This window comes from Gopherus flavomarginatus, chromosome 2 (genome assembly GCF_025201925.1).
Source record: "Gopherus flavomarginatus isolate rGopFla2 chromosome 2, rGopFla2.mat.asm, whole genome shotgun sequence".
Taxonomy (NCBI): domain Eukaryota; kingdom Metazoa; phylum Chordata; order Testudines; family Testudinidae; genus Gopherus; species Gopherus flavomarginatus.
In genome coordinates, this window is record NC_066618.1 from 48,190,737 (window position 1) to 48,434,529 (window position 243,793).

At 42.0% G+C, this 243,793-nt stretch overlaps 3 protein-coding genes across 6 annotated transcripts; 1 reads left to right on the plus strand and 2 right to left on the minus strand.

Moving 5' to 3' along the window:
* Positions 1-1,518: 1,518 nt before the first annotated feature.
* LOC127044600 (NADH dehydrogenase [ubiquinone] 1 alpha subcomplex assembly factor 4-like) lies at positions 1,519-2,187 on the minus strand. The gene is given in 2 exon segments (XM_050939687.1): positions 1,519-2,061; positions 2,063-2,187. Coding segments are annotated over 2 exon segments (501 nt in total). The 5' UTR covers positions 2,167-2,187; the 3' UTR covers positions 1,519-1,664.
* Positions 2,188-22,580: 20,393 nt separating this feature from the next.
* HEPACAM2 (HEPACAM family member 2) lies at positions 22,581-48,415 on the minus strand. Of its 2 annotated transcripts, XM_050939608.1 has the most exons (10): positions 48,337-48,406; positions 40,827-41,177; positions 39,053-39,337; positions 36,225-36,521; positions 28,988-29,113; positions 28,879-28,903; positions 28,719-28,756; positions 28,074-28,147; positions 26,353-26,462; positions 22,581-23,019 (listed from the first exon to the last, which is right to left on the minus strand). In XM_050939608.1, exons 1-10 carry the CDS (start codon positions 48,395-48,397, stop codon positions 23,010-23,012), a joined length of 1,377 nt encoding a protein of 458 aa, XP_050795565.1. In that variant the 5' UTR covers positions 48,398-48,406; the 3' UTR covers positions 22,581-23,009. The 2 variants fall into 2 exon arrangements, with proteins under 2 accessions (XP_050795565.1, XP_050795564.1); XM_050939607.1 differs by lacking the exon at positions 22,581-23,019 and having other exon boundaries at positions 26,349-26,462; positions 48,337-48,415.
* A 6,381-nt stretch (positions 48,416-54,796) lies between these two features.
* VPS50 (VPS50 subunit of EARP/GARPII complex) lies at positions 54,797-242,228 on the plus strand. 3 transcript variants are annotated; one of them, XM_050939528.1, is made up of 28 exons: positions 54,797-54,943; positions 59,145-59,213; positions 77,200-77,322; positions 77,903-77,974; positions 78,978-79,031; positions 87,811-87,881; positions 88,307-88,424; positions 88,503-88,538; positions 91,906-91,988; positions 102,739-102,781; positions 105,122-105,220; positions 107,590-107,730; positions 122,507-122,642; positions 135,327-135,424; positions 147,319-147,413; positions 148,212-148,310; positions 154,601-154,691; positions 156,103-156,279; positions 178,634-178,752; positions 182,313-182,419; positions 197,584-197,705; positions 201,767-201,847; positions 228,409-228,557; positions 229,013-229,109; positions 229,239-229,397; positions 231,940-232,061; positions 234,975-235,164; positions 240,665-242,228. In XM_050939528.1, the coding sequence occupies exons 1-28, from the start codon at positions 54,911-54,913 to the stop codon at positions 240,782-240,784; spliced, it is 2,904 nt and encodes a 967-aa protein (XP_050795485.1). In that variant the 5' UTR covers positions 54,797-54,910; the 3' UTR covers positions 240,785-242,228. The 3 variants fall into 3 exon arrangements, with proteins under 3 accessions (XP_050795485.1, XP_050795487.1, XP_050795486.1); XM_050939530.1 differs by lacking the exon at positions 234,975-235,164 and having other exon boundaries at positions 240,665-240,783; XM_050939529.1 differs by lacking the exons at positions 54,797-54,943; positions 59,145-59,213 and adding an exon at positions 60,687-61,032.
* The last annotated feature ends 1,565 nt before the right edge of the window (positions 242,229-243,793 follow it).

Sequence of the window (243,793 nt, forward strand, 5' to 3'; positions counted from 1 at the left end):
AGTCTGTGGCTGGGCCAGGATGTGAGCTCAGAATTCTTGAAGCCAAGTCCAGGATTTTATCCACTAAACCATCTTTATACCCTTGAAAAATTTGGGTTGATGATCCTTATTAATGCTTATTTATATCCTATGAACTTTTCAACCCAATCAGCAGATTTTCCTTCTCAGTGACCATCACCTTTGCCCTTCGTACAACAATGGTGGCGCCCATCTCTGAGGTTCCAGCAATAGTCTTAATTTGATTGCCGAAACGGCCGTGTGTGTGTCTACGGGTGGGGTTAATGTGTAATACCCATGAGGTTCAAGGGGTGGTGTAGCAAGGCGGTTGCCCCGCTCCAGTTAGAAAGGGGTTAAAAGCAGCCAAGGGAGACTGCTTGGGTAGTCAGCCACAGGTGTGGCTCACCCAACTAGGGCACAGCTGGCCCTGATAAAAGGGCAGGCAGAGAGAGACTTTTGCTCTAGCTGAGGAGCAGAGAGGATTAGGCTGCCTGGGAGAGCAAGCAGGGTATCTGAGGCAGAGCAGAACTGAGGAAGGGCAGGCAGAGCTGAGGAACTCTGGCCTGGTGAGTCCCCAGGCTGAGGCCTTGCTAAAGGCCAGGGGAGGTCCTAGGGATGCAGCTGGGGCTAGAAAGGCAGCCCCCTTGCCAGTGATGAGTGGCCATTACAGACTGCAGTTTGCTCCTGAGAAAAGGGGCTAGATGATGACTGGCAGTAGCCCCTGAGGCAAGGTGGATATAGGGGGTTGGGGTTCCCCTGGGAGGGGAGACCCAGAGTCTGGGGGCACTTTTGTTGGGCAGCACCTCAAGATGAGGGACACGGGGCCTGAAGTGCTACAAGTGGAGATCAGGAGAAAGCAGGTACTGGTAGGAAGACAGCAGCCAGCAGGAGGCACTCTGAGGCTGGAATCGAGCTAATTCCTGGATGACCAACAGGATGCATTGCGCCAGTGAGTCAATGAAGCGCTACAGATGGGAACATTCTTATAAGGTGCTCAAGGCCTGAGTTAAGCATTCCTGAACACACCACTTCATGCCTCACAGTGGTATACAATAACTCTTCTAAGAACAGACATAACACTTCACAATATCTTATTACAGAGACTTCGTTTCTGGGTTGCTCTGGTCAGCGATCATCATCATTATCTTTTGCAGTCAGCTGGAGTCCGTGGTGGTTCAACCTCTCTATCTGATCTTGAAGACACAATTATTTATTTCCCCACAGGAAATGGAATTGTTCACAGTTGACGGGAACATTTAAATGGCAAAGCTTAGATCTCTATATCTTTCTCTTTATGAGAGAGAAAGAAACACTCTTTCTAATTTGGTTGTCTTTGCATATTAAAGGTTTGGATCAGGTATTATCTTCTCAGTAGCCTCCTCCTCTCCTCACATCCTAAGAGCCTGGTCCAAAGCCCATTGAAGTCAGTAGAGTGACTGACTCTACTAGGCCCTAAGAGCAACTAACACATGTACATTCAGGAGCACCTGGTTTTTTTTTGTTTTGTTTTTTTTGTTTTTTTTTGTCATTTAAATAAAGCATTTTATTGCTACAAGAGGGCAACCTTTAAGAGCATGAGACCAAATTCCCACACGAACAGTGTATGAGAAGTGTCAAATGAAGACACCAGTAGATCAACCAAGATTTCAGCAATCACTTTAGGAAGGTTATAAAACTTTTCTGTCTTTGGGAGGAAAGATCTCCACAGCAAAAGGTATGAAGAATTCTAAGAGAGAGGTGACCTCCTTCAAGTCTATACTGTACTCCTTTGCTATTTTCTCTGCAGTCCATGTTTGTGGAGAAAGTTTATGATTATTGAGAAGAGTCAGAACCTCCACTACAGAAATTTTGCCTCTAGGAATGCTTGGAATATCTTGATCTCTTAAATGACCAAGTTTTGTAAGTCTGTATTCCTGCTGTTTACTTGGGATAATTCCACCTTCATCTTTTACTTGCACAGGTGGATCTCTGGAATCAACATAAACCTCTTTTAATAAGGCGAGAAGTTTGTCATCTTTTCTGCGAATTTCCTCTTGGATTTCTGGATCATCAGGCAGCGGGCCCGGCCTGGTGCCGGGGGGCGGACGTGGGCTTGTTCTTGCTGATCTCGCGGCTGGCCCGGCTCTCCAGGTTGAAGTTGCGGAACGCGCAAGTCACCTTGGCACCCATCACCTCTGCACGGCACCGGCCCGCGCCCGATAACACCTGCTGCAGAAAGGTTCAGCGCTTCCTTTATATGAAAAGAGCATTTTCTTCTCATCCATTAACAAGTCTTCATATTACTACAATGTGTCAGAGCTTGTTTCACAAGTATAGCTGATTTTTGCAGCAAAAGTAACTAAATCATTGTTTAAATTATCACAAGAGGGCAAAGAATAAACGGAGTTTGAATGGGATTTTAGATCATTGTTGTGTGTTTTTTGTTTAATAGCCAGCAATAAACTGATACAGCAAAAGACAAATGAACAGAACAATATAATATAAGCAGAAGGTGGATTGCATATACAGTATTTGCTTGCTAATCCCATGGAAAAAACACACACTTTTGTTTGTACAGGTGATGTTATCTGCCATTTTGCTGGACATTTTGTTCTGCAGGGCAATGTACAATTCGAAGCAGACATTTTTTCCTCTTCCCACCGGAAAATTCAGTTTATTCTATTTCATTTTTTTTGCGTTTTGTTTAGTTTGTGTAAATTGTGCTTATAAATGGGAAATGTGAACTTCTCAGTAATGTATTACAGCTAATACCATGTGCCAGATTATGGATGGTAGTGTGCATAGGCACATGACAGAGAACCTACAGTGGAATAATGAGATGGAAGTTGGACAGTTCTGTTCTGTCCCTCCTGGGAAAAAGTCTTCTGCAGGTCCTGTGTAGCAGGAGCTGGAAAAGGATTGAGGCATAGGGGCTTCAGAGAGTAATCTAGGAGTCAGCAAATGGCTTACATATTTGTGTATACCATACACTACTTAACTGACAGTGGTCTCTAGGCACAGTCATTCGTACACAGGGGTGGCAGCTTATATGGGCTCGAGGTGCTCAAGCACCAGGAATATTCAAGGCTGGGGGCTGTGCTCCACCAATATTTGGAGCTGGGTTTCTCCCCTGCCCCCGCCTTGGAAAGAAAACAGCCAGTGCGCCTCTCTCCTTTGTTTGTGCTGCTTTTGCCTAAGGCTATAGAGATCAGTGGCAGACAGCCTCTTGGAGCACCGGTGGAGGGGAAGAGGGAGAGAGGAGGGGGAAGGAGGCACACACATGCTTAGGAGCTCTCTCCTTCACCCCCCCACCCGGTACCCAGGGGCAGCAGCAGCCAGGGTGGGGAGGCCACACATGATGGCAACCCCCCCGCCCCGCTACCCACCATAGGGGAGGCAAGTGGGCTTTCTGGACCTGGGAGAGTCCCTAGGAGCATGTGCAGTGACTGTGGTGCAGAGTGAGTGCGCTGCTGGAGGGGACGGGGGGGGGGCGGAGGAGGGAGGGAGAGGAGAGGTCCCTCCCCTGGAGCTTGCTGCTGCCAGTAAGGAGGGGGGAGAGTCCTCTCTGGCCCTAGCTCTGGGACAGCCTGTCTGCATCCCAAGTTCCTTATCCCCAGCCCTGCCCCACCCCAGAGCCTGCGCCCCTCAGTACCCCAACCCTGAGCACCCTGCTGCACTGTGAACCCCTCATCCCCAGCCCCATCCCAGAGCCCTCGCTTGAGGGGAAAAACGTGCAACTTAAATTTGGTGGTCAGTTTGGAGTATCATTGTGTTTAGCACAATACTTGATTATTTTACACCCTTTAAAGTATACAGGTGTTACAAAGTGGGAATGTTCTTAATGTTTCTCTGACTACTGTGTGGGTTCCTCAGTTTCCCCTATGCATTTCTCAAGGATCTAGATGGTGGGATAAGGGTGTGTGATTGTTGTAGAGCCCTAGAGTGCCAGTGTGATGCCGTCTGCACAGAGAATGGCCGAAACCCTGTCGCCGGGCAACTGATGGCCTGGGTCGCTCTCCTGCAAGGTGCCAACTGAAGGTGTTGGAGAACAGAGATCAGGTGGTCTCCTAATGCCTGGAAAAGAGACAAAGGCCAGAGGAGAGAGTGTCAGTGCCTGTGTGGACTTCCGGGAAGCGCATGGTGTGGAAGGGGATGCTGGGATGCTTTGGAACTACTCCATACAAAGCCAGTCAGGACTGGGGAGCCTCCTCTCTGAGCAGACTGTCTCCAGGGCAAGAAGCTTACACCTTCCTGGGTCTGATCTCAGAGCATTCAGTATGCCCTTCCACACTGTGCGCTTTCTACAGAGAGTCTGCCCAGGCAGGTCCTGGGGCAACCAGAGGTCCTGGCACCCCAACTCTGCAGTCAGATGTGACTCTCAGCCAGCTGGTAAAACAGAAGGTTTATTAGACAACAGGATCACAGTCTAAAACAAAGCTTGTAGGTACAGAAAACAGGACCCCTCAGTCAGGTCCATCTTGGAGGGTGGGGAGCCTAGACCCAAGTTCTGGGCCTCTCCCCATTTCCCCAGCCAGCTCCAAACTAACACTCCCTCCTCTAGCCTTTGTGTCTCTTCTGGATCTCTTCTGATCTCTTTGTCCCCAGCATCTTCAGTTGGCACCTTGCAGGGGAAACTGAGGTACCCACACAGTATTCAGAGAAAACATTAAAAACATTCCCACTTTGTCACAACAGGTGCAACAAAATATAATACCGTATACTGAAGCAGGTAAGTGCTGCTTCTGACTTTCCACTTTTAATTGACCCTTGTAATCTTGTGGTGCCGACGCATTGTGGCTTCATTTTATATTGACTTACATGGCGAGAGCGGGGGCGAGGGACCACCATTTTGGGCACCACCAAAAATTATACAAACCTGCCGCCTATGTAATCATACAGACTATTCCTAATTGTAGGGCTACTGGTCCACAACAAGGATATCATCAGTGGTGCTTTAGCTGTGTGTGTATAATGTCACTATTTGGGGTTCTTTTATGCCTTTACTATGTGGCAGCCAGAATTTTGCTCCTTCTTTGGAAATGTAACATACTTTCTGTTATATCCTTGGGGGCAGCCGGTTTAGGAAGAAATCGCTTGAGAGCAGATAGCAGACAGCTAACAAAACTACCATTTATTTACAGACAGAGCTCGCCTAACTGGCCAAAGCTGGCTGGGCTATCCGCTAATACTCAGTTGCCATAGGAACAAAACCCATGACAACCAAATACACAACATATTCCTCCCCTCCTAATAAGAACATCCCCTAAATAAAACACACACTAGACTAGAGAAGGAGGGTAGACTGCCTCCATTCCCAGCTAAACCCTGGGGATTATTTTGCCCCATAACCGTGGATTCGCCCTAGCTAAAGATCCAGCCCATGAGGTGGCCTTCTGTCTCTAGGTGGATTACGGCGAACTTCTGGTGTTGTTGCACCCGAAAGTACCATGCGCTTAGGGTCCGCAGCACGAACAGGTGAGGAGGTGGTATCAGCTGGTGCTGGGCAAAGGGGTATCTCAGCCGCCGGCAGTAATGGAGGAGAACAGTCAGGAACAGGTGATTCGTGATTCGGTGCCTCACCAGAAGAGGTGAAGTCAGACCACTCAACTGCAGATGTGTCCTGAGGACTGACATGACCTGGCAACAACTGATCTACATGTCGCCGCCAGGTAAGATTATCTGCAGTCCGGACTGTGTAGGAAACAGGTCCTGTTTGAGTGATGATCGTGGCAGGGACCCCTTTAGCTCTGGAAGTATAATTCCGAGCCAAAACTGGCTGTCCCGGGCTAAATGTTTGGTCTCTTGCTCTGGGTGCCCATCTGATGACTTGATATTGCTGCTGATGTTGCACAATTTGTCGGGGTTCAGAAGGTTTCAGCAGATCAAAGCAAGTGCGCAGCTGTCATCCTATCGTTAGAAAGGCCGGGGATACCTGGGTCGTAGCATGAGGTGTGTTTCTGTAGGAAAGTAAGAAGGTATCCAGACGCTTTTGAATGGAGTGTTGTCCCCTTGCTGATTTCAAAGCGTGTTTCATTGTCACAAATCTTTCCGCTAATCCGTTGGTGGATGGATGATATGGTGCTGACGTGATGTGGTGTATCCCATTTGCCTTCATAAAATTTTGAAACTCCTGAGAGACGAACTGTGGTCCGTTGTCACTCACAAGTTGTTCTGGCAGACCGAAATGACTAAAGAATCCCTGTAGTTTTTGGATAGTACTCTCTGCAGTAGTGGACTGCATTATAGAGACTTCTGGCCATTTAGAATGGGCATCTACTGCCACCAAGAACATGCTTCCTTCAAGGGGGCCAGCGAAGTCAATGTGAATACGTTGCCACGGGTTTTCAGGCCAGTCCCATGGGTGTAGGGGTGCCCACTGGGGTGCATTCCTCACACCCTGACATGACATACAAGCTTTTGCCTTCTCTTCAATAGCACTGTCCAATCCAGGCCACCAAAAATAAATCATGCAATTTCCTTCATGCGCACTATTCCACAGTGACCGGAATGTATCTGTTCTAACATCTGTGATCTCAGTGGTGGTGGAATAATGACACGTCTCCCCCACAACAAACCACCAGATTGGACCGATAACTCCGTCCTCCTGGACATGTAGGTAACAAGGTCGGGTGAGACTGGAGAGGTTTGTCGAGATTTTCCATGCATCACCAGGTCCATAACTTGGGACAATACTGGGTAACTCGAGTTGCCTTCTTTATCTGATTAGCAGTGATGGGTGTATTCTCTACCTGTTCAAAGTAGAAGATTTCCTTTTGGGCATTATCTTGATGTTTGACCGGCAAAGGCAAACCTGAGAGGCTCTCTGCATTGCCGTGCAGAGTGGATTTCCGATATTTGATTTCATATGTGTGTGCTGAAAGTAACAATGCCCAACGTTGCATACGACAGCAGCTAATGGGGGAATGCCTGTGTAGGGTCCAAAAATTGATGTCAGAGGTCGATGGTCTGTGAGAAGAGTAAACGTTTGCTCAAACAGGTACTGATGAAACTTCCGAATTCTAAAAACAATTCCTGATGCCTCACGTTCGATTTGGGTGGTTAGTTTCTGCTTTGCTTAGAGTGCATGAAACAAAAGCAATAGGTCTCTCTTCTCCCGAAGGCATAATGTGTGACACGACTGCTCCCACTCCATAAGGGGAGGCATTGCAGGCCAATTGTAGGGGTAAGGATGGATCAAAGTGCGTTAGAACTTCAGAATTTAGCAATGCATCCTTAGCTTTGTTAAATGCAACATCATAGGCTTCAGTCCACTTCCAGGCCTCATTCTGCCCCAGGAGCTCATGAAGTGGTTTTAGCAGTGTGGCTAACTGTGAGATGAACTTTCCATAATAGTTCAGTAGTCCTAGAAACGAGCACAGCTGGCTCCACAAGCTGTGTAGCAGGGAGTAGGTTTTAGCCCCTACAACACTTAAGAATATTGGCACCTTCTTCGCTTCTGTAATGTCATTTGCAGTAACAAAAAGCTCAAAACGCTCAGTGTACACATGCCACTGCACTATATTATCATCAAAAGGTTCCAGTGGCCCAGTCAGAGTAGCCATGATTTTTAGTTTCACTTTCACAGTGCAAACAAGCAGTTTTTTTGTTTGTTCTTTACCTTGACTTCTATTTCCTTCTGTCACTGGAGCAGCACCGGAATCCCACCCTCGTCGCCACTTGTTATATCCTTGGGGGCAGCCAGTTTAGGAAGAAATCACTTGAGAGCAGATAACAGACAGCTAACAAAACTACCATTTATTTACAGACACAGAGCTCGCCTAACAGGCCAAAGCTGGCTGGGCTATCCCCTAATAATCTAACTCAGTTGCCATAGGAACAAAAACCATGACAACCAAATACACAACACTTTCTTTTGCATTACATCTAGATTTTTAGTTGACATTTATTAGCAAATAATAATCTACATATTAAACACAGAAGCAAACCCTTTCCCTCTACAGCTAGCAGGAAGATCTGGCTAGGTAGCAAAATGTGTGGTTTTTCTGTGCAGGAGAGAGGCAGTAGAATAGGATGAACCTTTACATGGGAACATGCAACACTTGTGCTCACTAGAGCTGTGCTCTATTGGGCTGTATTATGGAAGAGTAATTTGGTTGGTGTGGAGGGCCAGGCATAAAGCCAGTAAGACTGGGACTGCTGACCAAAATGTCCCATAATGGACAGTGCAGCTGCTGAAGCCAGTAACGATGCCCATAGGTTGTAGTAGAAGCAGTGGAGCAGCTACCACAGCTACTCTGCAGCCTAGCTAATGGTGGTGGTAATAATGGAGTCCCAACCCTAGATTGTGCACAGGGAAGTTCTCAGGAGTCTATTCCCTCAGAATTCACTCCACAGTAAGTCATGTAAACTTTTTCCAAACTTCTTTCCAATAATGGTTCAAACTACATTATCAAATGACATAAATACATACAGATATTTAGTGCCAGGCTTTCAAAAGAGCTCAGCACATGCAAATGGGGCAGATTTTCAAGACTTCAGCTCCCATTTAAGCACCAAGGCAAAGGTCCAATTTTCAAATGTGCTGAGCTCCCTTGAAAAACTAGCCCTGAATGAATAACTGATAATAACAAAAAAAGAAGATAGGACAATACTGCTGAGGAGGAAGCTATTATCATCGATGATATTGCCTGCCTTTAAAGTAGAGCCAGCCAACTTTTTCTGTCTAAACTTTTTTTTTTTGCAGAAAATTGGGTTTTTGATCGAACAAAAAGCATTTACTTTCTGTGAAAAAATTTGACTTTTTGTCAAATGAACACATGAAAACCCAAACAATTTTGGTGCTTGGCTGAAAAATGTTTCATAAATGCTATCGTGGTACCTCTCGGGATTTGTTGTTTGGATGCCTTGTGTCTCCATCTGCCTCTTTACTGGGTTCTCCAGCCAGACCTCAGCTCTCACAATGTGTGCAACTTCGTCTCCAGAGAGTTGAGTTTGAGTTTTTGTATATTACAGATCAGACTACTGATAGATTCAAGAAATGATAGACAACAGTCTTCTCTTTTCAGTCAAAGACACAGTGACACAGCAATGTCTGGGAGAAGCAAGATAGGAACAAGTATTAGTGTATTATCCCCTCTATTTTCAGCATTATTACATTTCTTCTTACCGCTAAAGGAAGAGAAGACATAGCTGGTATGAAATCAGAAAATGCACAGTTCTGCTCCTCAAGACTCATGCTTTCACAATAGGAACAAATTATACACGTGTGCTTATACTCCAAGTGTCCTACACATATTCATACCAGTAACTGGCATTTCCACAAAATGTTTGGCTACTGATTTTCTTTTAAATGGTCACATGATCATGCGCCTGTGCACATGCACGCGTGCACATACAGAGCTATTAAACATCACAGAATGTATAGTTGATTTTATTAAAATATTTATACAGGTATGTTACAAAGGCCTAAAATCTAATTTAGACTTTTTCACTTAAGACAGCAATATATGGCATAAGTTTACGCAAGGTTATTTTATATGGAGAGAGAAAATCAAGAAAGCAAACACTGTGGGAACAGTTGTATCTTACCAGGCAAAAGTGTGCTTTAAATTGACTTAAAAGGTTGTTAATGATATTAAATTAATCTATGACTTTTAATTGAAGTTAGACAGCATGGCTAGGACAGAGGGTTGGGGGTCAGGAGACCTGGGTTATTATTTGCAGCTCTGCTACTGACTTGCTGGCTTCAGTTAAGGTATTGCAGATTTACACTGCTGTAACTGAGAGCAGGGTTTGGCTCTAAGGGTTAAATCATATCCCTGAGCTTGTGACCATGGGGAGTTTCTTGGCAGTGGAGCCAGTGCTAGTCTGCTGCACAGTGTAGGGCGAGATTCTGTGGGGCTGAGCAGCAGGAAATACAGAGATGAATATCCATTGTTACAGGGATCTACCACTTTCCCTGGCCCTCCGCACAGAACAGGGGCGGGCAAACTTCTTGGCCTGAGGGCCGCATCGAGTTTCGTAAATTGTATGGAGGGCTGGTTAGGGGAGTGAGTCATGGCCCAGCCCCCACCTCCTATCTGCCCTCCCCTGGGACTCCTGCCCTATCCAACCCCCTTGTCCTCTGATGGCCCCTCTGGGACACCTGCCCCATCCTACCAGACCTTCTCCCTGTCCCCTCACTTCCCCCTATCACCTCATCCAAAGCCCCCTCTTCTGCTCCTATTTAATCCCTGCCCCCTAACCACCACCCTGAACTCCCTTGCCCTTTATCCAGCTCCCCCTGCTCCCTGTCCCCTTATTGCACTGCCTGGAGCACCGGTGGCTGGCGGCACTACAGCTGCGCTGCCTGGATGGAGCTAGGCCACGCTGCTGCCGCCGCCGCCACCATGCAGCACAGAGCACCGGGTCAGGCCAGGCTCTGCAGCTGTACTGCCCCAGGAGCTCACAGTCCCGCCGCCCAGAGCAATGCGCTGCTGGCCGAGCGAGCTGAGGTTGCGGGGGAAGGGAGACAGCAGAGGAGGGGCTGGGGGCTAGCCTCCTTGGCCAGGAGCTCAGGGGCCGGGCAGGACAGTCCCACAGGGTGGATGTGGCCCACGGGCTGTAGTTTGCCCACTGTAGTGGGCCGGCGTGGCTCCCCTCCTCTCCGGAGAGGGTCGAGCCCTGGCAGAGGCCAGAGTGGGTGGAGCTACGGAGCCCTGAGCCCGCCCCTCAAAGGGTCAGGCAGCTACCCGGAACTATAAAAGCCGGCCCTCAGAGCTCAGTCAGACCCCAGCGGCCGGAGAGAACAGACGTCCCTCCGGGAGCTCGAAACTGGGAGATGCCAGCAACCCAGGGGAGCCGCCCAGACTGGCCGGAGCTTTCCTGCGCCTGCTGCTACCTGGAGGAGCCGCCAGTGCTACCGTGGCCCGAGTATCCCAAGGAGCTCCCGGACCTACCACCCAGCCCCGGTCGTGACGAGCCTATGCTCTTGGACCCCGCCGAGGCCGACATTAGGACCCAGGTAGGTCCTGAGGGGGAGCACGGAAGCAGCCTGGGGGCAGCCGACCCCAGTCAGGCTGCGGAATTGCTGGAGCCTATGTCAGTGTGTTGCGGCCAGGAACCCCACTGACTGACCAGTGGAGTGGCAGCCGCTGATAGGGCCCCAAGTTCGGACGCAGTGGAGTGGGAGGGCCTGCGTTCCCCCTGCCATCCCACTCCGGGGTGGCAGACTCCCCCTCTCCCTGGCCTGAGGAGGCTGATAACTGTTACTACTGCTTCAGCGTTTGCTGCCCGCCCTGACCAAGGGCTGAGCCTTAAAACTGCTACTGTTGCTCAGCCCTGACCGAGGCCTGAGCCTATTGACTCAGTGTTTTGCTGCCCCGTCCTGACCAAGGGTTGAACCTTAAACTATTACCGTTGCTCAGCCCTGACCCAGGCCTGAGCTTACTGATTCTGTGTTGCTATCTGTCTTGACATAGGAACTGGCGCCTCACAGTTGTTATGGCTCAGCCCTGCCGGAGGGCCTGAGCCCCTTGCCCGTCGGGCGGACAAGTACCGCAAGGACTGCTGGGCTAACTACCCGGGCCAACCGGAGCAGAGTGGGCCAGCGTGGCTCCTCTCCTTTCCGGAGAGGGTCGAGCCCCGGCACCCCCATGTTTACACGTGGTACCAGAAGTGGGGAGAGTGAACCCTTGGCCCCTGTGAGAAGGGGCTGAAGGGGGACATCGCCCTCCCCTAGACGATCATGGAGATGGAGTGGCTGTTCCGGCTGCTGGAGGAGAATCAGGACCGGCAGCAGGCCGTCCAGCTGCAGCAGCAGCAGCAACAGCGAGATGCCGCCCAGCTCCAGCAGCAGCAGCATGCCGCCCAGCTTGAGCAGCAGCAGCAGCTTATGCAGCAGCTTGGGACCCAGCTGCAGCAGCTGGTGGCCGTGCTTCCCCGCCCCGTAGGAGCGCCAGGGGACGGCGCTGGGGCACCCCGCTCCGCCGCGCTAGTACGACTCACCAAGATGGGCCCCGACGATGACCCCGAGGCGCTTCTGGTGACCTTCGAATGTGTGGCCCTCATCACAGGATGGGCCCAAGACCAATGGGCCACCCTTCTGGCTCCGTATCTGACCGGGATTGCCCAGACGGCATACTGGGGGCTGGCAACGGACGAAGCCAGGGATTACAGCTGGGTCAAGGCCGCGATTTTGGATGCCATAGACATTAGCCTCGAGACCTTTCGGCAGCAGTTCCGGGGCCAGACGTATCCCCTAGGTGCCCGACCTCGGCTGGTGGCCCAAGCCCTGAAGGAGGCATGTCGCCGATGGTTACAGCCAAAAACAAGGATGGCAGAGGAGGTTACCAAACAAGTCATCCTAGAGCAGTTCGTACACACCCTGCCAGCCCGAGGACAAGCCTGGGTGCTCCACCACTGGCCAGTAACATTGGCCACGGCCGTTTCACTGATGGAGGACTTTCTCACGGCCGAAACCTCCGTGGGACCCGCCTTTCGGCCTCCAATCCCAGACCTGAACGCCTTACCTCAGACAAATGGGGGAACTCCCTGACCGGGCCGCGAAACCTGGGCTCTGGGCAGGACACCCGTCCGGGGCTTCAGGCCCGATGCCCGGAGCCGGCCTCTCGGTCTGGAACAGCCCCCTCCAGGTCAAGGCTGTCGAGGGCCCAGCGGAGCCCCCTCAGAGGTCCTAGGGGAGCTCCCCCCAGGGATGGACACCCTGAACTAGGATGCCGTTTCTGATGTGGGCAGATGGGACACCTGCAGCGTGACTGCGCAGAAATGGACTGCAGCTTCAGGCAGGTCTGTGCAGGGGACACCCGAGCCCGGTTGCCCCAGGCTTCCAAGCTTACGGTTCCGGTAGTTGTCGGGGACCAGGCAACCCAGGCATTGCTCGACTCTGACTGTGGCCAGACGTTAATCCGGCAGGCCCTGGGGCCCCCGGCAGATTCCCACTTAGGAACAATACTTCTACAATGTATCCATGGGGATGTCTGGCCAGATCCTAGTGCCTGTATCCCGCTGAGGGTAGCTGGCGTCACCTGACGGGTTGTGGTCGGCCTAGCCCCTCGGCTGGCAACCCAGTGATCCTGGGGCGAGACTGGCCCACCTTCGAGGAGGTCCTCCGGTCGACACCAGTGCTGGAAGCAGAACGCCAGGAGGCCCTACCGGAGGAAGTGGATGGGGCCCCAGGGACTGAGTCAGGGACCAAGGAAAACGGTGATCCTCGACTGGAGCCCGCAGTCGAGCCCCTCCTTCATACTGACTTTTGCCGGGACCAGAGGGCTGACCCTACCCTTAGTCAGGCCTATGAACAACTCGCGGCCGCTGATGGGACCATCATCGACCCTCAGTGCGCAACACAGTGGCCCCACTTGGAGTTGCGCCAGGACCATCTTTACCGGATCGACCGGGACTCCTGCACAAAAGAACCCTAGACACAGCTGCTGGTACCGCGGGGTCACCGGCGCGCTGTGATGAAGCTGGCCCATGACGTCCCAGCCGCTGGACATCTGGGCCATGAGAAGACCCTTGCCCGGATCTTGGCACAGTTCTTCTGGCCCGGTGCTCACCAGGAGGTGAGAAACTGCTGTAGCTCCTGCCCAGAGTGCTGATTAGCCGCTCCACAGCTGTCATAAACAGATTGTTGAGGGTTAATGTCCCTTCTACCTGTAAAGGGTTACAAGCAGGGAACTGGACACCTGACCAGAAGACCAATCAGAAGACAAGATAGTTTTAAATTTGGTTGGAGGGAAGCTTTTGTGTGTGTGCTTTGTCCGTTGTGTGTTCTTCTCTCGGAGGGTCTGAGAGAGACCAGACATTACTACAGGCTCTCTAAGTTTCTTTTCAAATAGTAAGTAAAAACAGGCGGTTTAGGCTTTTTGATTGTTTTACTCTATTTGCAATTGTGGATCTGGCTGGTTAACTTTTATATGTGTAGTTGCTGGGAATATTTTGATTTGCATTGGTACTTGGGGGGAAGTCTCTTTCTGGTGTCTGTAAGCTGTAGGACCCTGTAATATTTACATCGTGAAGTTACAGAGAATTCTTTACTTTTTCCTTTCTTTTATTAAAAGATTTCTTTTTTAGAGAACCTGATTGATTTTTTTTCTTGTTTCCCTTGTGTTATTCCAGGGGATTGGGATAACTCACCAGGACGGGTGGGGGGGAGACGGAAGGGGGAGAGATAGAATCTCTTTGTTTTCCTTGAATCTGTTTGCCTCTTTGTGGAAAGGAAGGGAGATGCTTCTCTGTATAGTGATTTAAGAGGTTGGATCAGTATCTCTCAGGATAGCCCAGGGAGGGAAATTCTGGGAGGGGGAAAGGTGGAGGAATGGTTTATTTCTCCTTGTTTTAAGAACCTGAGGGATCTGGGTTCTTGGGGTCCCCAGGGAAGGCTGGGGAGGTCAGAGTGCCCCAAAACACTATATTTTTGGGTGGTGGCAGCGCTATCGGATCTAAGCTGGTAATTAAGCTTAGAGGATTCAGGTGCTAGTATCTCATTTTCTGAACTCTAAGGTTCAGATCTGAGAAGGAATGCTATGACAGCAGCACGTGCTCAAGGCACCCCTGGTCCCCATGCCGATAGTTGAGACCCACTTTGAATGAGTGGCCATGGACCTGGTGGGCCCGCTCCTGAAGAGCAATGCAGGATTCCAGTATGTTCTGGTCATCGTCGACTATGCCACACGGTTCCCTGAGGCCATCCCACTGCGGAGTACTACCGCCCGGACCATCGCTGGGGAACTGGTGAAGGTCTTTGCGCGGGTGGGCCTGCCCTGCAAAATTCTGACCTATCAAGGCACCAATTTTACCTCCAGGTTGTTACAGCAGGTCTGCAAGCTCCTGGGGGTAAAACAGCTATGCACCTCCTTCTACCACCTGCAGATGGATGGGTTGGTCGAGCGGTTCAACCGAACCCTTAAGGAGATGTTGCGCAAGTTCCCCCCGGAGGAACTATGCCAGTGGGACCAGCTGCTCCCTCCCCTGCTGCTAGCCGTCTGGGAAATGCCCCAGTCCTCAACCAAGTTTTCCCCATTCAAGCTGTTGTATGGACGTCGCCCACGGGGCCTGCTGGACTTGATGCAGGAGACTTGGAAGCAGTCCCCCTCTCCGACCCAGGGACTCTTGAAGTATGTCCTTCAACTACAGGACTACTTTGCCCGGGCAGGGACCCTAGCTTGGGAAAACTTAAAGGCTGCTCAGGGCAGGCAGGAACGGACCTATAACTGGGAGGCCCAGATGCGCGACTTTGAACCCGGGGGCCAGGTTCTGCTCCTTCCAGCCTCGAGCGAATCGAAACTACTTGCCTATTGGCAGGGGCCCTACGAGATGGCTCGGAAGGTTGGACCTGTCACCTACAAAATCCACCAACTGGACCAGCGTAAGAAGACCCAGCGATACCATGTAAATCTGTTAAAACCATGGCGAGACTGGGAAGGCCTATTGATTAACCCTTACCCACCTGAACCAGAGCGGGGTCCCCGCGCACCCCAGGCAGAGGACCTCGCTGCTCCCCTGCTCTGCGACACCCTGACAGGAGAACAGCGCAAGCAGGCCAAGTGTCTCCTGCAAGCCTTCCAAGGGACCTTCACGGCCCTACCGGGGTACACGAGCTTGATCTACCACTCGATCCAGACCGAGCCAGGGAAGGTAATCCGAGAAACGACCAGGCCGCTACCATACCAGATGCGCCAAGAAGTGGAGGAAGAGGTACAGGCCATGCTGGCCTTAGGAGTCATCGAGCCATCTCGGAGTGAGTGGTGTAGCCTGCTGGTCTTGGTGCCCAAGCCCAACGGCACCTGCCATTTTTGTATAGACTTCCGGCAGGTGAATGCCATCTCATGATTCGATGCCTACCCCATGCCCCAGGTGGACGAGCTGCTGGGCCGCCTCAGGGAGGCCCAGTTCATCACCATCCTCGACCTCAGCAAAGAGTATTGGCAGATTCCACACGAGGAGACCTCTAAGGAAAAGACAGCGTTCACTATCCTGATGGAACTCTACCAATTTATGCAGATGCCTTTTGGCCTCCATGGGGCCCCGGCAACCTTCCAGCGGCTGATGGACCGCCTACTGCTGCCCCATCGAGAGTATGCCGCCACTTATCTGGATGATGTCATGGTCTATAGCCGCAACTGGGAAGACCACCTAGAGTGAGTGGCGGCGGTCCTGCGGTCCCTGCAACAGGCGGGAATGACCGCCAACCCCAAAAACTGCTGCATCGGATCGCAGGAGACCATGTATCTGGGGTACACTATCGGGGGAGGCCGGGTGAAGCCCCTTGTCGGGAAGGTACAAGCCCTGACCACTTGCCCGACGCCCACCACAAAATGCCATGTCTGGCAGTTCCTGGGGCTTGTAAGGTACTATCAGCGCTTCATCCCCCAGTTTGCCTCCATTGCAGCACCCTTAACCGGACTGCTGACCAAGAACAGCCCCCAGCAGATACGATGGTCCCCAGAATGTGAAGAGGCCTTCCGGACCCTCCAGACATGCCTTTGCCAACAGCCAGTGCTATACAGCCCAGATTTCCACCGGAGATTCATCCTCCAGACGGATGCCTCAGAGGTGGAGCTGGGGGCCGTCCTGTCCCAAGAAGTTGACAGAGAGGACCACCCAGTGCTGTACCTCAGCCGTAAGTTATTTCCACTGGAGAAGAACTATGCTGTGATTGAAGAAGCAGCACTGGCTATAAAGTGGGCCTGTGACACCCTACACTACTACCTCCTTGGGGCGCTGTTCACGCTGGTCATCGACCATGCCCTCCTCCGATGGTTGATGAATATGAAGAATAATAATGCCCGACTCGTGATGGTATCTGGCCTTACAACCTTATGCGTTCACCGTCCAACATTGAGCTGGTAAGGACCATGCGAATGCGGACTTCATGTCCCGCCTCGGAGGGATGGACGGATCTGGCCGCGGCAAGCGGGAGCCAGACTTGAGGGAGGGGTATGTAGTGGGCTGGCGTGGCTCCCCTCCTCTCCGGAGAGGGTCGAGCCCTGGCAGAGGCCAGGGTGGGCGGAGCTACAGAGCTCTGAGTCCGCCCCTCAAAGAATCAGGCGGTGACCCGGAACTATAAAAGCTGGCGCTCAGAGCTCAGTCAGGCCCCAGTGGCCGGAGAGAAAAGATGTCCCTCTGGGAGCTCTAAACTGGGAAACGCCGGCAACCCAGGGGAGCTGCCTGGAGTGGCCGGAGCTTCCTCGTGCCTGCTGCTACCCGGACGAGCCGCCGGTGCTACCGTGGCCCGAGTATCCCAAGGAGCTCCCGGACCTACCACCCAGCCCCGGTCGTGACGAGCCTATGCTCTTGGACCCCGTTGAGGCCGACGTTAGGACCCAGGTAGGTCCTGAGGGGGAGTACGGAAGCAGCCCGGGGGCAGCCGACCCCAGTCAGGCTGCGGAATTGCCGGAGCCTATGTCAGTGTGTTGCGGCCAGGAACCCCACTGACTGACCAGTGGAGTGACAGCCGCTGTTAGGGCCTCAGACTGGGACGCAGTGGAGTTGGAGTGCTCCGGGGTGGCAGATTCCCCCTCTCCCTGGCCTGAGGAGGCCGATAACTGTTATCACTGAGCTTACTGCCTCAGCGTTTGCTGCCTGCCCTGACCTAGGGCTGGGCCTCTAAACTGGTACTGTTGCTCAGCCCTGCCCCACGGTCTGAGCCTACTGATTCAGCTTTTGCGGCCCCACCCTGACCAAGGTCTGGGCCTTAAACTATTACCGTTGCTCAGCCCTGACCCAGGCCTGAGCTTACTGATTCTGTGTTGCTATCTGTCCTGACGTAGGAACCGACGCCTCGTGGTTGTTACGGCTCAGCCCTGCCGGAGGGCCTGAGCCCCTTGCCCGTCGGGCGGACAAGTACCGCAAGGACTGCCGGGCTAACTTCCTGGGCCAACTGGAGCAGAGTGGGCCGACCTGGCTCCCCTCCTTTCCGGAGAGGATCGAGCCCCAGCACCCCCACGTTTACACCCACCTCTTCCATAGAAACTGCCCAGCACTAAGGCTTTCTCTTTCAATGGGAATTTGCCCTTGTTCTGCATTTGAGAGGAGTCAATTAAGAGGCAACCGCTAGAATTTAAGCTACAAATACTCACTTGGGTGAAAGACAAAATAGCAGTATTTAAAATCAGGGTGCTGCAGTGGTACTATAAACCAGTTTTTGTGTCACTGTACAAACACCTCCACTTTTGTCCTGGGATCAGGAAGAAGTCCTGGTGCCCCTGCAGCAATATTAAAGGGTGGCTAGATGCTATGCTGATAAGCACTCTAGGAATCTCCACAACAGAGCATTTTACAAGAAAGTCAAATATCCTGCCTGCTTCAAAGGGGCAACTCAAAGACTTTGTTCATTTCAAAACCTCCCCAGCTTTTAAGACTGCATAAGTGGATCTATATTTTGGATAAGGACAAAGTTCTAGGGGATTGGACCACATAGTTTCCAGTGACTTCAGCACTCTTAAGAGTTCTGGATAGATATGGGAACTTTCAGCCTGACCTGACCTGTCTTCACCAATTGGCTGGATCGAAAAGGACAAAAGGGTGATCTGTGGAATCACCAGTATCTTTGAGATCACCCCTCTACTTCCTTCAAAGCTGTGGAGCAGCAGCAATGAAATGCTAAATTCTCGTTGCCTACAGTGCAGAAGATGGCACCCTGATTCACTTTTGATCTTACCATGGTAGGTGGAAATATTTACAGGGAGGGGAAATCATTCTCCTTTAGAGAAGGAAACCGAGAGGAAAGTTTTTAATAAGCTCCATATAGGAAATGTGTTTTTTTTATTGTTTCAAAAGCCTGCAACATTCCCACACTGCTCTTAGTAAAGTACATAAGTGCTGTGTATACTCCAATTACTGATAATGGAAATAATAGCAACCAACCCTAAACCTCTGCCTAATCGTCTCCCCCATAACAGGCTGTTACTAGGGTGGTTAGTTTGTTTTCCTTACAGAGACTCTATCCCAGAGCATAGTTCCATCTTCTACTTATGCTCAAATGCCTTTTATATCTTGATTGGTTCTAACTGAATCCACCTGTTTGGGTGATTCAGTGGTACACTTGCATTTCCTTGCAGTATGGCAACACCTGATAGCAGGATGCCTCAACAGAGAATATCTGCAGTCCTATGCGTCTGCTACCACGATGGTTCTCGGTCCCATTAGGGCCTCCTGATGTTAAAATGTTGATCTAGTCTAGCCACCCCTTCAGATCACAATTACCCATTGATTAACTGATATCTAATGAGTAGAAAACAGGCTCTCAGGGTGGGATCCACGAAGGTACTTAGGCACCTAACTCCCATTTTTCGGTGCCACTGTGATCCACAAAACTCCTGCTCCGCTGCTGCATAACCCAATCAGCTCCCAAACCTTCTCGGTGCCCAAGTTTTTGCAATAGAATTTCCCTAGGTGCTTATGTTTCACTCTTCCTCACTCTGGGTGCCTGGACACCTATCTCCTGCCTAAGCCCCAATGTGATTCACAAGCCAGAGGAAAAGCCACTAAGTTGTGTGCAGGGCCCAATCCAGTAGGAGTGCTGAGAGGCTGCCTAACTTCATGCAGTAGCAACCATCCCTCATAGAACCTTTATCCCAGTTGTTAGGGTACTCACCCAGGGTGCAGGAGACCCCAGATCCGATGAGGAGAAGGGATTTGAACAGGAATCTGCCACCTCCCATGTGAATGTCCTCACCACTGGGCTACAGAGTCATTCTAACTGTTTTTGGGACCAATTAATATTTAATTATTCAATTACTTAGTTAAAGTGGAACAGCTTCAGTAGGAGAGACTGAGGAATTCCTACATCAGAATATCCCATAGCTCAGCGGGTAGAGCAGTCTCCTAAGAGGTAAAATCCCTTCTCCTCATCAGAAAGGTGGGGACATGATGCAGGAGTCACATCCCCACCTTTTGGGTGAGTGCTGTAACCACTGGCCTCAGGGTTATAAGGTATGTCCTCCTCTTCCTTCCTCCCCACCCCCAGCTGTTGATTTAGACGGCTTCTGAGCATGCCTACTGGATCAGGCCCTGCATGTGACTAGGGGTATGTCTACGCTACGGGATTATTCAGATTGTACATAAACTGGTTTTGTAAAACAGATTGTATAAAGTCGAGTGCACACGGCCACACTAAGCACATTAATTCGGCGGTGTGTGTCCATGTACTGAGGCTAGCGTCGGTTTCCAGAGTGTTGCACTGTGGGTAGCTATCCCATAGTTCCCGCAGTCTCCCCTGCCCATTGGAATTCTGTATTGAGATCCCAGTGCAAAAACAGTGTTGCAGGTGATTCTGGGTAAATGTCGTCACTCAGTCCTTCCTCCGTGAAAGCAACGGCAGAAAATCATTTTGCACCCTTTTTCCCTGGATTGCCCTGGCAGATGCATAGCATGGCAACCATGGAGCCCGTTTTGCCTTTTGTCACTGTTACCGTATGTGTACTGGATGCTGTTGACAGAGGCGGTACTGCAGTGCTACACAGCAGCATTCATTTGCCTTTGCAAGGTAGCAGACAGTTACCATCCCTATTGCACCGTCTGACATGCCATTGTAAATTGGTGATGAGATGATGGTTATCAGTCGTTCTGTACCATCCGCTGCTGTCATGGGTGCTCCTGGCTGGCCTTGCTGAGGTCGGCCGGGGGCGCATGGACAAAAATGGGAATGACTCCCCGGGTTATTCCCTTCTTTATGTTCTGTCTAAAAATAGTCAGTCCTGCCTAGAATATGGGGCAAGTGTACTAGAGAACCAGAGAGCACAGCCGCTCCAGGTCAGAGCCCCAGAGATCCCACAGAAATGATGAGCTGCATGCCATTCTAGGGGGTACCCCTGCAACAACTCCACCCGTTGCTTCCGTCTTCCCCCAGCCCTCCTGGGCTACTGTGGCAGTGTCCCCTCATTTATGTGATGAAGTAATAAAGAATGCAGGAATAAGAAACATTGACTTTTTAGTGAGATAAAATGAGGGAGAGGCAGCCTCCAGCTGCTATGATAGTCCAGGCAGTAAAGAATCTTTTCTTTAGACATGAAAGTGGGGGGGCTGATAGAGCTCAGCCTCCAGTTGCTATGATGAGGACGGTTACCAGCCGTTCTGTACCATCTGCCGGGAATGACCAGGAGTCATTCCCATTTTTACCTAGGCGCCCCCAGCCGACCTCACCGAGGCCAGCCAGGAGCACTCAGGGGCTGATGATGATGATGGCAGATGGTACAATATGACTGCTATCCACCAGGAAAGGGATGCTGGTGTTCAGCACTGCAGCACCCCGTCTGCCAGCAGCATGCAGTAGACACAGTGACATTGAAAAAAGGCAAGAAACATTTTTTTCCCTTTTCTTTTGAGCGGGGAAGGGTGTAAATTGACGACATATACCCTGAAACACTCGGGAAAATGTTTTTGACCCTTCAGGCATTGGGAGCTCAGCCAAGAATGCAAATGCTTTTCGGAGACTGTGGGGACTGTGGGATAGCTGGAGTCCTCAGTACCCCTTCCCTCCCTCCATGAGCGTCCATTTAATTCTTTGGCTTTCCGTTACGCTTGTCACACAGCACTGTGCTGTGGCCTCTTGTCTATCATAACCTGGAGATTTTTTCAAATGCTTTGTCATTGTCTTCTGTAACGGAGCTCTGATAGAACAGATTTGTCTCCCCATACAGCGATCAGATCCAGTATCTCCCGTATGGTCCATGCTGGAGCTCTTTTTGGATTTGGGACTGCATTGCCACCCGTGCTGATCAGCGCTCCATGCTGGGCAAACAGGAAATGAAATCCAAAAGTTCACAGGGCTTTTCCTGTCTACCTGGCCAGTGCATCCAAGTTCAGATTGCTTTCCAGAGCGTCACAATGGTGCACTGTGGGATACTGCCCAGAGGCCAATACCATCGATTTGCGGCCACACTAACCCTAATCCGACATGACAATACTGATTTCAGCACTACTCCTCTCGTCGGGGAGGAGTACAGAAACTGGTTTTAAGAGCCCTTTATATCGATACAAAGGGCCTCGTTGTGTGGACGGGTGCAGGGTTAAATCGGTTTAACGCTGCTAAATTCAGTTTAAATGCGTAGTGTAGACGAGGCCTATGGCAGAGGAGCGCCTATTTCCCCCTAGTTTGTGGATCACTAGCAGAGATGGGTGCCTCCCTGCAGCCTATCTCTTTGAGAGGGGTGGGACTTAGCACACACATCTCTCATCACCATCTCCCATTGGCTAGCTTAAGCAGAGAGCTGCCTAGTATCCTGACCTGTGTGGATCACACTTTAAGGTTCTTAGTTCCCTCATTCATTGTATAGGGAGCCTAGGTACTTAACTCAGGCTTTGTGGATTGCAGTGTTGTTCCTGTAATTGTCTAGGCACCTAAACGTTAGGTGTTGCAACTCTCCTGGATCACAAAGCCTAAGAACCTTTTGTGGATCTGGGCCTTAAGAGGATAAAAATGGGAAGACAGCTTACATGCAAAGGAAACACAAATTAATACAAACAAAACATTCTGAATAATATACATATATACATTTTTAACTATGACAAATTAGTTTTTATAAATTGGTAAGTTACAGGTTAAAGTTACAAGAAAAATTTAGATACTGTCTCAAAAAAAAGATTTATTTTTCAGTCTGACACATTGTATTGTTTGTTATTGCCAATGTGCCACAGCTTCTCTTTTAAAAGTCCACCTCAATGGAAAGTTTAATACAAGTTCCTTTCCATGTTACAATATAACTAGCAAGGAAAGTCCTCTGGTCTGACTCCTAAGCAGCAATCCCAGACTTAATGATATAGTCTTTATTATCTATATTTTCTTTTGGCTCTGTTTTCTTTTTGCAGTTCAGAATGCAAAAAATTGTCAGCAATTAAAAAATCCCAGCAGCTTCAAGACACCATTAGTTAAACAAAATCAATAACCAAATCCAGTATGTTAGGAGCAAGAAAGAAAAAAGAATGGCTAGATTAAGAAAGTATTATCATTTTAGAAGCTAGCTTAGTCCTTTTGCCATTTTGAGAGCTGCAGACATTTGCTTTCCATTTCCAGTAAAGACACAGAAGTTAACATTTGCATTAGGATGTCTTGATTTGCTGTGCTTGCATCTTCATGTACCTCTAGAAAAGAACAGAACATTGATATTTATGCAACTTACAGGTGTAAATTTTCAGTATGATGAGCTGGGGTTTAGCAGAATGGTGCTCATTAATATTGGTGATGGTTGTATGACTAAGACACTGTGCACTCTGCTGAAGATTTCCCCTTAGGAGTCAAAGTAGTTGTGGCTCAATGAAAATGGTACAGTACTTTCCAGAATGGTATAGTAGTAGCTGGCGATACTGGTAAGTTGACACTGATATTGTTCTCACAAATTCAGGAACTGACATTGCTCATACCTTTAGAATGTCTGTGGGTAAACTGTGGCATTAATTTAGAAGAGTAAAAGTTGTGATGGTATTGCGATCAACATTCCTGTGTGCGACAAAACATAACACTAATGCAGCCTGGCTTCTTAGTGATTGCCTTGGTGATGAAAGTGTAGTTTTGGTGCTATATTAAGATATCCTTTCATTGTAAGAGACAGAAGAGTTCTTTCAGACATACAAATGTGCAGTTTATAAGCTACATTCATATCATCACTATAAGCCACACAGACCCTGAGTACCCATGGGTTACTAGCATCTCAGCAAGGGGCACTGGCTACCAGCTCAAGGAAAGAGGGCTGCAGACAGAAAACATACTCTTGGAGAGGGAGAACTTCTAGAGACATTTTTACTGGGTGCCCAGTCCATGATCATTTTCACAGAGACTCCCACACATTTACACTTTTTTTTTCAAGACAACTTTCTACCCTTGTGTACTCGATACAGTTTTCACTGTGGTAGGATGCCAATGGTGTGGTGTAAATTATGAGGTTAGCTGTTTGCATTGTGTTTTCACAGAGAGGGACTGACTGAAGTACTGAACATGAGTCACAGAACAGTCAACCATTCCTGAGTCTGAGTTCTTGTTTCAACAGAGTATGTGCAGTGGTGAGACAGCCCTGGGCTGGGCAAAAATTATGCCACCCCAGTTAATGTAACACATAATCATGGTGGTTGTCTGGTGAGATCTCTCTTTTAGATGCTGTGAATGTTTCAGCATGTTCATTCATTATCAGTAATAATGTACTCTACCAACTGTTAATGACTAGCAGGGACATGCTGAGTCAGTGCAGGCTCTCACAAGCCTAGTATTGAAATGATTGGGAAATATACAGATCTCCACTGCTTTTTGGCAGTCAGCGCAGCAGAAATTTGTGGCATAATAATGTCGTGTGTGTGTGTGTGTGTGTGTGTGAGAGAGAGAGAGAGAGAAAGTGTATATGAGAAACTGAGTTGGAAAGAATGTGTTTTTTGCTTCATTTCAGATGATTGTATCAAAGTTATAACAGCTTTCTCCTCTTAGATGAGATACAAGGTGTGAACTTTCACCAGTTGAAACTTTGAAAACTTGAGCCTGTTATTGCCAGTTTCCCAGTTTTGTGTGCAGCAGAATGATGTAACAGTTTTTCATAGATATTCAAATTCAGTTTAAGAGATACTGAGGGTGCATGAGAAGTTTGGATGAAAGGTTGTGTTTTATTAGACAATTCTTTTTATGGACCCATTCAGGCCCTCCACTAGCCACGGATGTCAGATTGTGTTCTGTGGTTGTTTACCCAAGGGGGGTGGATGAAAGCAACTTCCTCAAAATGGTTCTTATGTTTTTATTTTGATTCTTTTTGGGGTTCTGCAAAGTATGTGATATGCAGTGCCTAATATCTTGAGGAAATGGCCAATTTTAGCTGGAATTTTCCAGACTATTGTTAACTTAAAGATTGCATCTTTTCAACTTGGTTAGCCCAGATGGTTAGAGCCCCAGTCATTCTTCACACCTGGCTTTGTCTGAAGACATCATACGGAGGTGTAAGGTGAAGCAAATGATGACCACAACTATAAGAATGAAGGTGGCCTGATCAAAGCAACGGGTTAGGAAAATTAGCTTAAAATCCAAAGAGGAAGCTTTGATTGGCTTTGAGATTGTAAATCAAATATAACCAAGTATTTGGGTCTCAGAATTATGTTAAAGATATAAACCTGATTATACTGCCAGGATTAAAAGTTCTTTAGTTGGGATATGCACAAATGGGCAGCCACCTTCTTGGATTCCTGTTTAGGATTTGAAAGAATTGATTATGTGCTGTACTAATTGCAAGATCTAACTAATTTGATTTTTATATTAATTCAATACCTTTTCTAATTAATTGATTTGTTTTGATTTTGATTTGATTTCAGTTTGATAATTGTATTAATTAGTCCTTAGTTTAGTAAAGTTTGTAGTAGCTTAGTCCTAGTGAGTTCCTTTTTCTCGACTTTTTTGCTTGTTTATTAATTTTAATAATGTATATAAAGAATATTGAATCATTTTTTCTTTCAGTAAGCAACCTGGGCCAGAACCATTCAGAATCTGAGACTTTGTCTACACTACAGGTTACTTCAATATAACTCAGTTGCTCAGGGGTGTGAATAATCTCTCCTGTCTGCTCAGAGGCTCTCCACAACAAACACTACAGCAATGCACCTGCATCAGTGCAGTTGCACTACTGTAAGCATTGCAGTGAAGGTTTAGTCTGAGTAAAACAGCTTTTTTACTTAAGAGCCCATTTGGGTCTGTTTAATTTAACCTCTTTGGCTATTACATTGAAATTGGTTATTCCTGCACTAATTGGAATGGTTGGCACAATTTCTTCCCCACTACAAGCAAGTTCAGTGCCATTCCATCTGTCACTCCACAAGAACACAACTGACTGCATAGGAATGATCATCGGTATAGTGGAATTCAGTTTTGGCGATCACTGCTTATATTGATCATTTGAGCTACAGGAATCAGAAATTACTTTCCCAAAGCCCTTTTCTGTTCTGATGGTTTAGCCCCTTGCTTATACTGATCACTGAAGCATTTGGTTGTAAGGACAAGCATGGGACTCATTCCCCTGATTTATGCACTACTTTAAGGATCACTTGGCTGCAGATTAGGAATTTGAAAGAAATAACACTGTTGCAAGCTAACACTAACCTGCCTGGACATGAGTTCTGCTAGACATATTAATTCTGGCTTTGCAAGATGGAAATTTTCCATCTGTGCTGCTCTTATTTGAGAAGTTTTGTTTTCTAAATCTTGTAACGATAAAATAGCACAATCAAAATGTGGTTGTCCATATTTATCTTCATAACTAAAAGAAGGGTTTTAGCTGTGATGCTTGGATTCAAATCCAAACTTCTATGAAGTTCAGGCCATGTCTTCTTATAACAGATTCTCTTGCGCTCCCTCAGACTCACTAATTTATCAACATGTAATTTACATAATCTTACCCATCACTTCTGGATTTGTTTCTATATCTTTGGGTTACCAGTGCATATAGGACTTACTGTTGATGGTCTTCCTGTTGTTCTGGAATATGCTGAATAACTTCATAAACTGTACTGTGTAAATCCTGCGCTTGGACAAAGTCAGAGCCAGAAACAGGTTGACTTGGAACCTAAAAGTAACAGGCAATATTTTTGCTATGAGTACAGATGGGAAAAGCTGGAGCAGGAACTAAAGGTATAGAATAACCTTTCCTCCACTCCCCTCCCCGTCCTGCCTTTTTTTTTCTTTTTTTTTTAAGACATATGTTCTCCACTGATTTTGTTCACATTGCATAGCTCAATTTAATTAGTTTCAATTTTTTTTTGAGGAAGGGAATTTTATCATACTTACGATATGGCATTTCATAGACTTAAATGCAGTTAGAAACCCAGAAATTTTAGGATGCCCCTACTGCATGTAGGATAAAAAGTGCTTTACATTACTGTACCACAAATAATAAAGGGAGAAATAAGCTGGTGAATAAAAGCTGGAGACAAAGGACAAAAGTAGTCAGGGAAATGATTCAGGATACATTAAAAAAAAAAAAGCTAAGAAAATCAGGGAAGTGTGCAGTCTACGTAAGTCCAAGGAGAGCTGCAGTGAGTTGGCATAAAGAATGTACTAAAATGTTAAATTTGTTAATGAGTTACATATAACAATTTGTCCTTACCTCTTACATCTACAACATCTAGATTCAGCCTTCATCAATTACAGAGTTCACTCAATCTGCATACTCCCAAACTCCAATTCTGAACTATTCATCTTCCACCTCTGTGTCCCTTTCCTGCTGATCAATATGACTGCAGTGGGTTTAAGACTGATCTCAGCCACACTGGTGTAAAGCCAGAGTGACTGCACTGAAGGTAGTGGAGTTGCGCCAGTTCGGGAATCCATCCCACCACCTCCAATTCTAAGTCTCTGGTGTACAGTCTCTCCTTCTTTACTCTGTAAGGCCCTGGCTCTGTAAGGTATTTAAACATGTGTCTGACTATGAGACATGACTAGTCCAAGTGAAATCAGTGGGTCTACTCGTGTGTTAAGAACATTGCTCAAGTGGGTCTTAAACCCCTGACTCCTACCCTAGTCCTAACATCCCTCCTATCTTCATGAGTACTCACAGATGCTCTTCCTCCTTCTTTAATGCGTTCACCTTTGGAGTGGCTTACTGTTATCTAGACACTTGATGTTAAAAATTGTTTTCCTTGTCTACACTACAGGTTACTTTTAGTATAATTTTTCATTACTCAGGGATGTGAATAATCCACTCCCTGAGCGATATAAGTTTCATTGACCTAAGCACTGTTGTAGACAACACTATGTCATGGGAGAGCTTCTCCTGCTGACAATTCCTACCTCCGCAAGAGATGAGAGCTATATTAAGCCGATGGGAGAGCTCTCTCCCATTGGCTTAGTGCATGTCTACCACAAGCACTACAGCAGTGCAGTTGCATCAGTGCAGCTGTGCTGCTGTAGTGCAGATGTAGCCTAAATGTAGGATTGCTTAACAGAACTAACTTCTTTGCACTCCTTTGAACCTGGGCATGTCCCTGCTGCTTATGATGTAAATAAGCACAGTGAGTAACAGTACTGATGAATAAGCCATTGAAAGATCTCCAAAGGGGTATCTCCTGTGGCCCTTTTGAGCAAGCTGCATAGAGATTCTAGTGAAAATATTACATACTATAGTGAATGAAAAAGAGCCTTAATTGATTGGCTACTGGTTTATTGGTAAAACGCATACCGTAGGAACACCAGTGGGGTCTGGAAAAGCAACAAATTCATATATTCCAAAGTCATCCATAGCATTTTCATGCCCTAAAATTTTTAAAAAAAATTAATAGGTAACATAAATGCAAACGAGCACTTCATTAGGGATGGGCAAACTCATTCAGCCTACTTTTGAACCCCTTACTTTTGAGTTCAGAGACTGTGAAAGTTCTGCTGTCTTCTACTGTTCCACCCCTAGTAGGGCAGGCTCATTTCTCAGAACATAGAGCAGCCACACTGATGTTTAAACTATGCTTGGCTGCATCCAAGGGGCCATTACAACATTGAAGATAACTGGAGAGCAGTAATACTCTGGCCATCCCCCTTCACTAAGCCACCTTTCACATTGTCCCCATGAGGAGCAAGTCCCTATGCTGGGGAATACCCATGTAGCTAGTGAAGCATCTCTGTTGCTGCTCCATGGTCTGTGGAAGGAAGATTCAATCTAATTTAGCTAATCTATTTTAATATTTATATCATGCCCATCCCCAACGTATCTGACTACTGAAATGATCTAATACTCTTCCCCCATGGCACTATGAAGAGGCCCAGCCCTGTTCCTCAGGAACTGGAGGGTTTGAATTTGGCTTTATCCTCCCATTTCATTCTTTAGAATTACCTGAGAATGTTTGTGCCTTTCTGTAATCTGCCCCAGGCCTAGAAAACATAAACATGATTTTCAGTTTGATCTCACAGGCGAAGAAAAGAAATATAGCTCAAAACGAAAAAAACTCTTTTGGGGAAAGACTCAAAGCCGTATGAATGATTTATTGTACTACCTGCTCTGCAGCTTCCGTTGTATAACTGAAAAGAAGAGATAAAGGAAAATCAACCTTTTTGTTATAACGTCCAGAAAATACATCTGGAGTGTGTTTAAGTTTCACCTACCTTTATGTGGCCGATATCTTTTCCATAAGAATAGAAGAGACATAGATACGATCAAAAATAATGAAATTCCTGTTATTACTGCTAGAGATGACAAAGATTTTCCTTTCTGGGCAAGCCTCTCCAGTCCTGTGCCAAAGAAGAACAGATTCATAGCCTTCATAGCTAGTCCTTCACTATATACAATATGCTTTTTCATCTTAGCTGAAGAAGAGTCTCCAGACGTGATTTGTGGCCAGCAAACCTTGCACACAGATAACTCTTGAATTACTATAAACTAGATAATACACACTTTCCAAAAAACGTACCTGAAATGGCAACTTGGTACAATAATTATGTACGTTTCAGAAACCACTCCAAAACATGTATGGTACCAGGAACTAGACGGAAGCCACTATCAACATTATGGCAAACAGCACCAAATGCAAAAACAAGTGCATCTCAGAAGTATTTTGGAATTTAGCTCCACAAGGAAGTATGTAAATAGTCCTAACCTATGCACTGGGAGATGGAACTCCAGAGGGAATAGATCATTGATCAAGGTTACACAGGAAATCAATAGTGGAGCTAGGGCTAGAAACCAGATTTTCTTAGTTCAAATCCTGTTCATTAACTGCAAAACCCTTCTTCCTATGTAAATTGTTATTATAAAATATACACTTTTATGTGCCCATCACCATAGTAACTAAGCATCATGTACAAGACTCAGATACATCAGCTTTGGAAAACAGCCAAATTCTCTTTCCCTCCCTGAGTTTGTACCACTTTCTAAACAGAGATACTTTAATTAAAATGAACTGTTTGAGTTTTATCATTACCTTTGTGGTAGTATACAGTAAACAATATTATTAGACAATAACAGACTATTGGACTATCGTGTCTGCAATCAAGGATGGAATTTGACATCTACTAAAAAGTTCTCTCCTAAACATACAGGGGGATATCCTGTCCCCATTGAAATCAATGGGAGTCTTGTCGTTCCCATTCTGCAGGGTTTCTCTTTTTCTAAGATTTGTCCTTTATCAGCCATTTATTCAATAGTGATCGCAGAATCATTTCCTGAAGCAGGAATTACAACTCTGAAATGCAGAGCCAGATTCTGGCTAAGCCCTGCATAGGTAAGAGGCCTTACAGAGATCTCATCAGGAAGCATGGTCCCTGAACCTTACTAGCATTCCATTTGGCACCCGCTGTCTCCTACTCCTGTGTCCTGGTTAGCAGATTAGATGGGCATGGAGCAGTGAGCCCACTGCAATCTCTTAAAGGGTACAAGAGCTACCCTCTGGTGTGTGCTGCCAGGGAAGCTCAGGAGGAACTTTGGCTGACTCAGGCGGTATGCACCCTGCAAGTTGGAGCCACAATACTGTCTGTACAACACCCAGCAGTGCCCAGGGCAGAAGTTTGCCTTAGTCTGGGTTACATATGTAATAGGGAGTTTGACAAGCACTTTATAATCTACAATTCAGAAAAAATCAGTAGTTCAAGTGTTTTGGACGCACCATGAAATAGGGAAAAAGTTATTTATAGTTATCTCAGGTCATGAGACTGAACATCTGGTTTTATTATTTAACAGGTAAGTGGGGGTAGAGCTGATGGTAAAGACTTATTGTAGCTATCTTATCTAATTTCAAGAGAATAAAATGGTGTTTCTCAGTGCAGTTTCATTCTCCCATGCGTAGCTGGAGGGTGGCCATGTTCATTAGCTCTTGTTATAGACTATGTCTTCCGTTTTGTTTTGCAGCTATTTTACGTTTATGTATAGCATGAAATGTTGCTCGGAAAGACCTGGAGTTGAACTCTGCCATTCAGTCTCCAAACTGGAGAACTATGGACTTCCTCATTTCAGTCACAGCACTGAAATCAAAACCATCAGGAGAATTTTAGTTGGTAATTTAGTTTTTTGGTCTTATGTGTGCCAGTGCGCAGGCCCTGCCTCTTCCTCATCCACTTTGGGGCACTGATTTCCCCCATGGGGAAAAAAAAAGGGAGCATTCTCTTTGCTCCCCAGAGCTCCAGGGCTGCAATTCTCCCTGGTCATGACTCATAGGATACTTTCTCATGTAACAATGTTCTTACCAGACATGTGATATGATTGTTTTTACAATGGAAACATTTAATTTTGTACTCCAGCTAAAGAATCAACAGTACTATATTAACAGAACATTCTGACTCTCAGTAAGTGCTGTGTTAAAGCCATCTCAGCACCATGTTGGGCCTATGTGCGGGAGCCGCATACTGCATATACGGAGTGGCACATATACTGCAGTGCCTAGATATAGTGGGAGTCATAACTTAATTTCCTTGCCTTGGTTTCCATGACCGTGTTTGAAAAGGTTTGCGTGTTAAGGATATGTTTACACAGCAATTAAACACCCATGACTGGCCTGTGTCAGCTGACTTGAGCTTGTGGAACTTGGGGTATGAAGTTGTTTAATTGAGGTGTCCATGTTCGGGTTCAGGGGAGAGTTCCAGAGCTGAGGCTCCAGCCCAAGCCCAAATGTCTACACTGGAATTAAACAGCCTTGTAGTCTGAGCCCTGCAAATCCCAGTCATCTGACATAGGCCAGTCACAGGTGTTTAATTACGGGTTAGCTGTACCCAAAGACTCTTCATCTTGGATTGAACTTTGAGGAAGCCAACACATGCTCCTGTTTGCAGCAAACAGCATGTAAATAAAATCTGTTGTGTTCTCAGAGATGGAATATTCCACTCCGATTATATTTAAATGGAAAAGATTTGCATCCAGTTTTGAGATAATCCTTGTTCTTCCTCTCCCCGTAGCTCATTAGGTCTCCTTTTTGGAGCAGACCTCTGAAAAGAACTGCAACTCACTGGCAGTACTTGTGCTGGGTATATTTTCCAGTTCACGCATGAAAGGCTAACTTGCCCGGTACCAGTGCAAATGTTATTTGTGTCTCAAAGTCTGTTCTTAGTTAAATAAATAAAAAGAAATATCTCACCAAGTGCAAATATAAAAGAGATATGGGGTATCCATGGCATCACACAGCGGCAAACGTGTTTGATTATGCACAGTAATATTATAACCATATGCCATAGCTTGTAAAGTGCAGTGGTTCCATTTTGGCATTGCGAATGGGGTCAAGAATTATAATGACAGTAATTAGCAGACTGTTTCCAGACTGAAGGGTGCCAGTCAGAAATAAAGAATGACTGTGGGAGAAGTGAAACCAATGTGGATTAGGAACAGATGCAGCATTGCTTCCAGTAGTCATGCCAAATATTAAAAAAAGTGATTAATGGATATATTTTGAGGTCATATTATATATGATTGTAATAATGTAGCATATCAGTCATCATTAGGGACTGAACCAAGATTTCCAGAGCTGAGGGTATATGTTGCTACGGCTTGAGATAAAGTACTAAGTTTCTTAGCTGGCCACTATGACACACTCAACACTGAACAATGGGTTACATATCCAGAAGTATTCTGTTGACTGGTGGTTTATTAGTGGAAATGTTCACAAAACTCCAGTTTTATAAACTGTAGCACTATCAGATGTGATATTTGCTATTCTTCAATGTTAAAAAAGCTCCAAGCTTGCAGTCAGGAATTTGAAACAATATCATATGATTTAAGTGACTAATCACATATCACAAATATCAAACAGTTAAAGTTAATAGTTTGCAAATGAGACAAGGAAAAAATTGTTAGCATGAACTATTCTGAGTCTGTTAATCATGAATATATGTGTAATTTTAGGATGGGTCTGCAAACTATTCAGGAACAGAAATATATATATTCAAATTTGTTGAATAATGTAGTCACAATTCATAATTTGATCAATTCTAGCTTTCAGGGCCTTGTACACGTATCAGGGCTGCCGTCTCCTTTCTGCTAGTACGGATGTGGGAATTCTTTAGCTTATTACATGCTGAAGATACAGCAGTTTGGTCCTTGGGCTGGAAGTGAAGAGAGAGATGTTTAATTCCCAACTCTGCCACTATGTAGCCATAGGTATGTCACTTTATCTCTCTGTGCTTTGTTTTTGGGATTTATAGATCATTGATAGGTTTGTTGATCAGATTCTCACACAAACTGCTAAATTATACAACTCTCTAACATTAGTACTGCTGATCTTTGCTTCCTTTGCTCATATCTGTTGCTGAGTCACACTAAAGCAAACTTTTTCCAATGAGACTTATCTGCACATCATGACCAGATAGAGAGAGAGAGAGAAACAAAAATTATATTAAAAGAACCAAATTTTGGTTTCAAAGTTAAGCACTTGAAAGTTGGGAACTGCCAAATTAATGGTTGTGCATACCACCTTGTTTCTTTCCCCGTGCGCCCTACATGTGGCAAGGGTCATGTAGAAAAAGTAACGTGCTCATGTAATTAAAGTCAATACCATAATGCATAAACACAAAGTGGCACTTACAAGCTGGTCACTACCACTTTCCCCTATAACGGAAATTTTAAATTTTTAATATTTATTTACATGTGTTGCTACCTGAACTTTTCATACTGATTAGGGGTGAAATTCATCCATTCCTATGTAAATGGGCAACACAGGATATATGCACCAGGTAAATCCACTTCAAGTGTTACATTGGCCTGGGGCTGGTCTTCTGTACAGGACAGCATTTCACCCTTGGTCAGTTACAAGGTTAAATATATGAGCATTAAGCCAAACGTGCAACAAACCTTCACAATTACAGCCAGAAAAAGTTCCACCCCATCAATCCCCTCTTTTTCAATCAAAGCTCTCCCTTACCCGGAAGCCGGTGGAAACAGATGAATCTTTAAAGGATCCTTTAAAAGAGTAACTTCATTTTTATAGCCAAATAAAATTCATTCCTACAAGGCATCACTAAAATCTGTATAGAAAACAACTGTGTGGTTAACATAAATTTAACATTATTCCATCTTGTTTCAGTCCTACGAAGTAGTCTTGCAATTAGTGCTCAGCACCTTGCAGAATCATGTCCATAATTAAATAAATGCCTTTATTTTAAAATCCAACTCTCTAACACTTCTTTGCTAAAGCAGAACACTTTAGTTTACTGGATGAACTGTTTATAACTGTTCTCTTTGTAGTTTTAGTTGGACATATGTGTACAAAACTCTATAGGTGAATTTCAGCCCTAAGTGCAGAGAAGCTGCTGAAGATCTTCTGAAACATCTAAATTCTGTATAAATGCCTTAACTATTGAGGTTTAAGTGTTGTGTAAAACTTTGTTGTCTGTCCGCAGGCAGGATCAAACGAGGGACTTCTGGATCTTAGTGCATGAGATTCTACCACATGAGCTAAAAGCCACTGACTGTTAGCTAAGACTATAGAGCAGATTCATTTTATATCTCTTTAAGTGGCCTCAGTGCCACTAGATGTGACAGAACACCACACCTAGAAGGTGTGTGGGTTACATTTGCACGCGCTCTCTATCTTGGGTTGTGGGGGAGTGGAGACACAGAATATCTTCCTTGCAGAGTAATCATTAATCAGGTAAGATTACCATTAAAGACTTCAGAGTTTGGTCCCCAGGGAGAAATTCACTGGGTATGCATATCTTTGAGGCCACACTCAGACAGAATTCCAGCTGAAGTTAAAGGGAATTTTACCTGAATTGAGTGCAGCCTGGGATCCAGGGCTTAGGATTACTGGAATAAATCTTCAGAAACAGGAAGAACAGAAACAGGAAGAATGGTATAAAATGGAAAAAGCTGATTATAAATCCCATGAGATAATTTAACAAAGGAGATCTGCATTTTTTTAAGTACAGCTAAATAAAGAATATGCACCATGTGGACTTTGCTTTTTATCAGGCTTCAAAAACAAATCTCAAAACTGTTGCTCATGATTGTGAGTGTGTTTGTTTATTTATACACACAGATACTGCAGAAGTCCTGGTTACGTTTCAGGAAAATGCCATTTGTATTCCTAATGGAACACCACAGCTCTGTTTGCATTTCCCCCCTTCTAGTCACCACATTGTTTTATTTTAAACTGTATTATTTCCACTGAAAAATTGTAACCTGTTTTTTGCCAGGGTGTTTGAAAGCATGGAGCTTTCATTTGTGAAGATTACATTAAATCCATCTGAACAATAGACACCTGCTGTTCTTGTTTCTCTTAATAATAAATGTATGAACTCTTTGTCTGGTACCAGCAAAACAGGTTTGTGAAACTTTCTAAAAGGCAACAGTCTGACAGCTTGCTGTACATTAGTAATATGGCCACATTATCTGAAAAAAAAATCTATTGTTCCTTAGTAATTAAATTATTAACCACACAGAAAATGTTTTCTAATTAGTAATGAAAGGCAGTAGATAAGGAGATTTCAGACTTCAGCAGCATCCTACCATTTACAGTTGCTTTTCATTGGGATTCTCTGACAACAAATTGCTTTGCAGTTATTTAATTTTGGCATAGTATTATATAGGACCTAAATCTATCACATATTGAAAGTAAAGGAGAAACTCCATACGTTAGTACTTAGCCATAACTCTACATAAGAACACACGGGGCTAAAAACAACTTCCATATGTATCTTGTAATGAAACCATTAATTCACCAACACCTTTGTGCTTCTGCAAAGATAGCTTGTATTATCATCACACACTAGACTAAGACGTCTGTTCTACCAAGTCCCAGAGCCCTTTTGATGCCCATGTTTGTTGGCCCCTAATTGGCGATTCCAGCCATTGTTGAATGACTAGAGGCATCACTACTCCATACCATGTGCTGGTCATACTGCCTGCAGAGCACTCACAGCCCCTGCTAAGAGAGGGCGTGGGAAAGTGGACTTTGGAATAGAATCCAGGTGCCCTACGTGGCAGTGCAAAGCTAGCAGTCCAGCCTTAGAGCTCACTGTATTTTTGTGCCACTTTCTCTCAATATAGTTTCCTTTCTTATACTGAACACACTCAAGCAGAGATGGTAAAAAATGTGTATTAATTCTGCTTCGTGAATTGGTTATTATGGTAGAGAGCAGTGACATTGCTACTCAAAGGACCAAGTCCATTACAAGACGCAGCTGTGGTGAAATCCTGGCCTTATTGAGTGAGTGGCAAAACTCCCTTTTACTTTATTATTACTATTACTATTGCCAAGATGTCACTCCTGGTCTCTACCCTCTTGCTGAGGACAGGGAAGTTCAAAATATCAAGACAGTGTACTGGTTCATCACCTGGCTTGCACTCCAGTTGCTTGGTTCCCCTTAGGTTGGTACAATGTTTGTGTTATACTAGTGTGTTGTTATAGAGATTTTATGTTCTTACCTACAGAAGTAATGATCACTGTGAAATGAGTTTCATCCTGTTTTCCAGTCACATTGTTGTAAGCACAGCACATATAATCTACTGTTGTCTGGGCCACTTTTTCAGATAGAACTTCCAGATGGGGTCCATATTTGATAACGTGTGTAGTATTGTCAGCCCTTCGGATCCAAGAGTAAGTATTTGGTGGATTTGAGTCTGCTGAGCAATCAAATAGGATAGCTTCTCCTATGTCAACCGTAAACACCTCCCCTACTTTCAGCCCTTTATCTGAATTAACTGTAAGTCCGTAAGGTCCATCTGCATTAATATGAACAAGAAAAATTATCATAATAGAGAAAATTAAAATCAAAGAATAACTCTTAAAAATTCCAAGGATAAGTATAGACTTAACCTTTCAAATAGCTGCCGTATGTTCAATTATTCTGATTAAAAAGCTTCCAGTTAATTTAATCTGTCCTTATGTAGATAGATTTGTAACAGTCTTATCACAGAAAACACTCATGTAATATTGATCTGTTTGGGTGATATTCACCCAGATACTCAGCACAAGGCCTATGCAATGGTTAAAGTCCTCAAAAAAACTTTAGTGGGACTGAAGCAGCATAGGTAATGTAGTGTAATGAAGCAGTAGACCTCCTTCTGGCTGTCTGTACAAAGGTGAATTGGACCCTTTGTACTTAAATGCCAAGGTTACTGGCATAACTTATCTCTGTTCACACATAAAGATCAGTAAAATTGCACTGAAATATACCTATGTAAACATGTATATTGGTACTTACCACACAATACTTGCTTACGGAACTATCTTCCCCTTAGTAAGACATAGCATGGTGTGTCTTACATAACTTCAGACAATTATTTTTCATAAATGATCCTGAAAGCAAATGTTAACCTTCCTCTCATCCCCCTGACTTTTGCTGTGTTCAATTTTTAGTTCCTGGGTTTCCATTCTTAGTGAGCTTTCCCCTGGGCAAGGGGAGTTTTCCAGGAAACCAGCATAGGCACCTTTTCAGGGAACAGAAGACCATGGAGGGTTTTTTGTTGTTGGGTCAGGGTTAAAGACAACTTTTTAAAATGCAAAGCAAAACATTCAAAATCTACTAATTTTAAGAATTAACTTGCTTTTTTGCTTTCTGAAACCATTCAGTAGTTCTCACCCAACCCATTACTTTCACTGTCTTGTGCTTTAAATTCTCCCAAACATAGTTTTCATGTAAAGGTCATTGTCCCCTTTGCTCCATTTGGAGATTGTCAGAAGCAGAGGAATCAGAAACTTCTGTCTAGGTCTAAATTTGTTCTATTAGTTTCTCACAAGACTAGAAGAAGGAAATCTCAGTGTATAGAGGCCTGCACAGATACAAAATGTGTGTCCACATCCAATCTGCAGACATGGTCTGTGGAGATCTTTGGATATAAAGTGGATATCTACAAATTTGCAGGGCTCTAGCAATTTATCTCCTGAACTCAGATCTCCCACATAATACGGCTGCTTCTGCTGCAGCAGCCACACCACCAGACCAATAAATTCTCTCCCAGTCTTGTGTTGATTTATTTCTGAATGAAGCTATTTAACTGCTAAGTGCTTTGTGATCTATTATTATTACAATTAATAGACAAATCAAACAATGCTAATGAATAGGGATGAATAAAATAAAGAACCTTTTTTGATTCTGAGTGCAACAGCAGAATAATTCCTTCCTGGGATCCTACATTCTCCACTTCTCTTTTCCAGTATCGTTCTCAGCAGAAATGAGTCTCATGTTTCAGTGAAGCCTGTTTACTATATGACTTGTAAAATAATAAATCACCTGTACTTAGTAACAATTTACTACTCTGTGGGAACACTTCCAATTGCTCATATCACCATGGGACTGTTATCCATCTAGTTTCTGAGCAGATGGCAGGTATTTACTGTAAGTGACCTTTTTTATCACACAGTAACTCCCCCGCACAATGGCATATGGTGCATGTAGACCAGAGACAGGCAACCTTTGGCGCACAGCCTGTCAGGGAAATCTGCTGGTGGGCCGGGATGGTTTGTTTACCTGCAGTATCCGCAGTTTCAGCCAATTGCAGCTCCCATTGGCCGCAGTTCGCCGTTCCAGGCCAATGGGGGCTGCTGGAAGCGGCAGCCAGCACATCCCTTGGCCCGTGCCGCTTCCCACAGCCCCCATTGACCTGGAACAGCAAACCATGGCCAGTGGAAGCTGTGATTGGCCAAACCTGCTGACGCTGCAGGTAAACAAACCATACCAGCCCACCATTCTCAGGTAGGCAATGTGGCAAAGGTTGCCAATCCTATGCCTTTAAAGTCAGTGGAGTTACATCAGTGTGAAAATAATGTAAGTTAAATCAGAATCAAGGCTCTTGATTTTTTTACATATGCTTGTGAAGCACCATGCACACCAGTAATGCTATAGGCATAGTAAAAGGTAATGATAACTGTTAGAGATGGTCTTGAACCAAAACCTGAGATCCAAACACTCATGAACTTTGCAGGAACTAGAAATCTAAACGTGGATCTATGTCTAAATGTCTGATTATAATGGGCTGAACAAAAATCATCAATTTGAAGAACTCTATACTTTGAAATCCCGACCTAAATTCTGCAGCTCAAGCTGATCTTTAACAACTACATAAAGTTTAGCAAGTTCTACATTATATTATCATGGAGAGGGTATAGATGGACTGTTAAAGACCAATCTACTGTAAGTGAAAGCCAAAATATAAACTTGAATCAACTGCTTTGTGCCCATTCCATTGCCAGAGGTTCTCTCTCCGGGAAGCTCATTTAGACAAAAGTATGCATGAATATTTTATATACTTACAAAATATAGTCGGTGCAATTATCTCACTTTCCATTGCACTCACAGGATTGGTTGCCAAACAGCTGTAATTCCCAATGTCTTCTTTCATGACAGGGACAATTAAAAGTGTGTCATTGTTTGAGGAAAAGGTGTAACTAGAACTGGCATGCATAGGTTTCCCATTTTTCATCCACTGGTAACCTATCCTTGTACCTTTTCCAACAGTACAGGTTAATGTCATATTCCCCACATGCTCCACTACTCCCGAAGAAGGTTCAATTTGTACAGCTGGCTTTGTGACAGGAACTGTAAGTTAAATGGATATGAACAGTTCTAAACAAGATTTGCCATTTATATTAGGAGAATATGTCATTTACTGCCCAGGTGATATAAATGGTATTCATCACCCTTTTAAGAAAATACTTAGATTTCAAATTTTGTGCTGCTAAAAATGAAAAACAAAGGGTCATATCCTTAGCTGGTCCAAATGGGCATACTTCCAGTAACTTCACTAGAGCTAGGATGACCTACACTAGCAGAGGTTATGACACAATGGCTAGGAACAAATATTCCATTTTAATTAGAAGAATTAATCAAGTTCATGCTGCATGCATTTTTCCATTCCCTGCTCTTTTTTCTCTGTGCATGTATAACTCCCACTCACATGAATGGAAGATACATACGTAGGAGAAGAATAGATCCATATTCACAGCTACCTATTGACCTAGAGAAAATGAACCACTTGATGAAAGTGAACCACATGAGCCTCTATTTAGGGCCAAACTTTCCCCTCAAACCTTATTATCTTCTCTGTTGGGTCTGGGGCCACCTGCCTACCACCCTCCAGCATCTAGATAGCATGAAATCCTGAGCAGGCAGCTGCCTCCAGAATTTCCTCAAAGTCAGGTTTCCTGGTACAGAAAAAAGCTCATGCAAAAGTGAATGCAGCCTCAAGGTGAGTAAGGATGGCAGAACTGGGCACTGTGAAAACAGATTATTTCCTGAGATCACTATAGGCCAGGGGTCAGCAGCCTTTCAGAAGCGGTGTGCCGAGTCTTCGTTTATTCACTCTAAGTTAAGGTTTTGTGTGTCAGTAATACATTTTAATGTTTTAAGAAGGTCTCTTTCTATAAGTCTATAATATATAACTAAACTATTGTTGTCTGTAAAGTAAATAACATTTTAAAAATGTTTAAGAAGCTTCATTTAAAATTAAAATAAAATGCAGAGCCCCCCCACCGGCCAGTGGCCAGGACCCGGGCAGTGGTTGCCACTAAAAATCAGCTCACGTGCCACCTTCAGGGGATGGGAGTGGGGGAAAGGATAGCTCAGTGCTTTGAGCATTGGCCTGCTCAAGCCAGGGTTATGACATCAATCCTTGAGGGGAACACTTAGGGAATCTGGGGCAAAGTCAGTACTTAGTCCTGCTAGTGAAGGCAGGTGGCTGGACTCAATGACCCTTCCAGTTATAGGAGAAAGGTATATCTCCATTTTTTTTTAAAAAAGGTTGCTTACCCCTGCTATAGTCCATTTAATTTCATAGTAGTTATATGATGCCTACAAACCCAGTTTAATATACTCCCAGGATTAATAGGGCACCAATCAATAAACACATTTTGTTGAATAATTAACCATTGCAGTTTTGAAAATAAGCATAAAATTACTTCAGTGAGTTGATTTATTCATACACAGCCAGACTGAATCACACAGAACTGTAGCTGGATTCCAGGTGATTAGAAACTTCACAAAAGTTATTTTATTTGCAGCACTAAAATACAGTATTTTATTGACTTACCATCAACAGTGACTTGAATCTTTTGATTGGCTGATATTGTCCCATTTCCATGGACATTGACTTTTACAATGTAATTGCCTTCATCAGTAACATGTAATGGATTGATCATCAAAGATGCATTAGGTGGTATGAGGGTAAACTTGTGTTTATATTCCAGGTCGGGTACTACTGACTGATTCACAGAGCCGAGTAAATATTTGGGGATACTCTGAGGTTTCTCAAATAGCCATATTATCTGGATTTCAGAAGCTGTAGTGTTGAAATTGTAGTCAACTGTAAGATGGAGTGGTTGTCCTTCAATGCCATGTATAGTATGTGATGGTACCGTCAGCCTTAGCGCAGAACAAATACCTGCATAAAAATGGAATGAAAAAAAAAGAACTAGGAACACAGGAAATTCTAAATGGAAACTCTTATGGTACTATGGTCATGTTCTCAAAATGGTCCTGATCCAGCTCCCACTGATGCAAATAGAAAGATTGTTATTGACTTCACTTGGAGTTGGATCAGATTTTATAGCTTGATTTTCAAACCATTTCTCCTATCTTACACAAAATAAAACTGATTTGCTTTAAATTAGATGTCACTTCTCATCTAATAGGCTAGGATATTTTTTTAAAGTTTGACAAAACTTAGAAATGGAGTTCTAAGGTTATGGTGTTTGTAATAATTTTCTTTGTTGAAAATGTTCCAAATATTTGTGAAAGAAAGTGAAATATCTTTTATTGGACCAAGTTTTTTAGTGAGAGAGAGACAAGCTTTTGAGCTTACGCAGTGCTCTTCTTTGTCTGGGAAACTAAGGGCAGGTCTATACTTAAAACACTGTGTCGGTGCTTAAGTGAAGATGCTCTTATGCTGATGCGAGAGAGGTCTTCTGTGGCTGTAGTTAATTCACCTCTGTGAGAAGTGGTAGCTATGTTGATGGGAGAAGCTCTGCTGTCGACATAGCATTGTCTACATGGGGGGTTAAGGTTGGTGTAACTATATCGCTCAGGGATGTGGATTTTTCACATCCCTGAGTGACATCATTATACCAATATAGGTCTGTAGTGTAGACTTGCAAAGTGTCACAGCTAAATACAAGATTTGAACAGATTGTTTCGTATGAGTAGTTAACATATATTTCAAGGGATAATTCAAGGTCAAGTGGTTTCCTCCAGTCATAGGGAGGAAAGGAAATGGTGCGGATCTAAACGTTCCAACTCCACTGATTACTACATGAGTGTCCCATAGAGTGTCCTTGTTTGGTGAAGGCCTCCCAAATACCCTGAGAGAACCTTCTTCAATACAGATATAAAATCCCCTCTGACCACACACCCCTAATTGTCACCTAGCACCCTGCTGTGGAACCCATATGGGTTATCACCAAACAACTACAACCCATACTTGATGGGAATTTCATCCTGAATGAAATCTTTCCTGAATCTCTGCTTCTGGCCTTCAAACAACCTCTCCAAGCCATCATCAGAGGCACACTCCCTATAGATCAGGGCACACCAACTCAAAGGGGCACCAGATGCTGTCAGAACAACAGATGCAAAACCTGCAGACATATCTTCACTGCTACAATGATCAACACCCTCTCCCAACACATCTTTCAAGATCCATGGGTCCTATACATGCCTATCACAACATGTGATGTACCTCATCCAGTGCACTAAATGCCCCAATAGCAACTATCTGGGTGAAGCTAGACAATCACTAAACTCTCAAATGAACTCAAACAGGAAAATGATAAAAGACAAAAATACCACATCATTGTTCAAAATACAATCACTCTCTATCTGACCTATCATCCTCATCGTCAAAGGAAACCTGCACAACACTTTGAAAAGATGAGCTTGGGAACTTATATCCATAACTTTACTAGAGACTAAAAGTCATGGACTGAATCGAGACAATGGATTTATGGTTTATTACAACAATCTATAACCTGCTAACAGCCCCTCCCAGCTGCTTCTTCCCACCATAGAGCTATGCATCCACCTCTGCCACTTGAACTAAAGGAGTAACGGATAGCAGTAGTAGGTTGTTATCCTCTCTGTGGATCAGCATTAGAGATGATGAGACACTTTGCCAGTGGGTTTCACAGAAATTGGCTAACTGCAGAGGAATGGTGCAACTCAGGAATCTTGGGTTCCATTCCTGGCTCTGGAGGGGAGTGTGCTCTAGGGGAAACAGACTCTATTGCCCATTTCCCTCAAGCGTGATCCCTTCTGCCCCTTTCCTTCCAACGGTTGCTGCCCCAGTCCTGTTTCTTTCTCACCCTGGCTCCTTGTCCCCATTCCATTTCCCCCACCTAGCCAATCTCCGTCTCCACTCCTCAGACTCCTCATCCCCACAACAGGGTGGGATGTGTGTGTTTACTCTGAGAAGTGGAAGATTACTCCAAAGGCCATCCCCACAACTGGATTACAAAGACTTTTTATGTAGAACAAAGGAAAATAAGAGACTTCTGACTGAAAAATCCTATTAGTATTGAAGTACAACGAGAGGCAGGAACAGAGATAACAGGTGATCTTTAACTTGTCCACAATTAATTCATGGAGAAAAGTGGTTCCTTGCATCAGCTTGTCAGAACACTGAGCCACAGTTGAGGAATATCAGTTAGCAAAGCAGAGAGGAGATTCAGGGCTTGGCTACACTTGCGAGTTACAGCCCAATAAAGGAGCCCCAGGTGCACTAGCTCATTACCTGTCCACACTGGCAAGGCACAAAGAGTGCTCTGACTTTGTGGCAACAGTGCAGCTAGTTCTCCACCTTGGCAAGTGGAATAACGTTTGCTGCACCCTTGGTTACAACGCATGGGCGTTAGTGTGAACGAGGTGTTGGGTTACTGCGCTCTGATCGGCCTCTGGAAACATCCCATAATACCCTTAAGTCAAGTGGCCACTCTTGTCATAGTTTTGAACTCCTGTAGGAATGCGGAAATGCCCTATCAAAGCTCTGTTTCTGATAGCCGGCATGCAAGCCATTACTGTGGAATGCTGTGTGTGTGTGAGAGAGAGGCGCGGGGAAAGAGGAGATCTGCTGCTGTCTGAACTTACAAGACAGCATGCTGACATGCTCTCAGACCCCTAAAAGCCCACGCTCTCTCCCCCCCACTTATATACAACACACTCCCTGTCACACTCCACCCCACCCCCTCCCATTTTAAAAGTACGTTGCAGTCACTTGTATGCTGGTATAGCTGCTCATAATGCACCTCTCCCAATGCTGCTGCAAGTGCCTCAAATGTGGCCACGTCAGTGCTCTTGAAGATGTCAGTGTGGACAGATTGCAGCACTTTCCCTGCTGCGCTCTACAAAGGCTAGTTTAACTCAAAGCGCTCTGCATCTGCAAATGTAGCCATGCCTTAAGGAAATAACATTTGTTTTCACTTTCAAGACAATGAGCTGCAGGGAGATAGTCTGCTAGGGTGGGGTTCTCAGAGGCTAACTGCAAACTCTGATGATTTGATCAGGTGTTATCAGTGTGTGGGAACTTGTGTATGATCATAGGGAAGTGAGGACTGAAGAAGTTATCAGGCAAGTTGTTTTGCCAAAGATTAATGTTTTATGTGAACAATGCTGGGTGACTCTTGGCTCTGGAAAAATAAACTTCATCAGAATACAGTCTGAAATACTAGAGCCATTTTAAACATTTATACTTCTAATTAAATTAAAGCAACAGAATCTTATTATGGTCAAACTTTACATTGATGTTACCCTGTCATATTCAAAGAGCTACTAAATATTATGTTGAATTGAAGTCAATGGACCAAATCTTTATTCATTTCTTATTGATGTTTCCATCAGGCAAAAGTCCCATTAAGTCTGCAGTTAACATGTTCCCAAGGGTTCAAGTGACATTTTGTTTGACCTTTGTTGAAGATAGGCAAAACTTCCAAAAATGCCTAAGTAATTTAGGAACCTAAATTCCATTAAAAGCCAAGGGGAATTTAGTTCCTAAGTCACTTTGATACTTACTCATCACTTATATTAGGTGAATCCCAGAAATAATATACTATTGTTCACAATAATGATGGTATGTTTGATCGGCGAAATACCTCCACTGTGGAAAAATGGTTCTCCAGGGGCTTGGAGTTACAGTACTAAATATGGAAGTTGGCCAAGATTTAAAAAAAATTGCTTAAGTTCAGGTGTCTAAATCCCTTGGCCTGAGTTTCAAAAGTGTTGAAGCTCTGAATATCTCCTATTAAAGTCAATTGGATTGCTGGATACTTGGCATTTTTAAAATCAGGTAACTTATTTTATAGGATACATCTATATGGCAGCTGGGTGATGTAATTCCCAGCATGGGTAAACAAACACATGCTATCTTTGCTTAAGTGAGCACTTATAAACAACAGTATGACCATGGCAGCACAGATGATGGCTCAGGCTAACCACCCATGTACGTACCTTGAGGAGGTCAGACAGGATTGTATTCAAGTGGCTAGCCCAAATCACTGCTTGTGCTGCCATGGCAATACAGCTATTTTTAGGTGCTAGCATGAGCAGAGCTAGCCCATGTATGTCTACCTGAGTTAGGAATTACATGTCACAGTTACTGCGCAGATATACCCATAGACACCTAAAACTGATTTTAAGTAATCATTTTTGAAAATCTTGGTTGTCTGTTTAATTAGTCACTAGCATGCACAAGTTTTAATTTTGCTCCTGCCTGTGACATGGAAGATATCTTTATGAAACTCCTTGACTGCATCATAAAATTTAGGCGTAAAAGGCAATATTTAAAAAATGTCCTTGTTCTACAGAGCCACAAAATTTTACCTCATGCAGTAATCAAGAATATTCCAAACTTAAACATGTTGCTATGTATAGCTTGCCAAATAATGCATGCATTTTTCCAGCAACAAAGACCTCTTAAAACCAGTTTTTCTGTATTGACTAGAAACATGTTCGGTTTTACCAAAGTGACCTCCAGCTGGAACTCAAAGCAATCTATATTTTGCTTCCATATCGCTCTTCAAAGTATTAGCAAGCACAACAGAATCATTGTTGACAGAAAACAGAGTATGCAGCTTTAGTTTAAATAAAAACCATGACTTCATATTCTTAGTTGACTGCATAAACTGAAACCTACCTAGTGAGGTTTCATTGTTCTCTGGATTCTAAAACACTCATCACTTTATCATCATAAAAAAAGCTAGGTCTGTTTCTCAACTGCTTTGCATTCTGTGTAGTCATTTATCCCTGTGTAAAATGTGAGTAAAAGGCTACCAATTCTCAATTGATCATTTTTACACCCACTCTGCAAAGATGTAAATGCATTTACATGGTGCAAAACAGTGGCGTGTCAGACCCCTAGTATTTATGGTGCCAGGAGTTCACATACTTTCATAAATAAATAGATTCTGAGACCAGAAGAGACCATTATGATCATCTAGTACAGGGATTGGTAACCTTTGGCACATGCTTGTCAGGTAAATCCACTGGCTGGCTGGGATGGTTTGTTTACTTGCAGCATCTGCAGGTTCAGCTGATCACAGCTCCCACTGGCCGCAGTTCACTGAACCTGCAGACGCTTCAGGTAAATAAACTGTCTTGGTCAGCCAAAGGATATCCCTGATGGGCCATGCGCCAAAGGTTGCCGATCCCTAATCTAGAATGACCTTGTGTACAGCACAAGCCATAGACCTTCCCCAAAGTAATTCTGAGCACATTTATTTTAGAAAAACATCCAAATGCTTGGTCATTTGGGTCAGAGAGAGTGAGAGCACATTGTTTACACATTCTGTTTATAGGGCCAAATTCTGCAGTCCTTAACTGAGCAAAATGTCTATTGACTTCCAGGGGAGTTTGGCTTGACTAGTATTTGAGCCAAAGCCCACTAAAGTAATTGGAAAGGCAGACATGGTATTCAGTGGGCTTCAGATCATGACCTCAGGACAGGAAAATTTGACCCTTGTACTGATAAAAAAGGCAATTAACATATGAGGAAGCTTATAAAACTCTGTATCTGAGAATGTATGGTATGCCTTCTTGATGTATGTGTCTACTGCAAAGCATTATATTTAAATGATAATGTAAAAGCAAAGTTTGATCTTCTGTAGGGTTTTAGTCAAGTGGTCTAACAAAGATTAATACAGATAGAACAGCAAAAAGGAAATATCAACTTTTTGTATTCACTTAAAATATGGGTGTTATTTAAAAAAACCTCAAACCAATAATCTTAATTTTGATGACGCCATGGTACTGGGAGAGCAGAACTTTGTGGGTACAAACCTGCAGACCCGACACAAACTCTCCTTCACTCCAAATGCTGACTGATGAAATCTAGCAAAATAGTCTACAATATATTGAGTTCACAAAGATAAAGGAAAGCAAGGTAAAGCAAATATCCCTTACATTTAGATTACATGAAGGCACAATACTCTTGTAATGTTACATATTCCTTCTGTTGGAATTATATAAACATCTAAATAAAGCTGAAGTTAATTCTAAAAAGCTGTAGAAGAATTGTTGGAGAGATTAAAGTCGAATTTTATCTAGTATCTAATCACAACAGACTCTTATGGAAGTACATTGGACATCCAAATTTATCCAAAATTCATAGTTGACAAATATCTGCTTATAAAAGTAACACCCAAGATACTGAACAGAATGTATTATTAATGGTAATACATTCTCCAGTTCACCAAGTGACAAAGTTAGAGCTTTTGGTAGTGGTTGTTACAAACCTCTTCAGCTTTAATAGCAAAAATATTTTATTTTCCTTTTATGCCAAAACTAAAATCATGCTAAATGGTGAATATTAGAAAAAAAAAAGAATCCTATTCTTTAGGGTGTAAAAACTAAGAGTGCAAAAAAAAGTCAAACTACAAGATATTTCCTTGAAATACAATTTTCTGTGAAATCTTTCCCTCAGATTGCCAGGGGAGAAATTTTATTTATTTATTTATTTATTTTGGTCAGGAACTTCCCATATCAAAATATCATGCCAAAATATGTTTAAATCATGCAGTCTCAATTTTAAATATTTACAATCAAGTATTACATGGAGGGATTAAAAAATAACACCTTCACTGTCAAGCAAAATAAAGCCACTTTCCAAACATATTTTTGAACGGATAATAGCAACAACTTCCATGCTAAACCTTGACCTCACCCTGTTAACCCTTACTCATGGTAAGTCCTTACTCAAATTAGTAAAGGTTTGCAAGATTGGTGCTGGGGAGAGCTAATTATTTTCATCTTTGTGGTGCAGACATTAAAAAGAAAGTAGAATGTACTGTAAAGTACTTAGTAAACATTAGAAAATGTCTCACGCAGTCAATGTCCATGTTTTACTTACACATTATGTACAATATTAGTGTATGATAGTTTACAGACTTTCTGCTTTTCTTACTAACACAAGATCTACTATTGGGTTACAAACCTCTAGGCTGATTTTTTAAAAATCTGACAATTTAACATAGAAAATCCATTAATTTTTTTAAGTATAAAAATGAACCATATATCCAGAGTGAAAAACAACCACCATAATAATACATACTGTATCTTACCTAAAAGCAGAAAATATATATTGCACTGTAAGTCACAAAATGTGTTGCTAAAGGGCTCCATGAAAGCATCCTGTCCCATGCAAATATCACCTTCTTCTCAGTGCTAAGTCAGTGCTTGGTCCAGCAGCTGCTGGTTTATTTGCCAGGGAAATCAGCAGTGAGTTAACAGACCCTATCCTGTCTACTGCCTTGTGTGATTTGACTATGTGTATACAAAGGACACGGGGAGTGGAACACCTGTTAGCTTAGTACGCAACATCTTCATTGCCTGTGACTCTATCATAATATTGCCCTGGTATATTCACAGCAAATATGGAGTGTGATAAATCGGGTATAGAGTATGAATCACTCTGCTTTCATAAAAATTAATGTGAGTAAAATTTATATAGGTATTTATGTTATATATAGTTACAGTAAAAAAAACACTGACCTGCTAGATACATATGCTAACTTCAGATAAGAATCCAGTAGTCAGATATGCAAAAGACCTGTTAGATCATCCCACTGAGCCCCTTGCAATGGTAGGATCTCTGCTGTCCACTGTCATATGAGATATTAAACACCTTTTACAATGGATCTTAGCCAAAAAGGCAAACAAAAAATTCATACAAAAGAGTTAGATTGTAGTTAGATCTATTGTAAAATGCATGCTTCCGAACAATTGTTGCTCTGCAATTATCTTTGTATTTCCCTTAAAATATTACAGAATAATGCTTATTTTGGCATGGCCTGATTTCCTGAGATTTTTTTTTATCCCTTTCTGAGCCACGAGTCTGTGAAGTCATGGTAGTGCGTCTACGAGATATATTCTAACAAAGGATCTACTGTCCAACCTGTGAATCTTACTCAGACTGCCAAGCTAGCTGCCCGTCAATATGTGTTCTGCATTAATTTACTACAGCTTAAATTAATGATCATATACAATCTGGATTTTATCCAAGGCTCACTGTGCAAGCCTAATCAGCCGCAAACCAAGGCAACCCCCCTTCTGCCCTCCTTCCATGTGCAATAATTTCCAACAGCAAATATTTGCACCTATACAAGTGGTTATAAAAATATTAAGTTTTCATTAGATAGCATTTAGGCAGACACAAATAAATCTCTCAAATATTGGGCTAGGTTGTGCCTTCCCTTGTGTGGGAGGGAATGGTTGCAAGGAGCCCTTCTGCACCTCACGTAAGCCCCTGTGCTGAGGTGAGGGACAATCCCTGTCTTTGTGTTCAGAGGGCTCAATTGTGCAAAATGCTGAGCTACTCATGGTGGCAAGCATTCTCAACTCTCCCTGAAGTTAATGGGAGCTGAAGGCACTCAGCACCTTCAGGGTGGTTCAGCACCTTGTAGGATCAGGCTCTGGGAGGGCAAGGACTGCTCCAAGATAATGTCAGTGTCCCTGGAGGGGATGGAAGGAGGTATGCCCGGGCCATGGAGCCATCACCCACTGGCCAGCAGAGGAAGAGCATATGATGGCCCTTCACAAAGCATGTAATAATGCCTGTACTGCTACCCTCTATTCTGGGGTGTGATTTGTAGCCTCAAATTAATTCTCTTAATAATAGGCTAGGTGTCTTTAATTTGACCACTTGTTAGAATCTGGTTCAGAAATGAAGAAATGTTGGTCATAAGGGCCTGATTCATTTCTGACTGAAGTGAATGGGAGTTTTGACACTGAAATAAATAACAAATGGATGTGGGATAAACTCCATTTTGGTGTTTTAAAACAACATATCACGAGCAAAGGAAGTTCGGAGGAGTAGAAAAGATTGGAATAGTCATTTTACATTGTATAAACAAGAGCAAGCCTGTAAAAGACCAGGGCATAAGCATTCTGGCTTTAATGGTTACTGCTGGGCTCATGTCGCAGAGTCCAGAGGTGACTATGAGGTGGTGGTAGGTGAGCAGGGATCAGAGTAGTTGTGAGGGCCAAAATCAGCAGGCAAGAATAAGGGTTAGAGTCAGGCTGGGGTCGGAGATTGAAGGTCAGAGAGCAAAGCAGTGCTGAGAGAGTCCAGGTCTGGAGCCACAGTGAGCCAAAAGTTTGTATGGTTGCCCAGCCAATTTCCTGGGCGATGCTCCTGGGTTAAATAGTAAATATGGGCCAAACAGAGCCAGAGGCTGCAGTCACTTTTGCTCCTTTGGGTGGTACTTTCTGAGGTGCCTTTTCTCCACGGTGCTCCATGGATGTGGCTCTACCTGGCCTCCTGCTGGTGATATGAGACCATCAGCTACCCCAGGCTCTGCAGACCTAGTTCTAGTCCCAAATATCTTTACATTACCTCCATCTTTCAGGGGTGCCCTTTCTTCAGGTTGGGGCGAGGTCCTGATGAAACCCTTTTACCAAGTCATGGGCATGGACATGAGCAGCAGATTCCCAGGTGTGCTCTTCAGGACCATAGCCCTCCCAAACTAAGGGGTAGTACAATCTCCCCCTCTGTATTCTAGAGTCAAAGACAGTATGGATTATATATTCCTCATGCCCTTGGACCTGGATGGGGGCAGCTGTTGGAACCAGTTGGGAAGGGGATCCTTCATGTCAGGCTTCAAGAGGATACATGGAAAACAGAGTGTATCTTGAGAGACTGGGTGAGCTGTAATTTAAAGGTGATGGGGTTGATTTGTTGACAAATCTGAAATGGTCCAAGGAACTGGCAGTCTAGCTTGTGGGTTGGTATGTTCATATTTTGCCATGATCCAGACTCTTCACCCCCCTGCAAGAGCTAGGCCTTCCTGGTGTGAATCGTCTGCACACCGCTGGTAGTCCTTTTTTGCATTTTCAAGGGAATCCTTAAGCTCCTCCTGGATATGATGAATCCCACTGGATTCAGTCAGTAGATGCTGGGTTCAGGGAGGTCCAGAAACAATGGTGGAACCCTTAATTTGCAAATGGTTGACCCTGTTGAATGAGAACTCATTGTAAGGCAGAAGGGAGGACCAGTTATTAGGAGAATCACAAATTCTAAGGCCAGAAGGAAACATTGTGATAATCTAGTCTGACCTCCTATATAGCACAGGTCATAAAACCACCCCCAAATAATTCATAGGGCATATATTTTAAAAGGATATCCAGTCTTGATTTAAAAATTGTCAGTGATGGAGAATTGACCACGACCCTCAGTAAATTGTTCCAATGATTAATTACTCTCACAGTTAAAAATGTATGCCGTAATAAATAAAAAAAATGTATGCCTTAACAAATAAAAGGAAGTTCTTCTTCACACAGCACACAGTCAACTTGTGGAACTCCTTACCTGAGGAGGTTGTGAAGGCTAGGACTATAATAGCATTTAAAAGAGAACTGGATAAATTCATGGAGGTTAAGTCCATTAATGGCTATTAGCTAGGATGGGTAAGGAATGGTGTCCCTAGCCTCTGTTTGTCAGAGGGTGGAGATGGATGGCAGGAGAGAGATCACTGATCATTACCTCTTAGGTTCACTCCCTCCAGGACAGGATACTGGGCTAGATGGACCTTTGGTCTGACCCAGTACGGCCGTTCTTATGTTCTTATAAAGTCCTCCTTAGTTCTTCTTGGACGCTTTCTAATTCTTCGCAATTTTTCTGCTGCCAATAAGGGAGGCTGGCCTCCCAAGTTCACCTCTGTGAAGTTTAAATGCAACATTTTACAGAAACAGTATTGTTTGCAACAGAGACAACACTGTCTCAGTGTTTTAAAACACAGCCAGTACTCACACACCTGATGTTAACTGGCTGACCCCAGGCAAGCACACACAAGCCACAAGACTGCAAAAATGGTGAGTAGCTGCAGGTGCTGGGTAAATCACTGTTCCCAGACCCTGCTGGACATTGGGCACGTGGCTCTTGGGCACTTGGGGAGAGCCAGCACTGTAGCGGGGGCCTGATAATTATTCCTGTCCCCACACTTTCCACAGGAGATGATCATTATGGAAGATATCTCGTTACTGAAGGTGAGCAGGGAATCAAGGAAGGGTCTTCTCCAAGCATGTGGCTTCTGTCCTGGCCTCTATGCAGCTAGCCTGTGTGCAGCTATGGTCCCCACCATGACGGCACAATGGTGTGGGAAAGTTACCATTAATGGGACAAGAAACAAAGCAGCTCTGCTGAGGAACCTGCAGGGGCGGATTGCCCAGTATCTCCACAAGAGTTTCCTGGAGATCTCTGAAGGAGATTCACATGAAGTGAGGGAGTGTATCAACAGCCTGTTCTGTTGCTCAAACTAGGCAGGAGCTGGGAGACAAGCCTGCTTTCTGCAATCCTCCTTTCCCCAGCAACTTGCTTCAGCAATTCCCAAAATCAGATCCACTTACTGGGGGCCTCCTCTCCTGTTTGCACTTCACCAAGATACAACTGCTATGACTGGTTAGGCTCCTCCGGTGTAGAAAAGAGCTCCTGACTGCATGCATCTCTGGCCTCTGAGTCATCCTCTGTCTCTGGTTTCCCCTCCCCCTCTTCATCCAAGATTGCCTCCTCCTGGCTTGGTCCACTCTTGACTGGCAATGAAGCCAATGAAGTATCCACAGGGGACTTGGCAGTGGAGGTGGGGTCACCACCGAGTATCGCATTCAGCTCTTTGTAGACCCAGCAACTTGTGGGCGCAGCACCAGAGTGGTGGTTTGCCTCCTGCGCCTTGTGGTAGGTGTTCCACAGCTCCTTCACTTTGACCCTGCACTGCAGTATGTCCCAGTCATGGCCCTTTTCTATCATGCATCTAGAAATCTGTCCATAGGTATAATTCCTACGGCTGGAGTGCAGCTGGGACTGCACAGCCTCCTCTCCACAAATGCCGATGAGGTCCAGCAGCTTGGCATTGCTCCAAGCAGGGGATTGCCTAGTGCATGGAGCAGGCATGGCCACCGGGAAAGATGTGCTGAGACCACAGCACACATCACTGAGCAAACAGGAAGGGGACTTTCAGATCTGCAAAGGAATGTATGAGGGTGGAGCTGACGGTTGGTCACTTGAGGGCAGGGCAGTAGAATTCAAACCAAGGGGCAGAGAGGTGAGACCGGGCACTGTGGGACACCTCCCAGAAGCCAATTGCAGGGTTGTAATCACCATGGTGTCTACACTGACACCTCAGCCCTGTAGCCATGGAGCAGGAAACTCAATGCCTCTCATCGAAGTGTTTTTTTTAGAGCGCTGTTTCTGCGCACTAAGTGGCTTGGCAGTGTGTACACTTCAGGAGTTACAGCACTCAAAGCTGCTTTACTGTGCACAAACTTGCCAGTGTAGATGGAGCCTTAGATTGGTTGGCTGTAAAGAAGAATTCTATGTACGCTGGGGACAACACTGATACCTGTCAGGCTGCAGAACCAGGCTGACATCAGAATCTAACCATCCTCTGGTCAGTCCAAGCAAAAGCATTCCTTTAATGATTTGGACTTGATGTGATGCAGTATAAATGTCATGGATAATTCAGACCAATGGGGAGAAACAGAATAAGAAACGATGTTTGAACACCTTCTGTCCTGTCGTCGTCCCTGCCCCACGGCTCCCCTTTTGAGGACTCCTGACTAATTTAACAGTACAATACATATGCTAACGCTTTATTTAAGTTTGTTAGCATATGCATTGAGCTGTTAAATCCATATAAAGAATCAATGCTCTCCCTAGCCGTTCTGCTCCTTTAAGGAGCAGAGCACAGCCCCTGCACCCCCAGTGGTGGGGAGATAGCCCCACGTCTTTCCGGTACTCTGTACCCCCTAAAAATCTCTTGCCGGTACTGGACAGTACCACCCTATTTGCACTACTGTTTGTACCTCCCTCTCCCAAAAAAAGAAAGAGGGAGAAAAAAGGCTTAGTTCTCGTACTTTTCTACTGATCCAGTGCAGCCTTTGGGCACCATCGCCATTCACAGAGCCTCTTTCCTCCAAAACAAAAAGACTGGACAGATTCGACTGCATTTTCCTCTTTCCCCAGCCCCACCATGAGTCTCTGAGGCTCAGAAAAACTGACCCCTGCAGACTCCCCGAGCAGGCAAGCGGGTGCTAGGGCCCATTGGATGAGGGGGGGACCTAGTGTTCACACCAAGAGGAGCCTTCCGCAGGGCACATCTCCCCTTGCAAACCAGGCGCTGCCTCTGATTCCATCGGCAGCGGCTGCCCTCTGTGGGCCCTGATGTGTCCCTGTCCCTGGACTGACAATGAGCAATGACCCTACTGGCTTGGCCTGGGAACACGCTGCCCTGCCCTGGGCCAGCCATGCCCACAGCACAACTGGCTGAGTGAATGCTGCAGCTCGGCCAGCAGGGGGCAGTGAGTCCTCCCAGAAAGGGGCTCTCTATACAACGAGTCCCTCCTCTCTATGATTACTGTGTTATACTGCGGCTACAGCCTCGGCCGTATGGGGTGGGCAGGACGGGTGGGTCTGGGTGTGTCGACGGGGATTGTAGTTTCGTGAGGCCGCACCTACCCTGCACTGTGAAAAGTGATGGCGCCGACGGAGGACTACAAATCCCAGAATGCACTAGGCAGCAGGAAGGCCTGTCACGTGATGAACAAAATGGCTTCCTAGTGTTTGCTGGGGCTTAAGCCTGCGGGTGTCAGGGGATTGTGAGCGCAGCCCGCCTGCGGGCCTGAGCTGCACGAAACGGTGCGGAGATGCAGAAAATCAAGTCACTGATGACTCGCCAGGTAAGGGGTAACGGGGCGGGGCGTGAGGGGCACGGGGCAGGGGATGGAGGGAGGTGTGTGTGTGAGAGAGAGAGAGGGGGGGGCACAGTTGGGGGCCATGTGTCTGTGGAGGGGGCTGCTGAGCTGGGAGTGGGGCGTGGTCAGAGGTCGCTCCCCAGGGGACCATATGAGAGTGTTGCAAAGAGGGATTGTGGCCCTTCTGCGGGGTAGCGGAGGTGTAGGGTGGGATGAGGCTTTAGGGTGACTGTGTGTGTATGTATTTGCTGGGCTGAGGAAGTGGTGCCCTCAGTCTCTGCATGAGGATTACAACACGTGTGTATCCGAGAGGCCCACCGTGTCTGAACAAGGAACACCAATGTGTGTTATATTGGGGCTAAAGTGGGGTGCTGGAAAAACCATGAGTTTCAGCGGCATTTGGGAAGAGCGAAGGTTTAAAGTGCCTCAAAGGTAGTCATATGTACCCAATTTTTGCTTTTATTAGCACTTTGAATTCCAAATAAACTTCAGAATATGAGAGGTTCATTAAATGGTTTATTCTGTCCTGTTGTTGTTCATTTTTTATGGTACAGATCACAAGGTATCCTTCGAGTTTCATTGCTCTAGGGCATTTTTACCTTAAAACTTTTTCTTCTTCTAATGTGGTTTTGTTTCCTAGTGAACATAAGTGTTTAAAAAAAAAAGGGGGGGGGCGTAAAGCAGGTTATGGCAGGATTTTGAAGTAGCATTGGAAGCATTTATATTGGAGCACATTTAAACAACTGTTGATAAGCACTTGAAAACCTTGTTCCTGTATTTTGAGCCTTTGTTACCTCTCTTTGCTTTCTATTGATTATCTTTATAGTTCAGACAGTCTAATGCACATTATAGTCTGTTTGTTCAAAGCTCTGTTTTTTTAAAATAGATATTTAAATTAGGTATCCTCCCATAGATCTCTGGAAATTAGGCCACTTTTACCTGTGTGCCTAACTTAAGCTCTTTGCCTAACAAATTTGAAAAATATGGTCTGTCACAAAAATCAAAGGAGTTCTAGGTAACTAGATGTCAAAAAATCTGTGAACTGTAGAAGATTATGTGGGGGAAGGGCAGTATTATATTCAGATTTCTCAAAGCTGTACTGGAGACAGCTATCAATAAGTATCTGGGACATTTTTCAAGCCCCAGAAGTAATGATCTGGTGAGAAACCCAACTCCCCTCACACACCTAGACATTGGAGTGGATGCTGGTTCTACTGGAGTCATTATTGCTTCTTGAGGGCTCCATATTAGATCACTCTGCTAGTAGGCATCTGATCAATTTGAAGTCTCATTCCTGCTGAGAGTTTCCTGTCCATAATCCCACGTGCAATCTAGCTCACTGCTGCGAATGAGGTGGCAGAGACCTCTCTTATTCTGTTCCAGCGCCAGGCTACTGGCAGTTTAGGGGAGGCTCTCTCTTCTGCATTCCTTCTCCCAGCTCCATTTTCCTCCAGTCCTTTTCTATGACTAGCTCCTTTGCCTTTAATCTAGTCCTAGATTTTGGTAGTAGCAGAGTGAAATTGACATACATGACATCAATGAATTAACCTTCAGAGCATGAATCATCTTCTAAATGTATAAGCAAGGAACTCCCCATAAAGTTTAAATTCTCTAGAAATTAATGGCTTGGGCTCCTCCTGTGCCACTCACATGGAAAGTTTTTTTTCTTTCCCTGGTGAGTGGATTTTTCAAACTGGGTCCAGAGTTGTTCAGTAACTAAATTAAAGCAAGAAGACATGTAGAAAATGGTTTGATGTCAAAAGCAATGCAAGAGAACTTTCTTAAAACGTGCACATTAAGAATGGTGAGAATATGAAGTAATTCTACAAAAAATATTCAGTGTGTTGGAGTGAGTGGAATCTTAGTTCAGTGTGGGAAAGTTTATTTTCAGAATTACTTTAAAATTCTTAGTCCTGGGGCCAGGAACGATGTGATCCAGTGGCACCCAACCTTATTACACATGAGGGCCACAGAAACCTAAGCACAACCTTGTGTGGGCCAACCAGATGTTACATATTTTAATAAGATTTTAAAGTCACCTGTATTGATTTTATAAGGTTGTTTCCATGTACAGTATTGTCTATTTACATCATTTTAGTTTACACATTGTAAACATGGCAAAATGCTAATGAATTGACGGTTGGTATATTGTGTTGAAGTAGACTGTGGGCCTTATTAAATGCTCTGTGTATGGCCTTCGGGCCATGGGCTGGGCACCCCTCATGTAATCAATACCAATCAATATCAATACTTTTCAATCTTTGGGAAAGTTCGGGGTTCATTTAACATTCAATAAGAACTTCCTCATGGTGTCATACGCCAGGGGTTCTCAACCTTTTTCTTTTTGAGGCCCCCCAACATGCTATAAAAACTCCACGGCCCACCTGTGCCACAACAACTGTTTTTCTGCATATAAAAGCCATGGCTAGCATTAGGTGATAGCAGTCGGGTCAGTTGCTGGGGGTCCCATGCCACAGGGGGCCCTGCAAAGAGTAGTTGCTCAGGCTTTGGTGTCAGCCCTGGATAGCAGGGCTTGGGGCCCAGGCTTCAGTCCCATATAGTCAGACTTCATCTTTCTGCCCTGGACCCCAGCAAGTCTAATGCTGGCCCTGCTTGGTGGACTCTCTGAAACCAGCTCTCTTCCCCTGCTCTCCCCTAACTCCTGGTTGAGAACCACTGTTATACTCTGTAAGTGCTGCTAAAAATAATGATGGGGTAAAATGGATATCTGAATTTCTTATTTTTCAGCTACCATTTTAGGTTGCTTGATATTTTTGCTTGAGGGCAATTGAGGTGGAGGATGTGTTTGGATTTCCAAAGTTCATAATAAAATCAGACAAGTAAACCTGTAAAATGTGATGTTTTTTCAACCTGGAAGGTGAATCATTTTAAAAATACAGTGAGTAGAAAAATGATGCCCTTAGCAAAAATCATCTGTTTACTCCCTGCCAGAGACTTCATCAGTGTCAAATTTATCTTCTTTAAGTGAAAATGAGATTTTTCTCATTGTAAACTCATACTTCAGCGTTATTAGAAATTACATAATATTAGCTAGCATTTATACAATACTTTTCATTTGAGAGTCTCAAAGAACTTCACAAAGACCTGTTTAACAGATGAAAAAACTGAAGCAGACATTAAATGCCTGACTTTCAGAGAGTTTCAGGACTCGTATCACTAGTGCAAGTCAATGGGAGTTTTGGGAGTAAGTATGTCTGAAACTCGGCTCTACGTGACTTGGCTGAGACCTCAGAGGCTGCTGGTGTCAGAGCCATGTTTAAAACTTGGGAGTTCCTTGCTCTCAGTCTTGTACATACATCATTAGAATTTATTCATGCAGAATGCTATTTGCTTTTCTGCCTCCATGTTGTCTCTGTGTTTCTGATAGTAGCAAAAGCTATTTTTTTGTCAGAAAGTTAACCAGGCCTGATTAAGAAGACACGTTGGGAACTGATACATGCCATCAGTGTGCCTTTTAGATTGTCACATTTTAAAATTAACATGGTTAACATTCAATAAACTTTTATGTATTAGTTGGCCAGATGATACAGCCTGTATCATATATCAAATCTCGGCATCATAAAAACATCATCTCCTTCCATGATTAAAATTCTTTGAAAGAAACAATAATTACATAATTGCTAAAATTTGGAGTGTACTGTTTTTTTCCCCGCTAATAAATATAAGGGGAAAAGTAACCGTTTTATGTGGCAAATAGTTAAGTGTACCATTATACAGAAATGACAATTATGCAGAGGAGGTGGCACTTAATTTGAATTAAAGCTTTTTGATGCCATTAACTCATCAAACTAACAGAATAGGGTAATTATGTTTTGAGTTGCATTTGCCTTTTAAACAGTGAATAACAGATGTGGGAGGTGACAAGATGGTATAATAGAAAGTAAGTATTAATTGTAAAGAAATGCTAATCTCTTTGCTGTTCATGAATTTGACTGATGTGGTGCAGGCTCTGGTCCCAAACCTGCAAATACTTTGAATAAATTACCCATGTTGTTAGTCCCACTGAAATATTTGACGTGATGCAGGTTATGGCCCCAATCCTGTAATCATGTTTGTTAAAGCTATTGTATTTACATTTTTTCCTACAAATAAGGTCTTAACATGGTTTAATTGCAAGATATACAGAATTGAATAGCTTAACTAACTGTTGCATTTCTTTTTTAAGGGTCTCAAAAGTCCACAGGAGAACGTTCATGACCTCAGTCCTGTTGAGAATTTTCGGATTCCTAGCAAGGTGTGACCCACAGTTATTCTTTTGGTTCTTGTTTGTTTTAATGTTTCTGGTTTTTTTTACATAGTAGGCAACTCCTTTTCTTTTTCCCATCTGTTTGGGAAATGTTTGTGTTGGAGAAGTTTTTTCTTTTCCATAAGCTGAATGAGTGAGTTCTGCAAGAGGTCTAGTGTCCAAGGGTAAGAATGTGCACTCAGTCAAAATTTAGATGAGCCTTTATGAAACTCAACAATTTTCATATTGTTTATTGCTCTTAATCCCAGTTGGTCTTCCTATGAGACTAAAATTTACAAAAGCCATACTCTCTCCCTCATTGGAAGGTACAGCATGCACCTCTACCCTCTGTGCTCAGCCTCTTTATTGTTTATTACCATAAGTATATTCCTCAGAGTTGGACATTTTTAATCATAATAGTTAAGTGATTTCTACCTTATGCTTCACAATTATTAGAGGTATATAATGATCCCAGAAAAGCTAATTGCTCTGTCTCACTGCTCAGGTAATGTCAATTGCTGATAAATATAGAAAACATGCTGCTGTCTTGATAATCATGTGAAAAGGTGGGGATTAATTCTCAATACATCTTCCAGGTGTTGGTTCCAAGATTTGCTGTGTCCATTGTCGCACTGATTTTACTAACATGCTTGAACATGGTATGATCTGTGGTAAATGATGTCATAACTCAGTCATTTTGGCATTAACCTATAAGTTGTAAAAGTTACTGTCTACAGCTTCTGAACATACACAAAAGTATCTTTTATAATGCACTGCTAGTGTTGAGGGAAGTGAGAAAATCTATCATAAAATAAAATATTCCCAAAGGAAATAAACTTTAATACCCCCATATCTTTAGTGTCTTTCATGACATCTGAACTGATGCATAACGTATGTTCTAGTGGTATGCATGCATTAATTCCACAGAGTATGTACATTAAATGACCTTAAGAGTACTGTCTCACCTCCATGGTCCAATTTTTAATTATACAAATTCCTTTTACCCACTAAGTTACAGTTTCGAGGTTAAATTAGTCTTTTTTGCCAAGTCAGTATTTTCTACTAAGGATTACCCCAGGGCTACTTTTTAATCTTGTGGTTTTTGTTACACACAATATCAAGCTATTATACTTCAGTACAGTAGTTGTCTTGAAACATTCACAATGGCAAAACACGCTATTTTTAATTATCTAGTGTTTTAGCTCAGGCATTTATAATGAAATAAGAAACGTGACAATCATTCACTATCATACCTGTTGGGGCCTGATTCTGCAATAATTCCATGAGCAGAATCCCATCAAAGTTAACAGGAATTCTGCACTGAAATTTACTAACAGACTTTATTTGCATTATTGTTAAAATGTGAGACTTGATTTTTTTCAGAGATGCTCAGTATCTGCAACTTTCCTAGAAATCATAGTGATTGTGGATGCTTAGCACCTCTGAAAATAAAGCTGTTGGTCTTTCCTGTGTTGCTAGTGTAATGCAGAGGATGTTGGGAACGTGAACGAGCTGGATGAGGACAAATCCCTGGTGCCGGATGTGCTGCATCTGAGGGTGCTGAAGGAGTTGGCGGATGTGATTGCAGAGCCATTGGCCACTGTCTTTGAAAACTCATGGTGATCGGGGGAAGTCCCGGATGACTGGAAAAAGGCTAATGTAGTGCCCATCTTTAAAAAAGGGAAGGAGGAGGATCTGGGGAACTACAGGCCAATCAGCTTCCTCTCAGTCCCTGGAAAAATCATGGAGCAGGTCCTCAAGGAATCAATTCTGAAGCACTTAGAGGAGAGGAAAGTGATCAGGAACAGTCAGCATGGATTCACCAAGGGCAAGTCATGCCTGACTAACCTAATTGCCTTCTATGATGAGATAACTGGCTCTGTGGATGAGAGGACAGCAGTGGACGTGTTATTCCTTGACTTTAGCAAAGCTTTTGATATGGTCTCCCACAGTATTCTTGCCAGCAAGTTAAAGTAATATGGGCTGGATGAATGGACTATAAGGTGGAAAGAAAGCTGGCTAGATCGTTGGTCTCAATGGGTAGGGATCAATGGCTCCATGTCTAGTTGGCAGCTGGTATCAAGCAGACTGCCCCAAGGGTCGATCCTGGGGCCAGTTTTGTTAAATATCTTCATTAATGATCTGGAGGACTGTGTGGACTGCACACTCAGCAAGTTTGCAGATGACATTACATCTGGAGGAGTGGTAGATATGCTGGAGGATAGGGATAAGCTACAGAGGAACCTAGACAAATTAGAGGACTGGGCCAGAATAAATTTGTTGGGGTTCAGCAAGGCCAAGTGCAGAGTCCTTCACCTAGGACGGAACAATTCCATGCACTGCTACAGACTAGAGACCGAATGGCTAGGCAGCAGTTCTGCAGAAAAGGACCTAGGGGTTACAGTGGATAAGATGCTGGATATGAGTCAACAGTGTGCCCTTGTTGCCAAGAAGGCTAAAAGCATTTTGGGCTGTATAAGTAGGGGCATTGCCAGCAGATCGAGGGACGTGATCATTCCCCTCTATTTGACATTGGTGAGGCCTCATCTGGAGTACTGTGTCCAGTTTTGGGCCCTACGCTACAAGAAGGATGTGGAAAAATTGGAGAGAGTCCAGCAGAGGGCAGCAAAAATGATTACGGGGCTGGAACACATGAGTTATGAGGAGAGGCTGAGGAAACTGGGATTGTTTAGTTTGCAGAAGAGAAGAATGAAGGGGGGGATGTGATAGCTGCTTTCAACTACCTGAAAGGGGGTTCCAAAGAGGATAGATCTAGACTGTTCTCTGGTACCAGATGACAGAACAAGGAGTAATGGTCTCAAGTTGCAGTGGGAGAGGTCTAGGTTGGATATTAGGAAAAACTTTTTCATTAGGAGGATGGTGAAGCACTGGAATGGGTTACCTAGGGAGGTGGTGGAATCTCCTTCCTTAGAGGTTTTTAAAGTCAGGCTTGACCAAGCCCTGGCTGGGATGATTTAGTTGGAGATTGGTCCTGTTTTGAGCAGGGTGTTGGACTAGATGACCTTCTAAGGTCCCTTCCAACCCTGATATTCTATGAAGAGGAGGAATACGTTGAACTTAGATTGTGCCTTGCTGACACAAAGGACAGAAAAGTTCTTTGGTCTTGGTTTTCGGAAACTGTTGGTCTGCAGACCGCTTCGGTATCCAGTTAAGATTACTCAAATAACAACTTCTCCCATGCCAATCCTTTTTTTTTTAACAGTCAAACAAAAACAAACACAAGATAATGTTCTGTTAAAGGTATCTTATGGAACACACACAACCGTTATATTTCAATCAGCATTATATTATATTAATCATACTAACAGACTCTGCAACTCAGAAAATTTTCATCCGTTTCCAGCATACAAAGACACAATACATATGCTAACCTCCTCTAACTCATGCTGTAATGCTGAACAATAATGCCATCTTCAGTCAAATATAGAAGCATGGGCACAGGTTAGGTATGTGGTTTTGTACATAAGAACAGCCATATTGGGTCAGACCAAAGATTCGTCTAGCTCAGTGTCTTGTCTTCCAACAGTGGCCAATGTCATGTGCCCCAGAGGAAATTAACAGAACAGCAATCCTCAAGCAATCTATCCCCTGTGGCCATTCCCGGCTTCTGGCAAACAGAGGGTAGGGACAGTATCTCTGCCTGTCCTGGCTAATTGCCATTGATAGACCTATCCTCCATAAATGTATTTAGTTCTTTTTTGAATCCTGTGATGGTCTTGGATATTGTGAAGGCCTCTGTCAAAGAGTTCCACAAATGGCACTGCGTTATGTGAAGAAATACTTCCTTTTATTTGTTTTTAACCTGCTGCCTATTAATTTCATTTGGTGACACCTAGTTCTTATGTTTATATAGAGAGTAAATAATACTTCCTTATTTACTTTCTCTACATCAGTCATGATTTTATAGATCTCCATTATATCCCCCTTAGTTGTCTCTCTTCCAAGCTGGAGAGTCCCAATCTTATTAATCTCTCCTCAAATGGAAGCTGCTCCATACTTCTAATCATTTTTGTTGCCTTTTCTGAACCTTTTCCAATTCCAATATATATTTTTTGAGATGAAGTGACCACATCTGCACGCAATATTCAAGATGTGGGTGTACCATGGATTTATATGGAGGCAATATATTTTCTGTCATATTATCTATCCCTTTTTTTAATGATTCCCAACATTCTGTTTGCTTTTTTGACGGCTGCTGCACATAGAGTGGATGTTTTCAGAGAACTGTCCACAATGACCCCAAGATCTCTTTCTAGAGTGGTAACAGCCAATTTAGACCCCATCATTTTATATGTATAGCTGGGATTGTGTTTTCCAATGTGCATTACTTTGCATTTATCAGGATTGAGTTTCATCTGCCATTTTGTTGCCCAGTCACCCAGTTTTGTGAGATCCCTTTGTAGCTTTTTGTAGTCTGCTTGGAATATAACAGTCTTGAGTAGTTTTGTATCATTTGCAAATTTTACCACCTCACTGTTAACCCCTTTTTCCAGATCACTTATGAATATGTTGAATAGGACTGATCCCAGTACAGACCCCTGTGGGACACCACTGTTTACCTCTCTCCATTCTGAAAATTGACCGTTTATTTCTACCTTTTGTTTCTTATCTTTTAATCAGTTACTGATCCCTGAGAGGACCTTCCCATTTATCCCATAAAGCTTACTTTGCTTAAGAGCTTTTGGTGAGGGACCTTGTCAAAGAGTTTCTGAAAATCTAAGTACACTATATCCACTGGATCCCCCTTGTCCACATTCTTGTTGACCCCCCTCAAAGAATTCTAGTAGATTGGTGAGGCATGATTTCCCATTACGAAAGCCATGTTGACTCTTCTCCAACAAATTATGTTAATTTGTGTGTTTTACAATTGTTCTTTACTGTAGTTTCAACTAATTTGCCTGGTACTGAACTCAGGTTTACCGGTCTGCAATTGCCAGGATCACCTCTGGAGCCCTTTTTAAAATTTGGCATCACATTAGCTATCCTCTAGTCATTTGATACAGAAGCTGATTTAAATGATAGGTTACAAACCACAGTTATTAGTTCTGCAATTTCACATTTGATTTCCTTCAGAACTCTTGGGTGAATACTGTCTGGTCCTGATGACTTATTACTGTTTAATTTATCAATTTGTTTCAAAACCTCCTCTAATGACACCTCAATCTGGGACAGTTCCTCAGATTTGTCACCTAAAAAGAATGGCTCAGGTTTGGAAATCTCCTTCACATCCTCAGCCGTGAAGACTAATGCAAAGAATTCATTTAGTTTCTCCACAATGGTCTTGTCTTATCCTTGGGTGCTCCTTTAGCATCTCAATCATCCAATGGCGCCCCACTGGTTGTTTGGCAGGCTTCCTGCTTCTTCTGATGTACTTAAAAATATTTTTGCTATTACTTCTTGAGTCTTTGGCTAGCTGTTCTTCAAATTCTATTTTTTTTCCCCTTCCTAATGGTCTACATCACAGCTAGATCAACTACATCATGGTGCAAAACTGATTTTGTGCTGGGAATAACAGAACTAAAACAAGGAGCTTCCCCAGTGCTGATATTGGAAGTGATCACGATCCTGTGATGTTAAATTTTTGGCTGTGGCTAGGAAAATCATCAGGCCAAAGTTCACCAGAACCAAGTTTGATTTAGAAAGACTCAGAGACCAAAACATTGCGGAGTCATTCCAAGCAGTGATCGGTGGAAAACTTTGCCCCACTGCTTGTTCTAGAGGAAGATGTAGAAACAATGACCAACAATTTCAATGCTGTAATGAATGAGGCAGCAATGGGCATCCTTGGGAAACATTGTAAGAAGATAAAACCGTGGGTCACAAATGAAATACTACAAATGTGTGAATTAGAAGAAAACTTGAGACAAGAAAAGCACTGAGGGAATTGATAAATACAGAGAAATTGGCAGAAAGATCAAGAAAGGAATGAAGGTGGCCAAGGAGATGTGGATTGAAAAACAATGCTTTAAAATTGAAGTGTATCAATAATAAAAATAGCAAATGAGCCTTCCAGACTATAAAAGATTTGACAAAGGAGGAAAGATGGACCAAAGGTAATACAATTCAAGACAAACAGGGAATAGTCTTACAGAAGAACAAGACATCACCAATAGGTGAACAAACTACTATACAACCAGCAGACAAATGCAGATTCTAGTGTGTTAGACATCCCAGATTCAACAGAGGAGGATGACTTTCCAATACTGCGTGAAGAAGTGGACACTGCTCTGAGATCACTCAAGAATGGAAAGGCTACAGGTATTGATAACATCCCAGCCGAATTGATGAAATTTCGGAGGAGAAATAGTAATAGATGTACTCACCAAGATCTGGCAGAATGGCCCTCCACGTGGATCCAGTCGCTAATCATCATTCTTCCAAAGAAAGGCAACCTGCAATTGCCTCAAAATTACCGGACTATAAACTTAATTAGCCGTCCCAGCAAAATGATGTTGAAAGTCGTATTGAACAGATTGAAGCCACAAGCAGACAACATCATAGCTGAAGCACAGGCTGGCTTTCGTGCTGGAAGAAGTACCACAGAACAGATTTTCATTCTTCGTACTCTATGTGAGAAGTACTAAAAACACCAACGGGGCATCTACCAAGTCTTAGTTGATTTCAAGAAGGCGTTTGACAGAGTATGGTACGAAGCTCTCTGGCGAACCATGAAGCAGTACAATGTTGGTCGTAAGCTTATTCTTACCATTAAACAACTGTATGCCAAGGCCAGCAGTGCTGTTCTCGTCAATGGCACAATAGGAGAGAAGTTTCTCACCACTATTGGAGTCCGGCAAGGCTGCCTTCTTTCGCCTACACTGTTCTAGATATACTTGGAGCTCAGAATAAGTGATGTCCTGGAAGATCACACATGCACAGTCAGCACTGGAGTGAACAAACTCAAATCTTCGGTTCACTGATGACATTGATGGCCTGGCAGGCAGCGAAGATGAACTTGCCAACCGTATGAAACAATTGGATGAAACCTCCACAAAATATGGTGGGGAAATCAGTGTGGAGAAAACCAAGCTGATGATAGACAATTGTGATGGGATCAGCTCACATATCACTGTCAGTGGACAAGAGCTGCAGACAGTGAAACAATTCAAGTATTTGGGGGCAATCATCACTAATGAAGGCTGCAAGGCAGAAATTTAGGCAAGAACTGCGCAAGCAGCAGCAGTGCCAAAGCTAAAGCCAATTTGGAGTAATAAGAACATCTCCCTGGAATCCAAACTGAAACTGCTGGACACATTGGTCATCTCCATTTTTCTGTATGTGTACAAGACATGGACCCTTACAGCAGAACTTGAACGGAAAATACAGGTGTTAGAGATGAGATGCTTCCGTAAAATCCTGGGCATAGCCTGCTTCGAGCACGTCACTAATGAAGAGGTCCGCAACATCGTCATCCAATGCACTGGGTCATATGAAGACCTCCTAACGACCGTGAAAAAGTGCACGCTGAAGTGGTATGCCCATGTGACAAGATCATCTGGCCTATCCAAGATCATTCTCCAAGGGACAGTACAGGGGAAGAAAAGAAGAGGTAGACAGAAGAAGAGATGGATTGACAACGTAAGAGTGGACAGGAATGGACTTTGTGGAGACTCAAGCACTGACACACAGTCATCAGGGGTGGAGACAATTGGTGGATTGCTCATCAGTGATGGCGCCCCAATGACGAATGCAGTTATGGGAGTGATGATGAATTATATTTTTACACTTCACTTGCCAGAGTTTATTCTCTCTTCTATTTTCCTCACTAGGATTTAACTTCTACTTTTAAAAGGATGCCTTTTTGCCTGTCACCGCTACTTTTACTTTGTCGTTTAGCCCTGGTGGCACTTTTTTGGTTCTCTTACTGTGGAGAGTGGAGCTGTTAACCATGGTTCTCAACCTGGAGCTTTAGGTGATTTTTTTGGTAACCTCCATCTCTGATAAAATTAGTCTAGGCTGGAAGATTATACATGGATTCCTTCTGTCAGCATTGCTGTTACATACAGTGTTCTCAGGTTTCAGTCCTTACATCTTTATTGTCAGCAGAGAGAAATATCAAGTACCTGCAACTCCCTGAATTTGGCTACTGTTACAATGGAAGGCAAATGGACTGGTGCTGATTTTGGACCAAATTTAGTTGGGAACTCCTGTTTTCCTTCCTATAATAATAATAATAATAATTAATAAAAGGCTATTCTGATCAGTGACTTGTACAAATATCTTCAGGTTGGAAGCTTTCTGCTGGCCCAGATAGATGTTCAGGAGGAACCACCTGTTCCAATCTCTCTGCACAGGCACTCCTCAAATACATCTTCATCATTTCTATTCTAGGGAATCATGCATAATCCAGACAGAGCAGGATGAAAGAGATGGTGAGAGTGAGAGTGGCAGCAGATTCATATGGCTATGATGTAACTGTAGTGGCACATAGAATGGACTTCCATCTTGAACAGTCTCTTGCAAGTCTTTGTCTCTGGGCAAGAGTCAATGTGGGAAGGTTTAGGCTTCTGAAATCCTTCAAAAATTATTTCTTCCAACCTTATTTGTGGCCAGCCTTGTGCTCTGCTTCTTTCGATCTCAGCTCAATAAACCTTCTGTAAAAGTGTACCATCTCCTGCATGTTGGACATGACCTCACCATTGCAGTCATCTTGTTTTTAACAGGTGCAAGACTGCAACTTGCCTGGGTAGTCTAAGTATCTCCTCATTTGTGACATTTCAAACCAACAGATATTAAGATTGTGGTTAACTTTTGACACTGAAACTGTTTGTTTCTTCTCCTGACCTGTTAGCAGCCATGTTTTTGCTCCATATAATGGAGTTGTCATCACTACTGTGATCACTGTGTCACTCGTATCTTAGGGAATGTCTTCACTGCTGGGGTAAGTCGACCTAAGTTGTGCTACTCAAGATATGTGAATAATGTAGCTGGAGTCGATGTAACTTAGGTCAGTTTACCCAGGTGTCTTCACTGCGCTGCATCGACAGGAGATGCTCTCTGATTGACTTACCTTACTCTTGGGGAGCTAGAGTACCGGGGAGTGCTCTGCCTTTATTTAGTGGGTTTTCACTAGACTGTTAAATTGACACCCGCTGCATTGATTGCAGCAGCGTCGATCTCCCCAGTAGTGAGGACAAGCCCATCCTGCTGCCCAAACAGAGGTCTTTGAAGATGCTGAAATGATATTGATGCAAGGCAGATGCGATTTCTTCAGATATAGAACCTCCTCCTGTCAACTGACTACCCAGATAGATAAAGCTGTTCATCCCTTCACTGTTCTTGCAATTTACATGCAGTATCTACTGGTCATTCATTTCTGCTTTATAGGAGGCATGCTTATCTTTGGTTTTATCACCATTGATCTTAAGTCCCATAGATTCTGCACTTCTTCACATCTCTTTTAGCATTAGCTATAGTTGGCCAGTAGTCTTTCCAAGTAAGACAAAATTGTCTGCTTACTTGAGATCCTCTAAAGATTAATCTTTAAGTTTCACATCTACTTTGGCCTTCGTCAACTCTGTTGTCAGATAATCTATTAGAATATTAAATAACATTAGTGAGAGAACACATTCTCAGTGAACTCCTGATTTACACATTTTTTGTACATACAACTATTTACTTTCACACTGCTAATTGTATCATGATACAGTTTCTCCACAATGCACGCTAACTCAGGCAGTCCATGCTGGCATAGCAGTATCGACTGTGCTGATTGCAGCTGTTTTTGTCAGGGTTCATTTTTTTGGAGTAAATTGTAGTCTATGTTTTGGTGGGATCTGCTCATTAATTCACAAAAATGCTCATTCTAGTGCTTAAGTTAATACTCTGGCAGTATTCTCCATTTCTGTTCTTAAACTGGTGAAAACACCAATAATGGACATACAGTTAGGAGCTTCAGCGTCTCAAATACACATTTATGGTCATGTCTTCAGATCAGTACACTGCTTCATATCATTCCACCATTGATTATGACAATTCTGACAAGCTCTCTTAACTGCTCGTTCATGACATTTCTTTTCCTTGTTCATTTCCTCCTCCTCTTCACTGACTTGATCTGACCTTCTAGTGCATCCATTCTGCACTGCACCTCTTTTTCTCTCTCCCATAGTGTTATGCTATGATCTGTGATCTAGTGTTGCTTTTTTCATTCTCCTTAGTCCCAGTTGTTCTCCCACAATCTTGGATAGAATCACAAAATACAGTCCACTCTTCCTCATGGTAGACATCTGGTCATCCAATATAAAATATTTATTGGAAATTGCATATCTGTTAGCGATCGCTTCATCTTGCTGCTTATCAACATTAAAGTGTTTCAGTGCAATAAATATCCTTCTCAGAACTTTGTTAAACAGAACGTCATTGTTAGGATTCAATGATTGCTGATCTTGCTCCAGAATACAGTCTTAAAGACACGTACATTCTATATGGATTGGATATTGAGATTCATACTTCTGGCAATTTGTATGCTGAAACCAGATAGCCATTAAAAATAATCCATTTGTGGAAGCATATTCTAGTAGATGTGACTCATTATCTGATCTCCCTTCCTGTAAGCTGTGTGATTCCAGTACCAGTTCAAATCCACCTCTTTCCTGGCCAATTAAGAACATAAGAATGGATCATCGATCTGACCCATTATGACCCTCTAGCCTAGTATGCTGTCTTCTGGCAGTGGCCAGTGCCAGTTACTGTAGAGGGAATGAGCAGAGCAGGGCAATTATTAAGCGATCCACGTCCTGTCATTCAGTCCCAGCTGCTGGTAGTCATAGGTTTAGGGACACCTAGAGCACGGTATTGCATCCCTGATAATCTTGGCTAATAGCCATTGATGGACCTATCCTCTGTCAGCTTATCTGTATTTTGTACCCAGTTATACTTTTTGACCTTCACAACATCCATTGACATTGAGTTCCACAGGTTGACTGTGTTGTGTGAAGAAGTACTTCTTTTTACTTGTTTTAAACCTGCTGCCTATTAATTTCATTGTGACACACCTGTTTTCCTTGTTCTGTTAGGGAATAAATACCACTTCTGTCTTCACTTTCTCTGCACCACTTATGTGTGGTGTTTATGATATTTATCCCTTTCCTAACGGTTCCTAACATTGTTAGCTTCCTTTGACTGCAGCTGCACATTTGAGTAGATGTTTTCAGAGAACTATGCATGATGGTGACTCCAAGATCTTCCTTGAGTAATGACAGCTAATTTAGAACCCATCATTTTGTGTATATAGTTGGGATTATATTTTCCAGTTTGTTTTACACACATCAATGATACTTTGCACTTATCAATTTAGAATTTCATTGTGTTGCTCAATAATCCAGTTTTGCGAGATCCCTTTATAACTCTTCACAGTCAGTTTTGGACTTAACTATCTTGAGTAATTTAGTATTACCTGCAAACTTTGCCACTTCACTGTTTCCCCTTTTTACATTTATGAATACGTTGAACAGCACAGGTCAATACAGATCCTTGAGGGATATAGCCTCATGTTTATATCTCCTAAGATGATGATGATATGGAGTTGGAGTGATGTACTAGATACAGTGTCTTCTAGCATGGCATAACAAGCATCTTTGTCAGTATCAGGTCTTGCATCATGTGGTGTATATGCACTAACAACTACTGCACGTCCTACGTTCAAATTGAAAATGGCAGATATCGGGCATGGAGAATAAACCTGCTAAGTCAGTAGTGCAGATTGCACCTTCAGGGACAATACCAGAGCAACACTAGTGTGCTCGTTAGGTGTAACAGGCATGCAACCATCAGAAGGTCTTGTTTTTGCATCTCTGTCCATCCTGACTAATAGCTATTCATAGACCTGTCTTCCATGAACTTATCTAGTTCTTTTTTGAATAGTCTGGCCTTCACAATATCCTCTGGCAAGAAGTTACACAGGGAGGGATAGCTCAGTGGTTTGAGCATTGGCCTGCTAAACCCAGGGTTGTGAGTTCAACCCTTGAAGGGGCAATTTAGGGATCTGGGGTAAAAATCTGTCTGGGGGTTGGTCCTGCTTTGAGCAGGGGGTTGGACTAGATGATCTCCTGAGGCCCCTCCCAACCCTGATATTCTTTGATTCTATGATTGTGCACTGTATGAAGAAGTAGTTCCTTTTGTTTGTTTTAAACCTGCTGCGTATTAATTTCATTTGACAACCCCTGTTTTTGTGTTTATGAGAAGTAAATAAGACTTCCTTCTTTACTTTCTCCGCACCAGTCATGATTTTATAGACCTCCATCATATCTCCCCTTAGTCATCTCTTTTCCAGGCTGAAGAGTCCCAGTCTTATTAATCTCTCTTCATATGGAAGCTTTTCCATACGCCTAATAATTTTTATTGCCCTTTTCTATAATAAGGTCCAACCACTTTTGAGTGAGGCATTCTAGTAAATAGCTGGGTGAGCCACCTGAAACCACCCCTTATCCCTGCAGAATCTTCTGAAATGCAGTTGAAGTGGTGATTCCACATTTATAGCCTGCTATTTGCATCAGTCAAAACAAAACACATGACTCAGAAGGGCAAGGGATACTTGAAGTGTGTGGAGACAAATCCAGTCTTTGAGCATGTAATGGTCTATTTAAAAATACACAACTTCAGGACCAGTAATAGTTCAACAAAGTATTTTCCACTGGCCTATTTCTCTCTCTCTCTCTCTCTCTCTCTCTCCATTGCTGGGTATGTTTTGGTGACCTTATGCAGTAAAGGGACCCCTCTGATCAGCAGTGTTCTTTTGCAAGGATGCATGCAGTATTAAAACTGGCAGGATAAAGTGTCCCTACCATGAACATGTGATTAGTTTTGCAGACCATTTGGTAAGAGAAATGGTATATTGGCAGCATAAGTAATGTGAGCCTATTTTATAGGAGATGGAGTGCGAAAACTTCCAAAAATATACCAGTTCATAAACGGACATCTTAATAACATCACCACACTGCCTGCTGAATTCCTCACTGTAAAGAAGGAATGCATAGGTGACTCATTTCATCCTGGGAGAAATGGATGCATTTGGACATATACACTTCAATGACATCCTAATTTATTTTTTCTGTTCCTTGGTGTATCTGTTGTTCTCTGTGTGACTGCCATATGACTCACTCTGTCCCCAATTTCCTTATGGCAGTCTGTTCTGAATAAATGTTGGGATTGATGAATTTACATGAGATCTTATATTAAAAGACTTGCAGGACATTTTTAAAAGAAAAATCAATAATGCAAGTGGGGCTAGAGGAGAAGAAAGTTTTATGATGTAAAAATGCCTGAATACTAGTCCCTCCGCCAATGTGTTAACCATAGAAATATTAGGGGTACATCTCTACCCTATAACACGACCTGATGTAACACAAATTTGGATATAAAGTGGTAAAGCACTGCTCCAGGGGGGCGGGGCTGCGCACTCCGGTGGATCAAAGCAAGTTCGATATAACGTGGTTTGACCTATAACGCAGTAAGATTTTGTGGCTCCTGAGGGCCATGTTATATCGAGATAGAGGTATATTAAGTTGGGTAGGGCTGGAGCACTGATTGGATATCTCAGATAGAGACTGAGCTTTTTTCAGATCTTAACTGAAGGGATGGGGGGGGATATTGAATCTTTAAGAAACAAATCGTAAAGTTTTGTGCACAGAGTGGGTTGGAACATCCTCTCCTCCCGGTGAGGGGTTGGGTTAGCCTTTGGTGGCTTTAGTGACTTGAGAACCAGTCCAGTTGAGAATGGGCAGGCTAAGAGCTGTAGTTTATGACGGCGTGTTTGTAGTCCCAGTGTATGGTGAGGTCTATTTGTACATTTGTGTGTGTGTGTGTGTATATGAACAGCATGTTTGGCACAGACCATGAAAAGAGAAAGAAGCCATCTAGCTTGTCTTCAAGAAAAGAATGTGTAGGACAGCCCAGGATTTTTTCTTAACGTACGGTGGAACAATCTCTGAGACTGTAGTCCTTCTGGGGAAGGTTCATATAGAATTGTTTTCCCTTTTCTGAGTCACTTTGTTAGCTATGTGTCATCACAAATTTTACCATTTTTTAGTTTTGTGCAGAATCATCTTCTCCCAGATAGTGCATAACTGCTAATTCTATAAAGAAGTCTAGATCCAGGATATTAAATATCCGTGCTGATTTCCGTATAAATGTTCAGAGAGGTCCAGAATTTTAACACTTCTTCCATAGCACAAAGTTTGCTGTGTCAGTGGTTTGGGAAAATGTTAAAAATTCAAGTGTTTTAAAATACTCTTCTCCCCCCTCCCTCCCCATGTGATTGCAAAGCTCAGGAAAAAAAAGAAACCAACAAAGCTTGGAGTCAAACAAACATTCAGATGACGACAAGTTAGGTCATTTCACTTGCAGTGACCCAGAGTACAGATTAATCTGTTCCAGTTCCCAGCCTTTGAATATTTTTTTTTTTTTTAAATCAGCCACCTGTTTCTTGTGTGTGATATTTTACAGTGCTGTGAGTTTTTTAAACTAGCTTGTAACAGGAGTCTCTGTGTACTGACACAAAGCTATGATTTATCAAGGAAACTGCTAGGAAATGATTTTCTAAAGGACATTAAAGCATCAGGTTAGAGTAGACTCCTTTAAAATAAAATAGTGTGTGAGGGTAACAAACCATATGCCTCTGAATGTGTTCTGTTCCTTGCTACACCTGACTAGGGCACCTGTGTCTTCGGGCGATGAGAACCTCCTTGGTGAGCTCAGAAGTTGGGACTGATCAAAATGGTTTATTTTTAAATAACCTTTTAAATCCAGAGCATCCCCCTCCTTCTCTCTTTTGTGTATGTCTGCATGGAGCTGCTAATCTCCCCTTAACATGTAAATCCATTCCACAACCAGTCAATAAGATCAGTGCAAGCAACCCCAGTACAGCTTTCTTCTCTAGAGTTGGGGAACTTCATGGTTTGTGTTTGTGTGTGTTAGTTTTAGTGCTGTCCTTCAATGATCCCCAGGACCAGTACCGTACATCCATATCACAGTGCCTTAAACCTGACCTGGGGGGGACCACTGTCTATGTGTGAGAGAGTACCTAATTGTTGTGCTCATTCAGTTCTTGCCACTTTGCTGAGAGAGCCAAAAAAGATGCCAAATTTGGTAGTGGTGTGTGATTTTATGCATACACGTTCACTGGGAACAGGATTGAAACCAAAAGTCATTTCATATAAGCCATTAAAAAGCTGTAAGATGTTGTACAGCGGTCTTCAGACATAAATTTTATATCTTGTTTTTTATGGGCTGGATTCAAGCTAATGACCGAGACGTAACAGGCTTGATATCCAATTACCAGTCCATGTACCATCCAGTCCGTTAAACATCTTTCTTACTGCTCAACTGCCCAGTGTATGTATATACTTGCATATTATGATTGCTATCCACTGATGACCATGGCTTATATCTGACCACCAAAATGTCTGTTCTTTAGTCGCTGTGATCTTGGGTAAATTCCTCAGCCTCCTCATGCATCCATAATGCCCACTAGAAATCTGGGTGAAGAGTAGGGCTTTGTGAAAATTGCCCCTGCACTAAGCTTTCTTAGGTAAACGTATATTTTGAACTACAGTTTCACAGGTTTTTCACCAAATGGCATCTAAACATAGTCAATCATGACAGCTGGGGTTGAAAGAAGTAACAACATTTTTAAAGAAACTCTCCATTTACTTCTGGAAATAAGATGGAAAAATTACTGCACATAGTGATATAACCCATTTCATATAACCATGTGTCCTCCTATTTTATTACTTTAACTCTTGAGCAGCACATCTCAGCAGAAGCACTATTAAGTCTCTTTAATCAAGAAGCTTGAAATTCCATTTCTTTTCAAAATATCAGAGCAATGAATTACTGTTGGTTTATTTTTCTTCCATTGTGAAAAATGTTAGTACAGATGGGTCACTGACTTCATGCTGTTATGCTACCTCCTTTGCTCTTTCTACTTTTCCAGAAAAGCAGTTGGCCACTGTTGGAAGACAGGATACTGGGCTAGATGGACCATTGGTCTGATCCAGTGTGGCCATTCTTATGTTCAGTGCGTTGCTTTTTTGGGTCTCTCTTGTTTTGATATAAAGTACGAATTTATATTATTTTGAATAATGTGGGGAGCTAGGGACTATTTAGGTAACCTATTAAAGTCAAAACTGATTGCATATAAAGACTCTTTTTTTCCCTTATGCTCTCTGTTATAGGATTCCCTTTGTAGAGGTTTTGTTGGTATTTTGCAGTGACTTTTAAGGGTTTATGGGGATTTAAGTATTTGAAAACACAGTGGATTTAAAAATCCTGCGTCAGATTTACTGCCTAAAATCTAATGTCTCTGCCCAAATGAGACAAATGGGGTTTTTCATCTACAGAGTGGAAATATTGCAGGTGGAAGTATTTGATAGATTTGGGCTGCCATACTGTCATCCATCTGAGGCAAAATAAGAGTATTGTTCCCTTAAGGCTTTTCTAACTTTTAAAAGAAGGGTGGACTGGATTGAGGCTCTGGAGGGAGCCGGAACCAGTTCTAGGTTGTCTAAAATAAAATTTTTAGTCCTATTCACTTGCTGAGGCACTGCATGCAGTTTGGTGTTCCATCCAGCACAACTGCATAGCATGCATGCGTGTGTCTGTGCACCTTTTTTTTTTTTTTTTTTTTTTTTTTTTAAGCAAGGAGCAGTGGTATTGAAGATTTACTTCCTTAAGGGCAAAATACCATTTTACCTCAAAAATGTTCATTTGGACTTTGCTTACTATATCATCACTTGAGGCTGATCTTTATCCCTCTCACTGCCTAACCTACGTTTTTTGGGTACAGTTGTTGAAGGTGGCAGCACAATTCAAAATTTCTGGAGTCCTCTGATTTTTCTTGTCTGTCAGTTAGGTGTCTGATGTAGTAGCTGTCTAATTGCCTGAGGGTTATGGGCAATTTGTCTTTGCGATAGAAGTCGGATGTCTGTCTGTCTCTGTGTGTGTGTGCGTCTCTGTCTCTGTCTCTGTCTCTGTGTCTCTCTCTCTCTCTCTCTCTCTCTCTCTTTTTAAAAAGATCTGTGAGAATCTTAGTTGTCGTTAACCATTAAGATATTGCCTGACATTAGCAGGGGCCAGTGGAACTGGTGTTGTGTGGCATGATTCTTTGCTATCTAATAGATATGTTGCTGATTTGACTGACTGTAGTGGAGTTAGGTCACCAATTTATGTCCTCATTTTTCTGGTTTTGGGGGGTGTGTGTGTGTGTTCTGACTTGCTCGAAGCTCACTAACATAGGTCTGGTCATTTTTCCCTCCAAGAAATTAATACACTAACTTCTAAGAAATGGTCAACATGAATATTTTATGCAAGTATTCCCTCAGCTTACTTAAACTAGAAAAACTAACTTTGAGGGCAATGCTCTCTCTAGTTTTCAAATATATTTAATTCACTTTGAAATATTCTGAAACAATTTAGCTAATGGAAATAGACTGCTTGTACTGTACCTTGTCTGATTCTTTCAGGAACGTAACAAATCACAATATTTTAAAAGAGAATGTCTATCATTTATTTAGGAAAGACTCTGCTTGTTAACTTTGCCTTTAAACCTAACCCCTTTGACGTAATGTAAGTACTCGGCACTACTTCAAATGGTTCCTTGTGACTTCAGTTGAAGTGGTGAGTGCTTCAGCACTTCTGAAAGATAGCCCCTAATCTATTTTGCTTTTATTTTGAGTGTTCCTTAAGTGTTGTGAACACCCAGGGAAAGACATGACCCCCATAGACATTTCTACCATGTTTCATGAACAAAATGTATATTGGTACAGCGATAACTAAGCAATTCACAGCAGTATATCATGAGTTCTGCTATTTGGATAGTCTCCCACTTTCAATATTTGGAACAGACTAAACAATACAGCTGTTTCTGTTTTGTACCCAGGGCTCTCACTTGTATACTGGCTTTGGAAAGCAGGTTGTCTTGAGAGTGCAATGTTCCTTCTATGTAGTAACATTTACTAAAATCAATATTTTTGTTAAGGAGGAGCTGAGAGAACTCCGGGAACAACCAACCGATCCTCAAGCCCAGCAAGAAATAATTAACAGTATTGAAGAAGTGTATTTTTCCAATGATTCCTTTGATATTGTGAAGTATGAGTTGGAGGTAAGAAGTCTTCCCCCCCCAAAAAAGTCAGTATTCTAAAAGACAGTAATCAATTACATTTGCTGACTTCTTTTGCCTTAACCCAGAATTAAGACTTTTCTGTGGTTGTGTAGGGACTGATCCAAAGCCCATTGATATCACTGGGAATCTTCCCATTGAATTCAGTGGGTTTAGGATCAGGCCCATTGTGCTTCCAAACAATTCAGAGATCAAATTGCTTATAAAATGGCCAAAATAATCAAAACTGGGAAATTGATTTGATTTGGCAGAAAAACTGTATTTTTGGCTTTATTTGGTTAGTAACCAAAATTACAGTATGTTATGTGTTGATTCTGCGGTCGGGGTGGGTGTCCACATAATCTACTGAATGCAAGAAAAAGCTTTCTGAGATTTTGATTATCCATTACTGGATACTCACCATAATGTAACTCTGACTTTTCATTGTTTATCATTGCCTTACTTTTAAATGCAGATTAGATTGTGAAAGCATAACATTGTTTCCTAAATGCATTTAATTATTATATGTACACTTCCTCTACATTCATTTTTCATTGGTTTTAATTTTGTCTTCTACATACAGAAGCTTCCTCCAGTTCTTAGTCTTCAAGAAATGGAAGAATACAGAGACAAATTAAAGCAACAACAAGCTGCTGTAAGTAAAACTGTTTTCTCCTGTGTTGTGTGTGTAGAACTTGATGCCACTGAAGTGTTGTGAGCTCCAGTAGTTCTTACTGTATTTATTAAGATTATTGTGGCGTGGGGCTGAAAATAATCTTGGATCCCTAAAGGTATGAACCCAGTTAAGTTAGCACATAAAGAACCACTTCATCTCCATTTCTCCTCAGCCAACAAGATGGATGAGCTCGTTGACTGCTTCAGCCAGATTCTCCTCTGATTCCCATCTCTGGGAGGGTTAGAGAGAAGTGCTTAAGAACAACATAAAGCATTCTCTCATTTCAGGTGCTGGAAGAAAACTGTTTTGAACATGATTTTCTGTATAAATCACTGATGGCTTACTTGGTATTTTTTCCTTGTTCAACCTTTCTTATGTGTATGTACACTGAAAAGATGCTTATTTTTTAAATTCAATGCAGGGTGTAATTCTCAGAATAGAATAGCCCTTCATTTACAATTTAATTCAGAGCAGTGCAAAACATAATTTAAAATGCTTATGTCTTGCAAACCAAAGGAAAACTTAAGTTGATTTTGCCATGCACAGGATGATTAAACAAACTACAAAGGAAACTTTCCTTTCATACAGATAACATATTATATATAATTTATGCTAGTTTATAATTTCTAGTGTAGGTGGTTAATTTGTAATTGCACACTAATAACATGGAAAACAGAATATATCAGGCTCCAGTGCTCCGTATCTTTTTCCATTTTTACTCAAGTGTGCTCTTTAGCTGGTAAAGGGCTAAAAGGTTAATTTGAAAACATCTACTAATTCCCAAATGGAGTTGTAAACATACATCTGTTTTTACTTGTGGGAGAAGTGTGATCATTATCTTAGAATGTTTACTTCTTTCTTGGCATATGTATTAATATATGATTAAGAATTACAGGAAATATTCAGAGTTCTTAATGCAGATATTTCAGAATAGAGATTGGATACTTTCCAGATAATCACATGTAATATTTTCCCCTTCAAGGTATCTAAAAAGGTTGCAGACTTGATTCTTGAAAAGCAGCCTGCATATGTTAAGGTAAGACAATGAACTGATAAATTGTATTGTAAATGCCTTCTGTGAATTATTAAATCACACCAGCTAATGTTTCTGTAATTCAACTTGATCTGTTTTTCAGGCACAATTGTAGATCATTCATGTAATCAGTGGGAGAGTGTAGTCTTAAATTCTTATATTCTGTGGCTATTTTACTTAAGTCACGTTGGTACCCACCATCAGTGCACCTAGATGCTAAAATCAATATAGTAATCCATTCCAAATCAACCCTAGTTTTTAAAAAAGGCAAAATCAGTTAAAAGCCCTGTCAAAGAATACTGCTACTACTAATTACCAGAGGAATGAATGAATGTAATGAAAGGGCATTCCACTAGCTCAAACAAGCCTCTGAAGATGAGGCAAACTGCTTGGTCAGTGGTTTTAAGAGCTTTCTATAGATTCCCACAAATCTAGCATTGACTCTCCAGCTAACAATCCAAAAGTAGTTGTGTGGTGTTTCCATTGCCGGTAGGAACTCAATTCTTACACTAAACTCATGTCTAAAACTAGACTGATAGGAATCGAGAACATGAGATTGAGATGTCATGGGAGCCATTTCAACATCATCATAGTAAGAGGCCCCAGAAACGGAAGGCTATAGATGAAGTAGCAGCCGGAGGGGGCTTGAGCAGGAGCCTCACTGCTGTTTATGTTGAAGGATGGCTTGCACCTTGCTTCCATGAAGAAGGCATTAACAATCCTCCTCAGTAATAAATTCCAAACTTCCCACTGGTCTCTACCAAGTCATGAGAAGTGTGTCCAACAGACAAGTAAGTTGGACGTGGCATTTCCAAGAAACTTCAATGATAGCTTTAATACCTTCTTGTTCTGGTAGTGCTCTCATGAGATTGGTCAGGTCAGCCAGGATCTGGTTCATCTTTTCCGCAAATCAAAGTGAGGATTCCTCAAAGAAACAAATTAGACAATTAGAGTCAGGGAAACTTGGATTCATCATTTTGCCAATCTAATGTAGATTCTAATGAGGCCCCTATCACAGTAGTATTGAAATGTCCACAGTTCTGAAGAGTTGCACTGGATGAGGTTTTGCTGAAGCTGAGGGAGAGGACAACCAATCTTTTGTTTCCCAGTGTAAGAATAACCCAGTCTCTGTGGCAGCAGTCTTTGAGTTAGTATATTACCTTTGCCACTGACGCTTCAGCTTTCTTCCTTGTTGCTTCATCATTTGCAAAGCATCTGTAAACTGTGGTGATTCATCGGTAAGGCATAAAATGAGTGGGTGTCAAGATTCTAGCCTGTCAATACTTCTTGATAAGACATTGTCGTAGTATTCCACTGAAGCATGGGTAGAATGTTCAAAGGCTGAGAGCCATAGTCTGTTGGAAGTGTCAGATGAGGTAGGTCCATCAGTATCCTAGAGTGAAACATTAAAACAGTTTCTCCATCCCCATAGGAGTATGTTCCTAGCCTGACTTTTCTCTAGAAGAGGAGATCTGACAGTGACAAGTATTCTTTTCGTCCTAAAGTTGAAATCCAGAGAGTGAAACTATAATTACACCTGTGAAGGAAAACAACTACTATTAATTTATCCCCATCTGACATTCTATAGGAAACAGAAGCATTTTCATTTAATAAAATAATGAGATTTTTTTTAAAGAGGCTGTTAATGGACAACTGAGGCAGACTCTGACAGTTTTTCTGTTTTGGATCTTGTTTTTTTTCTGTCTACAACAGCTTCACTATTACAAACCCTTCCCCACTCAGCATTCCATAATGTTCTTCTGATATCTATCTTCTTAATTTTAAGATGCCTGCATTACCAAATGGGCTATTGTGCACACACAGATCATTACAAGTAGGCATTAATTTCATATTAAAGAGCCTTTTAGTGTGGCTTGAAACAGTACTATGTATGGATTTATACAAGAGCGCACACTGCTTCAGTGGTTCCAACGGGATGGTTAAAAATCTGTCAGGCCCATAAGAGGCACTTTAAAAGCCCTTTAGTTGTGTGTTTGAGTCAATAATCCTGTTTAAAAAGTCTGAGCATGTTAACTGCATAGCTAAGGCTCCTCAGGAGCTATTTGTGTCTCTGGATTCAATATCATGACTTTTCAAACTTTAAAATAGGGTGTCCTGTCCTGCAAGTGTCTAAGAGAATCCTATCTGAGGGGCTGAGTGCTTGCGTTCCGACTGACTCACTGGGATGTTTTTAATAATTGTGTTCCGTGCTTTATGATGATAGCTTATATTTAGCCGCAAATCCTATCCTTGCTTCCTCACCCTGCACAGGTTCCTCTGGAAGTGAGTGCATTTCCATTGCATGGTTGAAGGAGGTCACAGAGGTGATACGCATCCCCTGTATAAAGTAGGGTCCTCTTCTGTGAGGACTTCCTGTGGGGGGACTAATGGGGAATCGACTGGGCCAGTGGATTTTCCATTCTGCAGATTCTCTGGTGTCTTCTCCCTGGAAGAGGAGCACTTTTTTTTTTTTTTTAGGAGGACTGTTGCAACTGCTGGGTTGATGTGACACTGAGGAGCCACTCTATATCTGGCTGAGGGAAGGGAGTATGTCTGCCCAGCTTCTCAGTCTGGTTATTGGACTGAGAGTTTTGTCCTTAGGAACCTAATAGCTGCACTCCATCCCAATCCCTAATCTATGCAATCTGAGTGTGTCCAAAGGACAAATTTTACTGAATTCATACATCCAGAAATATTTCTGTTGGATGCCATCTATTGGATTAGATTTATTATTAAATGCACTTCATGAAAAAGGAAGTCATGACCCCTGCAAAAGCTTTAGCTATTCAAAGCTTTTTTAAAGCAGAGATTGCTTCATACTGTACCTAACAATCTTTTTGAATAGAATTTAAGCCATTGCTCAAACCAGGATCTAGTTTCTGACTTTTCTAAACCAAAGACCTTAGTAAGGAAAGGGAAAACTGTTCTTGTGAATGCAATATCATCTTATTTCCATAGTATATCTTTGATTATTTTGAACAGAAGATGGTGTTAGAATGACCTAGGATTTAATGACCTAGTTAGATCAAGTCAGATTTTTAAATGTAAATCAAATTTTGTATTACAGAATTTTAAAGTAGAGGCCATGCCCTTCTCTGTGTTTGGAAAGCATCTGTCACATTTTGAAATAGAGTGCTGTCATGGTGTGTGCACACCCTGTTTCCCTTTGGGGTGAATCATGGGTGTGGTGTCACCGTGGTTACAGTCTACCAGACTGTCCTTGGACTTAAGACTGTGTGGTTCAATGGCCGCACTCAGTATGGCTGCCCTTGTTCAGTGCTCTGCGGCCTAATGGCCAGAGTCAGATGCCATAGGGGATGGGGAGGGGGATGATAATGGCCAAGGTAGGGGGACCTGGGCCTTCTCTGCTCCACTGCATCAGGGTTTGCAATCTGGCTTGTAGGGATTGCTAGCCCCGTGGCGCGGTGGGGCTAAGGCAGGCACCCTGCCTGCCTGGACCCCGCACTGCTCCCAGAAGCGGCTAGCATCATGTCCCTGCGGCTCCTCGGGGAGGAGGAGAAGAGGGCTCCGTGCACTGCCCTCGCCTGCAGGCACTGCCCCTCGCAGCTCCTGTTGGCTGGGAATGGAGAACCATGGCCAATGGGAGCTTTGGGGGTGGTACCTGCAGGCGAGGGCAGCATGTGGCAGAGCCGCCTGCCCCACCCCACCCCCAGGAGCCACTGCTGGACATGCTGGCTACTTCTGGGAGCAGCGTGGGGAGCCTGCCTTAGCCCTACTGTGTGTTGCTGCCACCCTGGAGCCATTCGAGGTAAACGGCGCTGGGCTGGAGCCCATGCCCTGAGCCCCCTTCCACACTTTGCATCCCCTGCCCTGAGTCCCCAATCCCCTGCCCTGAGTCCTCACCTGAACATCGCACCACAACCCCCTGCCCGAGCCCTACATTCATGGCCCTGCGTACAATTTCCCCACCCAAATGTGGCCCTCGGGCCAAAAAGATGGCCCACTCCTGGCCTAGACTGAGCTAGTCTGCTCCTTTTTACACTGGAACAGCAGTTGGAGCATGCCCAGCATGGTCTGTGGGACTTCCTCTGCCCATAATGTGGAGTTAATTCTTTTTTGTCTAGTGAAGGATATGCACACCCTGTCACAAGTGCAATATACATTTTTTTAAATGTTCAGTTTTTCTTTTACATAGGAGGTGTGTGTCATAAACAGATAGCTAAGGGTTAATGTCTCTTTCACCTGAAGCACCTGACCAGAGGACCAATCAGGAAACCGGATTTTTTCAACTTTGGGTGGAGGGAATTTTGTGTCTAAGGTCTTTTGTCTGTCTGCCTGCTTTCTCTGAGCTCTGGAGAAGTAGTTTCTGCTTTCTACTCTTCTGTTTCTAAGTGTAAGGACAAAGAGATCAGATAGTAAGTTATATGGTTTCTTTTCTTTGGTATTTGCATGAATATAAGTGCTGGAGTGCTTTGATTTGTATTCTTTTTGAATAAGGCTGTTTATTCAATATTCTTTTAAGCAATTGACCCTGTATTTTGTCACCTTAATACAGAGAGACCATTTGTATGTATTTTTTCTTTTTTATATAAAGCTTTCTTTTAAGACCTGTTGGAGTTTTCTTTTCTGGGAAATTTCAGGGAAATTGAGTCTGTACTCACCAGGGAATTGGTGGGAGGAAGAAATCAGGGGGAGATGTGTGTGTGTTGGATTTGCTAGCCTGATTTTGCATTCCCTCTGGGTGAAGAGGAAAGTGCTTTTGTTTCCAGGACTGGGAACGGAGAGGGGGAGTCACTCTGTTTGGATTCACAGAGCTTGTGTCTGTGTATCTCTCCAGGAGCACCTGGAGGGGGGGGAAGGGAAAAAGGATTATTTCCCTTTGTTGTGAGACTCAAGGGATTTGGGTCTTGGGGTCCCCAGGGAAGGTTTTTCAGGGGGACCAGAGTGCCCCAAAACACTCTAATTTTTTGGGTGGTGGCAGCAAGTACCAGGTCCAAGCTGGTAACTAAGCTTGGAGGTTTTCAATGCTAACCCCCATATTTTGGACGCTAAGGTCCAAATCTGGGACTAAGGTTTGACAGTGTGAAAACCTTTTTATAATGTATTGGCAAATAAAGATAAACTAATAGCTGTTTAAAATCCCTGGTGATTATTTTTAATAGCCCCAAAATATAGTAGGAGTTTCACAAAAAACCTTAAAGCTGCATTCCTTGCCCTGAAGTGGTCACAGCCTAAATTCAACGGGTCACAGTTTAGGGTCATTGCAAAGTGATATGTACTGAATTACTGGTGAATACCTAAATATTGTGAAACAAAATGTTGTTTAAACTAGGTTCGACGGGGACAGGTGAGCAAAGCCCACAGGAAAGTGGGGAACAAGACCTGTGAGATGGGTTGGAAGCAGGAGGGAGCACGGGCTATAATGGCAGAGAGGAAGGAGGGTCAGGGCAAAGCTGGGAGGCAAAATCAAACCAGTATCTTAGATGCCTTTATACAAATGCAAGAAGTATGGGTAATAAGCAGGAAGAACTGGAAGTGCTAATAAACAAATACAACTATGACATTATTGGCATTACTGAAACTTGGTGGGATAATACACACCACTGGAATGTTGGTGTGGATGGGTATAGTTTGCTCAGGAAGGATAGACAGGGGAAAAAGGGAGGAGGTGTTGCCTTATATATTAAAAATGTACACACTTGGACTGAGGTGGAGATGGACATAGGAGACGGAAGGGTGGAGAGTCTCTGGGTTAGGCTAAAAGGGGTAAAAAACACAGGTGATGTCGTGCTGGGAGTCTACTACAGGCCACCTAATCAGGCAGAAGAGGTGGATGAGGCTTTTTTCAAACAACTAACAAAATCATCCAAAGCCCAAGATTTGGTGTTGATGGGGGACTTCAACTATCCAGATATATGTTGGGACAATAACACCGCGGGGCACAGACTATCCAATAAGTTCCTGGACTGCATTGCAGACAACTTTTTATTTCAGAAAGTTGAAAAAGCTACTAGGGGGGAAGCTGTTCTAGACTTGATTTTAACAAATAGGGAGGAACTTGTTGAGAATTTGAAAGTAGAAGGAAGCTTGGGTGAAAGTGATCATGAAATCATAGAATTTGCAATTCTAAGGAAGGGTAGAAGGGAGTACAGCAGAATAGAGACAATGGATTTCAGGAAGGCAGATTTTGGTAAGCTCAGAGAGCTGATAGGCAAGGTCCCATGGGAATTAAGACTGAGGGGAAAAACAACTGAGGAAAGTTGGCAGTTTTTCAAAGGGACGCTATTAAGGGCCCAAAAGCAAGTTATTCCGATGGTTAGGAAAGATAGAAAATGTGGCAAAAGACCACCTTGGCTTACCCTTGAGATCTTGCGTGACCTACAAAATAAAAAGGCGTCATATAAAAAATGGAAACTAGGGCAGATCACGAAGGATGAATATAGGCAAATAACACAGGAATGCAGAGGCAAGATTAGAAAAGCAAAGGCACAAAATGAACTCAAACTAGCTACGGGAATAAAGGGAAACAAGAAGACTTTTTATCAATACATTCGAAGCAAGAGGAAGACTAAGGACAGGGTAGGCCCACTGCTCAATGAGGAGGGGGTAACAGTAACGGGAGACTTGGAAATGGCAGAGATGCTTAATGACTTCTTTGTTTCGGTCTTCACTGAGAAGTCTGAAGGAATGTCTAGTATAGTGAATGCTTACGGGAAGAGGGTAGATTTAGAAGAGAAAATAAGGAAAGAGCAAGTAAAAAATCACTTAGAAAAGTTAGATGCCTGCAAGTCACCAGGGCCTGATGAAATGCATCCTAGAATACTGAAGGAGTTAATAGAAGAGGTATCTGAGCCTCTAGCTATTATCTTTGGGAAATCATGGGAGACGGGGGAGATTCCAGAAGACTGGAAGGGGGCAAATATAGTGCCCATCTATAAAAAGGGAAATAAAAACAACCCAGGAAACTACAGACCAGTTAGTTTAACTTCTGTGCCAGGGAAGATAATGGAGCAGGTAATCAAAGAAATCATCTGCAAACACTTGGAAGGTGGTAAGGTGATAGGGAATAGCCAGCATGGATTTGTAAAGAACAAATCATGTCAAACTAATCTGATAACATTCTTTGATAGGATAACGAGCCTTGTGGATAAGGGAGAAGCGGTGGATGTGATATATCTAGACTTCAGTAAGGCATTTGATACAGTCTCGCATGATATTCTTATAGATAAGCTAGGAAAGTACAATTTAGATGGGGCTACTATAAGGTGGGTGCATAACTGGCTGGATAACCGTACTCAGAGAGTAGTTGTTAATGGCTCCCAATCCTGCTGGAAAGGTATAACAAGTGGGGTTCCGCAGGGTTCTGTTTTGGGACCGGTTCTGTTCAATATCTTCATCAACGATTTAGATGTTGGCATAGAAAGTACGCTTATTAAGTTTGCAGATGATACCAAACTGGGAGGGATTGCAACTGCTTTGGAGGACAGGGTCAAAATTCAAAATGATCTGGACAAGTTGGAGATATGGTCTGAGGTAAACAGGATGAAGTTCAATAAAGATAAATGCAAAGTGCTCCACTTAGGAAGGAACAATCAGTTTCACACATACAGAATGGGAAGAGACTGTCTAGGAAGGAGTATGGCAGAAAGAGATCTAGGGGTCATAGTGGACCACAAGCTTAATATGAGTCAACAGTGTGATACTGTTGCAAAAAAAGCAAACGTGATTCTGGGATGCATTAACAGGTGTGTTGTAAACAAGACACGAGAAGTCATTCTTCCGCTTTACTCTGCTCTGGTTAGGCCTCAACTGGAGTATTGTGTCCAGTTCTGGGCACCGCATTTCAAGAAAGATGTGGAGAAATTGGAGAGGGTCCAGAGAAGAGCAACAAGAATGATTAAAGGTCTTGAGAACATGACCTATGAAGGAAGGCTGAAGGAATTGGGTTTGTTTAGTTTGGAAAAGAGAAGACTGAGAGGGGACATGATAGCAGTTTTCAGGTATCTAAAAGGGTGTCATCAGGAGGAGGGAAAAAACTTGTTCACCTTAGCCTCCAATGATAGAACAAGAAGCAATGGGCTTAAACTGCAGCAAGGGAGATTTAGGTTGGACATTAGGAAAAAGTTCCTAACTGTCAGGGTAGTTAAACACTGGAATAGATTGCCTAGGGAAGTTGTGGAATCTCCATCTCTGGAGATATTTAAGAGTAGGTTAGATAAATGTCTATCAGGGATGGTCTAGACAGTATTTGGTCCTGCCATGAGGGCAGGGGACTGGACTCGATGACCTCTCGAGGTCCCTTCCAGTCCTAGAGTCTATGAGTCTATGAGTTGTGTATAGCATATTTGCCTGCTTTGCCAATATTTGGTTTATTAATGCAAATTAAACTTTGTGCATGTGCCTGAAGCTTTGATCATTCCATTAGGCTGAACTTCATTAATGGTAATAATAATATTCTTGTGAAAATGTTGCAGTATATAAATACAGCAAAAGTATTTTATGTTGAGTGTTCAACTTCAGTAAAAATGGATTCTAAATAGTTCTGTATTGTAGATACTTGTTTTTTTGTGGGCGACTGTAAAAGTGTTTTTGCAGAACTTCTAAATTGTCTGATTTCCCTTTATGGAAATTCTAACAGCACATTATGATATCAGTGCTTTGGCCTTTACTGATTAGGTGATTGAAATATATTTTAGGTTGAGAAATGTGGGACTAGATTATAGGTTTGTGTAAATTAATTGGAGATTGGTGAGAGCATCTGATTTGTTTTATACAAAAAAGCATTCTTGGAAGAGTAAATTGAAATCTTGTTTCTCTGTAGGAACTTGAACGAGTTACATCTTTACAAACTGGTCTTCAGCTAGCTGCAGTCATTTGCACAAATGGAAGGAGGTATGGTACATACTTGTCTGCTGTTCAGAGATTGAAAGGGAATAAAATGATTTAAAAACAAAATTACTCTCCCTCCCAGAAAGAAACCCCTTCATTTACTTTAATATGAACTAATGATTACTTTTTATTAGAACTATTTCTTATTTTTGATGTAGGTACTAACACAAAATTACTAGTAAATTCCTGTACTTAAGTCCAAAGTGTGAACTGAAAGTTCTGCCTCCTATTGGAATGGACAAACTCCAAATAAAGGATAAATGCATCTTTCTAATTTCATTCTGTCACTGTAATTGCTGAATTTCTCTAGCAGTGGTGGTCATTCAGAGTTTGTAATGTGCATTGAGACCTACGTTAGACTATTTGATATAAAATTATTTATTTTGCATATTAGCTAAGACTGTTCTGTGTATTGTTAACTTCTACAGGCACCTGAATATTGCAAAGGAAGGCTTTACTCAAGCTAGTTTGGGACTTCTTGCAAATCAAAGAAAACGACAGTTGCTGATTGGACTGCTAAAGTCTCTGAGAACAATAAAAACACTGGTATGTGCAGATTTTTTTTAATGGTAAAATATTTTTCTTAATTATGTAGTTTTCTTATGGCTTTTTTTTTTTTTTTAGCAAAGAACTGATGTACGTTTAAGTGAAATGTTGGAGGTAAGTTTACTTCAAACTATTTTATGGTTATTGTAGATGGGTATACGTTTGTTTCCATCCTTTTTATTTCTTTCACTCTTATTTCACAGAGGATATTTAAAAAAAAAAAAAGAAAAGAAAATGATTTATCGGAAATTTTGCTTTTTAATGTCAGAAATATTGTGTGTATGGCAACAACTGCTAATCTACTGGAAGATGCTTGCGATTCTATTCAAGACTCCAGTTCTGCAATTGGATGTGTGTGAGCAGAGCTTTGTACACATGTAGATCTGAGGGTTGAGGCTCTAATTAGTACAATAACGATTCTGTTAGGTCTTCCTTATTTATGTGTCTGTCCTTTCTGATACCAGTGTTTTTAAATCAGGATGTGCTTTTACTGGGAGGACAAAAAGAGGGTGAGGTTTATCTGGTTGCATGTTAGCAGATATTTCTAGTGCAGGTGAAGGAAAATACTCACATCATCATGTAACTGCCGAAGATTATGTACTGTACAGGCTCGCTACAGAAGCATCTGTCAGCACACAGAGGATAGGAATAGACTGACTGTGACATTCAGCTGTGTTTTTTTACTCCCTCCTCCACCCATTCCCTCCCCCCCCAGTGGGTGGGGGCAGACAGCAGAAAGTGAGGAAGCTCAAGGGGTTTCAAGGTTCCAGGATGTATGCCACGTTTTGAGAATTCCGTTAATTTATTTTATATCGTTTAACTTGCTACTTGTAGGCAACATGGAGAAATTGGGCTTTCAGGAGGGATTTGAATGAGGAGAGGTTCTGGCTTGGTGAACCGAGATGGGGAGGGCCTTCCATTAAGAGCATGGAGGAGTGTGCAGATGAGTGGAAAATGAAAAGAGGGTGTCATTGGTAGAATGGAGTAGGTAAGAGGATTGCAATAGGAGACAGTTGCAGAGAGGCAAATGCTGCAGTGCAGGGCGAACAGGACCTTTGTCCCATTAGGTTTTTCTGAGTGCACCCGGTAAGGTGACAGGCCCTGCACCTTCACCTGATGAAGTGGGCTGTGGCCCATGAAAGCTTATGCTCAAATTTGTTAGTCTCCTAAGGTGCCACAAGTACTCCTGTCTCAGAGTGGAATTCTACAGTGCTCTGACTCTCATGAGTAGAGCACTCTGTGTAACAACCGTGATTGCTCAGCACATCTGGCTGGATTTGGCACCCGCAAGTCCTTGCTTTTGGAGATGTGACTGGTGGTGAATATAGTGACCCAACAGAGCCCTCCTAAATCAAAATATCATTTAATCTCAACAGTGTGAATAAAGCAGATGCACCAGCCTCTGGGGACTGGGTTTTAGTTTGCCTTCAGTCTTTGCCTTCACTCCCTTCTCCTTCAGAGTCCATTTGTTTTATCCACTCCAAAGTTTTCTTTTCTTTTTCAATTTTTCCCACCTGGATTCTTCCTCCAGTTTTTACAAGCTGTTTAACTCAATATGGGTGGAGGTAAAACTTCAGAGCTAATGACAATTTACCTTTAAGTATTGGTAAACTGGAGTGTCTGAAGTCATTGTCCACTTTTCCATGTACCTACATTGGCTCCGCTTGAATTAACCCCTTATTTTCATTCAGTAAACCTTCACAGTAGGTGTGGAATGTAAAGAATCAGCCATCTGATGCATGGGCCTGCTGAAAAATCACTGAGCACTTTTTAAATCCTCTTATTCCAAGAAAGGAATTTCTGTCCCCAACAAATGTCAGTAAATATTAGTACAGACACTGAAACCTTGAAAGGAATTCATTCATCAAAATACAAAGTCTTGCACTCATTACCCTGGCATACCGTGAGAACGAATTACTTTACTCTGGATGAAAGAATATGTGCCCAGCAAGTCTTAACTGTGGTGGAATCAGGTTACCATCTCTGGTGCTCAAGGAGAGTGTTCTGAGCAGAAGATATTTCATAAGCATTACTACAAGAGGTCAGCCTTGTGAAAGACTTATGCTATATTGCTTCCAAACTTGGAGATCGTTGCCTTGTGGCATTGCAAAAACTGATTATATAACTTACATTTGTCTAACATATGGTATGATCTAACGTGCACGTATGACTTGGCAGAATTATTTGTGAGTTGGAACATTTAATTGATTTTGACAATTCTGTTCTTTTCCCCAGAGATTGTCCCCTTTTCATCTTATCATTGTCTTTGAACTGTATATTTTGTTTTTTCTTGTTTTGCACCTCCTGATGCATGTTTTCATGTATGGTGTTGAATGTATAATTTTTGAAAAAACAAATGAGTAAAGTGGGTGTCAGTCTACTGAATTTGCATGTTTTATATTTTGAAAAAAGTTTGCAGCTGCTTAATTTTGTGGGTTTAAAAAAAATCTGAGGGCAGTGTGTAGGAAGCATGACAATACAGAACTATATTCAGACACGTTATAAGCTTTGGAATTGTGCCTACATGGCGAGTTCTGAATCTGACCCATAAGTCCAAATTCATCAGTAAAATGGCATAACTTAAACACAAGTGGGCCAGATTCACACCTGGTCAATGGTCCATTTAAGTCAGTGAATTTACAATGTTTAAGTATCTGGCTCAAGTAAGTGGGAGTAAGGGAGTCTAAATTGTTGTAGTAGATGTGAGGAGTATTTACTTCTACTTTTGTTGTTTGTGACATACTTTTACTTGCTTTTGTTGCTACATCCTTCTATTCTGGCAATTGTGCATGTGAATTGCATGATTTTAGAGTTCCATCAGGCTTAGTGGGCCAAATTTAGAGGTGACATTATAGAGTACTGTAAATTGGTCTAAGCTGATCAAGGACTGGAAAGAGTAATAGCATAAATTTAGACTACTTCTAGACTCGCCTCTGAATTTATTCCATAGTGTTTTAAGGGTTCCATTCAAAGTAGTGCTTATATATATTTTTACTCTATGGCACTGAATAGCTTACTTCATCTGAGTATAGCAGTTTTTAAAAGATGATTGGGATACTGATCTTAAGTGTCCTGTCCTTCTGTTATAATGGTTATGAATAGTCGAACATACATTTTTGTAGCTAAATTTGAGCCTGCAGAAGAATGTAGCTACGAATCGGTATTCTGAAATGTTTCTATTATAGTAGCCGATAACAAATGGTTTATAACTTGTCCTTTTGCATTTTTCATTTGTAATCAATGGCTTTACGTTTAAGTTCTGTGAAGCTCGTGATATATAGTGGGTGTAATTGTTAAAGGGGGAAAAAGCAGATTCTGGTATAATATATTAAGAAAACATTCCTCTCCTTACAGGTAGCATGCTTACCACAGATCTTTTTAGCATTGTTTTTTCCCATACATTTAATTTTAGTCTAAAAATGTATGTTGCAATATTTGCTTCAAAAGTTACATTAGCTATCTATTGCATTTTTTTCCTAAGGAGGAGGACTATCCAGGAGCTATTCAGTTGTGCTTGGAATGCCAGAAAGCAGCCAGTACTTTCAAACACTACAGTTGTATAAGGTAAAGTTACACTTTGTTTCTAAGGAGGTTCCAACTTTTAGCTTGTATGCAGCGTTTTGGGGAATATAAAATGTCACCAAAATGATGCGGCCATGAAAAAGCAAAGGTGATCCTAGGATATAGCAGGTGAGAATTTCCATTAGAAATAGGGATGTATTAATGCCATTGTACAAGACCTCATCTGGAATACTAAGTGCAGCTTTGGTCATCCATGTTCAAAAAAGATTAATTCAAATTAGAACAGGTATGGAGAAGGTGGACTATAAGGTGAGTAGAAAGCTGGCCAGATCGTTGAGCTCAATGAGTAGTGATCAATGGCTCCAAGTCTAGTTGGCAGCTGGTTTCAAGCAGAGTGCCCCAAGGGTTGGTCCTGGTTTTGTTCAATATCTTTATTAATGATCTGGAGGATGGTGTGGACTGCACTCTCAGCAAGTTTGCAGATGACACTAAACTTGGAGGAGTGGTAGATATGCTGGAGGATAGGGATAGGATACAGAGAGACCTAGACAAATTAGAGGACTGGGCCAAAAGAAACCTGATGAGGTTCAACAAGGACAAGTGCAGAGTCTTGAACTTAGGACGGAAGAATCCCATTTACTGTTACAGACTAGGGACCGAATGGCTAGGCAGCAATTCTGCAGAAAAGGACCTAGAGGTTACAGTGGATGAGAAGCTGGATATGAGTCAACAGAGTGCCCTTGTTGCCAAGAAGGCTAATGGCATTTTGGGTTGTATAAGTAGAGGCATTGCCAGCAGATCGAGGGATGTGATCATTCCCCTCTATTTGACATTGGTACGGCCTCATCTGGAGTACTGTGTCCAGTTTTGGGCCCTACGCTACAAGAAGGATGTCGAAAAACTGGAAAGAGTCCAGCGGAGGGCAACAAAAATGATTAGGGGGCTGGAGCACATGATTTACAAGGAGAGGCTGAGGGAACTGGGATTGTTTAGTCTGCAGAAGAGAAGAATGAGGGCGGAATTGATAGCTACTTTCAGCTACCTGAAAGGGGATTCCAAAGAGCATGGGTCTAGATTCTCAGTGGTACCTGATGACAGAACAAGGATTAATGGTCTCAAGTTGCAGTGGGGGGAGGTTTAGGTTGGATATTAGGGAAAACTTTTTCACTAGAAGGGTGGTGAAGCACTGGAATGGGTTACCTAGGGAGGCAGTGGAATCTCCTTCCTTGGAGGTTTTTAAGGTCAGGCTTGACAAAGCCCTGGCTGGGATGATTTAGTTGGCAATTGGTTCTGCTTTGAGCAGGGGGTTAGACTAGATGACTTCCTGAGGTCCCTTCCAACCCTGATATTCTATGATTCTAAGGGCTACAAGGATAATCAGGGGAATGGAAGGCCTGTCTTACAAGAAGACTAAAAGAGCTGGGCTAGTTTAGCCTAGCAAAATGAAAGCTGATGTGGGAATATGATTATGCTCTCTAACTACATCAAGGGGGTAAATACCAGGGAGAGAGAAGAGCTATTTCTGTTGTAAGAGTGTCTTGTTACAAGAACAAATGGGTATAAACTGGCCATTACTATATTTAGGCTGGATATTAGTAGAGAAGTGAGGTTTGAAACAGCCTGCCAATAGAAGTATTGGGAGCAAACAACCAAACTAGATTTACCACAGAATGAGCACAGAGTCACACTTTTATTGGGAAAGTTGATATTTGTGAACAGTTGCCAGGACTGCTTCAATATTCAAACATCTTGAAAAATGTCTTCAGCACCTATCCTGTAAAAAATGTAGCACCTCAGCCATGTAATACTTTGCCTGATATTGATCTTCCATTAGTTGAGAGGCCTACTTTCTCCCTTTACCCAGTGTCCTGCATGGTAGTGATGATTGTTGTTCACCAAACTGTCTGTCTTTTGTTGTTTCAAAAGGGAATGTGGAAAATAATATAGAAAACAAACAGTAATCTAATTTGTTTTGCAAATCACTTAATCTTTCTTTAGGTGGGGAAAAATATTTACAAAGACAGTTTTATTTATTAAACTGTTAAAATATTTGTTCATCTGATATGCTTCTTTTGTTAATATTGTGAGATTAAGGTTAATTAGACAGTATTTTCTTGTTTAAAATTTACTTGGCATATAAATGATTTGAAAGTTGCTGATGAGGAACCATTTAGCACTGAATCACTTTTTCCCTTTCTTTTCTATTTTCTAGAAGCTTTTGTCATAAACTTTGCAGCTATCTTAACTATGTAAAGCAAAAGTGCTGTAATTTAAATTGATATTAACTGTCACTTTATAGATAATCGGTGACAAAGTTCAACTGCAGAAGTCATATTATAAATCTAATACCGTACTGAGAAGATTATGCTGTTATCACTCTTAAAAGGGTCTTCTTATATGTTCTAAGGATAAAATTTCTTTAGAGAGAATTTTTGTGTTGGATTAGCTTGGTAACAAAAGTTTAATTGTGGAAAAGATTAATGTACAGTTTGTATCTGGTAAAACTATGGTTTTGAATTTTGGTCTGCACAGATTGAATACTCTTCCTTCTATTTTTAGAACATATTTACTTCTAAACTGTGTTTTTTTTTTTAAGAAATTTCACTTTGTGTGTGTACATACATTTGATTCTTTGGTTTTTAAAATACTTCATTGTCTCTATTGTTAGTACAGTGTGCCTTTTGCAAAACACACAAAATTATACTAAATGTTAAAAAGTGTGTATGGAGGGCTCTGGGCATCTTTGCCAACTAACCTTCCCTAAAGCAAGGAGTAAGTCAAAAAACATTCCAGCCACTGATCCCAATCCCTAGTGCACAAATCTCAATGCTCAGCACACCCCTCAAGCTCCAAAAATCTGGGAATATATGCATATTATGTTGCAGCCCCTCCTTTATTGTCAGTCAGTTGAGCTAAGTGAACTAATAGGACTCTGGGATTTTTCTATTGCTTTGGATCCTCATGAAGTTATGCAACACCCTGGGTGGGTTGTTAGCAGTGGGGATTGAATTTGGGATCTCTGAATCTTAGTGAATGAACATGTGCTGCCTGAGTTAAAAGATCTAGGTCTCTTAGCTAAGGCCGTAGCAGGCTCATCAATCTCTAGCTGGCCTAGTCACCACTAGAGAGGGGGACAGTGCCACACCAATAGGTATAGTTTATGGTTCTCTCAGGGCTCACATTTTAAAAAAACAACTCAAAGATCCCCATGTGGTTCTCCATGTGATTAGCAATCCAGTACTTCTGTGTTTTTTTACTGTGAAGCCTTAGTAACCTGGACAGTGATGAACTCATGTTCAGGAAAAACCCCACACGAGACACTTTGTGTCTTCGCACGTAGGAGTTTTCCCCAGAATTTTCATGTTGGATGTTTGTGGGGATCAGGGGTGGCTCCATTTGAAGTGGCAGGGGAATTCGACCCTGCTCCTTAAATTTTTGGATCTTCCTAGTTCTAGGGAAGTCTAATCTTGAAAGAGGTGTTCTTCAGCTTCCCTGTGAAATGAATCCTCCAGGGTTCAGAATAGATTGGTCCATGCCCTGCAAGATAATAGACTTGATCACCATTATTTTGGATTGGGATGTCTTGCTTGTATGGCGGTAGGGAAGGGGAACAATGCTTAGGAGAGCAGCCCCTACTTTCCTTTTTCTCCCAGGGGTTTCTTGTATTTCCCATTGTTTAAAATCTCGCTATTGATTGAATCTCTGTGCAATGAAGACCTAGACCTAAGTTTGTATGAATTGTGAGGAAGTTGAGCGGCAGTTTTAAATAAAAATGAATTTAAGTATTACCACATGAAGAAAATAATGAACACAGAACTAAAGCAGCACTTTGATGGTACAGTTGAATGTTTCTAAACAATAGAAAGTCTATACCATATTAGACTTCTCAAGTGTAGGATTTCAAACAACCCTTAGTACTTATTACTACAGAAGAAAACTACAGGAATAGACTCCCTTAAAAAGCTCTTGTGAAACTTTAATGTCACAAATTAAAATGGCTTCAGCTATTGCAGTTGGGCCCAAATGTTACCTCTGTTCTATTAGTGAATGCACCTTGTAAAATACATTCTATAATGGGGTCAGCATTCACCTCTTGCAAGTGTCCGCTTCTGGTTGAGTGTGTCCGCATTCTTTCAGTTTTGGTGACCCCTTTCATTGGTTGTCAGGTGGTTTTGTTTTGTTTTGTTTTCAATGACTCAGCCCTCCGGCCAAGTCTCACACACTGTCTGCATGTGAATTAGAACGGACCCCTTCCAGGGTATACCGTCCACCAGGGCTTATTTCAGTACCCCTCTGGTAGTGTCTCTCTAGCCCTCTCTGGGCTCAGTCTTTAAGAAGTCCCAGCCCTGGTATGGGGCCATATCCCCAGGGCTTCCTCCCTAGAGACACTGGCTTCCTGCAGCCCTCTGGCTGGGATCAGTCCTTACTCAGTCCCAGCAGCCAGTCAGGAGCTCCATTGCTCCCCCAGTCCCTGCTAGCAAACTGTCTTTGGTTCAGTCCTATCAGCCAGCCAACCAGGAGCCTCTTGCGCCTCCAGTCTCTGCCTTTCTTCTCCAGCTTCAAGTAGCAACTAACTGGTGCTCTGTTCTGCAGCTCCTTTTAGATGCTTCTCCTGACCCCGACTGACCATTCCAGCAGCGCCTCTGCTTCCTCGCAATCATTCTAGGCCTCTTGGAGGATCTCTCCAATGCTCCTTTCCTGGGATGGGTGTGGCAGAACCTTGAGGCCTCCAGCAGGGGACCTTTGGGTCTAGTCCACCCTATCACACACTCATTAAGATTTAGAGGGCTGTTGATTGAAGAACCCCTTATTATTTATATGGATGTTGATTAAAAAACCCTTATAACATGTTTTGAGTGATTTCCTGAATAAAATGAATGTCATGAATTAATGTTTCTAAATTATGGTTAATAGCTCATAAAATTCATCCAGTGTTATAGACTCATAAACTTGAAGATCAGAAGGAGCCATCATGATCATCTAGCCTGACCGCCTGCACATTGTGGGCCACAGAAGCTCACCCACTCACTCCTGTAATAGATTCATAACCTCTGGCTGAGTTACTGAAATACTCAATGTTTTAAAGACTTCGTTGCAGAAAATCCACCATTTACTGTAGTTTAAAGCTGCATTCTGACTAGTAGAATTATAAAATTATTTCCAATGTTTGGTTTAGAAAGTACATTGAGTTTTAAATGTATGCTATGTTTCTACAAATTCTCTAAAATTTTTGATCAAATCACCTTTTGCAATAACTCTTATTTTCTTGATCTGTCATGTACAGTGTACCAAAAGAAACATTACAGTACTTGCCTATTAATAGCTACCAAATGGAACAAACACGTTCTATTAATCTCAGGTTTTTGTTTAATCCATTTTTCACATAAATTTATCCAATGTTCAGGTGTAATTCTGCTGATATATGTGGAAAGAGATGAAGGAAAGAAGTAGAAAGAGAAACCCGGAGGTGGTTAGATGTGTGTTTTTTCTCATGTTGTAGCAAAACTTTCAATTGTAAATCTCCCTTACTCTAAATCTGCCATGTTTGTATGTGTGGAATTCGTTGTTTTTTAACTTCAGGATGGAAAACTTAAAAAACAAAACTCCAGCTTGTATTATTTTTTATTTGGTTTAGTTTAATCCCATGTACATAAAACTTCTTGTTCTGTTCTAAGAGCTATAACAAAGAAAAGAAGTATCTGTTGAATGTAAAACAACAACAAAATAATCTGGGTCCTGATCCTGCCAGCATTTACTTACATTAATTATTTTATTCCAGTGAATAAAATTAATACATGGCTGTTTTCAGGATCAAGGCGCAAGCTTCTGTTGCATCTTAAAACAGTGGTGGTAAAAGAAGGGCCATGGAATGAATACTAGGGCTGGCCAGAAAATAATTTCATTTTTTGAAAAATGTGGAGATTTAAAGACTTGTTTTTGTTCTGATGCAGAATGAAAATGAGACCATTTTAAACTTAATTTCCAGAAAGCCTGGGAGGTTGGAGACCATGTTTGAGTCCTTGCTCTTCCTGATTCAGTGCAGGGATTTGAACATGATTCTCCCACATCCCCCGTGAGTGCCCTAATAGCATGGGTTTCTTTCTCAAATTCATTTTGATGAGAAATTCCATCCTGGACCTGAGAGAACTTCTAGACTAAATTTTCATGGTAACGGATACATTTCCGTTCAGTACTTTGGTTTAGACAAAAATGATGTTTTTGGTCAGAAAAAAATTTGTTGAAATATTTTCGGCCAGCGCTGCTGAATACATCCCACTGAAATCAACCGTGCAGCATCTCACTCTTATGTTAAAAGTATTGTCTCTGAGGGGTTGAGATCCCCCTCTTCTCATGTCAGAGTCCAACTTGAATTTCAGATCTGTACTTTCTGCTGGCCACACACTGTATTAATAATATGAAAGGCTGTAGTCTGTTGTTTTTAAGCAAATTAGTTGTACTCTATGGCCAAGCTGACAGTTTAACTTTCAGTTGTGAAAAGTTTAAACAATCCCTGTCTTAACTATCCTGTTCCACCCTATATTTCTACCAAGGTAAACATTTCAGCTAATTTTCCCCAAAGTTGTCTCATGCATTTCTGGCAAAATAAATAATAATAAATGGTTGAGTCAGAAATGGCATTGTAAAATATGCATAAAATATTTTTTAATAAATGGATGTAATTCATAAATCTAATGTCAAGTTGATAATGGTTTGCTTCCTTCAGGGAAAACAAATGATTTTTTCAATGGAGCTTTCAGTGTTTTGGTTTCATGCTTTTTATATAATATATATACATTTTGTTTTCCATTTGTGATGCTGCAAAAGAGAAGAAAAAAAAATTTAGGTGTCAGATCCCCTTAATGCTTAAAGTGATACAGAGCTACTTCCTTTTTGCTGACACATCATAAATGTAAATAGTTTTTTCCTCTTTTCACTTGACTCATTTTTTATATAATGTATGGAAATAAGAAACTAGATCCCTATTGAAAATTCATTTCCCCTGGTTTTCTCCTCTTAACTGACTGAGCTCTTGACCGTATCTGTACACACGTACGAGCATTGTTAAGAAATGAAGTGCATGAAAGTCAGGAAATACAATTGAGACATAGCAACTATAATTCTGTCCTATTGGAGCTTTGTTTCAAAAGAGCAGCCTTTAATATCAAGAGCAAAATTTTCAAAGATGGGTGGAATGGGGTTGCTGACAACAGGCCACTTATGGTAGAATTTCCTGTAATAACTGTACGTGTTTAAGGAAGGGCGTATGTGTGTGCTCGCGCACAGCAGAGGTGTGTGCAGGTTTTCTGGTGGCTCAGCTCTTTTGAGACTACTTGGAAATTGTGTTTCAAATCTTAATGTTGGAAAACAATGTTTTTCATCTAATTTAAAAACAAAAGCAACAAAACCCCAGATTTGTCAGCTAAATCTTAACAGTGCATTAATTTAATCTGAAAGCTGTCATGAACTCGTAGAATCTGCCTACTGTGTGGTGTTCTGTTAATGTGTAAATAACTGAGATTAACACACTTACTTTGTTGTAATTGTTCCATGTGTGCACAGACTGCATATGAATCAGAATCCTTTTTTTTTTTTTCAATGTTAATAGCTTTGCTGTTTTTAAGCCAAATTTCTTCCAACATGTGAGAACTCTTTATATGCTATTGGTAAGTGCTCTTCTATGCCTCTAAGAGCTCTAAGCTACTTTGTGCCCTCCTCATGCTGGCTTTATTTTGGATCTGGAGAGGCCCCCAAAGGAAATTATACTGCTTTAGGGCTGCCTGTCTAAGTTAAGGCAGGTTCCCTAACATGGCCCTCTGGCTTGCAAAGGGGTCCTTGGATGGCATCTTTATTATTTCTGCATTGTCTGCGCTGGGGGAATCCTTCCTCAGTAGTATGCAGGTTTAGGAGTTCCTCTTTACTTACTCTGTCCCTTTTATTTGGCATAAAGGTGCCAGAGTGGAATGAGATTATCACCCTTCCCCCCCTCAGAATGAACAAATTATTGTCTTATGTGAAGTGTTGTCACTTATGTCACACCTGGACAAACAGAGTAGAATAGTAGAGTAGAAGGCTGCTAAGCCTTCCCTCTTTGTGTGTGCGTGCGCGTGCACGTTGTGTTTAGAGGGAGGATTGGTAACAGATGAGAAATTGGAATTAGCAAAAAAGAGATACTTGATGTATAAGACAGTTCAGTAAATGCTGCTCCTGTGGTAAGACAGTCCAGTCCAAACTTTCCTTTTCTGGCTAGAATGCCATGCTTTTTAGTTGTCATTTTGTTATAGTCTCTGAAGTTGTAAAGCCCAGCCTGTCCACATTCCTGGATTCAGGTAGTGAGGAATGTGTTGCTGCACTCCAGGTGACGCAAGCATGCCACAGCAACAAGCTTGCATGCTTTCCTTTTATCCCTCTGCTCTGTGCCCTGTTTGTTCAGCTGGTTGCCTCCCTTATGTCCTTTTCCCATTCTGTCTTCAGGCAGTTCTCAATTGCTAAATCCCTTTCCTCATACTAATCCCCATGCCTTCTGCCTTTTCTAAGCCTCTTTTCAAAATCCAGTACTTCAATAAAATTTATGAACTACATCCTCTTAAACATTTAAAATAAAATATAAGGAAAAAAATTGATACCTTTAAGACTTCAGTCAGGTAACCATATTATCGTATTGTGCTTTCCCTCATCTTTCTCCATCTCTTGTTTTTTGTCTTAACCTTGGTTGTGAGCTCTTTGGAGAAGGTACTTCAACTGTATTGCCAAGAACCATACATAGCTATTGTACAGGAGAAGTGCTAAACAGTAAATATATTCTCTTATCTCTGGCCAGTGCCTTAAGTCCAAAAGACTGGCTGCTGTGAAATTAAAAAGTCCTGTTAAAGGCTTAGTTTGGTCAGATCAGCTAGGCATGAAACCTCCATCCTCTTCCTAAATTGTGAAAGAAATCAAGCAGGCTTATTCTGCATGTCTCTTTCTGATTTACTCTCTAAGTCCATGTTTCACAATATTGCTCACTTCCTGTGGACAAGAAACAGCTATGTATATCTGTACCCAAGGAAGATTCACCTGGATGGATGGAGAGCTGTTCTTGTTAATCTCCCCTCCCCACTGAGGCTTCTCCCAAGCATATCATAGAGAAGGAAACTTGACATATTCTTAAGAGGGGTTCTGAGGTTTTTTACTCCTTTTTGGCTTTCTGTACATTTACTGTACTATGCTAGATCATTTATTAAATATCATTTACAACTGCTTTCTGCATCTGGCTGCTGAAAGTGCCCTGGGGAATTATCACTTGGTAGGTTCAAAGCATTTACACTTCTGATCACATTTCTCTAGAAGTTGTAGGATCAGCATTTGAGGATTTTGTCCTTATTGGTTTTTGAGTTCTGGATAAACGTAACTATACCAGTTTATAGAGACCATGCAACCTTAGTACTTTGGTCTTATGCAGATACATTATGAAATGCTGAAAGATTTTCTACCCCCTTTCTCTTGTACTTACGAGACAGTCAAAGAACTTGATGCTGCTAAGATGTGCATCTATCTCTCCCTGTGTTCAATTGGCTATACTGATTGCAGCTTGCTGAGCTTTCTGGATGGAATATTGCATTGAAGGTGACTTGCCTAAAAAAATTAAATTTTCTGATAGGTACCTTTAGGGGGAACCCCATTAAGCAAGCTTTTACCAACCTAGCTGAAATATAGCTATTATACATTGGCCACTCATGAGATGAGAATGGATGTTTGTTCATTGTCCACAGTCAAGAGGAGATTGCTCACCAGCTCAACTAAAACTGTTTCCAGGGCACACCGTATTCAAATGGAAACACTTCTTATTGCTGTACAAAGCCCCTCAAGTTAGAGAACAGCATTGTTCATGTGGAGAAAAATTTTTTCTTGTAAAAAGATAATCCTCTGCATATGTCACTTTCTAAGATGCCCTATCCTTAATTGAGTCATTCATCATAACTTATCTTGTTTTCTGTTGGAACTATTTTACCTCTGTAGTATTTTTAAATCGGAAATAATTTTTACTCTGTTAGCTTTAAATTTTTCATGCTTAGTCTTTGCCAAAGATCAATTTTGTTAAATATTGTTAGTGCTTTTAAATTGTTAGCAATTTGCATGTTTATAAATGTTGGGTGTAGGGAATAGATAGGAATAGTTGACTTATACTTTTTCAACCTACAATAAAAGTTCTATGCGTATCAAAAGTATGCATGTCCAAATGCATCTTTCTTCCCACTAACCTTTATATATCAGCATCTTCAGACCCTGACACTCTGCAATTTGATCTGTGCTCGGGAATTTCTATGCCCGTTAATTTCATTGGGACTCTGTAGGTGCAGGGGTTCACTTTTGCAGATCAGATTGCAGGATTCAGCACTGTTAGCTCATAAGCTCCTGAAAGCAGAGGTGGTGGTGTGTGTGTCCTCTGTATCTGGCACAATGGAGTTCTGATCCTGATTGGACTCTCTGTATACTATTGCAATATAAATGTGCTACAATAATAGCACTGTTTTTTTTTCATTGCAAGTGCAAATACTAACGGATGCGAACTGGATAAGCCAATGGAGTGTCTCTTCCATCATAACTATGGTGTTACTAGTGTAACTGCACTAAACTTTGCACTTTATTTAATGGCAGATGAATGGTTTTAGAAGGATAGCATGGACTATAATAGTGGCGTGATGTTACACAGACATACACTTTTTAGAACAGCGATCTTGCTGTGAAACATTGTTGAGAGTTATTAGTTTGGTTTTAAACACAATGTAATACTAGGATTTTATTTTCTTGCTAGTGAATTGAATTCAAAACTACAGGACACTTTGGAACAAATAGAGGTAAGAACTAGTGTTTGGATTTTTATAATATGTGAATATTTTTACATTTCGATGTTTGTTGTGACTTTCTAATTCAAATATTTTGGCGTTAGCAGTTATTGTACATAAGAATTACTTCAAAATGTCTCTCTGTAATGCTTTAGACACTGCAATTCATATGGAATTGTGTGCACAGTTAAACTCTCAGTTGTATGATAGCTATACGTATGGGCTCTATATTGAATTAAAGTTTATGCCAGCATTTAATTTTAAAGCAGTCAGAAAGGAATTAAGTTTTATCTGGGATACAGCATTCTATATACTTTGTGGAAAGTCAGGTTAGTGTTTAGATTAGAAGTATACGTAGTGTATTTTTAAAAAGTTTTTCTCCTCATGGTCTCTTTTTTTTATTTTTCACTTTTATCTAATTAAAACCTCTACACAACTTTCCTTTTATTTTCTTCTAGTGATAGGTTTCTTCTCCATGGTCTCATTCTGTGTGGGAATGATTAAAACCTATTTGGATTAGTGTTGCTTTTATTTTTCCCTTTTAACACAGGCTAGACATATTTTGTTTTTACTAAGATTTCACATTCCCACTTCTCATTCACTGTTTGATTCCTACCTGACAAGATTCTTATTAGCAACTAACTTTTCATCTTGTGTTAATCCAACTGAACAAATTTTGAATTAATTTGCTGAAAGGGCTGCATTCACCTCTGCATCCTCCCTCACTGCTTTGTAAAGTAAATCTTGCCTTGTATTGAATTCTGCGGAAGCAGCAGCGATTCACAGGTAGTTCATGATTAACGCTCAAGCTCTTGATTGATCAGGATACACAGGGGAATGAAAAACAGACACTGGAATGGTTTTTAACTGTTCGACTGCAACTTTATTAGCTTAACAGTGGGTAGGGATGGTATGTGCTCACCCATCTCTCATTCCAGGCATTTAACTGAGTCCGGTGTGGGGTTACTAAGCTCTTACCAAATCACCAGTAACTTGGGGTGGACCTTTTCGCTTACCCCCCTACACCCAGGACTCAGAGACGAGTACCAAGAGGGACCTTTGTCTGCAAAGATTTCAGGCTTCTCTTCCTCCTTACTGGTGCAGCGTCTACCAATGAAATCTCAGGTCTCATTTATCTGTGGGAGCTGGCCATTTTAGCATTTATCCACATTGGACAGTGGTCACAAGTGCAACAACCTGCACATTTCTATATTCTCTTAATATTAGATTTCCAAATCCTAGCTGTCTTTGCCCCAGCAGTGCTTCCACAGTGCTGGGAGGAAGGTGAAAAACCCAATATTTTGTATGTGCTCTGGTTCTTTCTGCTTTGAGGTCAGACTAGATGATTGAATAGTAGTCCCTTCTGGTCTTTTTAAAAATAAATAAATAAATAAATCTATGAATCATGTCCCCCATGCTCTCAGTTATTGTCCCAATCTGTTTGCCTAGTCCATTCCAGTCTCCCCTTCTGCTCCCTATCTCAGTATTCCTCCATCCTAACACTCAGTCCGAGTTTCCTTCCCACTTCACCAGCTGGAAAATCTCCATTCCAAGTTATATATTCCTAGGCCTTTTGTCCCAGTTTACTCCCATCTGAACCTGGCATCCAGCTCTTGTTCCTTGCATATTTTGAATCAGGCAGCTTCCTTCAGAAGGCTCTCTGGGAATCAGCAGTGGGGAGTATTGAGAGCACAGGAGAGAGACACTTTTTAAGTTCTGGTTCCTGGCTGCAATTGCAGAGGAGGTCCTGCTTGGTCCCAAGCTGGAGCATGCTCAGTGTGGATGGAATCTTTGGAGTTTTCTGCTGCGAAGCTGTAACAAGTCTATGGAGCATGCGCAAATTTTTATTTATTTATTTTATTTATTTATTTGCTTATTTTTAAGGCTTAAACTTGGCCAAATTTGGGTGGATTTTCATGGGTATGGCAAAAGGCACATGCCTGACATGAAGATCTCTGCCTGCCCCTGCCAAATTACAAGTCTCTTCTCCACAATATTGGACAATAGAGGTTTTTAAAGAAGTCTCCAGAATCTTTTTAACATGAGCAAAACAGCATATTTTTTGCTAGCCTCAATCTTAGACATGGCTAAGCCATTTTGGCTGAAATACTGCCAAATAATTCAGCCTGAGGCAGTCATTTAGCCTGGAAGATTTGTGTCTAACATATTAAAGTTTATCAGAGTTAAAAGTATTGAAAACCTGGACTTACAATGGGAAGTTTCGGACTACCTTAATAGATGATGCTACCAGCCCCTGTAATACAATATGGATTAGAACCTCATATTGTAATAAAATAACTCCTTGAATTCCTTTTATTGAATGTTTAACATTTACTTCTTTAATTACATTAGGAACTATTAGATGTAGCCCTCTCCAAAATATGCAAGAACTTTGATATCAATCATTATACCAAGGTGCAGCAGGCTTACAGACTACTTGGAAAGACACAGGTTAGTACTTTATTCTTCATATTTTATTAAGAAAATAATGTTCCCACAATATTAAGTTGGCAAGGACTTCCTTGGAAACTTATTTATTAACAATTTTCTATCTTGTTGCATATGTGTTTATAAAGACTTTAGCAATGCTCATATTTGTTGTGATAGGTTGCATGGTAATGCAAAATGTCACTTATGGTCAATATGGAGTTGTTGTAGACTTTCCATACTAGAAGTTGCAGCTGCGTTTAAACCCCATTTATGTAACTGTCTTGCTGATCAAAGACCTTGGATAGGATTGCAGTACTCTTTTGGTTAAGTCAAGTTTAATTAAGATATACGGTAGTTACTGGAGAATCATGATGATGATGATGATTCAGTTAACTCCAACCTGGATAGTAGAGGTTGGAGTGATTATTTGATTTTTTTATTTATTTAATTAATTTTATTTATTTTTTAGAGCTTGAGGAAAGTAGGAGCTAGGACTGAGGATGTTCTGGAGAGAAATCTTAGTAATAGATAAGCTTGAGGAGGAAAGTTAGGTTGAGGTTTGTATTGCAGTGTTGGAGTCTCTGGGTTATCAGTAAAACAGCCGTCCACGGAAGGGATAGTTTGGACACTAACTCAGGATCTCTGTGTTCTGTTGAGGATGAGGTAAGGACTTAGCCCATTTCTTCCTGGTCACACATTGCCAACTAAAACAACAAATGTGTGAGGCCTGGTTGACCTTAGAATACTAATTTTTTAAACAGTGCTTTCGTCCATGTGGATTAGCTCATTTCAGTGTTTTGTTGTTATGGCAGCAACATAATTTTTCAAGTGTATGTAAATTGTTTTTTGGTGCTTTGGTTTTGGTCTTATTTCGTTTATTAACTTAAAGCATTTTTCAAAAGTATTAAAATACTCAAACATAAGCAGTTGTGTCAGGAAAAAGATTAATTTAGCTTTCCCATGCCGGTGGTGGTCTATACATTTTTTAAAATGTATTTGGAAGAATTAACTCATTTATTAAATGTGAGGCTCAAAAGTAAATATAACCCATCTGTGGTTCCAAAGTGTAATGTATGATATGTTGGGAAATGTCAATAAGCAAATTAATCAAACATACATAAATAATTAAACATGTTTTAGTGAATGTGGGTAACTTGTGAGAGTTTTCTGATCAACTGAACGAAACAGCGAATGGTATTTTAGAACTTACATGTATTATAAAGCAGGAGCTTTTTTTTTCTTAACTGACATTACTGATACTGCAGTATTGGCTATATTTTTTTTAAAAGATGTCTGTTCTCGACTTGTCCTGAAAAACACTTCAGTATATGCAGAGCACAAAATGAAGTCTCCCTATTTAATTGCTGTTTATTTTGGATAACTTTAGTACCAAACCTTTTTAAGGTCTTCATTTTTCATTCTATTTAGATTATCTGATTCAAGCTAGGTTTAGCGAAAATGGTCCAATTATTTGCTTTTCTGTTCTGTATTTTTGGAAAGAAGCAGAATGACGTTCATATCTTACTGTCTTCCATCAGTAACTGTGGAGGAAGATAAAAGGCAACTATTAAAGTTAAACACTTTTTTAACTCTGCAGAACCAGATAACTTTCACTCAAGAGTATTACAAGAATGGCTAAGGAGCTCTATGAACCATTAATGTTTTGTGGGGTGTGTGTGTGTGTGTGTGTGTGTTAACAAATCTTAGAAAACTTTAGAAGTTCCTGACGGCTGGAAAAACTAATGTTTTACCAATATTTAAAAAGGGTAATGGGAAGACCCAGGAAACTATAGGGCAGTTAGCCTGATCTAGATCCCAGGCAAAATCATGGAAAATCTGATAGGGGATGAAATTAGTAAAATATTAAAGGTGTTAACATATTTAATGCCACTCAACATGATTGCATGGAAAATAGATTAAAAATAGTTTAGCTGATCAATCTTAAAAAAAAATGTAAATGGGAAATAGTAATCAAATTTTTTTTGTTTTCCCCCCCTTCCCCCCCCCTCCCCACCAGTGGGATCCCACAGGGATCTGTAGTCACTCCAGTGCTATTCACTGTCTTTAGTAATGATCTGGAAGAAAATATAAAATTGCTGGTTAAAAACTAGATGACACAAATTGAAATGGTAAATAATGATAGGGACTGATGGAAATTATAAGACCCACCGAGACTGCATGGTAATGTGAGCTCATTTGAACACAACATGTTTTAACAAAGTCAAATGTTAGGTTATACATCTAGGAACAAAGAATGTAAGTCACACTTACAAGGTGGGTGAATGTGTCCTGTAAAGCAGTGACTCTGAAAAGGACATAAAGGTCTAGTAGATAACCAGATGAACTCAACCAATCAATGTAATGCTCTTCTGCTTTTCCTTCATTTTCAGACAGCGATGGACCAACTACATATGCATTTCACTCAAGCCATTCACAACACAGTGTTTCAAGTAGTTCTTGGGTATGTAGAGCTGTGCGCAGGAAACTCGGACACCAAATTTCAGAAGCTACAGTACAAGGACCTCTGCACAGTACGTGGTAACATAGTTGTCTTACATAGTATTTGCATATAACTTTTTTCATTGCATATAACCTTTAACATGTCTTATTTTAAGATTGTGTGTGGATGTTATGGTTATTTAAAATGATCTTAATTTTGGCTGTTACTACAATCACTTAATAAAATTTGCCTGGAGTTACTGAGAGACTAGTCCATCCAAATCCTGTATGAGTTTGGATTAAGACGATATTTGGTACTTTTGAGATTCAAAAGTGTGATCATACACTCAAACTTAAGTGTTAAAAAAGAGAGAAATTGCAGACTACAAATAGGAGATAAGCACTTCATACTGCTGCATTCAGGGCTTGATGTTGTACCCATTGAAATTAATAGTGGTATTGCCATTGACTTCATTGAGTTCAGGATCAGTCTCTCAGTTGAAATAATGCTGTAACATAGTGCATTTCACTGAAGCCTTGATCCAAAGCTGATAGAAGTAAATGGGAATCTTTTCTCCTAATTTTGAGTCAGGTCCATAAGTCCAACAAATTAAAGACAGATCCGTATATGGCTGTAATATTGAGATTCAAAAGCCTGATTAAAGGAGGTTTAACACAATGTGGTTACAGTACGTTTTCCTTCAATCAGCATGCTTATATGTGCACATGCAGTGTATTTGTGCTATGTATCTGTGCATATCTTGCTTTGGAAAAAATTCATGTCTTGAACATATCATGTAGAATTTTATTCTGTTTAAAAAACAGAAAACCAATTACAAGATTTTCCTTTCCTCAGAATATTAAATGAATGTATAAATAGCATCTCTTACTGGGAATTTTCTCAAAAATATTTTATTAGAAAAAATGATTGTTTTAAATGCTACTTTCAATACACTTTTAGCTTGCTTCATTTGTGATCATACTATTAAACTCTGAGGGATTTCATTACAGATGCTTCCCAATTTATGCAAGCATTCTGTTCCGGAATGCCTTGTGTAACTCTAATTTTGCATAAGTCGGAAACGTATTCCTGACAATTACGCCAACCCTCCTCCCCAAAAAAACAAACATACACGCCTCCTGTTTCTAGCTTATCAAACTTTTTCCGTTAGTGTGGATTTGCGTAAGTTGGTTTACTTAACTTTGAAAAAATAGTGGAAAATTAGCAAGCTCAGAGGTGCTTCAGTACAGCCGGATGTTGCCATGAAACTTGAAATTGTGTTTCTAGATTGAAGGTACTGAAAGAAATTTGTGTATCACAGATTGAGCCCTCAAATATTCTCACACTTGACGAAACCTTGACTAACTCAAACTTCTGACCAACTCCTTCAATCATTCTATTAAATCAAAGTATAGTAGCAAAAAGATTAAAATTCCTTTGATTATTATGCTGCTCTTTCATTTCTTAGAAATGTTCTGGAGTTGCTTAGCTTCAACCAGTAAACACTTCCACATTTAAGCCTTTTTTTTTTTTTTTATGTTATAGGATACTCGTTGATTTTAGGCCGAAAATATATTTTGTAAAGAGGTGTACTGACCCTAAGATCTGTGGTGCTGGGAAGCTGCTTTTCAAAGCAACTTCAGAGGAGAGAAAGGGCTTATCCAATAAAGCTCACTGCCTCCACCATCATCCAGAAGGCTGGAGTAGAGAAGTGGAAGGGACCAACGGTGGATGGCATTTCCATTATACAGATAAACTGAGGCACAATATGATAAAAACATCCCTTGCTTTGTTGACTAGACCAGCGGTTCCTTGGGTCGGGACCCCAAAGTGGGTCAGAACCCCGTTTTTAATTGGGTCGCCAAGGCTGGCATTAGACTTGCTGGGGTCCAGGGCCAAAGCCTAAGCCCCACTGCCTGGTGCCAAAGCCCGAGGGCTTCAGCCTGGGATGCTGGGGCTCAAGTTACAGGCCCCCTGCCTGTGGCTGAAGGTCTTGGGCTTTTGCTTTATTCCCCGTGCCCAGGGCAATGGGACTTGGGCTTTGCGCTCCGCTCCCATCCTCCCACCCAGGGCAATGGAGCTTAGAGGGGCCCAGGCTTCGGTCCCCCATCCTAAGGTTGTGTAGTAATTTTTGTTGTCAGAGGGGGTCGTGGTGCAATGCAGTTTGAGACCCCCTGCACTAGACTACACTCTTTCAAGTCCACTGCTTTTTCATGTTTCATTCTTAAACGTCTGATTTAAAAAAAAAAAAAAAAACTTTTTGAAAACTCGTTAGCATTGCTTTTTAAAGTTGAATTCTGCCGTTTCCTCTCTTTTAAGACTTTCTAAGGTCCTCTGTAGTTATTCCCTTTCTTCACTAATATTTGCAACACTTCCTAATTTAATTGTTTGCAGGCTGTAGTAATGTGCTGATCCAATTTCTTTCAGACTCTGTTAACTGTATATTATTGGTAGCCTCCACTCATGCTTACTATGTAGAAAGACTTGCATGTTACTGGAAATTCTCAGTTCCATGTTTTCTTAAAACAGCGTACCTTCTCTGAATTACAACATGGTTTCATATGTCATTAGCTTAATTTAATTTATTTTCTTTCTTTGTGAACAAAGCAAATAGCTGATATTTTCAAGTTATGTGGCACTTCAGAGATTAGTGTCTGATCTCTGTATAAAGAGATTTGATGCATTGCAGAAGATGGCCCTATATTTAAGGCATAATGAACGTGGCAATAGTTCTCTTAAAATATGGTGTGATGTTGATTTAAAATTCTGGAAACACATTCTTCTTTCTTGGTAAATTCTGTGTATCTCAAGGACCTAGTGCAAAGTGACAATTAAGGCGAGTATTAGTATGTATCTCAAATGATTCTGTAAAATGTTGGCTGCACAATTAGTTGATATTCTAATTAGTTGACATTTTTTGATATTCTAATGAAAAATTGAAATGTATTTTTCAGTAAGACTCATTCTCAGGTTGAGAGCCAAAAGAAAATCCTTTCCCGCCCCCTCCATTTCCACATCTGAACATGGACTTCTGCACAAATTGTGAAAAGAATGACTTTGTGCGGCAATGATTGCAGAAACTTACTGAGACCAAAATGCTTAGTGCAAAATTGCTTTAATTCATGCCAAAAGTCAACAAGTTGATACAAATCCAACAAACAGGTGTCTCTCAAAATTGGGCTTCCCTTGTTCCTCCACAGGACTGACAATTCCTGAGTTACTTTCTGGATTTCAAATCTGCCCCTCTGAGTCTACTTCAAATGCTTCTTTCCTCAGGTTCTTCAAATACTTCTCTCCTGGGACTCAAGGTTTGGCGCTCTCACCTGAGAGTCAACTTTCTTTTAAGATTTAAAAAAACCAAACCCTCTTGCTGTTCAAACTCCCTCTGCCCCCAATAGGCTTTTATGGTGTCTTCCTATTGCAGGATGGGGTCAGTGTCTAAGTCTGCCCATTGCGGAACTGTTCTTTGACTAGGCCCAGTTAGGTTTAAATATACACTGCTACCTCGATATAATGCCACCCAATATAACATGGATTTGGATATAATGCGGTAAAGCAGTGCTCCGGGCGGCGGGGCTGCGTATTCCGGTGGATCAAAACAAGTTCAATATAACACGGTTTCACCTATAATGTGGTAAGTTTTTTTTTGGCTCCCAAGGACAGTGTTATATCGAGGTAGAGGTGTAATTGCCTGTTGCAGTACCTTCCTAGGAGAAGTAAGACTGAATAAAACTTTCAGGCTGGAATATTACAGCAATTCTATTTCATTCCCACTTCCTCATAAAAAGGAACCCACCATATTCAGCACTTATATCAAGGTTGCCAGGTAGTAAGTAGGCTGAGACTAAAACAAAATCAGCTTTATTTGTCTGTATTTAATAGAGCTGGGACCCTGTACATTCATCACAATGTAAAATCAAGAAACTTTTCACATAAAAGTAGCTAATCAGCCACACGCTGCTTAGTCAAATTAAACATTTTCAGTCATATTAAATTTTAAATCTTCCTTTTGAGTAGATTTACTGTTGTGATTTTCTGGAAATCTTTCTGATGAACGCATTTGACTCTATTTGTGTATTCTGGAATGAAATTCAGAACATCTCCAGGGACATTTTCTTGTATAACAAAGTTCTTCTTCGAGTGATTGCTCACATCCATTCCAGTTAGGTGTGCGCGCTGCGCGTGCACGTTCGTCGGAAACTTTTTACCCTAGCAACTCCAGTGGGCCGGCAGGTCGCCCCCTGGAGTGGCGCCGCCATGGCGCTCGATATATACCCGTGCCGGCCCACCCGCTCCTCAGTTCCTTCTTACCGCCGTGTCGGTCGTTGGAACTGTGGAGCGCGGCATAGCTGTCCTCCATGTCCCTAGCTCTCCTTGTTATCTCTCGTTATTGTTATAGTTGTTAGTTAGATCGTTAAGTATAGTTAGTAAGTAATTAGGTGTAAATAGTGTTGTAGATAGTTGTTCGCCGGGGGCTGTAGCCCTTCCCGGCACCGGACTCATGCCTGGTTCGCCGGGCTTTAAGCAGTGTGCGGCCTGTAAGAAGCCTATGCCTACCAGCGACCCCCACGACGCGTGCCTGAAGTGCCTGGGGGAATCGCACAGATCGGACAAGTGCCGCATCTGCAAGGCTTTTAAGCCCAGGACAAAAAAGGAGAGAGACCAAAGACTCCGGACTCTCCTCATGGAGGCGGCACTTGACCCGGCGGCTTCGCAGGCTGTGATCTTGGCGCCGGCACCGGATCGCACCGGCACCGGGAAGACTCCCCGGCACCGACCTTCTCCGGCACCGAGTGCAGAGCCGAGACCGTCAGCGTCTGCTACTCCAGCCAGGCAGACCCGACTGGAGCGCCCGGCCTCGACATCGGCCGCGGCGCCGCCGGCACCGTCGACTCCGGGCCCGGCGGGTCCGTCGAGTCCGGTGCCGCCAAGCTCCTCCATAAGATCTGGGGTTGAGCTATTGGTCCCATCCACGCCGGAGACCTTCGCCTCGGCACGGGACCTTATTGCCTTGACGGAGCCTACTCAGCTGCCACCCCCGGTACCTCCGGTGCGGGTCGCATCTAGAGGCAAGCCCATGATGTCGGCACCGTCTCGGGACTCGCGCTCGCGGTCCAGGTTCCGACGTCACGGCAGGTCAAGATCCCACCGCCGCTCGCAGTCCCGGCACCGCTCCCCTCGGCGGTACCGGTCGCACTCGCGGCACCGATCGACCTCCAGACGGTCGCGGTCTGACTCCAGCCGCCGATACCGGCACTGTGACTCCAGGAGCCAGTCCCGCCGTCACTCGCCGCACCGGTCGACCTCCCGGCACCGAGCTGGTGGCAGGTCCCGGTCGACCTCCCGGCACCGCGTCGGTGGCAGATCCCAGTCCTGATCCCGGCACCGAAGCAGCGGCCAGTACCGGTCCAGATCCCGGCACCGAGACAGAACCCGGTCCCGATCCCGGCACCGCTATGACTCCCGGTACCGATCCCCGGCACCGAGAAGATCTTCGCTGCCGACCCGCGCAGACCCTTACCAGCCAGGGTCGGCCCCGCCGTGGCCTTCTAGGCAGCCGTCGGTGTCTTCGCAGACAGACAGCGGGTATGCTCTGGGCACCGACCGGCAGGCGGCGCTCTTTCAAGACCCGCCGCAACAGGACCAAGGCCCGCAGCAGTGGGGGTTTTGGACCCCATGGGCATACCATCAAGCCCAGGGCCCCCAACAGCTTCCTGCTAGGCCTGCGACGGCGGAGCACAGGGTGCCGGAAGCCTCGTTGTCTCGCCCCCCTCCCTCCCCGGATGGAGAGGAAGGGTCCAAGCAGCAAGACTCCGCTCTGGCTCCTGAGACAGAGGCGAGGGCCGAGGGGGACCCCCCATTGGACACTTTCTTGCCGGGGGTCTCCTCATCCTCCTCCCCTGATGAAGCGGTGGCTGGCACCTTCTCCAGTAGCCCCCCCCCGCTGGATCTCAGGGCGCACCAAGACCTCCTTAGGCGAGTAGCTCAGAATCTGAGCCTACAAGCCGAGGAGGTCTCGGAGATCGAGGATCCGATTGTCACCATCCTCTCGTCGGATGCTCCCACCAGGGTCGCCCTACCCTTCATTAGGACGATCCAGGCCAACGCCAATACTATCTGGCAGTCACCGGCCTCCATCCCCCCTACGGCGAGGGGCGTCGAAAGGAAGTACATGGCCCCCTCTAAAGGCTATGAGTACCTCCATGTCCACCCGACACCGTGTTCCCTGGTGGTACGGTCGGAGAATGACAGGGAGCGTCATGGACAGGAAGCTCCAGCCCCCAAATCCAGGGAGGCCAGGCGTATGGACCTCCTTGGACGCAAAGTCTACTCGGCTGGGGCGCTGCAGCTCAGGGTTTCGAACCAACAAGCCCTGCTCAATAGGTACGCGTTTAACTCATGGGTGGCAGCGGACAAATTTAAAGAGCTGCTGCCGCAAGACGCCCGCCAAGAATTTGCGGCCATCCTAGACGAGGGCAAGAAGGTTGCACGAACATCGTTGCAAGCTTCTTTGGACGCTGCAGACTCGGCTGCCCGCACCCTCGCCTCGGGGGTAACGATGCGCCGTATCTCCTGGCTGCAGGTCTCTGGCCTTCCACCGGAGCTCCAACATACCATCCAGGACCTCCCGTTCGAAGGCCAGGGCCTGTTTTCAGAAAAGACAGACCCCAGACTTAAGAGTCTCAAGGACAATCGGGTCATTATGCGCTCCCTCGGGATGCACACGCCGGGAACGCAGCGCAGACCCTTCCGGCCACAGCAGCAACAGTAGCGCAGGCCATACCCCCAGTTCCGCCAACGGCAGGACCTCAATAGGCGCCGTGGCAGGAATGGAAGGCGTAGGCATTCGGGGAACCAAGGGGGGCAGAATCAAGGCTCCTCTAAGCCCCCGCCTGGACCCAAGCCTTCATTTTGAAGGTGCGCCCGAGGGCGCAGTAACAGTTTCCCCCACGGATCCTTCCCCCCCGTTTTCCAACCGCCTTTCGTTTTTTCTTCCGGCGTGGACCCAAATAACATCGGACCGCTGGGTCTTGCGTACGGTGCAGACGGGATACCGCCTGCAGTTTACATCGTTTCCTCCTTCCCGCCCCCCTTCCTCGTCCCTCTTCAGGGACCCCTCTCACGAGCAATTCCTTCGACAGGAGGTACAGACGCTCCTCAACAAAGGAGCTATAGAGGCGGTTCCGGAAAACGAGAAAGGCAAGGGGTTTTATTCCCGCTACTTTCTGATCCCCAAGGCCAAGGGAGGCCTCAGGCCTATCCTCGACCTGCGAGAGCTCAACAAATACCTGGTGAAGTTGAAGTTCCGCATGGTATCCCTGGGTACCATTATCCCATCCCTGGATCCGGGAGACTGGTACGCCGCCCTCGACATGCAGGACGCTTATTTTCACATTGCCATTTGGCCACACCACAGACGTTTCCTTCGTTTCGTGGTGGGCCCCCTTCACTACCAATTTGCAGTCCTCCCATTTGGCCTTTCTACGGCCCCGAGGGTCTTTACAAAATGCATGGCAGTCGTTGTGGCACATCTTCAGCGCAGTCGTATCCACGTGTTCCCTTACCTAGACGATTGGTTAATTCGGGGCACGTCGGAACTGCAAGTTTGCAGCCACGTCCGCGTGATCACCGGCCGGTTTGCTACCTTGGGCCTCATGATCAACATGGACAAGTCCACCCTGATCCCCACGCAGAGGGTGGAGTTCATCGGGGCCGTCCTGGACGCCACCGTCGCCAGGGCTCTTCTGCCGTTGCCGAGGTTCCAGGCATTGTCGGCGATCGTTCAGTGATTGCGGGCAGCCCCCTTGACATCAGTACGGACATGTCTAACCCTGTTAGGCCACATGGCAGCATGCACGTTTGTGACCGGTTATGCTCGGCTCCGCATGAGGCTCCTCCAGTTGTGGCTCATCGAACATTACCGGCCGGCAAGGCAGCCGCTAGACATGCTGATCACAATCCCCCAGGGGGTGTTAGATTCTCTCGACTGGTGGCTAGACCAGTCCGTAGTGTGTGCGGGACTCCCTTTCCACCCACCTCAGCCCTCGGTGTCCCTAACAACGGATGCCTCAGATCTTGGCTGGGGGGCCCACCTGGGAACCCTGAGAACGCAGGGCCTGTGGTCCCCGCAGGAGGTGAGGTTGCACATCAACATGCGGGAGTTGAGAGCGGTCCGCCTTGCTTGTCAAACGTTCTGTCACCAGCTTCAAGGTCGTTGTGTCGCGGTGTTTACCGACAACACGACGACCATGTACTATATCAACAAGCAAGGCGGCACCAGATCCTCTCCCCTATGTCACGAGGCGATGCAACTCTGGGACTTTTGTGTAGCCCACTCCATTCACCTCACAGCTTCCTTCCTCCCCGGAGTACGGGACACGCTGGCGGATCGCCTGAGCAGATCCTTCCTATCGCACGAGTGGTCCCTTCGCCCGGACGTCGCCCTCTCGATCTTCCAGAGGTGGGGTTATCCCCGTGTGGACCTCTTCGCGTCCGGGGGGAACAAGAAGTGCCAGGCGTTCTGCTCCTTTCAGGGCAGGGAGCACGGGTCTATAGCGGATGCCTTCCTTATTCCGTGGACGACCCACTTGTACTACGCGTTTCCCCCTTTCCCTCTGGTCCACAGGGTCCTTCTGAAGGTGCGCAGGGACAGGGCTCGCGTGATCATGGTAGCCCCGGCGTGGCCCAGGCAACATTGGTACCCCATGCTGCTGGACCTGGCCATAGCCGACCCAGTTCCCCTGCCCCTTCACCCGGACCTGATTACCCAGGAGTACGGGACTCTCTGTCACCTGGACCTGCAGTCGCTGCACCTAGCGGCGTGGTTCCTGCGTGGCTGACCGGTTCTGAGCTGCGCTGCTCCACACCGGTACGGGAGGTGCTTTTGGGCAGCAGGAAGCCTTCCACGAGAGCGACATACTCGGCCAAGTGGAAGCGTTTCTCCTGTTGGTGCGTGGAGAAAGGTCTCCGCCCTTTGGAAGTTTCGGTGGCCAATATCTTAGACTATGTTTGGTCCCTCAAACAACAGGGTCTAGCGATATCGTCGTTGCGGGTCCACCTGGCAGCTATCTCCACCTTTCACCCGGGTGGGGATGGCCGCTCCGTTTTTTCTCACCCGACGGTGTCTAGATTCCTTAAGGGGCTGGAACGTTTATACCCTAACGTCCGACTCCCTGCTCCAACCTGGGATCTTAACCTGGTGTTGGCTCGGCTCATGGGGCCCCCCTTTGAGCCGTTAGCTACTTGCTCCCTGCTTTATCTCTCTTGGAAGACTGCCTTTTTAGTAGCTATCACCTCAGCTAGGCGGGTGTCGGAACTCCGGGCTCTTGTGGTAGACCCCCCGTATACAGTCTTCCACAAAGATAAGGTGCAGCTGAGGCCACACCCTGCCTTTCTCCCCAAGGTAGTCTCGACCTTCCACATCAACCAAGAGATATTCCTCCCGGTTTTTTTTCCGAAACCTCACTCTTCAGGCAGGGAGCAGCAGCTCCACTCGCTTGATGTCCGTAGGGCTCTCGCGTTCTATGTGGAGAGGACCAAACCGTTCCGCAAATCCCCCCAACTTTTCGTGGCAGTAGCGGACCGCATGAAGGGGCTTCCTATCTCCTCGCAGAGGTTATCCTCATGGGTTACTTCCTGTATCAGGACCTGCTATGAACTAGCCCATGTGCCTACGGGCCGTGTGACTGCGCATTCTACCAGGGCGCAGGCGTCGTCGCTGGCTTTCCTCGCCCGTGTGCCCATCCAGGAAATCTGTCGGGCAGCGACCTGGTCATCGGTCCACACCTTTGCTTCCCACTACGCCCTGGTCCAGCAGTCTAGAGAGGATGCGGCCTTCGGATCTGCAGTGCTCCATGCCGCGACTTCTCGCTCCGACCCCACCGCCTAGGTATGGCTTGGGATTCACCTAACTGGAATGGATGTGAGCAATCACTCGAAGAAGAAAAGACGGTTACTCACCTTTGTAACGGTTGTTCTTCGAGATGTGTTGCTCGCATCCATTCCACACCCGCCCTCCTTCCCCACTGTCGGAGTAGCCGGCAAGAAGGAACTGAGGAGCGGGTGGGCCGGCAGGGGTATATATCGAGCGCCATGGCGGCGCCACTCCAGGGGGCGACCTGCCGGCCCACTGGAGTTGCTAGGGTAAAAAGTTTCCGACGAACGTGCACGCGCGGCGCGCACACCTAACTGGAATGGATGTGAGCAACACATCTCGAAGAACAACAGTTACAAAGGTGAGTAACCGTCTTTTATGCCAAATCGATAGTTTTAGGATGCTGTGATGGCACTTGCAGATTCTTTAAAAGTATTCTTTTGTCATTCTTGAATAGTGACAGTTGGAGTCCCAGATGTGAATATCCATACTTGAGAAACTTTTGTTTTCAAAATTTCCTGAATTCATGTTCTATAATGTAATGTTTTTTTACTGCTAAAAAATCCTGCCTATAAAACTTCAGTGAAGCCCTTATATGGAATGCTAAAGTGTTTTGTCTGTATTTTGCACTGAATCTACTATAATGTATACTACCTGTTCATTTTCTTTTCTCTGGTTCTTGGCCATGTATAGCATATTGCAAGCCAGTGTCCTTTTAACTGTCATTCAATTAACTTCCTTGCTGAGCTTGTTTGTTCTGCGGGCATGTTCTGTCCAAACTGCTACCCATCCTTCTTTCCTGTTGATTAGCTCTTTGAGAGACGTTCTCTATATATCTAGAGGCTTTGAGAGACGTTCTCTATATATTTATTTTTGTCTCCCTGAGCCTAGTTCAAAGAAATTCAGCTGTTCATTTTACTTATCTGCCTTGTGAAAATGGGTTTATTTTGGGACCTAATCAGTACTGTTGTCTTCTATCTAAGCATGCTGGCTATCTTGAAGTTGAAACATCTCCATGTAGAGATCTGAAAGATTTAAGTTTTTGTTCTTAGTTCACTGTGTCTCAGTATGTTTTTATATTGATTCTTGCCAACTATGCTAGAAGCACTATGGTCAGTGAATGGACCAGAGTGGTTCCCCACATGCTTAGTGCTATTTATATGGATTTATTCAATCAAAGTGGATTAAGTTTCTTATAATGCATGACCACCTTGAGAATTCATTATGTCAGGAGCACATTAAACTGTCTAAAGCACTAATATATGAATACTGTTTGAAGTAACATTATAGTTTTGAAAGATTATTTACATTCATATGGCACAAATCAATCCAAATTTTTCTGTATCCACTCACAAATGAAATGCAGCCAGTTTTGATGTGAAATATAGCTATTTTTAGCAACACAGACCAACTTACATAACCATTTAGGGGAGGTAATGGAGACTGACACAGCCAATTGAAATGGCAGGGTAGCTTGCTGAGTTAGGCAAAATCGTAAAATGACAGAATTGTAGGGCTGGCAGGTCATCTAGTTCACCCCATATGCTGAGGCAGGATCAACTATACCTAGACCATCCCTGACAGGTGTTTGTGTAACCTGTTCTTAAAAAAATGTCCAATGAGGGGGATTCCACAACATCCCTTGAAAATCTGTTTTAGAACTTAACAATCCCTTTCAGTTACAGTTTTTCCTGCTATCTAACCTAAATTTCCCTTGCTGCATTGTAAGCTGATTACTTCTTATTCTACCATCAGTGCACCTGGAGAACAATTTATTGCAGTCCTCTTTTATAAGAGCCATATTTGAAGACTTTAATGATGTCCACCCTCAGTCGTTCTGCCCAGTTTTTTAACCTTTAATAGGTCAGGTTTTCTAAACCTTTTATCATTTTTGTAGCTCTCTTCTGGACTCTCTCCAATTTGTCCACATCTTTCTTAAAGTGTGGCGCCCAGAACTGAACACAATTCTCCAGCTGGGGCTTCACCAGTGCCAAGTAGATGGGACCATTACCTCCTGTCTTATAGATGACGCTCCTGGTAATACACCCTGCAATATTAGCCTTTTTTGCAACTGAATCACATTGTGATCCACTATAATCCCCAGATCCTTTTCAAACATACTACCACTAGCCAGTGTTTCCCCATTTTGTAGCTGTGCATTTGATTTTTTTCTTAAATGTAGTGTATTGCACTTGTCTTTAATTTCATCTTGCTGAATTTAGACCAATTCTCCAATTTGTCAAGATCATTTTGAATTTTAATCCTGTCACCTAAAGTGTCCGCAACCCCTCCCAGTTGGTGTCACCTGCAGATTTCATAAGCATACTCCCAACGCTGTTATCCAGGTCATTAATGAAGATATTGATAGTAACTCTGTTAAAGAAGGAAACTAGGTTGGTTTAGCATTATTCTTGCCAAATTCATGTTGGATATTACTTAACACATATCCTATAAGTGGTTACGTATTGATGATAATTTGTTCCAATATCTCTCCAAGTATCAAAGTCAGACCTTCTGATCTACAGATCCCTCGGTTGTCTTTGTTCCCGTTTTCAAAGATATAGGTAATATGTTTCTTCTTCTCCAGTCTTCCAGGACATCAACTGTCCTCCAGGAATTCTCAAAGATAATCACTCACGGTTCCAAGTTGGCTTCAGCTAGTCCCTTATGTACCCTGGGATGAATTTGATCAGGGCCTGCTGACTTGATTACGGCTAACTCATTTAAATATTTTTAACCTGTTCTTTCCCTGTATTCCTTCCCTATCATTGTTAATATTGTGTTAAGCATCTGGTAGCAATTTAATATAAATAAAATATAATGCTACAGAATTTTGCTCTTAGTTTTGACAATGTATATAATGTCTATATGTTAGTGAGTAATATCAGCAGGAGTCTTTTTCTGCTATCTTAAATACAGTGGCATATTTTCTTCATGTTTTAAAGAGGACTGGTGCTAAAACTTAGTATTTTATGGCATTATGGTTGTTGAAGATTGTACTCACAGATGCCCAGCTTATTTACACTGTACAATTCTGTTGACTTGATATGAAATCTGCCCAGAATTAAAATTAGTAATAAAGAAGCTGAAAAAGACTTAATGATTAATATGAGGTCTCAAGATACTTTTGCCAGGGACATATATTAACTCTAAAGAATGAGCCTCATGAGTATTTAATCACTGGCAGAGTGTAAGTGAATATGAATGGCCTGAGCAGTATGTGTTACAACCAGGAATATTACTCAAGTGAGAGAGACAAGTGAACATGACTGAGTAGAAAATAAAAGTATGCTTCCATTTCAGATAATTCTTTCTGATAAAGTTGAGAAAAGGAAAAGGCTTAAGTAACCTCCACACATTTGTATAGCTCTCCAGTTTAGTATTTGCTATCAAACCACACTTAATTTTCAAACGATTACCCACTTTTTCTTCAAACATCTTTTGACCACTAAGGATTCACAGTGTTGAGAAACCACAAATAATCAGTAGATAATCAAAAGATGTGAATCCCTTGGAGTGAAACTGGTGCTAAAGTTTTAGCCCTATATGTGTAGTATTTGATCGTTTGGATAGGATTCCATTATTTTGTGTGTTTTTAAAACAGAATGGCCAAGGCCTTGAGGTATTGATTTTTACATGAGGTGGGTACCTCATTTGTTTGAAGCCTTGTACATGCATTGAGCAAATTTCACTGAGAATTAAAAGTTAATTCTTAGGTATTGTGGGAGGCTAATAAAGGAATATAGTGACAACATAGTAGGATTTGCAAAGTAATTATAGTGTTTGATCTTGCAGAAGTCTACTTTGGGTAAAGAAATAGCAGAAATGTATGAACTACTCACCGCAACCCGATTCAGCTAATTTAAGTGTTAATTTCAGGCCTAGCTGGGAACATTAAAACATGAACGTCATAAAGCAATAGTACTCTAAAATGCAGACTCAATTGGACACATTCTTTCAGATTTTCATAAGCTCTAAGGTTTTGCCTCTTGACAGCAAACGAATCAGAATGATGAGTTTAGAATATATATTGCACGATCTCTGTGCTCTCGTTGCTTGCCCTTACCAAATAGGTGTTGAATTTGAGGAGATGAATATATTTGGTTTCTTGCTGCATAACCCCAGTTCAGAGTAGGTATTGTGTTCAATTAAAGCCTTTTTATGAGGTTGATAGTCTGCTCTCTAATGAAATCTTAAAACACAAATGGCAGACTTCGTGGGGGTTTTGCTTAGCCTTCAATCTGGACAGTTTGGGCCCAAACCAAGTTGGCCTCTAGGTGCTACTGCACATGTTTGAAATAATTTAATTACTGAGGAGTCCAGAGCCTTTAACTGAGGGGCCCCATTGTGCATTGTTGCACTGTGCAAACGCAGAGAGACAAAACCTACTTTGAGGAGCTTACACTCTCTAAATAGACAAGGCAGGAAAAGGGTGAGAGAGGAAACAGAGGCACAGAGAGAAAGTGATCTGTCCAGCAAGATCACCCAGTGGACCAATGGCAGAGCCAGGGGTAGAATCTAGATCTCCAAACTCTGTCCTGTACCCTGTCCAATAGACCACATGCCTCCCTTTTTATTCTTGACTGTGCTAGAGATACAATTAGGATAAAGTACATGTGAAATAAATGTTTGGCCTTGGTCCAGTTTCTAGTGAACAGTGGTCCAAATATCAAAACGAGCATCTCAACAAATTAGTCCTTGTAGAGAGCCAGTCATTGAGTGGACATTCACAGATTGCTGTATTCCCCTCCAAAACGGGGATGACTGTGTCAACCTTTAATGATGCAGTTTGTATTGTATCTGTTCCACAACCAATATAAGACCTAAAGCAACTCTGTCAAACATTTTTATTTGAAACTAAAACTCGTAAATAATAAGCACTTCACAATCCCATACTGGGTACAAATGGAAGAACAGTTTCTTATTTTGTTTGTTCAGAAAACTGAGCCAAACTGTTAGTTTTCTCACAGGCCTAACTTTTTCTTTTCTGTAGCATATTACATCAGACAGCTACATTCCATGTCTTGCTGACCTCTGCAAAGCACTCTGGGAAGTCATGCTTAGTTATTATCGAACGATGGAATGGCATGAGAAACATGACCGAGATGAGGGAACTGTTTCATCTTCTGGTAAGAGATGACTTTTGAACTAATTCTCTTTTGTATTTCGTTGTTTGAAAACAAACGTTAAATGTTGAAGTAATTAGTTTCTACCCAGGTACTTCTGTGGCCCTGACCTGCTAGTATCTTAAACGTTGTTTGTTTTGCTTATCTCAAGTATGTGGTTACTATTGTTTACATATGTGTAAGGAGACAGACAGACACACGCGAAGAGAGACAGTAAATTGGAGAATATAAGTAATCAGATTCTTTATTAAACTATTCTTTAAAATATCCAGATTTCAGCTAGAGTCGGTCACTTCTTAACTTCAATTTTTTCCTTTAACATTGTCTTCTTGCATTTGGAGTCATTATTAATCCATACTTCCGTGAGTATAGAAGGAAGTATAGAAAAAACAAATACTGCTGAATACTTGAGTGTTTTAAGCCATTTAAAGTTTTTTATCGAAAAATTATTCGAAGCAGCAATAAGGGCAGCAACTGTATCTTAAGTGAGAAACAGGCAAGGTATCAATTTCACGTTTCAGATTTCTTGGAACTATGTCAAAATGTGTACAACAAATTTTAAGTTTAGTGAATTGGGCTACTGGGATGTTTATTGGGGGAAGTAGCTTTAAAATTGAGGAATATGATTCTCTGTTAATCAATTTAATTTTTTTGGAATGTTTTTAAAGTGGTTCGCCTTACTACAGCCTTTGTCATCTTTGCTTAGTCTGATCTTTGCACTTCTATACCAACTTACACACCTGGAACTGCTACCCTAAGGCCTGCAATGCTCCTTCACTTTACTTCCAGGAAATCCAAAACCTCTGCCTTAAAACCCACCTGTTCCATGGCACTATCATCTAATTTTGAGTAGTCTGTTTTTGTGTTGTCCTAGTACACTCCTTTAGCATTCCAACCACTTGAACGTGTTTGTCTGGCACAGCCCTCTTATGCACACACTTGGCAGTACATAACTGGAATTGAGGAGACTGTCTAGACAAAGACAAACGTTATCTACATGCCTCTAAGCGAAGATACTTGGATATGGCAGTAGGCATAAAGTGAAATCCTGGCGCTGTTGAAGTCAATGGCAAAAGTTCCATTGACTTCAACTGTAGAGGATGTCACCCATAGTTGTTATATCTGCAGACCAATAGAAACAACAGTTTCTCTCTCTGACGGGCATTTCTGGCAATGCTATTGCAGATATTTCTCCTTCTCCGATATGAAAAGCATGATTTGTGTAAAACAGGTAAAATATATTGTCATCCTTTAGACTGAACTGTGAAGAAATAATAAAAATGGAGGAATGAGAAACAGAAGAAAATGGACTAATCTTACCACTCTATCATTTGAAATCCACTCCTGCTTTTAAACGTATAGTTTAAAGTCAGACTTACCCAGGGGATTAGGTATTAAAATTAATTACATTTGCAATCGTTGAGGTTGCCTCCCTACTTCAAAATTTAAAGCATAATAAAAGTATTTTTTCTTCTAAGGGCCTTTAATATATTGCGCAGGGTATTTTTAAAATTAACGTGGGCTAATTTTATTAAAAGTATTATTGCAAATTAGTGTTTTCTCAGTATGACTAAATTAAAATTCAGATGTTTCTTTTGATGTGCACCTTAGGGGGGAAAGTCTTTATTAATCCCCTTTTCTGTTCCATTTTACATTATCAGTAATACTTTTAAATATTTAAAACTTGTTCAACATTTTCAGCTTTTAAGTTTATGTTTTGGAGGTGGATTCTGCTGTGAACATTTTGCTGTCATTTCTGCAGATATAATAATTCAGGTATCAAAAGTGTATGCCTCAGCACTGTTGTAATAGACCATTTCTTTATAATCCTTATATCATTTGTATAGTACACCATTCCCATTAGTATGGTTATTTTTGGTGCTGCTTAAAACTTTGAATTAAGCAGTGTGTTATATTATTGCAAAACCCATTTTAAAAGAACCGTTAGGGGTTCTTAGGACAAATTTTTTGGTGGCCTCACTCGACTCTTGTTGGTGGCCGCTCTCAGACTGTTTCCTAAAATACTTAATTAACTTTAGGAAAAACAAATAAATATGCACATATACACATCCAAATAATTGTAATTTATTTATTGCTAGCTAGTAAGTCTGTTGTGAAAAGTGATATTTACAAACATACAAACATCACATTTTACAGCAGACTTACTAAGCCTGGGAATAAGTTTAAGCCTAGGATGGTGGGGGAGGCAGTGAGGAGCTGGAACCTGAAGTCCCATTGCTTGAGCCTGAAGCCCTGCAGCTAGGGCCCAGGAACAGAGTATTTGTGCAGTGGCAGGCCCCAGCAATCCCCGGAGCCCACACTGGGAGCCCAAAGCCCCATGGTCGGAGCCTACTGCCCCGCCACCCTAGGGCTGAAGCCCAGCGCTTGAGCCCCACCGCCCCTGGAAAGGTGGGGAACTCATCGGCTGCCTGCTCCTCCAGCATTGTGCCCCAGGTGTCTCCAGAGGATGGAAGGTCCCAACCCCTGCTGGCCACCACAGCAACCAACAGCAAGCCCCTGGTGGCTGCATACAGCCAGGGTGGCTGCATTTGAGAAACACTGCGTCAGACTACATAGTGGTATTCTATTCAGTCACATGTCATTTTAAATTTGCTGTTTGAGTGTTTCTATATTTGTGGCACTAGTACTACTCTAGATCTTATATTGCACAAATAGTAAGTTGCTGGTGCCCTTGGCTTTTAGTCTAGCTATTCTGTACAGTGTGGCATAAGAATTAAAAGTGAACCATGTTTAAATAAGAATAGTGAATCAGGTTTAAAAAAAAATTCACATAGCAAGAGAATTGATAAGTCTAATGTTATTTGAAAGAAAATAAATTTCATGGTAATGGAACAGTGGGTATTAATTCTGCATCAGACAGCTTGGTTCCCTAGTTTTATTTGATGGCTATATTTAATGGCTATGTTACATTTTGTACCTAAAGTATAAAGGTCAAGAACAGGGATTCTCAAACTGGGGGGTCAAGACCCCTCAGGGGGTCACAAGGTTATTACATGGGGAGTCACGAGCTGTGAGCCTCGACCTCCACCCCAGACCCTGCTTTGTATCCAGCATTTATAATGGTGTTATAAATTAAAAACACTTTTTAATATATCTAAGGGGGGTTGCACTCGGAGGCAAGGTAGCTATGTGAAAGAGGTCACCAGTACAGAAGTTTGAGAATCACTGATCAAGAATACACAGTGTGTAGAGCAGGAGAACACAGCAGAGGGAGCTGTAGGATAGTTTACAATAGTATGTACATTATAGTATTCCAAATAGTGAAACCCAATAGACTGAAGCTGTTGAATGAGCATTATAACTTTGTGTAGCTGGATCTCATCAGTTTGAGGCATGAACCGAAGGCTGTCTCTAGATTCTTTCCTTATTGTGCTTTTTTACTTACAGTAGTGTTCACAAAGTACTTGCAATAGATCCAGTGTCTCTTGCTCATGGTACACAACTCCAAGAGTAGGAGTGAGAAGCAATGGATTCAGAAGACATTAATGTCGTAGTTCTTTCCATTTCAGTAGACTGCAGCTTGTCCAAAGGATTCTTACATGGATAGTAGACATAATGTACTTCATCATGGCTCATGTATACTTAGGCTTGTAATTATTTTATTGCCTGTAATGGGCATTACAAATGAATTGTGCTTACATAACTTTTTAAAATGTAGATGTGAATAATATTTTTTTCTATTTGTGAAGAATTAAAGGTATCTGAATGATCAGTCAACTTCCTACGTGTTTTCACTGTGTAAATTAGTCCATTTTTGAGGTACTGTAGTAAGAGTCAATAAATATTTTACTCCAGGGCATGTCTCTTGATTTTTTTTTTCTTTTTTTAGCACCTTTATATAAACTGGGTCTTTTGAAAGTTTAGCACTTTTTTTTCCCCTTCAGATTTCAGTGCAAAATTTATTGTGGGGCTTCTATTTATTCTTATTGCCTATTTCCCCTTAATATGTTACCTGGGGATCTTCTTGTAAGGTGGTAGTTTCTGGGAATAACATTTTTAGAAACACTGTGGACATCTCAGTTATTAGTAAAAACAATGAAGCGTCCTTGTGGCACCTTAGAGACTAACACATTTACTCCTCATTGTTTTTGCTGATACAGACTAACGCGGCTACCACTCTGAAATCAGTTACTAGTGTTTAGCTAATACATTTTTTATAGTTGTACAAAGTCATTAATATCAAGGCAGCAGTGATTCTGTTTAGCTTCCTCTGTCCCCCACAAGAACTCACTCTTGGAAGCAAATGAAACCCCCACTTGCTTTTGTGATATGTGGAATTCTGCTGTGATCATATAGCTGGAAGGAGAGTTGTTCTTACCCAGGTAACCCCATTGAGCTCAGTGGAATTGCAAGTAAAAATGACTGTGTGAGTGTAGGTTGCAAGATCAGCTCCTAAAGCAAGAAAATAATTTTTTTCTGGTTCACAGTGTTAGTTTGCCTTTAGAGAAATTTTTTTTAGGACCAGTTTAGAAAAGAACCTTAAAAATAAGATTAACTAATGAAGCTAAACAGATGGCTAACACTAGATACAAACACATACATCCTAAAACATATTTTTATGGCATGTTAATATTTTAGTATTTCACATAAAATGGGAAATAAAGCAATCAAATTTCATTGTTGAATACTGTCATATAACCGAGCAGTAAATTATAATGAAAATTTTCTATTTTATTACAATAGAACTATTATTCCTGAGTGATCACATCTGATAAATTGGCGAAATGTAATATTTGAAAGCTCATACATGATTAACATTATATATAGTTTGTTAAATCTACGTCAAAATAAATTTAGTGAATTAAATTTATAACCACTGCAGCCTACAATGGCATTCTGAGTCACTCTAATCATGGCTACTTTTTCTGTAATTTCACTTTTGCATATAAGTTCATGTCAAATCATAAATTGGACAAACTTAGGTATTTTTATCCCAGAAAAGTGACGCTTGATCATCATATAAAAATATGCTTTTACGCTGCTGTGCACTCCAGATTTGACTGACCTGATCGTTTTTGTCTGTGATATTTAATAGTCCATACTATTTTTCAAAAACACATTTAAAGTCGACTCACAAATATGCAAGGGGGGGAAAATAGGCTTATGCGCTTTTTTAGCTGCTTCATGATTTACAAAGATAACCCGAAAGTAATCCTGTTTGATTACTTTTCTAAGGTTTTGCAGAAGGATTCTTTAGAGGTCTTGGATGTTTACTGTTAATTTTCCCAGCATGTAATTGAAAGAGTAAGGATTGTGTAATCTTAACTAAGAAATTTTTTCTTTCTATTGTTTATAGGTCATTTCAGTTAAATAGATGTTAACAAAACCCAGGTTTTAGATGGCATGTTTTAGATTGCAGTCCTTCCAGGGCAGAGATTCTTTGTACAGTGTCCAACACAATTTATTGCTATCATGGTAGTACACAAAGGTCTCAGTCAGGGATCAGGGCCCCATTTGTGCTAGGCATTGTACAAATAATATAAAGTCCCAATCCTGGATTGGCGTTTCAGCATTATCATCAGATAAATACTTACATTATACAATAATTTTAAAATGACACAAAACTCTTTAACCCAAAATAATCAGAACTTTTTGTATGGTATATGAGGCTGGCTATGTAAGACAGAGCTTGCAATGCCAAATGCCTAGTAAACATTTGGTGAACTACTATAAAGTTTCTTTCAAATTTAGGAGCCAAATATGATGATGACTACAAATAGTTTTGTTCCTTCTGAGGTAATCTCTTAAAACTTCCACGGTCACAAAAGCGATCAAGAAAGGAAGGCTCCAATCCTGAGAAGGTTTGCACATCTGTTTCACGTTATATACTGTTATGGGAAGTTAATCACATGAATAGACCTTTACAGGATCTGGACCTATGCATCACATCTGTAAAGCGAAAAGAACTAACAAAATTACAGGAGAGGCAAGAGTTTAAAAGACAGCTTCCAAAATTCATTCTCGAGCTTGGGTTATTAGAAAAAAGCTTTTGTTATCTAGCAAAGGTGGAGGAAGTTTCAGAGAACGAATCTAGATGAAAATGGTTTGAGGCATGCCTGTCTAGCAAGGAGGCAACAAAAAAACCCTTTTTTATTCCCATGACTGAAGCAAAACTTTACCAAGTAAAAATTTTTGTGGGAAACTGGAGACCTTGTATACCTAAATCAGATATCTAGAAGAATAGATCTCCAGGTGCCTGAAATCATGCACAATTACATATTTTGCCATCTGTTCCAAATTCCATAAAACAAAATGCCTTTGCATTCCTTTTAGGAGTTTTTTATTTTAACACTTAGCACAAAAGGAGGTGATTTCAAATTCATGTAGCTGCATGTGAGAAATAGCTCCCCATAATATTGGGTAAAAGACCAAAACCCATCCAGCCTGATGGGGTTCAAAATAAGAGCCTCAGAAACTTTATTAATAAAAATGTATAGCTATGGCCCTCTGTGTACTAGACATCTGTTCGGTATCATTCCACCCACCCATCCATTTCCCCCCATGTTCGGCAACAGAGATGACCAACATTTTAGCCTAAGCCAGGCATTGTTGGCCTAGTATTGTAAGTAGGTCAAAGACAAGTTGACCTGTAACTCAGGCTTGATTTGTCTCTTCAGAATTATACCACAGCAGAGTAAGTCACAGTAACCTCTAAAGAACATGTAGTGACTGCAATATTTTTTTACATTACTCTGATCCAGAGAAAAAAATGCATCTGTTTGGTGTGTAGTTAGCCGGTTGGTTCATTCTTCATGTTTATACCTTGGCTGAATCGTGCATGGTAAATCACTTAGCTCAAGCAGGTACATTAGTCACTCAGAATTGCTGCCTTCATGAGAACAATATGAATTTTTTGGATGTAGGTATTAAACTTTAGTTTAGATATCTACAGAGTAAGGAGATTGTTTTGTTTTATCATGACATTTCATGGGACATTTCTTTCCATTAAGAGAAAATGGCAGAATGGCTATGGGAAAAATGGGTTAAATTAATGTATTTTGGTGTAAATGTCTCTTATTTTAATACAAATAACTAGGGGCCATATCCCGAGTGCCTTCCTTACACAAATAATGCCATTAATTTAAGCTGACAAATTTCAATGTTGTAGTTGCTGTTCCTGAACTGAATATGTAAATGCGACCAAATTCTACAATTTATTTTTATACTTTTTATCAGGAGAGAACAGTTAACTTAATTGCTTAAGGAATTAAAGCTCTAAGGGTTTCACATCTCTAGTGTATATGTTACTGAATTGTTGCTGTGTTCCTGTTCTATTAGCCTCCGAAGTAGCCTAAGGCTTAAGCTTCGTTGGGTTCAAGGTTCAGTGAAATTAGTTTAACTCTTCTCTGTCCAAGCCACTAGCCCACATGCAAAACTCCCTGAATGTCAGCAGTCAAGATGGTGATAGAGCACTGTATCCAGTACCCCAAATAACTTCCCGTTTGAGGGAAAGTTAAGTAGTGCAGTGTCCCTTTCCAGAGCCACATTACTCACCTGTGTTCATTTGGCCAAGATGTTGACTGTGTCTTAAATGGGCTTGGAATGATATTTCAGCTGACAATTTACATGTCTTTACAGTGTATTTGTATTGCAAATTTTGGTTTTTGCTCTGCAAGAGCCAGATTTATATTCTTCCTTATTTTTTACTTCAATAAAAGTAGTCAGTGATGTGTAAGACACACGGACTTTTTTTTTCCTTAAGAACCTTGCTTTGCAAAGGACCAATACAGAAAAGAACAGATGCATTGGGAGGGGTGAGGGAAGACCTGCATAGTATTGGAACAGTGAAGCGGATCACTGACCTGGTTTAGTATTTCTGAGCATGACTGAGAGAATATAATGGCCATACTGGGTCAGACAAATGGTCCATCTAGCCCAGAATCTTGTCTTCCGACAGTGGCCAATGCCAGGTGCTTTAGAAGGAATTAACAGAATAGGTAATCATCAAGTGATCCATCCGCTGTTGCCCATTCCCAGCTTCTAGCCAACAAAGACTAGGGACACTTGAGAGCATGGTTTTGAATCCCTGCCCATCCTGTCTAATAGCTATTGGTGGACTTATCCTCCATGAACTTATCTAATTCATCTTTGATCCCTATTATAGTCTTGATCTTCACAACATCCTCTGGCAGAGTTCTACCGGTTGAGTGTGCGTTGTGTGAAGAAATGCTTCCTTTTGTTTGTTTTTAAGCCTGCTGCCTATTAATTTTATTTGGTAACCGTTGTTATTCCTTCTCATAACACAAGAACTAAATAACATTCCTTATTCACTTTCTCCACAGCAGTCATGATTTTATATACCTCTGTCATATCCCACTTTAGTCGTCTCTTTTCCAAGCTGAAAAGTCTCTCACCTAGTAATCTCTCCTCGTATGGAAAGCTGTTCCATACCCATCATCATTTTTGTTGCCCTTTTCTGTACTTTTTCCAATTCCAATATATTGTTTTTGAGATCGAGCTACCAGATCTGCATGCAGTATTCAGAATGTGGGTGTGTACCATGGACTTAATAGAGGCAATATTATATTTTCTGTTTTCTTATCTAGCCCACCCTCTCTTAGAATTTTTGATTGCTGCTGCACATGAGTGGATATTTTCAGAGAACTATCCACTATGACTCCAAGATCTTTCTTGAGTGGTAACAGCTAATTTAGATCCTATCATTTTTATTTGTATAGTTGGGATTGTTTTCCAGTGTGCATTACTTTGCCGTTATCAGCATTGAATTTCATCTGCCGTTTTGTTGCTGAGTCACCCAGTTTTGAGAGATACCTTTTGTGACTCTTCGCAGTCTGCTTGAGACTTAACTATCTTGAGTAGTTTTGTATAATCTGCAAATTTTGCCACGTCACCCTTTTTCCAGATCATTTATGACTATGTTGAACAGGACTGGTCACCGTATAGACCCCTGGGGGATACCACTATTTTCCTCTTTATTTTGAAAACTGACCATTTATTCCTACCCTTTGTTTCCTTTCTCTTAACCAGTTACTAATCCATAAGAGGACCTTCCCTCTTATGACATGACAGCTTATTTTGCTTACGAGCCTTTGGTGAGGAAGGACCCTGTCAAAGGCCTTTTGAAAGTCCAACTACTCTATATCCACTGGATCACCCTTGTCCACATGCTTGTTGACCCCCCCCTCAAGAAATTCTAGTAGATTGGTGAAGCATGATTTCCCTTTACTAGAACCATGCTGAATCTTCCCCAACATTTTGTATTCATCTGTGTCTGATAATTCTGTTTTTTAGTATTGTTTCAACCAGTTTGCCTGGTGCTGAAATTAGACTTACTGGCCTGTAATTGCCGGAATTGCCTCTGGAATCTTTTTTTTTTTTTTAATATCACATTAGCTATCCTCCAGTCATTTGGTACAGAAGCTGATTTCAGTGAATTCCATACCACATTTAGTAGTTCTGCAATTTCACATTTGGATTCCTTCAGAACTCTTGGTGAATACCATCTGGTCCTGGTGACTTATTACTGTTTAATTTATCAATTTGTTCCAAAACCTCCTCTAAGGATACCTCTATCTGGGACAGTTTCTCAGATTCATAACCTAAAAAGAACGACTCAGGTTTGAGAACCTCCCTCACATCCTCAGCTGTGAAGACAAATGCAAAGAATTAATTGAGTTTTTCTGTAATGACCCTATCTTTTCTGTAATGACCTTTTAGTGCATCTCAATTGTCCAGTGACCCCAACAGTGGATTAGCAGGCTTCCTTCTTCTGATGTACTTAAAAATTAACAGCAAAACATTTTTGAGTCTTTGACTAACTGTTCTTCAAATTATTTTTTGGCCTTCTTAATTATATTTTTACACTTCACTTGCCAGAATTTATGCTCCTTTCTATTTTCCTCAATAGGATTTAACTTCCACTTTTTAAAGGATGTCATTAACTGCTTCTTTTCCTTTGTTGTTCAGCCAAAGTGGCACTGTTTTGGTCGTCTTACTATGTTTTTAATTTGTGGTATACATTTAAATTAAGCCTTGTTGTGATGTTTATAAAAAGTTTCCATGCAACTTGCAGGGATTTCACTTTCGACACTGTCTTTTTTAATTTCTGTTTAACTAAGTTCCTCATTTTTGTGTAGTGCCCTTTTCTGATAAATTCTATTATGGTGGTCTGCTTTGATGTGTTGTGTCTTCTTCCCCTTCCTCCCCCCTGGGATGTTAAATTTTATTATATTATGGTCTCCAAGTGGTTCAGCTCTATTCACCTCTTGGACCAGATCCTGTGTTCCACTTAGGACTGAATCAAGAATTGCCTCTCCTCTTATGGGTTCCAGGATTAGCTGCAGTCCAAGAAGTGTCAAGAAACTTTGTCTGCATCCAGTCCTGAGGTGATGTATTTAGTTAATATGGGGATAGTTGAAATCCCCCATTATTAATGAGTGTTTAATTTTTGTAGCCTCTCTAATCTCCCTGAGAATTTCATAGTCACTATCACCATCCTGGTTCAGGTGGTCGGTGATATATCCCTACTGCTATATTCTTCTTATTCAAGCATGGGATTACTATCTATAGAGATTCCATAGTCCAGTTTGGTTCATTTAACATCTTTTACTTCATTTGACTCTACGCTTTTTTTCATATGTAGTGCCACTTCCTCAAGAGTACGACCTAGTCTGTCCTTCTGATATATTTTGTACCCTAGTATTACTGTGTCCCATTGATTATCCTCATTCCACCAAGTTTCTGTGATGTCTATTATATCAATATACTAATTTAATACTCATTCCACAAAAAGTACTGGGGACACCGAAAGAGACTTGGCCAAAAAACTTAAGAATACAATCCATGCCTTTCCTGGTTAGTGAAAGAGTGTCACCAACAACTGGTGTCTCTGCTGTCCAAAATACCCTCACTGAATTAGATGAGAGTTTATCTTCCCTTCCTTGTTCTAATGTGCAATAGTACTGCCAACCAGTACTGAAGAAACCCATGTTGCCTATCAGTTGTGGCTAATTATTGCCCATTATCAGACCTCCCATTCCTAAGCGAGTTCATAGATTAGTTTTACGCTTATTTATCTAAATACAAAAAAAAATCTTAGACTTGACAAATTCTGGATTCAGGCCAGGACTAGGAATAGAAACATCATTAACAGTGCTCATGGATGATCTCTTGATGGAGAGAAGACATTGGTTCTCCTTCTCCTGAACCCCTCTGCAATATTCAACACAGATGATCAAAAGAAACTGCTTTTCTGTCTGAGAGGGGAGGCATGGGTCCAATGGAAGGCACTAAATAGGTATGAGTCTTTACTGGATTGATGTATCCAAAATATAGTGATTGGAATCTGCACAGCTCCATCAGACACCCCCTTTTCTTTCCTTTGCTGAGTCTTGTATATAACTCGAACTAATAGGATATGGACTTAAGTAGGTTATCTGCATATTGCTGGAACTTATCTTTCACAAGAGATAACACTGTCAAAAAACTGGCCCAGTCCTTAGATGAGATCAGTTTATGTATTAGGAGCAATTGGTTGACTCTGAATCTGAGCAACATGGACGTGGTATGCTGGATGGGAGAGGAAAGCATTCTGAGGAGTGCGCAGCCATAGTGTAGTCTCCATATGTGTAAGATGTGCAATCACGACTATACAGTTTGGTCTGCAGTCAGGAGTGCTCCTGGATTCCTTGTTGGTGCTAAGATATGTAGTAGCATTTTCAAGTGATGTGATCTATCCTCGTTGACTGGCCAGTAAACTGTGTTCCCTCCTGGCAGATTAGATCTAGCCTCAGAGATACTTCTCTTCTCTCCCTCCTCCCCCGCCCACTTCTGGCTGGACTACAGCAGTTTGTGTCTACCTGCTCACAAAACAGTCAACTTTCAGCAAAGTCCAAGTAGTATGAAATTTATCAACCCATCTCCTGAGGAAAACAGGGTAGCTTGAATAAATCAGACCTGTCCTATTGGCTCTTCATAGATACCATATCCAAGGCCTTATCTTCAAATCACTCAATAGCTTGGGTCCATAATACCCAAAAGATTGCCTTAAAGTTCCTGGAGAAGGATTGTGGTAAGATGGGTCTGGTAACGAGTGCTGTACAAGAGTCTGAATTGAATAGATGGGATTTGAATGAGAAAAATGTCTTGGTTTTGGGATTACAAGATTGTTTCATGTGTAGATGTACTGTGGAAAAATGCATGGAGAGAAGAATGAGAGAAAGAAGCCAAGTATACAGCACTTCTGGTATTGCTCAGTGGAGCAAAGATTGCATGGTCTTTCTCGAAACTTTCAGCCAGTGTATACTGCTGGACACACGTTGGAAACCTTATTTCTACATTTTTTCAACTAATGGTTCTTCTTTACAAAGCTAGACTACATTAGGGAATATTTCGTAGTAGAGAGTGGCTGATATTTAGATTAGACAATCTATATCCTCCCTCCATTTGAAACATGAATGTCAGTTACCTTTTTATCTTAGTTGGTTTTATGAAATGGGATATTGTGTTTTCTTAGCCAAACATAACTTTATCTGTCTGTTTTTTCTTTTTAAAGATTTTATTGCTGTCCCTTTAAAAGTTCAGACTTTTCAACTACAGAGAAACAAAGTTAGCCATTATCTAGTCTCAACCCTGTAGGCCAACTTAGAGGCAGTAGGTTCATTTAGTCTAAAAGTTTGGTTATTTCCAATAATCTTCCAATTTCAGTTTCAGATGGCAACAATGTGATTGGAGCTGAGGAGACCAATTTTGACCGTAGCTATGTACAAAAGAAATTAGAACATGGACTTTCACGAATATGGCAGGTTTGTTTTGGATTGTCTAAACATACTCTTCTCCAAATACAAAGTATAAATCTTATATGATGATCTTTGTTAGAAATCAAACTACTGTAGATAAATAGAAATTAAAATAATTTAAAGGAATTATAGAGTGAAAAGGATGGCTCGTTCTCCGAACACAGCCAGTTCTTGGGTTACAATGGCAACAGGAGCACCAATAGTGGTGCTAATTTTTGTAGTAGGGAGACTATTATGTAATAGGCAAGACCAGCTCATTTCTTGTCTGCAGTCTCACATCCATAGCTCTGGCAAGATGAAAAGAAGGAAGTGTGCGCACACATGAACAACTCACATAACATAAATGAGTTTCGATAGTTTGTTTTAAAGTAACAACAGACAGAACATTTCAAAGTGGACTAAAAGACCACGTTAGGCATCAGCAGAACAAGTTCAAGTATTTCAGCAAATACTGCCAAGTCTCATAAGGGTTTAAATCAGGGGATTATGTTTTCTACCGGCTGTGCTGAAGCCCAGTGGTATGAATTCAGGATAATATGTGTTTTTAACTCTGAAGTTTTACATTTAATTTAAACCAAGACTTTTGACATTTTAAGCACATACTCTGTGTATGTGTGTAAGTAGACTCATAGACTCTAGAACTGGAAGGGACCTCGAGAGGTCATCGAGTCCAGTCCCCTGCCCTCATGGCAGGACCAAATACTGTCTAGACCATCCCTAATAGACATTTATCTAACCTACTCTTAAATATCTCCAGAGATGGAGATTCCACAACTTTCCTAGGCAGTCTATTCCAGTGTTTAACTACCCTGACAGTTAGGAACTTTTTCCTAATGTCCAACCTAAATCTCCCTTGCTGCAGTTTAAGCCCATTGTTTCTTGTTCTATCATTGGAGGCTAAGGTGAACAAGTTTTCTCCCTCCTCCTGATGACACCCTTTTAGATACCTGAAAACTGCTATCATGTCCCCTCTCAGTCTTCTCTTTTCCAAACTAAACAAACCCAATTCCTTCAGCCTTCCTTCATAGGTCATGTTCTCAAGACCTTTAATCATTCTTGTTGCTCTTCTCTGGACCCTCTCCAATTTCTCCACATCTTTCTTGAAATGCGGTGCCCAGAACTGGACACAATACTCCAGCTGAGGCCTAACCAGCGCAGAGTAAAGCGGAAGAATGACTTCTCGTGTCTTGTTTACAACACACTTGTTAATGCATCCCAGAATCACGTTTGCTTTTTTTGCAACAGTATCACACTGTTGACTCATATTAAGCTTGTGGTCCACTATGACCCCTAGATCTCTTTCTGCCATACTCCTTCCTAGACAGTCTCTTCCCATTCTGTATGTGTGAAACTGATTGTTCCTTCCTAAGTGGAGCACTTTGCATTTATCTTTATTGAACTTCATCCTGTTTACCTCAGACCATTTCTCCAATTTGTCCAGATCATTTTGAATTTTGACCCTGTCCTCCAAAGCAGTTGCAATCCCTCCCAGTTTGGTATCGTCCGCAAACTTAATAAGCGTACTTTCTATGCCAACATCTAAATCGTTGATGAAGATATTGAACAGAGCCGGTCCCAAAACAGACCCCTGCGGAACCCCACTTGTTATACCTTTCCAGCAGGATTGGGAGCCATTAATAACTACTCTCTGAGTACGGTTATCCAGCCAGTTGTACACCCACCTTATAGCAGCCCCATCTAAATTGTACTTTCCTAGTTTATCTATAAGAATATCATGCAAGACCGTATCAAATGCCTTACTAAAGTCTAGGTATATCACATCCACCGCTTCTCCCTTATCCACAAGGCTCGTTATCCTATCAAAGAATGTTATCAGATTAGTTTGACACGATTTGTTCTTTACAAATCCATGCTGGCTATTCCCTATAACCTTACCACCTTCCAAGTGTTTGCAGATGATTTCTTTAATTACCTGCTCCATTATCTTCCCTGGCACAGAAGTTAAACTAACTGGTCTGTAGTTTCCTGGGTTGTTTTTATTTCCCTTTTTACAGATGGGCTCTATACTTGCACCCTTCCAGTCTTCTGGAATCTCCCCGTCTCCCATGATTTCCCAAAGATAATAGCTAGAGGCTCAGATACCTCCTCTATTAACTCCTTGAGTATTCTAGGATGCATTTCATCAGGCCCTGGTGACTTGCAGGCATCTAACTTTTCTAAGTGATTTTTTACTTGCTCTTTTTTTATTTTATCTTCTAAACCTACCCTCTTCCCATAAGCATTCACTATACTAGACATGCCTTCAGACTTCTCAGTGAAGACTGAAACAAAGAAGTCATTAAGCATCTCTGCCATTTCCAAGTCTCCCGTTACTGTTTCCCCCTCCTCACTGAGCAGTGGGCCTACCCTGTCCTTGGTCTTCCTCTTGCTTCTAATGTATTGATAAAAAGTCTTCTTGTTTCCCTTTATTCCCATAGCTAGTTTGAGCTCATTTTGTGCCTTTGCCTTTCTAATCTTGCCTCTGCATTCCTGTGTTATTTGCCTATATTCGTCCTTTGTGATCTGACCTAGTTTCCATTTTTTATATGACGCCTTTTTGTTTTGTAGGTCACGCAAGATCTCATGGTTAAGCCAAGGTGGTCTTTTGCCACATTTTCTATCTTTCCTAACCATCGGAATAGCTTGCTTTTGGGCCCTTAATAGCGTCCCTTTGAAAAACTGCCAACTCTGCTCAGTTGTTTTTCCCCTCAGTCTTGATTCCCATGGGACCTTACCTATCAGCTCTCTGAGCTTACCAAAATCCACCTTCCTGAAATCCATTGTCTCTCTTTTGCTGTACTCCCTTCTACCCTTCCTTAGAATTGCAAACTCTATGATTTCATGATCACTTTCACCCAAGCTTCTTTCTACTTTCAAATTCTCAACAAGTTCTTCCCTATTTGTTAAAATCAAGTCTAGAACAGCTTCCCCCCAGTAGCTTTTTCAACTTTCTGAAATAAAAAGTTGTCTGCAATGCAGTCCAGGAACTTATTGGATAGTCTGTGCCCCGCGGTGTTATTTTCCCAACATATATCTGGATAGTTGAAGTCCCCCATCACCACCAAATCTTGGGCTTTGGATGATTTTGTTAGTTGTTTGAAAAAAGCCTCATCCACCTCTTCCACCTGATTAGGTGGCCTGTAGTAGACTCCCAGCACGACATCACCCGTGTTTTTTACCCCTTTTAGCCTAACCCAGAGACTCTCCACACTTCCATCTCCTATGTCCATCTCCACCTCAGTCCAAGTGTGTACATTTTTAATATGTAAGGCAACACCTCCTCCCTTTTTCCCCTGTCTATCCTTCCTGAGCAAACTATACTCATCCACACCAACATTCCAGTGGTGTGTGTTATCCCACCAAGTTTCAGTAATGCCAACAATGTCATGGTTGTATTTATTTATTAGCACTTCCAGTTCTTCCTGCTTATTACCCATACTTCTTGCATTTGTATATAGGCATCTAAGATACTGATTTGATCTTGCCTCCCAGCTTTTTCCTGACCCTCCTTTCTCTCTGCCATTATAGCCCGTGCTCCCTCCTGTTTCCAACCCATCTCCCAGGTCTTGTTCCCCACTGACCTGTGGGGTTTGCTCACCTGTCCCAGTCAAACCTAGTTTAAAGCCCTCCTTACTAGTTTAGCCAGTCTGTGCGCAAATAAGGCCTTTCCCCTTCTCGAAAGGTGAACGCCATCTGTGCCTAGCAGTCCTTCCTCGAATAGCATCCCGTGGTCGAGGACACCATCTTCGCAGCCAAGCATTCACCTCCACGATGCATCTGTCTCTGCCCGGGCCCCTACCTTCGACAGGAAGAATCGAAGAGAATACCACCTGCACTCCAAACTCCTTAACCCGTACTCCCAGAGCCCTGTAGTCACTCTTGATCTGCTCAGTGTCACACCTCACAGTATCATTTGCGCCCACATGGACGAGTAGCATGGGACATTAGTCAGAAGGCCGGATAATCCTCGACAATGCCTCTGTAACATCTCGGATACGGGCCCCTGGCAGGCAGCATACCTCCTGGGGTAAACGATCAGGGCAACAGATGGGTGTCCCCCTCAGCAGAGAGTCTCCAACCACCACTACCCTACGTTTCTTATTATCAGTGGTGGCAGCAGACCTCCCAGCCTTAGGGGTACGAGGCTTCCCCTCCTTAACTGTTGGGGGTGATTCCTTCTCTCCTGTATCAAGAAGAGCATAACGGTTATCTATTACCACAGCAGGAGGGTTTGCAGCAGGGGTGGAGCACTGCCTGCTGCCAGAAGTAACCAGCTGCCAGTGTCCACCCTGAGCCATCTCCTCTTCCACTGGTGTGTCAGTAGTCCTATGAACTGAGACAGCTACGTCAGCTGTCTCCACATGGATACTGTCCAGGAATTGCTCATGGATACGGATGTTCCTCAGCCTAACCACCTCCTCCTGTAGCTCTCCCACCTGCTGCCTGAGAGATTCCACCAGTAGGCACCTTTCACATTGGATGCCACCCCCAGCCTGGATATCAGTAAGTGGAAATTGCAAGTTACAGTCTTTGCAAGCCCACACCAGAGTCTGGGTAAAAGCATCCATGCTTTGGTGCTCTGTCTGGCTACAGGCGCAGGTATAGGAGACAGAAGCAGTGCTGCCACAGGTATTGCGGGTCCTCCTCACCATCGTAAGCCTCCTTCTGTCAAACTCTCTCAAATTCCCATCTGCAGCTCCCTGTCCGCCCTGCTCTGCTTTAAACAGAAAGGTTTCGGATGTGGCTTGGTTTATAGGTTCAGGGGACCGATGGGTCACAGATGAGACCGACAAGGGACCCCCCACTCCCTTCCTACTCCCCTTCCAAACTTCCTTGCGAAACTCCCTGTTAGCAGCTCCTGGTCGCTAAGCTCCCTGGTCCCTTGTGCACAGCTTTATGAAGCCCTGGCCTGAGTGAATGCCCCTCCCACTGGTTAAGGCTCAGCCAATTACCAGAGGCTTCTAGCTTTCAAACCTTCCTTGGTAGCTCCGCCTCCAACTGCCAGCTATATACAGTTTTGGAAGCAGTATTTGAAGAGACGAATAGAACTTTTTCATGAGTCCCCATCATTACACTGAAGACACGTATCATAAAATGGTATGACATGTTAAGAGTAATAATCTTTAGAGCATCAGTAACAAGGTGAGGGATTCTTTTTTTTTAAGGTTCTTAAAGCTGTTCATATACAGCTGAGTGTAGTACATTTGCAGCTCTTCCCTTCCTGGTATCAGCTGGAAGAGGAAATACTGAAATACAGGGCTGTGTCATTCTATCAGTAAGGTTTAGGGAAAACCAGAAATCTTGTGAGCCTATCTATTTTTATGATAGTTCTAACCTGATTACTAGCCCAAAGGTTTTCAATAAACACCCAAAATTTTGTATGCCAAAGCTCTGAACCTTGTGTGATTTGCTTAGAGTGGCAATAATCCAAAGCATTCTTTAAACCACTATCAACAACAATCTTGGCATCTCATGTTTGGATTAACACTGTATTGCTGAAAGTTGCAAGAAACTATTTTTGACTAGTGAACTAATGATATGATGTGAAAGCCAAAGAAAGATCACGTATACTAATGAAAATGATCAGTTCTTCTTTGAGTGCATGTTCATATCCATTCCAGTTAGGGGTGCGCACGCCACGTGCACGTTCGTCGGAAGATTTTTACCCTAGCAGCACTCAGTGGGTTGGCAGGGTTCCCCCTCGAATGGCACCGCTGTGGTGCCGGCTATATACCCCTGCCGACCCATCCGCCCCTCAGTTCCTTCTTACCACCTGTGTTGGTCGTTGGAACAGTGGAGCGCGGCTTAGCTGCTCTCCACCTCCCTAGCTATTCGCTTGTTTCTAACCTTTTTTGTGGATATAGTTCACTGTTCTATATTTCTAGTTAGTTTTATTAGTTCTTTGTAGTAGTTATTGTATATAGTTAAGGGAGATCGGGGATTAGCCTGTTCCCCATACCCAGTACCAGGGCCCATGCCCGGCTCACCGGGCTTCAAACCGTGCTCGGCCTGTCATAGGCTGATACCTACAGAAGACCCTCACGACTCCTGTCTCAAGTGCTTGGGCGAATCCCACCTCGCAGACAAGTGCTGCATCTGCAAGGCTTTCAAGCCCTGGACGAAAAAGGAGCGGGACATTCGTCTCAAGCAACTCCTGATGGAGGCAGCGCTAACTCCTCCATCTTCGGCACCGACTGCTGCACCGAGGACAAGTGCCTCTTCCGCACCAGAGTGCACGGGCACCGTGAAGGCTACTCGGCACCAGCCATCACTGGCTCAGGCCCCTGCCCGGCACCGCGCTCTCTCCCCAGGGATCAAGAAGCATAAGACTCCTGCGGCTCCTGTGTCTACGCCGCAGTTAGAGCGCCTAACTAAGTCGAACTGCCTGGTACCGTCAACTGCCGCAGCACCGACGTATTCTGCACCGTTGATTCCGGTCTCGCGTGAGCCGTCGAGTCTGGTGCCTACCAGCTCCCTGGCACACGCCGTGGTTGAGCTTATTGTGCCCTTCACGCCGGAGACGTTCTCTACGGCAAAGGAGTTGATTGCCTTGACGGAGCCCAAGCTGCCTCAACCGCCGGCATCGCTGATGCGGGTTGTTCAATCATTAGGCAAGCCAGCACTGCTGAGACCATCCTCGCCCAGCACCACCGAACGTCGCCGGTCACGATCCAGGTCCTGCAGACACTCTCGGTCCCATCATCGATCCTGGTCCCGACGCCGCTCGCGGTCCCGGTACCGCTCTCCATCTAGATACCGGTTGTACTCGTGGCACCGATCCAGGTCCTGTCACCGCTCGTGGCACTGTACCTCTCGCAGCCGATCTCGACCCAGGGATTGAAGGCGCCGGTCGACCTCCCGGCACCATGCCGGTTGCAGGTCCCGGTCTTGCTCTTGGTGCCGGTACGACTCCCGGTACCGTTCTCCGGTGCCATGCAGAGACGAATCGAATAGACGCTGAGACCCTCCCCAAATGGTCTCAGCTCCTCTGTGGCCGCCTTGTCATCCATCTGTATCATCCCATGCGGGCAGTGCTTCCTATGGGGATTCGGATAATCACAGCAGGTTCGCCCAAGGATCCCACGGTCCGGACGAAGGACCTCATCAGTGGTCCTTTTGGACGCCTTGGGCTTATCACCAAGCCCAAGGTGAACCTGCTGTGCCATCACGTTCCGTCCCTTCAGAACACCGCGTGCCAGAGGCCATTGTTAGCTGGCCTCCCCCTGCTGGTACGGAGAAAGCTCCTGTCCCCGCACCAGACCTCCACAATCTCCCAGTTTCAGATGTCCCCCAGGATCAGGAGTCAGTACAGGACCCACTCGTCCCGGGACTTTCATCCTCCTCTTCTCCGGATGAGGCGGTAATGGGGACATCGTTGGGCCCGCCTCCAATTGACCTCGGGTCACACCAGGACCTCCTGCAGCGTGTTGCCCAGAATATCAACTTGCCAGTAGAGGAAGTTCCAGAGGTAGAGGACCCCGTGATAAGTATATTGTCGGCGGAGGCACCAACCAGAGTGGCCCTGCTGTTCATTCGTTCGATCCAGTCTAAGGCAGACACCATTTGGCAATCCCCGGCATCTATCCCGTCCACAGCCAGAGGGGTCGAATGGAAATACATGGTGCCCTCCAAAGGGTATGAATACTTATGTCCCCCCCACTCCCTGTTCATTGGTTGTACAGTCCGTCAATGAGCGGGAGCGCCATGGCCAGCAAGCCCCTGCACCTAAATCAAGGGAGGCTAGGCGAATGGATTTGTTGGGACGGAAAATCTATTCCGCGGGAGGCCTCCAACTCAGGGTAGCGAACCAAGAAGCCCTGCTGAGTAGATACAATTACAACGCCTGGGAGGCGGTAGGGAAGTTCACAGAGCTGGTCCCGCAAGACTCCCGCCAGGAATTTCCAGCATTACTGGAGGAAGGAAAGAAAGTAGCAAGGACCTCCCTACAGGCCTCGCTAGATGCCGCTGATTCTGCAGCTAGAATGGTCGCCTCTGGAATCGCCATGCGACGTATATCATGGCTGCAAGCGTCAGACCTGCCACCTGAACTTCAGCACACTATACAAGACTTACCCTTCGATGACCAGGGCCTATTTTCACAGAAGATGGACCCTAGGCTACAGAGTCTGAAAGACAATCACGTAATTATGCATTCGCTCGGAATGCATACTCCAGACTCAAAGAAGATCCTTCCGTTCCCAACCTCAGTCCCCTTACCCCCCGCCTAGGCCAAGACAAGACTTTACCAGAAGGCGAGGTCGTACCAACCGCAGACGTCAGTCTGGACCTCAAGGGGATAACAATTCTGGTCCCACCAAGCCAACAGCGGGACCCAAATCAAACTTTTGAGGGTGCGCCCGAGAGCAGTGTACCAATTGTCTCCCAGGATCCTTGTCAGTTTTACAACCACCTTTCCCCGTTCCTCCTTGCGTGGTCCCGATTAACCTCGAATCTTTGGGTCCTACACATGGTGGAGTTTGGATACCATCTTCAGTTTATTTTACCCGCTCCCTCTCAACCCCACTCCCTGTCCCTCTTCAGGGACCCCTCTCACGAGCAACTCCTCCTCCAAAAGGTTCGGAGACTCCTTACAATGGGAGCTATAGAGGAGGTACCGAAGGAATTAAGGGGCAAGGGGTTTTATTCCCGATATTTCCTAATCCCCAAGGTGAAAAGGGGCCTCTGGCCTATCCTAGACCTGCGACGACTGAACAAATTCATGAAAAAGTTCAAGTTCCGCATGGTATCCCTGGGGACCATCATCCCTTCCCTGGATCCCGGAGATTGGTACGCCGCTCTTGATATGAAGGATGTGTATTTCCGCATTGCAATTTACCCTCTGCACAGACGGTATCTACGCTTTGTGGTAAATCATCAACACTGTCAGTTTACAGTCCTTCCCTTTGGCCTCTCCACAGCCCCTCGGGTATTCACGAAGTGTATGGCGGTAGTCGCCACCTCTCTCCGTCGTCGTCGAATACATGTCTTCCCGTACCTCGACGACTGGCTTATTCCAGGGACCTTCGAGGCACAAGTCACCAGTCATGTGAGCATTATCAAGAACCTATTCACGCGTCTAGGCCTGATAATCAATTTGGAAAAATCTACTTTAGTGCCTACGCAAAGGATAGAGTTCATCGGGGCCACTCTGGACTCCAATCTTGCAATGGCCAGTTTGCCTCTGCCTCATTTTCAGGCAATAGTCTCACTTATACAAAGACTTCAAAGCTTCCCGACAACCTCAGCTCGCACCTGCCTTGGCCTCCTCGGTCACATGGCTGCATGCACTTTCGTGACAAAACATGCCAGACTGCGCATGCGTCCACTTCAGACTTGGCTCGCCTCAGCATACCGTCCAGGCAGAGATGCCATAGATATTATACTCACAATTCCACCGAGCATCCTCGGCTCCCTCAACTGGTGGCTGACGCCATCCCTGGTGTGCGCAGGTCCACCCTTCCATCCACCACAGTCTTCTGCGTCCCTAACAACGGACACGTCATCTCTCGGCTGGGGTGCTCACCTAGGGCACCTTCGCACTCAAGGCCTTTGGTCGTCTCGGGAGTTGGCGTTACACATAAATTTCCGAGAACTGAGAGCAGTCCGACTGGCGTGCCAAGCGTTCCAGCGCCATCTACAGGGTCATTGTGTTGCAGTGTTCACAGACAACACAACGGCCATGTATTACATACACAAGCTGGGAGGGACACGATCTTCCCCTCTTTGTCAAGAGGCGATACAACTATGGGACTTTTGCATAGCCCACTCAATAGACCTGGTAGTGTCTTTTCTCCCAGGAGTCCGGAACACTCTGGCAGATCAACTGAGCAGATCCTTCCTGTCTCATGATTGGTCCATCCGTCCGGACATTCTCCATTCTGTCTTCTGGAAGTGGGGGTTTCCCCACATAGACCTCTTTGCCTCCCAAGAGAACAGGAAATGCCAGGTGTTCTGCTTCCTGCAAGGTCGCTCCCCGGGCTCCCTTTTGGATGCATTCCTAATTCCGTGGAAGGGGCACCTATTTTATGCCTTCACTCCCTTTCCTCTCATCCACAGAGTCCTACTCAAGCTCCGCAGGGACAGAGCCCAACTAATCCTGATCGCTCCGGCATGGCCAAGACAGCATTGGTACACCCTGTTGCTCGACCTCTCTCTGTGGCAGACCCGATCCCCGTGCCACTGTGCCCGGACCTCATAACGCAGGACTTCAGCAGGCTTCACCACCCGGACCTGCAGTCCCTTCATCTGACAGCATGGCTGCTGTCTGGTTGAGTCACTCTGAGTTGTGTTGTTCCACCTCAGTACAACAGTTGCTGCTGGGAAGCAGAAAGCCTTCCACGCGGACGACATATCTCGCCAAGTGGAAGCACTTCTCCCACTGGTGCGCTCAACCTAACTTTATCCCTGGAGATGTATCAGTCCCCATTATCTTGGACTATTTATGGTCCCTCAAAGAGCAGGGCCTGGCGATCTCTTCTATAAGGGTGCATCTTGCAGCTATTTCTGCCTTCCACCCTGGGGAAACTGGTAGTTCAATCTTTTCTCACCTCATAGTTTCCAGATTCCTCAAGGGCTTGGAGTGGCTGTACCCTCAGGTCAAGCGCCCGACCCCTACCTGGGATCTAAACCTAGTGTTGGCTAGGCTTATGGGTCCCCCCTTTGAGCCTTTAGCCACATGCTCGCTGCTGTATCTTTCCTGGAAGACAGCCTTCCTCGTTGCTATCACCTTGGCTAGACGAGTTTCGGAACTCAGAGCTTTGACTGCGGATCCCCCATATATGGTATTCCACAAGGACAAGGTACAGCTGCGACCGCACCTGGCATTCCTCCCAAAGGTGGTCTCTGCCTTCCACGTTAATCAAGACATCTTTCTACCAGTCTTTTTCCCGAAGCCACATTCATTGCGTCAGGAGCAACAGCTGCATATCTTGGATGTCCGCAGGGCTCTCGCTTTTTATGTCGAGAGGACCAAACCCTTCTGACGCTCGCCTCAACTCTTTGTAGTTATCGCAGAGCACATGAAGGGCATGCCAGTCTCTTCCCAACGTATTTCATCTTGGGTGACATCCTGTATCCGGACATGCTATGACTTGGCTCACATTCCCACTGGCCATCTCACCGCCCATTCTACGCGGGCTCAAGCCTCATCTGCTGCTTTCCTGGCCCGTGTTCCCATCCAGGAAATATGTCGCGCAGCTATCTGGTCTTCCATCCACACCTTTGCATCACACTACGCACTGGTCCAGCAGTCCAGAGATGATGCCGCTTTTGGCTCCGCTGTCTTACGTTCCACAACGTCTCACTCCGACCCCACCGCCTAAGTGAGGCTTGGGAATCACCTAACTGGAATGGATATGAGCAAGCACTCGAAGAAAAGACAGTTACTCACCTTTGTAACTGTTGTTCTTCGAGATGTGTTGCTCATATCCATTCCAAACCCGCCCTCCTTCCCCATTGTCAGAGTAGCCGGCAAGAAGGAACTGAGGGGCGGATGGGTTGGCAGGGGTATATATCCGGCACCATAGCGGCGCCACTGCAGGGGGCACCCTGCTGACCCACCGAGTGTTGCTAGGGTAAAAATCTTCCGACGAACGTGCACGCGGCGCTCGCACACCTAACTGGAATGGATATGAGCAACACATCTCGAAGAACAACAGTTACAAAGGTGAGTAACCGTCTTTTCAACAAACCTTGTTTCTCTAGAGGACTGCCCTAAGCTGCTGTTCAGAGTGGTCAGACATCTGAAGAAATCAACAAAACATGCTAGTGAACCATGCATTCAACTCACTGCCATTCATTTTGAACTCCAGAATCGTCATTGCTACTATATAAAAACTCGTAATATGCACACAAATTTAGTAAGGATTCAATACTAACTTTGAAATGTTTGTGTTTTATAGGATGTGCAGCTGAAAGTGAAAACGTATCTGCTGGGGACAGACATGTCTAACTTCAAATATGATGACTTTATCTTTGTACTAGATATCATTAGCAGGTATATTGATGGGGCAAATAATGCCATTTGCTCTATCTGCATGACGGGCCTGAATTAGCATAAGATGACATGATAAATTAACATAATAGGGACTACATCCTGGCCCCAATTTCCATCCACTTCACACTGTTCTGGTTATGAAAAGAGTAGGAGTGATTCCTTAATATGGCACCAAGGGGCTCCCTGCATGCAAGGTAATTCATGACAAGAGTCAATTTGTTCTAAGCCAGCTACTCTTCTGGGCCACCCTGCAGACATAGTGGGTGTTGGAAAGGGAGCTGTAGTACTCTGATGATCCTTCTTAGTGGCTCCCCAAACCTGGAGCCAAAAGTGTCAGAAGCTGGGCATAGCTCCTTCTTATTCCTGCTTCTATATTTGGGGTTGTGGTGCTGGTGGTCAGGGTGCTTTTCCCTTTTTTTTTTCTTTTTTTTTTTTGGGACAGTGAGAATGATATGGGGAGAGAGGTTCAAGTAACAGGCTACAGAGCTTGCATTGGACCATAGGATCCCAAGCAGACACTTGAATTGCTTGTGGCTGTCTGGCCCTGAGTGTTTATAAAATACCACAATATGCAATAGAAGTAACTAGACCATGTGTGGGCCTGGTGTTGCATGGTGGTGATCTTTGTTTGTTAGATGTTCAAATACTGTGGTGATGGATGAGCATGGTATGTGTGCTTATAGGTGAGATAGGGAATTCCAGCTGAAACAATAGCATTCAAGTAATAGTTGTTTCCTCCAGTATTGTTAAAACTAACTGAATGGATAATCACTTCTAAAATGTCTTTTGTTACAATAGGCTGATGCAAGTTGGGGAAGAATTTTGTGGCAGTAAGTCAGAAGTTTTGCAAGAATCCATTAGAAAACAAAGTGTTAACTATTTCAAGAATTATCACAGGTAAGGCTGCTAAATGTGCGACGGATTGGTCAGATTACTTTTATTTGCCATTTTTTCATTTTTAAACTGGGTTTCCAGTGGCCTGGTTGCACTGAGGTGGACAGCTTGGGCATGTTTCTGTCTAGTGTGTGCGGGTAAAGGGCCTGAACACTCGGCTATTGCTGCAGATATAATCTCTCACTCATGCTAAAGTTACTGAGGAGACTTCTGCAATGAGCAGGTTGGGGAAAGGTAGGGAACCTATGGTGTGTAGACTTTCTCAGTAGCCCCTCTGGCTTCCTCTAAAAGCTACTCCTTAAAACTCCTGCTTTTGACCCTCTCTGTAGTGGAGCTACAGGCCCTTTATTCCTGGTCTCCCTGGCAAAAGTATTTTTTTTTTTTTTTATTTCTATATCATTCCATAAAGAGAGAGCCCATCCACCCAGGTCTCCAGATATCTCTGGCAATTTCTTTGAAATGTATAATTATGCAATTTATTTCTGTCAGGAATTTCATAATTTTATGGATTTGTACTTCTGGATCCCATTCTCAGCCTTCCCTCTGTTGACCATCTGTAACTACATTTCATTCCAGTCTCCCTTGGCTCCATTACATGCAGACCTGACCTAATTTTATGGCAGCATATTTATCAGCTTCAACACTTGCTGGCTTTTCATTTCAAAGTTAAACTGCCATAATTTTGCTTTGATTTCCCCAGTGTTCAGGTTTGGAAGGTAGATGCTTCTTTCACTCCAGTGGTCTGGCACTTGTCTTTCATTGCTTAGGTAGCCAGGAAGATATGGGGATGGGGGTGGGAAATGCCACAATGATTCTTGCCAGAAGCCCTGGGTTCCCAAGACTTCTTCACATGGCATCCTGCCCTTGTTGTTCAGGGCATTTTTCTGCACATGCCACACCCCACCCAGTCATTCTGAAGCTTTCTGTCTGGAGGCTGAATACATGACTCTATCTTCATATGTGTGGTCTGAGAATTAATGGATATTTTACTAAAATCCATAAAATCTTAAAATTTCTACAGGAATGCATGGGAAAGTGTCTTAATTCTGGTGCCAGGAACGTGGTTTGGATCCTCTTCAGGCTCCTGAAAGTCAGCTCTAGAATATCTTCTCAGCAATTTTAATAGATACCACTTCCAGTTGTCTGATAGAGTCAAGTCTCAGCCTTGAGTGCATTCGATCTTTCCAGGATAGTAGGTTCTATAACTATGTAGTCACCATAGCTCCCATTTCTCCACAGTAATATCCAGCCTTAAGTCTCAACTTGAATCTCCTCTTCTGCCTTGGAACCTCACTTTGGAGCTTCAAATCCTCATGAAACCTCCATTTGAAGCTCTACTGAAATGTCCTTCTCCACTTGGCCATTTTAAGATTCCTTTCTGAAGGCTCTGTCTACCTCCAAAAGTCCAACCAATCTAATTAAATCTGTTTGTTTAGTTAAATATTCCTCCTCCCCCTTATGGGGGTGATTCCTCACTGTTTTAAGTTAAATAGACATAAAACACTCTTAAATGAAATTTAGCCATAGAATAGATTGCATCTCTGCAAGGGACAGGTTTAACAGTGGTTTGTGAAATCACAAATTTTGAACCTTCTCAACTGTTTGAATAAAATATGGGGGGAGGAGGGGAAGAGCAAGAGTATATGCTGAGAACTTGTCCTTTGCTTATTCTGTTGCTTTAGCAAATCATGAACTATTTTCTACTGATTTGGAAAGTAAGGATTTGTGTGATTCTTGTTCAAGGCTATGTGATAACTATGTATTCCTAGCACTGATTTGTTTTTGTTTTTGTTTTTTTTTAAATTTCACTGAGGAAAGGATGATTTTTAATAACGGTTACCTACCTGTTTTGTTGTTAAGAATAATTAGACAATGTTTCTAAAGCTCTTTGAAGGTGAATACCACTGTATCAGGCTAAATTATGTGCTCAGAATTTATTTAAAGCTTTTAAGTGTTTTGGATGTTCAAATCAAGCAAGTGTGGCTTTTGCTTCCCTTGTGTATTTAATTGAAAAAAGCTAGACCTTTTAAAGATGCATTAGTATGTAAAACTTCACTGACTGGAACTGCTCAAGGAGCATGATTCATCAGCCCATTAATTGTGCAGTGTGACGTATGTAGCCTACTGGTGTGTTAGATATAGGTAGGTTGGGAAGAATGTTTTTTATTGGTAAATGTCGATAAACATTGATTTCACCATATACACCAACTGGTGAAAAAATATTTCCATTGATGATAATCTAAATTTACATGTAGGCAAATTCAGAAAAACACTGCTTGTGAAATTATTAGTTTGATTAAGGCTATTTCCTTGGTACTTTTTTTGATATATAGATAGTTCAGAGAACTGGAAAGTCAGTGGAATTGACCATGTAACTCAAGATCATATTGAGTATGCAAAGCATTTTGTTGGGAAAAGTTTTCTTCTTTATAAAAAGCAAGAATGGACTTTTAATGGTGAAAGACACCGAACAAGGGAACTGCTTAAGATTCATTCATTTTTTGAAGGTGTTTTTGGAAAGACTTATTTGGGCAGGAATGGCAGAAATTTTCAAAGAATAAAGAGAGATTTGATTGAAACCCTCTTTTTGAGCCAGATTCTGAACTTGTGCATGGTGGTGAAAGTCGAGAGTAACTACTGAAGTTCATTAAGTCAGTGAGATTTTTTTCATATTTTCAAATGAGGTAAAAATCTGGCTGTATATTTAAAATCTTTTTTCCATTTATCCTTTTAGCTTCAATATGATTTTATCCTAAGGGCCGCTTCCCCTCTGTCCCACTCTTCTGCTTGTAGCTTTTCTAATTTAAGACTCAGATTTTCAGAGATGCTCAACACAAGAATAGCTCCTGACTTCAACAGAAGTTAGTGGGAGCTACGTTCCCTGTAAGTTGCGCGGCCACCTCTCAAAGGTCGCACAGGCAGGCAGGGAGAGGAGCCCCTCTCTTGGCCTGACCCAGGCCTGCCAGGGAGAAGACCGCCTTCCTCGGCCTGGCCCAGGCCTGCTGGAGCTGCCAGGGAGAGGAGCTCCTCCCTCAGCCCCAAGCTGCTGCGGCAAGAGAAGGCTGTGGGGAATCCTCTCTTCTCACCGCAGTTCCGGGGCAGCACCACTCCGAACCCGTCATCCCCAGCCCTGAGCCCCTAATTCCTGGCCCCACTCCAGAGTCTTCACCTCCTAGCTGGAGCCCTCACCCCCTGCACCCAGCCCTCTACACTGGCCCTGAGCACCCTCCCACATTCCAAACCCCTCCACCACACATCACCTCCATATTGGTGCAGATAACAAAATTCATTCTGCACATGGACCTAAAATATTAGAGGGAACACTGAGTGAGAGCTGTGGGTACTCACTGCCTTGGAAAATTTGGCCTCAAATCTATTTGTGGTTGAACAGAATGTGTGTAAGTAGACACAGCTAACTGCAATAATAGCTAAGCACATGTTGGTCATCTTACTGAGCCAAAATCATTCATTATATCAGTAATTAGTTTGTTAATGAATGATGTGATGAATGTTTTACAGCCTAATTTGGAACCCAGTGCATAATTTACCAACTGCTACATTCTGAACAAGACAGCATAATGTATCTTTTAAAGAAAAAATTATTGATGTGCCCTCAATGATTAAAAAAAATAAAAATGACAGCAGTGAAGTAAAGTTCCTGGCTATCTAGCCAAGAGAGAATGCTAAAGGCGCTTCTGCTTGTAGGTAAATGAAAGACTGTAGTGCTGATGAAAACTTAACAAAGGAAGTACAGTGAACTAATGCTTTTGATTACGTTGTCATAATAGCACCCTTCATTAATGAACTTGCTTCCCTACTCAAAACAAAATTTAAACACGTGAAAAAATGAAACTTTGGTGATTAATGACCTTTTAATATTTTGTCTGAAAAACGTATAATTCTGTAGAGTGCTGCTTTTCAGTTTTTCCACATTGTCTGTCTGTCTTTTTTCCCCCCAGTGCTGCTTATTACATGGAATACTTGACAAGTTCAGATGTAGGTTCATATTACCCTTTAGTGGATAAATGTTGCTACACTTTGTATTGACATTGTTAAAGGTATCTGATCATGTCACCTGCAGAGAGTAAATCCATTATGCTACTGTAAAAGCATGAATGTTTTTATATATTAATTGTAGAGGCTTTTAAAAATTGTTTCACAAATTTTGTGACAATGCGTTCTTAATGTACTTTTTCTACAGGATGTCATAAAATGTATAATTTTGTGGTTATTTATAAGCTGAGAGAATGAGTGCAATATCTGGCAAAATAAATCCTCACACTTGCAAAATGTGTTAAATACATCACACTTTCCTTCTGCACTAACCATGAAGATCTCTGTGACTCACTGAACTACATCAGAACACCACCTGTGGCACAAAGTGGATCAACCTCATGCATCTGTAGCTTTTTTTTTTTTTTTTTTCCCCTCTAAGATTGAATGTAGTAATCTAGTATAAACTACAATCAGTTCAGCAGACTGAATGGACACAGTGGAAGTCACCTCTGGTGCTTTTCTCAAATTTGGAGACTCCAGGAACAAACGAAATCTGAGGATAGTGATCACAGACACAATCACAAGTACAAAGTCTTATCTGTACTACAAGTTTTATTAAAGCAATAAGTAAAGTTACAAATATCCATGCATATGTAAATCCTACAAAAACCCATGCAATTACTAAGACTATAGTATACTCACATCCTCAAAGATATTCTAAGATCAGATGGATCTCTCATTAGGTGATTATAGGAGAAAGAATGGTTCCTGCTGGGATTTCCCATGGGGTCTTGTGACTTTTACACAGCTAGGAAACCTCTTCTGTGTTGTTTGACATGGTCAGAAAAACATCTTATGCATATGCAGGAGAGTTTCAACCCTCTTTTCTTTTTCTGTACTGCCTTACCCCATGAATATTGTGGTGCCCCATTTTTCATAAGTTTCTTAGTTCTTCTTCTTAGCATCTATGCACAATATATATCCTGTGATCAGGACAGGACATTCCATGATGTTGCAGTAAGGTGACTTGTGATCTTGGATAATGCCATGTGGTTTATTGCAATCTAGTTTTCTGTAACAATACCTATTGGCACATCTTTTACAGTAGTTTTGTGACCTTACTGGCCTAGGGTTATTCCTAGGTCATCCACTCATGTCAAGCATTCTTAAGCTTATGGCCTAGTCTGGCTAAGCTAAAATCTTACAAGCCTCAGCCTGTAGGCCTTGCATTGCAGCCATGCTTTACTTATATACCTAATACACACTAATAATTCCTAAATATTTGTCAGTCTTATACCTCTGTAATCCTACATTGATTTTTATATGAAATAGCATATGAATTGACCATAACACAACATAACACAATGATAAATGGATGATAAAAATCAAGTAATTGACTACACATCAGTGTAAAATTTCTGCAGAACTCCTCTGCCACAGTAATTTCTATTTTGCTACCATCACAGTTGCTAAATCACAACAGGCAGAGCTATTCTTCGTAGTGAACCAGCTCATCCTGGCCAGAGCACTGATTGCTGGAAGGAAGCCTTCTGCCTACTTATCAGAAAAGATAACCCAAATATTGCAGGAACTCGCCAAGCCAGAAAAATCTATGCCTGAAATGTTATTAGACACCCTGATTGAATTGTACCTCATGTTTGATGAAGTTCAGAGAGGTCTTTGGAAATATTTCAACCAACACAGGTCTGCCCCTGCCTGGCTAGTGGTAAACCAGCAAAGAACAGTTGTGTACACTGCTAACTGATCTCAACAGTGGCTCCTTCAAAGACATGGACCAGCCAGCCTTCCTGTGAAAAATGCAACAGCCCATTCTTTTCACAGAAAGCCTCACCAATAAAATAGTGGCTAAAGGGACATGATATAGTTAGTTGGACTTTCCTAAAGCCTATGATAAAGTCCCTCACAGGAGACCAATCAAGGAGATAGTCTGAGAACTAAAAGTTCTGTCATGGACTGGAAATATTTTTTTCTTACACTCCAAATCTTGGCCTCTTGCTTTTAGTTCCTTTTCTATTAGTTAACCTGAGATAATGTTAACTTGCAGGGGAAATTTCCCTGGAGCTCATTTTGTAGGGAACCACAGGTTTTTGGGGAGGTGGTGATCTGAACTTCTGTACTAAGGAAATTAATAGCAAAGCCTAAATCAGGATGACTTTTTGTGTATTAAAGTATAATTTAAAGATTTTTTTTTCAATTGAAAGCACTTTTTCATTCTAATGTTAAAACAGTTCAGCTGTGACTTTTTTTTTCTGACAATCTAGAGTGTTGTATTTCAGAACTCGTCTTGAAGAATTACGAATGTTCTTGGAGAACGAGACCTGGGAGCTTTGTCCTGTTAAGTCAAGCTTTAGTATTTTACAGCTTCATGTAAGTACTGTCACTCAATATTCAAAAGTTCTTTCTGAAATAAATTTGTTTTATATATGTAGACCATCTGTCTGATGTGATAGGACATGCAAACTGCTGTTGGTTTGGGGGTTATTTTAACGGTACAGTAAAATTAGTGTGATTCTAATCAGGGATTTTTGTATGCTATTCTAAACCTCAGATTTAAATGCATCTAAAATGGTAACATGCCTGATTCAAGAAAACATTCAGGAAAGTACTGAAGCATGTGGTAAAATTCCACTGAAAGCAAGTGAAGCGTGTACTTTAGTGCAATCTTGAATCAGGGCCTCTGACTAAGCTGAGGTTGGTAAATAGTAACATTTCGATTTTATTTGCTTTTTTTAATATCTACCTATTTGGGACTGCCTGATGGTCACATGACTAGAGTTGTTGCTACAAATAACTCCTAGTTTGCTAAGGATGAACATGGTTGTGGGGGATGGAAGACTATTTGCTAGTTTGACTGTACAAGGAAGCTGACTATATACATTCATGCCGCAAGAGAGAGAGAGATCTTTCATAGAACACAAAGGGAAAGAAAAGCATTTTTAATAGAAAAATGTGATTGTTAAACCACATGCTCTGGCAGGGAAACGCAAAAGAGCAGCTGCAGATCCCAGAAACTATTCATCTAAATTTTGTAGAAATTACTAAATTTCAAGTCCCATCAGCCCAGTACATTTTGATCTATATCTTTAATTTTGATTATGTACATTTACTATTCAAAGATTAACAACTAAAAATAAATTATGATGTTTTCATCAAAAAAAAATTAGGCCAAGATTTTCAGAAATTCCTATCTAGAGATAGGACTTTAAGTGGTCTGATTTTCCAAAAGTGCTGAGCGTCCTCCCAGTCTCTTGCAATCCCATATTATTGTGCAGTGTAATAGTCCGAACATTTTGAAATGTACTTGATTTAAGGATATTTTAAAAATTTTGTTCATATTAATAAGCTAAAACACTTGTAACAAAAATAAAGAGAATTATCTTTAAAATATTTTTTTAGTCTGATAGTATCACTTCAATTTTGGAAATATTTTCTTTACATTTTGATGCTGTATTTGTATAGTTTGAGATTTAGGTGCTGTTCTATCTCTTGTGAAAATACTCTTTTAATCTCTGGTAAAAGCTTTTCTATTTGTTTCTTGAAAATGAAGACTTCCATAATACAAGAGGTATATTGCATGGTGCAGCAAGACTCACTTGCTAAAATTAGAAAGACAAACCATGTGAGATTGCAAACTTCAAGGTTAACTTCAATCAGTCTAAAAGCTGTATTTAAATAAGAAGTAAACTCTTGTTGCAGAGCGGTAATTGACAGTAAGCTATGAATCAATATTTAAACTACATTACTAGGCATAAAAATTATTCTGTATTTTTATTAATAGGAGTTTAAATTCATGGAGCAGTCACGTTCCCCATCTGTGTCGCCTAGTAAGCAGCCTGCTTCAGCAATCTCAACAACCATAACTTTGTTTGAGCAATATTGTACTGAAGGAAATCCATTTGAAATTCAGGTCAACAGCAAAGATGATGAGACAGAAGATGTACTTGCTTCTAATGGGGTATGGAGCATTTCATAAATACAAGAACCATGCTAGCTCTCATTAAATGAACATGACATACAGTATATTGGAAGGATCAATTATCTTGTGAATCAGTGATTGACGACTACATTTGTCTTTAATATTTTGCATTCTATATTGCACCAAAAGAAGCCATTTTACTACTTAAAATAGGTCACTCTGCTTTCTGATGTTGGCAGTTAAAAGCAGAGCTTCCTGTGGAAAGCCAGATATGTTTGTTTTGCAGTGGATCAATATTTTTCCATCCAAGTCTATTGTTTCTGAAGACTAGCAAGCCATGTTCTACTTAGAACAGAAACAGAAAAGTGCTAATTTATCACAGGACAATTAGATGCAATTTACTTAACTTTCCTGGTTGTGGTAAATTTGGCCTTGTTTTAATATTAGAAGGATTAGCTCCCTCTGGCTTGTTAGAGAATAATCTCCACAGATAATTCATAGATTGTTCTTTCTATATTTACATAAATTTACCATGGTTTCCAAAGGAGAATTTAATTTGTTGAATAGTTTATTTTTTGAATGTTATGGGGATGCTAGTTTGAGATCTACTGGTATAATAGTCAACATTAACTTCAAATGTATTGATCTTTTTGGTGATTTTGTATCATAATCATACAATCAAATCTTTATTTAAAAGAGAACGTTTTATATAGTGTTATGCATGCAGAAACTTTATACCTATATTTCTCATTAAAACCTTTGTCCTGACTTCCTCTTCAGTAAAATATTGTTTTCTCCTTGTCTATTATGTCACGAGCCAATCCATCTGGCAGTGTTACTGCACTCACTCTCAGTGCCATAACAAACCTGGCACATGCTGTAAGATTTAACCAAGTTATCAGGTCGCCAGTCTCCAAATGGAACTTTGTTCATGTTCTCTCTTGAATCATATGTTGGTGGCCATCTGTTCTGTCCATGATTTGTTGAGCTTCCTACCTCTTCCTTCTATGGGAATGAGAATATAACAAAGGGTTCAAATCCCCCAGTGCCCCAGTCCTTACTGAACGACATGGGCAAGAGGGAGGGAAAGAAGGAATTCCCAGTGGTGGAGCTAGCCCTCAGGATGAAAGACACTCAGCAGGAGCTGGGAGAAGGAGTATCAGAACAAGGAGAGGCCCAGCGTGGCCCTGGTTCTCTCTCTCTCTCCCTTTTCTTCCCCCTGGATACATTCACAGCCCCTGAACACCAGTGAAGTCAGCTGAGTGTGTTCCAGAACTTGGACTCTAGGCATTCTTTCGTGACTTCTAACTGGTTGTTAGCTCCCACACCATTCTATAATTGTTTTAAAGCAAGTCACATAATAGGCCTAGATTGTTTTTAATTTTCTTGTAGTTTAAAATAGATTTATATTTTGTTTTCAATCTTGAAAGATTATTAATTGTCTCTTTACCTAAAAGACCAGAGTGGCTGCTGCATAATTCTGTTTTATCCAGAATTTAAAACAATCTTTTTAAGGTGTTTGAGACCAAATTTTTTGCTTTATCTGTTTGTTAAATAAGGGTTTATTTTAAAAGGGCATATTTTTCCAAATGCACTGTATAAACACATTAGTAAATACGTCCGCTTTGCAGTGAGGGTGCAGGCAAAAATTCTTCAAGTGCTGAAAGTTCCCCAATGCCTGTCCCACTATTTTCCCCGAAAGCAGGCGAGTTGTCTGCAATTGACACAATTGACTGGGAAAGAATCCTAAAGCGTCTTCATGGACAAAACCATAGGATATGCCCTAGACACACATGGGCAGGTGCAGAAACAGTAAGGACATAGTAACATGGGATAGCTTTGCTGTGGCAGCACTCGCATCTGGGCCAAGCTAATGTGAGTGCTCAGATCTGGGTGCCAGTGACCATGGCCCTACCCAATTCAAGGTCCATTTTCATAAATTTCAGTCATAGCATTTTTAAAATCTTGAGTTTCATGGTTTCAGATATTTAAATCTTAAATTTCACAATATTGTAACAAAGCATGAATATGTATTTTAAAACAGTAAAATATAAACATGTAAAGCCCTTCAGTCAGCGTTTCTCAAACTGGGGACCCTGACCCAAAAGGGGGTCGCAAGGCTTGTTTTGTGGTATTGTCACCCTTACTTTTGCACTGACTTCAGAGCTGGGCAGCTGGAAATTGGCAGCTGCTGGCCAGGCACCCAGTTCTTAAGGCAGCACAGAAGTAAGGGTGGCAATGCCATGCCCCCCTCCCCTACAATAGTATGGAAACCCCCTTTTGGGTTGGGACCCCGTTTGAGAAACACTGCCTATAGTATAGGGTAAAAGTACACAAGCTACCACATTTAATGGGGAAGAACAGTTTTCACGGGGGCAGACCAGATTTCACGCTCTGTGACATGTTTTTTCATGGCTGTGAATTTGGTAGGATCCTACCAATTAGCCAGTTAACTGTGCATTGAAGACATACCCCAAAAGAGTTAGAAGTAGATTAGTTTAAAAAAGCTTAAATTCTGGATCACAGTTTATGTTGAGGGTTGGATTCTGTGGCAAATTCCACAACCACAGAATACATGGAACCCTCATGATGGGTATGGGACTGGTGCCATTAAAGATAGTGTTAAGCTAGGCATGTCTCGAATTTCTTACAGGTATATTTCTTTCTCTTAGTATTTAGCATTTTATAAAGGGGTTAAATAGTTTTTAAAGATGCTAATTTTATCTACTTTAAAGACGAAATGAAATCTCAAACCCAACTCATTTCTTGGAACAAAATACAAGCCAAGGTGTGAAGTCTGATGTCTCCTCTCTTATTACAAAATGGATTGTCCACACATTACAAGTGCAACATCTGAGCAAGTGAAAGTGTATATTTACAACTTTTCTTTTTCTCCCTTACATCCCTTTCCTCCTGACTCAAAGATGTAAGATTTGGGGGTGTCAAAGCTGCCTTTGGTTCTGACTTCAGCTTTTCTAATATTTTACTTTCCAACCTGTATGCTGTGTGAAGTCAGAAAACTGTAAATTCAAATGGAAAATAAGCGGATCTGCTTCTCTTCCTTTTGTGATTTCCCACACTTCAGAATCTGCTTTGCTATATCCTGCCACTTCTAGGCCTATCAGATTTAGCCAACTTAATCTCTACTCAGCTTCTCCTTCTCGCCTTCTTACCATGTGGTTAAAAATTGGACAGTGATAGAGGGTGATCATTCTTGAGGATGATATTTTTGTATCGCGTACAATGTGACCACTGAACCTATCTCTTAGCTCTTTGTGTACCCCTAAATCAAATACAGGCTGGAGAATCATTTACATTTTCTGAGTGAATAATTCCTACTGGAAGAACGAGCTAATTTGACTAAATTAAAAAAAAAAAAAGTAATCATACAACATGCTTCTGTGTTCAGTAAAATACAGAAATTGATCTTCCTAAAACATTTCTTCTCAGATCTCTTGCAAGCTGTGTAGGAATTGCCATAATAAATCAGACCCCTGATCAATCCTGTCTCTCTGACAGTAGCCAACACCACATGCTTTATAGAAAAGTTCAGGAAACCTCAAAGTAGATGTGAGATACTCTTTCCTCCCCACTTTTCTCCCCTCCCCCCACCAAAATATCTTCAGGCCTTTTTATATAGTTAGAAATTGGCTTAAGCCCTAAAGCATGAGGTTTTCATATCCCTCCAAAACATTTTAATTATTTTAGCATTAGCTATAACTCTGAAATATATTATTGTTCCCTCTGAATTTTGCTAATTGGCCTCAGTGGCATGATGTGGCAATATATATATATTCCCTCTGAATTTTGCTAATTGGCCTCAGTGACATGATGTGGCAATGAGTTCCACAGACGAATTGCTGTGTAGAAGTATTTTTGTTTTATCATTTTTAAATTTGCCACTTGTCAATTAGGTTTTTAGAGGTCGCTGCATTCCATCCTATTAAAATTACCTATTTTTGCTTCTAGCATGCAGTATTATATATGATATGATATTCAGTTTCATCCAAAGCTGATGCTGGATGAAGAATAATCAACATGTCCTCACCATTAAATAAATACTTCACCCTTTAGATGTGTGACATATCTTAGCCAGAATTAGTTACAGACTTCATGGTCTTCACTGCTGATTGATCTCCAGGAATTTGAGCATCAAAAAGCACATGCCTCTACCTGTCAAGCTAAAGGAGTTCTTCATCTGTTCAACTGTAGTTGGCTGTATTTTTTCTGGAATCAGTCACTGGAGGGCGTCTTGATCATATGTATTAGCAGCAGGCTAATATGTTACATATGCAGCAAAGACAGCCTTTCTGTAGCCCATGTTGTGGTTTCCATATTCTAATTTTGAATTATGTTCTGTTCTGTAGGGTGACACACTACTGTGAGCTTACAAGGCTGGCTGTGTTGTCCTATTTTTAATATTTGTGTGCCGGCATAAAGTGTTCTGCATTACAGTGAAATGAAACTTAAATATGTCATGAAATGATAAAACTGAATCTTTGCCTGCTGAAGAGGTGTAATTGATTTTGGCTTTCTTTGACACTAGCAGGACAGAATGTTCAGTATGGAAAGAATGGAATACAGAAGACATGATTTATGTGTTTTTGTTCTCGTGATAAACATAGTCCATTCTTATTGTAAACAGTTGCATTAACCTTAAATGTGGTATTAATTATTATGGAAGCTTCAGATTAGTTTGGAGAATTAGTGTTTTTCAAATTAATATAATTTATCCTTGGTGTCTATGCAAACCAAAGTTTACAGTCACTATTGCAGAGAGATTTTATTTTCTTTGCTTTGCTGAAGGATCTTTGGTAGTGGCTTCCTATATTTGTACCCAACACAGAATACTGTTACGCTTTCATAGAATGTACTGCTTATTGCATACAGCACTGAAACTTAGCACCTTGGAAATTAGATAGCTGTTTGCTTCTGTGTTAAAAGGAAATTCTGTGAAACTAAGGAACTGTGCTGAATAAGTAGATCAATATGTTCAATTACTCTGTGTATTACACCTATTTATCTGCCTAGGCACTTACATGGCCCTTATCACTGTAGTATCTAAGTGCCTCATAATTGTTAATGGAGTTTATCTTTGAAACACCCCTGTGAGGTAGGGAAGTCCTATCCCCATTTTTTACAGGTGAGAATCTGGGGCACAGAGTAGATCAAGTGATTTTCCCAGAGTAATGTAGGAAATATGTAACAAAGTTAGAAATTGAACCAGCTTCTTCAAGTGATTGCATGTATGCATTCCACTGCAGGTGTGTGTGCACTCAGTATCTAGAGTTGGAGATTTTTCCCTTAGCGATATCCATCGGTGTGGTGTGTGCGCCCTGAAGATAAGAACGGCCGTACCGGGTCAGACCAAAGGTCCATCTAGCCCAGTATCTGTCTACCGACAGTGGCCAATGCCAGATGCCCCAGAGGGAGTGAAGCTAACAGGCAATGATCAAGTGATCTCTCTCCTGCCATCCATCTCCATGCTCTGATGAACAGAGTTTAGGGACACCATTCTTTACCCTTCCTGGCTAATAGCCATTTATGGACTTAGCCACCATGAATTTATCCAGTTCCCTTTTAAACATTGTTATAGTCCCAGCCTTCACAACCTCCTCAGGTAAGGAGTTCCACAAGTTGACTGTGCGCTGTGTGAAGAAGAACTTCCTTTTATTTGTTTTAAACCTGCTACCTATTAATTTCATTTGGTGACCCCTAGTTCTTGTATTATGGGAATAAGTAAATAACTTTTCCTTATCCACTTTCTCCACATCACTCATGATTTTATATACTTCTATCATATCCCCCCTTAGTCTCATAGACTCATAGACTTTAGGGTCAGAAGGGACCAATATGATCATCTAGTCTGACCTCTTGCACAAAGCAGGCCACAGAATCCTACCCATCCATTTCTATAACAAACCCCTAAACACCTCTTTTTCAAGCTGAAGAGGCCTAGCCTCTTTAATCTTTCCTCATATGGGACCCTCTCCAAACCCCTAATCATTTTAGTTGCCCTTTTCTGAATCTTTTCCAGTGGTAGGATATCTTTTTTGAGGTGAGGAGACCACATCTATACATAGTATTCAAGATGTGGGCGTACCTTGGATTTATATAAGGGGAATAATATATTCTCTATCCCCTTTTTAATGATTCCTAACATTCTGTTTGCTTTTTTGACCGCCTCTGCGCACTGCATAGACATCTTCAGAGAACTATACACGATGACGTCAAGATGTTTTTCCTGACTCGTTGTAGCTAAATTAACCCCCATCATATTGTATGTATAGTTGGGGTTATTTTTTTCCAATGTGCATTACCTTACAATTATGCACATTAAATTTCATTTGCCATGTTGTTGCCCAGTCACTTAGTTTTGTGAGATCTTTGTGAAGTTCTTCATAATCTGCTTTGGTCTTAACTATCCTGAGTAGTTTAGTATCTTCTGCAAACTTTGCCACCTCACTGTTTACCCCTTTCTCCAGATCATTTATGAATAAATTGAATAGGATTGGTCCTAGGACTGACCCTTGGGGAACACCACTAGTTACCCCTCTCCATTCTGAGAATTTACCATTAATTCCTACCCTTTGTTCCCTGTCTTTTAACCAGCTCTCAGTCCATGAAAGGACCTTCCCTTTTATCCCATGACAGCTTAATTTACGGAAGAGCCTTTGGTGAGGGACCTTGTCAAAGGCTTTCTGGAAATCTATGCTATGTCCACTGGATCCCTCTTGTCCACATGTTTGTTGACCCCTTCAAAGAACTCTAATAGATTAGTAAGACATGATTTCCCTTTACAGAAACCATGTTGACTATTGCTCAACAGTTTGTTTTTCTATGTCTGACAATTTTATTCTTAACTATTGTTTTGACTAATTTGCCCGGTACTGACTTTAGACTTACCGGTCTGTAATTGCCGGGATCACCTCTAGAACCCTTTTTAAATATTGGCGTTACATTAGCTAACTTCCAGTCATTAGCTAACTTCCAGCCACCTTGTGCTTCTGAATGATAGTATAAAGGGTGGAGCTGCCTCCCCGCACTTTCTTCTTACCACCTATAATCGGTAGTCGAGTGCATTGGCTTGCTACTGCAGAACTTCCCTGCAAAGGGAGAAACATCTTTTCTATGAATAATTAAATTAGTGGTATTTGTTAGTGATGTTAGATTAGTGTAGTGTTGTTTCTTTCAGAGTTGGTTCCCTCTTAGTCAAAGGGTGCTGACACCCAGTACCAGGGTGTGCCTTGGTCTCTGAGTTTTATGTGTTCTACTGGCTGCAAGAAATTTGTGCTAGTAAGTGACTGTCTTGTTGGGAATAGAATACCAGTTTGTGATGTAACATTTCTCTCTGTCTTATTGTTTCCCAACATGTTACCTCATTTCCTGTGTGCTTGGCCTCATATTATTACAGCTCAGTGGGTCCTAAGTACTGAGCACAAGTAGTTTATTTGAACCCTGCAGTTTATTTCCTCCATTCTTTGATCCTCCCTCCAATTCCCTTCCCTGTCCTTCCTCAGGACCCATTTCCACAAGGATTCCCATCTCCAAGGATTGCAGTCTTGTCTCGATTTTGGGAGCTATAGAAGAGGTTCCCCCTCTCCATTGAGGGAAGGGTTTCTATTCATGATACTTCCTCATTCTAAAGGTGAAAGGAGGTCCCAGAGCTATCCTAGACCTGTGAAATTTTGAATAAATATGAAAAGACTATATGATTCCCTTCCATGGAGACTGGTACACTGCCCTCCTCTTGAAGGATGCATATTTCCGTATGGCTATCCATCAAAGCTGCACGAGATTCCTAAGATTTCTGGTCAACAACACCAATTATAAGTTTAGGCCTTTGTCTTGTCTCCTATCCTGTGAGTGTTTAAAAAATGCATGGTTGGTGGTAGCTGTATTTTTAAAGAAAGCAGGGATGCAAGTGTGCCCTAACTTAGATGACTGGCTGGTACAAGGTTGATCCAAACACTAAGTAGAAGTCAGTCTATCCAGGATCCAATCCCTCTTCAGTATTCTGGGTCTCTTGACCAACGAGGACAAGTCAATCTTCTCTGCTGATCAGAGAATTTAATTTATAAGGCCAGTTCTGGGTTCTACAGTAGCCAGGGCATTCCTACCTCAAGCCAAATTCCAGACAATGTTATGTTTACATAGACTTCAAATCCACTTAGAATGATAAGAAACTGCCTCAGACTACTAGGGCACATGACCTCTTTTTGTTGCATGTGGTTTCGCATGCCAGGCTTTGACTCCGAGAGTTGCAAAGCTGGGTAAAGTCAGTGGATTCCCCGTGGATTTCAGTGGATTGTCACCCATTGGACATGCTGATTTGAATGCCTGCAGGAGTACTAGCCTCTCTGGTCTGATGGATGGATCCAGCCAATGTGTATAGGAGTTCCCTTCACACCTCCCTTATGCACACTGACTCCTAGTTATGGACATTTTTTTTAAAATTGGGGAGCTCGCCTAGGAAACTTACAAACTGAAGATCTGTGTTTTTACCAAGATTTGACTCTCCACATAAACGTGCTGGAATTGTTGATTATTCATCTGGTCTTTTGAGCGTTTCTCCCTCATATCAAGGGCAACACTGTACGAGTCTTCACAGACAACACTGTGATGGTCTATGTGAACAGAGACGAGTGGGCCAAATCAGTCTTTGTCAAGAGGCGATACATCCTTGGGAGTTTTGTATCACCAATCTCAGTCTTTTCCTTACTGGTGTTCAGAAGTTGGATCATGAGAACATGATCCTTACAGCTCTGGCTTTGTCTTGCTAGCATTGGTTCGACAGTCTGCTGAGCTTCTCTGCCAGGACTTTTTTGATCTTCCAGGACCCCCAATCATATGCTATATCCTGACCCAGCCATTCTCCATTTTACAGCCTGGATAGTCCATGGTTACATCTCAGGAGGTGGAGTGTTTGGGGAATGTGCAAAACACTCCACCTGTTGAAGTGGAAATGATTCTCCTTGTGGTCAAAACAGAGAGAAGTGTTTTGCCAATCCTGATTTTCTATTCAACATTTCTATTCTCTCTGTTCCAACTGAAATAAAAAGCCCTATAGATTGGTTCCATCAGAGTTCTCATAAGGATGAGAAGAGGCTCCATGCTTAGGATGTTGGAAGGGTGTTGGATTTTTTAATTGGACAGGACTAGTGTTTTAGATTGTCTTCCTAGCTGCTTATGTCAGTTGCAGACAGGCCTTCCAGTCTACATGCAGAGGATTTCATCCTGGATTTTGTCCTGCACACATTTCTGCTATGACATTTGCCAATGTACTCATGCTACACAATGTCAAACATTTTCTGCAGCTCTTTTGGCTTAAAGTAACTGTAGCAGACATTTGTAGAGCTGTAACTTGGTCATAAACACATTCCTTTACTACTCGTTATACTGTATCTTAGCATTCCAGAAATGATGCCATGTTTGGACAAGTATTTTTTCAGTTTTTCAGGTAGACTCTGAAACCCACTTCTGGACTGAACTGTTTGAGAGTCAGCTGGAGTGGAATGGACCTGTGCATTCACTTGAAGGAGGAAAAAAAGGTTACTAACCTATTTTGCATCTGTTCTTCTTGGAGTGCAAGCTCATGTTGATTCCATTCTAGATGTGTGCATGGCAATGTGTGCGGCCATCAGAGATTTTTGCCTTAATGGTACCTGTAGGGCCAGCTGTAGCGCCTTCTAGAATGCCACGCACGCTGTGGTAGATCAGGCACTGCCAGCCCATGCCCTCTCAGTTTCTTCTTCCCGCCTATGGGAGCACCTCTCTTGCTTGTCAAGAACTAGTGGTTTCTTCCATTGGACTTCAGGCCTTTATTCAGTTCTGGTTAGTGTTAAGTAGTGGTTAAGTGCATAGTTAGCTGATAGTTAAAGTCCCAGTGGGGACTTCACACCAAGCTCTTAGCCATCTCAAAGGTCCATCGCTGACTCTGGTGAATGGTATGGGACCCACTACCCTGCCTGCACTTTCATCATTCCAGGCCCAGGTGCACAGAGAGCACAGGTCTGCATCTGCTCCCATGATGTCTCCGGTGCCACAGGACCAGGCTAAGGCTCCCTGTGAGGACAAGCCACCCGTTAAGACCTCTCCATTGGTTGCCGGACAAGCAATATGTGGCAAGTTGCAACTGCACCGCTGGTTTTCCAAACTCTCGTAAATGCTAAGATGTTATTCCCAGTGCGGGGTCAACACTCCTCATATTATGACCGATGCTGTTCGCCCTCTCACCAGTCCGCATGTAGACATTGGTCTCGGTCACCAGCACGGTGGCACTGCTCCCCCTCATGTTACCGGTCTCTGTGGCACAGTTACCCGCCAATGCCAGTCTCTCTGGCACTGGGACCATTCTCCTCAGTAGAGCCACTGGTTGCTTATGCCTGATCAGTGCTCACCAGTAGCCACGACCAGCTAGCAGACCCAGGCATCGACAGCTCCTCCCTGTTCACCAGAGATTGGTTCCTCTGGCACGGAGGCCTAGTTCAGCCCCCGGTCCCAGTTTCCGCGATGGGATTGGGCACCAGAAACTGTTCTGCTGTCCATGGCAGTGCAGTGGCAGCAAGGCCAGTGGCCAACACAGTGGCCATATTGGCGAGCATGGGGCGTTCTGGTGATGATGATGCACCCTTCACAGTATGTTTCTGTGCTCTTGTCAGAGCGAAGATTGACAGCCCCACCGGCACCAGCCTGGTACCGGAAGCTTGCTCTGAGGTCAGGGTGGAGGATCTGATGCCCACTCCCAAACCTCCATCTCTAGTGTCTGCCAAGCCTTCAGTGCCTCCACCGGTGGCCAGGGCATCCTCCTTTTCCCCAGATGAGGCGGTTGCAGGACCTTCCAGAGCCAGCCTCCTGGATGACTTTAAAGAACACTAAGCCCTTCTCAGGTGGGTGGCCGAGAACTTGGGGCTGGAAGTGCAGGAGATGGCGGAGCAGGAGGGGGACACCCTTTTCAATGTCCCCTTACCCTCTACTTGGATCACTCTTCCGATACATTATGGGGTCCTCAAGATTGCTAAGGCTCTGTGGCAGACCCCGTCCTCTATCCCACCCACCTCAAAACAGGCCGAGGAAAAAGTACTTTGTGCCAGCCATAGGTTTCAAGTATTTGTATACCCACCCTCCCCTGGGCTCGCTAGTGGTGTCAGCGGCCAACGAGAAGGACAAGCAAATGGCAAATGATTTGCCTCTACTCCCAAGAACAAAGAAGCCAAAACACTTGATTTATTTGGCAGAAAAATTTATTCAACAGCTAGTTTACAATTCTGGGTGGCAAACCATGAGGCCCTGCTGGGCCGATAGAATTTTAACCTCTGGGACAGTCTCCAAAAGTTCCAGGACTCCCTTCCTTGAGGTCAGGCTCAGGAGTTTGGTACCCTGGTAGAAGAAGGGACCACGGCAGCCAGATGCTCCCTGCAAATGGCATGGGACACGGCGGACTCGGCAGCGAGGGTTGTCGCATCGGCGGTGGTTATGTGATGCAGCTCCTGGCTCCAAACAGCGGGTCTGTCACAAGAGATGCAGGCCTCAATTCAGGACCTTCCGTTTGACAGAGTTGGGCTATTTGATCAAATGGATGGCAGGCTACACGGGTAAGAGGACACTAAGGCTATTCTTCGTTCATTGGGCATGCATACGCAGCACTCTGCTAGAAAGCCATTCCGGCCTCCACCGCTGTCGAGGTCTTGTGAGACTGGCAGAGATCTCTCTCACCAGCCCAGCACGGACCCGCTAAACACCCGGGGGCCCAAAAGCTATTGTTTTGAGGGTGCGCTCGAGACTAATGTCCCAGTCAGCTGGCCAGATCCTGCCCTTTGTTTCCTCAACTGCCTTTCTCCCTGCAGGTCTGCTTGGTCACGGGTTACCTCGGACTACTGGGTCCTGGACATAGTAGCTCGGGGCCATACCCTGCAGTTTATGGATACCCCTTCTTCCCCCCCGCTTTCCCATCCCTCTCAGGGACCCCTCTCACAAGTAACTTCTAGTTCAGGAGGTCGATAAGCTCCTGCAGTTGGAGGCTGTGGAGGCAGTTCCTCAGGACATGGAAGAAATAGGATTCTACTTCTGATACTTCCTAGTCCTGAAGGCCAGAGTGGGGCCTCAGACCCATCCTGGACCTGCGCGGCCTCAACAAGTCGCTCAAGAAGTTTGAAATTCCATAGGGTCTCCATGGTCTCCATTATCCCCTCCCTGGATCCTGGGGACTGGTATGCTGCTCTCGACTTAAAGGATGCTTACTTCCATGTTTCCATATTCCCAGGGAACCGTCTGTGTCCTGGGTTTCCTAGTGGCAGGGTGCCATTTCCAGTTCATGGTGCTACCCTTTGGCCTGTCTTCGGCCCCCAGGGTGTTCATAAAATGCATGGCACCAGTAGTAGCTTACCTCAGACGTAGTGAGCTCACCTCAGACGTAGTGAGCTCCAGATCTTTCCGTACTTTGACAACTGGCTCATCAAGGGTAGGACTCTGGGATAGGTGCAGAGAAGCCTCAATCTGGTATGCTCCACCTTCAACGACTTGGGCCTGTTAATAAACACAGAAAAGTCCATGTTAATGCCAGTCCAGCACAAATAGTTTTTCTGAGCGGTTCTTGATTCCATGCAAGCCAGGGTCTTTCTTCTAGAAGCAGCTTTCAGGTCATGGCGGATCTCATTGCCCATGTGAGGAGACATCTGATCACCACAGCCCGCACTTACCTGCAGCTGATGGGTCACATGGCAGCATGCATGTACGTGGTCAGGCGCTCCCAGCTTCATCCATGACCCCTGCAAACGTGGCTAGCAACAGTCTACATTCCCAGCAGATATCCCCTAGACTGAGCAGTCCCAGTGCTGGACTGCATCCGCTTGTCCCTGAACTGGTGGCTAGACCCCAAGTAAGTGCTGCAGGGAGTTCCCTTTGTGTCCCCATCACCATTACATACCCTGCTCTCGGACACGTTAGATCTGGGCTGAGGAGCCAGCCTGGGCGAGCTCAGCACCCAAGGTTGCTGGATGCAGCATGACTTAGCTCTTTATATCAACATCAGGGAGCTCAAGGCGGTGCAACTGGCCTGTCAGGCTTTTTTGCCCCAGCTGAAAGGCAAGGTGGTGCAGGTCCTCACGGACAACACAGCCGTGACGTATTACATCAACAGGCAGGGCGGCGCCAGGTCCTCGGCCCTGTGTCAAGAGGCGCTCAGCCTCTGGGACCTTTATGAGCAGAATGCCATCCACCTGGTGGCCGCTCACTTACTTCAAACCAGGGATGTCCTGGTGATTGCCTCAGCAAGACCTTCTCCTCTCACCACGAGTGGTCCCTCCATTGAGAGGTGGTTAACCTGATCTTCTGACGGTGGGGGAATCCCCAGATGGACCTGTTTTTGTTCAGGCAGAACAGGAAGTGCCATGTGTTCTGCTCCCTATATGGTGGGGGCAAGGGTTCCCTGTCGTATGCCTTCCAAGCGCTGATGTACGCCTTTCTGCCAGTGCCGCTTACCCACAGAGTTCTGCTAAAGATGAAGCAAAACAGAGCATGAATTGTTCTCACTGCCCTGGCATGGCCTTGCCAACACTAGATGGCGTGGCTTCTCCATAGCTAAACACAGACGAGTGGGAGTGCTCTGCAGCAGTCCAACAAGTCCTGCTGGGCAGCAGGAAACCTTCCACCAGGGCTACCTATGTAGTCAAGTGCAAGCGCTTCGCATGTTGGACCTTGGACAAGTGCATTCATCCTGAGGAGTCCTCAGGGTTGTTTCCCAGAGCAGAACATTGATTTACTGGTCCTCTGTCTGAAGCCTCACGCATCAGATGAGGAGTGCAGGTTGCATACGCTGAATGTCAGATGGGTACTGGCCTTCTACATCGATAGAACGCAGCCGTTCCGCAAGTCCACACAGTTGTTTCTTGCTGTTGCACACAGGATGACGGGCTACCTGGTGTCAGTACAGAGAATTTTGTGTTGGATCACTGTGTGCATCCGCCACTGCTTCAAGGTGGCAAAAATGCCCTTGCCAGCGACTGTGATGCTCATTCCACTAGAGCACATGTATCTTCTGTGGCCCTCCTTGCGCAGATGCCATCCAAGAGATCTGTTGGGCTGCCACCTGATCGTCCATCCATACGTTCGCTTTGCACTGCGCACTGACTCAGCTGCTGTAAGACACTCACTTTGGCAGAGCTGTACTACAAGCTACATGACAGTGAACTCTGAGCCCACCTCCATTGATACTGCTTGCAAGTCACCTAGAATGAAATCGATATGAGCAAGTGCTCTAAGAACAACAGTTACGAAAGGTAGGTAACTGTTTTTTCTTCAAGATGCGTTGCACATGTTCATTCCATGACCTGCCCTCCTTCTGTTCTATATCAGTGTGTGTCTGGTAAGAAGGAACTGAGAGGGGTCTGAGGCAGCTCACCAGGAGGCAGAGTAGGTCCTGTGCTGCTGCATACCCCACCGGCAGTGTCAGTACCAAGAGATTTTCATGGTGCTGCTGCTGTTGCACCAAAGGAATCAGCATAGCAGTGAGAGTTGGTCTCAATGGCCCAGGTACCACTTCTGGAGTGGATGACCCGTGGTCATCTTCCCAGATGATGCTCTACCTTGTCCTAATTGTTTACTGGTGGTTGATTCCAGGAACATCAATCTTTGGTGAATGGAAGTCTGATCTTCTGTGCTTCTTTCTCAGTACTAGAGGAGGGGATTCGTGTTGACTTCCAGAAGCGATGTCCAGAGGGATGCTCCTTACCTATGCCAAAGTACTCAGTGCCTGCTGGAACTGGGAGCAGGAGCGGCGCCAGGGTTTTTGGTGCCCTAGGTGAGGGGTCCTTCCGCGCTCCCGGTCGTTGGCGGCAATTCTGTGGTGGGGGGGTCCTTCTGCAGCTCCCGGTCTTCAGGGCACTTTGGTAGCAGGTCCCGGAGCGAGTGAAGGACCTGCCGCAGAATTGCCGCCAAAGACCCAGAGTGCAGAAGGACCCCCTGCCGCCGAATTGCTGCCGAGGATGGCAAAATGCCGCCTCCCTCCCCCCAAATCCTAGCTCCCTAGTGTTGGCAAGGCCATGCTAGGGCTTTGGTCACCTAAATGAAAGCGCCGGCCCTGACTGGGAGGGTTCAGAAGGTGGATGTGCAGGGGGGCCTCCATGAGAATGTGATGCAGTCTCATCCTGTCCTTTTTGGGTTAGGGTTTGAAGTCCCTGCAAATCTGGCAGTGATCTTGAGTGTGACCCTCACTTAAGCACTTCAAGCAGGTGGAATGAGGGTCACTCACTGGTACAGACTTCTTGGAGCTGGCACAACGCTTAAAACCCAGACACCAAGGCATACCTCCATACTGGGTGGAGTACCTTGTGAATAAGAGGAGACGAGCTCTGCAGGAAAAATAACAAAGAATACTTTATGCTAATCTAACACTAATGAATACCACTAAATGAACTATTCACAGAGAGGAAGATAATTGCTCTGCAAAGGGAGAAACTTGCAATAGCGAGCCAAAGCACTCAGACTACCAATCACAGGAGGTTACAAGGAACTCGGGCGAGGGAGGGGGGTCTGGGGAGGCTCTGCCCTTTATACCATTGTGAAGCAGTATGAGGTGACTGAGGATGCACACGCTACCCCAATGGGTACCACCAAAGGAAAAATCTCCAACTCTGGAGCTATGCACTACTTGAAGTGGAATGGACATGTGCAATCACTTAACGAACAACAAGAACTGAACAGCTTAGTGTAAAAAAATTTCTTCTTCGAGTGATTGCTCATATCCATTCCAGTTAGGTGTGTGCGCCGCGCGTGCACATTCGTCGGAAAACTTTTACCCTAGCAACTCAGTGGGCCGGCAGGTCGCCCCCTAGAGTGGCGCCATCATGGCGCTTGATATATACCCCTGCCGGCCCACCCGCTCCTCAGTTCCTTCTTACCGCCCGTGTTGGTCGTTGGAACAGTGGAGCGCGGCTTAGCTGACCTCCACTTCCCTAGCTACTCGTAGTTCTCGTATATAGTTATGCAGTTATAATCCTTTTATATATATATTTGTATAGTTATACGTTTTTTCTTTGCTAACATAGTTAGTTTAGTAATTGTTAGCGGGGTTCAGGAAGTAGCCCCTTCCATGAACCCGGTGCCGGAGCCCATGCACGGCTCACCGGGTTTTAAAATGGGCTCGGCCTGCCAGAAGCCGATGCCGAAGGGAGATCCACACGACTCCTGTTTGAAGTGCCTCAGGGAATCACACTTGACAGCTAAGTGCCCCATTTGCAAGGCTTTTAAGCCGAGAACAAAAAGGAGCGGGACTTTCACTTACCCCTCCACCTTTGGCGCAGAGCGATGATCAAGCGGCTGGCAGAAGCGCCTCCTCGGCACCGGACCCCGCCGGTACTGCCAAGGCCTTTCGGCACCGGCCGTCGCCAGCACCGAAGTCGACTCGGCACCGCTCCCTTCCTCCGAGGTCGAGAGAGCCTACGATTCCTGCTGGTGCTTGAAGACTCACCGGCACACGCCGTGGTTGAGCCCCCTGCTCCTGCTGCTTCCGTGCCACCTACATCGCAGCCAGAGAGCTCGTCTAAGTCGGATCGCCCGGCACCGACACCTGCTGAGGCACCGACGACGTCGGCACCGTCGATCCCGGTCCCACAAGGGCCGTAGAATCCGGTGCCTGACGGCTCCCCGGCATGCGCCGTGGTTGAGCTACTGCTCCTGTTGCTTCCGTGCCAACGGCACCGCAGCCAGAGAGCTCGTCTAACTCGGATCGCCCGGCACCGACACCTACCGAAGCTCTGACGACCTCGGTACCGTCGATCCCGGTCCCACGAGGGCCGTCGAATCCGGTGCCTGACAGCTCCCCAGTATGCACTGTGGTTGAGCCTGCTGTTCCCTCCACGCCGGAGACGTTACCAACGGCGAGGGATCTCATTGCCATGACAGAGTCGATGCTGCCTGACCCCGGCACCGCCGGTGCGGGTAATACAGTCTCTTCATGTGACCGTCCTCTGTCAGCACAGCAGAGCGGCACCGTTCATGATCACGGTCCCGCAGACACTCCAGATCCTGTTGGCACGCCCGACACCACTTGCAGTCCTGGTGCTGTTTTCCTCATCGGTACTGGTTGCACTCGCTGCACCGGTCGGTATCCCGTTCGCCGACCCGCTATCGGCACCGTTCCAACTCCCGGCACCGTGACAGGTACCTTGACTCCTGTAGCCTCTCCCCGAGCCTCGAGATCTCGGTCAACCTCCCGGCACCGTTCTGGTTGCGGGTCTGGATCTCGTTCCAGGTACCGGTACGCCTCCTGGTGCCGGTTCCCGGTGCCAAGTTGGGCAAGGTCCGATAGAGTCAGAGACTCTGCCTGTGCCTTCTTTTAGTACCTCCATGGCCATCCGGACACGCATCCGTGTCATCCCACATGCGCAGATCTTATGCTCAGGACCACGATTCTGATACGATGGCCAGCGGGCGCCAGCCCCGAAACCAAAAGAGGCTTGGCGAATGAACCTGTTTGGCCGCCAGGTGTACTCTGCAGAGGCCCTGCAGCTCTGGGTAGCAAAGCAACAAGCCTTGCTTAGCTGCAATAATTATAGCACCTGGGTGAAGGTAGTTTAGTTTATGGAGTTTCTCCCTCAAAACTCCCGCCAAGAGTTCGCTGCCGTCTTGGAGGACGGGGGAAAAACAGTTACAAAGGTGAGTAACCGTCTTTTTTCCCCCCTAAGGCCCAGTCCAGTACCTTATCCACTTGACTAGCCTTCCTCCATTCCCCACAAAGTACTACAAAGAGCTGACATAGCTGATATTTTAAAAAGATCAGGATTTATATTGTATAATACAGCTCTAAAGAAAAAACATTGGTTCAGGCAAAAGGGAAAATATCTTTCTATGGGGCAGGGAGAGCCAGACAGTCTTGTTATGTTGCAGTTTCTGCACTGATCTTTTTTTAGGGCACACTTTTTAGCACTTAAGTTTGTAATTATTTCAGGCAGTTATTGCACTTTCATTTCACAATTTTGTTTGCTGTCTTCTAAAATGTAAAAGCAGTCTGTGGGGAGTATAACAAGTCTAAAGATTTATGTCAAATGATCTGTAGTGCAGTAACAGTGTGATTTTTTTTTTTTTTAGTAAGAAGATTTCTATTTAACTACACAGAGGTCAGCGTGGCCAACATTTTCAAACTTGGATACCTGAAATTAGGCATCTACATCCATAGTTATCACCTTAATATGTGTCATCCATAGCTTCCTTTGAAATCAGTATGTCCTGTGAGTGCTCCAACCTTTCTAAAAAGCAAGCCATTTGTTATAGGTGCCTAGGTGTGGATTTTAGGTTACTAACAACCACCCAAATTAAAAAAAAAAAAAAAAAAGCTAAGAAGTTGCGAATTAATATTTGGCATTGACAAAAGTGAGTGGCTTTTGATAGCCAAAGGAACTCCACAAACTCTAACAAAGTTCATTTTGATACAGTGGAGGAGATACCTTTTGTGTACTTAGCAAGATGTGGTTAGGCAGGACTGTGTATTAATCTACTGAAAAATGAGCTATAGTCTTTACCATCCAGAAGAGGGAAAACTGGTAGTCCGTTCAGATGCAAGGTAACTTTAATTGGTAATTAACCTATCTTAACATAGTTGTTAGAGACTGTTACCTGGCTACTTGTGAAATTGTAATTACTACTAGCCACCAGGATACCAGAACTTCCTCCAACAGTCATGTATCAGAGGGGTAGCCGTGTTAGTCTGGATCTGTAAAAGCAGCAAAGAGTCCTGTGGCACCTTATAGACTAACAGACGTTTTGGAGCATGAGCTTTCGTGGGTGAATACCCACTTCGTCAGATGCATCTGACGAAGTGGGTATTCACCCACGAAAGCTCATGCTCTAAAACGTCTGTTAGTCTATAAGGTGCCACAGGATTCTTTGCTGCTCCAACAGTCATGTTCTTTAGATTATTTGTTATAAACAGCAGATTATACCTTAGCTGGAAGTTACTTTAAGAACCCTTTAGGGAAGTTGAGATTCTATGGTTTATCAGTTATGATTTATTATTTACTTTAAGAAACAAGCTTTTTTCCTTTAAATTGCAACCATAAACTACTGTTACTGCTTAACAGTATCATTGTTCAACTTTCCTAATGAAAAGTAATATGATTTTACTCTGCAAAAATCATTTTTCAAATGCCCGTATTTTATTAAACAAATAGAAATTAACACTCTTCTTTTTTTCCTTCCAGATTAATATATTTGACACACAAGAATCCTCTTAAATCTATACCAGAACTCTTAACATTTACAGTCAATAAATGATCGCCTAGTTAGTGGGTTTTAATTGAGCCAAGGCAGATTATTTCTGAATAGATGACTAATTCTTCATATTAATTAATTAAAAAACTCCCTTTTATCTCCTAATTATCACACCTTGGGTTAGTTTCTTCCTAAAATAATCTGCATTGATATAATCGTGGTTTCCATTTATCTGAAAATGTGGTATGGCAAGGTTCTCTTTTAGAAATAATAATCAGGACAGCTATTTGTTCACTGTCTGTCATATCACCATTCTCTTTTCTATGCTGCTCCCTCCGCTTCAGATTCCACTCCTGATGTCCAAGGCCCCCCCTCCTTTAAAATGTGTTGCTTCCACAAAATCCCTCAGTGATAACCCACGTATATAAGAAATACTGGCATACATATTATAAGAATATTAGCAAAACCTGGTTGTGCTGGTGGTTCCATCATCTGAATCACCATGGGCATTGAGTGTCTGAATTGCTTTCTCTGTCCGGAGTGTTTGATCCACAGGGAGGAATCCTTCAAGAAACCCCTATCAGCTGTTAGGATCCTTATCTTCAGTGGAATCAGCATGGCTTCGTTAAGAGCTGTCTTTGTGACCCTTTGTGTGGGTTGGGGCAAAGCTGAGGCAGAAGTCGTCTTGGCGTAGCCAAGTAGTGTATTGGAATCCTGAGATTGCAGTAGCGCTGGTGTAGTAGCTCTGCGGGGAACCAGGTTTTGCCTTAGAACTTGGGCTGTTTTTCTCTTCTGTGTTAACAAATAGTAGACTAGTGAGAAACCTCATTTTCTTACATAAGTAGTAGCTTAAAGCACCTCAGTTTGGATCAACTGACAGTAATTTACTAAACATATTAGGATTAAAAATTATTTTGATTCTGAAAATATCTCCGTTTAGAAAGGTTTTTTCCTCTACAAACTCTATTTAAGACATCTAATTTAACTTCAGACAAATGTTACAGTGGTTAATTAATCTCTGATTTAGTTGCTAATTTCTTAATTTAGCAGTGTTCAAAACAGCAAATAGAAAAATAGCTAGAAAAATAGCAAAACTTTAGTAAATTTGCACAAATGAAATACTTATTTTTCTTCCCCTTAATTGATTATGCCTCAGCTTGTAGTATGCAGTTACCAATTAAGTAATTCAATTGCTAATCTAATAGTCTGGAAAGTTAAAATAGCTTTTCTAATTTATAAACATTTGTTATAGTGTTTTATTGTCTGCGTGGTCTCAAGCACATGTTATTTTATGAGCTCACATGTTGAGCTGTTTGAATACATTATAGCTAGTGTTCTAGGGACAATTATAGTTAAGGCTGCTGGAATATTCCCTGTTCTAAATTACTCATAATTTTTTTTTCCAAATCTTTCAGTTTATCAGACTGAAATTTTCTGGGTCTGAGGAAAACAAAATTATCCTTCACGCCATGAAGTGTCAGTATTTCATTTGCCTGTTAGCAGTGGAAGAGGTTTTCTGCAAAATAGTAAAATGTGATTTATAAAAACAAATGACAGGATGCTCTAGAAGAGCTTTAGTGCCTACAGTTACTTTTTACTTTAGTTTTTAAAAATGTGATTACAGTTCACATTCATAATGTCCCTTTAACCATGACTACATGATATTCTGAGCTATATGTGCTTGGCTAATTTAGCTGTATACTCAAATTTACATTGGATTTATTTTGAAGGCGAGGGTTACAGTCTCCATATTGAATTAGGCAGGCAGATGTTTGCATGAGGCTTTCCCTCAATGTAAACATGGGACAAGGTGCTGCACTGCTTTCTAGCTAAACATTCCAGATAAAGGATGTATTTTTTTCTTTAAAAAGTAAGTATGGAAATTTTACATTAAAATACATTGATATTGTTCAGGTTGCATAATTAAGCATGCAGAATCGGGAAACTCTAAAATCAAGATTGCAATCCTTAGCTATGCTCACTTGTGCATTTGGTATGATTTAGTTTCTGATTACATAATTGAAGAATATTTCATAGATTCTAGGGCTGGAAGGGACCTCGAGAGGTCATTGAATCCAGTCCCCTGCCCTCATAGCAGGACCAAATACTGTCTAGATCATCCCTGATAGACATTTATCTAACCTGCTCTTAAATATCTCCAGAGATGGAGATTCCACAACCTCCCTAGGCAGGTTTGAGAGCACAATATAGTATGCACTCTTTTTCTGGGGCTGTCTAAGGTGTATCTGTTAAAATAAGATATAGGATCACTGTCCTTGTATATTGTGTGTCATGCATGTTAATTACTTTCATGGATTTGATGTACACAGATTTGAAGAAGCTGCTTCACATGCATGTAAAGTTGTAGAAGAAAAAATGCATGATATTGTATTGTAATCCTGAGAAATATTCAGATAAATGTCAGTGTTTCTGCAGTAATCAAGTTTTTGTAACAATTGTGCAAAGTCAAAGTGGCTCTGTGTAACATCACTACGTACCAGTCCAACAAACTGAAAAATACTGCTGTGGAAGTGTCCTGTTGAATGTACTAGAACTGATTTTAAAAGCGATTTAAATATTTTGTTAATATTTTCAAAATGTCTATAAAACACATGCACATCATGGAAAAGATTACTTTTTAAACGGGGATACACAAAATAACCAAAAGTTTTCATAATCGCCTATTGTTTTGGTACTTTCTTACTCAGTCTAGTGGTTTTACACTGCCTTTTCTATTGCCAATATGTCGACCAATTTAGATTTTATATAAACTATGCAGCATATTACTGACTAAAAAGGCAATAATAAATTATGTCAAATATCTGAATAACATAGGTAATATTGAGGCAAGGAGGAAAACAGTGATTAGGAGAAAAAGTGAAATATTTACTGTTACAGGACATCTGGAATAGAAGCAGGTTTTAAAATCTAGTTAAAGTTTTTGTTTTTTTGTCCATTGTCAATCTCTTATTTGTAAGTTCTCCATATTATTAATGAGCCAGATAGACAATTTTTAATTATACACTGGGTACAGAAAACTCAGTCAAGGTACAAATAACACTGTTGCATTGTTGCAGAACTAAAAGGAAAGAAGTCACAAAGCACTACTCATTTTTTTTAAAATGGATGTTCAGGGAATTTTTTTTTTTTTTTTAAAAACACAGTGAAAGCTATTTTGTTTCTTTAATAGTATGAATCTGATGAACAGGAGAAGAGTGCCTATCAAGAGTATGACAGTGACAGTGATGTTCCTGAGGAGCTGAAAAGAGATTATGTGGATGAGCAGACAGGAGATGTCCCTGTAAAAAGGTAAACATACAATTATTTGCCCTTTTGTATTTCTTGTGCTATGCTTTTTAACCTTTCCTTTCTATTAAGATTTTCATAGAACCAAATACTTAGCTGTCAAATAATCTCTAGTACTGCAGGCACAATTCGAACGGTATGGAACATAGCTCTCCAAAATAAAGAGAAGTTGTAAACTGTGCAGCATTATCTGACATATGTAGTATTGTTGTAGCCAGGGCCGGCTCTGGCTTTTTTCACATGCCAAGCAAAAAAACCCCAACAACCTGCAGCATGGCCAGAGTGGCAAAGTGGGGGTGGGGAGAACCCGTGGTGCGGCCGGAGCAGCAAAGCGGGGGCGGGGGGGAAATCTGCTGGGTGGCCGGAGCCAGGGTGCTGGTGGACTCCCTGCGCTATATACGTGCCCAGGCTAGTGGAGGGAAAGGGGAGTGAGCGGGGGGAGAGAGAAGGGGGACGGTCAGGGCTTCAGCGGGGCGCTCACCACACAGCCCCAACTGTAGCGCCGCCTGCCGGGCGGGCTCCACGCTGCTCCGGTCGGCGGAGAGGGAAGGACACGGGCTGCTAGGCTTGCTGCAGACCTGGTACTGGCTAGGGCAGATGCAGCGGCCAGCCCATTCCCAACAGGGCACTCCCCACCGCCCTTACAGGGTGGCCAGAGCGACGAACCAAAAAAAAAAAAAAAAAAAAAAAAAAAAAGGCCATGCTGTCCTAGGATTGAGCGGAATGCCTCCCTGTAGAATCTGCCGCTCCAAGTACAAGCTTGCTCGGCTGGTGCCTGGAGCCAGCCCTGGTTGTAGCCGTGTTGGATAATAGAGAGACAAGGTGGGTGAGGTAATATCTTTTATTGGATCAACTTCTGTTGGTGAGAGAGAAAAGATTTTGAGCTACACGGAGCTCTTCCTCAGGTCTGGGAGAGGTACTCAGAGTGTCACAGCTAAATATAAGGTTGAACAGCTAGTTTAGCATAAGTAGTTAGCACATATTAAGGGACTATTCAAGGTAAAGTGGCCTGTTATAACCCTGTAGTCATAGGATAAAAAGGGGGAATTAGTGGATTATAGTTGTTCTAATAAGCCATAAATCCAGTGTCTTTATTAAGATTGAGTTTTAGTGTGTAGAAAAGTTATGAATTTAAATTCCCAGGCTTGTCTTTTGAAAGTCTTGTGTAGGGATCCTTTGAGGATGAGTGTTCGATATAGAGTGATCGCTTTGTGAAAAGTGTTCACCCATAGGTAATAGTGTTTTTATCTTGTATCACTTTCCTATGTCTTCATTTGAGAGCACAGTGATTGTCTGGTTTCACCCACATTGGGCATGCAGTGCATTGAATGTGATAGACCATATGTTATGACAGGCACGTGTAGGACTCAGGGATCTTGAAAGGTGTATTGTGGAGGGTTTTGGTGATTGTAGCAATGGAGATATGTCTGCAGATATTGTATCTGTTCTGGCAGGGTCTGGCGCCTCTGAGTTGGTGTGCCTCGGTCTGTGGGGAGCTTTCTTCTGATGATGACATCAGAAAGGATGAAAGATTGTTTGAAGGCTAGAAGAAGGGATTCTGAAAATTTTCTTTTGGGATGAGGTCAATAATGAGTATGGTTTGTAGTTGTTTGATGATACCCTATATGGGTTCCATTGTGGGGTGGTAGATGACAACTAGGGTTATGCAGTCAAAGGGGGTTTTATTTAAGAGTCCCACCACAACTGCAACAGCTACCACCAACCTATCCATTAAACTCTCTCTGGAACACTCCCACACCAGCATCAACTTCCTGGACACCATAGTCAGCTTCAGCATTGGAACCCTACAGACAACCATGTACTAGGAACCCATGGATCATCACACCTACCTTCATATATGCACTAACCACCCAAAACATATAAGGAAATCTGTTATCTACAGCCAGACACTCTCAGATACCACAGAATATCTCAGAGGAGAAAGTCCAGGATATACACCTTAGCACGCTCAAAACCGTCTTCACAAAACAAGGACGCTTCACCAAAGAAATAGATTGCATTGTACAATGGGCCTCCTAACATCCCCAAGAGAACCTTCTTCAATACAGAAATAAAATGCAGCCATCTGTAACCCAGTAATTCTCCTTTCTGTTCTACAACTGCGGGGGTGTTAATGGGCCGCTTCAACTTGAATGGTCCTTTAAACTATGTGCTAATTACTTATGCTAACCTATCTGTTCATCTATGTATTTAGCTGTGACACTAAGTACATTTTCCCAGACCTGAAGAAGAGTCCCGTGTAGTGCGAAAGCTTGTGTCTCTCACCAATGGAAATTGGTCTAGTAAAACACATTGCTTCTCTCACCTTGTCTCTCAGCATTATCTGAGAAAGAAACAGTGAATGGATAGGTTTAGAAAGAAGATAGAGATTCTCATAAAGAAAGAAGAGAAGTATTTGATTAATAGAGCATTATATGTTAACTGAGGGCTTGATCCAACAGTTCTCCATGGAGGTAACTCCTGTTCAAGTCAGTGGTAATTATGCAAAGACAGATGGCTGCAACGTTGGATGCTCAGTTTCAATTTTGGACCAAATGAGTCAACTTCTAAGTGCTGTAGAATTCCTGTGTATGTATTCAGTGAAATGCTTCCATAGATCAAATGTATCAATTTATAATTTCAAACACTTTAGCATTGCTTACTGTTTTTTTTATTGTGCCAACTCTGTATCATCTAAAAGAAAACAAATTACTAATTTGTCCCTTCCCTTTGCACTGTACCAAGATAAAAATTAATTCATACTCACTAAAACAAAAAGGTACTATTTCTCGATAGGCTTGTAGGGAAAGTAGAATACTGTCGTTCAGGTAAAATTAAAATGTTCTTAGTGCAATTTTCCAAAAAAAATGTATTCCTGTATCATCCTTGAAACTAAGCATGTGTACAAAACTAAGGGAAGAGGCTACTTAAGTGGAATCAAACTAAGTACCTGCATATACACCTCTACCCCCGATATAATACAACCCGATATAACATGAATTCAGATATGATGTGGTAAAGCAGCGCTCCAGGGGGATGGGCTGCTCACTGCAGTGGATCAAAGCAAGTTCGATATAACAGTTTCACCTATAACGCGATAAGATTTTTGGCTCCCTAGGACAGTGTTATATTGAGGTAGAGGTGTACATCTAAATGCATATTGGTTGTGAAATTCTTAATGCATTTTACAGGAGTGACATTATTTTGAGGCATGGCAGATGGGGGGCTGTTTGAATTTGAGTGCTTTCATCATCTTCACTTGATTCTTCCCACTTACTTATAGTGCTTTTCATCTTGAACTGTTTAATTCTCATCTTCATTTTACAAATGATACAAGAATCAGCTAGCGCTAGTAATCAAGAGTTCCTGTCTCTAGCCCTGCTTTCGGAAAACTAGACTAGGTCTCTCTTTCTAAACATGTCTATATGCCCTAATCCAGATATATATTGGCATAAATAAAGTACATGGCTAGACCTGAAATGCATGTTGTACAAGGTCATACTTTTTTTCCAGTTACATTTGTACACAGACATACATGGGTAATTTATTTTTTTTTAATTAAGTGTTTCTCGAGAAACCCTGAGGAGCAGGAAGCGATCAGATTATAATCTCAACAAGGTGAATGCACCCATCCTAACAAACACTACACTGAATGTAATAAGACTCGTTGGTAAGTAGAATGGTTTCATGGCTGTTCTATATATATCTGAATATCATTGAAAATATGTTGGTTGGATTTCAAAACATTTTAAAAATCCTTATAGTAGAATCTCTTACTCATTTTACTTTCCTTAGTTTATTCTGAAAATGATCATTCTTAAACTGAATTTTGGTCATAAAACAAATATGAATCTTGTGGGATAGTACATTAATTTTGAATAAGATTAATCACACTCCTTTGCATACGTTTGTATTGCCTATATAATGGATTATTATACAAAGTGAGTGCATAAGGTCAATAAATATAAAAAGGGCACGGTAGAAATCTGTTTTTGTTACACAGGTATTCTGTTGGATTAATTTTTTTATTTAAAAGCAACCTGGTTGCAAAAGTGGAGCTTGATTCATTTTTTTTCTCCCTCTGATGCACACACATGATCTATATTTACCTCATGATCTACCACTAAGAGTGAAGTGAACTGTTGCTTGAAAGGCTAATTCTGACCATATAGGATCGTAGAGTGTAGGGCTGGAGGAGACCTTGAAGTCATCAAGTCCAGCCCCCTGCACTGTGGCAGGACCAGGTAAACCTAGACCACCCATGACAGATGTTTGTCCAACCTGTTTTTAAAACTTCTTGTGATAGAGATTCCACAACTTCCGTTGGAGGTGTATTCTAGAGCTTAACTACCAGATTAGAAAGTTTTTCCTAATATGTAATTTAAATTATCCTTACTACAGATTAAGCCCATTACAACTTGTCCTAACTTCTGTGGACATGGAGAACAATTGATCAATCTTCTCTTTATAACAGCCCTTAGCATATTTTGAAGACTGTTACCAAGTTTCCCTTCAGTCTTCTTTTCTCAAGACTAAATATGCCCAGTTGTTTAACCTTTCTTCATAGGTTAGGTTTTCTAAACACTTTATCATTTTTGTTGGTCTCCTCTGGACGCACTCCAATTTGTTCACGTCTTTCTTAAAGTGTGTCACCCAGAACTGGATGCAGTTCCCCACCTGAGGCCTCACCAGTGCCAAGTACAGTGGGACAATTACATATGACGCTCCTGTTAATACACCGCACAATATTAGCCTTTCTTGCAACTGCATCTCATTGTTGATCCATGTTCAATTTGTGATCAACTATAACCTCCAGATCCTCTTCAGCAGTACTACCACTTAGCCGGTTTTTCCTCATTTTATAGCTGTGATTTGATTTTTTTTTTCTTCTGAAGTGTAGTATGTTGCACTTGTCTTTATTTTATTTCATCTTGTTGAATTCAGACCAATTCTCCAATTTGTCAAGGTCATTTTGAATTCTAATCCTGTCCTCAAAAGCAGGGTTATCCTTACCCATATGCAAAGTACACAGCTGCGTGGGGCACCAGGAAATTTCCTGGTGCCCTGCGCAGCTGAGTGCTGCTCCAGCCCCTGCTCCACCTCTTCTCCATGGCCCCTGTCCTGCCTCTTCCCGCCCCATGAAAGCTTATGTTCCAATACATCTGTTAGTCTTTAAGGTGCCACAGGACTCACTGTTACTCTTTGAGCAAGGTCTTTCAACCATTTGTGCACTTATCTTTGTAGTAATTCCATCTAGAGCACATTTTGTGAGTTTGCTTCTGAGAATGGCATGTGGGACTTCATCAAAAGCCTTTACTAGAATCAAGATATATCGCATCTAGTGCTTCCGCAACAGTCTACTATGTCAGTAACCATGTTGGTTATTCCTTATGACCCTATTATCCTCTAGGTGCTTACAAATTGATTGTTGAATCATTTTGTTCCTGTATTTTTTTAGATGTTGATGTTAGGGCTGACCGGCCTCTGATCCTTTGGGTCCTCTTTGTTCACCTTTTTAAAGATAGGTACTATGTTTGCCCTTCTCCTTTGTACTGAGATCTCACCCATACTCCAGGAGTTCTGAAAGAAAATTGCTAATGGTTCTGAGACTGCTTCAGCTAGTTCCTTAAGTACTCTAGGATGAATGTCATTAAACCCTGCTGACCTGATTACATTTAACTTATCTAAATATTCTTGAACCTTTTCTTTCTCTATTTTGGCTTGCATTCCTTCCCTCTTGTTAATTTTAATTGTAGTGAGTAACTGGTCACCATTAGCTTTGTTAGTGAAGACTGAAGCAAAATAGGCATTAAACACCTCAGCTTTCTTGATGTCATCATTTATAAGCTCCTCTTTCCTGATAAGCAGAGGTCCTATGATTTCCTTTGTCTTTGTCTTGCTCTTAATCTATTTAAAAACCCTCCTTTTTATTGCCTTTAATGTTCCTTGCTAGATTTAACCTTTCTGATTTTGTTCCTACATGCTTATGTTGTTCTTTTGTACTGCTCAGCGATTTGTCCATGTTTCTGTTTTATAGGATTGCTTTTTGATTTTCAGGTCATTAAAGAGCGCCTGATGGAATCATACTGGTTGAACCCTACCAAATTCACAGTCCATTTTGACCAATTTCGTAGCCAGAGGATTTTTTAATTGGTCAATTTCATGTTTTTAGATGTTTATATGTGAAATTTCACAGTGTTGGATGTTGTAACCGTGGGGGTCCCAACCCAAAAGGTACCTGCAAGCAGGTCTGATCTCCTTCTCCTCCTCCCAAGCTGCCCTGCAAGGGAAGGATGGAATGAGTCCTATCCCTCCCCAGCCCCGCAGGGACTCGCAGCTAGGAGCCTCCCCGTTGAGGCGCTCCCAGCAGCAGAGGGAGAGCAGACCCTCCTCCATAAGCTTCCTCCAGCTGCAAGAACTTCCAGGGCTGCTGCCCAGCCCTAGAGCTTCCTGCAGCAGGAGGAGGCACTCCGATGTGGATCTGATCTCCCTCCCCAACCCAGCATGTACTTGTAGTTACAAGCACACCCCCTCCACAGCTGGGGCACTCCCAGCAGCAGGGGGAGATCAGATTTCATGGGGATGGCTAATTTCATGGTCCATGACACGTTTTTGCCAGACATAAAATTGATAGGGCCCTACCTATTGGCCTCACTACTCTTCCTGTCTTTCCTTAGTATTGAGATGGTTTGCAGTTGTGCCTTTAATATTGTCTCCTTGAGAAACTGCCCTTTGTCCTGAACTCCTTTTTCCTTTAGATTTTTCTTCCCCTGAGTCCTTACTTATCAGTTCTCTGTATTTGTTAAAGTCTGCTCTTTTCAAGTCAGTTGTCCTTATTTTGCTACTGTCACTCCTTCCTTCGAATCATGAAAGCTCTCATTTCATGATCTTTCACCCAAATTGCCTTCCACCTTCAAAGTCACTACCAGTTCCTCCTGGTTTGTTACAATAAAGTCTAAAATGGCTGTCCCTGTGGTTACTTCCTTCCCTTTCTGGAACAAAAACTTTGTCCCCAGTACATTCCAAGAACTTATTGAAAATTTTTTGTTTTGCCATATTACTTTTCCAACAGATGTCTGGGTTGGAGTCTTCTGTTTTGGATATTTTTGTTTGTTCTAGAAATGCCTCATCCACTTCCTTTTCCTGATTTGGTGGTCTGTATTAGACCCCTACCAAGATATCAGCCCTGGTTTTTTACCCTTTTATCTTTATGCAGAGAGACTCAGCTGGTCTGCCTCCCACCTCCTTCTGGACCTCAGAACGTGTGTTTTATATTCTTGATGTATAATGCAACGCCTCCTCCCTTTTTACCCTGCCTGTCTTTCCTGAACAAACTATATCCCGCTCTACCAGTATTCCAGTCATGAGACTTATCCCACCAAGGTCATAAAACTTTTATTAATAGAAAAGTGTGTTATTTTTTTCCTCTGTGCATACACAAAACCATCCAATTAATTATTATTCGAACTATTTCATCTTGGGCGAAACCTAGAAAATCTTAGCCCTGAAGGTGTAAGAACAACAGCTGAAAACATAGATATAAATTGAAATATGTATTCAACCTTAATTTTACAGTATTAGTTCCCCCATAACAGTAGTAAATGTAGTATAATATTCCTTTTAAAAGTAATGAAGTATTAATATAATGAGAGAGCACTACAGTGAGTTGCTACCGAAACTTAACTGTGAAGTATGGGGAAATTTGGGTGTATGTGCATATTATGTGGAATAGCAAAATGTGTACTACTGATGTATTACAGTAAGACTGTTTTATGAAGATGTTTTTGGTGCTTTGTTACAAATATTTTTTTGAGGGAAAGCTTTCCATAATATGGAAAATTGCTTTTGCTTTGCTAGAGGAGTGCAGTTGTATGATTTTGTGTAGAAATTCATTTTAAATATGAATTCTTGCCAGTTTTCTCTCTCAAAATGTCATTAGGATTTTTACCATATAGACTTGGAAAATATGCTTGACAGTTTGATTTATGTTATGCACTCTTATGACTTTTCTAGGGAACTGATGTACAAACTAAGCACCTACGAGTACGTATTGGTCCAGTGGCTGAGCCACTAGACAATGAACATTATCTGTGGACAGATTGCTAGTCACTTCAGGTGTCTGTTTTACTTTGAGAAAATTCAGAGTTAGGCCAACAAATCTGGCCTTAATTTACTGCAGTTTAAGCCCCTCTCTCTTTTTTTTTTTTCTTGTGCCAAGTGTGAGTGTGTGGAGGTGTTGTCTGGATTTGCTCTTGTGCATTCCAGCCAAAGTCCTAAAGTTACATCAACTTTATTTTCATCATTCTTTGTTTTTTCCCCTTCTAGAATTTATATTTAATTTGAAAGGTTAAAACCATTAAGCAATGTTTTATACAAGTTCTGTAGCAGCTGCTAATGGCTGAACCTGTTTGACTGTATTAGTTCCTTATATTTGTGACTATTTACTAAGATAAGAGAAGATCACTTGGCCAACAACCTTGATCCTTTAGTTTTCTTCACTTTTTTTTGTTTTCTGGAACCCTCTCTCCAAAGGTAAGGTGACCAGATGTCTCGTTTTTAAAGGGACAGTCCCATATTTAAGTTCTCCTGCAGCTATCCTGACCTTTTCTTAAAAAACAGGCAAATTGTTACATTTATTGTGCCCTCCCCAACCCCCCATCAGTATTGGCGGATCCTGCTACTGGCCGGATCCCTGCTTGCCAGCTGCCCATCCATCAGCAGTGAGTGGCGGGCAATGCGGGTTGGTACGCAAGGCTGGTGGCAGGGCGAAGATGCAGTATGCTGGGCTGGCTGCTCCCCCTGCTGGTCTGTCAGCACAGCTGGCACTGGCTGTGAGCTGCAGTGGCTGCTGTGTGCGGTCAGGTGCCAGGCAGCAGCCGATTATGTGTTGCCTCTGCTGCACACCCATCAGCTCTTTGCATGCTTCTCCTCTCCCTGCTTTGCCCCTTTGCCTCTCCTCCAGCCCCACTGCTCCTCCATATCCCCATGGTGGGGCGTGTCCCGCACCCGGTGCTGTGTGGAGAACCAGCCCCTGGTCAGAGTGCTCAGCTCACCAACAACCTGGCAGGCAGGCTCCTTCCTTCCCACATAGTCTCTGATTGGGCCAGCGCCCCGGGAAAGCCCAAGACCCCCCAGCCCAGGTTGCTGGCCAGAAGGTGTTGAGCCCTTCACAGCACTGGCATTGGGAAGCTTCTCCACCACTCAGCTAAGCTCCCAAGTGTTGGGGGAGAAAACTATTTCCAACCTGTTCACGCCCCAAACCTTCAAGCTCCACAGCAGCCCCCGGGGGAGGGGCTTAGCACCCTCTTCACCAGCCCTCTCTGCCCTCCCCCAGCCCTGGGAGGAGGAGGGAAGAGATGAGCTCTGCAAATACATAGACCAGGTCATTCCTTCCTTCCCTCCCTCCTTCCTTCCCTGCAGCTGGAAGCAGCCCCCATCCCTTCCCTCCTGCACAGTGCCAAAAGGCTGCTGCTGGCCACATTGTGGTGTGAACGCTGGCAGAAATCAGGGGTGTCATAAACAGATAGCTAAGGGTTAATGTCTCTTTCACCTATAAGGGGTTAACAAACAGTGTCCTGCAAACACCTGACCAGAGGACCAATCAGGAGACAAGATACTTTCAAATCTTATGGAGGGAAGCCTTTGTTTGTGGGTTTTGGTTTTGGCTTTGTTCTCTCTGGGTCCTGGATGGGGCTAGAGGTGCAACCAGGTTTCTGCCAATCTCCCTGCTACAGTCTCTTATCTATTCAGAATTGTAAGTAAGAAAAGGCGGTCATAGTCTTTTAATTTGTTTTTTTCCATTTACATATGTGTACTTGCTGGAAGTAGCTTAAACTGTGTTTCTGCTGGAGAAAGTTTCTTTCTATTGTTTATAAGTTGAAAGACCCTGTAACTGTTGACCATCTAAAGTGCAGAGATAAACCTTTTTACTTTTTTTCTTCCTTTTTTATTAAAAGTTTTGCTTTTAAGACCTGTTGATTTTTCTCTCCTAATTAAGGCTCAAAGAAATTGAGTCTGTATATACCAGGGAATTGGTGGGAAGCAAGGAGGGAAAGGTAAATTTCCTCTTTGTGTTAGATTCAGGGAGCTTGAATCTGTATTGCTTCTGCGTGAGGGGGAGAGAGAAACTTGATCTCTCTGTGTTGTGTTTCAAGGAATTAATTCACGGTATCTCCTAGTGTACCCAGGCAGGAAAGATCTGGGAGGAGGTAAAGAGGTGAGAGGGAATGGTTTATTTCCCTCTGTTGTGAGACTCAAGGAATCTGGGACTTGGGGTCCCCTGGGAAGGTTTTTGGGGGGACCAGAGGGTATCAGGCCCTAAAAATTCCTGATTGGTGGCAGCGCTACAGAATCTAAGCTGGTAATTAAGCTTAGAGGACTTTATGCTAGTACCCATATCCTGGAAGCTAAGGTCCAGATTTGGGAATTATACTATGACAAGGGGTGCTGGTGGTGACCCTGCATGCCTCCCTTTCCTCCCCCTCCCCCGCCCACGTGTTACCTTAGGAAGACACAGTGCCAGGTGCCAAGAGAGGTGGGTCTATCCCCAGGGACCGAGCCAGGCATGGAGAGTGGAGAGTGCCGGGGAGGGTGAGTCGATCACCTCCTCTTGTGTGAGAGAGGTGTACGGGAGAGTGTGTGTGGGGGTGTGTGTGTGCGCGCGCTCCCGCCACCTCTCCCCATATGTGTGTGTGGGGGGGGGTAGGCGTGTGTGTGTTACCCCTCCCAGTGTGAACCCTAGAGCCTTACTGATAAGAAGGTAAATAAAAAGAATCCAACTATGCAGCATTTCTTTTTAACAGAGGCTTAGTCAACTTGATGGTAATTTGAATGTTTGTATGTTTGCCGTTGAGCTCGCTTGAGTAAGAGTAATTTTACCAGGTGTCCTGTATTCAGCATAGGGAAATCTGGTCACCCTATCCAAAAATGTAAAAATAAGGTGTATTGCTAGCTTGGCAGTTCTGTGGCAGTGTACAGCACTATTGTGCAAGAGATCCAGATTTAATTCCAGAGAACTGAAATCTTGATTCCTAGCCAAGAATCTGGGAAAGAAAATGGTCTCATCTTTTAACAGCAGCCTCTCCAGGTAATTAGGGATGTGGTTTTGTTTTGTTCGAAAGGGAATCTTAATCAGAATACAGTTGGAAGTATAGTGGCCACAATGTGAAGCCTGAAAAAGTGAAGGTAGATGTAACAAAGCAATGTTTTGGTGACATCCTGTGGGCTCTGGATGCATGGGACGAGCTACGGAATGAAGAAGGCATTTGGATTAATGAGGAGTTTTGCAGAATTCACAAACCAAAATGTTTCATATTAATAAGGATTTCATAAACCAGGTGATTTCATTTAACTAGGCTATGAAGAGAATCAATTCATGCAGAACTTTGCTTCCAAAAGAATAGCAAATATATGGCCATTTAAAACCACTGAAACAAATGATGTCTTTCCTAGCAAACACCAGAGGTAAGAGGAATCCATGGGATAAACATGAGCTTGGAATCAGGAGGTGAATTTGCCAAATGGACTGAGACAGTTGGGCAGCCAACTTTTTGGGGTAGCCTTACGGAGCTAGAAATACTTGTTGGATGTGAGTGAATGTTGGTAAATCATTTCATTTCATGTTTATCTTTTTGTTTACAATATATTGTGGTGGAGGCTGAATGTATAAAATATAAACAAGGTATATTGTGCACAGAAACAGTCTGAATTAAAGTAGGTTCTGGTACAACAATCCATTCATTTTGGATTTCAAACCAATTCTTCAAATCACATGGTTTTCCCCCAGATTAGTCAATTTGCTTTTCATAGAGAAATTAAAAAGCAGTCTTAAAACTTGACATTCACAGATTAATTTAATCTTTGGCGCACGCATGAACAGCATATGGTTTTCATTATTCAAAAGAATGTGAATCCTGGAAAATACAGTATTCCCAAATATTTGCGCATGCGTGCGTACGTGCGCGCGCGTGCACACACACACATGAATACAGCTAAGATTAGCATTTGGAATGTTGACATACATTAAAAATACTGGAAATTCCTTACTAACCTATAGGCAATAATTGGTTCTTTTCTGAAGATATATTGTGACCTTGACTGTGTGTCTCAAAGAGACTAATTTAGAGACTAGTATATAGTATTAGTTGTAGGAATCGTTATTTTTGTTGATTCCATGCTTATTACTATCCAATTTGGACTTTGGAAAAATCAACACAAAACTGTTTCTTCCTCTGGGCTTTCTAGTGCCTCCTGTCTTTCAAACTGAAAGCTTTTTTGGGAAGGAATGCCTTTATTTTATCTCATTTAGAAAACAGCCCTAACTAAGGAATCATTACCAGGTGTCCCTATAATAGAGTAGTGACAAATAACAGCATTGTTGGAAGTAACAGGAATGGCGCCACATCATCTGTTGGAAGGATGGTGTAGAATCTCAGCAGCAGAAAATTTGTAGTTGGAGAAATTAGATGATTGTATAGTTAAGTTTTTTTCTGTGTTTCCCTCTCCCCTTCATATTGTTATGTTGGTGTCTAGTGTTTGTCAGAAAGTCTGAGAGGAAGTGAGATGTTTGGAGTTCTTGGGCACTAAGGAAATGGTTTGCTGATAACCATAGCTGTATGAAAACTCAAATACATTAGATGTTGGAAAAGTATTTACCCTTTTATTTTTTGTGATTTGAACATTTTGATATAAATTGGTACAATAAACACTGTCTTGTGTAAATTATAGTTGAGGGAAGCAAAGCAAATTTTGTACTAGCTGTACTAACAAATCATCAAATGCTAGGATTCATCAATCCAAATTAGATAGGGTAGCTATCTGAGGGTTTCTAATAATGGCCATTGCTGCAGAATGTAAGTGTGGTCTTTCACCTCCAAATATTTCAGAAATAGAGGGAGATTATACTGCTTGCACTGTTAATAAACGTCCCAGTAAACTTTTTTTTTAAACATCAGATATCTAACTACACTTTAGTGCATGTAGGTAACAGTATTCCTATAGAAAAGATTTGCAAACTTGGCATCATTTTAGGGAAAGGAACGAGAAGGAAATGTTCTTGGAACATTTTGTAGTGTCAAGATGCTGAGTGGTGATGTGATAAAGAAATGTTCTTGGCATCTAAAGATTTTAGAGGGACAAGACTTAAGGGGAAAGTGCAATGTATAGTCCGTAGTCTCCTAGTTACAGTCCTATACTTTTGCTGCCTTGTATGTTTGTGCCAAGTATAGTGAAATTTTGACAATCAAACCTTTCCAGAAAAGACGCATCTTTATATCATGTGCAAGCTACATATTTGTTTTGAAACATGTTTTAGCACAAAGGATGAGTGGAGAAATGCAGCCTTTAGAAATACAGAGTATTCAGACTTCACTTCAGATGACCTATGAGGACGATCCATTGCTTTGATTAGGTGTCATCCCTTTGCATGTGGGCATAAGAAGTATAAAGCACACATGGAAACTCATTTAAATTTCTAGATCATACAATTTTATAATGTTTTGTGGTTTATTGTTTTCATTGATACAGATATAATTAAACTACTTGTCATTCTAGGCCAAAAAGGTCAGTGTTAAATGAAAGTAATCAAATATTTAAATAACTGAGTTCTAAATAATAAATATTAGGACATGTTCAGCATTTTCAAAGAGAGTGTATTCATGCTGGCAAAAACTCATAAATGTCTGATTCACAAATGTGCATCAGTTTCTTTGTATTTATATACTAGTTTATTCTGGTTACTACATTGCTCCAATTTCTTACCAGTAGACTAATAAACTAGAGTAACACAGTAGTGAACAGGCCCAAGCAGCATAATAGTCAGCAATAGAAAATGAGCTATTTAGATTAAAAGATATAATACAGTGATAGTTCTCTAATATACCTATCAGATATGTTTGACACTCAGGCCTGGTCTACACTACGCTTTTAAACCGATTTAAGCAGCGTTAAACCGATTTAATGCTGCACCTGTCCACACAACGAGGCCCTTTATATCAATATAAAGGGCTCTTTAAACCGGTTTCTGTACTCCTCCCTGATGAGAGGAGTAGCGCTGAAATCGGTATTACCATATCGGATTAGGGTTAGTGTGGTTGGAAATTGACGGTATTGGCCTCCGGGCGGTATCCCACAGTGCACCATTGTGACCTCTCTGGACAGCAATCTGAACTCGGATGCACTGGCCAGGTAGACAGGAAAAGCCCCACGAACTTTTGAATTTCATTTCCTGTTTGCCCAGCGTGGAGCTCTGATCAGCACGGGTGGCGATGCAGTCCCAAATCCAAAAAGAGCTCCAGCATGGACCGTGCAGGAGATACTGGATCTAACCACTGTAAGGGGAGACAAATCTGTTCTATCAGAGGTCCGTTACAGAAGACGAAATGCCATAGCATTTGAAAAAAATCTCCAGGCTATGATACAGAGTCCACAGCACAGTGCTGCATGACAAGCGTAACGGAAAGTCAAAGAATCAAATGGACGCTCATGGAGGGAGGGAGGGGGTACTGAAGACTCCAGCTATCCCACAATCCCCAGCAGTCTCCAAAAAGTATTTGCATTATTGGCTGAGCTCCCTATGCCTGTTGGGTCAAACACGTTGTCCGGGGTGGTTCAGGGTATAGCTCGTTAATTTACCCCCCTCCCCCCCCCCCGTGAAAGAAAAGGGGAAAAAATTGTTTCTTGACTTTTTTCAATGTCACCGTATGTCTACTGCATGCTGCTGGTAGACTCGATGCTGTGGCAGTGAACAGCAGTATCCTTTCCCCTCCCCTCCCCGGTGGCAGATGGTACAGTGCAGTAGGACTAGTAGCCGTCCTCGTCGTCATCCTGTGAGTGCTCCTGGTTGGCCTCAGGTGAGGTCGGCAGTGGGCGCCTGGGTAAAAATAGGAATGACTCCTGGTCATTCCCAGTAGATGATACAGAATGGCTGGTAACCATCTTCACCATAGAAACCATCTTCATCATGGAGCTCAGCCCCCTCCCTTTCATGTGTAAAGTAAAGGTTCTGTACTGCCTGGACTATCATAGCAGCTGGAGGCTGCCTCCCCCTCATTTTATCTCACTAACAAGTCAGTGTTTCTTATTCCTGCATTCTTCATTACTTCATCACACAAATGGGGGGACACTGCAACGGTAGCCCAGAAGGGTTGGGGGAGCAGGGAAGCAACGGGTGGGGTTGTTGCAGGGGCACCCCCTAGAATGGCATGTAGCTCATCATTTCTGCGGGATCTGACACGGAGTGGCTTGCTCTCTGGTTCTCTGGTACACTGGTTCTGTAGTACACTTGCATCATATTCTAGGCAGGACTGACTCTATTTTTAGAAACCATAAAGGAGGGATTGACTTGGGGAGTCATTCCCATTTTTGTCTTTGCGCCCCCGGCCGACCTCAGCCAGGAGCACCCATGACAGCAGGAGACGGTACAGAATGACTGATAACCGTCATCTCATCGCCAGTTTACAACGGCATGGCAGACGGTACAGAACAACTGATAAACGTCTCTGCTGTCTTGCAAAGGCAAATGAATGCTGCTGTGTAGCACTGCAGTACTGCGTCTGTTAGCAACATCCAGTAGACATACGGTGATAGTGGGGGGGAAAAAAAAAAAGGCTGAACAGGCTCCTTGGTTCCCGTGCTATGCGTCTCCCAGGGCAATCCAGGGAAAAAGGGTGCGAAATGATTGTCTGCCGTTGCTTTCACGGAGGAAGGAATGAGTGACGACATTTACCCAGAATCACCCGCGACACTGTTTTTGCACCATCATGCATTGGGGTCTCAACCCAGAATTCCAATGGGCGGGGGAGACTGCAGGAATTATGGGATAGCTACGGGATAGCTACCCACAGTGCAGCGCTTCGGAAATCGACGCTATCCTCGGTACATGGATGCACACCGCCGAATTAATGTGTTTAGTGTGGCCGCGTGCACTCGACTTTATACAATCTGTTTTACAAAACCAGTTTATGTAAAATCGGAATATTCACGTAGTGTAGACATACCCTCACTGAATTGGACTAATGATTATGTTATCAGAAAAAATAAGCTAGTTATTGTGGCTCTACTGGTTTATTTTTCTCTCTACGAAGCAATCCTCTCTTTATCAGAAAATACCAAAATACTTTGCTTGATGTTTTTTCTGTATTACATTGTTAACTTCCTTGGTCTACCCTGCACACTTCTTCCAGTGGTGCACAGAGTACATACTTGGCTAGCCCCCCAGCCTGGGTATAGATAGCAATGTAGTCGGTGAGACATTGCTTAGGTGAGTAAAGACTTACCTGATGCCTATGGGTATGCACCCAGGTATAAACCTTACATGGCTCCCCCGGCCTGTCGCTGACACATGTGACTTGCACGCAGCTTGCTTTTCACTGTGTCTTGTAGCTAGACATACCGTATCCACCAAAGATACTTTTGTGCAGTGTAGATGTAGCCTGTGTAATGCTACTAACTTCAAGAAAATTATATCAACAACACTGTAATGTAAACATTTTTAGCTTAAGTATTTTCTAACATGCCACTATTTTAACAGATGTATATAGTTTTGATATATTATACTGAAGTCTGACTTTCTTTGTCATTTAGTATAGAGAAGCTTTTCTGGTACAGTAATCAGTGTGTGCTTTCTGGACTCATCCTTTGTACTAGACACACACTAATGAGAACATCAGCAAAAACTCTCCTTCACCTTCAGCTAGTGAGCATCCTACCTCCCCTGCTGTCAGACATGAACATGGCCATCGTGATCCATATGTCTGTGAGCACCATAGTCTTTTGTTGCGAGCACACAGTATTTAGGAGTGAATCTGCAGATGATGACAGATCTCCTGCTAGTGAAAAGGCTGTCTTCTAACAAATGCATGTCAATAGGAGCTCATTGCTCCATACATGGTTCAATGCACTGGCTTCCGACTGAACATCAAATCAAGTTTAAAGTCCTCAGGCACTACTGGATTCTTGGCAGGGCACAAGGAAAAAAAGGCCTATGATTTTTTTCTTCACAGAGTAAGGGAGAGAAAAATAAGAATAGAAAGTTAGTAAGCGCTCTCCTGAGTAGAGGAATTGCATAGTTCTTCAGCTTTCTCTAACAGAGAACACTGATTTACATAATTTTGTAAAAATGATATCACAGAGTGTAACGTGGATAGAACAGTTTCACAACATCTAGGAATAAAAGAAATATGTTGGAGTAGTATGTAAGCCATTTGAAGCAAGGCTTCCATATATTAACTCTTCCTTTTTGTCACAGTTATAGATAATAGTTGTGATTCTGTGCTAGCACAAAACTCACAGTCCAAGAGAAGCAGAGGTGCTAGGATGACTTGAAGCCTTTTCTGAGCTTTTTTGAGCTTTTCTGATCTTGGGCTGCTCCAGGGACTGGAGAGGCTCCTGGCACAATTTGGAACGCATTGGGATTGCCCTATGAGCAGCAGTGCAGTGCAGTCCAGTCCAGAATCTCCACAGTGCTGCAGCGCCGTCCCCGAAATGCCCCTCACACCTTCTGGCACACATGTTATGCCCGGGCTTGCATGGGGATCCTTGGAATGCAGTCCAGGAAGGCCTTATAGTTGTTTCCCATAATGCCTGTGCCAGTGGTACCGTCCCTCGGCGGGAGATTTTAGTCTCTTTGCATTGCTCTCTCACATCATGACTACAAGAACAGTGGCTAATATGCTGCATACTACTATGTTAATTTTTGGCATGTAACCCCGTAACCATAGTTTTATAATTTGAAAAGGTTCCTTCCAGTAAAAATGTTCCATTTTTAGGGGTATATTAAGCATCATTGCCAACACTGGAACATTTTCTAGCAATAATTCTCAAAATAAATCTGAGATTCTGGAGTTAGCTTAGAGGGCCATAGGTATTCTGGTGACTTGTAGAATATTTTTAATATAAATATCCTGATGCAGGGCTCTGGGTCCAGGATTTGGTTAAACAACCAGAAGTAAGGGAGTGTGTGATCATTTGAATCCATGAAGATACTTCTACAGGGTCCCAGAGCCCTTAGTCCTCCCCTAACACCTGCTTACTTTAGTCCTTACAAGCTTTCCCTACCTGCAATACTTACCTTTTGGGGAAGAAACTTAGTGGCTTGCTACCAACTGTGGTGTGGTTAGTGGGAGCACGGCATGCCTGGTATCTTCGAGTGACATCTTTTTATGGTTTGTCATCAGACATTTCTCACTGCTGTCTCCATTTTCTCCCCTCCCCTCAAAATAAAGAGTTTCAGTTCTCTTCCTCCTCCTTAGACTCTCTGCCCCCTAAATATAATGATATCCTTCCCCCAAGTCCTGGGGGGCAGGGATACGCTATCTGTTGATGTAGCATGTTCTGGGGTTGAGCTCAGATTGCTGTGCTGCCATGTCTTGGGGTGTGGACTGATGTGAGAGATAGAGAAGGGCAGAATGAGTGTTAATTTTTGTTTTATATATTTTATGCATTGGTCGATATGATTTCTGTAGCATTTTTAAAAAAATGTATATCTCATGCTTGGAGACTGTGACTTGGAGTGATTTTCAGAAATTAAAAAATAAGTTTGCCTGATATTGTTTGGTCAAATGTACATAATGTAAACTGCTAGCATACTATGCAAAAAACCTGAAACTCCTAGACATCTAGTTTTCAGAAAATTCCGTGGCACTTAGTTTATATCAGTTGTCATATCTAGCCTCTTTTTAAACTTCCATATCCCTGAAATCTCACTAGATTGATGTCTAAAACTCAAGGTTAAATAATATGTAGATTTGCAAAAGCTAATTTTGAATTAACCAAGCATTCTAGTGTCTGCATACCACTTCTGCTAGGAAAACTGAACTTTTGCATTTTATCTTCAAGGGAAATACATGCAGATGATGAACATTCTGAAACCAATTGCATTTGATGTGATTCACTTCATGTCCCAGCTGTTTGATTACTATCTGTATGCAGTATATACGTTTTTTGGCCGAAATGACACGGTAGGTAGAAATTATTATTCCTTTCAGAGCACGTTAGCGTATGTGGTAAAAGACTTCTGCATCAAGAAGACAGCTGAGTGTATGATCTCACAGAAGGGGCAGTGGCAATAGACTGGGGTTGGATGCATGAATGAGAACAGGCCAGTAAGAACAACTAGAAAGAGAAATGGCCTTAAAACTATTATCATCACAAGGAGCTTGAACATTTTATATTTTTCTGTTGGTGGGGGAGAGGGAGGATGCTGGGTGCACAAGAAGGCTGAGACTGTTCTAGATAGAGAAGTTTGCACAGAAAAAGGCACGTGGTCATGAATGGCAAAAGGAAACAACGTGAAGATTAAAGATTAAAGGGGAGTGGGAACAACATGGTATGCATGGGGTGGGTGGGGGGGAGAGAGGCAAGCTGTGGAAATGGCAAACTCAGAGCTATATGTTGGTTTTCAGATCTTGTACTCCTCTATCTAACGTAGTCTAATAATGAAATCCATTTCTGTTCTCATTTGATATATAATTTAAGTGTCTTTTAGTTTAAGAAGCAAATACACATCCACAATGTTTGTAAATAACTACATCAACTCTTCACAGATTGTCATAGAACAGCATATGTGAAACTTGTATTTTTTAAAAAATGAAAACAATAATTCCGTGAACGATAATGGCTCAAAATCATTATATGCTGGCAAATAGTTGGAGTCACAAATTCCCAACAGCTTGTTCTAAATAGTTTTGAGCTGTTCTCTTTGGTAGGTGTAGTATATTTGGGATTTGTTTCTGTATGGAGGATGGGTGGTAAATATTTTTTTAAGTTAATTGATTTTCTTTGGCTTAATCAACTGTTTTGATATTCTTTTATTGTGTTATATGTACTTTTTTTGCACTTCCTGTTTTGTGTTTTAAAGCCTGTACAGAGTTCTTCACTTTTCACATCTGGCAGGGAACAGTACAATGCTAGGCAGGTAAACATTATAACAGATGAGTAACATTTTGCTGTTACTATAATGTGCCTAACTGTTGTTTGATAAACTGTTTTTCCTTGGAAACATACTGCTTACAAAGGGCCTATAAATTTAAAAAACGCTCTTGTAGTGCTGCCAAAATGTCCTAACTCTCATGTAGTTTTTTTACAATTCTTTAAGGAGTAGAGATGGGTAGTGGTATGTGATTTAGACTAGTGACAGTCATTCTTGTTAAAATACATGCCAGTGTGGTTTTCATTAGAAGTATGCTGATAATATGACCTCTTCAAGTGGCCTAAATTCATTGTGAATCTTGTGTCTACACTTCGTGTTTCAGTTAGAGCACATATCTGAATGACTAGGAAGGCAAAATGCACATGCAGTAAATTTAGTCAGAGAAACTGGTGTTTAAACTCTTAAAACAGTGAGCTGACTCTAGATACATTATCTCCAGTCATTTGTGATTTTCATAACTCAGAGTTTTTCTTTGATTATTAATTGTATGTATTATGGGAAAGTCATCTCATGTGCTGAGCATCTTGCAGAATACCATTTCAAATACCATTTTCACACTTTTCTCTCTTCCCATGCGCATTAAATCTTTTTCCTTACCTTTCTGTAAAATCATGGCAGAACCTGATGTAATGACTTGTGAATTAATGAATTTTACTAAGTAACAATTAAGTGAACACACACAGACATACATCCCAAAATAAACTCCTTAATGCATTTTGCTAGTTATAGATAAGTTTTAATTGATAGTGATGTAGATAGTATAACAGTGGTAAACTATAGCAGTAAATGTAGTGTGTATTTCGTAAAATTTGTGTGCCTGGGTCTTACTCAAGCCTGTTGACTTCAGTGAGTGACTTCAGCATTTGTTCTAGTGAAAACTTAGTCAGAGCCTTAGTAAACATCTGCTGTTAAATTATTACTGAGGGTTGGGGAGAAACCAATCGTTTTTGTGCAGACAAATAGGCTTAGGGAAGTACTGATTAGCAAAGTTTGACTTAAATTCCCTTATTACTCTGCTTTTTTCCATCGCTTGTCAATTACTAGCTCATCAGTAATTTGTGGAAATGTATCCACTTTCTGGCATACATGGTTTTGTAAAAATTTCTATGAAGCTGCAGGCCATGTGCAAAACAACTGAATACTGATATAATATGCTCTACCTGATGAATTCACCATGGTCCTATCCTTGATGACTGCTCATCTCATGTTCCCTATAGAAGTACATATATACACTCTACAGATCTCTGCATATTTTTTCCCTTTGATTTACAACTGGTCAGTCCTTGCATAGACATCCAATAGTTTTTTGAAGAGAAAAAAGGCAGAGATTTTAATACATCGTAACATTCTTTGTCTGAGTTTGTTGATGTACCTACTATTTCAACTGATAAGTTGTCAGTCTTTTAAAAAACATCCAAAATCAGTAAGTTCTTAATTTTTGTCAAGAAGCTTACGGTACAATTTGGAAGAAAAAGGATAAGCAAAATACTAAGTATATACTAGGGAAATTCTGCTGCTGGACAAAGTTTTTAAAAGTGAACAGAGGAAAACACGTTTGCCTCCTTTCCTTTGTGGTAGCAGAATTTTATTTTTTGTAAAGAAAAAACAAACTCTTTTCTTTCTGCTTGCTTATTTTTACCTTAGATATGTGAATAATATCAAGTCTTGACTGCTCTGTTCTTGTTTGGGGACCCTGAAACTGGAACCAGAGCTTTCTCAGTCCTCTTAGAGGAGAACTGTGGCGATTCTCTCAAAGAAGTCTTTTCTCCCAATTGGCAGTTAAGCAGATGTTTAACAAAAACAAAGGAAGAATATTAGTCTTCGATTTATCTCATTTCTCTTGTTCTTCCATCCTCCAGCAACATCAAGAAAGCTAAGATTTGATATTTCTAAAGTAAAAATCAAGCAGAAAAATATTTTATTTATTTTTTTAAATGGAGGCTGCCACTATTCACCACAAAGAAGCAATAAAGGGTGAGAACACTCTTGCTATATAGTTCAGTGTAGATGTTAAATGAGTAAAATTTGTGTTAAAAATTATTATTTTTATTTTTGGAAACCACTTGAACATTGCTGATCATTTCTCACCCAGATGCAGTCTGGGAAAAGTTTTATAGTGCTGAATCCAACACAGTGGACAGCAGTGTCAAAACATTGTTCAGAATTTTTTTTTTTTTTTTGGTGTGAAACACATACCAGTACCATATCTTGGTACTTCTAGATCATGTGGACCCTGGGTATAAATGTGTGTTTTGTAGTTTTTCCATCTCCATTGTAGTTTCATCTGATTGAGCTGTTCTGTTTGGTAATGTGTTTCTTCTGGAGTGAAAATTAGAAAATAAATAGCTGTTAATCTAAACATGTTGGGCCAGATCCTCAGCTGGAGCAAATATTGTAGTTACATTGAAGTTAGTGAAGCTATGCTGACTTAGACCAACAGAGGATCTGATCTATAGAACTTTGGGCCCTGTTCAGAGCATGAAGATGACACATTTCCTAGCTTGATCATAATAAATGTTCAGTAATAAAAGTGACTTTCATAAAGATTGATGGAAAATTATACATCTCAAAGTTGATATTAAGTAAATGATTATGGAAGATAATGTAGTTTGTGAAAAGTTTATAACATGATCATTCTACATTGTGATATATTAATTTCTCAGCCAGCATAGTATGATGTGCCATTGTATGAGGTCTCTCTCTTGCTGGTCTGTGGGAACAAAAAGTCATTGTTTTCTGTGCCTGCAGAGTCATTTTATAGCATATAGTCATTTTTAAACAATCCAAGAGAATATTCTGGCAAGTATCCCCCTGACAAAGTGGATAATGGTCATTTGTCAGTATGAATTTTATATGGTCATCTTTGTGAACTGAGCACAGTTCATTCTTTACATCAGTGTAATGTTGGGTGCAGTGATCTTTTACATGTTTCTTCTTTTCATTTTGGTTTTGTTGCAATTATATGCTGAAACTATACGCAAGTATATTGTGTCGAACAAACTAAACTTTTTTTGGTTGTTAGTCACTAAACTAAAACACAAAATTTGTCCTTTCCTATGTTTGTTAGAATTTTTTTTTTCTTTTTTTCAGTTTGAATCAACAGGACTGGGTCTTAGTAGTAGCAGGCTCCGCACTACACTAAACAGGATACAGGAGAGCCTGATTGATCTGGTAAGAAACTGGAATTTGTTAATGTTTATTGAAATAAAGGAGGCATATTGTAAAAAGTATGGCAATTAGTATATAATATGGTTCATTAATTTTACCTTTTCCTCACACTCTGTGTTTATGATGAGAATATCATAATAGATTTTCTGCAGTTGTAGGTGGGTTTTTTGTTCAAAATCACTTTGCATACATCCACAAAACTAATGTGAAACTCCCAGATTCTTCAGTAATAACTTTTAATATTTGTTACCATTAATACTTGTGTTTAAAGCTCAAATTCTTCTTGTTTAAGTCTAATGAAATTGGAGAAACGACGAGAAGTCCTTGTGGCACCTTAGAGACTAACAAATTTATTTGGGCATAAGCTTTCATGAGCTAGAATCCGCTTCATCAGATGCATGGAGTGGAAAATACAGGAGCAGGTATAAACACACAGCACATGAAAAGATGAGAGTTGCCATACCAAGTGGGAGGTCAGTCTAACGAGACAATTCAGTTAACAGTAGGATACCAAGGGAGATAATCACTTTTGTAGTGGTAATAAGAGTGGCCCATTTCAAACAGTTGACACCTTCATGCATCTGGTGAAGTGAGTTCTAGCCTACGAAAGCTTATGCCCAAATAAAGTTGTTAGTCTCTAAGGTGCCACAAGGACTCCTCGTTGTTTTTGCTGATACAGACTAACACGGCTACCACTGTGAAACCTGAAATTGGAGAACGGAGGCTGTGATGTTTTTAAACTGATACCCAGCGTCCTCCTTACAAAGTTAATTGCTAAAAGTCTTGTAGAAGAATAGCAAGATCATGGTTTGTTGTAGAATTTACCTACAACAAAAGGATACTGAGAGATGGTAAGTACTTTATTAAATCACTCAAATGGTAATTCATCCTGTCTAAATTTTAAACTTTAAACTGATTGTTTGCTTTAATCTCCATCACCATTTCTAATGCACTTACTGTTCTAAGAGGCCTTTACATAAATTAATGGCAAGTTTTCTAAATTTTCACACATTTAAATCCCTGAGAAGTATGTATATCTGTGATAGCAGTTTAACATTTTTTCCAGTGGTATAACTTTTAAATGACAGCTTAGTCTTGAGGAAAAAAGGATGATATATAATTCATTTCTCACAACTTACATATAGTCACTTTTCCTGCCATACATGTTACAGCATAGACACCATGAATCATTTTAACAGTTGTTTTTCATGAAAAAGAGTAAATAAATACCATATTTGCATTAGACTGGCAGTAGATTACACTTTGTAGTACTCTGAGGGAGTAGCAAATATGAGAACTTTTGCCTTTAGGTAGGTGATTAAATGTTAGTGTTGTGCAATGCAACCGGAGAGCAAAAAGCACATAGAAGGGTATCAAAGGAGTGAAGAATCGTGCTTTTAGTATTTCTTTCCTTCCACTTACTTTGAAATATAAACACTTGAGGCATGACACTGAAATAATTTCCTACAGCCTCAGTCTTAAATGGTTTGTATGGTAACATACCCAAAAATTCAGTTTTACTATTTTGTAAAGCCACAGTTTTCCAGAGAGACACATGACCTCATTGCATATTTAGCAGTGGGGTCCATTGTCTGGCTAATTGGAAAAGGTGTGTGCCCCTTTAAGAGCTAGAGAGCCAGGGATTGACTTTCTGCTGTAGTGGCAGACCAGGTAAGTGTGAGGATGCTGATCCATCCCCCTGCAGGTGACTGGAAGAGAGTGGGGACTACGTAGGTCCATGCCAGTGCAGGGAAAGCCCTTTTTTTTTTACTTGGGCCAACCGGAGCAGCTCTCAGCCTCCCACCCATGGAAGCAGTGAAATACTGGGTTTAGTCAGGATCCTCTGTAGGCACTGCGCCAGTTGCTTCTTTCTTCGGGCGCTGAGAAGGAATTTTTCCCTCACTGCCAATAGGCCAAGGTTAAGTGAGGTGGGTCACCTTCCCTGGAGCAGGTTCAGGGGGTTTAGTTGGGCAAACGTGAAATGGGAGTTAGGCTGTGATGTCCCAACTCATTGTGTAAACATGGGGCAGATGCCAAGTGCAGGTACTCCATAGGAAGGAATACAGTGATTAGATAAAGTGGATTGGTAAAGGATTTAAAGGAGGTATTATTTAAGTGTGGAAGGGGGGGGGTATTTGGGGGCTCCTATGACTGGTTCAGCAGAGAGCCATCCCATCCCTCCTTTAACCCCCTCCTCCTCATTCTAGGGAGGAGGATGGTGAGGTCCTGCGGGTTCTCTGGGGACCAGGATGGGTAAGGGGGAAGGCTGACAAAAGACCCTAGGTATATATTGAAATGATTATGGAATTACCTGCACTGTATACTTTTATCTTCCCGGTACTTCCAAACATTTAAGAATAAAGTTTAATTAAACCACATCCAGTGTTGCCTGTTCTCCTTCCAGCGCAGCCGGACAATGGGAGATAATATCCAATTGTCATTGACTTTCATTAGGAGTGGGGCATCAAGGTGCCTTTTGTGCCTTTGAAACCCCCTCCGTATGTTGTTAGAAACACAACTAAGTGACTAAGGCCCTAAATCACTGTTTTATGAAAGATTGTTTAAAAAGCAATATTTATATGGTACCCATGGTGGCTTTTTGCTCATCTGCTGCTGAATGAATAGAGGGAGCACAAATTAACCAATAACCCCAAATCCCAGCACTGTCCTGATATCTGTGATGACAATACAGTATGAAAATATAAATGAAAGTTAAAGATAAATCATGGACCCTTGTTTCAGAGGAAATGGAAGGGGAAAAACAGCATTTCTGAAGTGAAGTAAGAAATGCATAGAGAAAAACTTTTTAAGTTTAAGCAGATAGCAGACAAATCAATAAAACAGAACACTTCAGAAATAAAATGGTCCTGAATGTGTTTTTCTTTCATCAGTCAATCAGTGCTCCTGACTGCTGTTCTTTTTATATGTAATAAGTTTATGTGCAAATCCATCCCAAGTGCTCAGAGTAAGCAGCTGGACTCTTTCCTCCTCCCCCCCCCCCCCGAAGTTGTAGCTAACGCTCATATCAGGTGAAATTTGTTCTAAGTACCTAGTAAGACCTACGAATATCTCATATGCCATGTTCCTCAAGAAGTATCCGAGAAACTAAGAATCTTGGCTCCTGGTTCCTAATGACTTGCAATAATCCAAAGATGTGAGATGAGTCATGTTAGTATCTTGCAAACCTTCCAGTATAAAGTCTTATGCTGGTAAATTGAAATGATTTTTCTAGTTGGACTCGCAGAAGGAAAATGTTTTTCTGCTTCTTCCTGATTCTTCCCAATTCTTGATTATTTGTGGAATTGAATTATGGTGGTCTTTCTTTTGTCAATGAAGGTGTCTCATGTTTATATTTGACCTATTGGAACCCTTTTCAATGTTCTTCTCTTTATATAGCCTATTGGAACATACTTTCTGAAAATATTCTTGCTTATGTTTCCTCCTATTTGTCTTTTAGTGGAATCTTAGGGTTTGAATCTGGTTCTTATTAGGCTCTTCACATGTTGGGAATTCTGTCCTTTGCGTTGTCTTCCATTCAAAGTAACATTCTTAGTCGTTGTCATTTCTGCTAGGAAAGTGATTGCAGCCCCTGATGGCAGATCCTTCCAATACTGACTTTTCATAAAGAAAACCATATTCCATCCTTATCCTAGTTTTTTGATAATGGTTGTGTCAGATTTCCATCTTAAACTAGAACTTTGTATTTTCCTAAATTCTCAGCTTCCTGTGAAGACTGGGCTCTTTTGTCTGGATGTCAAGAGCCTTGAGCTATTTAGACAGGTCTAAGCCTTTCGGAAAGTCATATAGGCTGAATATGGCCTTTGTTTTCCCCCTTGGACTTCCCCAATCTTTGCTCCAAGGCTCAAGTAAGGCCTGTTTACTAACTACTTATGACCAGGCTGAGGAGTGAACATCTGGAAGATTTAGGGCCCCTTCACTAACGTACCAGTTGCCTCAATAGCTTTCCTTTGGACCACATCAGCTTTTGAAATTCATAAGCTGCCTGTTTGAAGTTCAGTTAACACTTTCATAAAGCATTACCTCCTTGACTGGCAGTCTAGGTCAGATGCTTGTGCAGGGTAATAGTACTTCAGTCTTTATTCAGTTGAGTCCTCCTGCAGCGGTGTACTACTTACAAATGTTCTTCAGTGGGGATCTGCAGTGGTAATTTCATGATGGAGGCAGGAAGGTTATCTACAAATAATTGGAGTTCTCCATGTGCATGTGTGGATTCATGCTGAACCTTCCTGCTTTCCCATTTCTTCAGGCATTCTAAGATACCAGGTGCGTCCCTCAAGTGGTGTTTGAGGGAACCCTATACTTATTATGAGCTACTCCAAATATATTGAATGAAGAGCCATGGACCTGTGATTGAGAGTCATGTGAACTATCTGTCGACGTAAAAAAAGTCACAATTATGGAAAAAACCCTGATAAGAGTCTGTCTCAGCCTCACAGAATCATTACGTCAACTTCTAACGAGTCCAGATGGAAGTAGTATGAAAGGGCTTAACCAAATCCACGAGGAAGTTCATCACCTGAAACAAGATCCTAACAGCTAAAGCTGAAACTAGAATTGGATGCTGGAATATGAGAACTGTGTGTCTCACTGGGAAACTGAATTAAGTAATTTGAGAAATGACTCAGTTCAATGTTAGCATTCTTGGAGTGAGCTAAATGAGATGGACATTTCTATTCATATAATGTCAGAGCACTCTGTTCAGGAAGGCAAGATGATACTCCATATAGAGGGAGTTGGAGTACTCCTCAACAAAAAGGTGACACAAGATCTACAGAAATGGAAACCAGTTGACTCACAGATTATGCTAATGTAACTATCATCTAGTGTTATGAACCTACCAGTGGCCATGACGAACAAGTAAAGGATGCGTTCGCCTGCAAGTTGCAAGAGGTACTTGTGATGCTGGTAAACCATGTGCCAGCTGTTGCCAAGGCTATAGGTGTCTGCGTAACACTGACAGATTCATTGGTGGAAACCAGACTAGTTCACCTGTATGTTAATATTGTTCAAGATGTGCTTAGTGTTTAGACTCTATAAAATGCTTGAAAGTTGTCACATGCATTAATCTTACTTGCAATGTCTATATCCCATGCTATAGGGTAATATGTAGGTTTTGCTGTATAATTGTAAAAATGCCTGATCTGAACTTGTGAATCTAGACAGCAAGAGTGGTAATCAAAAAAGGACTATCAAAACTGAATGGGCTACTGTAGGACAAAAGCTCAGTTGATTTCCCTATCCGCCTATGAAGAACTTGTGTTCAGAAGCTCTTGTCCCATCAGTTTGAACTCTAGGGGAAGAGCATATAATTGTCACAAGGAGAAATAGTTATCTCTTTGCTTTTTAGACTTTTACAAGGGCTGGAGCTGAGAAACAAAAACAGATCCCCAGGGTCAACCTGGATTTTCCCTAAAAGACATTCAGGGGACAAATTACTACATCTGTCACCTTTTGGAACCATACACTGTAACACGTTTGTGCTTATATGTTGCATGTTTTAACCTATAAAAAACTCCTCATTTCTTTTTCCTAATTAATAAATCCTTAGTTTACTATAAGGTTGGCAACCAGTGATGTCTTCGGTGTGACAATTAAGATGCAGATTTACCTTAGGTAAGTGACTGGTCTCTTGGGACTGAAAGCAACCTGAATATTATGTGATTTTGGGGGCGGGGGGGGGGGCGACAGGGGGGGTGGCCATTTATAACTAAGTCTAGTTTCCCTGGGTGCCGAATGGGACTGTCTGTAACTCCATGGTAAATGTTGCAGTGATCCAAGAGTTTACATTTGTTACTGGGTTGATTAAATGTAATTATAGAATATACTATCAGTTTGGGGTGTCTGCCCTGCTTTTAGATGGTGTGCCCTAAGGTTGACACTCACTGTCCTAAACCACTGCACACAGCATGACAGTACTAAATCAGGTGCATGCTTATGATGTCATTCTGTTTTTGGATGATGTGAATGCACAAGTTCATAATGACAACCTTGGCTATGAGCATTTCATGGTAAAGGTGAATTGGGGGGTGAGCAGATTGTGATAAAAGATTTGCTAATTTGTGTAGTATGTATAAACTATGCATGCGGGAGGTAAAACACTTTTTTCCCTTCTTGGAAGAAAAAAACTAACATGGCAATCAAATGATGGAAATTACTGAGGAAACAATTGGGTCACATTGCCATCAACAGATGATGGAGAAGGTCAGTGCTGGTTACACAATCTCCTACAGTTGCTGATACAGAAAGTGACCGCTATCATGTCAGAACAGTTAGGATAAAGCTTAGCTTTTTTTTTTTTTTTTTTTTTTTAAAGAGCTGGTATTTGATGTAAAAAAACTGACCTAGGAATGAGGGAGGATTTTTAAAATCCAGCTCTCAAATGGATTCCAAGAACTACGAGTAATGAATGATTATATAGAATAACAAAGGGCTCATTTCAGATAGTCTACTGGGAAGCTGCCAAAATTTCACATGGACCACGAAGATCAAGGACAGAAAAGAGGATACAGCCAAGCATGTGGAAGTTTATTCAAGAAAGAAAAGGCTTAAAAATGAGGCAGGCATAGTTCAATGATGCTGCAACGGGAACATGTAGAAAAAAAATAAAATTGTTTCAGAAAGATCAGAAAGAATGGTGTGACAAAGTGAGAAGATGAAAAACATCAGTCAGAGGCAATTCCTGGATGTGTAAGCAATTATCATCATGGTTCCAGAGTCACAATGGTATTGTAAAAGCAAAAGATGGAAGATTGTTAGCAATGGAAGCAGAACAGAAGGAACAGTGGTGAGATTTTAATGAAGAACTCAACCAACCAGAGCCAACAATTCCAGTTGATAGGTACGAAGAAGAAAGTGAAGAATTAAAAATCTCACTGGTAGAAATGTCAGAAGCAGAAGTAGAAGAAACAATTAATCAGCTAAAAAAACAGCCAAGTAACTGGTCAAGATAAGATCACTGCTGAAATGTTTAAAACTGAAAGAAGTTGTACATGAAATGCATACACTCTCATATACTTTGTAATATAGTTTGCAAGAAAGAATTCTAACCAGAGAAGTGGAAGAAAGCTGTGATCTGTAAATTACAAAAAAAAAATCCACCCCACTGGTGTGCAACCATTGGTGAGGTATAACACTACTTTCCATACCCAGAAAAGTGTTCTGTAGTGTACTTTTGAACGGAATCAAGCTGGTCATAGAAGAAAAACTGTGTACTGAGCAAGCAGGCTTTAGACCAAAAAGATCATGTATAAATCACATCTTTACCCTCTTTCAATCCAAGATGATTAATTTTGAATTATAGACTTCACCAAACCTATTGATTGTATTTATAGTTGCTGTGAAAGATGTGTTAAAGGCTAGGATGCCATGTGAAAGCTCAAGATGCTGTGTTAGGACAAAGTGGAGAGACCAACTGGTTGGATACCATTACTGGAGTGCAGCAGTGCTGCATCTGGTCACCTCTCCTCTTCTGCATTGTGATAGATCATGTGATGCTAAAAGCAGCATTAAAGGAAGATACAGGAATTATGTGGACTAGAAGAAAACTTCAAGATCTCGACTTTGCCGGTGACTTTTTGTTGACACAGATGATGATGCTATGGGAAAAGACCACTACCAATGTCAATTGTGAGGCTGCCAAAGTAGGATTAAGAATCAGCCAAAAGAAAATGAAAGTCATGATCATTTTAAAGAGATGTCAGCAATGATGAGGCATACATGATTGATAGTGAAGAATACACATGGCTGATGAGTTTGTATATCTTGGAAGCACAAAAAATGCTGATTGCCGACACTGAGGAAGTGAAAGCAGGAAATGAGGAGGCAAATAGTCTTTTGAGACTGGCAAATTTTTGAAGAAATAAAATGCATCTGACGACGTGGGTATTCACCCACGAAAGTTAATGCTCCAAAACGTCTGTTAGTCTATAAGGTGCCACGGATTCTTTTCTGCTTTTGAAGAAATAAGGAGATCCACACAAGAGTTAAGACCAAGTTATATAATACTGTTGTTAAATCCACATTGATATATGCGTCTGAAACTTGGCAAATGCCAGAAACTTAACAGTACACTTAATGCATTCCACCTGAGATGCTTGCAAAAGATACTGGTGGGATAAAGTAACCAACGTAGATGTGTTACAGGGACTGGCCAGCAGATTGTAGAAACAATGATTTGAGAAAGGAAGTTGGAGTGGTGAGGATGTCGTCCAGATGTGTGTGTGAAGAAAAAACAAAAACACAAACAACAACAAAAAAACCCCACCTATTCCTAGACAACCCGTTGATTGGATATTGCCTGGCTGGAGACTTGAAAAGAGGAAGACAGCAGATATAAGAGAATATTTGAGAAAAATTTTCATTCTTATGGAAGCAAACTATAAAGGAGCAAGAAATATGGCATCAGATGGAGGTGGAAAGTTTGGATTGGCTCATGTGTCACAGCACACAAGAACATCTAATAAACCAAAACTTCTTTGAGGTGTGTTCAATAATTGATGTGGAGAGAAACTTAAGAGCAGTTAGGAAGTAGTCCGTCTTACAAGATCTATTTGGAACTGTCTATTTAAGGTATTTATGTGGCTCCTATTACTGTTGTATCTGAGCACTCGGTCTTTTAATATATTTATTTTTACATCATCCCTGTGAGATGTAAAGTACTGTTACCATTTCTCAGCTGGAGAACTCTTGTGACTGAGCGGGGAATTGAACTTGGAATGTTATTCTTTCTTCAATATATGCCTATCCACTGGTAAATCATATGGCTTTTGGAGCAGTTTGTGGGGCCAGCCAGCCAAGTCAGACAATTTCCATGGTGTAGATCTGCAGAGGCCATTATTTAGACACTCTAGTTACTAGTAAGTAACTTCTCTGTTGCTTGTTGAAGGAAGGTAATTTCTTTGTTTACTTGGATTTTTCTAGGATATTGAAAATAACTGCTTCTCTAATCAGTACCCTGAGCGTTTACCTCATTTTCTAGATCAAAGTGTCAAACTGTTTCATTCCCAAAAAATCTGGGGACACTTTGTTCTAGAAAACAAAATGTTTCATTATGAAGAAATGTAAAAGTAATAAAATAACAAAATTTCCATTTGAAAGTTTTATCAAACAGTGTCAATTTTGTCTAAACTAAATGTTATTGAATCAAAATTTCATTTGGAAATGTTTGTTTTCACTGGAAATTATCAGAATCAATACTATTTTGTGAAAAATTTCAGTGTCGTTGAAACAGCATTTTCTGATTTGAAAACTTAAGCACAGACAGATTCTCAAAAACACCTCAAGGATTTAGGAGCACAATCCCCAATGATTTTAGGCACTTTTGAAACTCCCCTTATTGTCATACTTTGTTGCCTAATATTGATTTGATAAAGAATTTTTTCTTGTAATACTTGCTTTGAATGTATCTTTATTTTTTCTTTATTTGTACTGTATAGGGCCCAGGCTCAAGAGATGCTGTGTGGGTCCTGTCAGGGAACTTCACTTGGTATTGAGGGCATTTAGCAGTTTAAAGGATTATGCTTACATACTCTTTTGGTGCTGCATTTTCCCTGTTTGATTTAACTAAAGGAGGCATTTTGAATTGTATTATAAATGTACTCAGTGTAGTTGTAGCCATGTCAGTCCCAGGATATTACAGAGACAAAGTGGGTGAAGTAATAAGATGATATTGATAGGTTTTTTTTGTTTTTTTTTCCCCAAAAGAGCTACATCTTTCTAATGGCAACACTAGAAATATTAGTACAGCATGATCTGAAACGAAAGTTATTTTGATATTTAAATGATATAAATAGGTTTGGTAAAACTCCAACACAATCTACAGCTTAGCAACCCTATTTGTACGTACTTCACTTGCAGAAGCTAATGTGAAGGAGGTTACCAGGAGCTCAGATAGTGAATGGGTAATAATTGTCTTACCTACTTGCCATCTTTGTCTTAAAAAAATATTTGCAGACAGACAGATGCAGTCAATTGAAGTATATGTTTTTAAGTGGCTGAGAGTGCAATTATATTCTGAAGAATAAAATAACTTTACTTTCTCAGTATTTTGGTTGACCGGCTTGGTGTCTGTCTCTGGGATCTTTGGACTCTGACTTCGGACATATTTAACATGTCTTACTAAACCTTGGATAGTGTATACAAAGCTTCTATAGCTCCACCCTAAAGGATAACGTTAGTGCATATCTTTGTTATGCAGTGTGGTGGAGAGCAATCATAGTCCTTTACATTTATGAATTACAGGGAGTCCTTGGACTTATGACACTCAACGCAATTTTGAGGAACGAATTAAGTCGAAATGGCTTTTCCCATAGGAATCAATGGTATCAATGAGGGATTGATTTCTGAACCAAGGCTTGATACACTATTTTCATCACAATAACCCAGATTTTTCTACTAAATGAATTATAGATTACTAATGTAGCAACATCAATATATTTATTTGGTAAATAGCATTCAAATAAACTTATACAATCACATATGCTTTGACTCTCTTAATGACGTCCGTTTTTGTTTCAATACTAGGTGTTCTGCGTTTCTTAGAAAAAGAAACATCACCTACACTGGTTTTATGCTTTTCTGCCATTTAAATCTTTTTTTTAGAATTTTTAGAACCACAAAGAACAGCAACTGAGCATCTTAAGTCAGGCTGGGCAGAATGCCAGAGAGGCAGATGACTGCTCAGAATGCTGGCAACATACTATGCAGAATTGGGCTTGCTTTTTACAAAGTTGCTTGTAAATAACTTTGTGGTTGCGTTATAATGAATGGAACTGCAAGGAGGTCCCTTGCAGTCCCTTGTCTGATTGACTTCCATGGGCAGGGTAGCTAGTCGTCGGGTAGCCTTGCTGCTTGCTTTTGATTGGCTGAGCCCAGGGCCAGGAGTCAATCAAAGCTTGAACAGCAAAATTAGTGATTGGCTGAGGCTCAGCATGCGATTTGTGCTGTTCTCCCTGCGAGCTTTCATCATAAGGGCGAAATAAGCATCGTACTAGTGAAACAGGCGGTCAGTTGAAAAGCATCGTAAGTGGCGGGTCGGATGTAAGTCCAGTGACTCCCTGTACATGCTTACTTAAGAACCCTGAATTTTAATTTTTTTCTGTTGTGAGAAACACTTCATCAGATGCTCAACATTCCATGCTTCAGATGTGCATGACACAGGTTCAAATTACCACAAATAGTAAAAATGATAGAGGAAGAGGCTTAAGATGTAGCATTCATTTTTTGTGTGTGTTGAAGTTTTCCATGACTTCATTTTCAAGAGTCACTATTTCTGATCTCATTACTTAGAGTAAGCATATAATAATAATAATTGGAAATATACTAATCTCCTAGAACTGGAAGGGACCTTGAAAGGTCATCAAGTCCAGCCCCCTGCCTTCACTAGCAGGACCAAGTACTGATTTTTTTTGCCCCAATCCCTAAGTGGCCTCCTCAAGGATTAAACTCACAATCCTGGGTTTAGTAGGCCAATCTCAAACCACTGAGCTATCCCTTCCCCCAGTGAAATAAAACTAGGCTTGTTATGGGATCATTATAAAATTGAGTCTAAAATAATTGAAATCTTATAATGAAGTGCAGTCAAGCATGTATTATAGCATTTGGTACAGGGTTAAATGTGGCACTGTCAAAAGCACCATGTCAAGTTTTTTATTTCAGATGTCAGTTGAATCAGAGGTTATAAGATAATGATCTCTTGCTGCCTACAATGAGTATGTTAAAAAGTAATCTACTACTGCATCCCTTAGGAAAATATTTAGAATGTTTACCACAGTCTTGTATTTCTGCTGTTGTGATGATTAGCTGCCTTCTGCTGATTATACTATTTTCAGGCACCAAGTAGCAGATCTTCTGGACTGCCAGACTTCCAAACCAAGAACTCTGTATGTTACTGCTAAACGCTGTTCAAGATATAATCATACATCAAACTTTCACCAGTGTTAAAGATTTGGAATTGGATTAGTATTCTGTTTTATATTTTAAATTAATTTGTTTCCAATTTTTAGTTAGCAGTCACTTTATTTCTCACTAATCTTGCCTTCCTGAGTAGAATGAGGACACTTAGAACGTGAGAATGCTATACGCAACTCATTACACACAAATAAAACTCTGACTGATGCAAGGAGAATCAGAAATTAGCTTATTTTAGTAAAATCTTACTGCAGATTAGTTTGACTTTATAAGTATCCTTCAAGACTGTAGGAGTACATGATCACCATATTTTCCTGAACCTTGGAACTGAAGAACCACGACAATCAAGATAACACTTGAGTAAGCTGATACTTTTTTCCTACAAATTTCTTTCGGACAAATTATGTATCTTATGTACCTCCTTTTCTTTATATCTAATTAACCTTTGAAAATATGTAGACTAGTGGTGGGCAACCTGTGGGAATGGCGAACCACGGCCACCGGAAGCTGCGGGGGGCCGTTCCTCCAGACGGTCAACATCTGCAAAATGTCTCACGGCCTGCAATCAGATTGCCTTGATGGGCCGCAGGTTGCCGACCACTGGTGTAGATTAACAAAATTAATACATTTAACCCTTTAGAAGTAGCTTTGCATAGATTGCATTTCTTCATATTTGTCAGCAGAAAAGGCTGATACAGCTGTGGTGCTAAAGGGGGCACGGGAAAAAATCCTGAGTTTTAAAGCAATTTAATGGTTTCTTGAAGGTACTGGCTTGACAAACGTCCACAAAACCAACGCCCCAGTCATTGACTGTGTGAGAACTTCATCCCATCCCATCCCATCCTGTCATCTATTAGTTCCCAAATCCTTAGGTGGACAAGACTTGGGGAATGAGTGTATAGCTTAGTCTTCATATACATTCAGTCCTCAGGCCATGCAGTCCACAACAAGGGTGGAATTTTGTAGTAGTAGACATAAGAATATCAGTCCAGGGATGCCATCAAGTCATCTCATGTAAGTACCCAACATCCTGTCAGTTTTGACTTATGGTTACTGATGATCTAGAGAGGAAACTTCCAGTTCCCTACCTCATCCAATACCTAAACAGCTTCTTTATGATCTGCATAGTTTAATCAACAGTGGCTTCGTTGTTGCCGAAATATTGTTGATGCTAGTATTGTGCTTGCAAATGACTTAAGATTGAGCTGTTTGAGGAAACTATATATAACAAAATACTTATATTTCATTACAGATCTATTCATGTACATCAAATATTTTAAGAATCAATATTGTTTGATCTGTGTTTTCTGTAAATCAGAACAGTCCACAGTACCCATTAGAAAGAAGGATCTAAACATTTGAATACTCTTCAGTCTGCCGTTCTACAAACTGTAATCTTGGGAAATCATTGTTGAATGGAAATGTAATTTTAACACATTCTTCTTTTACTGTGGATATTTTCCCACAACAATATAGATTTTTTAGCAATAACAGTAGGTCAGAATTTACGAAGTACTATGTCTTCTCATTTATATTATAGTACGTGCAATAAAAATAGCTTATTTTTGTTACCTCATTCTCCCACCTACCCTCATCCTGTTTGGCCTGCCTGTAGTATATTGTCTGACACGTTGATGGTTAAGTCTCGGGTCAGTGACTTTCTTCTTTGTTACTTATCTGTACAGTGCCCACCACAGAATGGCCCTGATCATTGTTTGGGCTTCTTAGTTGCCACTGTAATAAAAATAAAAATAATAGTAATACTGAGAGCCGCTCCATACTGTTGTGTGATCTGATTACCTGCAGATAGTTACAGGGCTGAGGAGACTTGATCATGATTTACAGAAGGTGTCGTAACCTAAACTGGACAGCGATTTGCTCCCTTCTGAATTTTTTCTTTATTTTATGCACAGTCAAGACTTCCATTTTAACAGTTCAATTTTAATTTGTGGCGCTAAGCCCCTCAGAATGGTGGCTGCTAGCCACCTTGTACAGATGTTTTTATCTTCTAAAAGGTAATCTTTGCAAGCGTCACCATTCCTACAAGGTAGTATTATGCTTCATCAGAAAAGAACCTTTCTTTATTTTAGATGTTATACAGTTTTCTCTGATAAACTAAATAGAGCATAGAAACTACTGGCATTTAATGTATGGAATGAATGGCTTGTAGAGGAAGTGAACCTTGTATAGGGTTACCATATTTCAGGTTCCCCAAAAGAGAAAAATGCCGGGGTGGGGGAGCTGGAAGGAGGGGTATAGTGGGGAGGGTGCTGTAGGGGTGAGTGTGTATTGGGAGGTATTTGGGAGTGCTGGAGGTGGTACCTGGGGGTGCTCGAGGGGTGTGTATATTGAGGGGTATTCGGGGTGGTGCTGTAGGGATATATGTATTGGGAGTGGGTATTTGGGGGGTACTGGAGGGGTGTATGTACTGGAAGGGGTTTTGGGGGAGTGCACAGGAAGGGGTACCTGGGGCCTCATTCTTGATATGGGGGGGCAGTGTTGATAGATGTCATGGTGGCGGGTGGCTGGCGCAGACCTGGGACGCAGCAGCAGTCATCAGTCACCTGCCTCCCTGTGGGGCTGTCTACCTTCCCAGGGCTGGGAGCCTGGGTGGGTGGGATCTGGCAGCTGTGAGGGACCAATCAGATGCAGATGTAGGGAAAGGACCATAAGGAAGTGAACCAATCAGGGCTCTTTCTGAGCTGCAATGTCTGCTCCTCAAAAAAATCCAGACATTGCCTCTTATCTGAAAAATCTGTCCGAGCAGAGGGTCAAAATAGAGGTAATCTCTCGGAAAACCCAGACATTTGGTAACCCTAACCCTGTATACAAAAGGAAGATTTAGCATTAGCTTTGTATATGTGATACGTCTCATAACTATACTGCTTCAGTTTGTTCATTTTGATCTAACACAAAATATTTTCTTTGACTAGATGGCCTAGGGAATTGGAATAGGATACTGAGCCTTTCCACTCTAACTTGTTAATTTGAATAAATCCATTGGTCATCAGCTGATTGTCTCAGTTTGGGCTCTAAATGATCAAAAACTGAAACACCTGATTCTTAGACTCTAGTTACCATGCACAAAAATTCTAAACTGGGTGCTCATATTAGAGTGCAGATGTCTGTGTGGACAAAGTTTCACATGAACAAGGGGAAACCAGATAGTGGCCCCACTGAATATCAGTCTCTTGGTGCTAAAACTGCAGCAGCAAAATATGCATGAATAAAGCACAGGTCTGCAAAGCAGAGTGGTTAATTGTGTGCAAAGTGTTTGCATTCCCAAGTACTTTGTAATTTTGTGTGTGCAATATGCATCTGCTTATTTTCAGAAAGACCTTAGGTGCTTAATTTTTTTAAATGTGTATCCCCTCGTTTGCTGAGATTTATGAACACTACAGAGATCTTTCACTTTATGCCAAATGAGTTAATGTGTAAAATTGCTAGTAACAAAAGTTTCTAAAGAGTATGTATGTGTATCTAGATATCTCTCTCTCAAAATAAAAAAGTTGATACTCTGGATATAATTTGATTTAGGTTTTGACCGAATTTCACAGATATTTACTAGGACATTTAATCTGATAAACAATATAGTAAATACCAAGAGCCCAATTCTGCTTCCAGAGACAGGGGTCAGTTCCTGCCAAAGTCAATGGGAGTGACCCATCTATATGAGCACAGTTATGCTTCAGGGTATTATCAATGATAAATAGGTGGTAGAGGTGTTAATATCATGCTCTCTGGGAAAAAAAGATGATCTGCAATAAAGCTGTTTAAAGTACGAATTGAAGTATCTCCTATTTAAATGTAGGCTATTGGTGGTGCTTTAAATTGATAAATTTTAAGCTATTTTGTTAGAAGCATGCTTCAGGGGTTCTCACAACAAATTTTTGGGTGGCCTCAGAGTGTGGCCACCAAGTCTTACCGGTGGCTCCTCTGATTTTTTCCTAGTTTGGTATATGCCCCTGCTTGATAGTTTGCCATGTATTTCGGAAGGATACAGAGAATGACTAAAAATTTTTTGTTCTGCCAGTGAAAGTTTTTCACTATTCAGAATGGGAAATGTGCTTTTATTATTGTTCCCATTTAATATTTAACTCCTAGCTGGCCTGCTGCCAATCAACATTGCCACGTCCTCATTGGGTTGAATGTCAACAGGCTGCTTGAGCATGCACAGTGGAATCAGCCACTGTCTAAAGTTGGCAGTTTCGTATCTATGAGATTTGGAGGTCCAGTTCCCATGAATTTTAATGGAAATCTCATGCCCAAATCCCTAGGGAGTTTTCAAAATCTCATCTCTGGGATTATTTTTATATTGCAACTCTGCTTTAATTTAGTTACATTCAACTGTCCTTTTTATCCTTCATCTTGCTTTGAAGTGCGGAGATTTATGAATGAACCTGTGTACTTCAGAGGGAAGTGATGCTTTGAAATCAAAATTTCAACAGAATTAATGGTGTATAATTGCATGTAGGATATTTAAAGAAGATAAATACCCATTGACATTTAGGGAGCCTGGATAAGATGTATTTGAGGGCATGACAAAGTCGCATCTCATTAAAAAGATAAAATAAAACACAGTACTTGAAATATTTTTGCAAAAACATTAAATAGAAAAACAGTGTTTTAATAGTCATTTTATGTAACTACTGTGTCAAAGCGTACATTGACATTACAAAGCCCTCAGCTAAAGATTGTTAAATTAAGGACACCGTAAGGTACAGTATGTGCCTAATATCAATTTCTTAACATTTTGCCATGTTTTTAAAAAGGGCAGAGGAGAAGAGAGACTCAAAATCGGATTCCTAATTTTCATTGGTGTAAGTAAGAAGAGACTGTGGCTCTTTGTATTTTTCTCTAGATACTTTCTGGCACTTGCTGTTATAACCTGCTAATAGCTATGCCCTAGTCCTGTAAACACTTATTCGTATGCTTAACTTTAAGCATGTGAATCACTCCATTGACTTCAATGGGACAGCTCGCATACCAAAATTAAAAGTGCATACATGCTTGCAGGATCAGGAAGTAAGATGTATATGTGCATCTCCTGGTATGTTAGGTAATCTCCTTGATTTGCTGGCATTCTAGCAATTCCCCCTGTGTATGGTGCAGATCTAGGGCTGGGGAGAGATTGAAGTAGATTTCATTTATGGGAAAGAGTGACAAGGGAGTGGTTAGAAAGGAATAGATCATAACATTTGATGTGTACATTAATCCTGTAATGTGGGATGTTTCTTGGCAGAGCAGTTTAGATTATTTCCCTTAAAGCCTAATGTCTGAAATTATTAATTTGTATTCCCATAGTGTCTATAAGCCCTAGTCATAGACCAGGGCCCCATTGTGGTAGGCACTGCACAACACAGAACTAGAATATCGTCCCTCTGCAGAGTTTACAATGCTAAGTATTACACTTGTTACGGCAGGCACCGTATAATTTTTATCTGCATTGTAAAGCAGCTAGCAAGCTTTTAGGTAGTGTAGAATAATTAATAACACAACTACATGTGAACGACTCTTAACCTAGTGAAAAAAATCAAATGACGCATTTGACACCGAGGGAAAAGATAACATTTGGTATAATCCTAGTTCTAAAATCAGCATAAAAATAGTTAATTAGGAAAAGTCTTATGTTGGCTGTTCAGATAATATATTCCTAATTTATCCCTGTGGCACTTGTTTCAGATTAAACAGTAGGCACATTTGATTTTCATATTACTGGAATAAAATTTAATTCTATCCCTACAGCTTCGTTTGCTTAAGTTACTAATTTTCTCAGTTTAAATGAGTAAAGTGGCTTCTTGTTTATATGCTTCTATTAGCAAACATGATATAAACAGATATGCATTTGGGATCATCAAAGGCACTAATCATTTTTCTGTGCAAGAAAGTAGGAAGATAACATTGTTTAGACTGGTGGTCTGGAAATTGGAATCTGACAAGATTAGCATGATTTTTATTTGTCTAACTCATATTTGTATAAACTATTAGTTGAAGTTATAACATACACAGTAGAATCTCAGTTATGAATACCAGAGTCATCTGGCCAGTCAGCCACACACCTCTTTTGGAACCAGAAGTACACAATCAGGCAGCAGCAGACACACCCCACCACCACTCTCAAAGAAGGCAAATACAGTACAGTAGTGTGTTAAACGTAACTAAAAAATAAAGGGAAAGCAGCATTTTTTCTGCATAGTAAAGTTTCAAAGCTGTGTATTAAGTCAATGCTCAGTTGTAAACTTTTGAAAGAACTGTAATGTTTTGTTCAGTGTTAAGAACAACCTCTGTTCCTGAAGTGTTTGTAACTCTGAGGTTACAGTAGAACCTCTGTACTGTAATTCTACTGTCATGGCAAGGGCTTGAGTTAATGTTCAATATGGAAGGTGATAGGCAGTGGGAGCATATTGCTAGTATTTAAAAATAAGCTAAAATACTGTTAGATCAAGTGCGTTGTTCATGAGTCTGGCATAGAAAATTGAATCCAGGAAGGCTTCAAAGGTACTTGAGGGGAATAGCATCTGTTCTATACTAAACCATGCTGATCATCATGTGCGATACTGTACATAAACCAGAGTTATGTACAGAGTTCCGTACATTTATGTACAGAGTGTACAGTTATGTACAGAGTTCCGTTGACTGCGGAACCCAAATTTGACTTTGTCGGGTCCAAATATATGATGCGTCGTTTTGAGAGGCTGCTCCCTTAGGAGTGGCACCTGTACCACTTACCATCGTCTATGCACTTACATTCACACACTCTAACTCATGGGGAAAGGAGGAGAGAATAGAGTTATTTTAAATAGACTGATACTCCATGCCACTTTATTTTGTATAGCACTTGCATGCCAAGGTACAGACACCCTGGATTTACCTAAGATGGAACACTCAATCTTTATTACATTTGTCCTCACATTTTATGAGCTCGGATATTTGAAAGGAGCAAAAATAGTCAGTGCATACTTATAGGCTTTCTCTGTTCTTTCAGTCATCTTTGTGTAAATATTTGATGGTATGATGAAGCTCATCATGTTGTTGGGCAATTTTCCAGAGAAGTAGAGTGTCTTTAAATTTTCACAGATGATTTTTTAGTTGGTCATTGATGTTACTTCTGAGGGTAGTGTAACAGTTTGGATCACAGATACCCCCTTGGGGCTGCCAGCTGATGTGCCAAGACTACTTCTGCCTCTGATTTCCCTGCCAGCCTGGGACTCCAGAACCCTCAGAGGTGTTCCAGAAAGCTTCCTTTTACAGACTAGTCTCCTTCTAGTCTGGGTCCAGCAATCACTCATGCCCCCTGTATTTACTGTCCTTTGTTCCAGTTTCTTTCAGATATCCTCGGGGGTGGAGAGGCTATCTCGTGAGCCAGCTGAAGACAAAATGGAGGGGTCTCCCAGGGGTTTAAATAGACTTGGTTGTGATTTCAGACCTCTCTCCTATGCAAAGTCCAGCTCCAAGATGGAGTTTTGGAGTCACATGAGCAAGTCACATGTCCATGCATGACTCAGTTTTTACAGGCAGCAGCCATTGTTACATGCTACCCTGAACATCCTCAGGTAGACTTCTTATGTGGATTGGAGCCTTCCAAAATTCATTGTCTTTTGTCTTTTAAGTGTTTAATTGAGCACTTAATTTGCTCATTCTTTTCTCAAGAAGCTGACCAAATGCTTTACTAGGGCTACTTAGAAATCAAGCAAGTACACAGACAATATTCATAACTTTGAATACAACAACACATGCATACACATAGGATGAATAGATTCAGTAGATCATAACCTTTACAGAGATATGTTACATTGGATATGTAGCGCATATATATACACACACACACATTCATAAGCATATTTCCATAAAGCCTTATGGGGTGCACCATCACAGGTAGGACAGATATTTTTGTCAGGAAACATTGCAAGGAACCTGTATGTATGTATTTAAGCATTCTCTGAAAGGTGGTGTGAATTGGGAAGGAGGAAGGCAGAGAGGGATTTGAAATTGATGTTTCACTGTAGTTAAATGTTAACATTGAGTGAAAGTGTATTTTTAAAGATTTGAATTGTTTGTGCCTAGAGGATTGAATAGGCATGTTTTTCATTAATTTGTACTGAAGATATGCTAGAGATCTCTTGGCATAGATAATCAAGATTCCTCCCTCAAAGTTTACAACAGTAGTGCGAAAATTCCTCGCCAGGTGTGGTATTTATCTAACCTACATGACAAATGTATATTCCATAGAATGCAAGCATTGTTTGTTTATTTTTTTGTTTTACTTTCTAGCCCTTATAGTTGCAAAGTGTTTGCATTCAGGAAGTTAAGAGTGTAATTCAAAGAAATAGCTACATTTTCAAATAATGTGCCTGTGCAGTTAATTTTTGTTAGCCATTCTCACCCTTCCCGAGAGACTGGCTATGACTATTGACCATGCTCCTTCCTTTAAAAATCTTATGTTCCTTCAGCTTTCATGATTGTCTTTTACTAGTTCTCCTGACTAGCTGTATCTTCAGTTTTTGCTCGGTGCGTGGTCTTCATCTCATCTCCAACTTTCAGCAGGGATCCCACCTGGCTCCATCTCTTGTCCCTTCTTTTATGCCTCTACATCCTATCATCAGATGATCTGTTATCTTTACACTTATTATTTATAGGCCTGTTTCTTCACTCTAGATGTGACTCCTTCTGTCACAATCTGTGACTCTGCTTGTGTTTCTGACATCTTCTGGGTATTCTGGCATCAATTTAAATTTAAGCCTGGCCAAAACGGAGCTCTTGATCTCTCTCCTATCCTTCAATCACCTTGGACGACAGCACCATCCTCCCAGTCATTCAGGCACGTAATCTCGGGCATGGTCTACACTAGGAAATTACGTCAGTATAACTGCATCGTTAGCATAGACGCATGTCCTTTGGAATGGTGGCCGAAGCATGAAGGGACATACAGATTTTTACATATCTGCACATAAATATTTTGCAATGCCAGCTACAAAAGTGCCATGCAAATGCCTGTTCTCACTTTCTGGTGACATTGTAAATAAGAAGAGGGCAGCATTATCTCCTGTAAATGTAAACAAACTTGTTTGTGTGACATTCTGTACCTTGGGGGAGTGTCCTGGAACTCCCATAGTCCTCATTTTTATATATTCGTGATCATGCATATAAAGCATGCCTTGTAAGGTATCAGGGGAAAGGTTATGATGTGCTGAAAGTCATTTCTCTATCCATATGTGTATATCATTAACGCATATGAAGTTATGAGAATTGTGTTGTATGGCTGTCACTAAAACATGCTGTAAGTTGGGGAATCACCAGATAGTAGCTCCTCAGAGGCAACAGCAAGGAAAGTAACCAACACCTGGGCAGGTTTTCAAACAACCCATCAATAGCCATTGCCCAGCAAGGGAGCTACAATTCAATAACTCACCTGCATGAGGCCACACCAAGGGAATTGCTCAACCTTGCCTAGAGATTCACTAATGCCCACCAGACATGCCTGGACTTGTTTGTTCCCCAAGCACGTGGGACCGAGGGTATAAAACAGAACAGAGCAGGCACATGCTTCGCCTTTTCTCTTCCCCCTACCTACACTGCTAGCAAATAAGACCTGAGAAGAAAACAAGACTCCAACAGAGGAGATTGGCCCAGGTTTAATGAACAAACCTGTATATTAAGGACTGCAATATTCTTTGGGGTAAGAAAAACTGGTTAAACTAGATGTCGCTCAGTCTAATGGGGTTGAGAGTTTAGACTGCATGCTTATATTTCATTTCTTTTGGTAACTGACTCTGACCTTTTGCTTATCACTTAAAATTTATCTTTTATAGTCAATAAATTTGTTTAGTCGTTTATCAGTGAGTTTGCATGAAGTGTGGGACAAATCTGCTCAGGTTTGGCAAAGGCTGTGTATGTCAACTTTCAATTGATGAAGTGGTGAACCAGTTAATAAATGTGTACTGCCCATCTTGAGCAGGGCAAGACTGTATATTCCTGAGGTACAGTGCTGGGGGGATTTCACTCTGGTCCCTTTCTCTGTTTCATTCATGAGTGGCTTTGGGAGCATTCATGCAATCTAGTTGGGTGTGTGGGGTTCCACATGCTGTTGTGATCACAGAGGGGCTTGCTGCTGGTCATTAACAAGACATTGTGAGAGACAACCCAGGCTGGAGAGAGTTAAGGGGGCACAGTGGTCCCACAGTCCCAGGCTACACCCCGGGGGGATCCTGTCACAGTTTATCTTATCAATTGACTGAACAAGAAGTAGAACTGAGTGGACTTGTAGGCTCTGAAGTTTTACATTGTGTTTTTGAGTACAGTTATGTAACAAAAAATCTACATTTGTAAATTGAACTTTCTTGACAACAAGATTGCACTACAGTACTTGTATGAGGTGAATTTTTAAAATATTTCTTTTAATCATTTTTACGTTGTAAATATTTGTAATAAAAATATACACTTTGATTTCAATTACAACACAATATAATATATATGAAAATGTAGAATAACATTCAAAATATTTAATAAATTTCAATTGATATTCTATTGTTTAACAGTGCGATTAAAACTGCGATACATCTCAATTTTTTGAGTTAATCATGTGAGTTAACTGTGACTAATCTACAGCCCTATTTTATTTATGTGAAAAGCTCCCAGAAAAAAATGTGTACAGCCAGTACCTTATCCTCTTTCAGATCCCTCATCTAGAGTCAGTCTGCCTGATGCCTACAGAATCATCCTGCCGGTTGGCCATGAATAGGCAGCTGTAACTGTTCCTCTTGATTCCTTTTCCTTACACATTTATCTTATAGCTCCCCAATCCTTGCTATTCCTCTTCACTCTTTCTAATCCCAGTAAAAAGAAAATAAAACTGTGGCAACTATCTGTGTTTGCTTGTGTCACAGTTTCCCAGGTAATTGCATCTCTGACTCCTTCATGGTTTCTTGGAGGGCACTCTGTTTAGGTCTCGAGCCTCTAGCTGTCACCTTTCTCGTGGTGCAGTCCCATCACTCTCTGCCTCTAGACCAGATATTGAGGCTGCAATTCACTGCGATCTCCTTAGTGGGTCTGATTTTAGGTCTGGTTTGAGTTCAGCCAGAATCACGTTCATGTTCCCACGTTACAGTACGTTATGGGAGTATGTAACTTTTGTAGGGTATATGTACGTTTTGTGGGATAACTTATTCAACAATTTGGGCCTGAATGGAAGGGAGGGAATCTCAAAGAAGTGTGGAATTCAGTGGATAACTGTGACCAAGAGACTTACTGGCAGAGACTCTCTCGAGTCTACCTGGAGGTTCTAACTACCTCATTAGGAGGTGAAGTCCAAGCTGCATGTCCTGGCCTGAGTGGGCTGAGAGAGATCTCTGTTTGGGTAGCCATCTTGACTTTTGGGGTCTGTCGATCAGCATAAAGTGTGGCTCGTGGTTGGGCCAGTCTGTCACAGATGCCCTGTGCTACACAGACTATATTCATCTCCTTTCTTTCTTTGTTTACATTTTTTGTGTTTGATAAAATTGCAGCTTCTTGTGACATGATCTTTTGGGGATCCTCTACCAAGGGATTAGGTTGAGGATGGTGCTCAGGTTTGAAGAATAGCAGGAATCAGGTGTAGATTTGATGGTGTTGAAATCTCATAAAACTTTGTGTCCAAATGGCAGAAATCTTGCAAGATTGGGAAAACATGGAAATCTTATGAGACCAGCTAGTTCTGATGTGATTTTGCTCATCTTGGTTAATGTCAGAACTGAATCTCTCTGCTTTGGATGCTTTTATTTGCACACCTAAAATTTTCCATTGTTTTGTAAAGGCTTGTCTACACAGGAACACTCAGGAAAATTAATCTGAATTAAGTTTCAAAGTAGATTAGTTAAACCACATTAAACCCCCATGTGGACACTCTGATTCAGAATTAAAGTGGTCTTCATTCAGTCTAGTTTAATTCGCTTTGTGAATTAAGATAAAATAAATTAAGGCTACGAATCCACTTTGAAACTTAATTTGGATTAATTTTCTTGCATGTCCCAGTGTGGACGTACCCTGAGTTTTGCATTTAGATATCCGTGTAACTTGTTTGTCACAACCAGTTCCTTTCCTTGGCCTTATTCATTTTTTTTCTGTCTTGAGTCATGTACCAGCTGAGCATTCTACTGTGTAATGAGAAAATTGGTGAATACTACTTCCACTCTTTTATATGAGCAAATTATTTTCCTCTGCTTTTCCACTTAAGTAATATGAAAGTGAGATTTCTGCAGGATGGGAATTCCTACAGAATAAGATCAGAGTTATTTTAAAAATATAATTTTCATTTGATTGTAAATTTTGTGACAGGTGAAAATTGCAACCTAGAAGAGTGAAGTTTTTTATTAGCCACCGAACAGGAACAGCATAGGCAGCAGCAGTGTCAACTTCCCTACACTCTTCCTGATCTGACTTTAGACACATGAGCCTCTCTAGCAGTGAGAAGCTGGTTCACTATCTATGCAGTTTTGTCAGTGTGTATGGATAAACTGCCACATTTGGTGCAAACTGCATTAGTTTCTATGGCCTGCATATCAGTCCCCTAGGAACTAGACCGAGACAAGTCATTTCATCTGGGATACTAAATGTTCTGACGAAGTAGGTATTCGCCCACCAAGCTTTGCACACCTAAAATTTTCCATTGTTTTGTAAAGGCTTGTCTACACAGGAACACTCAGGAAAATTAATCTGAATTAAGTTTCAAAGTAGATTAGTTAAACCACATTAAACCCCCATGTGGACACTCTGATTCAGAATTAAAGTGGTCTTCATTCAGTCTAGTTTAATTCGCTTTGTGAATTAAGATAAAATAAATTAAGGCTACGAATCCACTTTGAAACTTAATTTGGATTAATTTTCTTGCATGTCCCAGTGTGGACGTACCCTGAGTTTTGCATTTAGATATCCGTGTAACTTGTTTGTCACAACCAGTTCCTTTCCTTGGCCTTATTCATTTTTTTTCTGTCTTGAGTCATGTACCAGCTGAGCATTCTACTGTGTAATGAGAAAATTGGTGAATACTACTTCCACTCTTTTATATGAGCAAATTATTTTCCTCTGCTTTTCCACTTAAGTAATATGAAAGTGAGATTTCTGCAGGATGGGAATTCCTACAGAATAAGATCAGAGTTATTTTAAAAATATAATTTTCATTTGATTGTAAATTTTGTGACAGGTGAAAATTGCAACCTAGAAGAGTGAAGTTTTTTATTAGCCACCGAACAGGAACAGCATAGGCAGCAGCAGTGTCAACTTCCCTACACTCTTCCTGATCTGACTTTAGACACATGAGCCTCTCTAGCAGTGAGAAGCTGGTTCACTATCTATGCAGTTTTGTCAGTGTGTATGGATAAACTGCCACATTTGGTGCAAACTGCATTAGTTTCTATGGCCTGCATATCAGTCCCCTAGGAACTAGACCGAGACAAGTCATTTCATCTGGGATACTAAATGTTCTGACGAAGTAGGTATTCGCCCACCAAGCTTTGCACACCTAAAATTTTCCATTGTTTTGTAAAGGCTTGTCTACACAGGAACACTCAGGAAAATTAATCTGAATTAAGTTTCAAAGTAGATTAGTTAAACCACATTAAACCCCCATGTGGACACTCTGATTCAGAATTAAAGTGGTCTTCATTCAGTCTAGTTTAATTCGCTTTGTGAATTAAGATAAAATAAATTAAGGCTACGAATCCACTTTGAAACTTAATTTGGATTAATTTTCTTGCATGTCCCAGTGTGGACGTACCCTGAGTTTTGCATTTAGATATCCGTGTAACTTGTTTGTCACAACCAGTTCCTTTCCTTGGCCTTATTCATTTTTTTTCTGTCTTGAGTCATGTACCAGCTGAGCATTCTACTGTGTAATGAGAAAATTGGTGAATACTACTTCCACTCTTTTATATGAGCAAATTATTTTCCTCTGCTTTTCCACTTAAGTAATATGAAAGTGAGATTTCTGCAGGATGGGAATTCCTACAGAATAAGATCAGAGTTATTTTAAAAATATAATTTTCATTTGATTGTAAATTTTGTGACAGGTGAAAATTGCAACCTAGAAGAGTGAAGTTTTTTATTAGCCACCGAACAGGAACAGCATAGGCAGCAGCAGTGTCAACTTCCCTACACTCTTCCTGATCTGACTTTAGACACATGAGCCTCTCTAGCAGTGAGAAGCTGGTTCACTATCTATGCAGTTTTGTCAGTGTGTATGGATAAACTGCCACATTTGGTGCAAACTGCATTAGTTTCTATGGCCTGCATATCAGTCCCCTAGGAACTAGACCGAGACAAGTCATTTCATCTGGGATACTAAATGTTCTGACGAAGTAGGTATTCGCCCACCAAGCTCACGCTCCAATACGTCTGTTAATCTGTAAGGTGCCACGGGACTCTGTTGCTTTTTACAGATCCAGACTAATATGGCTACCCCTCTGATACTTAAATGTTCTAATGGTAACAACTTTGGTCACCATTGATCTGGACTGGATTTCACTTGCAACCTTGAATGGAGAGGCTTTATATTACTCATTCCCTGAGACAATCAGTTGCCAAATTTGATTCAACTCTAGTTTGATGCTGAAATTCCATATTTTACAATTGATTAGTTTTTTCAGTCTTTTAAATTTTTGTTTTAGGAGGTCTCTAATGATACCACTGGCACCCTCACAGCTGCTGAAGAGAGAAAGGAGAAGGTGCCAAGTCCACACCTCAGTCATCTGGTAGTTTTAACATCTGGCAATACTCTGTATGGTTTGGCAGAGAGAGTGGTAGCCACGGAATCCTTGTAAGTTATTTACTGTAAATCACCTTTTTAAAATCCATGAGGTGTTTAAATAATTATGGTCACTGTCTGTCTTTTTGAGAGGTCCATCTCAAAGTCCATAAAACACAATAAATCGATTGCTCTTTTCAAATAAATTAGAAGTAAATCATCAATTGATGAATGTTAATACCTGAAAGAATCTAAATCTTTCCATTAACTTCAGCTGGCCTTGGATTGGGCCCTTTATGTATGATCTACCATGATCCACATGGGAATGGAAAGGAGCAAAAGTATAAAATACTGAGTGAGGAGTTCCTGACAGACTATTGACATAAAAATGGAAACAAAGTTTTAAAGCTTTCAAAGGCGCTTTTATGTCTGGACTGCTCCCAAGACCATTTGCTGCAAAGAAATGAAAAGTAGATGCCTGTTAAATATTGTACTCGGATCACAATGAATTTTATGTGCTTTCTTAGGGTGTTTTTGGCTGAGCAGTTTGAGTTCCTTCAGTCGCATCTTGATGCTGTGATGCCCGCAGCCAAGAAACCCTTTCTCCAGCAATTCTACTCTCAGGTCAGGATTCTGCCATTCACTGTTCATAATTTGTGCTATGTTATTAGGGTGTTTGCATGGTATTGTCATACATTACTTTTTGTTGGCAAGAAGTTCTGTTACACCAAATTTTATTAACTTCTCTTTCAGACTGTGTCAACTGCCAGTGAACTACGCAAACCAATTTATTGGATTGTAGCTGCCAAAGCTATTGATTATGAACAGATGCTGCTCCTCATGGCTAATGTAAAGTGGGATGTGAAAGAGATCATGTCACAACATAATATCTATGTTGATGCTCTTTTAAAGGTGAATATTTTCCTGGAAACACCTAGTGTATTAGATATAATCCTACAAAAAGATACAATTATTACTGTAATTCCTATGGTAAAGCTGTAGTAGAGACAAGATTAGAGGAATACAATGTGGTGATTTATTCTTGTCCATTAGGATGAGGTATACTTTCCGAATTCCTTTTTTGTCTTGCTACTGGCAAAATACAGTAAACTTCAGGGTACATTTAATACTCCATTGTTGTTCATAGATTCAGTTTGTCAAGTTTGTTAAAACTTATTACCCATTAGCACTCTTTGGGTGAAAGAGATCATAGCTGAATAACTCTGCATTTTCATTGAAGCTAAAACTCTGAATGACAGGTGGAAGGCTAGCAGAAAGTAGTTGCATTGTTAAACACATCAGACATGGCCAGTGGATTCTTTTGAGGAGTTGTATCATCTGACATTTACCATAGATCTTGTAGGGCAAACCAGTCCTGCAAGTTAACCTAAAAGCATTAAAAGCCCTTCTTGGGCCATAGACAGGGCAAGAAAATGTACATATCAGATACTAATATAAAGACACAGGTTGGATTTTTAAAAGGAATAGACAGTTAGGCATCCAGCTCCCACTGAAAGCTGATGAGAAATGGGCATCTTAATTGCCTAAGGCTCTTCATTATATAAGCTAGTGCTTAGGAGGAATTCCTCCCACATACAGCACAGCATAATTTATACTTTGCTTTAAATATATTCACACCAACGATTTTTTAAATTATATGAAGGTCTTTAGAAAATTACAATGTTATTGGCAGAAACATTTCTCAGCTCATTAGAGAGAGGTTGGCAGGCTTCCTTTTTATGAAGTGGATTGTGAAATCTAGTATATGTTTTATAAAAATGTAGCCTCTACACTTTTGTCCATTATATCCAGTCTCCACTTCTAAGGAAAAATATTGGAAAGAAGTGAGAATCTGCAAGTGAGAATGTATTATAGCAATGGAAGATGGTTGTAAATCTTTGCAGTTTGCCTTTGTTATGCTGTTTATGTTTTAACTGGGCCCTTTAAAGCAATTTTTCTACTTATGGTTCAGTAATGGAGTGGCTTCTGTGAAACACAGAACAGCGGATATATTTGAGCCTCAGGACAAGAACAAAGGCAATTTTATTCCACTGTGGTCTCTAGGCTATGTAACTAAAAATAGTTTACATACAGTGGTTTCTGGGTGACTATTTAGTTGGGAAGAGAGAACTCCTTGCTACCTATACAGGTTGTCATAAACAATGTGTTGCATGTAATAGCCAATAAATTTTGCAGAAGTCTCCACCCAGTTATTCATGTACTTGTAAGGGAAGTAGATAATTTAGCTGGTTTCTTCCCTCGTGTTTCGCCAATACGGAGTAATAGGCATCTCCACCTTAATGATAGTAGATAGTTTGCCATTTAAGGCAAAGAAGTTTTGGTGCCTCAGTTTTTCTTGAGGAAATGCAGTTAGCTCTGTTGCCCTAGCCAAATACCAGTTTTGGGTATTTCAATCTCTCTACTGAAATTCCCTCTCTGTAGTTGTGTTTTGTTCTTAATTTATTTTTATTTTTATTTTTATTTATTTTATTTATTACAAACAAAGTGCTAATTAACAGCCCTGGAACAAAGTCCTTTATTTAACTACAGAATAGGTATAGTATGAGCAGCTGCAATGCAAGCTTTTCCCTGCCCTACCACATCAGATTGCTTCAAGGCTGATCTAGAAAGACTAACTCTGGGGTGGGGGAATAGTTCACAGACAATGCTTATTTAACGTTTACAAAGTTGTCACTTGATACAAATGTTAGCAGACTTTTTTTTAATGGAGACACTACCATGAGACCTACATGCTTATTTCACAAAAGTCCCCAAATAGCTATAGTTGCACATCAGTAACTACTATCAGTCCACAGCTGAAATTGGCTGGACTGAATGAATTACCTGGAGCAGCAATTCATTGTATTTTCAGTTGAGTACAACATTCTGTACTTAACTTAACCTGTTATATAGTGTTGCCATGTGCAGTTATAGTTAGCATAGAGAATTGGTTTCATTTCCGTGGTGGATGATGATAGTCCTGGATTGGTGTAAGTTTTAAAGTAATTTGGAATTATCTGGTGTCAGAGGTTCCCTATGAATGGAAAACTATTAAATTTCCTTGCTACTCTTGCAGAGTTAGATAACACAGGTAGTTGACTGGGAATAAATGGATCATGGCTGGATTTTTTTCCCCTGGTTTTAGGTTGGATTTCATAATTTAGGGCCAAAATTTTTACATTTCAATGTCTAAGATGAGGCAACTAAATCCATACTTAGATATCTAAAAAATACTGTAAATGATTCTTCAGTAGATAAGAAATTGGTATGCTCTCAATCTTATTTACTATTATGTTTATCACTGTAACCTGTTTACATTAAGCGCCTCTTGTTTTACCTGCACATACACCTTTTCTGGTTCATATCTCTGCATCTTTTCCTCCTGGCTAGGTAAGTGTACAGTGTAATCATTCTTTTATGCCTATGGAATAATGTATTATTTTTATTTCACCAGGAATTTGAACAATTTAACAGAAGGTTGAATGAGGTGTCTAAAAGAGTCCGTATTCCATTGCCAGTGTCAAATATTCTTTGGGAGCACTGTATACGACTAGCCAATAGAACTATTGTGGAAGGGTAAGTGGTCTACGAATGCCTCTGTAAAGTTAATCGTCAGTAAATATTTCTTTAATGGCAGGGTTTGTAAGGTGAGGGCCTCAGATTCCATAAAGCAGTGAACTCCACTTTTGTGGACTCTTGCACCTGATGTCAGCGAGGCTCTTTGCAGGCACAGGAGCTTGCCTACCTGGAGTTCATTAAGGGATTGGTCCCTAAAATATGCTAACAGGTGTGGAGATGTGCAGCTACATGGCTATTACTGATAATTGACACTGTTTAGTGTCCAAAAGTGTGGACATAAAATAAGGCACATCCTTTTCTTAGATATCTTAGTCTTTAGTGGACCATATATTAACAACGTAGTGAGGAGAAGAGATCAACATAGAATAGTATCTAATACAAATATATGATATAATGGTAGCCAGATTACCGTGCTTCTGTTTGATGATGCCCTTGCCAGGAAGGCAATGGAGACTTGCTAACATGGAGTTCCATCCTGAAGACGAGCCTAGCAGTGCCACTAAGATGCAAGGGAGCAGAAAGCTTCCTACCCGTGCATCCACTATTGTTTGTGGTAGTGGGGGAGAGGGAAACAAGTGAAAGGCTCAGCCATACTCCTCCCTCCCCTCCCCCACCCCGCCAACAAGGACTGTAAATGGAGAGCTCTGCCAATACTGGGGGCAGCCAGTATGTACTCAGCACTGGGGACAATAGCACGTCTTTTGACATTTTGTTGTTTGTGTTCTTGTCCACTCACCCGTGGCTCTCACCACATCTCTCTTCTGCATCATGAGATCTGCCATACTCCTACTTCTTCCTCCTTCCTTCCTTCCGACTCTATCTTCCCTTTCTCATTACCCTCACCTGTTTACAGTTCCAACCACCTCTGCCCACTCCTTTTTCCCTTTGCAACTTGATCTTCCCTCTCCTGCCAGCATAAGCCTAGGTCCCCCATCTGCATCCTCCTCCTCTTCACCTCTGGTGACATCTACTCAAACCCTTCCCATACCTCTCTACCCACCTTCTCCACTTCCTACCCATAGCCACCACAACAACAGCTCTCCTTATGCCAACTGTCCTATCTTAACACCCATCCTCCTCCATCCTCTACTTCTCTTGATATCTCTGGAACATCCACTCTAGCTTTAAAAAGATCACAGCCATCCATAACCCCTTTATATTCTGCTCCCTCCATTTCTTGTCTCTTACAGAGACCTGGATCCCTACATTTGACATTGCTTCTTCAGGTGCCATCTCTTACAGAGGACCTTCCTTCTCTCTCACTCCTTACCTTGAATGAGACTGTGATGGGAATATTGGCCTTCACCATTCCCATTCCTGCTGCTTCCAATCCCTCCCTTTCTCCTCCCACCATCTTTCTTCTCTTTTGAACACCACTGTATCCACCCTTGTCTCTCCTCGACCCCAGCATGTTGCTGCCAGGCCTACACTAGTGCCCATCCAACTTCTCCCCATCAGTCGTCTCTTCTGATTTCAGCTCCTGGTGCTCTCTCTTCTCCTCGCAATCTTCTCTACTGAACCTCTGTGACTTCAGCTTCCATGTTAATGACCCATCAGACCCCTTGGCTGCACATCTCCTCACCCTCACCTCCTCATTTGGCCTGCAGCCCTGGTTTAACTCTTCCATTCACCAAAAAGCCATTCACTTGACTTGGTTATCCCCTCTTTGACTATCACGTGGTCTCTTTCAGCATCGCCCATCAGCCTCACCCTCATGCCCTCTCATTCAGTCTTTCCATGACTCCAGTCCATCAGCACTAATGTCTCATCTGCTCTCCACCCTCTCGTTCCCTTTTCTATCAATATGACTTGATTCTCTCCATGCTTTCCTGTCCTCCACCTGTAACTCTTCTGTCCTCCTCTCCCATCACAGGATCTTTGTTGCCAACCCCCTGTCCTGGATCATCCCCAATATTCCTCCCTTTCTGCTCTCATGCTGCTGAGCCTCTCTTGCAGAAATCCTGTGAAAGTCTGACTTCTTCCACTGCAAATTCATTCTCTCATCCTTCAGTTCTGCCATCTTCCTTGCTAAACAATTTTTTCTCCAAATTTAATTGAATCCCACACTTACAATCCCAGCTGCATTTTTACCACCTTTGATTCACTCCTCAAATTGTCCCTTCCTTCTGCCTCCACTTCTCTTTCTGCACAGGATCCCACTGATTTTTTCCAAGGGAAAGTTGACAAGAGTATGACATGACCTTCCCTTTCCTTCCTTTGCCCCTTCTGCTCCTACGATGCTCTCCTGCATACGTGACAGGGGAAAAGTAGAAGCTTCTTATCTGTTCACATCCTCTAAAACCCTCTACTTGCCCCACTGACGCCATCCTCAACCCATCCCCTAATCTCCTTTACAGCCACTCTTATCCCATGCTGCCCTTCAACTTGGGAGGCGCTCTCTGTAAATGTCTCTGACGCTCCCACATTATCCTCTTCCAAATTTCTCCTTAAAACTTTTTTTTTGCCATGATGCCTTTTAAAAAACCAACCAAACAAAAAAAACCCTTAGACAACAGTTAGGCTCTTCATATGCTGTGGCCGCTGCCTGTCTTGCTGACCAGTGCTGTTTCATTGTTTCCTGGGGCTTCCCTTTTTCTGTCTTTACCCACCTGTTGTCTCTTGTCTTATATTTAGACTGTAAATTCTTTGGGGCATTCTTTTTGTTCTGTTTGTACAGCACAGTGGTCCATGTGTGGGAACTCCTAGGTGCAATGGTAATACAAATAATAAACAGTGAAAATAATTTTACATCTGGAAGAGTGAGGGCGTGAACTCTTAGCCCTCAAGTCAGAACCATAATTATATGCATCCATATGGTTTTAAGGCCTAAGGTACAAATGAATATCACTTATCCCACAGATGTTGTTCACTTCCTTTTAGTCATTTCTCTTCACTTGTTACCCATTTTAGTTATGCCAATGTCAAGAAGTGTAGCAATGAAGGGCGTGCCCTGATGCAATTGGACTTCCAGCAGTTTTTAATGAAACTAGAAAAGCTAACAGACATTAGGCCTATTCCAGATAAGGAATTTGTGGAGACCTACATAAAAGCTTATTATCTGACTGAAAATGACATGGAGCGCTGGATCAAGGAGCATAGGGTAAGAGTTGAATTTTGATACTTTTTTTTAATCAAGACAGTTTTTTTCTGGTGATGGTATCACATTAATAACAATACACTCAGTGCTTTAATGTGTGTGTGTGTGTGTGTGTAATATGTACATGGCTACTGATTTTTCCATTGCACACATGGATCACCAAACATGCTTCAATCATTTTTTGTACTTAAGGTGCCATAATTTTCCATCATAAGCCTTTAATACATAAACACATATTCACAGATAGAAAATGTGGAAGGTCAATCCATGTCTTATAATGGTGTGTACCAAACAAATATCTAGCTTATTAAGTGAAGAGTTACTGTTAATCTTTTATACATGGCACCAGAGTACCTGAGGGAGGAAAAAACCCCATCAGTCTACTTTATCATCTTCCAAATCCTTCCTTATAACTAATTTGTGCTGGGATGTCTACAGAATCCTGCCATTGCACTGGTAACAGCCTGGCAGGTGATGAGCTTCATTGTGCACACAGCTAGTCTATTCGAATATGTGCTCACTCATTGTTAATTCATCCTCTGTCCTTCCTTCTCCTTCCCATTTGATAGTTTCATCTCCTTCTTGCATCTTTTCGTTATTTTAAGTAGGGCTGTCAAGTGATTAAAAAAATTAATCGTGATTCATCGCATTGTTAAACAATAATAGAGTACCACTCATTTAAATATTTTGGATGCATTCTACATTTTCAAATATATTGATTTCAATTACAAAGTGCACAGAGCTCACTTTGTGTTTATTTTTGATTGAGTGTTTGCACTGTCAAAAATCAAAATAAATAGTATTTTTCAATTCACCTAATACAAGTACTGTAGTACAATCTCTTTATCATGAAAGTTGAACTACCAAAGGTAGAATTATATCAGAAAAACCACTGTTTTATTTTTGAATGCAATGTCAAATTTTAGAGCCTCCAAGTCCACTCAGTCCTACTTCTTGTTCAGCCAATCGCTCAGTCAAACAAGTTTGTTTACATTTTCAGGAGATAATGCTGCCTGCTTTTTGTTTACAATGTCACCTGAAAGTGAGAACAGGCATTCTCATGGCACTGTTGTAGCTGGCAGCATCGCAAGATATTTACGTGCCAGATGCGCTAAAGATTCGTATGTCCCTTCATGCTTCAACCACCATTCAAGGGTACATGTGTCCATGCTGATGACGGGTTCTGGTCCATGACAGTCCAAAGCAGTGCAGACTGATGCATGTTCTTTTTCATTATCTGAGTCAGATGCCACTAGGAGAAGGTTGATTTTCTTTTTTGACAGTTCTGGTTCTGTATTTTCTGCATTGGAGTGTTGCTCTTTTAAGATTTCTGAAAGCATAGTCCACACCTCATTTTCTCAGATTTTGGAAGGCTCTTCAGATTCTTAAACTTTGGGTCGAGTGCTGTAGCTATCTTTAGCTATCTTTATCTTCTTTGCATTTTGTCAAATCTGCAGTGCATGTGTTCCGAATCTGCTATAACATTAAATATATGGCAGAATGTGGGTGAAACAGGGAAGGGGACATACAATTCTCCCCCTAAGGAGTTCAGTCGCAAATTTAATTAACGCATTATTTTTTTGAGTGTCTTCAGCATGGAAGCATGTCCTCTGGAATGATGGCTGAAGCATGAAGGAGCATACGAATATTTAGTATATGTGGCACATAAATACCTTGCAATGCTGGCTACAAAAGTGCCATGCAAATGCCTGTTTTTATTTTCTGGTGGCATTGTAATTAAGAGGGAAGCATTATCTCCTGTAAATGTAAATAAACTTTGTTTGTCTTGGCGATTGGCTGAACAAGAAGTTGGACTGAATGGACTTGTAGGCTATGACGTTTTTCATTGTTTTGTTTTTGAGTGCAGTTATGTAATAACAAAATCTGCATTTGTAAGTTGCATTTTCAGGACAAAGAGATTGCACTACAGTACTCAGGAGGTGAATTGAAACATAGTATATCATTTTTACAGTGCAAATATTTGTAATCATAAATAACATACACTCTGATTTCAATTACCACACAGAATACAATATATGAAAATGTAGGAAACATCCAAAATATTTAATAATTTCAATTGGTGTTTAACAGTGCATTTAAAACCGCAATTAATCGCAATTAATTTTTTTAAATGCAGTTAATTTTTTTGAGTTAATCGCATGAGTTAACTGCGATTAATCGACAGCCCTAATTTTAAGCTCTTTAGATCATGGACTGTCTAGTTAATACACGTTAGGCTGACACAGTAGGCCCCAATCAGGGTCCCACTGTGCACAAATATAAGCAAAACTAACAACCAACAGCTCACCATTATTCAAGACCTGATGCTAGCAAGATTTGTAAAGCCGACCAGCTGCCCTGAGTCCAGTAACATAGAGAAGTAGAACAGAATGTCACCTGCAAGTTAGACACACCCCAGCAGCATTGAATACATGTTACTTTACATTTAGCATACGTAAACACCTGTCTATGCCACCCTCTCATTGCTCTTACCTAAGATATTTATTGTGAAAATTACAGTAATAGATTGCTTATGCCACCCTAACAGTAAATACACACATTTACTGATCAAGTGTAAGAATTAAAGCCATCCACCGAAAGCATAATAATAATGAAATCCCTTCTTGCCCTCAATCCTCTGCTCTCCAAATGCTGTGGCGAACATATGGATCCTGCAGGTGTTAGCCAAAAGATTGAGGTCTAGGTTGTAGCAGACCAAAAAGTGGGGAGTAGAAAGGTAAGAGCCGCTCAAGCAACACAGTCCACAGGTGCATAAAAAACTCCTTCTAATCAGTGGTGTCCCAAGTGACAGTTCAAGAGTGTGTGTGTAAACATTTTCTCTGTATCCATTGTTAGACAGAGGCCAGATAATACTACCAGTGTGGTTCCTACCCCACACCCAGATCTAAAACCTAATGAACCAGTATCTAGAACATATGAAGATGCCACAAACTGCCTGAGTTGTCTCACCACCATCTGCTTGATAACCTTACGAAAAGCAGGAGTTAGAAATAGGTTGGTCAGTAGTTAGCAAACCTGTCAACATTAAGGGTAGGATTCCTGAACAAAGGTCTCACAGCAGCCTTTTTAATAATAGTTCCCTGTCAACCTTCAGGAGACATTGACAGTTTCCACCACACTGGACCTAGTGGTGGCCTTCACCAGCTGAAAGGACTTGGGATCATCTTGACGGTTGTAGTTTGAAGCACCCATAACTAACTAGAACAGACGACAAAATAAAACCCTTTGGTACTCCCACACAAGAAGACTGTAGGGAAGATAGGTGGTCTCCCTATACAGCACTCTGTGTTCACTTGACAGGGATGTAACAGCCAGTCAGGAACAACTCTTTCCTTTTCCTTTGAGTCTGCTACTTTGACAGCGGTAGTCCAGTCCAGTTGTAACAAAGACAGTTAATGGATCAATAGGGCTGGAGGGGCTTCTTAGAAAGCATTGCAATAATGAAATATGGTTGGTGGGCTAAATAGTGACAGCATAAGTCTAAAATACTTCAAGGGTCAGAACAGGAAGGAAAGAGAGGAAATGCTTAGAGGTATAAGGGTGTATATGTAGAAGTAAGGATACAATTAAGAAAGGGAAAACTTAGGCTGAATATCAGGATAATGTCCCCGAAAAATCAACAAGTTGTATAATACTTCCATGGGAAGGACTGAGAACTCATCCTTCATTTGGAGCATTTATAACCAGACTGGACAATACACTAATAGAAATATGCTAGAGGACAAGCCAGCACTGGCAGGGGAGGCTGGACAGTATGATCTACTAGGACTTTTCAGTCGCTAATTCTTGACACACTATGAGAGTCCAACATTTCTTCAGAATTCCTCTCTCTGATACTGTAAGTAGTGACTTTTGAGTCTATGTAGTTTTTTGTCACGCCAGTTATGTAACCGTACACACCTTTAAGCTTGTTGGAGCTCTTTCCAAAATACTGTACAACTGCCATGCCCTCAGAGAGCCACTCTTATGTCCAAGAGGGTTAACAAGTTGAGACTGGCTCATCAGTGAGTGGGCAGAATCTTTTCCAAGCATAATAATCAGCATGATTGTTGGGGGTGTTTCAGTCAAACAATGCCTGTCCAATTCAGCCTCGTTAGTATAGACAGCAGTGTATTCTGAGAAGGTGAAGCTGGTACAGTATTATGATCCAAGTACAAGAAAATTTGCCATATGTTGACTAAAAAATTGGAAAAATCTTCCACAATCATGACTAATGAGAATTTGACAAATTGGGACTTTGAGTTCATTCCCATGGTTCACACACCAGAATTTAAATAGCTGTGAGCTGGAGGAGTATAATGGGTTGACATACAAAGAAGTCCATTATATGCTGCTGTTGGAATTCTGGGAAACAAATGGAAGGAAATTGGCCATTCTTGTGGAAAGCTCTTTCTCACTATTAGCCTCCATCCCTTAATAAAGTTTAAAAAATATCTGAGAAGTTGCATGGAACATGAAGTGCACTGTTTAATCATCCAAAATGAATATTTATAATTAAGCTATAAATTTTAAGTTTCTCCATCTTTGCAAATGGATTTTAAAACAAAGTAATAAAGCAAAAAAAAGCAAAAGAAGCCTAATTTTTTTCCTTCATCCAAAATGTTGAGCCAGAATCCAACTTAATATCTTAGCTATTTCTCCATCTGTGTTTGCATAGTATCTAGTGCTGCTGCAGTCTAAACAATCAATAACTGTTCTGTTTGGGGTCACATACTGTTAGGATGAAAAGTCTTTTGAAATGATGCATTGAATCTATGTTTCCGGATTACTTTAAATCCAGCTAGAAGTTTGCTTTACTTGGGTGAAAGCAATGCATTTGCCTCATTATATCTTGAACTATGAGAAATAGTAAGCAGTCATTTGTTGACGTACATTGAATAATTCTCATTTGTATTTGCTGGTGGAGCTTACATGTTGGAGTCTCCTTTTCAGCAAAATAAAGGTGAATTCTCACAAATCTGATGTTTTTAAGTGTTAAGAATTCTATTAACATTTTTACAATATTTTTAAAATTTGTTCTTTATCATACAGTAAAACTAATGTTGAAAATCCTATTGGTAAAAACATTAAGTAAAAGCCAAGTGAAGTGAAAAGAAACAGGTCATTAATTTGTTAGTCACTGTTTCTTTAGCAAATTGTTGCAATTGTATTAAAGGTTTATCCAGTTAGCATGTTTTTTTTCTAAGGAATGGAAAATACATTTTAAGTGGCTTAAGATGTTTAAGTAGTCACAGAATTACTTGCTGTCCAACACTCTCTTAAGCTGTAAGCATTTTCCATTATAATCTGCCATGTAGCAAAACACTAACTGTTTTGTTTACAACCACATGGATATTATCCAGACCTGGCTAAGCCAGCAGCTTTAAATATATTTTTTGTGTGTACCAAGAGTTTCTATACACTAACAAATTGATTTTTTTTTATTTAACTGCATATTTTTGTCTAGTGGTTTGATATAAAATGATCTGCTTTATTTGGCCAGGAATATTCCACCAAGCAGTTGACCAATCTGGTGAATGTTTGTCTGGGATCACACATCAACAAAAAAGCAAGACAGAAACTGCTAGCAGCAATTGATGACATAGACAGACCTAAAAGATAATTGGGGAAAGTTCCTTTTCTTGTGATTTGAACCTTCTTCTGTTAATATGCTGCATGCAAACCAATCTCTCGTGGACTACTGAGGACATTCTGTTAACAAAAATATTGTGCATGGCCTTTCTTATTTGTGTTGGAAACGCTTTCAATCAGTCTGCTATTCTCAAATGTAACTTTTATAACCTCTAGTCTTTGTTTCTTTTGTTATTTTCCTGTACTAGAAAGACACTATTGTGCCGGTTGTTCAGCTGTATATTTTGCAAAAGTGTATACTATAAGTAAATCAAAATTACAAGGAAACACATTGGCTTACTATATAGATGGTACATTTTTGGTCAAAGAACCACTTAAAATGTGATACTTCATCTTACGCCCTTCCACCTTTGGAACTTGTGTTTTATTATGAACACATGTAAAGTGAAGGAAAATGTACAGTCTTTTCTAATGATGAACCTTGTATGTGGATTAAGAGGGCAAATCAGCAAATTAATATTGTAATATCAAGCCCATAGTCTTCATATAGATTTTAAATGTAAGTTTATTTCAAAATTGTCATATCAAAATAATTGACCAGAAATTATGGGAAGGTAATAAATACTGTACACTAATATGAATTGATTTGTGAGAATTCTTTTGCTAGTTTTTACAACATACTATGTAGTTTACAAGAAAAATTAGTACAGTTCCCTCATAAGCCCCTTCCCCCTCTTCCTCTTTCCCACACAATAATACTAGGAAGTAGCAGGAATAACATGCTGGCTAGAATACGGGCCTAGGGTCAGCTGGGTTCTACTCCCTGCTTTGCCACAGACTTCCTGGGTGATGATGGGCAACTCAAAGTCCGTCCCTCTGGAGCAGTCCTCAACTAGTGTAAGTTGTCCTAGCACCGTGGACATCAATGAAGTTGTGACGGTTTATGCCAAATGAGGGTCTGCCCTTCTGTACCCCTGTTTCCATATCCGTAAAATGAGAATACTTCCCTGCCTCACAGGTGTTGTCTGACTAAATCATTACATACCCAGAAGGTGCTCAGATAAGGACAGACCCATACAAGAATCAAGATAGAGACTAAGTTGACTAGAATAAAAACTGTGTCAATGAATAGTGAGACTTAATAAACTCTGACCCAAATCAGTAAATATTTAACTCCATGTATTAATTTTAGACTTGGCTGAATTCTATTTTAATACACATTAATTCATGTGATGTGGCAAGAGTTTCTGCCTCAACTTTGTACTTCATGTTAAACCCTTAATTCTACACAAAAGTGTCAGTAGATATGGAAGCACAGTAGTAGTTAGACACCTTTGTCAAAAATTGTATATGAGCGAATTGTTACTTTTATTGTTAACCTTGCTTTGGAAAGAAAAGAGTGAGCATCTGTGTAGGAATTCAGAAGAAGAATGAATTTTATAGTCTAAATAAAATTTTGGAACTTTAAAATTTCACACAGACTGAATAACTCTTGACTCTTCTCTTTTCCATACCATAAAAGTAATAGGATTTACACCCGAAGCTTAGCCCATACAGTATTCATCATTCTGTCATCCAAAATTCCGTTCGCAACTTCTTGAGCTGAGTGCTAACGTGAAACTTTCACTTAGATTAAACCATTTTTTACCCTCATCAAAAAACAATTGCAGTTCAGTTGATTTTGAAAGTGTGGTCTCTTGTGTCAATGAATCAGCCATAAAGCAAGATCTTGAACAAGGAGTTCTTGGAATAAATAGAACTGGTTCAGAAAGGATCATTGTAAAATTTCATCCCCATGGTTAAAATAAGGAGCTTGAATATTTTTACTGTTTTCTTTTGCATACAAACATTTAATGTCTTTCGGCTTAATTGAATTTGCTGCTGTTAACATGGTAACTAGGAGCCAAAGATATAAAAGACAATTGGGACAGGAGGGCTGGGGAAGGAGGGGGGAGGAGCACCATCAACCAAGCTAATGGGCTTAATTTTTATAGTAAATCTGTGCATCAACTAATTATATATAACACACACAAACCATGTTAAGAACATTAAAGTTGCAAAGTCGCACCTGTGCAACCTCAATTTGACCCTGTTGCTGCTGCTGTCCTACTGCTTGGTTGCTATAGTTGGGGAATTGGGGGAGCGGCAGGGCATCTTCCCCCCACCCCATCTGTTCCCCCACCTCTCCTAGTGTTGCCTGCCTGCCCTGGGGCTGCAGCAGCATTACTGTCGTATTCCTTTTTTGAAAGCACATGTGGATGTACATGCTCCCCCTTGGACCCCCTTTCTGCCTCAGCTTGCTTCAGGCTGCTGGGCCTCCTTTCCTTTCCTCTGCCTGCCCTCCTCTCTTGCAGTTTGCTGCCCTGTCCCCAGTTTCCCCTCGTGATTCATTCATTCCCCCCCATAGCATGTTCCCTTCCTTTTATGGCCTGCTTCCTCATGCCCCCCCTCGTGGTTTGCTGGCACCTCCTCCCCACCCATCATCTGTTGTCTCCTTCTGGTGTGCTCCCTTCCCCTCTCTCTCTCTCTCTCTCTCTCTCGTATGCCCCCTCTCTGTCTCTGATTGTTGTCTGCCTTCCCCAGACCCACTTGCCCTGTGCCCCCACATATCTCCACATGTGTGATTTCCACCCCATTTCCCTCTGTTTTTTGTTTAATTCCCCCACTCACTGCATTCCCCCACTTACATGCCCTCTCACTCCCAGTCCAGCCAGAGGAACCAATTCCTCCCGTTACTGCAATCCCGCTTCTCCCCTTCATTTATGTGATTAATGCCCCAGTTCGTATTTGCACTCCCTCTGCCCAGTCTTGTGTGAGCAGTTACCCTCCATTCCTCTCCTGGCCCCATGCTTTTATCATTCCCCCTTCCCCCATGCCCCACTGGTTGTTCCTGTCACTTGCCCTTCAGGCCGAACCCCCACACAGCCACAGGTGAGGCTTCTGCTCTGTAGACTTTGTCCACGGGAAGGAGGAGGAAAACAGGTAGGGGGTCCTCCAGCCGCCATTGATGCCTCCTCTTCCCACCTCGCCCCCGGGCAGC

Bases quoted from the DNA above. Each gene is read 5' to 3' on its own strand.
- VPS50 (XM_050939528.1), top strand. From the start codon at position 54,911: ATGCAGAAAATCAAGTCACTGATGACTCGCCAG. The intron at 59,214-77,199 runs GTGTGACCCACA...ATTTTTGTTAAG, and splicing joins ATTTTCGGATTCCTAGCAAG to GAGGAGCTGAGAGAACTCCG. The intron at 182,420-197,583 runs GTAAGTAGAATG...TTTATCTTCAAG, and splicing joins GAATGTAATAAGACTCGTTG to GGAAATACATGCAGATGATG.
- HEPACAM2 (XM_050939607.1), bottom strand. From the start codon at position 48,415: ATGGGACAGGATGCTTTCATGGAGCCCTTTAGCAACACATTTTGTGAC. The intron at 41,178-48,336 runs GTAAGATACAGT...ATTTTTATGCAG, and splicing joins TATATATTTTCTGCTTTTAG to GTATTTGTTCTGCGCTAAGG. The intron at 36,522-39,052 runs GTAAGTATATAA...ATATTAATGCAG, and splicing joins AATTGCACCGACTATATTTT to ATGGACCTTACGGACTTACA.